Source organism: Tachyglossus aculeatus, chromosome 22 (genome assembly GCF_015852505.1).
Source record: "Tachyglossus aculeatus isolate mTacAcu1 chromosome 22, mTacAcu1.pri, whole genome shotgun sequence".
Taxonomy (NCBI): domain Eukaryota; kingdom Metazoa; phylum Chordata; class Mammalia; order Monotremata; family Tachyglossidae; genus Tachyglossus; species Tachyglossus aculeatus.
The window spans coordinates 46,181,764-46,470,121 of NC_052087.1; the positions used below are offsets into that span (position 1 = coordinate 46,181,764).

A 288,358-nucleotide genomic window follows, 5' to 3' on the forward strand; every position below is an offset into this window, starting at 1 on the left:
TGCTTTCCCTGTCTGATTGACCTACAAGATAAGAATGCACAATATCTCCACCTACCAGAACTTGGCCAGTTGTATGGAGGCAGGGGAGTAATAATAATAACACTAATAATAATGTTAAGCACTTATGCCAAGTACTGTACTAAGCGCTGGAGTGGATACAAGCAAATCCATTGGACACAGTCCATGTTCCACAAGGGCTCCCAGTCTTAATTCTCATTTTACAGATGAGGCCCAAGGTCACACAGCAGATAAGTGGTGGGTCCCTTCCCCACAGCACCTGTATATATGTATATATGTTTGTACATATTTATTACTCTATTTATTTATTTATTTTACTTGTACATATCTATTCTATTTATTTTATTTTGTTAGTATGTTTGGTTTTGTTCTCTGTCTCCCCCTTTTAGACTGTGAGCCCACTGTTGGGTAGGGACTGTATATGTTGCCAACTTGTACTTCCCAAGTGCTTAGTACAGTGCTCTGCACACAGTAAGCGCTCAATAAATACGATTGATTGATTAATTGATTGAGTAGGCTTTAGAACCCTGGTCCTTCTGATTCCCAGGCCCATGCTCTATCCACTAAGTCATGCTGACCTCTGGAGGGCATTTCCAAATGTAATAATAATAATAATTATGATATTTAAGGGCCTCCAATGCTGCTTGTACTTATCCTGTTACTACTTTGGAAGTGAGGTGCTGGTGCTGAAGCGTTTGACCTTCAAGGAATCACAGAAAGGGGTCTAGCCTAGTTGGCTCCCACAAGTCATGGATTTTAGGAAGGGGGGGGGCAGACATGCAGGAATTGAGGCAAATAGATTCTCAGAGAGGAGGCTCAAGGGTGTTTGTCCTATTAACATGGTCATTATGGGGTTAGACTACCCTGAGAAAAGTTGTTCTCCTTCTCCAGCCACTACTCCTCTGCTGGACTTCACCTTTCTTTTTGGCATCTGGTAAAACAGGCTTCCCTGGCATCAAGGAGAAGGACAAATAATCAAACATATAAGTGGACTTTCCCAATGGCCTCTACTCCATCCAAATCCTCCTTAACCTCTCAGCTGTCTTCAACCCTATGGATCACTCCCTTCCCCTTGAAACACCTAACCTTGGCTTCACTGAAACTGTCCTCTTCTGGTTCTTCCTATTTCCCTGGCTGCTCATTCTCAGTCTCTTTCACAGACTCTTCCTCTGCCTCCCACCCTTTAATTGTGGGTGTCCCTTAAGGCTCAGTTCTGTTCTCTATCTACATGCATTTTCTTGGAGAACTAATTTGCTCCCACTGATTCATTCCCATCTTTACGCAGATGATTCCAAAATCTACCTCTCCAGCCCTGACCTCTCTCTTTCTCTGGAGTTTCACATTTCCTCTTGCCTTCAAGACACTTTTACTTGGATGTTCCCCACCACAGCTCAAACTGATCATGTCCAAAACACCCAAACCCTGTCCTCACCATGCCTTTCCCATCACAGTAGACAACACCACTCTCTATCTCACTAGCCCATATATCCTGGGCATTCTCCATAACTCATCTCACTCCTTCAACCCACATATTCAAACTGTCACCAAATCCTGACAGCTATACCTTCTTCACAACATCGCTAAAATATCCTGCCTTGACTACTGCATTAGCCTCTTCCCTGACCTCCCTGCTCCCTGTCTCTCCCCCCCTTCAGTCCATACTTCACTCTGCTGCCGGATCATTTTGCTCAAAAAAATTCAGTCTCTGTCAATTCACTTCTCAAGTACTTTAGCGATTGCCTACCCACATCCACATCGAACAGAAACTCCTTACCATCGTCCTCAAAGCACTCTGTTCAGCTCACCTCCTCCTATCTTATGGATTTCCTATTACAACCAAGCCCTCACGCTACACTCTAATACTGAGCTTACTTACTGTACCTTATTCTCTCTCATCTATCTCCCCACTGATCCCTTGCCGGGAACTCCCTCCCCATTCATATATGACAGATCATCACTCTCACCACCTTCAAAGCCTCATTAGAATCACATCTCCCCCAGGAAGCCTTCCCCAATTAAGACCTCTTTTCTTTACTCCCACTCCCTTCTGCAAAGCCTATACACTTAGATCTGTGCCCTTTAAGCACTTGATTTTATCCCCACCCTCAGTCCCACAGCACTTATGTACATATCTGTAATTTATTTTAATGTCTGCCTCCCCCTCTAGACTGTAAGATCCTGAGGTCAGAGAATGTGCTTTACCAACTCTGTCTTATTGTAGTCTGCCAAGCACTTAGTACAGTGCTCTGCACAGCATTGATTCATAGCCTGTGGTTTGCCTCTCTGCCCTCACATTTCCTTTCTGCTTTCTACCATCTTCCTTCCCCTCCTAAGATCAAACACTCCTTGTAGTTTCCACATAACCCTACAACACAGCAATACAGGAAGAATTATTATTCAATCATATTTAATGAGCATTTACTGTGTGCAGAGTAGGGATTATTAGGGGAGACAGCGGGGACTAATGGAAAGAGCTCAGGTTTCTAGGGTCAGCCTGGTCCCAGGCCTGCTGTGTGACCACAGTCAAGTCACTTGTCCTCTCTAGGCTTCAGTTTCTCATCTGAAAATGAGAATGTTCCCTGCTGTCCCTGCTTTTCGTGTGAGCCCTTTGTAGGACAAGGACTGTGTTTAATCTGATTATCTCTATCAAACACCAGGGGTTAGCACAGTGTTTGGGGGCATACTAAATACCACAGTTTTAAATAGTAAACACCACATGCTAAATACTAAATACCATACTAATACATAGTATGTATAGTATGTAATACATACATACCATACTAAATACCACAATGTAACATTGGGCAAAACACTTAATTTCTCTGTGCCTTAGTTTCCTCATCTATAAAATTATATTACCTATTCCCCTCTCCCCTTGGGCTGTGAGACCCATATGAGATTGGAACTGTACCTGACCTGATTATTTTATATCCACCCCCGGCACTTAGTTTGGCTATTATTATTATTATTACTATTATTATAGTTTGAAGACATGACTGGGGAGTTAGATTACTTGTGTGGGGAATGGTTTTCAGCTTTCACTTGAGCCTCTCTGTGTGAGTGGGAATAAAAAACAGTCCAGGACTCTCTCAGAATTTCTCTTCCTAACAAGGAAAAATAAAATGGAGAAAAAGAATTTTAAAAAATGACTGCCTTTTTCTTTTTGACTTCTGCAGACTCCAGAGAGAAAAGGAAAATAAATGTGTGCTCTTGTTCTTGGTGAGCTGCCAGATAGGGGGCTCAGTAGGGAAGATCTTTAAGTTCTGATAGTTCTGTGCTGCTGGAAAGGAGAGAAATCTAATATCCCCAGCTAAGCATTCGCCCTCTCATACTAGCCTGAGCAAGAACATATATTATGATACTGGTGATTTTGTTTTTTTTTTAAAAAAACTCTATTAGTGTCAGAGAAGAATAATGTCTCTCACCCATTGAGATGAATCAATTGGAAGTCAGCAAATAGCACAGTGCAGGCACCCAAGGAGCTGTTAATAAGATCAGATCCTTTCATCTGTTGGGCTCTGGGCTCAGCCTGAGTCGGGCGGGCGGTGGGGGGGATGGATGGGTAGTGTTAGGAAGTCATTATCTCTCTGAATATCCTGCTGAGGTCAGTTCTGCCCTGCTTCTCTATTACCCCGATCTCAAATGCCCTGGGTGAGCTCCCCACTGCTGAGATAGGTGGCCAGATGAGTGTACAGAAAATAGCTGAATTATTACTTAGCCATTGGAAAGCGAACAGTTGAAGATGGCCGTCAGGGAGGAAAGAAAGGAGGAGGCAAGTGTTTTCATAAAGGGTGAAGAGATAGGATCGGATGCACAGGTGGAGGGATCGGATTTTGAGAGAAGGCAAGGGATCTCCTTGAGATACTTCTGAGAAAGATTGGAGGGCGGGGAATGTGTCTGTTTATTGTTGTAGTGTACTTTCCAAGCGCTTAGTACAGTAAATGCTCAATAAATACAATTGAATGAGATTTGAAGAAAGGGCAGGAGGAGGGAGGGACTGGAGAGGAGCAGGGAAGATTTTAGGGAAATCACGCCTGATGGTTTCAGTGTTTTTATTAAAGTAGGTAGCCAGGTCATTAAGGTTGGTGGCTAGATAGATGAGATCCGGGCACATGGAGCAAGCTGGTATGTTGAGTGAAGTGTGGGGGCTGGCTTGTAGTAGGAGATCAGTGAGGTAAGGTCGAAGGGGGAGAGCTGATTGAGTCCTTTAAAGCCGTTGGTTAAGAGTTTCTGTTTGATGCGGAGGTGGACGGGCACCAGGGTCACCCCCGATTTGAAGTGATTCAGGATTTGAAATAGTGCAGCCCTTCTGCTCGTGACTGTTGGTGCTACACGGAGCCCCTCTGATCTCTAGGATGGACTGCTTCAAGGGGACAATGATGGTGGGGATAATAATAATAATTATGGTGTTTGTTGGGCACTTACTATGTGTCAGGCACTGTATCAAGCCCTGGGGTGGATACAAGCAAATCAGATGGGACACAATGGGATGGGAGTGGGAATGGTAGAATGGTGTTTGGAAAACCGGTGTGGGGGTTGAAATGTGCCCTGCCTCCAGCGCTTAGAACAGTGCTTTGCACATAGTAAGCGCTTAACAAATGCCATCATTATTATTATTATTACTTAGCGTGCCCAGATGGAATGAAACCCCACAGAGGAGTTTGTAGGCACCTTTTCTGAGCAGGAGGGAAGTGGGGTGTGCGGGCAATAAAGGGATTTTTTATTTTTAAATGGTATTTGTTAAGCACCTACTACTAAGCACTGAGGAGATACGAGATAATTGGGTTGAGCCCAGTGCCTGTCCCACATAGGGCTCGCAGTCTTAATCCCCTTTTTACAGATGAGGTAACTGAGGAGGAGAGAAGTGAAGTGACTTGCCCAAGGTCACACAGCAGACAAGTGGTGGAGCAGACTTAAGAACCCAGGTCCTTCTGACTACCGGGCCCATGCTCTATCCACTAGGTCATGCTGCTTCTCAGTTGTGCAGAGCATTGGGTGCAACCCAGGGAAGAGTGGGTGTTTTTAGGATCAGGAGTCAGGGCTCTGAAGAGAAAATCCAGGACTGGGGATTGATTTTATAAAAGTGTATGAAGGTGTGTCATTTAAGTGTGTACTTATGCAAGCGTAATAGTGCTTGTGTATCCCTTTCTGTGATCAACCAGTCAATCAATCAGTGGGGTTTATTGAGCACTTACCGTGTGCAGAGCACTGTGTACCAAGTACTTGGGAGACTACAATACAGTAATAATAATAACTGAGGCATAGAGAAGTGAAGTGACTTGCCCAAGGTAACACAGCAGACATGTGAAAGAGGCGGGATAGAGTTGGAAGACCTGATCCCTGCCACACAAGGAGCTTATAGTCTAGGAAAGCAAGGGGCTTTCTTACATCCTTGCCAAATCAATAGGATTATTCACTCTTTGTCCACAAAGAGAATAATATGTCAAATTGGGATGAAAGAGAGAAATGATATGGGAGAGCCTAATAACAACTAATGCGTTCCAGCCTGGCTTCTTGTCTGTCTACCATTTAACTACTTTAAAGAGCCAACTGTATAATTAATAAGCATTTTAATGGAGAAAGTACATTAAAAATTGAAATTTGTGAATGCATTTATGGATAGAAAATATGCAAATGAGAAGACACTTTTTCAGCACTCACATTCTCTGAACTTGTGTGTGTGTTTTTTAAGAAGAATACCTGTTATGAAGGGAAAACCAATTTAGTAGCTTCAAGAAGAAGAGCAGGAACTTTTTTTAAAAAAGGAGAATTCATACTGGTGCTTTTAGAATCCTTAAATGACAGTGTTTTCATTTTCCTCTTGATTTATTTTCTCACTGACCTCTGAGGAGCCAATATAATTGGATTTGAGAGAAAAGCCTGGAGGAGGGAAGGAGGTGAGGGGGAGGCAGGGTCTGCGGGTGGTCTGAGGAGGTCCAAGCGCCCATCTGTCCAAGAAGGGGCTCCCTTCTACTAATGAGGACTCATGGGGACAGGGAAACCTTCCATAGCCACGAGTGACATGTCACCCTTGGGGCAGGGGACTCCTTGAGACCTCATAGGCTGGTTGAGGTTGAGGGGTGGTTTGTTATTATTATTATTGTATTTGTTAAGTGCTAACTATGTGTCAGACACTGTTCTAAGCTCTGGGGCAGATACAAGATAATCAGGTTAGGCACAGTCACACAGGTTAGACACATGAGACTGACAGTCTAAGTAATAGTTCGGCTACTTTCTCATCATCAATCGTATTTATTGAGCGCTTACTATGTCCATTCATTTGATTACTTAGCTAAGCAGTGGGGACCTGGGCAGAAGTGACCTCAGCAGGCTACTCAGAGAGATAATGACTTCCCAACTCTACCCACCCATCATCCCCCTGCCACCTCTCAATTTAGACTGAAGTAGGCAGGAACAGAGACAAAGCGTGGGAATGAAAAATAAATGAATAGATAAATGGATATCCATGGGCAATGAGAGTGGCTTTTGGGGTGACATAGCCAGCCTTAGCACTTTGATGTATTTTATTTTCTTCCTAGCCTCAACTCTCATGAGTACATGCATGTTTTAATTTGAATTCTCATTTGCACATTAAATTATTTATTCTGCCATTTCCTCCTCCCTGACCTATAAAGTCTTCAATTTCAGCAGCATCCTCAGTGTCTCTCTGCCTTTCAAGTCTCACATCCAATCTACTGCCAAATGCTGCCTATTCTTCCTACATAACATCTTCTGAATCCACCCCTTGCTTTTCTCCCAAAAAACAACAACCCTGATCATCCTCTGGACTGTGACCTCGATTTGGGCAGGTAATGTGTCTGTTTGTTGTTCCGTTGTACTCTTCTAAGTGCTTAGTACAGTGCTTTGGACACAGTGCTCAATAAATACAATTGAATGAATGAATGAATGATCTCATGGCTGGACTATTGCTTCAGCCTCCTTGCTGATCTTCCTGCTCATCTCATGACTGGACTTCGGGATCAGCCTCCTCATTGGTCTCCCTTGCCTCCAGCCTCTCCCACCTCCATTCTTTAATACAGGCTGCTTCACTGATCAACTTCTTGAAGCATCACCCAGCCCATACCTCCCCTCTTCCCTAAACCTTCCACCGGCTTACTGTGTTCCTCCACATTAAACAAAAATGCTTCTTTCTGCTCATTTCTCCCAACTCTCCCCCAGCTCGCTCTCTATAGTCCTCCCAAGCTGACATTTTAGCTGTTCCTTGCTCTTGTCTCACTTGCCTCCATCCCATCACTCATGCTGTTCTCACGGCTAACTCCCTCCTTCCCCAACTCTGAAACAACACAGCTCTCCCACATTCAAAACCCTTCTAAAGCCCTACTTCCTCTAACAAGCCTTCCCTAATTAATTCCCAGCGCTCCATCTTATTAACCCATCAGCTATCTCTAGCAATTAGTAATTTATTTATATCCATCCTCAGCACTTTTGAATATGCATTTATTCAATTATTTATCATGAATACATTATTTTTATATGCCCATTGCCCCCGTTAGTGTAAATTCCTTGAGGGCAGGGAAGATGTCACCTTGTCGTTTTGAACTTTCCAAGTACAGTGCATTGCATCAAATAATAATAATAATAATAATAATAATAATGATGGCATTTGTTAAGCGCTTACTATGTGCAAAGCACTGTTCTAAGTGCTGGGGGGGGATACAATGTGATCAAGTTGTCCCATGTAGGGCTCACAGTCTTAAACCCCATTTTTACAGCTGAGGGAACTGAGGCTCAGAGAAGTTAAGTGACTTGCTCAAGGTCACACAGCAGACTTGTGGCGGAGTCGGGATTCGAACCCACGACCTCTGGCTCCAAAGCCCGTGCTCTTTCCACTGAGCCACGCTGCTTCTCTTATAGGCACTCAATACTATTACTACAATTACTACTATTGCTTTGTATTAATATCTGTCTCCCCTCTAAACTGTAAGCTTGTTGTGGGCAAGGAATTTGTCTATTTATTTGTATATTGTACTTTCCCAAGCACTTAGTACAATGCTCTGCAGGCAGTAAGTGCTCAACAAATATGATGGAATGAATGAATACTATTACTACTATTTTATCCTCATTTACTTGAACTACTTCCTGTTATATCCTCCTACTCACACTACTTGTAATTAATTTTTGTCTGTCTCCCCCATTAGACTGAGCTCTCCATGAGGGCAGAGAACTTCATTCATTCATTCAGTCATATTTATTGAGTGCTTACTGTGTGCAGAGCACTGTACTAAGTGCTTGGGAGAATACAGTACAACAGAGCATAGGAATTTGATCTGGGCAGCAGGATGTTGGAGACACTGAATAGAGGAGAGACTGGAATCAGGGAGGCCAGTACAGTAAGAAGGCTGACGAAAGAGCAATCCAGTCTAGACATGGTTTCAAACAGAAGTTGACCGGAGTATCCACAGAAGGGAAACGGTAGGAGAAGTTCCTCAATGGATGAAGGTAGACCCATGGGGCGAAGGGATGGCAACTTCTAAAAAGATAAAACAAAGTATTTCCCTCAATAGGGGGCTGAAACATCACCTAACGTGCCTTAAAACCACATTTTTTAAAGGAATTTTCTGAACTCTTTGACTAGTGAAGGACTTCCTTTCTCTGCCTCTCTTCCTTCTAACACATTTCACTTTGAACATTCCACCTACACACGATGGAGTCCTCTGCCCTAAGACTTCATGACAAAGAACTTGTGCAGAGAAATTGATTTTAGTGCCAGTGGCTCGCCCGGTGCCATTCACACAGTGCTCTGCACATAGTAAGCGCTCAATAAATATGATTGATGATTCACACCCTCTTTTCATACTTCTTCAGTGGCATGGAGGGCAGCAAGCAAGAAGGCCTGTGTGGAGGCAGCCCATTGAAAAGTGCAGGCGTCATCTTCGCCAAAACTAGCCAGCTCTGGGCAGACCCGAAGCAGTGTGGCCTAGTGGTTAGAGCACAGTCCTGAGAGTCAGAAGGGCCTAGGCTTTAATCCCACCTCTGCCACTTGTTTGTTGTGTGCCCTGGGCAAGTCACTTCACTTCTCTGTGCCTCAGTTCCCTCATCTATAAAATGGGGATTAAGACTGTGAACCAAGACTAGAATTTTAGGTCCTCCTAAATCCCAGGCCTGTGCTCTATCCTAGTCTGTGCAGAGCACTGTACGAAGTGCTGGGGAGACTACAAATACAACAGAGTTTGTAGATACATTCCCTGACCAAATGACAACCTGGTGGCAATGTTGTGAGCAGCTTCAGTCCCAGACAACTCCATCTGGGAGTATTGTCCCATATATGTATATAATTATAGCTAAAGATAGCATTGAAAAATCTGTAAATAATGTATTCAGCTGTAGCTCCGTTAATGGCTCATTCCTTAAATATCCATATGCCTAGGCTCTACTATAATGTTTTTTCTTGCTCTTTAATAAAGCATTACTGTTGATTCAGTAGCCGTTTACTGACGTGAAATGTGAGTGATTTGGATCCTGAAAGGGGGCCCACAAAAGAAGGAGCCATTTTATCAGACTGACCATTTTCCTGTTTATTTTTTCCTAAGCCTGACAGAAGCAGTTGTCTGGCCCAGAAATTTAATTTTTTTGAAAAAAAAATATAATCATAAAAACATCCACTGGTTGCTGGGCCTGGCCCCAGTGCAGATTAGGGTATGGTCCCCGCCCGAGGGTTCACGGTCTTCATTCAGACAAGGTGGGGGAGTGATTCCGAGCCTCTGGACTGGCTGGATCAGCCGGGAAAGGAAGTGAACTTCCTGCCCGAGGGAGGGAGAGTGTGGGGTGTTCCTTCCTTTGAAAAGGAGTTCAGGGTGTCTCGAGGGCCCATATATTATTCCAAAACCTTGGGTTTTGGCTAAGGGAAGCAGTGAGGCCTGGTGGAAAGACCACGGGTTTGGGAGTTAGAGGACCTGGGATCTAATTCCTAATCCACCACTTACCTGCTGTGTGACCCTGGGGAAGTCACCTCACTTCTCTCTGCCTTCATTCACTCATCTGCAAAATGGGGATTCGATACCTGTTCTCCCTCCTACTTAGCCTGTGAACCCCACTTGGGTCAGGCACTGTCTCTGACCTGATTATTTGGTATCTACCCCAATGCCTAAGTACAGTGCTTGGCACACAGTAAAGTGTGTGATACATACCAGAATTATTACTTGTATTCAGTAGGTACTTAATAATAATAATAATAATGGTGGTATTTGTTAAGCGCTTACTATATGCCAAGCACTGTTCTAAGCACTGGGGTAGATACAAGGTAATCAGGTTGTCCCACAGGGGGTTCACAGTCTTAATCCCCATTGTACAGATGAGGTAACTGAGGCCCAGAGAAGTGAAGTGACTTGCCCAAGGTCACACAGCAGACAAGTGGTGGAGCCGGGATTAGAACCCACAGCCTCTGACTCCCAAGCCCGGGCTCTTTCCACTGAGCCATGATGCTTCAATACTTACTACATTTATTTGACTGATTGATTGATTCATTTATGGATTTAATGGATTATGGATTGTTCATTTATGGATTTAACACTGTCTCAGCAGGTTAACGAACACGAATAATAACAAATAACAATAATGATAATAGCATTTGCTAAGCACTTACTGTATGCTAAGCACTGTACTAAGCTCTGGGGTAGATACAGAATAATCAAGTTCCACATAGGGCTCACAGCGTAAGTAGAAAGGATAAGGGAGCTAAGAGACAGAGAAGTGAAGTGATTTGCCCAAGATCATACAGCTGGTAAGTGGCAGGGCCGGAATTAGAACCCAGGTCCTCTGACTCCCAAGCCTGTGCTATTTATCTGCTAGGCCACACTGCTTCCCAAAGAACACAGTGTTTCCAAGTGGAGGTCTCAGAGCCTCTCCTGCCATGCTTGTAGTCCTATTGGGTTGTTTGAGGTGAAGATGTGGCACAGCTGAACTAGTGGCTCACAATCAGGTTTTAAAAATAATATTTACACCATCATACCCAGGCCTCTTTTAAAGACCAATCCATAGATAATAGGAAGAAGCTTCTTAAATATCCTCTAACTTCATTACTGTCTCTAAAACTGTAGCTTCCTAACCTCAGGCTTCCTTCGGTCAATAGGAAGCAAGTAAAATAAAATAATCCAAAATGCAAAGAGCAATTTTAAAAGCCAAAAAAAGAGAGCAGATAATAAGATGGGTCATTGATGATTGGTGGTGCTTTGTCCCAGGACAGTAGTCAGGATGTGATGTAAGATCCCTGTTATGCGGAGGATACTGGATAAGATCCTGTCAATTTCTTGTCATTAAAATGTGAACTCCTTATGGGAAGGGAGAGTGTTTTGTGCTAATTCTCCAGTTCTAATTCTCCAGCACTTAGACCAGGGCATTAAACTCAGTACACTGCTACTACTTTGAAAAGTTTTAAAGGAAGAACAAGACTGACCTTCCCTTCAAGGAGATTACAGTCCAATGGAAGAGTTAGAGCCAACCCAAACACGCATATGGGTAGATATGAAGTAACCAAGAAGCAGACGTACAACCTAATACATAAAAACAAACCAATCAGTCAATTAATCAATCAGCTGTATTTTTTGAATGCTTGGGTGCAGAGCACTGTATTAAGTAGTGCTTGGAGGAGTACAATATAACAGAATGGGTAGATAAGTTCCCTGGGATATTAAAGGGGCTTGCATTCTAGAGGGAGAGACAGACATAAAAATAAGTAATCCACAGAAGCAAAGTTTACAGAGATAATTTACACTTTATTTGTGAAATAAATGTTAACCCAATTTACAGCTACCCTAAGCCCTTCATTCAATAGTATTTATTGATTGCTTACTGTGTGCAGAGCACTGTACTAATCACTTAAGCTTATCTCTGCAGAGATCAAAGGGAGCAGAGGGAAGGCAGCTAAATAAGCATAAGTCCTGAAGTTGGGTTTTAGGGTTGGGAAGAGAATACAAGGAGAAACTCACCAGCTTTGAAGGATCAGTCTGGAAACAGATCCTTCTCCAAATCTCTTGGATTTAGAAACCAGGCTGGAAACCCCAGAGAACAAGCTGAGAAGCAGCGTTGCCTAATGGTTAGAGCAACGGTCTGGGAGCCAGAAGGACCTGGGTTCTAATTCTGGCTCTGCCACTTGTCTGCCGTGGGACCTTGGGCAAGTCACTTCACCTCTCTGGGCCTCAGTTACCTCATCTGTAAAATGGGGATTAATACTGTGAGCCCCATGCGGGACAGGAACAGTGTCCAACCTGATTAGCTTGTATCTATCCCCATGCTTAGTACAGTGCCTGGCACATAGTAATTACTTAAATACAGTAAATAAATACATATATGTATGCAGAGCCAGGTGCAAAGCTGTTGCAGAGGGCAGGTAGGGGAAATGAATTGTATTTACTGAGTACTTTCTAGGTGACAAGTGTCATGTTAAGATCTGTGAGGGATACCAGATAATCAGATGAGATGCAGTTCAGGTCTCTCTGGGAGCTCACCATCTAAGAGGTGGCTTCCCAATTTAAACTAATGTAATGTAATTCCCAGTTTAAACTAATTCCCAAAGTAAACTAGGGGGCTGGATTCCCATTCATTTGAAGCAGTCTGGCCTAGCAGGAAGAATGTGGGCCTGGGAATCAGAGGGCCTGAGTTCTAATCCAGGCTCCACCACTTACCTGCTTTGTGACCTTGGGCAAATCACTAAACTTCTCTGTACCACAGTTTCCTCATCTGCAAAATAGGAATTCAATGCCCGTGCTCCCTCCTACTTAGAATGTGAGCCCCGTGTGGGATCCAATTATCTTGCATCTACACCAGGGCTTAGTTCAATGCGTGACACATAGTAAGCACTTAATAAGTACCACTGTTACCATTATACAATCATCCTCTCCCCACACTTAACTTACGCCTTGGCCTGCTGTGCTAGAGTCCTTTCCTCTTACAGTGCTTAGTGCTTGGCTAATTTTCCCTCCTTTGCCGATGGCATGCCACTAATTCATGCTTGAGCTCTCATTCCCAGGGCACAAGCCGGAGGGGGAAGGAATAATCATTAACAGTTGTGAGAACATCTCAGTCGGTATCATGATCCCCCAGAGGCCGGACAGTGGCCTTCTCTGCCTCAGATGGGACCTCTGACAACCTGCCAATTGTCCAAGGAGCAGCAGCCACAGCCAGAAACACTAAGCAGAAGCTGAAATTTGAAGGATGAAGTGGATTGATGGGGAGTTTCAGGCCTGTTCATTCATTCATTCAGTTGTATTTATTGAGCACTTACTGGGTGCAGAGCAGTGTACTAAGCTCTTGGGAGAGAATAATATAAGAATAAACAGACATATTCACTGTCCACAGTGAGCTTACTCTCTCAGGAGCTCCCATCCAGTTCTCTCTCTCTCTCTCCACAGCCTCCAGTTTGGTTGGAGTTTCCTATCATAAATGAAGGACTAAGCCCTCCTTTCCTCTTTTCCCTTTCCCTTCTGCATCCCCTCCTCCCCCAGCCCCACAGCACTTATGTCCATACCCATAATTTATTTATTTATATTAGTGTCTGTCTCTCCCTCTAGACTGTAAGGTCACTTTGGGCAGGGAATGTATCTATTGTTATACTCTCCAAGCACATAGTAAAAAAAAAGATGGTATTTGTTAAGTGCTTACTATGTTCCAAGTACTGTTCTAAGTGCTGGGGTAGATACAAGGCAATCAGGTTGTCCTACGTGGGGCTCACAGTCTTCATTACCATATTACAGATGAGGTAACTGAGAAACTGAGAAGTTAAGTGACTTACCTGAAGTCACACAGCTGAAAAATGGCAGAGGTGGGATTAGAACCCACTACCTCTGGCTCCCAAGTCCGTGTTCTTTCCACTAAGCCATGCTGCTTAGTACAGTGCTCAGCACACAGTAAGCACTCAATAAATATGATTGACTGACTGACAGGTCTCGGTTCAGTCACTTCCGAACTGAAAACCTGATCCAAGGCATTGATTCCTGCGTTTGTTGTTTTGTAAGTTAAGCACTTACTATGTGCCTAGTGTAAGTGGCTTGTGTTGTTGTGTGCTGCTGTTTGCGTTCTCTCATCCCTGCCAGTGGTGTTCCCTCTGGGATCTGGAGTACAGCTAGCAAATAGGCAGATGAGGCTGCAGAACCTTGCAAAGTGCACTTGAGATTTTAAAGTGCAAAACCCATTTGCTGGTGAAGCGAAGGCAGCATAGTGCTGAGGTGGGGCCACACTTCCCTCCAGGAGGTGGCCAGCATAGTCACTTCGATGGCCACTGCAGTCTTCACTGCCTTCATTAACCAATCGTTTTCAGGATGTCCTTGACAGGAATATTGGAAACATTAATATCCCAGAGAGTGCTGGGCCAGCCAGGGTCGGGGCAGTCAGTGCTTAATTCATCCTGGGAGCAAAGAAAGGATGCTGGATACTCAGTCAATCAATCAGTGGTATTCATTGAGTGCTTTCTGTGTGCAGAGCACTGTACTAAGCACTTGGAAGAGTACAATATAACAGGCAAATTCCCTGCCCACGTTGAAGTCACAGTCTAGAGGAGAACTACTGCAACTAATTAAGGCCCACTTGATACAATATCCAAAGCCAGATCCTTGAGAAGTTGTATGATGTCTTTCAGGCTACTAGGGAGCCATCAACAACTTGCCCAGTCAATACACCAAGTAATCAATCAACCAATTGTATTGTGTGCAGAGCACTGTACTAAGTGCTAGGGAGAGTACAAGACAATAAACAGACACATTCCCTGCCCACAACGAACTTACAGTCTAGACGGGAGACAGACATTAATAGAAATAAATAAATGGCAGATATGGACATGAGTGCTGTGAGGCTGGGAGAAGGGATGAATAAAGGGAACAAGTCAAGGTGACCCAGAAGGGAATGGGAGAAGAGGAAAGGAGGGCTTAGTGAAGGGAGGCCTCTTGGGGGAGTTAAGTATTAGAATGGCCACTTCATGTGATACACTGAACGAGGTACTTGGGGAATGTAGAATAGTAATATGTTACATTTCCTGCCTACAAAGATCTAAAACTTTAATAGGGGAAACAGACATAGGGATATTTAAAAATGGTGAATTAAGTAAGTGAATAACATAAGGTGCTCAGGAGGGATATAAATAAGTACCTAAGTGCCTGAGATTGCTGGTGGGATTAAATAACTTGGGGGGCCCTGAGATTTTTAGGAGGGCATTGAATGTGGGGGGCTCTGTAATCTGTCAGATTTACGGAGGGGAGAGTTCCAGGCTAGAGGAACAGCATGGGTGAAGAGATGGAGAAAGAGGGGAGGTGAGCTTGAGAGGAGCAAAAAGAGCCAGCTGGAGACTAGCAGGTGAAGAAAGCAGAGGCGTAAAATGGAGTCAGTTGGTTGAGAGACTTGAAGCCCTGTGTGAGGAGTTTGTGCATGGTGCAGAGGGAGATGGGAAGCCATTGGAGAGTTTTGAGGAGTGGAGAGATGTATGCTGAGCTATTCTTTGTGCATCAGTATGAAGTACAGATTGGAGTGGAAAGAGGGCTGGAGGCAGGGAGACCAGCAAGGAGACTGATGCAATAGTCTAGCCAAGTTCAAACAAAAGCTTGGACTACAGGCATAGCTGCTTGGGTAGGAAGGAAGGAGTGGATCCAGGAGATGTTATAAAAATACTGCCAGGATTTGGCTGTAGAATGAAGGTGGGAGTTGAAAGAAAGCAGAGTTCAGGATATCCCCAAGGTTTTCATTTTTTTCAATGGTATTTATTAAGTGATTAGTATGTGCATGCCGGACACTGTACTAAGCAGTGGGTTAGATACAAGATAATTGGGTTGGACACAGAACCTGCCCCACTTAGAGCTCGTAGTCCTAATCCTCATTTTACAGACGAGGTAACTGAGGCTCAGAGAAGTGACCAGGCTGATGAGACACAGCAAGAGGCAAAAGCCGTCACAGTGGGCCCGGAGACTTTGGGGGAGCAGACAAAGTTACTAGGCATGAGTGTGGGCTTACTTCTAGACTGTAAGATCGTTGTGGTCAGGGAATGTGTCTGTTATATTGTGATTTTGTACACTCCCAAGCACTTAATGCAGAGCTATGCACAGAGTAAGCACTCAATAATTGCGATTGACTGACTGACAGACTTCTAAGGCAGGGAGAATGGTAGTGTTGACATGCCCCTTCACTTACTCTTGACCAGAAAAAATTAATATGCCTTCCTTTAAAGCTGGTATTTCATTCATTCATTCAATTATATTTATTGAGTGTTTACTGTGTGCAGAGCACTGTACTAAGCACTTGGGAGAGTACAATACAGCAATAAACAGTTACATTCCCTGCCCACAATGATCTTACAGTTTAGAGTCAGGGAGGCAGATATCAGTACAAATAAATAAAATTACAGATATGTGCAAAAGTGCTGTGGGGGTAGGAGGGGGGAAGAGCAAAGGGAGCGTCAGAGCAACGCAGAAGGGAATGGGAGATGAGGAAAATTGGGGCTTAATCTGGGAAGGCCTCTTGGAGAGATGTGCCTTAAGGCTTTGAAGGCTGTGGGGAGGGTATCTGCGATCTACAGTGGGATTTTTGGAAAGGTCCCACAAGTACTTGCCCATGTTTGTATTTGGGTAATTATCAAAAAATTCTAGAGGAACTACAAGGAAGGAAGGGACTTCAAAAGATCAGCTAGTCCTATACGCTGCCTCCAGGCAGGGGCCTCACTCTTTGCACAACCTTCCATATTACATATTCCTGTGCAGGTTATTCTTAGGGTATTTTCAAGTTTTGATATCAGTTTCCTTCCCTTAGAGTTCTTTTTTCCTTTTTAACATTTTCCTTTTCTCTGTTCTTTGTCATGCTCTCTCCCCTCACCAGGCACATAGTTGGGAGTGAGGGCTGACCAACTCAGCCACCTGCCTTTTTTGCCTAAACCCTTCATTGCCCCTGTTCCCAGTCGAATGGGTCTCGTAGATTGTGCAAGGACATTTCATGTGCCCGGGCCCCACAATATGGGAATATATATCTTTTCAGTTTTCCTACTTGAGGACAAAGCCTTCCTTGACTAGTCCCCTGGGATTCCCCCTGGCCCCCTGAGGTCCAGGGCAGTTCTGAAAACCCTCTGGCCAGGCAGCTCAGCAGCTCATTCCTTCCAGTGGCTGCAGAGTGGGGCAAGCCTCTGGAAGATGGCAGTCTTCCCAGTTATCCAGCTAATCTGCCTTGGCCGGCACGGGGACCCTCTGGATAGACAGGATGCAAGTTCCATGGGAAAAATGAGGCTTCAGATGCTTCTGATGCTTCTGCTAATAACATAAGGATGTACTTAAAAGCCTGCCAGATGTTCAGCTCAGGCCTTCTACTTCATTAGTAAAATTAACTCCATCAAGTCTGAGTTCCCCAAAGTCATTCCTCCCCCTTCTCCAAACCCCCAGCTCTCAACCCTCTCCATTACTCTCCCATCCTTCCCAGCAGTATCTTCAGATGAGATCTCCTCCTTCCTCTCAAGTGCTACTCCATCCACCTGTGCTTCAGACCCCATTCCCTCTCATCTTATGAAATCTCTCACCCCTTCCCTCCTCCCCTCCTTAACTTCCATCTTCAACTGTTCACTCTCCACTGGTTCCTTCCCCTCTGCCTTCAAACATGCCCACGTCTCCCCCATCCTAAAAAAACCCTCTCTTGACCCCACCTCCCCTTCTAGTTATTGCCCTATCTCCCTCCTATCATTCCTTTCCAAACTCCTAGAATGAGTTGTCTACACCCACTGCCTCGAATTCCTCAACACCAACTCTCTCCTTGAACCCCTCCAATCTGGCTTCTGTCCCCTACACTCCACCAAAACTGCCCTCTCAGAGGTCACCAATGACCTCCTTCTTGTCAAATCTAATGGTTCCTACTCTATCCTAATCCTCCTCAACCTCTCAGCTGCCTTTGACACTGTGGACCACCCCCTTCTCCTCAACACGCTATCCAACCTTGGCTTCACAGACTCTGTCCTCTCCTGGTTCTCCTCTTATCTCTCTGGCCATTCATTCTCAGTCTCCTTTGCAGGCTCCTCCTCCCCCTCCCATCCCCTTACTGTAGGGGTTCCTCAAGGATCAGTTCTTGGCCCCTTCTGTTCTCTATCTACACTCACTCCCTTGGTGAACTCATTCACTCCCATGGCTTCAACTATCATCTCTATGCTAATGACACCCAAATCTACATCTCTGCCCCTGCTCTCTCTCCCTCCCTTCAGGCTCATGTCTCCTCCTGCCTTCAGGACATCTCCATCTGGATGTCTTCCCGCCATCTAAAACTCAGTATGTCCAAGACTGAATTTCTTATCTTCCCTCCCAAACCCTGCCCTCTCCCTGACTTTCCTGTCACTGTAGACAGCGCTACCATCATTCCCGTCTCACAAGCCCACAACCTTGGTGTCATCCTCGACTCTGCTCTCTCGTTCACTCCTCACATCCAATCCATCACCAAAACCTACTGGTCTCACCTCCACAACATCACCAAGATCCTCCCTTTCCTCTCCATCCAAACTGCTACCTTGCTGGTTCAATCGCTCATCTTATCCCGACTGGATTACTGCATCAGCCTCCTCTCTGATCTCCCATCTTCCTATCTCTCCCCACTTCAGTCTATACTTCACGCTGCTGCCTGGATCATCTTTGTGCAGAAACGCTCTGGGCATGTACTCCCCTCCTGAAAAATCTCCAGTGGCTGCCTGTCAACCTACGCATCAAGCAAAAACTCCTCACTCTTGGCTTCAAGGCTGTCCATCACCTCGCCCCCTCCTATCTCATCTCCCTTCTCCCCTTCTCCAGCCCAGCCCGCACCCTCCGCTAATCTGCCACTGCTAACTTCCTCACTGGGCCTCGTTCTTGCCTGTCCCGCTGTTGACCCCCAGCCCACATCCTTCCCCTGGCCTGGAATGCCCCCCCTCCACACATCCACCAAGCTAGTTCCCTTCCTCCCTTCAAAGCCCTACTGGGAGCTCACCTTCTCCAAGAGGCCTTCCCAGACTGAGTTCCCTTTTTCCTGTCTTCCTCCCCATCCCCCCCGACCCTACCTCCTTCCCCTCCCCACAGCACCTGTATATTTGTTTGTACAGATTTATTACTCTATTTTACTTACACATATTTACTATTCTATTTATTTTGTTAATGATGTGCATTTAGCTTTAATTCTGTTTATTCTGACGACTTGACACCTGTCCACATGTTTGGTTTTGTTGTCTGTCTCCCCCTTCTAGACTGTGAGCCCGTTGTTGGGTAGGGACCATCTCTATATGTCACCAACTTGTACTTCCCAAGTGCTTAGTACAGTGCTCTGCACACAGTAAGCGCTCAATAAATACGATTGAATGAATGAATGAAAGGGGTGAATATGCAGATGTATTTTAAATGAGGACATCTTTTGTTGAGTGGGGGAGGTGTGGGGGAGAGGACACACAAGAAGCAACGTGGCCTAATGGAACGAGCGCAGGACTGAGAGCCAGAAAACCTGGGATTGCATCCCAAGTCTGCCACCTGCTTTTGCTGTGTGACCTTGGGCAAGTCATTTCACTTCTCTGGGCCCGTTTCCTCATCTGTAAAATGGGGATTAAATACCCATTATCCTCCTCCACTAACTGTTGTATTGTTCTCTCCCAAGTGCTTAGTACAGTGCTCTGCACATAGCAAGTGCTCAATAAACACCATTGATTGATTGATTAATCCTCCACAGACTGTAAATCCCATGTAGCACAGAGGCTTTTTTTGAGTTGATTGTATTGTATCTACCCCATGGTTTGGCACAGTGCTTTGTTCCTAGTAAGTGCTCAATAAATACCATGATGATTACTACTAGACTTCTGAGTGGAGTAGAGGGAAAGGAAAGAATCCTCTTTTGACTAATGCACCACATCCCAAGGCACAGCCACACAACTTCCTTTCTTTTTCTCTCTTCTGTCTCCTCTAGTACATACATATTTATTTCTTATACCCTCCTTTGACCTTTACATATGTATGATCAACTGTATTTTCAATTATTTATTCTGATTACACTCTTTGTCGCTTCTTGTGGGACCATATCTACAGTTTCTGTGGTATTTTTCCAAGCCTTAAGCTTTTGCTCTCATTTCCTCTTTTCCCACTCCCTTCTGCATTGCCCTTGCACTTGGATTTGCACTGTTTATTTGCCCCTCAGCACTTACATGTTTATCCATAATGCATTTATTTATCTTAATGTCTGTTTCCCCCTCTAGGCTATAAGCTTCTTTTTTAATGGTATTTGTTAAGCGCTTACTGTGTGCTAGATGCTGGGGTAGAAATAAGATAATCAAGTTGGCTACAGTCCATGCCCCACATGGGGCTCACATTCTTAATCCCCATTTTACAGATGAGGTAACTGAAGTACAGAGAAGTAAAGTGACTTGTCCAAGGTCATCCAGCAGACAAATGGAGGAGGCGGAATTAGAACCAAGGTCCTTCTGGCTCCCAGGCCCATACTGTAGTCTCTAGGCCACACTTTTTCCCCTGTTTCTTGTGTGAAGGGAACATATCTACCAACTCTGTTATAATGAACTCTCCCAAGCACTTAGTACAGTGCTCTGCACACAGTAGGCACTCAACAAATACAATCCAGTGCTTAGAACAGTGCTTTGCACATAGTAAGTGCTTAATAAATGTCATTATTATTATTATTGATTGATTGATTAAGTACAGTGCATTGCCCCCTGTGACTGTTCAATGAATACCACTACCACTACCCTTCATGGCAAATCAACTCTGCAAGATGGCCCATCCTACCAAACTCTCCAGAAGTTAAGATAGTGAAGCAGAAAAGATCCAGAAGAATTTTCAGGAGAATTTCAATAACAGTATTAGCAATACCACCTGAACTGACTGCAGAGGGTTCCCACCTTTTGGCCCACTCATGTGTTGCCTGGCCGGGGACTCCCGATTCAGTTTTTCTGCCCCTCTGGGTCACACTACAGGAACAGATCTAAAGGCTGAACACAGTCAACCACCTAACACTGCAGGCAGACTACAAGCTGAAAGTGAGGAGAGGGAGAGAGAGAGAGGAGGGGAGAAGAGAGAGAGGAAGAGAGAGGCACCTCTGCACTTACTCCACAAGATGATCTCTCAGAATCACCCAAGGAAGCATCACGGAGTAGTGGATAAAGCCTGGGCCTGGAAGACAGAGGACCTGGGTTCTAATCCAGCCTCTCCCACCTGCCTGCTGTGGGACCTTAGACAAGTCACTTAACTACCCTGGGTCTCAGTTTCCTCGACTGTACAATGGTAATTCAATACCTATTCTCCCTCCTACTTGACTGTGAGCTCCATTTGAAACAGGGACTATGTCCCACCTGATTATCTTGTATCTACCCCAGTGCTTAGAACAGTGCTTAACACATAGTAAGTGCTTAACATATATGTACATTAAAAAATCCCCAACAACACACAGCCCACACTCCAAAAGGATCCTTTTATTGTAGAGCACAAAATAAGCAAAAACAATAATGATGAAACAATGACAATCTCATGATTATTGAGTGGGTGTGAAGAACTGATTGGTTTACAGCAAATTTGTTTGATGTTTCTTCATCAAGCTAAGGGGTAAGGTTTATTCTCTCTAGGCTGATGCAGATGAAAGATTCCCAGGCTCAGGTCAATGGAATTATCTGAGGAATTTTTCTCTAAGGCTTGGGAAAGAAAGAATTCACAGTGTTCTAGGTTTTCCAGCAAGTGAAATGACTAATTATTGTTATTCCAGACCAAATTCACATTTCTTTCTGGTGAGCTTCTTCTCTGCCCACTCAGGAACCATTGGAAGTGGAGGTGTGTGTGTGGGGAGGTGTGAACGAGAGGCTTGTCTTCAGTCCCAGCCCCAGCGCCATCAATCAGGATCCCTGGGTCGAAGCTGATAAGGATGGGATTGGTCCAGCTCATGGCTCATGGAGCCTTGCAGCGACTGATCAAAAGCCTTCCAGTGGAGCAAGTAGTGGAGACATCCCCAAGCGGATCATCCTTCATGGGTTTGGATTTAATCATTAGGACTGGCCGCTATCTTCTAGGGGCACCTGGTGTCTCCTCCTGGACTTCAAAAATAGGTCCTGCAACAGAAATGAAACAATTTGAGGGTCTAAGTTAAACCCAGGCTGAGCGGATTCCAAAGGGAAATGAAAGTGAATTTTGTCATCTCGGAAAGTTCATGCATGTTTTCATGAATGAACCACCGTCTGCCCTTGCCATACCAGATCAAGAGCTCACGTGGGAGGGAGGGAAAGAGAGGGCCAGAGGCATCAGGCACAAGGTCAAGGAAAACTCTTGGGAAGAGTGCAGTGGAAACAAGATGGTGGCCATATGTTGTCCCGGCTCTGTGGTAGAGAGGAGGCCCTGGATGCTTCTGGGAGCAGAGGGGACACCAAGGGGAGTTTAACATAATTTACAAGACATGTAACCAAAGTCATATAGAAAACCAAATTTTCCATGTAACCTCTGTCCAGTCTCTGAATCTGCACTTGTAACCTCAGCCTCAATTTTTAAATTCCCAGATCCTAAATCTGTTAGTACAGATCCATCCCGTAGTTGTGGCCGGTTTCTCCCAAATGTGGGGAAAACAGGCACCTTTAAACACTTGATATGCACCTTACCATCAGCCCCACAGCACTTAGATACATATCCATTATATATTTGTTTGTTTTGTCTGCCTTCCCTAAACTCCTTGAGGGCAGGGAGCCTGTCTATCAATTCTACTGTACTGATGGCTCCCAAGTGCTTAGTACAGTGCTCCGCACATAGAAAGTGTTCAATATATGTCACTGATTGATTGACTGATTCCTTTTGGCAGTCTCCAGGACCCTCCTGTGGGCAAAGTCAGGAGGGACCAGAGGACAAATCAGGAAAATTTGATCCAAAAAGGACTCAGGAAACAGCAGGACACAGGAACATAAACTCCAGTTCTTTGGGCCAGCTATAAATCGATCCAAAATTATCTGGGGGTCAGAGCAGCTCAGAACAACTCCAAATTCCACTCTTGGCCTCCAACAATAACCTCACCCTGACGTCTGTTTAAGCTCTCCACATTTCTGAATTTAATACCAAGGAAGAAATGTGAATTATCTTTCATCTTTCCTTTAGTTTTCTGAGAGATTTCAGGGAAACGTCCAACGGCCTGTACTCCTCCATTCAGGATTGAGTACTTAAACTTCCACCACTCTTGATTCTCATACTCCTTGAAGACTTATGAAATGGGTTAGGACCCAGTGGTGCCTTCCTTGATGAGGCCTTAGGGAATATTCTGCTCTGTGACCTCAGGTTGACCTATTCTCCCTGCCAGCTCCCTTGCCCTTGTTGCCCATGACACAGAAGGCCCGGGTGAGGCAGTGATGATGGCTCAGCACAAACCAATACCATTATTACAAAAACCACTCAAGAGCACGTCCTGCTGTGGGGAGGACCTGCCTTTCCCCTCAGAACCACTGGGGTTTAAGCCATGTCCACCCTGAATGGCAAAAGGACAGAAAAGCTGCCAGTATTTTCACAATAATAATAATAATAATGACAAGCACTGTACTAAACACTGGGGCACATACAAGGTAATCAGATTGGGTACAGTCCTTGTTCCACTTGGGGCTCACAGTCTAAGGGAGAGGAAGAATGGGTATTTTATTCCCATTTTACAGATGAGGCATCTGAGGCCCAGAGAAGTGAAGAGACTTGCCCAAGGTCACCCAGAAAACATGTGACAGAGGTGGGATGGGCGGAGGCTGACAATAACGTTTTCTGAGACACTCACCCCCTTGGACACAGTCTTTCTTTCAGCGGGTTTGACTCTAGGATGTCAAAGACTGCTTGCAGGGCCTAAATCACATTGTTTACCAAGTCTCAACAGGTCCCCCAAAGTCACAGGGGGGCTAATCTTGCTCCCCAGTGAAAGAGAGTAAAATTTGTCCCGGGGTGGGAAAGAGGAGGGGAACCAATCAATCTTATTTACTGGGTGCTTACTGTGTGTGAAGCACTGTACTAAGCATTTGGGAGAGTACACCAGAGTTGGTAGATATGTTCCTTGTCTTCCAGGAGCTTATAGTCTAGAAGAGGAAGGACCATTCTATGAGTGAGATTAGGGTGCATATTTAGCAGACAAGTGGTGGAGCCGGCATTAGAACCCATGTCCTCTGACTCCATAGCCCGTGCTCTTTCCACTAATCCATGAACCCAGGTCTGGCTAACGCCCAGACCCATGCTCTATCCATTAGGTCATACTGCTTCTTTTTATGTCTGCCTCCCCCTCTAGTCTGTAAACTCCTTATGGGCAGGGATTGTACTTTGTACTCTTTGCATTTCACTCTCCCAGGCATTTAGTAGAGTGCTCTGTACTCAGTAAATGCTCAATAAACACCACTGATGGATTTAATGATTGATTGAACTTCCAAGTGCAGGACCCCTGATGAATTTTGGTCAGGCGGTGGGGGGAAGGGAAGAAGTGAGAACACTTTGGTTCCGTAAAATTTGTCAGTGGAGTGCGGTCCAAAGAACCCTGTGACACACGGCAGGCGATACAGCAGAGGGGGCAGACTGGATCATGTCCTGGGCGGGCAGGCCGGAAAGACCTCGCGCCCTGGCCCTCGTGCATCCTTTCCCAAGGAGGACAGACCCAGAGCCCCTTGGGGCCATCTATTCACCAGGAGGGATCACTGTGGCCACTACAGCTGCAGGAGAAACCCTTGTCTGTGCACAGGGGCGCTGGCTTCAAAAATCTTTCTGATTGGTTGAGGGCTTGCTGCTGCAGAGGAGGGAGACGAAGAGCTACATGCACACGGGGCGGGAAAACACAAGCAAAATTAGTGACTCGGGTTGTTTCCTTCTTGCCCAGTCAGTTCTTGGCCACAACCCCCTGCTCCTTCCCTCAAATCAAGACTTGGGGGTTGAAAATGTTAGGGGGAATTACACAACCTCAAGACAGAGAGTCTTAAAACACCCTTGATCGATTCATAGCGGTAGCAGTCTTGGTTCTGTAAGTTCGAGAATTAGGAGTCTGGTTTTCAAAATGGTGACAAGCATAAACAAATGGGGGTGGTGTGTGTGTGTGTGTGTGTGTGTGTGTGTGTGTGTGTGTGTGTCTTGTACACTTTATACTACCACAGCGGATCGCAGCGAAATGCCCACTTTATGTCCTACTTGGCTTTAAAATGCCTGCCTGCTTCCCTGCCCATGGAGTTAACTATGAATAACTTTGCTCTTAGAGCACAGCGTGGAAGATCTACAGGTTTGAAGAAGGATGTTTTGGGGCAGGACAGGGCTAAAGATGAGCTGTCAGGGGTGGGAAGGAAGACGGACCGTGAGGAGTTTACAGGTAGATGACTGTTCTTTCCAGTTAGTTGAAACAGAGCTGAACCAACCAGGAATTAGTTACCACATGGGCCTCTATCCTGGAGAACACTTACAATTCATCGTCATACTCTTTGGGTGGAGACACTGCAATGACCAGGTCAATCCAATCCTGTGGGAGAGGGAAGCGTATATTAGCCTGAGAATAAACACCCAAAATGCTCCTGAGCCGACAGATGTACTACCCACCACACACCCACTCCTGCAGTGGGGATAAAATGAAAAACATCTCCACTCTCCTGGGAAAAGCTTTCCTCCTGCCATCGGCAAGGAGGAAAGAAGTCATCTCCAAGGCTGATTACATTTACATTTACCCATTTACACTAAACGTCCTCCCATGATGACTCCATGATGGCCACTTCTGTCACTAGATCTCAATGCTCCTAATATTGCCATCATGTTTCTCCCTAAGTTAGAGCAGCGCAAGGAGCCATGTGAGGGGGAGGAAGGAAGGAAGGGGCAGAGCAGAGAAGGAATCTCTGTGTCTCTGTTCCCATCGGGATAATGGCTTCTCTCCTGTGCTCACCCACGTCGCCTCTTTAGGTCACACCCCACGTACCAACCCCATTATGCCATCCTAGGCAAGGGAGCTCAGTGACATGAGAGATCAATCCTTGGCTGGGTGGTAGTGGTCGGGAGGGTGATATAAAGATTGAGGAGCAGCTTAGCCTAGTGGATCAAGCATGGTCCTGCCAGTCAGAAGGTCATGGGTTCTAATCCCGGCTCTGCCACGTGTCTGCTGTGTGACCTTGGGCAAGTCACTTCACTTCTCTGTGCCTCAGTTACCTCATCTGTAAGATGAGGATTGAGACTGTTTGACCCACGTGGAACAGGGACTGTGTCCGACCTGATTTGCTTGTATCCACTCCAGTACTTAGTACAGTGCCTGGCACATAGTGAGCGCTTAACACATACCATCATTATTACAAAGAGGCAGAGCAACGAGGAGAAAAATCCTGGACTGGGGATGTGTGAGCCTGGAGATTCATTCTATGCCCTTGGGGACATGAAGGACCACCAGCATGGCTGTGTGTGGTGGGTGGGTGGTTCCTTGGGAATTGCGGAAGGGAAGCCCTTACTCACCCCTCCTTGATTCCAGGCTCTGGTCAGGGTGGCCTGGGCTTCCTCCAGAGTGGCATCAGTCAAGATCTTCCCATTGATGGCCAGGATCTCATCTCCTTGTGCTATGCCACCTGGTAGAGTATTAGCATTTATTGAGCACTTACTTTCATTCATTCATTCAATCAATCATATTTATTAAGCAGAGCACTGTACTAAGCGCTTGGGAAGTACAAATCGGCAACATATAGAGATGGTCCCTACCAAACAACGGGCTCACAGTCTAGAAGGGGGAGACAGACAACAAAACAAAACAAGTAAACAGGTGCATTAGAATAAATAGAATTATAGCTACATACACATCATTAATAAAATAGAGTAATAAATATGTACAAATATACACAAGTGTTGTGGGGAGGGGAAGGGGGTAGAGTAGGGGAGGCGATGGGGAGGGGAGGAGGAGGAGAGGAAAAAGGAGGGACTCAGGAGTCTACTCTGTGCAGAGCACTGTACTAAACCTTGGGAAAGCGTGCACATGTGAGAATTAGATACAGAACCTGTCCTTTGAGAGAGGCTGTGCTCTAGCAAAGGGATCAGAGCCCTCAGCCCTCATGTCACTTCCCAGCTGCTGGCTGTGTGCCATCTTCCTCATGTGGCAAACCAAAATCTCACAGCTCAAAGTGCAGAGCAAGCCCCGTAGTCCCTAGAATCAATCAATCAATGGCTTTTTCCCCCTTTTACTCAGACTGGAACCATGTCCAAAGTGATTAACTTATATCTACCCTAGCACTTAGAACAGTGCTTGACACTTAGAAAGCCTCAAAAGATACCATGATAATAATAATAATGATGATGATAATAATAATGATACAGTTCTCGAGGCTGTAAGCTCCTGGTGGGCAGTGAACATGCCTACTAATTACTCTCCCAAGTGCTTAGGACTGCTTTGCACACAATAAATGCTCAATAAATAAGAGTGATTAATAATAATAGCATTTATTGAACATCTTCTGACACTGTGCCAGAACTTGGGAGAGAATACTGCAGAAGCAGTGTGGCCTAGTAGATAGAGCCAGGCCTGGGAGTCAAAAGGACCTGGATTTTAATCCCAGCTCTGCCACTTGTCTACCTGTGTCCTTGGGCAAGTCACTTAACTTCTCTGTGCCTGTTACCTCATCTTTAAAATGGGGATTAAGGCTGTGAGCTCTATGTGGAACAGGCACTGTGTCCAACCCCGATCATCTTGCATCTGTCCAGTACAGTACTTGTCACACAGTAAGCCCTTACCTAATACCATTAAAAAACTGCTCTCGGCGAATTTTAATACCACCCATGGCTGCATTCAAAGAGGTGTCAAGGTGTGATGGTTTAAACTGGACAACTACTCTCCTTGCCCCTCCCTCCCTGCTGCTCCAGACACCCAATCCATGGGAGTAGAGTAATAAAGTACAGTTTAAAATCAGTTTCAGGCTCCCTTTTCATCTATGTGCATACAGGCTACAACCCACTAGCCAATTAGCACCGTGTCTCCCTGCATCCAGTCACACCCAGTGATGCAGGTTTTGTCGCTCCCACACATGCCAAGAGGATCCCAAAAAGCCAACCAGGAGCCCCCTTAACCCCCAGGGAATGGCGGAGACCCCAGCCCCTGGCCCGGGTGGCCAGCGAAAAGAGCCAGAGCTCCGGCTCCACGATGAGCTAGCTATTGGCCTGGCCTGGACTTTGCCAAGACTTAGTACAGTGCTCGGCACACTGTGAGTGCTCATTAATGGATCGATCGATTGACTGACCGGCCTGCTGAGCTGAGCCAAAGGAGAAGGGATCTGACGGGAAGAGGGAGCGGCCAGAGGGAGGGATAGGCGAGCAGGACGGTGTGGGTGAGAGGAGGCCCTCTGGCATCGGGACCAAGCTACAGGCACAGAGGCAAGGTGGCCATTCCTCCTCTTTGTTCAGAGACAGGAAGAGAGGCCTTCAGTACCCTGGGCTTGGCACACAGGGCACTGAATTCCTCCTTACCCCCAGATCAGGCAGGGATCTCCCCCTTCCCCACAGCCCCCCACTCACCATGCCTGTCGGCGGCCCCATCCTCATACACCGCAGAGACGACTACCTTGCCGATCGGGGAATCAACACCTCCTTCCACCGCCAGGTCTAATGACCCCTCCTGGTCCCCCAGAGGCAAAGGAAATGAGAGACAGAGTCAAACACACACCAGCCCTAGGAGAGGTCTCTGGATCAGGCCAAGGCTCAGACTGGGCTGTCCCTACAGACGCCACTTACTTCTCCCCAAGAGAACCCCAGATTAATTGTAGTGTTTGTTAAGCACTTACTATGTGCTAAGGACTGGGGTAAAGAGAAGGTAGATGGGAAGCAGCATGGCCTAGTGGGAAGTGTTTGGGCCTGTGAGTCAGAGGACCTCGTTCCTAATCCTTGTTCTTCCACTTGTCTGCTATGTGGCCTTGAGCAAGTCACTTCACTTCTCTGTGTCTCAGTTACATCAACCGTAAAATGGGGATTAAATACTACTTCCTCCAATTTAGACTGTGAGCCCCATGTGGAACAGGGACTGTGTCCATCCTGATTATCTTGTATCTACCTCTGCTAAGTACAGTGTTGGCACATAATAATAGTAATAATTTTGGTATTTGTTAAGCGCTTACTATGTGCAAAGCATTGTTCTAAGCGCTGGGGAGGATACAAGGTGATCAGGTTGTCATAGTAAGTAGAGAAGCAGCGTGGCTTATTGGAAAGATCCTGGGCTCGGGAGTCAAAGGTCATGGGTTCTAATCCCGGCTCCGCCACTTAGCTGTGTGACTTTGGGCAAGTCACTACTTCTCTGTGCCTCAGTTACGTCATCTGTAAAATGGGGATGAAGACTGTGAGCCCCCTGTGGGACAACCTGATCACCTTGTAACCTCCCCAGCGCTTAGAACAGTGCTTTGCACATAGTAAGTGCTTAATAAATGCCATTATTATTATTATTATTAAGCACCTAATAAATATAACCATAACAATCATACTACTACTACTACTAATAGGACAGGGACTTTTATTTTTATGTTTTTATTACTATGAGAAATAGGGACTATTTCTAATAGGGACTAGTAGAAAAGTCCCTGCCTCATGCGGGCCCTACAGTCTAAAGGGGAGGGAGAGCAGCTATTGAATCTGCATTTTGCAGATGAGGCAACTGAGGTCCAGAGAAGTTAGGTGACTCTGAATTTAGCCCTTAAATAAGGAGTAGGGGCATCACTTTAACTCCCACCAAGGATGGGGTGAGAGATGAAGGGCTTAAGGAGCAATGGGAAGGAAGGGAGGGAGGGGTTGGGACAAGCCATGAAGGGGTGAGTTGTGAGTCACTGAAGTTGGTTTTGGAGGAAGGTGGTGGAATCTCTTCTCTGAAGACCTTAGAGAACAAGAAGGCTGTCTTCTCCTTCTTCTCCTGCCTCTCTCTATCTCCTTATCTCCTTCCACACTTCTCCCCACTGCTAGATTGTTAAGCTTGTTGTGGGCAGGGAATGCGTCTGTTATAGTGTACTCTCCCAAGCACTTAGTACAGTGCTCTGCACACAGTAAGCTCTCAATAAATACGATTGACTAACTGACTGACTGCTAGGATATGTGGTCCTGCCTGGAGGCAGGGGAATGGATGGGGTGACCCCAGGAAATAACACTAATCATAATAAATGTGGTATTTGTCAAGTGCAGACTATGTGCCAGACACTGTACTGAACACTGGTGTAGATACAAGCTAATCAGGCTGGATACAGTCCCCGCCCAACGTGGGGCTCTCAGTCTTGATCCCCATTTTACAGATGAGGGACCTGAGGCACAGAGAAGTGAAGTGATTTGCTCAAGGTGACACAGCAGATGAGTGGCAGAACCGGGATTAAAACCCGGGTCCTTCTGACGCCCAGGCCCATGCTCCATCCACTAGGTCAGGCTGCTTCTGTAACCTGCCATCTTGCAAATCCCATGAGTATTGGAAGGGCCCTGGCTGCTCTAACTTCCCCAAGGTCACCTCAGTGGGTCCCTCTCCTCGTGCCCTGCTCAGGCCTTCTAGAGGAGGCTCCTCTCTGGAAAACCCCAGCAGGAAGTCATGCATTTTGCTCATGAGGATTCAGGGCCCCCGCAGGGCATGGGAAAGCAGACAGGAAGCCGGCTAAAGGGCCTCTCCCTCCCCTGGTCCCAATTCTGCATTTCTGCCCTCCCCTTCCCTCTCCTCCCCTCCCCTCTGCAAAGCAGCTGGTAAGGCAGGCAGCCGACAGGAAGCTGACAAGGCTCAGAGAAACCCTCCAAGTCTTCCGCTCTATCACTCTCTCCTGTTCAGGATTCTGAGCTTAGAGTGCCTCAGAGAGCCTGCTGGCACATGCCACCATTCCCTGGCACCTCTCACCCGTTCTCCTAGAGCCCTGCAGCAGTTCAAAATTGGAAGGCCCCTCCCTCAGCGGTCCCTTCACCGGGACAATCCCAAGGGTGCAGACTGGAGGCAAGGGAGCGAAGGCAGAGACCCATGAGTGTCCATCAGAACAGAGAGAGAGACAGAGACAGAGAGACAGAGAGAGACAGAGATTTATATATATTAGGAGAAGCAGCATGGCTCAGCGGAAAGAGCCCGGGCTTTGGAGTCAGAGGTCATGGGTTCAAATCTTGGATTTGCCACTTGTCAGCTGTGTGACTTTGGACAAGTCACTTCACTTCTCTGTGCCTCAGTTCCCTCATCTGTAAAATGGGGATTGAGACTGTGAGCCCCACGTGGGACAATCTGATCACCTTGTAACCTCCCCAGTGTTTAGAACAGTGCTTTGCACATAGTAAGTGCTTAATAAATGCCATGAGAGAGAGAGAGAGAAAGAGAGAGAGAGAGAGAGAGAGAGAGAGAGAGAGAGAGAGAGAGAGAGAGAGAGAGAGACAGAGCTGGTGAAGCTTCATTGCTTGGCCAAAAGATGACGATGGTGATTGCCTTTTCACACCCACCATTTCCTTGGCACAACTGGAACCAAGACCCCCCCCCTGCCCCCCCACCTCACTCCTACCCCCGTCACTGCCCAGGGCTTTCTGGTTCAGAGGAGTTTAATTGTGGTATTTATTAAGTGCTTACCATGTGCCAGACACTGTACTAAGCACTGGGGAGAATATAAGCAAATCAGGTTGGACACAGTCCTTGTCCCACACCAGGTTCACAGTCTTAATCCTCGCTTTACAGATGAGATAACTGAGTCACAGAGAAGTGAAGTGATTTGCCCAAGGTTACGCAGTGGTGGAGCCGGGTTTAGAACCCATGAGAATACCAGAGGGGGAAGGAGACCCAGAAATGGACCATCCTTTCTCCCCCTCCAGTTTGACTACATCACCTTCTTAATACGCAGGAGGCGGACATCTTTCCCCAGGATCTGGTCTGGCGGGAACTGGAGAGAAAAGAAAAAGACCAAAAAAAATGTAGTTTAACCTTGGAACAATAAGATTGTGAGCCCCCATGTGGGACAGGGATTGTGTCCAACTTGAGAACCTTGTATCTACCCCAGCACTTAGTACAGTGCCTGGCACATAGTACATGTGTAAATATCCTAAAAAATAAATCAATAATGTATAAATTGAGCACTCACTGTGTACTAAGTGCTTAGAAAAGTACAATGCAACAGAGTTGTACTGAGAACAGTTTGGCCTAGTGGACAGAACATGGGCCTGGAAATCAAAAGGACCTGGATTCTAGTCCTGGCTCTGCCACTAGTCTGCTGTGCGACCTTGGGCAAGTAGCTTCACTTCTCTGTGCCTCAGTTACCTCACCTGAAAATATGGATTAACTCTGTGCACAGTAAGCACTCAATAAATACAATTAACTGACTGTCTGTAAACCTCATGTGGAACATGGACTGTGTCCAACCTGATTAGCTTGTATCTACTCTAGCACTTTGCATAGTGCCTGGCACATATTAAGTGCTTAACAAACACCAGCAACAACAAAAAAACCCAGAGTTGATAAATAGGATCCCTGCCCACCAGAGCTTACAGTCTAGAGCAGTGGACAGACATTAAAATACATTATGGTTCAGGCCAGCGCTTAGAATAGTGCACCAGAGCTTAGAGCAGTGCTTGGCACATAGTAAGGGCTTAACAAATACCATCATTATTATTACATAAATGCTTTAGGGCTGAGAGTGGGGTGAATATCAAGTGCTTAAAGGGAACAGGAAAACTGACTGTGAAATCAATCAATCAGTCAATCAATGGTATTTACTGAGCACTTACTATGTGCAGAGCACTGTACTAAGTACTTGAGAGAATATAATACAACAGAATTAGCAGACATGTTCCCTGCCCACAACGAGCTTGGAGTCTGGAATTTCTGAATGCCACCGACTATTTTGGTGAGAGAGCCATCCAATCTAGTGCTTAAAAGGGAAGGAAAATTTGACTGGAATTTCAGGATACCACTGACTATTTTGGCTAGAGAATCATTCAATCCATGGTATTTTCTGAGCACCTACTGTGTGAAAAGCATCGTACTAAGCATTTGGCTAGGTAATAATAATAATAATGGCATTTATTAAGCGCTTACTATGTGCAAAGCACTGTTCTAAGTGCTGGGGAGGTTACAAGATGATCAGGTTGTCCCATGGGGGGCTCACAGTCTAATCCCCGTTTTACAGATGAGGTAACTGAGGCACAGAGAAGTTAAGTGACTTGCCCAAAGTCACACAGCTGACAATTTGTGGAGCCAGGATGTGAACCCATGATCTCTGACTCCAAAGCCGTGCTCTTTTCACTGAGCCACGCTGCTTCTCTAGGTAGACACAATAAAGAACCTATTGCAATAATAACAACAACACTGATGGTATTTATTGAACCCTTACTCAGTGCTAAACCCTGGGGTAGATACAAGACAGTCAGAAGAGACGTGTCTCAAACTAAGAGCTAGAAATGGAGACTCAATACCTGTCCCTCTTTGTACTTAGACTGTGAGCCCCTCAGAGGACAGTGACTGTTTCTGACCTGATTAACTTGTATCTATTCCAGCACTTACAGCGGTGCTTGGTACATGTAAGCACTAAAACAATACTGTGATAGTATTAATATTAATAATAATAACAGAAAGGGCAGATTTTTTTAAATCCCTACATTATAAATGAGGAAAGTAAGACCCCCAGAGAAGTTAAGTGACTTGCTCAAGGTCACTCTGCAAGCCAATGGCAAAGCAGGGACTAGAACCTGGTCCCTAGGTTTCCCTCTGGGTCCCGCCAGTCTTCCAGTCTTCTGAACCCCCAAGCACCCCAATTCATTCATTCATTCATTCAATCATATTTATTGAGCGCTTACTGTGTGCAGAGCACTGTACTAAGCGCTTAATGCCATGGCTTCGATCTTGACCCCAGTATGGCAGATGCCTGCCACATAAAGTGACCTTGTGGCTCAGTGGAAAGAGCACGGGCTTTGGAGTCAGAGGTCACGGGTTCGCATCCCGGCTCCAACACATGCCTGTTATGTGACCTTGGGCAAGTCACTTAACTTCTCTGAGCCTCAGTTACCTCATCTGTAAAATGGGGATTAAGACTGTGAGCCCCATGTGGGACAACTTAATCACCTTGTATTCCCCCCCCAGCGCTTAGAACAGTGCTTTGCACATAGTAAGCGCTTAACAAATGCCATCATCATCATAAAGTGAGCTCAGAACAAATAGCTGAAAGGGGGGAAGCTGTGATGCTCTACACAAAGTGCTCAGTAAAGAGAAGCGGCATGACCTAGTGGCTAGAGCACAGGCCTGGGAATCAGGAGGACCTGGGTTCTAATCCTGCCTCCACTACTTGTCAGCTCTGTGACCTTGGGCAAGTCACTTCAATTCTCTATGCCTCAGTTACTTTATCTGTAAAATGAGGATTAGGACTGTAAGCCCCATGCAGGACAGGGTCTGCATCCAACCTTGTATCTACACCAGAAGATTTGATCTTGGGCAAATCATTTAATTCTCTTTGCCTTAGTTTCCTCATCTGTAAAATGGGGATTAAGATTGTGAGCCCCATGTGGGACAGGGATTGTGTTCATTCAATCCTATTTGGTTGTATTTACTCCAGCGCTTAGAACTGTGGCTGGCACAGAGTAAGTGCTTAACAAATACCACAATTATTACTTTTTAGTACTTAGTACAGTGCCGGGCACATAGTAAGTGCTTAACAAATGCCGTACCAAAAAAATTAAAAATTAATAAATAAATACTATTTGCTGATTGATTGGGGGAGCCACATTCAAGGATCCAAGGCAGAGGCTTTGAGGGACCCAACTCTTGCTGACTGGACCGCTGCACCTGTTCCACTAGTATCCCCCGGGACTTTCCAGCTCTTGACATATTTCCCTGCCCCTTGGCTTGACTTACTTGGCTCTCCGTCCAGGTTCCCCACCGCTGTTTCCCACCTCCCCTCTGTCCTCCTCCCATGCAGAGTGGCAAGATGGTCCTTACCATGGAATACGGGTCGAAGTCTTCCTCATACTTCCGGAAGTCCTGGGGACAAACGCAGAGTAGGAGGACATGAGAAAGGGCCACACATTTGGGGGTATCAGAGCTTAACCAAAGTCAGCTGGGAAAGGGCAGTGAGCCTGGGCAGCCTCATGGGACAAGGCCCCTCCACACCATCCTAACATCAGAAAGAAGGGGAACATCCCCTCAACCTGAGATGGAACCAGAAGGGAATTTTGGGCCAGACCCAGCTGGGCACTATTCCTCCTGGGCAGGGAATGTGTTTGCTTAGTGTACTCTCTCAAGTGCTTACTATTCATTCATTCAATCATATTTATTGAGCACTTACTGTGTGCAGAGAACTGTACTTGGCACTTGGGAAGTACAAGTCGGCAACATATAGAGACAGTCCCTACCCAACAATGGGCTCACAGTCTAGAAATGGGCTCACAGTGCTCCACACACAATAAGCGCTCAATAAATATGATTGAATAAATGAATGCAGGGAGGAGAGAGGTGTGGCATCTCAGCAGTGGCCCAAACAACCTCTGGTTTCCTGGAAAAGACCGGTGTGAAGAGCAGGCGGAACTTTATTGAAAGTAGTCAGCACTTAGCAAGCTCTTAGCAGAGTTTCAGAAGCAGGGGAGAAGAGATGGCGTTATTAATGGGGCAGATGGCAGTGCCCAGTTGGGTCCCCAAAGACTCGGGGGAGGAACAGAGCCCCTGGGTTCACTTTTTCATCTCCTCTCTTGTGGAGCTCGACAACCCATAACCCCAAACACACACTCACTCCAAAGGGAACATGCTTAAAGGACAGGTTCAACAAGCAGGGGACGAAGCCAGAAAAACTCAATGAAGCTCTACCCTTGCTCCACTGGGACAGAAGCAGAAGGATGAATTCCAAACTTCCCCACCAAGGCCTTTGTCTTCAACTCTGCGGTCTGGAGAACACCCTCTCTGCCTTCCATCTTGGGAATTTCCTTTCAGTGGCTTAATCAGGGTCCCTGGGTCTTTACAATCCTCTAGACTCTTAGCTTCTTATGGGCAGGGAATGTGTCTGCTAATTCTATTGTATTGTACTGTCCCAAGTTCAGTGCTCTGCACTGATCCCATTGATTGAATACACCCTGGTTGGCTTTTGCTCACAACACTAATCAAAGCAGAGAGAAGGAAAGCAGCACTCAGAGGAAGAGGAAGTAGGTTAACTCTTTACTGTTCTAAATGACGTCTGGTACACGACCATCCGCTTAAGCATCTCCTGTGGCTGAAAATAGAGCAAATGTTCGGAGAAGATATTAGTGGCTGAATTTTCCCCACTTCAGTCAGATCCATAACTCCAGAGGCGACCTCTTGCTTTCGCAACTCCATCTTCTTCTTTCTATCCAAGCCCAATACTTCCCCTGGGGCCTCCATTTCACACATAAAAAGCTGTCATCCCTATGAATCAATCCATTTATTAAGTCCTTATGTACTGATGCATTAATTGATTGGTTGATACCTAGCATGGCTCAGTGGAAAGAGCCCGGGCTTTGGAGTCAGAGGTCATGCGTTCAAATCCCAGCTCCTCCAATTGTCAGCTGTGTGACTTTGGGCAAGCCACTTAACTTCTTTGTGCCTCAGTTACCTCATCTGTAAAATGGGGATTAAGACTGTGAGCCCCACCTGAGACAACCTGTTCACCTTGTAAACTCCTCAGTGCTTAGAACAGTGCTTTGCACATAGTAAGTGCTTAACAAATGCCATTATTATTATTATTACTGGATACTGAGCATTCAGTATATTAAGCCTTTTAGGGTTCACAGTTGACTCCACAATTCACCCATTATTCCATAACTCATATTCATTGCTCCTTCCAAATTCACCTTCCAGCTTTCACTCATCCATGAATCTCAATCAATTAATCCATCAATAGTATTTAGTGAGCACTTACTGTGTGCAGAGCAGTGGACTAAGTGTTCAGGGGAGTTTGATATAACGTTTGGTAAAAACGTTCCCTCCCCTTAATAATAATTATGGTATTTGTTAAGTGCTTACTATGTGCCAAGCATTGTTCTTAATGCTTACAGTGCTTAATGCTTAAGGAGCTTACAGTCTAGAGTGGGATACAAATGATGAAATAAATTGTGGATATGTACATGAGTGCTGTGCGGCTGAGGGTGGGGTGAATATCAAGTGCTCTGCACACAGTAAGCGCTCAATAAATACAATTTAATGAATGAATGAATGAAGTGCTTAAAGGGAACAGATCCAAGTACATAGGTGATACAGAAGAGAGAGGGAGTAAGGGAATTGAGGGCTTAGTTAGGGAAAGACTCTTGGAAGAGATTCTCTCATCCTATCCCAACTAGATTACTGCATCAGCCTCTTCTCTGATCTCCCATCCTCCTGTCTCTCCCCGCTTCAGTCTATACTTCACTCTGCTGCCCGGATTACCTTTGTACAGAAATGCTCTGGGCATATCACTCCCCTCCTCAAAAATCTCCAGTGGTTGCCTGTCAACCTACGAATCAAGCAAAACTCCTCACTCAGCTTCAAGGCTCTCCATCACCTCGCCCCATCCTACCTCACCTCGTCTGCCGCTAACCTCCTCACTGTGCCTTGTTCTCACCTGTCCCACCGTCGACCCCCGGCCCACGTCCTTCCCCTGGCCTGGAATGCCCTCCCTCCACACATCCACCAAACTAGCTCTCTTCCTCCCTTCAAAGCCCTACTGAGAGCTCACCTCCTCCAGGAGGCCTTCCCAGACTGAGCCCCGTTTTTCCTCTCCTCCTCCCCCATCCCCGCCCACCTCCTTCCCCTCCCCACAGCACTTGTATATACTTGTACAGATTTATTACTCTATTCATTTTACTTGTACATATTTACTATTCTATTTATTTTGTTAATGATGTGCATATAGCTATAATTCTATTTGTTCTGACAATTTTGACACCTGTCTACATGTTTTATTTTGTTGTCTGTCTCCCCCTTCTAGACTGTGGGCCTGTTGTTGGGTAGGGACTGTCTCTATATGTTGCCGACTTGTACTTCCCAAGCGCTTAGTACAGTGCTCCGCACACAGGAAGCGCTCAATGAATATGATTGCATGAATGAGTTCATTCATTCATGCAATCATATTCATTGAGCGCTTCCTGTGTGCGGAGCACTGTATTGTTCCTCAGCTTGAAACTCCCTTCCCAAATCTTCCAGATCATGACTCTCCCTATCTTCAAAGGCCTGCTCTTCCAGAAAGTTTCTCTGACCAAGTCATACTACGGTACTTCTACCCTGAGTACTTTGGTGTCTAGCATATATTTATTTGTATATTAATGTATTTATCCGTTTATTTCATCTTGACACATTTGTACCACTGCCTGTTGTATCCTTGTTCTCCCTACAGTTTCCACTATTTGAAAGTACTTTTTGTCTGTCTGCCTCCCCCATTAGACTGTGAGCTCCTTGAGGGCAGGGAACATACATCTTGTTTCTGCTGTTCTCTCCCAAGCGTTTAGTTAAGTGCTTGGCACTCAGAAGATGCCCCATCAATACCCCTGACTGATTGATAGACTGTTTGAAGACACAAGATCCCTGCCTTCAGGAAGCCTCCATTTTAATGGGGGAGACTGAGGCACAAAGACATTTGCCAAATGCTTTTGGCTGTTGAAAACCTGAACTTGAATAAGTCAGCTTATAAACCTCCCCCCCGCTACCACCCAGCGTCGGTTCCCCCCTTCCCAGGACCCTAGGAAAGATGTAAGTAGTGCTTGGGAGTCGTCTGGCAGCCAGATTTCTTTTTGGCTCAAACTGGTTTTGGGTTTTTTTGTTTGTTTGTTTTGTTTGTTTTTGTTTTTCACCCAGGGCCTGGAATGTACGCTTGTGGTGGGAAGGGAATGTGTCTGTTTATTGTCATAGTGTACTCTCCCAAGCACTTAGTACAGTGCTTTGCACACAGTAAGCGCTCAATAAATACAACTGAATGAATACATATGACCATGGCTTCCAGTGACATGAGGCACAAAAGAAAAATGTAACTCATGAAATGAACCGGGGAAAATGATACTGAAATTAATAGCTTGTTTTTTTTTATTGCTGCATGAACTTCTCAGGAAAATCATGTGGGGTCTAATACCACAAATAAATCTTTGTGAGCCTCATGACCTTTGCTGACATTTAAACAGGGTTTCCTTGGAAGATAAATGAACCCAAGGCCTGCTAACATCTCAATGGAGCGAGAGTGTCTTGCAAATGAAGGATGTCTGGGAAAGTCTGTGGAAAGGTCAGTTTACCAGGATCAGATTAATCCCATCCCAGCGACCAGCTGGTCTCAAAGTCCTGCTTCTCCCACATGGGTGAAAGACCTGAATCTCCCCTCCCGCTGACCACAGATCAGGAAGAACAGGTGACTACTGAACGGTCCTAAGGCAGAGCAGTGACTGGATGGATTGAAATGGATGGAGAAGCAGTGTGGCCTAGTGGACAGAGCACAGGTCTGGGAGTCCGAAGATCCTGGGTTCTAATCCCGGCTTTACCATCTGCCTGCTGTGGGACTTTGGGAAACTGACTTAATGGCCCCAGTGTCCTCATCTGTAGAATGGAGATCCAATTCCCGTTCTCTCTCCTACTTAGAGTCCAGTGAGGGGCAGGGACTGTGTTCAACCTGATTAACTGGCATCTACAAAACTCACCCCCTCTTAGGGTCACACCTGAAGAGTTTCCAGTACTCTACCAGTTTTGCTATGGGAGGGAGAGTCAGGCAGAGGCCTACCAATTCCATTCCTAGCTTGGGCAGTGGCTAGCGAGTGGAAGGCAATCTGCTAAAATCAAAACTCACCCATGCTGGGCAGTGGTGGCATGGAAGAGAGTTGAGGGCAGAGACTCAAGTTTACTGCGTGGAAGGAGGCAATGGTAAACCACTTCCATATTTTTACCAAGAAAACTCTATGGATACGCTACCAGAATGATTGCAGATGGAGAGCGAGGCATTCAGAGAAAGATGTGTCCGTGGTGTCGCTATGGGTGGGAAACGACTCGACGGCATAAGACAAGACAAGACCCTAGTGCTTAGAACAGTGCTTGACACATAGTAAGAGCTTAACAAATACTATAATAATAATAAAAAAAGAAAAAAATCAAAAAAATTCTATTTCTCCAGATCATGGTAATGGGAGCTCGGGACAATGCAGCCTGCAGGGAGAGGGGAGGCAAAGGCCCTAACGGACACTTTCTGAGAAACAATCTCAGTTGGTTCCCAGAGTGGGGCCATCACACATCAAGCATTCATTTGTTCATTGTTTCATTCAATAGTATTTATTGAGCACTTACTGTGTGCAAAGCCCTGTACTAAGTGCTTGGAAGAGTACAATATGACGACAAACAGATACAGTCCTGCCCACAATGAGCTCACAGTCTGGAGGGGGAGACAGACATTAATATAAATAAATAAATTACATATGTGCTGTGGGGCTTAGTACAGCACTCTGCACACACAGTGAGCACTCAGTAAATACCAATGAGGATGACTGTCAGAGGGTGTCTTACCAGGACCTCGGCTTTGACCGGTGGCCTGATGATGAAGTTAGAGTCCTGGTGGAGCATGATGGGTTTGGAAACCGTGGAGACCCCCGGACGTTTCTGGGTTGGCGGGCTTGGAGGAAACTGCTTCAGAAGGCAACACACACACACGCAGCTGCAGAGACGTGGGGCTGACCAGACCCTGCCTCTGTTCACATACACACCCACACTTCACGTGGGTACTCCCAGCTCAGGACACTGATCCAGCTGCCCTCGGGGACTTGAACCAAGGGGAGACAGTGCGGGCTGGGAGTCAGACGACCTGGGTTCTAATCCCAGCTCTGCTGTTAGCCTCTTGTGGGAGACCTGCGGCCAATCACTTACCCATTCTGTTCCTTGGTTTCCTCATCTGCAAAATGGGGACAGTAATACTGCCCTCTCCTTACCTCACATGGATGTTTTGAGGACAGAAATGAGAGAAGAGACGTGAAAGTGTTTTGTCTAGTTAAAAAACAAAGCTTTCTAAGACAGAGGGTGAGAAACAAATGTTTCCTCCAAATGACACAGTTTCAGGTTAGCACATGAGAAATCAAATTCAGGCTCCTGGCTATAGGATGATGTGTATAAACTGTGGTGAAAGCCAGTTCTATCTGGACCCCTGAGCCTCCAAAGGAAGAAGGATATGTCCCAAACTGTATTGGCTACTGATGGCAACATCTGGCCTCAGAGGAACTAGCCTTTACAATCCATCCCCGGTCACCCATAGGATCTAACTGAGCAGTGGGTGAATTTAGCATCACAGGACTCAAATGGCTTCCCTGGCCAGGGCAGGTTCATTTAGTCTTTGCCAAGCTGCAGGATAAGGTATCAGGAACCGAGGGAGGAATGGTCAACATGGATTTTTGACATACCAGGGAAGCGTATGAAGTGGATAGGATTTTGCTGAGGTGTGATGTGTTTCTTATCACCTAAAGGACAACTTCAGCCCAAGACCATGGAAGATGGCAAGTCGACCCCACACAGAAGAAATGTACATTGTGCTACATGCATCCTCACAGCAGGTGGGGGCAAAAGAGAGCAGACAGAGAACTCCATGCGCATGCAATGTGCTGACTCAAGCCTCTGGGTTTAGAACCACTTGGAGCTCAGCGGGTGAGGATAAGACCAACAGGAAGCAGCCTTCAGAGGCCAATTCAAAACTAGGACACTTCAGTCATTGGCTTTCCACTTGCTGAATTAGTCAATCCACTCCTGACCTGTCCCTCACCCCACCGGGTAACACAGCCAGGGCAGGGCCACTTCACTGAAGCACAGCAAGGATGGAACAATCATGGTGGGGAAGTGAGAGTTGTCTGCATCTTCAGTCTGGATAATTCAGGATTGGCTGTTTGGACAGGTCCAATATCCCTGAATAATTGTGCTTCCCTTCAGTTCTTGGCACATAGTAAGCACTTAATAAATACCATAATAGTAATAATAATAATAACCTGTGTAAGCAGGCTTGTTAGCCAGTCAGCCAATCCTATTTTAATCCTGGCTCCTCCACTTTCCTGCTGTGTGATCTTGGGCAAGTCATTTACCTACTTTAGGTCTCAGTTTCTGCATCTGTCAAATGGGGATTCAATGCCTGTTCTCTCTCTTCCTTAGCCTCTAAGTCCCAAATGGGATGGGAGTTCTGACCTGATTATCCGACATCTACCCAGGATTTAGCACACAGGAAGCAGCATGGCCTAATGGACAGAGCACAGGCCTGGGAGTCAGAAGGACCTGAGTTCTAATCCCAGCCCTGCCACTTATCTGCTGTGGGAACTTGGGCAAATCACTTCACTTCTCTGTGCCTCAGTTCCCTCATCTGTAAAATGAGTATTAAGACTGTCAGCTCTACATGGGACAGGGAATGTATCCAACCTAATTTGCCTGCATCCACCCCATGCCTAAGTACAGTGCTGGTCACGTAGTAAGCACTTAACAAGTCTCACGATTATTATTATGAGGAATTGCTTAACAAATTCCACAGTTAACATTACTATTACCTGAAGGATGTGGCCCTCCTCAAGCTGGCCCCTCAAAGAGCCTGGTAAACCAGGACTGGGGCTAGGTTTAGGGCCAGGATTGGGATCCCCTGGGTTTGCCTCTCTAAGGCAAGGACAGCAGCTGGGCTTCTTTGGGGCTCCATCTGGACTTCTCTGCTCCCTGAACCAAGAGGCCCAGATGCCCTTTTGAATAATAGTTTGAAACGTGCTGCTTTCTTCGTGCTCATTACACATTTTCACAACTCAACTGCGTGTTTAGATGTGGGAGGAAAGAGAAGAAGAGGAGGCTGTAAGCCAACTATGCTCCCTGTGGGCAGGGAACGGTTCATTTCTTGGTTCTGTACTTCTCACGCATTTAGGACAGCTCATTGCACAGAGTCAGTGCTCGAGAACGCGAATATGAAAAGCAGTGTGGCCTAGTGGATACAACACAGACCTGGGAGTAAGAAGGACCTGGGTTTAAATCCCCACTCCACCACTTGTCTGCTGTGTGACCTTGGGTGAGTCACTTTACTGTGCCTCAGTTCCCTCATCTGTAAAATGGGGATTAAGACTATGAGCCCTATGTGGGATATGGACTGTGTCCAACCTGATTAGCTTGTATCTACCCCAGTGCTTAGTACAGTGCCTGGCACATATTAAGCACTTAACAAATACCATTAAAAATAGAATAATATTACTACTATCACTGTAACTCACTTGCTCCTTCAACCTGGGGGTTCCAGGAGTCTGACCTTCCTGTCAGAAACATCCTGCAGTGAATCTCCCAGAAGGCTCCAGGAGCTGCCCGGGAGGCACCACTGCCACCCTCTTCACCCATCCCTGGAAGGTTTAGCTTATTGCCAATATCCAGCTCTAAGAACCTCAGAGGTAAATCAAAACAGCCTTGTTCCTCCAGCCATCAGTGAAAGAACCAGTTGGATTGGTAACGATAAGACAAGAAAGACATCAAAATATTGTTCGGAGCCAAAGCCCCGCTATTCTCCCCACTAAGAGAAGGAGAGAGATTGCATTGTTGGGGAAACTGAAGGATTCCTTTGGATTTTGTTCTTTCCAACCTAAAAGCTGAGGGTCAACCTAAATTTTTTGGGAAGGCCTCACTTCCAGTTCATGTTTTTGGCCATTACCCTGGAAGATGATAATTCAATATCTCATTAACTGGACTTTGGTGCCTAGGCTCCCCCGCTGTTCACTGCTGAATAGTCAGGCCGAAATTTGCCCAAGAGCCATCGTGGCTTAGTGGGAATATCATGGAACTGGGACTCAGGGACCTGGGTTCCAATCCAGGCTCTGCCAGCTTCCTGCTGGGTGACCTTGGCCAAGACACTTCTCTGGACCATGGTTTCCTCATCTGTAAAATGGCGATTCAAGTCTTGTTCTCCCTCTTATTTAGACGGTGAGTCCCTGTGTGGGACAGGGACTGTGTCTAACCTGATTAACCTGTATCTTCCCAGCACACTGAACAATGATGGACATACAGTAGGTCCATAACAAATACCATAATTATTGTCTTCCCTCTTTCCAACTGGGCGAGTTGAAAATAATGAAGGATGAGCGAAGCTGCGTGGCCTAGGGGATAGAGCACAGGCCTTGGGAGAAGAACTGGGGTTCTAATCCTGGCTCGGCCACTTGTCTGCTGTGTGCCCCTGGGCAAGGCATTTCACTTATTCTGGGCCTCATTTACCTCACCTGTGAAATGGGGATCATGACTGTGAGCCCTCTGTGGGATGGGGACTGTGTACCACCCGATTATTTTGTATCTACCCCAGTGCTTAGAACAGTACCGGCACACAGTAAGCACTTAACAATATGAAGCAAGTGTCTGATCTTTGAACTTGCCCAGCCTTGCAAATGAGAATAAACCCATTCTACCCTCCCAAAGAGACCTCCACCAGCCCAGTCAGTCTCCTCAGAGCCCAGCGAGAAGACTCCTTATCCATGCCCCTGGGGCCAACCGCTATTTGCAAGGCTGACCAAGTCCAGGACATTGATACACACCACTCAGTCACACGGCAACATGCAGAAACACAAAGCAATTGAGGCTCAGCTTCCCTTAAACTGATGCCCCGGAGGGTTAATCTTGCATTGTGCCCACCGAGTCTGACAGTACCTTTGGAGTAGGTGGGTAGTTTCTCTCTAGGTTGGGGGAGCTAGTGCACCTCCTGCTGTAGTTCTTTACCTCCCAGTCATCCACCGAGTCAGCCGCGTCCCCGGAGCGGAAACCATGATTGGCCAGGGCTTCCTCCAGGGCCGAGGGGGGTGGACGCCCACAGCCCAGAGTCTGCTGGGCAATGGACAGGGAGGCTGCTGGGGCACCCGTTGGGCGTTGGATCCAAGCGGAGGAAGAGGAGACCATCTTGGTTGTCCCCGAGAGTGGAGAGGGGCCCAAAAACTTTGAGGTTGGTTTGGGGGAAGGGGTGAGAGGAGGGTGGGCCGACGCAGGCCCGGCCGAGGGGGAGAGAGGAGCCAGGCGCTTTGGAGGCTGGAGGCTGCTGTCCTGAGCAAAGTCGTCGAAGTCTGTGGTGTGGAGGTGCAGACCCCCTGCAAAGCGCCTCAGGGGGAGGGCCGGAGGAGCCACGGGGGGCGGGGGGCTGGTGGTCATCTGAGGTACAAACCACAAATGGCTGCTTCAGTCCCATGTCTGGATGGGCCAGGGCTCTGGGCCACCAGAAGAGCCAACAGCTGGACGATCAAGCCAGCAAGACTGTAAGCTAATTGTGGGCAGGGAATGTGTCTGTTTGTTGTTATATTACACTCTCCCAAGCGCCCAGTACAGTGCTCTGCACACAGTAAGCGCTCAGTGAATACAGCTGAACAAATGAACAGACGGGAGCTACGTGGGCAGTGCCACTCGGGTCACATAGAAGAGCAGCATGGCCTAACGGATAGAGCACAGTCTTGGGAGTCAGAAAGACCTGGGTTCTAATCCCAGCTCTGCCACATGTCTGCTGTGTGACCTCGGGCAAGTCACTTTACTTCTCTGTGCCTCAGTTTCCTCATCGGGAAAATGGAGATTAAGACTGTGAGCCCCACATGGGACAACATGATTACCTTGTATCTACCCCAGTGTTCAGAGCAGTGCTTGGCACGTGGCACTTAACAAATATCATCATCATTATTATTATTATTATTGTTAACAAACACCACAATAATTATTAGTATTATGTCTACACCTCCCTTGCCTTCCTACTATACTCTGTCCCCTGTAAGAGAAAGCCACTGGTTTAAATGGGGGTGACATAAAAACAAAACAAAAACCAATGTTTGGAGGAAGAAGAGGAGGAGGAGGCACCACCAGGGAATTTCATCTGCCTGGGAAGATGTAGCGTGGGGCATCTAAAGATTCTGGAAGTCCCCGATGCCTCCTTCTCCCCTAATCACAAGTCTGTCCTCTCAAATCCTAGTACCCTGGTCACCTCAGAGGGGTCCAGTAGAGTGGCAGTCAGGGGGGGAGTGGGCACAAATAAGCAGAGCAGCATGACCTAGTGGGAAGGCCATATACATGGGAGTCAGAGGATCTGGGTTCTAATCCCACTCCGCCACTCATCTACTGTGTAACCTTGGGCAAGTTACTTAACTGCTCTGGGCCTCTTTATCCTCATCTGTAAAATGGGGATTCAATCCTCACATACACTTTGAGCCCCTTATGGGACAGGGACTGTGTCCCAACTGACTATCCTGTTTCGACCCCAGTGCTTCGTACAGCACTTGGCACAAAGCAAGCAATTAAAAAGTACCTTAATTATTATTACTAAGGGGTTGTTTTTTTCTGGGGAAACAGCTTAGACATCCTTTTAGGATGCAGTGGCATTGAGCAAAACATCCAGGTGGCAAATACAGGCATGCTGGGAGCAGGTGTGGGAAACACACTTTGGTTACCTCAGAAATCTCGTTCTCCGCAGAGGAGATCTGTTCTAACCGGGTCTGACAAAGTCTTTCCACCCAGAGCTGAATCTTTTCAGACTCCTCTAGATCTTCTCGCTCAGTCTCTGACACCTTAGCACAAGACCACAGCACAAAGATCACAGAAACATTGCACTTCCAAACCACATGCAACATTAGCAGAAAGCCAAATAGCATCCTTTAAAAGACTCTTAAGTAACTTTTTTCGGTGGGGGAAAGATGTAAATAATCGCTTTCTCTGTACACTTTCTACATGGCCCAAATTCTAGTCTATTTCTGCCCAATCTCTTTCCTGTCTAGGCTTTGCAATAGAAGTGCGCATATACACATTTCTAACTATATATATATATATATATATATATAGTTATCCTTCATATTCAAAAAAGACACCGCTCATACCTTGAAGTTCATCTACGAGAGCAAGTGTGGCTGGAAAGACTAATGTAAGATCCAAAGTCCCAGCCATATTAAGCACCCAAAAAGGTTGTCCCTTGTTGTAAATGTTGTTGTGCTTAATGTTTGCAGCACTTGGTGCCATTTTCTTTTACCTTCTTGTCTTTCTATCAAAGATTTTGTTCCAAGACAGGGAAGTAGCCTGGCCTAGTGGATAGAACACAAGCCTGGGACTCAAAGGAACCCGGTTTCTAATTCCAGCACCACCACTTGTTTGCTGTGTGACCTTGGGCAAGTCATTTCACTTTTCTGTGTCTCAGTTACCTCAGTTGTAAAATGGGGGTTAAGATTGTGAGCCCCAAGTGGGAGAGAGACTGTGTTCAACCTTATTGCCTTGTAGCTACCCAAGTGCTTGGTCTGGTGCTTGGCACATAGTAAGCGCTTAACAAATACCATTAGAGAAAAGACAGCTACTCTCTTCTTGGTAACAGGACACCATGCTAGTCTGCCTTTAGCAACTGACTCCCGATTTCCAACTGGGGTCAGCATTGTCTGAAGCTTTGTTTTACTGTGTCCTTAAAAGAAGTGTTTCGGCATCTGCAAAGGTTCCGTGCTATATACAATCACCTCTAACTTTATTAGCATACTTTGGCTCTCCCAATCAGATGTTTTCATTCTGCGACTACACTCTCTTCATTTCTTTTGGGTCCTTAACCCAATGATCTTGGAATTCACATTTTCCTAAACACAAGGTCAAATGGACACATATACTGCAGGTGCTCACTGGGGAGAGAGCCAAAGAGGTTAAGAAGGCTAATTCACTATCAAATTCACAATTCAACACCCCTTTGATGTTACCCTCTCTGGGCCAAATTTGGATTTTGGAGGCTCTTTCTACCAAGGCAAAGGGGTGAGCTGAGGTAATTGTCCAGATTCTCCAGACCCCATCTTTTCTACAAGGAGTTTTGAGCCTGAATTTCGTAGAATTGCATCCACAGTGATTCTACTCACTGGCTAATTATGCAAGCTCAGTGAATAATTCACTTTGCCTACGTAGAAGCACCCTTCAATTCTGGGTTTAGCAGTTGGGCTCTGCACCCCTGTGCCCTGGCAATGGCGAGTCCCCGATCCAAATCCGGGGGCTCCGGTCAAGGCCCGGTTGCCTATCAAACGTACCTCCTGGGCCAGGCGGTTGATCTTCAGTTGCTTCTCTTTCTCCAGCATCTCCTCTTTCTCCTTGTACAGCTTTTGCTCAAATTCCAACTCCTTCTTATTCCTCCTCAGTTCCAATGTGCTGTCATGTTTGGGTTTCTTTTTATCTTTGCCTTTCTGGGATGGGATGGGGGGAAGAGGGGCAGGATTGATGGTCTCCCCCTGATAACTGCTACAACATGCGGCAAAAGGGTGACACACATATATGCTTGTGGGGAGACACGTGTGTGGTTGTGAAGGGGGAGGGTGTCAAGAGTGTGCTTGTGGATGTATGTTATGGCAAACCCTGAATTGGACCATTGGTGTTCTCAGAGAGGGAGCTCAAACTCTGCAGAACCACTAGACTAGAGAAATAGTGTGGCCTAATGGATAGAACCCAGGCCTGGGAGTCAGAAGGACGTGGGTTCTCTTCCCGGCTCCACCATTCGTCTGCTGTGAGATCGTGAGCAAGTCACTTCACTTCTCTGTGCCTCAGTTCCCTCATATGTAAAATGGGGATTAAAGCTGTGAGCCCCATATGGGACAGGGACTATGTCCAACCTGATTTGCTTGTATCCGCCCCAGTGCTTAGTATAGTGCCTGGCACATAGTAAGCACTGTAAGCTCATTGTGGGCAGGGATTGCCACTCTTTATTGTTGTATTGTACTTTCCCAAGCACTTGTACAGTGCTCTGCACACAATAAGCACTTAATAAATGCAATTGAACTAAATAAAATTGAAATAACAAATACCACAATTATCATTATTATGATTAGACTGTAAATTCCCAAAGGTCAGGGTCTGTGTCTATTTTATTGGACTCTCCCATGCTCTTAGTAGAGTGCTCTTCACCCAATAAATGTTCAATAAATACCACTTCTTGATTGACTCCTCTCATCTGGAGGAAGAGAGGTCAAAGGACCAGTTTAGACCAGACTGCCAACCCTGTGGGAAAACGTCTGCTTCATGAAGAGGGTAATAATCAGTCAGGGTTAAGAGACTGGGTTTGCTCTGGAACTCCCGGCTGCACAGATATGTCACTTTATTTCTCTGGGCCTCAGTTCCCTCATCTGTAAAATGGGGATTAAGACTGTGAGCCCCATGTGGGACAGGGACTGTCCAACCTAATTTGCTTGTATCCACCCCAGTACTTAGTACAGTGCCTGGCATATAGTAAGCCCTTAGCAAATACAGTAATAATAGCATTATTATTATAATTTGGGGCAAATATGGGTTAAATGGGGCCTTGTCTCTCTGCTGCAGACCTCGATGGGCTAAGAATTTGGTCTGCAGCATAAAGGTGAGTGTTGGGCTGGCTGAGCCTTGGAAACACAGGGCAGAGCAACAGAGGGGAACCACTCATTACATTTGCTGCCGAGGCAGGACGTCATCTCGGAGCCCCGGGAGGCCACAAGTTGTGGACTCACTTAGATACATTGAGTGCTCGGACAATGTGTGTGTGTGTGTGTGTGTGTGTGTGTGTGTGTGTGTGTGTGTGTGTGTGCGTGCGTGCGCGCATGTCACACGACAATACTGGATCACAGCATACCAAGAGTAGGGAGAAAGATGGCAAACACAGGGTAGAAGCAGAGAAAGCAGAGCAAGCCACATGCCCTGATATTTCTGCTTCCCCAGCAAAGAGGGATGGGACCACGCTCCCTTTTAGACCCCAAAACATCCAGCTCCCCCGGAGCTGTCTCCAGGAATGGTTTAGGCACCCCATGACAGTTTCATGGAGGGATAAGAGCTTTCTTGGAATGGAGAACCATCTGTGTCTCCTTCCAAGTTTCCGGACTCCAACCTGGGGGAATCGTTCAGCTCATTAGAAAGCTGAGGTGCAATTCAACCCCTCGACTCCACCTCCATGTGGGTTGCTCTGAGCTTTCTAAAATCACTCTTGTTCTGACTGGAGAGATTATGATCATTGCCTGGTTCCATAAAAGACTGATTACAACTGATTCTAATCCAGAATGTCCACTTTCTTCTGGTCAGCAATACAGAGAGTTGAGCTCCAGAAGCTACAAATAAGGCCCGTTTAGTTTTTTTCAAATGGTATTTGTAAAGCACTTACTATGTTCCAGACACTGTACTAATCGCTGGGGTATATTCAAACTAATCCCACATGAGGTTCACAGTACTCACGTCCATTTTGCAGAAGAGGTAATTGAGGCATAGAGAAGTGAAGTGACTCACACAAAGTCACGCGGCAGATAAGTGGCAGAGACGGAATTAGAACCCAGGTCCTCTGACTCCCAGGCCTGTGCTTTCTCCATTAGGCCACGCTGTTTCTCAGCTCAGCCTGAGTCAGTTGCTTCTTCAATGACCAAGGATCAGGAATACAGGGACTCATTGCCTGGGAGATTCATTCTATTTACCTCAGCAACAAAATGGCTGGGGTTCTGGAAGGACCCATCTACCAACTGCCAACATTTCTTGATTGAACCATCAGAAAATGGCCTCAGATAGACACAGGTCTGAAAAGTATTAGACCAGAAAATTAAAGTGGGACAGATAAATAGAAAGGGACTTCTTTCGAATTCCTGCCCGAGATTCTGATAGGGCGAGCTCTGCCCATAATCTTATAAAATGGGTAAGCATAAAAGATTTTTTGGTACTTTAAATGCCATCTACAAATGCTATTATTCTTTGAAAGTATAACTGATTCCTCCCTCTGATAATAATGAAAAGTGTTTTTTCTCATTTCTACTCGTCATCCTTGTGGGTCAGAAAGAATGGGCATTTTTCCATTTGTAGATGGGGAACTGAGATAGGAGAAGAGGAACAACGTGTCCTAGTGGATAAAGCATGAGCCTGGGAGCCAGTGAACCTGGGTTCTAATCCTGACTCCACCATTTGCCTGTTTTGTGACCTTGGGCAAGACACTTAACATTTCTGTGCCTAAATTGCCTAAATGTTAAATGAGAAATCAATTTCCGTTCTCCCTCCCATTGGACTGTAAGCCGCATGTGGGACAGGGGCTACCTCATTCATTCAATCGTATTTATTGAGTCCTTACTGTGTGCAGAGCACTGTACTAAGAGCTTGGAGAGCACTGTACTAAGAGCTTGGAAAGTACAATTCGGGAACAAACTTATAACTTATACTTGCCCAGCACTTCAAACAGTGCTTGACACATAATAAGCCCTTAACAAATAACATAAATTAAAAAAGAGAGAAGAGGCTTGTTTGAAGTTAGACTGCTATGTCTCGGTCCCCAGATTTTCTGCTCTCTGGAGTAGTGCAATGTGAAAAAAAAATAGTCTATAGGTGTGGCAGAAGCGGGGGGCCCAGAAGTTGCTGGGAGAGTTGCATCTCCCATCCCTCTAGCAGCCATAGCAAAGGGAGGGCAGCTGAGCAAAGGGATTGGAGAGGTGAAGGAAAGTTCACTGTCTAGACCAGAAAATGCCTGTCCGCTTTTCACTCCCACCTCACCACATTCATCTGACTCTCTCCACTGTCCTCCCCAGACTGACACCACCCTCTGCCCCAGTATAATTGCTGCAGTGGTCAATGAAATTGGAAATCATTCAGCCCAGAGGACCAGTTCCTCGTCTCCCAGTGGGAACTGGTTTCCAAACATCATTCCCGAGCCTCGTCCTCTGTCGGCTCCCTACACATCAATAACAACCTTCGCATAAACTGAATATCAGGGTGATTCAATGAGGCAAAGGATAACCTGACTGGGAACAGATAAATCTCCCATAATAGGGCTTGAAACTGAATTAAATGCCCTCAGATAGCAGCCAGAAATGCATTACTGTGGGCACCCTCCCAGGCACTGCCAAAGGGGAGATGGAAAGTCCTTGGCAATTTTGGGATATGCCAACATTGGGGTTGACGTTATCTGCACCCCAAGTCTCAACAGCCATTTGGATGGTTTCAGGCCGCTCTGCCTGCTGGATTGTGTGTGATAATAATAATAATAATAATAATAATAATAATAATAATAATAATAATTATGGTATTTGTTAAGCGCTTACTTTGTGTCAGGTACTATTTTAAACACTGGAGTAGATATGAGATAATCAGGTTGGACACTGTCCCTGTCTCACATAGGGCTCACAGTCCTAATCCCCATTTTACAGATGAGGGAATGCTACCTTCTGCCTGAATCCAATCCAGTCTTTGCCCACCAGCAGACCACCCTGTTGTCACCAAGAGAAGCTGCCCTCCCAGGGAATACCTCCATCTGTTTCCTGCCATGGTGCAAGAGAATAAACTCGTGCTTCTTGGGGGCTTTTTAAAAAAATCAATTTACCTAGATAATCTACCACTAAAAACAACAACCATCTTAACAGCAACAGTAACCCAGAGCAACCCAAACCAGTTATGAATACTCTTCAGGGAAGCTCCAGGAAAGAGGAGCTGTTAGATTGCTTACATAAAGAGAGCAGGATGAGAGATAAAGAGGCAAAAGGCCCACAGCAAACAACACTAATCCAACATGCTCAGAAGTCACCCCACTCCTGTCGTACCTTCCGGAGGGTGGGGAATTTCCCTTCGTACCGATAAAACCACCCAAAAGCTATAAAAGGGCAAAGAACAAAAAAGATGAGAAGAATCGAGTCCCACTATATCAACTCCCAGCAATCAATCAATCAGTCACATTCATTGAGTGCTTACTGTGTGTAGAGCACTGTACTAAGCATTTGGGAAAGTACAGTAGAACAGAGTTCTGGCTGACATGTTCCCTGGCCACAGGGACCCTCATGCAGCTTGTAATAATAATAATAATAATAATAATAGCATTTATTAAGTGCTTACTATGTGCAAAGCACTGTTCTAAGCGCTGGGGAGTTTACAAGATGATCAGGTTGTCCCACGGGGGGCTCACAGTCTTAATCCCCATTTCCCAGATGAGGGAACTGAGGCCCAGAGAAGTTAAGTGACTTGCCCAAAGCCACACAGCTGACAATTGGTGGAGCCGGGATTTGAACCCCTGACCTCTGACTCCAAAGCCCGGGCTCTTTCCACTGAGCCACACTGCTTTTCCACTTAGAAAGAACCAAATTCCACATTTGCCGGTTAATGAGAATTCCAAAGTGACTTGTGTCTTGTCTTGCACAAGATCCCTTAGCCAACCAGAGCAACACAACTGCCCTGTTCCTTCCTGGACAATACCAGCGTTTGAGTCACAGCTAGCATTCTTAGCCTTAGAGTTTCCATTTATTTGAGCCCCTGTTCCTCAATTCTCCAACAGCAAATGCTATTGGAGGGAAGCAAACCATATCTGAAGATCTCTGGGAGAATTCAAGCTTCTCTGAGCTAGATTCCAAGGTTCAAGCACACGAAAAAGGAAACACAAAATGCCACCATCCACTCAAGAAATGTCGCCAGATAACCTTCGGTCCCTGTCTAGTTCTGCTGCAGGTGGAGAAATGCACTGTGATGGTGGGGGTGCATAGTTCTGTCAAATTCCCTTACATTCATTTCCAACAGCTATAGAGAGGGTTAAAGGTCAAAGCTAGATGAGGTATGTGGAGGGGGAAAGGAAAAGATATCCTGATTAGATATTAGTCCAGAGAGACAACCAGACCCCAGAGAGACATCTTGCTGTAGTCATCCCGATGGGTGGGGAGAACACTCAGAAGGGGTTATAAATGAAGCCCCCTTTCTATGAAGGAAGGGAGGGGGAATGCAACCCAGATTCCATTAACTGTGTACATTCCTTGAGTCGCCTGTCCCGTGGCTGCCTCTGGGCTTCTCCATGGACCCTGCATCAGGGGATGTCGATGTAAGGCTGGACATTGTCCAGCCTTAGGCTCTGAGCTGCCAGTGAGGAGGCAGGGAGGAGTCAGAATCAGGCCAGAGGGCAAGGAGGGAACTGCCAACCTGAGGTCTCTGTTTCGGGATCGCTCCATCCGGGATGTTCGTGGCCAGTGGCTGATGGTTTACACCCTTTTCATCTACCGGGGAGACAAAGGAGGAAGGGAGTAAGGAGGGATGGAGCCGAGCTGGAGGCTGAAGATGGCCCCGGTAGAATTTTGGGGACTGAATGATTTTGGAAATCTCCCTGTCCCGCTGGTTGCAATGACCGGTTCAGGAAAAGGGAGGGCTTGGTCCAGCAACCAGGGGCTTGGAGCAGACCAGCCCTGTTCTGAAGCATAAAGTTGAGCAATGTCCTCTGGTGTTGAATCAATAATAATAATTGTGGTATTTGTTAAGAGCTTACTATGTGCTAGGCACTGTACTAAGCACTGGGGGGGGGGAGTACTTTGTACATAGTAAGTACTTAACAAATGCCATCATTATTACAATTATTATAGGAGCAAATCGGGTTGGATGCAGTCCCTGTCCCACATCGGGCTCACAACCTTAGTCCCCATTTTACAGAAGAGGTAACTGAAGCCAAGACAAGTAAAGTGACTTGCCCAAGGCCAAACAGCAGACAAGTGGCATATGTGGGATTAGAGTCCAGGTCCTCTGACTCCCAGGCTCTTTCCACTAAGCCACTACTGCCTGAACTAAGAGCCTAGGCCCCCAAGGCCACTGGAACAATTTCTAGAGTTTGCTGGAGCCTACTAGGATAGGCTGGAAGGGGACAGATTCACTGAGAGGACAGAAAAGCAACCTCCCCATCCCTCCCTCCACCGGCTAGATTGAGAAGCAGCATGGTACATAATCATGGCTGTGTTACCTCAGGCAAGTCACTTCATTTCTCTGGGTCTCAGTTTCCTCATTTGTAAAATGAGGATTAAATACCTGTTCCCTCTCCAATATAGACTGAGCTCCATATGGGACAGGGACTGTGTTTAAAGCTTGTAATTTATTTATCTACCCCAGCACTTAGTACAATGTTTGACGCAGCAAAGCCTTAAAATATCACAACCATTATTATTATTAAATTGCATGGTCCTTGAGGACATAGAATTAAGAAACTGTTTCTGAATTTTAATGCAATCTCCCAAATGTTTAATTCAGGGCTCTGCATCCAGGTAAGGCTCAATAAATAGTATTGATTGAAATTCAGGGCTCTGCATCCAGGTAAGGCTCAATAAATAGTATTGATTGATTGAGTCCACAGGGGGTCAGAATTTAGGGGAAGCCTTGAACACATTCTTAGATTGCCACCCTGTGAGGGCAAAATCCAGAGATCAAATAAGTCAGCAGAGGCTGAAATAGGCTTCTGCCCAAATTCTTATGGGGGAGTGAGATCTGCACCCCAAATTACAGACTGCAGTTCCCACTTCCAGTGTGATCCAGCTGCTGTAGAAATCTCTGGGGTTCAGAATTTCACAGGAGAAAGAAGTGGGGAAAGAGGGCATGCTCAGCAGCATTAATGAATTTCCTTTGCTACCTTCCAATTGGAGTAAATTCAATTGACATATGCAAACTGGACTGATAGGGCAGGAGTTCCTGTCAGCAGATGATAGTGATCCACCCAAAGCAAAAAGACATCCTTGGTTTCATTCATTCACTCAGTCAAATGTATTTATTTAGCACTTACTGTATGCAGAACACTGTACTAAGTACTGGGGAAAATACAATATAACAATAAAGAGACACATTCCCTGCCATTTGCAATGTTCCCAAAACATATATGTGGAGAGAGAAAACTTTCTTCTTCTTTTTTTTTTTTTTGGTAGAGAGACAGGACAAACCTCCAGAGGCCCAATTTCTTCTCCTATTGCTCCTGAATACAGGCTTGGTGGAGAGGAGTTACGTCTCTCAGAGCAGCGACTACATTTAATGATGATGGTATTTGTTAAGGGCTTACTATGTGCCAAGCACTGTTCTTGTTGTCCCACATAAGGTTCACGGTCTTAATCCCCATTTTACAAATGAGCTCACTGAAGCACAGAGAAGTGAATTGACTTGCCCAAAGTCACACAGCTGACAAGTGAAAGAGCCAGGATTAGAACCCTAACCTCTGACTCCCAAGCCTGTGCTCTTTTCACTAAGCCACTCTATATCAACTAAATTGAACAAGATTACTTTCCCTGGAAGCAATTAAAATGGATTGTTCTTTCTACTAACATTTCTGGTCAGTGTATGAAAGTCAATTAGCCCCAAGCCTCGCAGACAAAGTTATTCATCAGCAAATTATCTCCTCCAGAACCATCTCCAACCTTGTTGGAAAGCAAAGCCTGAGGGAAAGAACAGTGCTTTGCACATAGTAAGCACTTAATAAATGCCATTATTATTATTATCTTTGCCACCCACCATAATGCTGCAACCTTTCATTGGAGTGGGAGGTGGGGTAGGGAGTGTGTTGGGGGGGGGCATACAGAGGAAGGAATATAGGAAGAAATGGGCAGATGGAAGAAAATTTATTTACAGAATAATAGCAGCTGCTGCACACCGTTGATAGGAGGGTTTGGAAGGCACAATTGAGAAATGATCCAAAAGGGTTTGGGCAGTGGAGACAACAAACCTCTTGTTTTCAGACTTGGGGCATTTTCTTTCGTCACATAGACTGTGAGCTCCATGTGGAACAGTAATGGTGTATTTGGTATTTGCCCCACTGTCAACCCCAGAGCACTTAGGTACATAGTTATAAATTGTGTATTTACATTAATGTCTTTTTCCATCTCTGGACTGTAAACTCACTGTGGGCAGAAAACGTGACTACCAACTCTGTTGCACTGTATCCTCCGAAGCACTCAGTACAGTGTTCTGGACACAGAAAGCGCTCAATAAATACCATTGATTGACTGACCTAATAATACTGTCTTTATTCTAGAGAATACTGTCTGTCTTCTAGAGAAGCAGCGGGGCTCAGTGGAAAGAGCCCGGGCTTTGGAGTCAGAGGTCATGGGTTCCAATCCCAGCTCCGCCAATTGTCAGCTGTGTGACTGGGCAAGTCACTTAACTTCTCTGGGCCTCAGTTACCTCATCTATAAAATGAGGATTAAGACTGTGAGCCCCCCGTGGGACAATCTGATCATTCCGTAACCTCCGCAGCACTTAGAACAGTGCTTTGCACATAATAAGCATTAAATAAATGCCATAATAATAATAATAATTTACATCAGCAATGGGCACAGAGAAAACATGAATAAATACTACTACTACTAGCAGTAGTAAGGTTTCGTGGAGGGTTTTTTGAAGACCCATATAATTTGTCTCAAGTCACCACTCTTCCGTGCCTGTGCAGACACTAGCTTAGATTGTAAATTACTTGAGGAAGGGAACTGGGTAACTGCAATTCTCCTGCTTAGTTTTTTTTTTAAATGATATTTGTTATATACTTACTTTGTGCTAGGCACTGTTCTAAGTGCTGGGGTAGACACAAAGTAATCAGATTAGACTCAATCCATGTCCCATATGGGGCTCGCAGTCTTAATCCCCAATTTACAAATGAGGTAAGTGAGGCACATACAAGTACAGTGACCTGCCCAAGGTTACACAGAAATCAAGTAACAGGGCTGGGATTAGAACTGGTCCTTCTGACTCTCAGTCCTGTGCTCTATCCACTAGGCCATATTGCTTCTCTACTTTTTTAGACCGTAAACCCCAGGTGGGACCTGATTCTCTCATATCTACCCAAGGGCCAGAGTACAGTGCTTTTCATATAGTAAGCACATAACAAATATCATTATTATTATTATGCCCCTTTCACGTCCCTCCCCGACTCCTGGGGTGTAAGGGACAAGGCTGGGGTCCGCCACTTTCAAGAGTACTGTGGTGTATTGTCTGCTCAAAGGCGACACTACCACTAGACTGTAGCTTGTTGTGGGCAGGGAGTGTGTCTGTTATATTGAACTCTCCCAAGCCCTTAGTACAGCTCTCCGCGCACATTAAGTATTCAGTAAAATATGAATGATTGATTCATAAGCAACCACTCACCTGCTCTCCCCAGGCAGCCCTGCTTCACCTCAGGCAAGGCACCCAGAATCCTCTGGGACACAACAGCAAGGATGGGTAGGGATGTCTCTATATGTTGCCAACTTGTACTTCCCAAGCGCTTAGTACAGTGCTCTGCACACAGTAAGCGCTCAATAAATACGATTGATTGATTGATTGATTGAAGGCAGGAGGGATGAATGGTTTGAGGGGTTGCTGGGCCTTTTTCTATTGTTTTTGCAAACCTCAGTGAATCCCCAGCTCTCCTGGACGTCAGATGTTGTCATCTTAGGGACCCAAAGGGCAAAGCCATCCCCGCCCGGCACCTGGGATTGCTGGGAAAATTAAGCCAGAGGCACTGCCTTCCCCGTGACCTCTCTAAGCCTCTTCTGGGAGCCGTGGGACGAGGCACTTCAGACTTACCAGCCCCACAGATCCCCCCACACACCCGGCCCGACCTACTTTTTGGTTTCCGGGGTGGTGGTGGGTGGATCTCAGCGGTGATGGTTTTGGAAGACTTCAGCTGCTCCTTGGATCCCCAGTCCTCTTCCCATTGCTTTTTAAACTTCTCTTCATCCTCCACTATCCTGGAACAATAGTAATAATAGTGGTATTTGTTAAGCCCTTACTAAGTGACAAGCACTGTTCTAAGCACTGGGGTAGATACAGGGTAATCAGGTACGACACGGTTCCTGTCCCACATGGGGCTCACAGACTTAATCCCCATTTTACAGATGAAGGGACTGAGGCCCAGAGAAATGAAGTGACTTGCCCAAGGTCACACAGCAGACAGGTGGACGAGCTGGTATTAGAACCCAGGTTCTTTTGACTCCCAGGCCGCTGTTCTATCAACTTGGCCACGCAGCGGTATGGGGATACTTGCTGAGCTGGCTACGTGGAAAGAAACCATTTCCGGGGATGACAATTGACTTCTTTGGCTGATTAAAGCCTGGTGCCCAGGCTGGACCACACTCTTCATTTTGACTTGCTTGCTCACCCCCTCCAACTAAACAGAGATGGACTCAAGGACAGAAGAATAGTCAATCAACACTTTTCACCTGTAATCCGTCAGCCTTGCTCTTTGTCAGAAAAGCTTTGGGTTGCATTTTTGCAAAATAGTAAACTGCCTACAGAGGAGAAAGTGTTGATGTATCGATGCCCATTGTGATTCAAGGGAAACAGTTTGGGCTAATGGAAAAAGTACATGGGCGTGGAAGTCAGGGGACCTGGGTTCTAATCTAGGCTCTGCCACTTATCTTCTTTGTGACCTTGGGCCAGTCACTTTACTTTCCTGGGCTTCAGTTTCCTCATCTGTAAAATGACAGTTCAATGCCTGTTCTCCCTCCCTCTTAAACTGTGAGCTCCATGTGTGGGTCATGTGTGGGTCCACATTGATTATCCGGCATCTACTCCAGTGCTTAGGACAGTGCTTGTCCCCAGTGATGGTGATGTATTATTATTGTTATTTTTATTGTTATTAATAATAATAATTTCACCCATCTGCAGCAGCACCAGTGGACACTAAGCACTCTCATGCCCATTGTTGACTCTGGCAGCCGTCCCACCTGCCTCATAATAATAATAATAATAATAATGATGGCATTTGTTAAGCGCTTACTATGGGCCAAGCACTGTTCTAAGCACTGGGGGGATACAAGGTACAAGGTACCCCCCAGCACTTAGAACAGTGCTTGGCCCATAGTAAGCGCTTAACAAATGCCATCATCATCATCATCATCATCGTCATCAAGGTAATCAGGTTGTCCCACATGGGGTTCACGGTCTTAATCCCCATTTTACAGATGAGGGAACTGAGGCACAGAGAAGTTAAGTGGCTTGCCCAAGGTCACACAGCTGATAAGTGGTGGAGCTAGGATTTGAACCCATGACCTCTGACTCCCAAGACCGGGCTCTTTCCACTGAGCCACGCTGCTTCATAATTCCCTCCCATGGTTAAAGAACTAAGTGAAATGGATTATGGGATCCGACATCCCAGGACGACATCTCTAATACTTGGAAATAGACTTAGATTATGGAAATGATATCCCAGCCATTATGTAATAGGATTATCCCCACAACAAATGCAATATACAGAAACTCCACACTACACTAATTTGAAGTAATTAACTTCATTTAGTTACTTGAAATTCGGGATGAGAAATTACATTAAAACAACTCTAATGAACCTGAGCAGCGGAGGCTCAGCTTTGTAGGCTCCTCTTGGGAACCGGGTTTCGAATTTCCAGTTTGTAGTTGCCATAAGTGGTAGGCCCCTGGTACGAAACTGAATTTTAAAATGTCACATGAACTAGGGGGTGGCCTCTCTATTTCTACTACTAGGGGATTCCAAACTCTTCCTTTATCAACCCTTGTCTCTGGGCGTGCAATAGATGCTTGTTAGAATCCACACGTTGTGTAGGTAATGTGACATACAGAGGCCAGAAAGGGACCATCCCCCCCACCCAAAAAGTCATAATCCATCAATGATGTGCATTAAGACCTTACCGTGTGCAGGGTATTGTACTAAATGCTTGGGAGAGTATAATGCAATAGAGTTGGTAGGCACCATTCTTGCCCCTAAGGAGCTAACAATGTAGTTGACTGTCGGGTCTACCAACTCTATTGTATTGTACTCCCCCAGGTGCTTATTACAATGCTGTGCACACAGTAAGCACTCAGCAAATACCACTGATTGATTGGCAAGCATCTTTCTGTGAGGGGTTCCCAGGTCCCTGTAAATAAAGTGCTTACTATGTGTCAAACACTGTTCTTAGCTCTGGCGTAGATACAACCTAATCAGGTTGGACAAAGTCTCTACCTCACATAGGACTCACAGTCTTAATCCCCATTATACAGATGAGGCAACTGAGGCCCAGAGAAGTGAAGTGACTTGGCCAAGGTCACACAGCAGACAAGAGACAGAGCTGGGATTAGAACCCAGGTCCTTCTGACTCCAAGGTCTGGGCTCTATCCACTATGCCAAAATGTGGGCCCCACTCCTGAGGCGGGGGACTGGGAAGCAGGAGCCAAAGGAGGTTCAAAGAAAATACCAGACAGGAAGGCTTCGGAACTGGGGAAAATCGGACAGGGAGACAGACTAGCTGAAGGCTGAGCCAATGACCACCCTTCTTGGGCAGACTAATACTAATACTAATGATGGTATTTGTTAAGCACTTACTATGTGCCAAGCACTGTTCTAAGCACTGGGGGAATACAAGGTCGTCAGGTTGTCCCACGTGGGGCTCACAGTCTCAATCCCCATTTTACAGATGAGGCAACTGAGGCACAGAGAAGTGAAGTGACTTGCCCAGAGTCACACAGCTGACAAGTGGCAGAGTTGGGATTCGAACCCATGACCTCTGACTCCCAAGCCCGGGCTCTTTCCACTAAGCCACGCTGCAGACCTTCCTGCTTCCATCACAGACTCAAATGCTTTTGCATAAATGCCTGAGCCAAACCGTTTTTCTCTCCATCCACACTCACTCCTCACTGGCACCATTACCCCAAGGGGATGTGAACTCACTGGTCCATTTCTTTGCGAAATCTTTCATTTTCTTCCGCAGCTTTCTGAGCGATTTCCTTTTTCCTCCTACATGAAAATATAGATTTGCATTTGCAACAACAAAATTCTCCCCATGAATCATCCCTGATGTGGGAGTGCCCAGATCAGTGGCACCTATGTGGAGGGTTTCTGCAATCAATCGATAATTATTGAGCATGTCCTCTGTGTGGAGCACTGTGTGAGTACTGTGACCCTGGGAGAGTACATTAGAGTTGACACTTCTATGCTATTTTACATAGATTTGAACCTGTAAGCTCCTTGGGGCAGGAAATTTGTCTTTTGCTTATTTTCAGCTTCTCATGTTCTTAATCGAGTGCATGACACCCAGTGGGTGCTTAATAAATGTTGATAATAATAATGGTATTTGTTGAGCGCCTACAATATGGCAAGCACTGTTCTAAGCGCTTGGTAAATACAAGATCGTCAAATCAGACACAGTTCCTGTCCCACGTGGGGCTCACAAGGGAGTAGGATTTAATTCCCACTTTACAGATGAGGAGGCTGAGGTACAGAGAAGTGAAGTGACTTGCCCAAGATCACACAGCAGGCAAGTGGTGGACTCAAGATTAGATTCCCCTGATTACCAGGCCCATGCTCCTTCCACTACCCGACATGGCTTCATTATTTATATTAAAGTCCGTCTCACCTGCTAGACTTTGAAGGTCCTTGTGGGCAGGGATCACATCTACCGACTGTATTTTGTTCTACTTTCTCAAGCGCGTAGCACAGTGCTGTACATAAGTGCTCAGTATGTTATGTTGCCAACTTGTACTTCCCAAGCACTTAGTACAGTGCTCTGAACACAGTAAGCACCCAATAAATACGATTGATTGAATGAATGAATAAGTACCAGTGGTGGTCTGATTGATTAGGGTTTGAGTGGAGGTTGTGGGAAGGGGGACTCTGTCTCTGATGACAGGAGGGCTCATTCCTTTCTTGTCTTGTCTTACGCTGTTGAGTCATCTCCAACCTGTAGCGACGCCATGGACACGTCTCTCCCAGAACGCGCCACCTTCATCTGCAATCATTCTGGTAGTGTATCCATAGAGTTTTCTTGGTAAAAATACGGAAGTGGTTTACCATCGCCTCCTTCCACACAGTAAAATTGAGTTTCCGCCCTCGACTCAGTCCCAAGTCGCTGCTGCCCAGCTCAGGTGAATTTTGACTTGTAGTAGACTGCCTTCATTCAGTGGTATTTATTGAGTGCTTACTGTGGGCAAAGCACTGTACAAAATGCTTGGGAGAGTACAATATATCAATAAAAGGACACATTCCCTTCCTGTCTTCGGGTGAGGGTTCACACCGACCCACTGTCTACCCCCCGCCCCCACCCACTGTGTGCCCCCCACCACTCCCAACCGCCACCCCTGCTCACTGCCTCTCTTTCTCCTCCTGCTCCTTGAGGATCTTGTTGGCTTCCACGGCCAGCCGCTTCTGCTGCATCAGCTCCTGCCGCGCCAGGTCCCTCTGCCGACCCTCGGCCTGCCGCTCCCGCGGCGTCATAAACAGCTCCCGGCCCTGCCGCCCGCAGATAATAATAATAATAATAATAATAATAATAATAATGGCATTTATTAAGTGCTTACTATGTGCAAAGCATTGTACTAAGCACTGGGGAGATTACAAGGAGATCAGGTTGTCCCACGGGGGGCTCACAGTCTTAATCCCCATTTTACAGATGAGGGAACTGAGGCCCAGAGAAGTTAAGTGACTTACCCAAAGTCACACAGCTGACAATTGGCAGAGCCGGGATTCAAACCCATGACCCCTGACTTCAAAGCCCAGGCTCTTTCCACTGAGCTATGCTGCTTCACTGAGCCACGCAGATGCCGGCTCAGGTCGGTGGCCGCTCAGCAGACCCTCCAAGGGGGTACCCTCGCCCCTCCCCATCCCTGCTAGTCATCCCTTGAGGCTAGCCCTGACCTGCGATTCCTCGCCATTCCCTGCCCACTGCTCTGGCCAAGCCGGACTCAGCCGTCTGAGCAAATGAAATTGGGGCAGGGAGTGAGTTCTTACTATGTGCCAGGCACTGCGCTAAACGTTGGACACACATGGGACAATCAGATCAGACACAGTCCCCTCCTATATGGGCTTCACGGTTTAAGTGGGAGAGAAGACAGATTACGATTTTGACACCTGGCTACCTGTTTTGTTTTGTTGTCTGTCTCCCCCTTCTAGACTGTGAGCCCGTTGTTGTGTAGGGACCATCTCTATATGTTGCCTACTTGTACTTCCCTAGCACTTAGTACAGTGCTCTGCACACAGTAAGTGCTCAATAAATACGATTGAATGAATGAATGAATGAATTATAAAGTTTGTCTCCCCGTGTAGACTGCAGATTCTTTGTGGGCAGCCATCATGACTACTAACTCTGCTGTACTGTACTTTCCCAAATGCTTAGTCCAGTGCTCTGCACACAGTACCATTGGCTGATTGATTGCAATATTTAACAGACAAGAAAACTGAGGTCAGAGAGGTTAAATGACTGGCCCAAGGTCATACAGCAAGCAAGTAGCAGAGGCAGGATTAGAACTCAGGTTTCCTGACTCATCTTTCTGAGCTCTCTGTACTAGACTCTCCTACTGCTTCTCCCACACTATCGGCCCTTAAGGGATGCCAGGGTCTGTGGCTGGCAGCACTGTTTCAGCCTCATCCCACCAGGACCCTAGGGGATGTCTGTTTCCAGAGACACAGAGATTCCCGGGAAATGGGAAAACTCTCTGAAGGTTGTGGGGACACTCTCTGTAGGTTGCAGGGCTCTCTGCAGGTGGGGAAACTGCAGGCAGGGAAACTTCCGCATGTGGGGAAACTCTCTGTGGGGGGCAGGGGGGAATTGAAACTCTCTCCAGAGGTGGGGGACTCTCTGCAAGGGGGATAACTCTCTACTGGGGGGAGGCACTCTCTGAAAGTTGGGGGACACTCTCCAGGTTTAGGGGATGCTCTGCCAGCAGGGTAACCTCTCCATGAGGGGAAACTCTCTCCGTAAGTGAGGGACTCTCGGCAGGAGGGGAGACTCTGCAGGTGGGTGAACTCCTTGCAGGTGGGAAGACTCCAGGGGGACAGGGGCTCTTTGGGACCCTGGGGACAAGGAAACCCTGCAGGCAGAGCCCCTCCTGCAGGGTACAAGTCTGCCCGCCTCCCAGGTCAGAGACCCGAGTCTGGTGTCGGCTACTGACTCCACTCAGAGATGGAGGACTGAGATATGGGGGTGCGGACAGGAAGAGGAACTTGGGACAGGCCTGGAGAAGAGCAATGGGCAGGCCTCAGGGTCCCTGGGGTCTCAGGGTTCTGTTTCCATTTTCAGCACTCCCTGGTTGATTTGAAGGTAGGGGGAACTCACAGCTCCCGTCACGATGGAGATGGTCAGACTGCGGCTGGCCTTCAGCACGCTCACCGCCTGAGTGGAGAGGGGACATACAGGAAGTGGGTAGAGCCAGAATCAGCTGGTGGCCCTTCAGGGACCACCTCCCCCAGGCCAGAGGGCACTCGACTGGCACAACGAGACACCCTCTACCCCTCACCCACATCCTCCCTCCAGCCTGGAGCTCCCTTCCCCTTCACAACCTATAGTCCACCACTCTCCCTACATTCAAAACCCTTCTAAAACCACACCTCCTCCAAGAGGCCTTCTCCGACTAAGCCCTCATTGCCTCTATTATTCTTATTATTATGGTGTTTATTAAGCACTTACTATGTGCCAGGCACTGTTCTAAGCACTAGGTAGATATAATAAATTAATCAGGTTGGACACAGGCCCAGTTCCATGTGGGGCTCACACTCTTATCCCCATTTCCCAGATGAGGTAACTGAGGCCCAGAGAAGTGAAATAACTTGCCCAAGGTCACACAGCAGACACGTAGTGGAGCTGGGATTAGGACCCAGATCCTTCTGGCTCCCACTAAGCCACACTGCTTCTACCTGCCCTCCCCCTCTGAATCAACTATGTACTTATCTGTGTACCCCTGGGAGTCAGAAGGACCTCAGTTCTAATCCTGGCTCTGGCACATGTCTGCTGTGTGACCTTGGGCAACTCACTTAACTTCTCTGTACCTCAGTTTCCTCATCTGTAAAATGGGGGTTAAGAGTATGAGCCCAATGTGGGACAGGGACTATGTCCAACCTGATTAACTTGTATCTACCCTAGCACTTAAACCAGTGTTTGGCATATAATAAGTGCTTAAAAATACCATAATTACTATTATTACCCCGGACCCATGGCACTCTGCCATTACTACATCTGTTATTTATTCTAATGCCCATCTCCCCACTGTAGATCCTGTAGATTGTTAACTACTTATTGGTCAGGGATTGCATCTACCAACCCAATTGTATTATACTTTCCCAAGTGCTTAATAGAGTGCTCTACACACAGTAAGCACTCAAAAAATATGACTGATTGATGGACACAAGGCAGTACCCGGGGCCCATGCAGGTCAGTGCTCTGCTCACCTCCTTGTGGTCCAGGGTGGAGAAGTCGATGCCGTTCACTTCTACGATCTGGTCACCCACCTGGAGGAGAGTGGAATAAGGCTGACCTCCCTTCCTCCAGAAGGTACAATTGGTAGGTGTTTTCCCCTCTAGCCTGTAAGCTCACTGTGGGCAGGGAGTGTGTCTGCTAATGGTTAGCACTTAGTACAGTGCCCTCCATGCAGTAAGTGTTCAAAAAATATGATTGACAATGAATGAGTGAATAAATGCCACAGGACCTGGGCACCACACCCTCTTCGCCCTCACCCACCCTGTGACGTGGCTATTTTAATTCCCTGCAGGGGCTGCGAAGCCAGTTCAATCGCCCACATGGCTCCCTCCGTCCTGACGCTCACCTCCAACCCGACCTCAGCGGAGAGCGAGCCTGGCTTCACGTTGCTGATGAAGATGCCTGGCTTCTGGCTGGGACCACTTGAAATGCTAAAGCAAAGAAAGAGACCAAAAAGAGCTGTGGAAAAATCTGCACAGCCCCCGGGAGAGGCAGGTTCACGTCCACTTTATCAATCTATCAGTCATATTTATTGGGTGCCCATTCTGTGCAGAGCACTGTACTAAGTACTTGGGAGAGTACAACAGTAGATGGACAAGATCCCTGCCCTGAGAAGCTTAGTCGCTAGAGCACGGGCCTGGGAGCCAGAAGGACCTGGGTTCTAATCCTGGTTCTGCCTTTCTCTGTTGTGTGACCTCGGATAACTCACTTCACTTCTCTTGACCTCAGTTCCTTCATCTGTAAAATGGGGATTAAGACTGTGAGCCGCATGTGGGACTGTGTCCAATCTGATTATCTTGTATCTACCCCAGCACTTAGAATGGTGCTTGGCACATAGTAAGTGCTTAACAAGTATCATAATAAAAAGCATGGCTTAGTGGAAAGAGTGTGGTCTTGGGAGTCAGAGGTCACGAGTTCTAATCCTGGATCCACCACTTATCAGTTGTGTGTCTTTGGGCAAGTCACTTAACTTCTCCTTGCCTCAGTTGCCTCATCTGTAAAATGGGGATTAAGACTGTGAGCCCCACGTGGGACAACTTGATCACCTTGTATCCCCCCCAGTGCTTAGAACAGTGCTCTGCACATAGTAAGTGCTTAAAAATGCCATCATTTTTATTATTATTACTAAGCACTTGGGAGAGAACCTTAGAGTCCTAGCCACAAGCAATAATGGATATTACTGCTGAGACATTCCAAAGATTGGGAAAAGGCAAAATGGTGTTCCCATCTGTGACTGATCTGATTATTTTGTATCTACACCAGTGCTTAGCACAGGGCTTGGCAGAGAGAAAGTGCTTGGCAAATACCACAGTTATGACACATTTCCCCACCCACATGGAACTTACACTTTAATGAGGGAAACAAACAGAAAACTATTTAAGGAATTGAGTCAAACCAAGTAATTGAGAAGCAGTGAGGCCTGATAGTAAATGACCCAACCTGGGAGTCCGAGAGCCTGCATTTTAATCCCAGCTGTGACCTTGGACAAATTACTTAACTACTCTGCCATCGAGTTTCCTCATCTGTAAATTGGGGATCTGATTCCTGTACTCCTTCCTACTTGGATTGCGAGCCCCATGGGGGACAGGGGCTGTGTCCAACCTGATTATCTTCTAGCAACCCCAGTGCTTAGTACAAAGCCTGGCACATACTAAGCACCTCTAGACTGTAAACTCATGTGGGCAGGGAATGTATCTATTTGTTGTTGTATTCTCTCAAGCCCTTAGTACAATGCTCTGCACACAGTAAGCACTCAGTAAATATGATTGATTGACTATGTTAGACTTTGGGCCTCATGTAAGACAGGGACTGTGTCTTATCTTAACATTATGCTTAGCACATAGTAAGTGCTTAACACCATTATTATTATTATTACTATTATTATTATTATTTTTAGACTGTGAGCCCCATGGTGGGACAGGGATTGTGTCTAACATGATCATCTTAGTAAGTATTTTTAAAGTATTTGTTAAACACCTGCTGGGTCTCACTGTTCTAAACTCTGGTTAAGGTACAGGTCAATTAGATCAGACACAGTCCCTGTCCTGCATGGGGCTCAGAGTCTAAGTAGGAGAAAGAACAGGTACTGAAACTCCATTTTCCAGTTGAGGAAACTGAGGCACAGAGAAGTGAAGTGACTTACCCAAAGTCACACAGCAAGCAATCTGCAGAGCCAGGATTAGAAGCCAGGTCCTCAGACTCGAAGGTTAGCGTGACCTAGTGGGTAGAGCATGAGTCTGGGAGTCAGAAGGACCTGGGTTCTAATTCTGGTTCTGCCATTGGTCTGCTGTGTGACCTTGGGCAAGTCACTTGGAGAGCATAAGATAGGAAAGCAACCAAGAACTTTATATATGGCAAAGTTTGCCAGACAAATCTAATCTCACTCTGTGACAGAGAGTCAGGCTAAGTGGACAGAGGAGATGCAGTGGTGAAGATGGATGACTCTAGAGTCTCCGGGGACCAGAGAAGAGGTGTGGCCTAGTGGATAGAGCATGGGCCTGAGAGTTAGAAGGACTTGGGATCTTATTCCGGCTCCTCCACAATGTAACAATAAATGGACACATTTTCTGCCCACAACAAGCTTCTGGTCTAGCTTACACCTGCTAGGCCAGAGGATCTTCCTTACATCCAAACAATCTCTCCTGCTGAAGAACAAACAATCGGCCCACAAATGTGCAACATCCCCATTGGCCAGCCAGAACCATGCATCTCCCAATCGATCAATCATTTTTACTAAGTGCTTACTTTGTGCAGAGCACTGTCCTAAGCACTTGGGAGGGTACAACACAATGGAGTTGGTAGATAAGCCCCCTGCCCAGAATGAGCTTGCATTACAGAGGTGGAGAAAGACATTGATATAAATAAATAATCCCCTTTTCGGAGGGGGCAAAAGATAGAACAAAGGATTTACCGCTGTCTCGACTAAAGGCAGCTCAAGACAGTGTGAGCAGCATGGCACAAACCACTACTTCATTGCTCAGTTTTCTTCACTCAGGTTCTCGGGTCTGAAAACTTCATGGCTGGACCCAAGCCTCATCCATCCTGTTTATTTTTGTTTCTGCCCTTTCCTCTCTATCCAAACTGTGAAAAGTGCCTGGATCTAGTAATCCAAGAACCTGGGTTGGAGTTCTATTTATTCTGACGATTCTGACACCTTTCTACATGTTCTGTTTGGTTGTCTGTCTCCCCCTTCTAGACTGTGAGCCCATTATTGGGTAGGGACCGTCTCTATATGTTGCCGACTTGTACTTCCCAAGTGCTTTGTACAGTGCTCTTCACACAGTAAGCACTCAATAAATACGATTGAATGAATGAATGAGTCCCAGCTCTGCCACTGACATGCTGTGTGATCTTGATCGTCATTTAACCTTCTAATAATAATAATAATAATGGTATTTGTAAGCACTTACTATGTGCAAAGCACTCTTCTAAGTGCTGAGGAGGATACAAGGTGATCAGGTTGTCCCACGTGGGGTTTACTCTTAATCCCCATTTTACAGATGGGGTAAGTGAGGCCCAGAGAAGCTAAGTGACTTGCCCAAAGTCACACAGCTGACAATTGGCGGAGCCGGGATTTGAACCCATGACCTCCGACTCCCAAGCCCGTGCTCTTTCCATTGAGCCATGCTGCTTCTCTGAGCCATGCTGCTTCCTGCCTATCCCTATATGGGATTGGGGGTCAGAGGTCAAGGGTTTGACTCCCAACTCTGCCACTTGTCAGCTGTGTGACTTTGGGTAAGTCACTTCACTTCTCTGGGCCTCAGTTTCCTCATCTGGAAAATGGGGATTAAAACTGTGAGCTTCACGTGGGATAACCTGTTAACCTTGTATCTACCCCAGTGCTTAGAACAGTGCTTGGCACATAGTAAGCACTTAACAAATCCCATCATTATTATTATTAACAATGATAATAATGATAATAATAAATACAAGGTATTTTTTATCACTCCCCAGCTGATCACCCTAGATGTGGTGAGGACCCAGGACTGAGTAACCCTATTTGTCAAGCACTTGGTACAGTGCTCTGTACACAGTAAGCTCTCAATAAATATGATTGAATGAATCTATCCAGGGGGATGCATTGTGAGAAGGGAATGTATCTGTTTACTGTTCTATTGTACTCTCCCAAGAGCTTAGTACAGTGCTCTGGGCCCAGTAGGTGCTCAATAAATATGACTGAATGAATGATTGAAGGAAGCTCAGGTGTTAGGGGCCCCTTCCCAGATCAGTGAGGCAGGGGCTGGAGTGGGCTAGTGCGGGTTGGAGAAGAGGCAGGGGACCCACCTGCAGCCCAGGCCCCGTGAGCCAATCAAACTGATGAAGACTTTCTTCTCCTTGTTCTCCTGGCCGTCGTCCAAGCCCAACCCTGCCAGGCCGCCTCTACCTCCCTGCAGGAAGAGACACGGATGCCGAGATCACCTCATGGAGAACTCACTGCAAAGACACAACGTCTGTCCATCCATCCGTCCAAGCCGCCCCAAGCGGAAGCCAGGTCCAGCCAGGATCTCGGCCCCTGCCTCTCTGCCTCCTTGGGCCCCCTGCCACAAGGCAGAGAGCCATCAACATTTGGACAGACCCCCAGGCAGTTCTCAGACCTCTAAGAGTCCGACTTGGGATTTTTTCTCCACACTCCCAGCAGCATTAGAAATGTCCATGTCACACTGAACCCCTCCCCAGACCTATGCCCTGCCTGGGACCCAAATCAGGAACCTTAATTGACTGGGCATCCCAGGCCCCAGAGTGCCCCCTTCCTTCTGCATCAGAGCCTGGGGAGACCTCTGATGGAGGGACCACAGGTTCAGCCCACAAAGTAGATGGAAGCTACCCGTCTTCCCAAGATGACCATCTGCTCAGAGCAGACCTGAAAGAATCCCACGGATGCCAAAATCAGAAAGCGCACGACTCACCCCGGACTCTGACACAAACTGGTCCACAAACTGCCATTTGAGGGGTTCTTCTGGAGAGCTGTGGGGGAGAGGCATGGGAAAGGAGGGAGTGCAGGAAATGAATTACCTACCCCAAGGGGAGAGTAAAGGGATCTGAGGATGGAGTCGGACTGGTGAGGGGCTGGAGGGTGTGCAAGGGGGTGAAAGGGGATGGAGAAGCTGGTGGGGAAAGTTGGAAGTGAGAAGGTGGATGGAGGAGGTGGCGGGGGAGGTAGAAGTGAGGAGGTGAATGGGGGAGATTTTGGCGGGAGCCAGAGGTGAGAAGGAGAATGGAGGAGCCGGTGGGGGGAGATAATAATAATAATAATAATGATAATTGTTATATTTGATAAGCGCTTACTATGTTCCAGGCACTGTACTGAATGCTGGGATAGATGCAAGTTAATCGGGCTGGACACAGTCCCTGTCCCACATAAAGCTCACAGTCTTAATCCCCATTTTACAGATGTGGTAACTGAGGCACAGAGAAGTGAAGTGACTGGCCCAAAGTCACACAGAAAATAAGTGGAAAAGCTAGGATTAGAGCCCAGGTCCTTCTGACTCCCAGTCTCGTGTTCTGTCCAGTAAGTCAAGCTGATTCTCTGATGGAGGTGAAGAGGTGGATAGAGAAGCTGGTTGGAGGGGGTGAAGATGGAGGTGAGGAGGTGATGGGGGAGATGGAGGTGAGAAGGTGGATTGGAGGAGTTGGTTGTGGGGAGTTGGAGGTGAGGAGGTGGGTGGAGAAGCTGGTTGTGAGGAGAGATGGAGGTGAAGAAATGGGTGGAGAAAGTGGTGGGATGGAAGCGAGGAGGTAGATGGGAGAAACCAGGAGCCAGGGGCCCACAACTATCAGAGAGCCACAGTGGCTCCTATCTCCAAGAGAAACAGGGAGATGGGGGGATTGGATTGTCCAAGGGGCTGCAGGGAAGGGGCCTGAGCCAGACAGGAGATTGGGAGCAAAGAGAAGAAGAACCAATAAGAAAGCTGCTGCTCACTGTTTCACGGGTATCATGCCGATGTCTGTAAGAGAAGATGGAGAATTAGGAAACAGCCATTCCCGACACAAGCCCTGCCATCCCTCTTCCCTCTAGGAGTCCCGAGCTGGTTGTCTTGCAGCACTCACGTCTCACTTTGATGGACACTATTTTCTTGGTGCGGATGAGGTTGATGATTTCCTCATGGGTGCACGAAGAGATGGAGTATCCGTTGATTCTGACAATCTCATCTCCAACCTGACCAGAATGAGGGAGGAAGACAGGTGGGGACATAGCCTCCGAGAAGAAGCATGGCGTAGTGGAAAAAACACGGGTTTGGGAGTCAGAGGTCACGAGTTCTAATCCTGACTCGGCCACTTGTCAGCTGCGTAACTTTGGGTAAGTCACTTAACTTCTCTGTGCCTCAGTAACCTCATCTGTTAAATGGGGATTAAGACTGTGAGCCCACGTGGGACAACCTGATTACCTTTTAACTACCCCAGTGCTTAGAACAGTGCTTGGCACATAGTAAGCACTTAACAAATACCATCATTATTATTATTGTTATTCTATAGCTGGAAGGGAGGTGGAGGGGCTGGAATTTTACTCTCCCAACTAGAACAGTCCCTTGTAATCATAGCTCTGGTATTTGTTAAACACTATGTGCCAAGCACTGTACTCAAGGTTGTGGTAGATGCAAGATCATCAGCTGGGAAGCAGCATGACCTAGTGGAAAGAGCAAGTGACTGGAAGTCAGAGGACTTGGATTCTAAAATCGGCTCCGCCACATGTCTGCTGTGTGACCTTGGGCAAATCACTTCACTTCTCGGTGTCTCAGTTACCTCATCTGTAAAATGGGGATTAAGACTGTGAGCCCCACGTGGGACACCTGATTACCTAGTATCTACCCCAGTGCTAAGAATGGTGCTTGGCACATAGTAAGCACTTAACAAATAACATAATAATTATTATCATGTCTGCTGTGTGACTTTGGGCAAATCACTTTGCTTCTCTGTACCTCAGTTACCTTGTCTGTAAAATGGGGATTAAGACTGTGAGCCCCATGTGGGACAAGCACTGCGTCTGACCTGATTATCTTGGATCTACCCCAACACTTAGAACAATGACTGGCACATAACAACCGCTTAACAAATACCACGATGATTATTATTAGTTGGATCCAGTCCCTGTCCCACAAGAAGCTCGCAGTCAAAGTAGGTGGGAGAATAGGTATTTAACCCTCATTTTACAGATGAGGACACTGAGACTCAGAGAAGTGAAATTACTTGCACAGGTCACACAGCAGGCAAGGGGTAGAGCTGAGATTAGAACCCTAATACCCCAACTTGCAGGCCCGTGTTCTTTCCACTAGGCACATGGTAACGTTCAATCATTACCATTATCATCATCAGTGGTACTTATTGAACACCTACTGTGTTCAGAGTTCTCTACTAGGCTGTTGGGAACATACAATCATCATCAATGGAATTTATTGAGCACTTACTGGGTACAAGAGCACTGTACTAAGTGCTTCATAAAGTACAAGAGAGTACAACATGATCCCTACCCTCCAGGAGTTGACAATCTAGTGGAGGATATGGATGTTAAAATAAATCAAGGTAGAAGAAGTAACTGAGTTTAAGGATCTGTACATAAATGCTGAGGGGATGAGGTGAGTAGAATACACGTTTAATGGCATACAGATGTAAGTAGAAGACAAAGAGCCCAAGGCTTCCAAGTCAGAGGACCTGGGCTCTAATCCCAGCTCCACCACTTGCCTGCTGTGTGACCTTGGGCAAGTCACTTCACTTCCCTGTGCCTCAATATCCTCATCTGTAAAATCTGAAGTCCATTGGTTCCCTGTCTTGGGTCACAGGAGGGTAGTTATCAGGAATAAGTCTCAATATCACCTGTCCACATGTTTTGTTTTGTTGTCTGTCTCCCTCTTCTAGACTGTGACCCCGTTGTTGGGTAGGGACCGTCTCTATATGTTGCCGACTTGTACTTCCCAAGCGCTTAGTACAGTGCTCTGCACACAGTAAGCGCTCAATATGATTGAATGAATGAATGAATTGTCGATCGAGCAATCAATCAATACTATTTAGTAAATGCTTACTGTGTGCTAAGTGCTTGGGAGAGTACAATACTGGTAAACATGACCCCTCCCTTCAGGGAGCTTACAGTCTATTGAGTGCAGAGCACTGTACTAAGCTCTTGGGAGAGTACAATAGAGTTAGTAGACATGCTTTCTGCCCTTAAGGAGCTTCCAGGAGTTTAGAATGCAAACTCACTGTGGGCAGGGAGTGTGTCTACCAACTCTCCCAAGCGCTTAATACAGCGCAGCACACAGTAAGTGCTCAACAAATACCAATGATTGATTGATCAGCATCGATCATTAAGCTCTGAGTTGTCTCTAGTGCCACCTGGGCCTGAGGAAGGGAGACGGCTTCATTTTTCCTTCATCTTCTGTACTCGGACTGTGCAGGACACAAGGCCCTCACAGACTGAATCGTATTCATTCATTCAATCGTATTTATTGAGCACTTACTGTGTGCAGAGCACTGTACTAAGCGCTTGGGAAGTACAAGTTGGCAACATATGCCTTTTTCCAGATCGTAAACCTTTTTCCATTGTCTTCACCCATTCCCCTTGCACAAATCTCAGGAGAAAGCCCTTTTCGGGAAACAGCACAGAGAAGAGGGGGCTGAGGATGCAATCCAGAAGGGAGACAAAACCCCTTAGCACTCAATCACCTTACTCCTTCCTAACCAACCTCGCTACTCTACTATTACAACTCAGCCCATACACTTGGCTCGTCTAAAGTCAACCTTCTCATTGTACCTCGAACTCATCTATCTCACCGCCCACCGCTCACACACATCCTGCCTCTGGCCTGGAATGCTCTTGCTCTTCATATCCGACAGACAATTACTCTTCCCTCCTGCAAAGCCTTACTGAAGGCACACCTCCTCCAAGAGGCCTTCCTTGACTAAGCCCTCCTTTCCTCTTCTCCCACTCCCTTCTGCGTCACCTTGACTTGCTTTCTTTATTCATCCCCCTCCCAGCCCCAAAGCACTTACATACATACTTGTAATTTTATTTATTTGTATTGATTTCTGTCGTCTCCTCCGGACTGTAATGCATCTGTTGTATTGTGATATTGTACTCTCCCAAACACTAAGTACAGTGCTCTGCAAACAGTAAGAGCTCAGTAAATACGATTGACTGACTGACTGAGGCCATGAAAGGCCCACAGCATGGTTCTAAGCAACCCAGGAATACCCTGGGAAAGAACTCCAAGGGTCAGTCACCTTCCCCCTCCCCACGCCCCGACAACCCCACCACTGAGGCATGGCCCGAGCACTTCCAGAGTTATTGTTCTGGGAACAGAATTCCAAAGAAAAATGAAAAAGGGCCCACAGCCGATATCATGATAGGAAGTCATTATGCCTTTTCTGTGGCCACATTTTTGGGTAGAATTGTGCAGAGATTTAGGGGACTAATGCAGGTGGTTGAAATTTCAGAAGCTCCTGGCTTTACCAGGCGACAGCAGAGAAGAACAAAAAGACGTCTGTCTGTCTACTCCCTTCAGTCCCAGGAGGTGGGGGCCCTGCTAGTTCTCCCAGATTGCCCGCCTTTCCATCTCCGCAAAATCACTCCTGGCTAAGGCACCAGCTGGGAAGTTCATATATTAATAAACAACAAGCTCCCAGATTCAGAAATTCGGGAGAAGGGGCCCTGAGGCCTGTCTTCCCTGTTCAGGTCTGCCCCACCTTCCCTCCAGTCCCTCCTGCCCAGTCTTTTGGGAAGCACAAAGGGGCTCTGTGAGAAGGGGCAGGTAGAACACAGACTGAGCCAGAATGGCTTTGGCAGGTCACGGCGATGCTCTGGTGGCCTCCTTTCCAGGTTTGCACAACTCCTGGTTCTCACTGAGGATTTTCCACCACCTTGTCGATAGCCCTGAAGAGCTACGGACCAGCAAAACATCCCCCTGGCCTTCACACATGGACAAAGGGGCCTCACACCTCTGGATCAAACCAGAGACTGGAGGAAGATGGAATCTATCCCACTGGGAGGATTTTCAGTAAATACACACATTTTCCACTGCCCAGAGCCTGGTTTCTTTCAGAACCCAGGCCTTTTGGCATGTACTCTTCCTCCACAGTGGCACCTTAATACCAGTTCACTCTCATTTCCTTTTCCCCGAGGTTCAAAGAATGGAGGAAACTAGCTCAGGGGCTACCCAGTAGCTCAGAGTTGGAGCAGAATTTGAACTCAAGCTCTATTAGGTGGAATTATTCCCTTAAATGAATGATTTATTTACAGTAATGTCTGTCTTCCCCTCTAGGCTTGTAAGCTCATTGTGGGCAGGGAACCTATGTACCAATTCTGTTGTGTCATATTCTCCCAAGTGCTTACTACAGTAAATGCTCAATAAATACCACTGATGATAATGATGATGATGATAATGATGATTACTTAGTAATAATGGCATTTGTGAAGCACTTACTACGTGCCAGGCACTGTATTAAGCACTGGGATGGATACAAGCAAATCGAGTTGGACACAGTCCCTGTCCCGCATGGGGCTTACAGTCTCAATCCCCATTTTACGGAAGAGGGAACTGAGGCACAGAGAAGTAAAGTGACTTGTCCAAGGCCACACAGTAGACAGGTGGCAGAGCTGGGATTGGAACCCATGACCTTCTGACTCTCAGGCCCGCGCTCCATCCACTACATCATGCTGCTTCATGATAACAATGATGGGAGTAGCTGCGAGCCCCGGAGGTCCTCAGCATCCACCCCAGGAGCCAGGGAGGATAACATCAGTCATCACAGCCCCCGGGAGCACACTCCCTCATGCCACCTCACCTTCAGCCCCACGGTGTCGGCCTGACCTCCTTTGATGAGGTGGGAGATAAAGAGGCCACAGGCAAACTCCAGGCCTCCACGCACGCTGATGCCCAGCCCCTCAGGGTGCACCCGGTCCAGCCGTACCTCCTTCAGCTTCCTGTGAAGGGAAAGTAGGTCGGGGTCGCAGAGGTCAGGGGTCACAAGGACATCTCAAGGCTGGGTGGTGATGCTGGTGTTTTCTAGACTGTAAGCCCATTGTGGGCAGGGATTGCCTCTATTTGTTACTGAATTGTACTTTCCAAGCTTTTAGTACAGTGCTCTGCACACAAGTATCTAGATGGGAGGAGCTGGTTATCTAGATGGGAGGGCCAATAATCCAGACATGGGTCAATTATGCACATAGGTGACTGATTATTCTGACCTCTCCTCCATTTTTCTCCTTCTGCTTGCTTTGGGGCACTGGGTCGCCCCTCTCACCAACATCTGTAGGGGGTGGGGAAAGGAGAAACATGAATCCATTCATTCTGTTCCTTGGGAGCAGTTCTAGTGGGACACATAATCAATCAATCAATCAATCGTATTTATTGAGTGCTTACTGTGTGCAGAGCACTGTACTAAGCGCTTGGGAAGTACAAGTTGGCAACATATAGAGACAGTCCCTACCCAAGAGTGGGCTCACAGTCTAGAAGGGGGAGACAGAGAACAAAACCAAACATATTAACAAAATAAAATAAATAGAATAGATATGTACAAGTAAAATAAATAGAGTAATGAATATGTACAAACATATATACATATATACAGGTGCTGTGGGGAAGGGAAGGAGGTAAGACGGTGGGGATGGAGAGGGGGACGAGGGGGAAAGGAAAGAAGGGGCTCAGTCTGGGAAGGCCTCCTGGAGGAGGTGAGCTCTCAGTAGGGCCTTGAAGGGAGGAATAGAGCTAGCTTGGTGGATGTTGAGAGGGAGGGCATTCCAGGCCCGGGGGATGACGTGGGCTGGGGGTCGATGGCGGGACAGGTGAGAACGAGGCACGGTGAGGAGATTAGCAGCACAGGAACGGAGGGTGCAGGCTGGGCTGTAGAAGGAGAGAAGGGAGGTGAGGTAGGAGGGGGCGAGGTGATGCACAGCCTTGAAGCCGAGGGTGAGGAGTTTCTGCCTGATGCACAGATTGATTGGTAGCCACTGGAGATTTTTGAGGAGGGGGTAACATGTCCAGAGCATTTCTGGACAAAGACAATCCAGGCAGCAGCATGAAGTATGGATTGAAGTGGGGATAGACACGAGGATGGGAGATCAGAGAAGAGACTGATGCAGTAGTCCAGACGGGATAGGATGAGAGCTTGAATGAACAGGGTAGCAGTTTGGATGGAGAGGAAAGGGTGGACCTTGGCAATGTTGCGGAGCTGAGACTGGCAGGTTTTGGTGACGGCTTGGATGTGAGGGGTGAACGAGAGAGCGGAGTCAAGGATGACACCAAATTTGCGGGCTTGTGAGACAGGAAGGATGGTAGTGCCGTCAACAGTGATGGGAAAGTCAGGGAGAGGGCAGGGTTTGGGAGGGAAGACAAGGAGTTCAGTCTTGGACATGTTGAGTTTTAGGTGGCGGGCAGACATCCAGATGGTGATGTCCTGAAGGCAGGAGGACATACGAGCCTGGAGGGAGGGGGAGAGAGCAGGGGCAGAGATGTAGATTTGGGTGTCATCAGCGTAGAGATGATAGTTGAAGCCATGGGAGCGAATGAGGTCACCAAGGAAGTGACCTTGGGAGAGGGAGAGGCATTGAGCTTTGGAATATCCTGGGATTTCTCTTTCTCAGTGGCTTGGCTGAAACAGCATATGGAGGGGAGGGGAGTGTCTTGGAGGGAGAAGTTAAGGTACCTTCTTCCGATAAGTCCAGAGGACTTTCACTCGTTCATTCATTTATTCATTCATTCAATCAATCATATTTTTAAGCACTTACTGTGTGAGGAACACTGTACTAAGCTCTTGGAAGAGTATGATACAACAATAAACAGACACACTCCCTGCCCACAATGAACTTGTAGTCATTCCTCTTCAACCTCCCTGAAGGCAGGGAGGGGCGATTATAGTTACCCATTCTACTGATGGGGAAATAGAGGTCCAGAGAGGAGAGGTGACTTGCAAGTCATACAGCGGGCCAAAGGGGTGTGAACTCTTACCCACCAGGCAAACTAGCCCCTTAGGAAATGGGGGATTGACTTCCCTGACTGTAAAGGAAACCTGCTCGGGGAAATCCCAGGGCTGAGGCCAGAGGGACTGAGGCCTTGGTCTTCCCACCAAACCCGACTTCCAGCCCAGGTGGTCAGGCTGGCTCCTCCCCTACCTGGACCGCTTGGGAGTCAGCTGGTCGTACTCCACCTGGTGCTTAAGGGGGATCAGAGGGCGGATGGCATCAAACAGGGGCAGGCGGCTGGGCTCGTTGATCACCAGCTTCAGGTCTCCCACCAGGACGGGGAGGTCCATGGCCCTGCAAGAAGAGGGCAGGCGCAGCTGCAAAAGGAGGGTCCCAGATTGGGTGGGAGAGCCCCCCAGGAGGGGGGTGAGAGAGAGAGCAGGTAGAGTGGGGATTGGGTCTGTGGAACCTGTAGTTTAAAAGAAACTCTTGGCTTTCCTCCTTAGATCTGGCGTCCTCAGCAGGAACCTGTTTTTTTCAGCATCAAGGTCAAACTGCGCCCAAAGCCCCTGTAGCCCCCAGACAGCCAGGAGCAGCTCCTCCTCTGGATCCCTCTGCAGAAAGGGGTGGTGGTTTCTGCTAGCCAGAGCCACCACAGAGGCAGGGGAAGGGACTCAAAGTCAACTCTATGACTTTATTACCCCTATGAGGGTGAGGGACAACTCACGCCCTTTAGCTGATCCACACAAACATGGGTCTGGGTGCTGTGGGCAGCGACCTGAGTGCAAGTGCAAAGATCAGGAGCCCCAAATTCCCGTTTGCCATTTCTTTCCCAGCAGCCTGAATTATTGATGACTTGCCAGAAGGGCAGGGAACGGGCCTCAGGAAGGACAGGGTGAATAGAGGAGCCATCACGAGCTCCAGTGAAACCGAATCAGGGATAAAGGCGAAGGCGGCCTGGAGTGTCCATGGGAACGCAGGATGGGGAAGGGGGAGGAGGAGGGAATGGGGGGCCTCCTTGTCCCAGGAGCTTGCTCAAAAGTGGGGATTGCTTCCCTGTCTGGCAACCATGCTGGGTGGGTCTTGCCACCTCTGACCAGGGGCAGGATCCAGAACCAATATGTCCACGTCTGTCAGAATCAGGCTTTATGCCCTCTGTGGGAATGGGCCTGGCATTTTCTTTCTTTTTTGGTATTGGTTAAGCAGTGTGTCAGACACTGTTCTAAACTCTGGGGTAGATACAAGGAAATCAGGTTGGACAATGTCCCTGTCCCACATGGGGCTCACAGATTTGCTCCCCATTTTACAGATGAGGTAGCTGAGGCACAGAGAAGTTAAGTGCCTTGCCCAAAGTCACAGAACAAACATGTGGCAGAGCTGGGATTAGAACCCATGTCCCCTACTCCCAGGTCCATGTTATTTCCACTATGCCATGCTGCTTTTCAAAGAGCTTACTATGTGACAGACACTGTTCTATGCACTGGGGTAGATACCAATTAATTAGGTTGGATATGATCCCTGTCCCACATGGGGCTCACAGTCTAAGTAGGAGGGAGAACAGAAGAACTGAGGCAGAGAGAAGTTAAATGACTCGCTCAACATCAAACAGCAGGCTATGAGAGATGGGATTAAAACCCAGGCCTATACTTTTCCACTAAGTTATGCTGCCTCTTAGATCAAGTTGCCTTCCAGAATGGCACTTACCATAACCCTTGAAGACCCCAAACAACCCCCAAACAGACCAATATTCCCCTGGCGATAGCAGGGTGTTCCTTCTCCAAGAGAAGGTGAGAGGTGCCTCGCCCCAAGAGTGCACAGGAATTCTTGTAACAGCCGGACCTTCCTGCCAACTGGTTCTCTCTCCTCCGGACACCACCCACTGCAGCGGCCTGGGGCCCCTCGGCCTCTGTGGGAACTTGGGCACTAGCCCAAGTTCCCTGCCCACAAGTAGCTTATGGTCTAATGGAAGCCGGTACAGACACCCACCCCGGGGGTGGAGGGGAGACTCACTGGTGGTACATGCGCAGCACGTCGTACAAATAATCCTTCTCGGCGTCATCTTCGATTAGGAAGTCCACCTGGAACAGGGGAACCACGTTACCCCTCCGTGACCTGATCGTCCTCTCCCTGTATTCTCCTCCCACCCCGGATCCGTGGGCCAGACAGCAGTGCCGGGCCGGGGGTGGGGACGCGGCTCACCGCAGAACACAGGGCAGCACCCACTCAGGGCCACAGGTGTGGGAGGGCAAGGCTGAGAGTGGGCGACCCCTCCCACAATCCAACAGGTGACCGGCTGAACTCCAGCGCAGATGCCAGCGAGGCCTCACCTGACCACAGCTGGAGTGCCAAAGGAAGGCTTTCAGGAAGGCCCTGGGCCACTGGCTGCAGTAGCATGTGGCCTCCCTGCCTGAAGAGCTCTCCTCATGGCCGGGGGGGCATCGGGAGCCACCCAGCCCAGCCTCCCTGGAGCTGGATTATCACCCCCACTTCTGGTGCCTCAGCAGGTCTCAGCCCTGCTCCTTTCTCCCTCACCCAGTCCGGCACCTTCACACCAGGCAGAGTCAGGTTACAAACACATCTTAAAGGTCACACCAGACCAACGTGATTCATAAACACCAAATGTCCCGGGAACTCAGTGGGGAGACTCCCCAAGATGTCACCCCACCAAAAATCGATGCATTCTTGGGAAGGAGACTTAATTCCTCACTCACTGTGCAATAGAACTGCATTTCTGGTTTCAGGCGCACTGGGTCTCAGCCTTACAGGGTGATCAGACTGCTTATGACAACCAGGCTCCCCCCTCTTCCTCCCTTTGCTGGCTCTTAAACCCTCCCAAGAGGAAATGGGTCGTCTCCGACTATTCCAGAAGATCTCCAGAGAAGACGGCTTCCCCGACCTCCCTCAGCAAACCTCACAGAGAAGTAAACTATGATATTTATTGAGCACTCACTGGCTGCAATGCTCAGTTCTAAGTGCTTTGAAAGTGTTTTGTTTTTTATTTATTTTATTTTGTTAGTATGTTTGGTTTTGTTCTCTGTCTCCCCCTTTTAGGCTGTGAGCCCACTGTTGGGTAGGGACTGTCTCTATATGTTGCCAACTTGTACTTCCCAAGCGCTTAGTACAGTGCTCTGCACACAGTAAGTGCTCAATAAATACGATTGATTGATTGATTGAAAGCACAATAGAGAAACACAGGATATGTTTCCTGTCCACAAGGAGCTTAGCAGTGTGGGCTAATGGGTAGAACATGAACCTGGGAGTGAGAAGGTCATGGGTTCTAATCCTGGCTCTGCCACTATGTGACTTTGGGCAAATCACTTAACTTCTCTATGCCTCAGTTCCCTCAACTATAAAATGGGGATAAAGACTCTCAGCCCCATATGGGATGGGGACTATGTCCAACCTGATTACTTTGTATCTACCCGAGCACTTAGAAGATTGCCTAGCACATAGTAAGCATTTAACAAATACCATTAAAAAAATGGGGGAGATAGTGCTTCCTTAGACTTAAACTAGATCCAGTTTTCCGCTATTTTTTCACTTGTTTCCAGTTGCTCTGCTTTCAGAGGAGAACAAGGTACATGATTTTTTTTAGTGCTATCTGTTAGATTCTACTATGTGCCAGCAACTGTAATAAGTGCAGGGGTCAATATAAGATATAAGATAATGAGGCTGGACATAGTGCAGTGCATGTCCCACACAGGGCTCAGTCTTAATCCCCATTTTACAGATGAGGGAACTGTGGCACAGAGTAGTTAAATGACTGGCCTAAGGTCACACAAGTGACCTTAGCACACAAGCAGGCAAGTGGAAGACCCAGGATTAAAACCCAGGTCCTCTGCCTCCCAAGCCTATGCCATTTCTACTAAATCACATTGCTTCTCCAGCACTGCGGTAATTATGGTATTTATAATAATAATAATAATGGCATTTATTAAGCGCTTACTATGTGCAAAGCACTGTTCTAAGCGCTGGGGAGGTTACAAGGTGATCAGGTTGTCCCACGGGGGGCTCTATATCCCTACTTTACAGATGGGGTAACTGAGGCACAGAGAAGTTAAGTGACTTGCCCAAAGTCACACAGCTGACAATTGGCGGAGCTGGGATTTGAACCCGTGACCTCTGACTCCAAAGCCCATGCTCTTTCCACTGAGCCACACTAAGCCACGCTGATTTGTTATGTACCAGCACTGTACTAAGCACTGGGGTACAAACACTATAAGTAGATTGGCACAATCTCTGTCCCGCATGGGACTCACAGTCTAAGGTAGGGGGAGAGAATAGGTGTGTAATATCTGTTTTACAGATGGGGGAACTGCGACACAGAGAAAGGACTTACCCAAGATTACACAACAGGGAAGTGGGAGAGCCAAGATTAGAACCCAGGTCTTTTGACTCCCAAGCCTGTGCTCTCTCCACTAGACAACACTGCTTCTGGAGAGTAAGACTCTGAACTCTTTGTGGGACAAGTACCATGTCCAACCTGATTAGCGTGTATCTACCTGGTACGATGTGAACCCCCATCTCCCTCTCCCTCTTTTCCTCCCTCACCAGCTCAGCAACCTTTGGAGTTACTTCCGGGTCCCTCAGGAACTACTCAGCACAAAGTCCAAACCTCTGCTGCCAGGACAGATTCACCTGGGCATTAATAGGTAACTCTGGGTAGCCAACCCTGGAGGAGGAAACCCAGCCGATTGGCCATGAGGGCCTGATAAGGAGGGAGGGAGGAAGGGGCCTGCCAGACTAATCAGGGCAGGACAGGACAAAAGCACAAAATGAAACCAGTTGTCTATGGAGTCACCCAGGCAGAAGGGAGCCAACACAAAGAAGCACAGTGCGGAGATTAAACCAACACAAAGAACAGAGAGGAGATTAATCCACAGCCCCCGTCGTTACCCCAGGGACTTCCCCACAGAAAGCCTTAGGGATCTTGCTCTTGGTCCCCAGAAATGCCCAAATGCCCACTCATCAACCCACTCAGGCAAGAATTACCTTCCCCACGTGTTCTTGTGATTTCGGTTTTCACAAGAGCAACAAATAGAGACAATCCCTGCCCAACAATGGGCTCACTGATGCCAATGCCCTGTTTTGGTTCATAAAAACTTTCATGTTTGAAAGGCCCTAAGCAAATCCTCTAATTTTACTTATTAGCTTTCCTCTCTGACTTCTGATGAAATGTCAAAAGATCCCCTTTCACTATTTATCCTTCTATTTTTTAATGGTGTTTATTAAGTGCTTACTGTGTGCCAAGCACTGTCCTAAACTCTGGAGTAGATACAAATTAATTAGGTGGTTCACAGTCTAAGTAGGAGGAAGAACAGGTATTTAATTACAGATGAGGAAATTGTCAGAAAAGTTGAGTGACTTTCCCAAGGTCTCACAACAAGCACTTGGCAGAGCTGGGATTTGAAGCTAGGTCCTCTGGTTCCTAGGCCTGTGCTCTTTCCACTAGGCTACACTGCTTCTCTTCCTTTATTGCTGACAGTGGGGTCTCCCATCCACAATGTTAGCTAATTCAGACTTCAGGACTGAGAATCTGCACAAAGGAAATGACTACAGGGATTCTACCCCACGACTGTATCCTCAGGCAGAGAGGTCCAGTTCCTGCATTGTATTTATTGAGAGCTTACTCTGTGCAGTGCTGTAGTAAGCACTTGGGAGAGTACAATACAACAGAATTAGCAGACACGTTATGATGCTCATAAAACAGAGCCAGGGAAACTCCAAAGGTCATTTTGTATATCCCCCTGCACCCAGGCTTAGGAACACCTAGACCAAAACAATAGCTTTAGGTGGGGAAACAGGGTGTAACCCCATCCTGACCCTAGAATGACCATGAGGGTGTTGGAACTGAGAACATTCCTCCCTACCCAGGCCTCTAGCAGTGCTGTCTGCTGCTACACTTAGATGACTGGAAGTTTGGTGCTTCTGATACCAGAAGCAGGGTGGCCTAGTGGAAAGAGCACAGTCCTGGGAGTCAGAGGACCTGGGCTCTAATCCCAGCCCTTCCACTTGTCTACTGTGTGACCTTGGGCAAGTCACCTAACTTCCCTGGACTTCGGGTTCCTCATTTGTTAAATGGGGATTTAGTATAATAATGATGGCTTTTGTTAAGCGCTTACTATGTGCCAAGCATTGTTCTAAACTCCGGGGGGATACAAGGTAATAAGGTCTTCCCACATGGGGCTCACAGTCTTAATCCCCATTTTACAGATGAGGTAACTGCGGCCCAGAAAAGTTAAGTGACTTGCCCAAAATCACACAGCTGACAAGTGATGGAGCCGGGATTAGAACCCACGACCTCTGACTCCCAAACCCGTGCTCTTTCTGCTAAACCAATCAAGGCACACCTCACTCTCTCTACAAAGGCCACTGCGGACAACATCCAACCCCATTACCCAACTGGAGAGTCAACCCCACCACTAATGACTGAATAGTCCCTGCAGAGGATGGTGCCCCCAAGCAACTCCAGGCTGGTGACTAATTCTAAAGGCATCCATCCCTCACCTCTTCCAAGTTCATAAAAACTGACAATTAAGTGACCAAAGGTTACAGGTGTATAACAGTGTGTAGGTGGGTAAATTACTCTCCCCTCCTTCAAAGCCTATTGAAGGCCCATCTCCCCCAACAGGCCTTCCCTGACTAAGCCCTCCTTTCCTCTTCTTCTACCCACTTCTGCAACCCCTTGACTTGCTCCCCTTTTTCATCCCCCCTCCCAGCCCCACCTCACTTATGTACATATCTGTCATTTATTTATATTACTATCTCCCTCTCTAGACTGTAAGCTCACTGTGGGCAGGAAATGTGTCTGTTGTACTCTCCCAAATGCTCAGTACAGTGCTCTGCACTTAGTAAGCACTCAAATACGATTAACTGATTTACTGTGTGGGAATTGATGGGCTGTTCTGGCCCCTCCCCTGGCCAGGAACTAAGCCTGCCTGGGTTTATGGGGACTCAATCAATCAGTGGCAATTATCAAGCACTTGTGTGCAGAGTACTGTACTAAGCATTTGGGAGAGTTCGTAGATACATTCCGTGCCCACAAAGAGTCTACAGTCTAGACTCCCAAAAGGAGCTGGCCTAGCTGAGAAAAAATTAACAATTTGTCCAAAGGAGCTCTATCGGGTGTGTGTGTGTGTGTGTGTGTGTGTGTGTGTGTGTGTGTGTGTGTGTGTGTGTGTGTGTGTGTGTGTGTGTGTGTGTGTGTGTGTTGGGGGAAGGGAGGCCAGAAGGGGTTATCTGAGTCACCATTTAATTTTTTCAGATTGACTAAATCAATCAATCAATCAATCGTATTTATTGAGCGCTTACTGTGTGCAGAGCACTGTACTAAGCGCTTGGGAAGTACAAGTTGGCAACATATGGAGACAGTCCCTACCCAAAGCCAGTCCCACATAGACCAATGCAAATGCCTGATCCAGTCGGGGACAAGATGGATGAGGCTGATGTATAGAGAGTGGATTGGCATTAGAGAATTGAAGTGTGCAGACTGGGTTGAAGAAGGAAATCAGTGAAGTTAGGTAAGGGGGGGACAGCTGATTTATTAATTTAAAGTTAATGGTAAGGAATTCCTGCTTGATGGGATGATGGGTGGAAAACTATTGGAGGTTATTGAGGAGTGGGGAGTTGTGGACTGAACTTATTTTTAGAAAAATGATCTGGTCAGCAGACTGAAGTATGAACTGGAGTCGGGAGAGATAGGGGGCAGGGAGGTCTCTGAGGAGGCTGATCCAGTAGTCAAGGTGGGTTGAGTTAGGTGGTTGGATCAGTGCAGTAGCAATTTGGATGGAGGGAAAGGGGCAAATACTAGAAATGGGATTTGATAACAGAATGAATATTCATTCAATCGTATTTATTGAGCGCTTACTGTGTGCAGAGCACTGGACTAAGCACTTGGGAAGTACAAGTCAGCAACATATGGAGACAGTCCCTACCCAACAACAGGCTCACAGTCTAGGAGGGGGAGACAGACAACGAGACAAAACATGTAGACAGATGTCAAAACCACCAGAATAAATAGAATTATAGCAATATGCACATCATTAATAAAATAGAGCAGTAAATTTGTACAAATAAAATAGAGTAATAAATCTGTACAAATATATACAAGTGCTGTGGGGAGGGGAAGGAGGTAAAGCAGAAGGAGGGGCAATGGGGAGAAGGAGAGGAAAAAGGGAATGTCTGGAAAGGTCTCCTGGAGAAGGTGAGCTCTCAGTAGGGCTTTGGGTTGAATGAGAGATGTCACAATAATGGGCTCGTGAGACAGGGAGTGTAGTGGTGGTATCTGTAGTGATGGGGAAAGTCAGGGGGAGAATGGGTTTTGGTTGGGAAGCTCTGTTTTGGACCTGTTCAGTTTGAGGTGTTGGTGGGGCATGCAAATAGAAATATCCTGAAGGCAGGAGGAAATGTGGGGCTGCTGAGAAGGAGAGAGGTCATGGCTGGAGCGGTAGATTTGGGAATCCACCTCTAACGGGAACAAATTATTTCTCCAAGGGAGAGGGGTAGATAGAGAATAGGAGAGGCAGCAAAAGAGACAGAAAATGAGCAACTAGAAAGCAAGGAGGAGAACAGTGCTTTGCTCACAGTAAGTTCGCAATAAATGTGATTTAATCAACGAAGCTCTTAGGACAGTGCTCTGCACACAGCGCTCAATAAATACGATTGAATGAATGAAGCCAGGGAGGACAGTGTCAGAGAAGCCAAGGCGGGATAATGTTTCAAGGAGGAGGGGGTGGCTGAAGAGGGTTGGGGGTGGGAGAGAGGGAGGGTTTAGCCACATTAATAGGTTGCCTGGCTTTGAGAAGCCGCAGATCAGGCCAGAGAGTAGTAGCCGGTGTAAGAGGCGGAAAGGAGCATCAGCAGAGAAGGAGGAGTCTGGAAGGAAGAGGAGACTTTACCCATTAGCAGCCCAAGAGTCAGGGAGGTCGGTGTGGTCACCGGCCAGGGTTGGGAGTGTCCAACGTCCCAGACTAAGCCCCACTTTTCCCCACTTCCCCCTCCCTTCCCCCTCCTTTCCCCATCACCCTGACTCGCTTCCTTGGCTCTCCCCTCCCCTCCCCACAGGACTTAGGTATAGATCTATAATTCCATTTATTTGTATTGATTCCTGTTTACTTGTACTGATGCCTGTTTCTCTGCCCCCCCCCCCCCCAGCCCCCTTCTAGACTGTGAGCCCGTTGTGGGCAGCGATTGTCTCTCTTTATTTGCTATATTGTAGCGTAGTACAGTGCTCTGTACACAGTAAGAGCTCAATATGTACAAATGAATTGAACTGAGCCACTGCGGGGGAGGCGGGGGTGCTCCCCGCACAGCCCCTCACCTGTCCTGAGCACCCTGCGGGCGGACCTCCTCCCGCAACCAACCCCCCCCCCCCCGCCACCTGTGCTGAGGCCTCTGCAGGGGGCTCCCCGCAACCGCCCCCCCCACCTCCCCAAACCTGTCCTGACCCTTGGTGGGCGGCTCCCTGTAGCCCCGACTTGTCCCGGGGTCCCAGCGGGACGGGGGCGGTGGCGGAGGCGGGGAGAGGTGGAAAGGGGAGAAGGGGGAAGGGGAGGCGGGAAAAGGGGGGGAAGGGGAAAGGGGAGGAGGGAACGGGCGGAGGGGGAAGAGGGGGAAGGGGAGGAGGGGGAAGGGGAGGGGGAAAGGGAATGGGGAAGGGAGGGGTAAGGGGACAGGGGAGGGGGCAGGGGAAGGGGGAGAGGGGAAGGGGGAAAGGGGGCAGAGGAGGGGAAGGGGGAAAGGGGAGGGGGAAGTGGAGAGGGAAAAGGGGAGAGGGAGAAGGGGAGAGGGAGAAGGGGAGGGGGAGAAGGGGAGGGGGAAAGGGGAGAGGGAGAAGGGGAGGGGGAAAGGGGAGAGAGAAAGGGGAGAGGGGAAGGGGAAAGGGGAGGGGGAAAGGGGAGAGGGAAAAGAGGAGAGGGGAAGGGGGAGAGGGGAAGGGGGAGGGGGGAAAGGGGGGAAAGGGGAGGGGGAAAGGAGGAGGGCGAAAGGGGAGAGGGGAAGGGGAAAAGGGAGGGGGAAAGGGGAGAGGGGAAGGGGAAAAGGGAGGGGGAAAGGGAGGGGGAAAGGGGAGGGGAAATGGGGAGGGGGAAGGGGAGGGGGAAAGGAGAGAGGGAAAAGGGAGGGGGAAAGGGGAAAAGGGAGGGGGAAAGGGGAGGGGGGAAAGGAGGGAGGGGAAGGGGAGGGGGAAAGGGAAGAGAGGAGGGGTGGAGGGGGAAAGGGAAGGGGGCGGAAGGGGAAGGGGAGGGGGGAGAGGGGAGAGGGGAAGGAGAAGTGGGGAGAGGGGAGGTGGGGAGGGGTCGTTCGGGCTCCTAGCTTGGTCCTCCCGGTGCCCACCGGAGCCCCCAGCCTCGCCACTTCCCGGAGCGGAGCGGAGCGGAGTGGGGCGGGGCGGCTCTCACCTTGTGCCGGAATTCCCGGGCCACCTTCCTCTCCATGGCCGCAGCGCACCGCGCAGGGTCGGGCCGGGGCTCTCCTGAGCGGGCGGCGGCGAGGACGGCTCCGGGGCGGGGCCGGAGCCAGGGCCAGGGATAGGGATAGAAGAAGGGCCGCCCAGCCCTTCCTGTCCACCTCAGTCCTCTCCTCTCCTCTCTTCTCCTCCCCTTCCAGGGTACAGTCTGACGCCGCACCAATCAATCATGTATTTATCGAGCGCTTATTATGTACAGAGCCACTTATTAAGCGCTTGGGAGAGAACAGTATAACCGAGTTTATAATAATAATGATAACAGTGGTAGCATTTATTAAGCGCTTACTATGTGCCAAACACTGTTCTAAGCGCTGGGGGAGATACAAGGTTATCAGGTTGTCCCACGTGGGGCTCACAGTCTTAATCCCCATTTTACAGATGAGCTGACTGAGGCCCAGAGAAATTGCGACTTGCCCAAAGTCACACACAGCTGACAAGTGGCAGAGCCGGAATTAGAACCCGCGACCCCGTCCCTTGTCCACAGCGAGTTGACGGTCAAATAATAATAATGATGGCATTTGTTAAGCGCTCACTATGTGCCAAGCACTGTTCTAAGAGCTGGGGTAGCTACAAGGTCATCAGGTTGTCCCACGTGAGGCTCATAGTCTTCATCCCCATTTTACAGAAGAGGTAACTGAGGCACAGAGAAGTTAAGCAACTTGCCCAAGATCACAGAGCAGACAACCGGCGGAGCCGGGATTAGAACCCACGTCCTCTGACTCCCAAACCTGCGCTTTTTCCGCTAAGCCACCCTGCTTCTCAGAAACTATGAGAAACTCCCTAAAGTCGGGGCGCAGGGGGCGGAGGGCGGGACTCCTGCCGTGCGGGACTCAACTGGAAGAGGCTGGGGGTCCAGGAGGGCAGGGAATTATTTTGGGGGTCCGGGCAGATCACCATGGAGCTACCTGCTCCCCTGATTTGAGGTCAGGATCTCTTCTCCCCATCCCACCCATCACTCCCCACCACACAAGACACCTTCCCCCGACTGCGAGAACAGGGGTGCTCGGTCTGCGGGCTGGGGGGACCCCCCGACCGCTCCCTGGGTCTCCCTGGGGGAGCGAGGCACCCTGCCGTCATCATCATTATAATAATAACGATAATAGTAATAATAATAATGGTACTTGTTAAGCGTTTACCAGGTGCCAAGCACTGTTCTAAGCCTTGGGGTGGATACAAGCAGATCGAGATGGACACAGTCCCTGTCCCCCGTGGGACTCACAGTCTCAATTCCCCATTTTACAGATGAGGGAGCTGAGGCCCAGAGAAGTTAAGTGACTTGCCAAAGGCCACACAGCAAAGTGGCAGAGGCTGAGTTAAAACCCATGCCCTTCTGATTCCCAGGCCCGTGCTCTGTCCACTAGGCCCTCCTGCTTCCCCATTTCCCCCTCCCCCAGAGGCTCCATCCTGGGAAAGAAGAAGGGCAGACCCAAGGACAGTCGGGCGGTCAGGGGCATCTCAGCGTCTGGGAAACTGGAGTCACTTTACCTTCTGATTTATTCATCGCAATGGAAATTCCGGGTCCTGTGCCGCCTGGGGGGAGGGGGACAGGCTGGGGAGGGGTCGTGGGGGACTGCTAAGGAGAGAGAGATCACAACAGTAACAAATGTGAAAGCTGATTCGGCTGGGGAGGAATTCCTGTCTTAAAGACGGTTCCCATGGAAGTGAAACAGATCTTTGCCCAGGGTGGCGAGGGAAAGGGGACGAGAGGGAATTCGTTGTTCAGACCTCAACTTTTTTCATCCTCCACTGATTCAAAGCCCCGCCCACACTGTCTGAAAATTTACTTTTGGGTCCCTATGTGAAGTTACCTCTCTGGCTGGGACTGTGTCTACCAATTCTATCGTATCGTACTCTCCCAACCACTTAGTACTTGTCTGCTGTGTGACCTTGGGTAAGTCACTTTACTTCTCTGTGCCTCAGTTACCTCATCTGTAAAATGTATTCATTCAATTCATTCAATCATACTTATTGAGCACTTACTGTGTGCAAAGCACTATACTAAGCACTTGGGAAAGAACAATATAACACAGACACATTTCTGCCCATAACGAGCTCATGGTCTAGAGGGGGAGAGAGACTAAGCCCCCCTTTTCCTCTGCTCCCCCTCCCCTTCCCATCGTCCCAACTCACTCCCTTTGCTCTAGTCCCCCCCAAGCACTTGTATAGTCATTCATTCATTCATTCATTCAATCGTATTTATTGAGCGCTTACTGTGTGCAGAGCACTGTACTAAACGCTTGGGAAGTACGAGTCGGCAACATATGGAGATGGTCCCTACCCAACAACGGGCTCACAGTCTAGAAGGGGGGAGACAGACAACAAAACAAAGCATGTAGACCCAAGCGCTTAGTACAGTGCTCTGCACACAGTAAGCGCTCAATAAATACGATTGATGATGATGATGATGTAGACAGATGTCAAAACCGTTAGAATAAATAGAATTATAGCTATATGCACGTCATTAATAAGATGTAGTAGTAAATATGTACACGTAAAATAAATAGAGTAATAAATATGTACAAATATATACAAGTGCTGTGGGGAGGGGAAGGAGGTAGGGAAGAGGGGGAGCGATGGGGAGGAGGAGAGGAAAAAGGGGGCTCAGTCTGGGAAGGCCTCCTGGAGGAGGCAAGCTCTCAGTAGGGTTTTGAAGGGAGGAAGAGAGCTAGTTTGGCGGATGTGTGGAGGACATATGTACATATTTATAATTCTATTTATATTAATGATGTGCACATATCTATAATTCTATTTATTTATATTGATGTTATTGATGCCTGTTTACTTGTTTTGATGCTTGTTTCCCCCCTTCTAGACTGTGAACCTGTTGTGGGTAGGGATTATCTCTATTTGTTGCTGAATTGTACTTTCCAAGCGCTTAGTACAGTGCTCTGCACACAGTAAGCACTCAATAAATACAATTGAATGAATGAATGACATTAATATAAATATATGAATAAATAATAAATATCAATGGAATTTGTTATTATTATCAGCACTTAATTCAGTGCCTGGCACGTAGTAAGCACTTAACAAATACCATCATTATTACTGGGTGCTTAACATGCCATTAAACCAACAGTAGCTGAAAAGGTTAAGCCTCTGTTTATCCTGCTAGACTGTCAGCTCACTGAGGCCAGGAATCATACCATTCATCGTATTTACTGAGTGTTTACTGTATGCACAACTCTGTACTAAAAGCTTGGGAGAGTACAATATAACACTAAACAGACACATTCTCTGCCCACAAAGAGCTTAGAGTCTGGAGGGGGAGACAGTCATTAATAGAAATAAATAAATAAATAAATAAATAAATAAATAAATAAATAAATAAATGACAGAAAATGGGGATTGAGACTGTGAGCCCCACATGGGACAGGGACTGTATCCAACCAGATTTGCTTGTCTCTACTCCAGTGCTTACTACATTCATTCTATCATTCAATGCCAGGATCATACTAAGTGCTCAACAAATGCCATTATTATTATTATTCCTAATAATAATAGGAATAATAATTATTATTATTCCTAATAATAATTATAATAATGATGGCATTTGTTAAGCACTTACTATATGCAAAGACCTGTTAGTAGTACAGTTCTCTGCACAAAGTACTCAATAAACACTATCAATTGATTACCAGCTTGTAAACTCCTTGAAGGCAGGGAACATGTCTACCAATTCTATTGTACCGTACTCTCCCAAATACTTAATACAGTGCTCTGCACACAGTTAAGCACTCAATGAGAGGCTTTCTCAGATCAAACACTTTATTTCCCCTATCTGTACTTCCTGCAGCATTTAACTATGCACTGGACAGGGTACACCATAAGCACTTTGATACTCACCCCAGCCCCCCAATACTTATGTATTTGCTCCCATGGCTTCAACTTTTGCTCCCATGGCTTCAACTATCATCTCTAAGCTGATGACACCCAAAATCTACATCTCCACCCCTGTTAACTCTCCCTCCCTCCAAGCTCGTATCTCCTCCCGGCTTCAGGACATCCCCATCTGGATGTCTGCCCACCATCTAAAACTCAACATGTCCAAGACTGAGCTCCTTATCTTCCCTCCCAAACCCTGTCCCCTCTCTGACTTTCCTGTCACTGTTGACAGCACTACCATCCTTCCCGTCTCACAAGCAGACAACCTTGGTGTCATCCTTGACTCCACTCTGTCATTCACCCCACACATTCAATCGTCACCAAATCTTGCCAGTCTCACCTCCACAACATCACCAAGATCCTCCCTTTCCTCTCCATCCAAATTGCTACCTTGCTGGTTCAAACTCTTATCCTATCCCGACTGGATTACTGCATCAGACTCCTTTCTGATCTCCCATCCTCCTATCTCTCCCCGATTCAGTCTGTACTTCACTCTGGTACCCAGATTGTCTTTCTGCAGAAGCACTTGGGGCTTGTCACTCCCCTCCTCAAAAATCTCCAGTGGTTGCCTGTCAACCTTCGAATCAAGCAAAAACTCCTCTCTCTCAGCTTCAAAGCTCTCCATCACCTCGCCCCCTACTACCTCACCTCCCTTCTCTCCTTCTCCAGCCCAGCCTGCACAGTCCTCTCCTCTGCCACTAACCTCCTCATTTTGCCTCATTCTTGCCTGTCCCACTGTCGACCCCTGGCCCACGTCCTTCCTCTGGCCTGGAATGCCCTCCCTCTGCACAGCTGCCAAACTAGCTCTCTTCCCCCCTTCAAAGCCCTACTAAGAGCTCACCTCCTCCAGGAGGCCTTCCCAGACTGAGCCTCCCTTTTCCTCTCCTCCTCCTCCCCTCCCCATCGTCCCCCCTTCCCTACCCTCTTCGCCTCCCCACAATACTTGTGTATATTTGTACACATTTATTGCTTTATTTATTTTATTAATGATGTGTATATAGCTATAATTCTGTTTATTCTGATGGTATTGACACCTGTGTACTTGTTTTGTTTTGTTGTCTGTCTCCCCCTTCTAGACTGTGAGCCCATTATTTGGTAGGGACCATCTCTCTATGTTGCAGATTTGTACTTCCCAAGTTCTTAGTACAGTGCTCTGCACACAGTAAGTGCTCAATAAATACGATTGAATGAATGAATGAAAAATAATCTCATACTCTATTATTTCCCCTACCTCAATCGATTTTAATGTTTGTTTCTTCCTGTAGGCTGTAAACTCCTTGTGGGCAGGAATGGCATCTACCAACTTTGTTGTACTGTACTTACCCAACCTCTTAGTAAAGTGCTCTGCACATAGTAAATGTGTACTGTAGTTACCCAACCTCTTAGTAAAGTGCTCTGTACATAGTAAATGCTTGATAAATGTAATTGACTGTTTTCAAATAAATACCATTGATTGATTGGCCTAACAATCAATCAGTGGTATTTACTGAGTACTGAGCTCTGCCAATTGTCAGCTGTGTGACTTTGGACAAGTCACTTAACTTCTCTATGCCTCAGTTATCTCATCTGTAAAATGGGGATTAAGACTGTGAGACCCCCGTGGGATAACCTGATTACCTTGTAACCTCCCCAGTGCTTAGAACAGTGCTTTGCACATAGTAAGTGCTTAATAAATGCCATCATTATTATTATTATTACTTACCACATGCAGAGCACTGTATTAAGAGCTTAAGCCTATGAAATCGAAATGAATTCCTCCTCTCCACCCAGATTGTGTAAAATATTTTTGGGTCATTGCTGGATGGGGTGAAGAGCCAGGTTTGGTGCACTGAGCTAATTCCCGTAACCTGGATGAGATTCATTCATTCGATCGTATTCATTCATTCATTCAATCATATTTATTGGACACTTACTGTGTGCAGAGCACTGTACTAAGCATTTGGGAAGTACAAGTTGGCAACATATAGAGACGGTCCCTACCCAATAGCGGGCTCACAGTCTAGAAGGGGGAGACAACAAAACAAAACATATTAACAAAACAAAATAAATAGAATAGTAAATATGTACAAGTAAAATAAATAGAGTAATAAATCCATAAAAACATATATACAGGTGCTGTGGGGAGGGGAAGGAGGTAGGGCGGGGGGGGATGGGGAGGGGGAGAGGAAGGAGGGGGTTCAGTCTAGGAAGGCCTCCTGGAGGAGGTGAGCTCTCAGTAGGGCTTTGAAGGGAGGAAGAGAGCTAGCTTGGCAGATGTGTGGAGGGAGGGCATTCCAGGCCAGGGGGAGGACGTGGGCCGGGAGTCGACAGCGGGACAGGCGAGAACGAGGAACAGTGAGGAGGTTAGCAGCAGAGGAGCGGAGGGTGCGGGCTGGGCTGTAGAAGGAAAGGAGAGAGGTGACGTAGGAGGGGGCAAGGTGATGGACAGCCTTGAAGCCAAGAGTGAGAAGTTTTTGCCTGATGTGTAGGTTGATTGGTAGCCACTGGAGATTTTTGAGGAGGGGAGTAACATGCCCAGAGCGTTTCTGCACAAAGTTGATCTGGGCAGCAGCGTAAAGTATAGATTGAAGTGGGGAGAGACAGGAGGATGGGACATCAGAGAGGAGGCTGATGCAGTAATCCAGTCGGGATAGGATAAGAGATTGAACCAGCAGGGTAGCGGTTTGGATGGAGAGGAAAGGGCGGATCTTGGCGATGTTGCAGAGGTGAGACTGGCAGTTTTTGGTGATGGAGTGGATGTGAGGGGTGAACGAGAGAACAGAGTCGAGGATGACACCAAGGTTGCGGGCTTGCGGGAAGGATGGTAGTGTCAACAACAGTGAAGGGAAAGTCAGGGAGAAGGCAGGGTTTGGGAGGGAAGATAAGGAGTTCAGTCTTGGACATATTGAGTTTTAGATGATGGGCAGACATCCAGATGGAGGTGTCTTGAAGGCAGGAGGAGATACAAGCCTGAAAGGAGGGAGAGAGAACAGGGGCAGAGCTGTAGATTTGGGTGTCATCAGCGTAGAGATGATAGTTGAAGCCGTGGGAGTGAATGAGTTCACCAAGGGAGTGAGTGTAGATAGAGAACAGCAGGGGACCAAGAACTGACCCTTGAGGAACCCCTACAGTAAGGGGATGGGAGGAGAAGGAGGAACCCACAAAAGGGACGAGAATGAATGGCCGGAGAGATAAGAATAGGACCAGGAGAGGACAGAGTCTGTGAAGCCAAGTTTGGATAGCGTGTTGAGGAGAAGGGGGTGGTCCACAAGGTCGAAGGCAGCTGAGAGGTCAAGGAGGATTAGGATAGAGTAGGGGCCGTTGGATCTGACAAGCAGGAGGTCATTGGTGACCTTTGAGAGGGCAGTTTTGGTGGAATGTAGGGGATGACCTTCAATGACTTCTATGTTGGCAAGGGAAGCTGATTATTTCTCTGAACTTTAGGCTACTGAGAAGTAACCTGGACTAGTGGTTAGAGCACAGACCTGCTATGTGACCTTGGGCAAGTCACTTCACTTCTCTGTGCCTCAGGTATCTCAACTGTACAATGGGGATTAAGATTGTGAGCTCCATGTGGGTCAGGGACTGTGTCCAACCCGATTTGCTTGTGTCCACCCCAGCATTTAATACAGTGCCTGGTACATAGTAAGCACTTAACAAATACCACAATAACAATAATGATAATAATAATAACAGATCCCTCATCTGGGAAATGGGGATTGAGACTGTGAGTCCCACATGGGACAGAGACTGTGTCCAACTCAATTTACTTCTTTCATTCATTCATTCCATCCTATTTATTGAGCACCTACTGTAAGGAGAACACTGTACTAAGTGCTTGGGAAAGTACAATAAAGTGAGACAATCCCTGCCAACAATGAGCTCACAGTCAGAGCACTTAGTACAGTACTCTGCACATAATAAGCGCACAATAAATACGACTGAATGAATGAATAGTCTGGGGGAGGAAAGGGGAGACAGACATCAATACAAATAACTCCCGCAGCATTTAGTGCAGTGCCTGACACATAGTTCAGGGCTTAACAAATACCATCATCATTATTAATAAGCCTTAATCGGCAAAGGCTTCTTGAAGGAGGTGGGCTTTGAGAAGGAAGGGACAGCGATCAAGGTGAAATTGTTTAATTAACCTCTGGTTGCCCTTAAATGAAAATGAAAAAAAGAACTCTGAAGAAGAGCCCATGATAAGAGAGAGAGAGAGAGCGAGCGAGCGAGCGAGCGACTATAATGGTACTTGTTAAGCACTTAGTATATGCCAGGCACTGTACTAAGCCCGGAGGTGAATACAAGTAAATAATAGTAATGGTATTTGTTAAGCGTTTACTATATGCCAAGGACTGGTCTAAGAGCTGGGGTAGATACAAGGTAATCAGGTTGTCCTACATGGGGCTCACAGTCTTAATCCCCATTTTACAGATAAGGGAACGGAGGCCCAGAGAAGTGAAGCGACTTGCTCAAAATCACACAACTGACAAGTGGCGGATGGGGATTAGAACCCACGACCTCCGATTCCCAAGCCCGGGCTCTTTCCACTAAACCACGTTACTCCTCCGACGGGAGTGTCCAAATCGGGCACAGAGCAGACAAGCGGCAGAGCTGGGATTGGAACCCAAGACCTTCTGATTCCCAGGCCCGTGCTCTGTCCACTCTGCCACTCAGCTTCTGGTGCGTGTACGTTTGTGTGTGTCAGTGTCCACGAAGAGTCCCGCCTCGCCCTGAGCGGTCCAGGTTCTGCGCCAGGGCCCGCCCCACCCTGGGTGGGACAAGGCGGGGCCGGAGGAGGGAGGGGGGTGGATTACAGGCATCCCCTGGGGTCGGCCTGGACGCCAGAGCCTAAATTCGGGTGATGAGCTGGGCCGCCCGTGCCCCAACCCGGGAGCAGGTGGACAGCCCGGGCGAGGAGGCCGAGGTCAAGGTCAAAGTCAAGGTCAAGGCGAGGCGGGCCCGGGCCCAGCCGGGGGGCGGCTCCGGGAGAGATGCGCCCTGGGCGAGGCTAAGAAGCCTCGAGGGTCCCGGCTCCCCCTCGTCCCTCGGGACCCCGGGATGGGGTCCCCGGCCCTGCCACCCCGCGCTCCCGCCCCCTGCGCGCTACTCTGCGCGCTGCTCTGTGCCTGCCTGCCCCGAGGTGAGCGGGACCGGCCGGTGTGCGTCGGCGGGAGGCGGGGGAGAGAATTGACCTTGGGGAGGGGGCCCGGGGTCTCCGGGCAGCTCACGGGGACCCGGGGGTGGGGGGCTTGTCTCTTCCCACTTGTCCAGGCCCAGCCACAGCTCCGGGGGGCGGCACCGAACCGGGGTCGGTCCGGACGGCCGAGTCCGGGTGAGTGGGGGGCGAGGGCTGCCAGGGGGCGGGGGTGGGTGACAGTGAGACCGTTGTTGGGTAGGGAGTGTCTCTATCTGTTGTCGGATTGGGCTTTCCAAGCGTTTAGCACAGTGCTCGGCACACAGTACGCGCTCAGTAAATACGATTGAATGAGTAAATGAGAGGGGGAAACCGGTCCTTGGCTCCCGGGGAGGAGGGGAGGTGTATGTATGCATGTATGTATGTATGTATGTATGAATGTATGAATGTATGTATAATAATAATAATAATGATGACATTTGTTAAGCGCTTACTATGTGCAAAGCACTGTTCTAAGCGCTGGGGAGGATACAAGGTGATCAGTTCGTCCCACGGGGGGCTCACAGTCTTCATCCCCATTTTACAAATGAGCTAACTGAGGCACAGAGAAGTTAAGTGACTTGCCCAAGGTCACACAGCAGACGTGGGGGAGCCGGGATTCGAACCCATGACCCCTGACTCCAAAGCCCGGGCTCTTCCCACTGAGCCACGCTAATCGTGTATGTATGTGTGTGTGTGTGCGCGAGCGCTCAGAACAGTGCCCAGCGCGTAGAACAGTGCTTTGCACATAGTAAGCGCTTAATAAATGCCATTATTATTATTATGTTGGAGGGGGGAAGATGTGAGCCCCCTTTTTCCTCTCCTCCTCCCCATCCCTCCCTCGCCCTACCTCCTTCCCCTCCTCACAGCACCTGTATATATGTTTGTACAGATTTATTACCCTATTTATTTTACTTGTACAAATTCACTATTCTATTTATTTTGTTAATGTGCATTTAGCTTTAATTCTATTTATTCTGACGACTTGACGCCTGTCCGCATGTTTTGTTTTGTTGTCTGCCTCCCCCTTCTAGACTGTGAGCCCGTTGCTGGGTAGGGACCGTCCCTATATGTTGCCGACTTGTAATTCCCAAGCGCTTAGTACAGTGCTCTGCACACAGTAAGCGCTCAATATATACGATTGAATGAATGAATGAATGAATGAATGTGTGTGTGGAAGGGGGAGGTGAGTTCCTGGGCCTCTCCCCTGCCACGCAACGAGTAACCCAGTTAGGGGGTTCCGTATCCCAGCACTTCCAGGGCTCCAGTCCTGAAACCTTCCTCCTGTCCCGGCCCAGCCCCGCTCAATCCCACCTCTTCTGTTCCTCAGCCGCGGACAAGGGGCAGATCCGACGGGAGACCCTTTGGCTGGTCCTGGACACCAGGTACTTGAGGGCTAGCGGGGAGGGGGCGGCCCCCTAATCTCAACTGGCTCCAATCCCGGGCCACGCGTCTGGTTTATTGGGGTCCGCCGAGCCAAGACCACTCACCCAAGCCTGAACCGGAGGCCTGATGACAGGCACACCTGACCGTTCTGAATTCTCCCGAAATGCCGCTTCTCTGCAGGGACAGCAGGCTGCAGGTTAGGGGTGTGAGGCTGGAGAGTTAGATCAAAATAACCCAGTTTCCCCCTTCACTCTCCACTTTAATTGGCCAGTGACAAGTGATCACTTAACCACCTTCTGGGTTTCACCAGTTGCCACGAGGAGACCCCACTCCCTCTGCAGACAGGTGGCTGGCACCTTTTAATGGTATTCATTAATAATAATAATGATGGTATTTGCTAAGTGCTCACTTTGTGCCGGCACTGTTTGAAGCGCTGGGATAGATAGAAGCTAACCAGGCTGGACGCAGTCCATGTCCCGCATGGGCTCACAGTCTTCACCCCCATTTTACAACTGAGGGAACTGAGGCACGGAGAAGTTAGGTGACTTGCCCAAGATCACACAGCAAGTAAGTGGTAGAGCTGGAATTAGAATCCAGGTCCTATAATAATAATAATAATAATAATAATGGCATTTATTAAGTGCTTACTTTGTGCAAAGCACTGTTCTAAGCGCTGGGAGGTTAACAAGGTGATCAGGTTGTCCCACGGGGGGCTCACAGTCTCAATCACCATTTTACAGTTGAGGTAACTGAGGCACAGAGCAGTGAAGTGACTTGCCCAAAGTCACACAGCTGATAAGTGGTGGAGCCCGGATTTGAACCCATGACCTCTGACTCCAAAGCCTGGGCTCTTTCCACTGAGCCACGCTGCTTCTCCCCTATGACCCCCAGACCCATGCTCTTCCCATTAGGTGGCCTTTAAACAACTCTCTGCCTGTTCATTCATTCAATCATATCTATTGAGTGCTTACTGTGTGCAGAGCACTGTACTAAGTGCTTGTTGTCTGCCTGCCTTAGCAAAATCTTGGGGGTCTTGCCTAGCCCAGTTCCAGAGTTGATAGTGAAGTCTTCGGCACAGCTTCAGACTTTCTTTAGTTTGAGTCTGTCTCAGTTGACTTGCTTTCGTACAGTACTTTGAATAGTGAGGGTGGTTTGGATGAAAACCTTTTGGCCTTTGCCTTTCCTTTCTTTAAAGCCAGAATCATCCATAACAATCAATCAATCATACTTAGTGAGAGCTTACTATAAGCAAGTGCACTGTAATAATCGCTTGGGAGAGTACAGTTTAGTAGAGTTGGTAGACCCATTTCCTGCCCACAACAAGGGGGGAGACAGACATTAATATGAATAAATAAATTACGGATATGTACATAAATGTTGTGGAGTTGGAGAGGTGTGCACATAGGGTGCAGAACCAAGTGCAAAAGTGATGCAGAAGGGAGAGGAGGAAATGAGGGTTTAATTAAGGAAGCCCTCTTGGAGAAGATGTCCTTTTAATAAGATAGAAAGAATGCCTATATCCTGCTCTCCTTATGCTTTTTAGGGAATTGTCAGTCAATTAGCTGTGTTTATGCATAGTTGTCCTTTGTATTCAAACAAGACACCACTATGCCAATGAAGGACCCTCAGTCCCTGCCACATTGCAAACACAGACAGGACATCCCTTGTGCTGTCGAGTTAAATGTTTGTAGCACTTAGTGCTGGTTTTCTTTTATTTCCTCTTCTCCTAGTATTAAATGAGCACCTCCTGTGTGCACAACATATTGGGGAGAACATAATAGAGAAGACATGATTGTCAAACTGCCCCAAATGGAATCAAGCTTCAGGATCAAACTTTAGTAACCATTCATTCATTCAGTCATATTTATTCATTCATTCATACAATCGTATTTATTGAGCACTTACTGTGTGCAGAGCACTGTACTAAGCGCTTTGGAAGTACAAGTCGGCGACATATAGACACAGTCCCTAACCAACAACCAGCTCACAGTCTAGAAGGGGGAGACTGACAATAAAACAAAACATTTAGACAGGTGTCAAAATCATCAGAATAAATAGAATTAAAGCTATATGCCCATCATTAACAAAATAAATAGAATAAATATGTACAAGTAAAATAAATAGAGTAATAAATCTGTACAAATAAATACAAGTGCTGTGGGAAGGGGAAGGAGGTAGGGCAGGGGGATGGGGAGGAAGAGAGGAAAAAGGGGGCTCAGTCTGGGAAGACCTCCTGGAGGAGTTGAGTTCTCAGTAGGGCTTTGTAGGGAGGAAGAGAGCTAGCTTGGCGGATGTGTGGAGGGAGGGCAATCTAGGCCAGAGGAAGGACGTGGGTTGGGGGTCAATGGCGGGACAGGCGAGAACGAGGCACAGTGAGGAGGTTAGCGGCAGAGAAGCAGAGGGTGTGGGCTGGGCTGGAGAAGGAGAGAAGGGAGGTGAGGTAGGAGGTGGTGAAGGGATGGAGAGCCTCGAAGGCGAGAGTGAGGAGGTTTTGCTTGATTCATAGGTTGACAGGCAGCCACTGGATATTTGTTAGGAGGGAAGTAACATACCCAGAGCATTTCTGTACAAAGATAATCTGGGCAGCAGAGTGAAGTATAAACTGAAGTGGGGAGAGACAGGAGGATGGGAGATCGGAGAGGAGGCTGATGCAGTAAACCAGTCAGGATAGGATGAGAGACTGAACCAGCAAGGTAGAGGTTTGGATGGAGAGGAAAGGGCGGATCTTGGTGATGTTGTGGAGGTGAGACCGGCAGGTCGCTTACTGTGTGCAGAGCATTACTAAGTGCTTGGAAGAGTACAATGTAACAATAGACACATTCCCTCCCTACACTGCAAGCAGTAAGCACAGTTGAGGAAAGGTACTTGCTCAGTAAATTCAGAAGTAGGTTGCTGGTTGTGGACACTGAAACATGTTCAGAGGGTGAAGAGCAAAACTTGAGTTTTAAAATGGTAGGTTACCTGATCATGAACAGCACTTACAATCTAGAGGATTTATTGATTGCTTATTGAGTTCTAAGGCCTGTAATAAGCAGCTGGGAAAGTAAAACAGAAGCCAAACACCTATTTTCTTCTCTCAATGATCTCACAGTTTTGTGGGGAGACAGGCTGACAGAAATTAGTTACAAATAGTGGGAGCATCTGGAAGAGATAGGAATTCTGTTTTATTGTCCTCTCCCAAGCACACAGTGCAGTGCTCTGCAAACAGTAAGCATTCAATAAATACCTCAGTTTGATAGATATGCAGTTCGTAGCCTGCTTTCATACTTTGCTTTTTTCACCAAATATGTTAACGTTGAAATGTAAAACGTTTTCCGCTTCTGACTTGCATTTGTCTTCTCTGCACAATCACAAACGGGTAATTTAGTCAGCCTCAGTTAAGACACAAAATGCTCTGACTTGGTCCAGAGAGCAGGAATGGCTCTTTGTCTTCTTTCAACCTGGAGCCCACACAGGAACTTTTTACACCGATCAGAGCAGGAGGCAGGGTATTTTCCGAGGAGAAAATAAAGTTATGGGAAAAGACTTCCTAATTTTGTATGTGTATATGGAGAAAAGTATAGAATGGTAATCTGATACTTTTCTAAAAAAATGTAAACCAAGAGGGAAAGAAAGGTGGCTTTAGAAAAGGGAGGCAGATAAAAGAAGCCAAGAGATTTTATGCAATTCTTTGGGGCAGGGCGTTTTCTCCAGGATTTTCAAGTCCCCCATCAGTTGCTTCCTGTCACTTGGTTGTTTTAACCTTAACTAACATTTCTCTATAACAGTGGCGGGGAGAGGAGAAGAAATTCAAACCAGCAGTTCTTGCTCTTTGTCATCTGTAACACTGGACTAAATCCTACTCTCTCCCACTTAGACTGTGAGCCCCATGTGGGACAGGGACTCTATCCAAACTGATTATCTTTTTTTTTATAGTATTTCTTAAGCACTTACTATGTGCCAGGCACTGTTCTAAGTGCTGGGGTAGATACAAAGTAATCAGGTTGGACACAGTCCATGTCTCAAGGAGGGCTCACCATCTTCATCCCCATTTTACACATGAGGTCACTTAGGCACAGAGAAGTGAAGTGACTTGCCCAAGGTCACACAGCAGACAAGCGGGGGAGCCAGGATTAGAACCCACAATCTTCTGACACCCAGGTCCATGCTCTATCCACTACGCCATGCTGCTTTTCATGCCAGTGGCTGTCTTCACAAAAACCAAGCAAAATGAAGAGCGGCAGATACTTCCGGTTTCAATCTAGCACCAGGCCAATAGACTGCCTTTCTTGGCATTTAATGACTGCTTACTGTGCACAGAGCACTATATTGAACCATTCTTAAATCAATCAATGACATTATTGAGCGCTTACTGTGCCCAGAGCGATGCACTAAGTGCTGGGGAGATTACAGTGCAAAAGAGTTGGTAGACACATTCCCTGACCACAGTGAGCCTTCAGTTTAGAGGGTAGTAGAGCAGGAGGATTTTGGCCAGTATCCTCCAGCTCCTTGATTCTGATCTTCATTTCCTTCTGCCTGCATAGGCACATATTTCAAATCTAATGGACTACGGAGAGTTGAGGCATTTGGGGAATAGGATGAAAAATAGGTTTGGCCCGAGATGGTGAGAGGTGACTAGCTCCTTATCTTCCCTCTCAAATCCTGTCCTCTCCCTGACTTTGTCATCTCTGTGGACGGCACTACCATCCTTCCCATCTCACAAGCCCACAACCTTGGTGTCATCCTTTACTCTGCTCTCTCATTCACCCCACACATCCAATCCATTACCAAAACCTGCCAGTCCCACCTTCACAACATTGCCAAGATTCGCCCTTTCCTCTCCATCCAAACTGCTACCTTGTTGGTACTATCTCTCATCATAGCCCGACTGGATTACTGCATCAGCATCCTTTCTGATCTCCCAACCTTCTGTCTCTCCCCACTTCAGTCTATACTTCACTCTGCTGCGCAGATTATCTTTCTACAGAAATGTTCTGGGCATGTCACCCCCCTTCTCAAAAATCTCCAGTGGTTGCCTATCAACCTTCTTATGAAGCAAAAACTCCTCACTGTTGGCTTCAAAACTCTCCATCACCTTGCCCCCTCCTACCCCTCCTCCTTTCTCTGCTTTTACAGCCCAGCCTGTGCACTTGGCTCCTCTGCCACTAACCTCCTCAGTGTGCCTTGTTATCGCCTGTCCCACTGTCGACCCCTGGCCCATATCCTACCTCTGGCCTGGAATGTCCTCCCTCCTCACCTCCACCAAACTAGCTCTCTTCCCCACTTTCAAAGACCTACTGAGAGCTCACCTCCTCCAGGAGGCTTTCGCAAACTGATCCCCCCTTTTCCTCTGCTTCTCCTCTCCTCCCTATCGCCCCTACTCCCTCCCTCTGCCCTACCCTCTTCCCCACCCCACAGGACTTGTGTATATTTGTACATATTTATTATTCTATTTATTTTATTAATGATGTGTATATATCAAGAATTCTATTTACCTTTTTGAATGCTATTGATGCCTGTCCATTTGTTTTGTTTTGTTGTCTGTCTCCTCCTTCTAGAATGTGAGCTCGTTGTTGGGTAGGGATTGTCTGTATCTGTTACTGAATTGCTCTGTGCATAGTAAGTGCTCAATAAATACTACTGAATGAATGAATGTAAACAGATGGGTAGGATCTATGTTTCGTTCTCCTAGAGGTGGGAAGCCTCTGGCATGAAGCTGTGCTGGTGGCAGGAGTTGTTGCAACTAGAGTTGGTCCCTAACTGACTCTGACTTGATCCCTAAACCCTTTTCTGAAGAAGTGCCTTGAGGTTCTCTACCTTGAGGTAGAGTGATCTAGGGGAAAGAGAACAGGCCTGGGAATCAGAGGACCTGGGTTCTAATCCCAATTTTGTCACTTACCTGCTGTGTAAACCCTTACTACAGTACTCTGCACACAGTAAGCACTCAATAAATATGAGTGAATGAATTAGCATGACCTTAGGCAAGTCACTTAACTTCTCTGTGCCTCGGTTCCTTCATCTACAAAATGGGGATTCATTACCTGTTCTCCCACGTACTTAGACCATAAGCCCTATATGGCACCTGATGATCTTATATTTACCCCAAATCTTAGTACAGTGTGTGGCATATAGAAAGTACTTAACAAATACCAGTTATTGTTATTACTATTTTTAGTCCCAGGGTTGGGAGTGTTTGTTTTCAGTGATGGTGGTGAGTATCTGTATTGGATAATGAAGAATGGGAAAACCCAGAGAGATCAAAATCAAAGATGGGCTCTTAAAGGAATGCCAACACACAAACAGAAAGAAACGAGAGAAATTGAAAGCTGAAATGGAATTTAATAAATAATCGAAAGCCGGGGGCTCAAACAAAGGAGCGTGGGAGACTGAAACTGACCAGAAGCTAAAAAAGTCTCAAAGGCAATTTGCTGGCAAAAGAAAGGACGGGAATTTGGCTGTGGAAAGAATTTAGCTGTGGGAACTTCTGTAGCTCGTGCTGAAATTACACTCATGTGAAACAGCCTTTCTAAAGGGAATGATACTCTGTCTGGGGGGAGGCGGATGAAATGATAAGGAGGGAGGGAGGGATAGAGGGGACCCAGGTTGGGGAGTCTGTGACAGTGACACTCTGGGAGGGAAAAGGCCGAGGATGGAGAAAGTGTTTAACCTTGCTCTGAGGAATCCAGGCCGGGCTGTGTTTAAGTCATGATTTGTGGCATAACCTGCAGCAAAGCTACAGACCAGCAGGTGCCCTGGACCCATTGCTAGCCGGATACTCTTCAGGGATGGTTGATTTTTGTTTCTAAAACAAGGGGAGTTTTGTGCTGGTCTCTAGTTAGAATAAAGGCGTTGGGGCTGGATCTCACCTGCCAGTCACTGAAACTTCATAAAGAAGGTTTTTGAGATTCTGGCAGTTCTGAGCCTTGTGGTCAGCAGACTGGCCCTCCATGCTAAATGGCTACACAAGGGTGAAAATGGGGAATGAAGGGATCCCAGGGCCATCCCATCTGGCTGCATCCTGGGCCCCATGTTTAATCACTGGCTCTTTTTTCCTTTTGGGCTTCTTTCTATTTTTTTTTTAGGAATCTGACACCTCGATTTATAGCTGGTCCTCTCACTGGGACAGACCACGTCGTAGCACCAAGTGTGAGCTACCCTGTAAGCTGCTGGTGACCACATTCAGGGGTGGTTGGTTAAGGGGAGCTGGGGAAAGGCTTCAGCAAATGGGCAACTTCCTCATGACAGGGTGGGTAGGGGAGGGGAGGGGAGCCAACACGGGATGGCGAGGCAAACCCGGGCAGTGCTCTCTTGCATTTCTATTTTTTCACACTGAAAAAATGGCAGATGATTTCAGGCCCTTATCTCCATACAGTTTACAATTGTGTTCAACGCATGGATTGGAGTCTCTCTAGTCCAGTTGTTGGAGAAGTGTGATGGATTGTGCCCCCTCTACCTTTTCCCCAAAGACCCTCACTGAAGCAGTTTGGTGCTCACACTAGTGTTTCTAGATGGCACAAAAGGGGTTCATTTCCCTGCCCCCTCTTCCTCCTTTATCTGAGCCTGGGAGAATCCATCCAATGGAAACCCTGTCAGTTCCTTGGGAAACCCAGAATTGCCTTGTCATCCTGATTGCCCAGGAGAGGCAGGCCTTCTGCCAACTCAGAGAGACAGTGAGAATCATACCTGTTGGGAGAGTGAACATTTTCCAATCAGGGTGGTCCTGCTTCCCTGGGCAAGGAATAGGAGTTATTGTCCATGGGTCTCCAGCATCAAATGTGGTTGGGGTGCCAGCTTAGTGGGTTTCTGGGCTCTGTGAGATGCCAGGCTCTGGGGTTGTCAATCCTGGGCCCAGGTGGTGGCGGAATGAATGCACTCCCCCTGCAGATTTGTTCTCGTGTTTCAACGGAGGCGAGTGTGTAAACCAGAGATTCTGTGACTGCCGCCGGTTCAATGCAACGGGGCCAAGGTGCCAGGCGGGTATGTGTCAAGCCAGGCCTGGGCTCTTCCTCTCTCTCTGCTCATTGTATTTCTCAGCTATCTTAGGTAGGGCCCTGGGCTCCATTTTGATCCTATTTCTTCTCTCAGTGTATAATCCAGGCCTGGAGAGAGATAGCATCTGCCGGACATGGGGGCAGTACCATTTTGAAACGTTTGATGGACTCTATTACTACTTCCCTGGAAAATCCACTTATGCCCTGGTGAGGCAGCATGAGGTGGAGGAACAGAGTTTCTCAATTCAGGTCAGAGAACCTTCCATGGAGAGTCTTCTTCCTACTCAGAAGTTTGCTGATCACTTTTTAAAAAAATTGTATTTGTTAATTGGTTACTATGTGCTGGGCACCGTTCTAAGGTAATCATGGTAGACACAGTCTATGTCCCACATGGGGTTTACTGTCTTAATCATCATCATCATCATCAATCGTATTTATTGAGCGCTTACTATGTGCAGAGCACTGTACTAAGCGCTTGGGAAGTACAAATTGGCAACATATTGAGACAGTCCCTACCCAACAGTGGGCTCACAGTCTAAAAGGGGGAGACAGAGAACAAAACCAAACATACTAACAAAATAAAATAAATAGAATAGATATGTACAAATAATCCCATTTTACACATGAGGTAACAAACAGAGAAGTGAAGTGACTTGCCCAAGGGCACACAGAAGACAAGTGGCAGAACTGGAATTTGAACCCAGGTCCTTTTGACTCCCAGGCCCGTGTTCTATCCACTAGTCCACACTGCTTCTCGACTTTTGGTGATTGGTGGTTTTTGGTTTGGTGGTTTTTGAGTTTGTCAGAAAGGCTAGGTGAGATTCTATTAGGTGAAGTTCATTTCTGAAGCTTGTGAGTAGCTCAGCACCTGCCCACAAAGAGCCATCCTTAAAGAGTCAGGTTACATCCCCTGTCCCTCCCATTTACAAACATATGACCCAGTCATTGTAGCAGTAGCACTTATTGAGAACCCATTGGGAGCAATGTACTGAACAAAGTGCTTGCTGTGTATCTCCAAGCTTCTTCCCTAATCTGGAAGAAGAGTGTCTTTAGCAGTGGGGATGCCTGTTCTTCCATCAATCAATCAGCCTATCTATCAGTGGTATTTATTGAGCATTTACTGTGGATAGAACCCATTAATTCCTAGCCCAGATGGATGTGTTCATTCAGAAGGAGCGTGTATCTTTGTCCTTTTCCATATTCAAACCTTTCCCTATTCAGTCTTAACAAACTCAACTCAGCCACAAGTCAGGGTGCTTCATCCATTCATTCAATCGAATTTATTGAGAGCTTACTTTGTGCAAAGCACTGTACTAAGTGCTTGGGAGAGTACAATACATCAATAAACAGGCTCATTCTCTGCCCATAATAAGTTTACAATCTAGAGATGAGTTTACAGTCTTGGGTATTTGAGTCTTCTGTGAAAGAGAGCTCAAAGCATCTCTCTCTATAATTCAGTCTTAAATATACTAAAGAAAGGTGAACAATATTATCCTCCAGTTCAAGTGCCACAGTTTGTAACGGGCTGTTGGTTTGTTTGAGGTTTGAGTTAGTAGCTCCCTGGAGCTCTGGGTCCAGGATGGGCACAAAAGTATGAGTTGGAAGCCAGGACAGGAGGGACATTGTACCCCCTTGCCTGGCTCCCTCCTGTTGGGAGGATGGAGGTGCAGGGGGTGGGTGTTGTTATTGTGCTCTCCCAAGTGCTTAGTACAGTGCTCTCCACATAATAAGCACTCAATAAATACCATTAATTGAATTGGTGAGGAGTGTTCTTCAACTCTAACATAAACAAAAGCAATTGCCATTCTTAGATCAAAGCAGTGGTCCCCTCAGTGGAGGAGCAATGCAATTAATGAATGATATGTATTGAGTGCTTACTGAGTGCATAGCACTATACTAAGCCCTTGGGAAAGTTCAATTCAACAGAGAAGGTAGATAGAATTAGTTGCCGTGCCCTAGGTCACACAGCAGCACTGTGGCAGAGGTGGAATTAGAACCCAGTTCCCCTGACTCCTAGGCCACACTGCTTCTTTACCATTATTAATGGTTATGGTCACCCAGTAGCCAATAAGCCTATTTGGTAGAGCGAGAACTATTTCACTTGTGGTTTTCTTGAATCCACCCAAACACATTGGCTTATGCCCTTCCCTAAAAGTGGGAGACTTGGAATGCCGCTGAGATGTTCCTGAACTCGCAGTTCCTAACATTTCCACACTGACATCAGAAGAACCTGCATTCTAATCCTGGCTCTGCCACTTGTCTGCTATGTGACGTTGGGAAAGTCACTTCACTTCTCTGGACCTCAGTTACGACATCTGTAAAATGGGAATTAAGACTGTGTGTCCAAAGTGGGACAGAGACTGTGTCCAGCCCAATTACCTTGTATTTATCTCAATGCTTACTATGCCTGGCACATAGTAAGCACTTAACAAATACCACAACTATTATTATTACTATTTTCCATTTCAGGTTCACAATGACCCAGAGTGCAGATCCTTCCCCTACTCCTGCACACGTTCCATTAGCCTCTATTTCGCTGGAGAGGAAGAGGTCCGGTTAAGTGGCAACGTTACTTCCAAAGGCGTTGGGTAACTTCCTTTTTCCTATTGCACTCTCTCAGACAGGCATTTTTTAATGGTATTTGTTAAGTGCTTACGGCTTAGTGGAAGGAACACAGTTTTGGAAGTCAAGGGTCATGAGTTCTAAACCTACCTCTGCCACTTGTCAGCTGTGTAACTTTGGGCAAGTCACTTAACTTCTCTGTGCCTCAGTTACCTCCTCTGTAAAATGGGGATGAAAACTGTGAGCCCCACGGGGGACAACCTGATTACCCAGTGCTTAGAACAGTGCTTGGCACATAATAAGTGCTTAACAAATACCATTATTATTATTATTACTATATGCCAGGCATTGTACTTAAGCTCTGGGGTAGCAAACTATTTAGATTGAACATGATCCATGCCCCACCTGGGGCTCATAGTACGAATCTCCATTTTACTGATGAGATAACTGAGGCACAGAGAAGTGAAGTGAGTTCACAGAGCACGCAAGTGGCAAACCCAAGTCCTTCTGACTCCTAGACAGATGCTCTATCTACTAGGTCACACTGCTTATCATTTTAAGAATTCTAGAACTTGATCACCTGATTCCAGTGCTTTTCAAGGCAAAATGATCCCTGTCCACCATCCCCTGTCTGTTCCCTTCTCTCCAACTGTTGTGCAGCGTCCAGCTGCCACACGTCTTGGGAAAACTGCAGATCCAGCGAGTCGCCGAGTACGTGATAGTGAGACATCAGTTTGCCTTCACCCTGGCCTGGGATGGCACCTCGGCCATCTACATTAAGATGAGTCCTGAATACATCGGCAAAACCCATGGATTGTGTGGAAACAACAACGCCATTCCCCAGGATGACCTGCTGACTAGCTTTGGTGAGTGGCAAGTGGAAACTTTCAAAGCTGAATCTATGTCTCGTTGATGACCAGGAAAACGGAGACCAATCAATCAATTAAGGGTATTTATTGAGCTCTTGCTGTGTACAGAGCACTCTACCAAGTGCTTGGGAGAGTATGACAAAACAGAGTTGGTGGACACGTCCCCTGCCCACAAGGAGCTTATGTTTTAGAGACAAGTCCACATTTACTGAAACTTCACCTTTCTGGGGGGCTGGTTTCTTGGCAACTCATTTAATTTCTTTCAGACCATGAGCCTAATTTCCCTGGTTTGTGAAAGCACCTGATCTATAAGAGATCATATTAGAATAGAAATGGCCTAATTCTCATATTAAATTCAGTGAATGTGGTGAAGGTATTTTGAAAATCCCCCGTGGACACTTAATAAAGACTTACTGACTTGCTGATGGAAATGACATTTAAAAAGAGGCAAATGGCCATAAATGCTGACTTTCATGTGAGCAAAAAGAGTGGAAAAATATCACTTCATCTATCTAATGTAGTTGGAAAGCTGCAGTAGGTGAGTATTTGAAAAGGACAGTACAATAGTAATATTTATTATGGCATTTGGTAAGTGCTTACTATGTGTCAAACACTGTTCTGAGCATTAGCATAGGTACAAGATAATCAGGTCCCACAGGGGGCTCACAGTCTAAGTAGGAGGGAGAACAAGTTTTGAATCCCCATTTTACAGATAAGAATACTGAGGCCCAGAGAAGGGAAGTGACTTGCTTAATGTCACCCAGCAGGCAAGTAGCAGAGCTGGAATTAGAAACCAGGTTCTCTCACTTTCAGGCTTGGGCTTTTTCCATGAGGCCATGCTACCCCCCCCACCCTCTCTCTCTCTCTCTCCCTCTCTTTCTCTTTCTCTCTCTCTCTCCCTACATAGGGAGAGAGAGAGAGAGAGAGAGAGAGAGAGAGAGGAGAGAGAGAGAGAGAGAGAGAGAGAGAGGAGAGAGAGAGAGAGAGAGAGAGAGAGAGAGAGAGAGAGAGAGTGTGGGGAGGGGGTTTGGTTAGTAGGTGGGTTGGTTGAGCTCTTAATTCACCAGAAAGATTGTTAGGCAGAACCCTAAGGGGCTCCTCCCAGAGACCACTCTATCTGAAGACCCCTCTACCAGTAGACCCCCAGGAGCACAGTTTTATTGCCCACATGTTTAGTACTGTGCTTTATGCATAGTAATCATTTAAAAATATCACAATTATTATTATTATTATCATCACCATCATCATTAATATTGAACAATACTGGTTGCTTCCCTTCTGTCCACATAGTGTGTGAGTTTTTTGCAACATAAAGATGGTCATCTTTGCCACTGTGCATGTTCAGTAGTCACGTTGAGGCCACAGGCTAGCTTTTAGGTGGTCAGTTCCACCTACATCACTGTGGGGGTTTCTCATCCAATTTTTTTATAGGCACCATCTAATAGCTTCCTGTGTTACCTGAGACATCCTTAGTGATTGCCACAGAATCCACTTTACTTCCATTATCTTGGGAACTTGGCTATCCTATAAATGCAACCCCATCTCCCCAACCAGAGGCCTCTCAATTTTAACCCTTTGGTCCCCCAACAAAGATGTTGAATGAATTCTCTCAACTTGGCTCCCCTTGTCCTCTATGTGTCACTCAGTAAAGCTGGCTATCACTAATATGCAAGTTATTTTCTGGCCTTAGCATAGAAACTTCAAGTCCCGTTCTTTGTTGTTATTGATGGTACCAATAATTAGATCCCCAGGTGAATAACAGAAAACCCATTCTTTCCAGGAAAATTGACTGAAGATGTGGCAGAATTTGTGAACAGCTGGAAGGAAGAGTCGCCCAAAGAAGTTCCCTTTCAGAATGTCTCCTTTCTCTCCCAATCACCATGTCTGGGGCAGAGCCAAGAGTCAATGCAGGTTAGATTGAAATGTTCAAAATGGTGGATGTATATGAGAATTCTGGGCCCTCTCTTCTGTGTCTGAATTTGAAATCTTCCTTCCCTTAACCTGTTGTCCCAGGAGGAGATGGGGAAAGCTGGACTGGTCCCTGGTATGGCTGTGGGGGCCAGAGCATTTTGACTTCTCAATATTGCTTTGCCTGTGAGTCCAGAGGATGACTAGTTGGTATGAGCATTGGGAGGGCACTGGATAGTAAATCATCACTTATCTGAGACATCTACAGATTCTGACTGTAAACTCGCTGTGGGCAGGGAACCTATCTACTAAGTCTGTTATAGCATACTCTCCCAAGTGCTTAGTACAGTACTCTGCACACAGTTAAGTGCCCAATAAATTTGATTGATTGAATGGGTTCCCAAAGGCCTGGGGAGTCTCAAACTCACCTGGATGAATATTAGTGACAGTGGCAATTTTATCAGGAGTAAGAACAGTCATGTCTTTCTGAGCAGCAGGAATGTTCTGTTTGTGTTGTTTGGGAAGTGGAACTAGAGCTGCCCTTCGCCTGAGGGGTTCCAGTCTATTAGAGAAGCAGAAGAAGCATGGCATAATGGAGAGTCCAGGCCTGGGAATTAGATGGTCAAAGGTTCTAATCCTGGCTCTGCCACTTGTCTGCTGTGGGACTTGGCAAGTCACTTCACTTTTCTGGGCCTCAGTTTCCTCATCTGTAAAATGGGGATTGAGACCATAAACCCCATGTGGAACAGGGACTGTGACCAATCTGATTTGCTTGTATCTACTCCAGCACTTAATAAAGTGCCTGGCACATAGTAAACCCTTAACAAATACCACAATTATTATTATTATTGTTAATATTAGAAGACAGAGGGGACAAGAGAGGAGGAGACAGCTTCCAGAGAAGGAGAGGCCACTTTCTAAGGCTGGGATAGGTCTGATGTACCATTAGATTGTAAGCTCCTTGGGGGCAGGGAACTTGTTTTATTCATTTATTCATTCAATGGTATTTATTGAGCAGTTACTGTGTACAGAGCACTGTACTAAGCGCTTAGAAGAAAGTACAATTTGGCAACAAGCAGAGACAATCCCTACCCAACAATGGGCTCACAGTCTAGAAGAGGGGAGAAAGACAACAAAACAAGTAGACAGGCATCAATAGCATCACTATAAATAAATAGAATTATAGATAGATACACATCATTAATAAAATAAATAGAATAATAAATATGTACATGTGTTTCTGTTGCTTTTGCCCAAGCAGTTAGTAAAGTGCATTGCATTCAGTAGGTGTTCGACAAATATCTCTACCACCACCACCATTACTACTTCCACCCCTTGGGCTGGGTCAGTTGATGCCTACCTCAAGACAGGACATTAGACAAAATGACCTCTTAAGAGGATTTTCAGCCACAGATTCCTGTGGGGGTTTTTGGTTTTGTTTTGTTTTTATAGATTATTGTGAAGAGCACAGACTTGGGTGTCAGAGGACCTGGGTTCTAATCCCAGTTCCACTACTTGCCCGCTGTGTGACCTTGAGCAAGTCACTTAACATCCCTTTGTCTCATTTTCCTCATTTGTAAAGTGTTATTCCTCCTGCTTAGACTGTGAACCCCTTGTAGGTCAAAAGACCGTGACTGACCTGTCTATCTTGGGTCAACACCAGTGCTTAGCACAATACTTGGCACATAACATTTAACAGATATCACGATTATAATAATAATAATGATGATGATGGTATTTGTTAAGCACTTACTATGTGCCAAGCATTGTTCTAAGTGCTAGGATAGATACAAGGCTGTCAGGTTGTCCCACATGGGGCTTACAGTCTTAATCCCCATTTTGCAGATGAGGCAACTGAGGCACAGAGAAGTTAAGTGACTTGCTCAAAGTCACATACATAGCTGACTAGTAGTGGTGCTGGGATTAGAACTCATGACCTCTGACTCCCAAGCCCATGCTCTTTCCACTGAGCCTTGCTGCTTCTCCGTTTCTCTATTATGAAGCAGCATGGGGTAATGGATAGAGCAGAGTCCTACGAGTCAAAGGTCATGGGTCCTAATCCCGGCTTTGCCACTTGTCTGCTGTGTGACCCTGGGCAAGTCACTTAACTTCTCTGGACCTCAGTTATCTCATCTGTAAAATGGGGATAAAGACTGTTAGCCTCACGTGGGACAGGCACTGGGTCCAACCAGATTAGTACTTAGTACAGTGCCTGGCACAAAGCAAGAGCTTAACAAATACAATATTATTATTTATTATTATTATTATTATTATTTTGCTCCTAGGCAATATATGAGCTGTGTGAAACTCTGCTGAGATCCCCATTTGAGTTGTGTCACGACTATGTGAGTCCTCATCCCTTTATGGCTGCCTGCACCAGTGACCTTTGCCTGTGAGTGCTCTAGCCCCCTTCTCTCTTGCCACATAGAGGACCCCTACCCCAGGAGAGGTTGGGAAGGATGGGCTAAGGTGGAGACTTCTGCCGCTTGGGCTCAAGAGTGGGAATGATGCAACCCAAGCCCTCTCCCTTCTTGATTATGAAGGAGAAAATTCTGCTGAGCACCAATTTCAACTCCAGAGATCTTGACTCATGGTAACAGCAGTGACGAGTTATCTGTCAGAGCCACCCAAAGCCACAAGCCACTGTGCCTCCTAGGGGCACTCGTGCCTCCCACCCGGAGACCCCCACCCTGACGCCTGGCTTCCTTTGTGCCAGGTCGGCGGCTGACAGCTCGGCATGGTGCCGAGCGCTGACTGAGTATGCCCGGGCCTGTGCCCACGCAGCCCGTCCACTGCACAGCTGGCGGGCGCAGTTTCCCCTTTGCGGTAGGTGGATCCAGCATTGCAGGGAGGGGTTTTGGAGGTGGGGAGAAGCAGGCAGAAGGCCACGGTCTTGGGACAGAAAGTAACAGCAGAGGCCAGAGTTCCTTCCTTCTTCGACCGGGACAGCTCCCTGCCATGTGGGATGTCTCCACTCCCCAGGTTTTTGAGGGAAATGTGTCAGTAGCCAATTCCAGGAAGGTTCTGCCAGTGGAGGAGGGTGGTGGGGGAGATGCGGAGGTGGGGGTAGTCTTCTGACCTGTTTACAAGCCCAAGCTCAGGATGGACTTAGATTTGACCAGGATAGGATGATACACCACCCCACCTCTTTCTGTGTTGGACCTCATCAGTTTCCTTGTGGGAGCCAGGCACCCGGCAAGCTGGCTTGGTGACTTTGGCAGTCTCTTGGTAACCAATGGAGACATCGGGGACATCACTGTCAGAAGTCAAGCTTGTGCAGGGCCTGAGCTTCTTCAGATGTTTCCCTCCCATTCTGCTCCTTCCTCTCAGCATCCTAAGTGACCTGCCTCCCTCTTCCTATCCGACAAACAATGACTCTCCCCCACTTCAAAGCCTTACCGAAGGCACTTCTCCAAGAGGCCTTCCCTGGCTAAGCCTTCCTTTCCTCTTCTCCCATTCCCTTCTGTGGCATTCTGACTTGCTCCCTTAATTCATCCCCCCTCCCAGCCTTATGGCACTTATATCCTGATCTCTAATTTATTTATTTCTATTAATGGCTGTCTCCCCCTCTAGACTGTAAGCTCATTGTGGGCAGGGAATGCATCCATTAATTGTTGTATCATATTCTCCCTAGAGCTCAGTACAGTGCTCTGCATACAGTAAGTGCTCAATAAATACACCTGACTGACTGAATGACCTGCTCAGAGCTAGGCTCATGGATTAACCCCCTGTTTCAGGGCAGGGCCGAGGCCTCCCTGCGCCCCGCGCTCTGCTGATAAGCTGCTGAGGTTGGCGGGGGTGGGGGTCTGGCGGCTTTCTCCTCAGCCATCACCTGCCGGAACAGAGACTTCACCTACAATGAGTGTGTCACCTGCTGCCCGGTCACCTGCAGGCAGCAGGCCTCGTGTGTGGACAGCGAGATCGTCTGTGTGGATGGCTGCTACTGTGCCAATGGTAACCCCTGGGGAAGGGGCCCGGGGTGCTCCTAGTTGGGGGCCTGTGGTCCCAGCCCAGGTGACTCTACAGGCCCTGAGTTGGTGGTCAAAGGGTCAACACCTGTCCCGGCCGGGTGGGGATATGGCGTGGGGTCTGTCCTCCTCTGGGTTGTCAAGCTTTTCTTTTCTAATTCATATCAATATCTGACTCCCCCTCGAGACTGTAAGCTCATTGCAGGCAGGGAACATGCCTGCTAATTCTGTTCTATTGTGCTCTCCCAAGCACTTAGTACAGCCCTCGTCACATAGTAAGGGCTCAATAAATACATTTGATTGATTGATTTTAATTTATAATGGTACACATTAAGCACTTATTGTGTGCCAAGTACTTTACTGAGCACTGGGGTAAATACAAGATAATCTGGCTGAATACAGTCCCTGTCCCATACAAGGCTCACAGTCTAAGTTGGAGGGAGAATGGGTATTGAATTCCCATTCTACAGATGAGGCACAGAGAAGCTAAGTGAATTGCCCAAGGTCACACAGCAGCCAAGGGGCTGAACCAGGCTTAGAAGTCAGATACTCCGACTCCCGGGCCCATGTTCTTTCTACTAAGCCACTCTGTTTCCCAATAAATCAATAAATCAGTAGTCTTTATTGAGTATCAACCTGATGCAATGTACTAAGTGCCTGGGAGGGGATGATAATTAATAGACATGAACCCTGCCCTCAGGGATGTCACTGGTCAGGAGCAACATGGCCCAGTGGATAGAGCACGGGCCTGAGAGTCAGAAGGACCTGGGTTCTAATCCTAGCTCTGCTACCTGCCTTCTGTGTGACCTTGGTTAAGTCATTTAACTTCTCTGTGCCTCAGTTACCTCGTCTGCAACACTGTGAGTCCTTTGTGGGACAGGGACTGTGTCCCACCTGACTACCTCATATCTACTACAGTGCTTAGCATAGTTTCTGGCACATAATAAGCCCTTAACAAATACCATTAGTATTATTATCATTATTATTATTAGTCCTGTAGCCAGTCGTTTGTACTGTTGTTTGTTGAGTGGAGGGAAGCCCTGAATGAATCTGATTCAGCCACTCCCGGACTCCTTTGCTCTGGAAGAGCTGACATCCAAAGCATTCCCCCACCAACATTGTTCACATGACTTTTCTACCCCCTCTTTCCCCCTTCCCCTACCAGGTCTCATCTATGAGAATGAGGGTTGCGTCCAGCCCACCGAGTGCCCCTGCGACTTCCATGGGAGTTTCTACCCGACTGGCTCAGTCGTGCATGATGACTGCAACAACTGGTCAGTTCCGGCTGTCGGTCTGGGGAAGGGAATGGTGCCTCCCCATGGGAGTCTCCCTCCCAGGAGTCAGGCTGGGTTGGATACCATGAGGGTTGTGGCTGCTGAAGAGGGATTTCCAATTTCTTTTAACCAGAAGAGGCAGTCAGTCAGTCAGTCAGTTGTACTTGCTGTGTGCAGAACACTGTACAAAGTCCTTGGGAGAGTTCAATTTAACAATACAACAGGCACAGTCCCTGCCCACAACGAGCTTACAGTCTAGAGGGGAGGCAGCCATTAATATAGCATATAGCATATAGCTTTAATTCTATTTGTTCTGATGATTTTAACACCTGTCTGCATGTTTTGTTTTGTTGTCTGTCTCCCCCTTCTAGACTGTGAGCCCGTTGTTGGGTAGGGACCGTCTCTATATGTTGCCAACTTGTACTTCCCAAGCGCTTAGTACAGTGCTCTGCACTTAGTAAGCACTCAATAAATACGATTGAATGAATGAGTGAATGAATGAATGAATGAAAATAAATAAGACAGGCTGCCTGGGTCCCACCTGTCTCACCGCCGACCCCTCGCTCACATCCTGCCTCTGGCCTGGAATGCCCTCCCTCCTCAAATCTGAAAGACAACTATTCTCCCCCACTTCAAAGCCTTAATGAAAGCACATCTCCTCCAAGAGGCCTTCCCAGACAAAGCTCCACTTTTCCTCATCTCTCACTCCCTTCTGCATCGCTCTGACTTTCACCCTTTGCTCTTCCTCCTCTCAGCCCCACAGCACTTACGTACATATCTGTAATTTTATTTATTTGTATTGATTTCTGTCTCCTCCCCTCTAGACCGTGAGCTCATTGTGGGCAGGGAATGTCATTGTTTATTGTTGTGATGTACTTTCCCAAGTGTTTAGTACAGTGCTCTGCACACAGTAAGCACTTAATAAATATTAACAAATGAATGAGGCCAGCCTATCAATCAATCAATCAATCGTATTTATTGAGCACTTACTGTGTGCAGAGCACTGTACTAAGCACTTGGGAAGTACAAGTTGGCAACATATAGAGATGGTCCCCACCCAACAGTGGGCTCACAGTCTAGAAGGGGGAGACAGAGAACAAAACAAAACATATTAACAAAATAAAATAAATAGGATATGTACACGTAAAATAAATAATATTAATAATAATAATGATGGCATTTATTAAGCGCTTACTATGTGCAAAGCACTGTTCTAAGCGCTGGGGAGGTTACAAGGTGATCAGGTTGTTCCACGGGGGGCTAAATAAATAAATAAATAGAGTAATAAATACGTACAAATATATACATATATACAGGTGCTGTGGGGAAGGGAAGGAGGTAAGGCGGGAGGGACGGGGGGGAGGAGGGGGAGGAGGGGGAGAAGAAGGAGGGGGCTCAGTCTGGGAAGGCTAGTGGGAAGGAGGGAGGAAGGTGCCTTCATCCTGTCAGGATCCCAAGGCCCTGTCTGTGACAAGAATGGTAGAGGAATGGAGGCAATCTCTGAGACTCAGAGAAAAGCAGCACATCTAAGATATCGGGTCTGCATTGCCACTTTACCTCAAAGGAAATGAAGAAATCACCAGGCAGGATCCTAGGGGTAATAATAATAATAGCTATTATTATTATTATGGTACTTAATAATAATATAATAATAGCATTTAAGTACTTACTATTCATTCATTCAATCGTATTTATTGAGTACTTACTGTATGCAGAGCACTATACTAAGCGCTTAAGCTATACTGTACTTACTAATCACTTATGTGCAAAGCACTGTTCTAAGCAGTGGGCTAGATACAACGTAATCAGGTTGTCCCATGTGGGGACTCACAGTCTTAGTCCCCATTTCACAGTTAAGGTAACTGAGGCACAGAGAAGTGAAGTGACTTGCCCTGAGTCACACAGCTGATAAGTGGCAAAGCTGGGATTAGAACTCATGACCTCTGACTCCCAAGCCCGTGCTTTTTCCACTAAGCTACGCTAAGTGCTTACTCTGTGCCAGGCACTGCACTAAGCGCCAGGGTGAGTACAAGCAAATTGGGTTGGACACAGTCCCTGTCCCACAGTCTCAATCCCCATTTTACAGACAAAGGAACTGAGGCCCAGAGAAGTGAAGTGACTTGCCCAAGGTCACACAGCAGACAAGTGGCAGAGCTTGGACTGGTCAGAGGATGCTCTAAGTTGGGGAGAACAGATGGGCACTCATCTTCCCTCCAGCTCTCCCAGAGCAAGAGACACCCATGAAATTGATGATATTATTAGTCCTGTAGCCAGTTGTTTGTACTGTTGTTTGTTAAGTGGAGGGAAACCCTGAATGAATCTTCCGATTCACCTCCGATAGTGAGGCGAATAGCTACATCTAGCTTGTGGTGGGCCAGAGAGAGAGAGAGAGAGAGACAGAGAGACAGAGACAGACAGAGAGACAGACAGAGATATGTGGTGTCTGTGGAGAGAGAAGGTGGATCTGTGATAAGATGAGGTTGGTGTCTGAACCAATCAATCAATTAATGGAATTTATTAAGCACTTTCTGTGTGCAGAGCACTGTACCAAGTGCTTGAGAGAGTTTAATAGAGTTGGTAGACCTGTTCCATAGGAGGTGCAGATTCATGCCCATTTTGTTGATGGTATTTATTGAGTGCTTACTGTGCACATTGCACAAAATGAAACCCTCCTGTAGACTGTAAGCTCATCATGAGCAGGGAATGTGTCTGTTTATTGTTGTACTGTACTCTTCCAAGTGTTTAATACAATGCTCTGCACACAGTAAGCACTCAATAAATATGATTGAATGAATGAATGAATGAAATGGTTGGAAGAGTACAATATGATGGGGTTGTTAGTCATGATCCCTGCCTTCAAGTAGTCGACAGGAATATAAGAATTTTGAAAAATGAAGCTTGGCAGGAAGCTCCCACTCTGGTACTGCCCTGCTGTGGATGGCAAGGAGGCACAAAAAGGGAAGGGAATTCTCTAACCTGGAGGATAGTTAGGTAATGGAAGCCCTCCCAGGGGGTCTGTCTGCTAGGCAACATTTTGGCTTCCTGAGAAATGAAAAGCCCAGTGTCAAGGCGACTCCTGCCCCTCTCTCCTCCTTCTCCTCTGGCTCCCAAGGGAGGTTCAGTTTTCAGCCTCAGAAGCCTTTCCTGGCTGGCAAATTTTGAGATAATAAAACCATTTTTTTCCCTCGTGGGAAGGTGGTGCCATGCTCACTTGTGTCTTGGCAGCTCCAAATGGACGAGTGCAGCTGGAGACCCAGGGTTCGAGAGGCTTTAAAAAATGATACTTATAATAATAATAATAATAATAAGAATTCTCTAATAATTCTCACAATCAATCAATCAATCAATCGTATTTATTGAGCGCTTACTATGTGCAGAGCACTGTACTAAGCGCTTGGGAAGTACAAATTGGCATCACATAGAGACAGTCCCTACCCGATAGTGGGCTCACAGTCTAAAAGGGGGAGACAGAGAACAGAACCAAACATACCAACAAAATAAAATAAGTAGGATAGAAATGTACAAGTAAAATAAATAAATAAATAAATAAACAGAGTAATAAATATGTACAACCATATATACATATATACAGGTGCTGTGGGGAGGGGAAGGCGGTAAGGCGGGGGGATGGAGAGGGGGACGAGGGGGAGAGGAAAGAAGGGGCTCAATCTGGGAAGGCCTCCTGGAGGAGGTGAGCTCTCAGCAGGGCCTTGAAGGGAGGAAGAGAGCTAGCTTGGCGGATGGGCAGAGGGAGGGCATTCCAGGCCCGGGGGATGACGTGGGCCGGGGGTCGATGGCGGGACAGGCGAGAGCGAGGTACAGTGAGGAGATTAGTGGTGGAGGAGCGGAGGGTGCGGGCTGGGCAGTAGAAGGAGAGAAGGGAGGTGAGGTAGGAGGGGGCGAGGTGATGGAGAGCCTTGAAGCCCAGGGTGAGGAGCTTCTGCCTGATGCGCAGATTGATCGGTAGCCATTGGAGGTTTTTGAGGAGGGGAGTGATATGTCCAGAGCGTTTCTGGACAAAGATAATCCGGGCAGCAGCATGAAGTATGGATTGAAGTGGAGAGAGACACGAGGATGGGAGATCAGAGAGAAGGCTAGTGCAGTAGTCCAGACGGGATAGGATGAGAGCTTGAATTAGCAGGGTAGCGGTTTGGATGGAGAGGAAAGGGTGGATCTTGGCAATGTTGCGGAGCTGAGACCGGCAGGTTTTGGTGACGGCTTGGATGTGAGGGGTGAATGAGACAGCGGAGTCGAGGATGACACCAAGGTTGCGGGCTTGTGAGACGGGAAGGATGGTAGTGCCGTCAACAGTCTCACAGTCTCCCCCTTCTAGACTGTGAGCCTGTTATTGGGTAGGGACCGTATCTATACATTGCCAACTTGTACTTCCCAAGTGCTTAGTACAGTGCTCTGTACAAAGTAAGTATTCAATAAATACAATTGAATGAATAATAATAATAATAACGTTATTTGTTAAGTGCTTACTATGTGCCAGGCACTGTATTAAGTGCTGGGATGGATACAAGTAAATTCATTCATTCAATCATATTTATTGAGTGCTTACTGTGTGCAGAGCACTGTACTAAGCACTTGGGAAGTACAAGTTGGCAACATATAGAGACAGTCCCTACCCATTGGATACGGTCCCTGTCTTGCGTAAGGTTCACAGTCTCAATCACCATTTTACAGAAAAGGGAACAGAGCCACAGAGAAGTTAAGTGACTTGACCAAAGTCACATAGCCAATAAGTGGTGGAGTAGGGATTAGAACCCACAACCTCTGACTCCCGTGCTCTTTCCACTAAGCCACACTGCATAATAATAATAATAATAATAATAATAATAATAATAAAAATAAGAATAATAATAATGACATTTGTTAAGACCTTACTATGTGTCAAACACTGTTCTAGGCACCAGAGGAGATACAAGTTAGTTAGGTCAGATGCAGTCCCTGTCCTTCATGGGGCTCGCAGTCTAAGTAATAATAATAATAATAATGTTGGCATTTGTTAAGCGCTTACTATGTGCAAAGCACTGTTCTAAGTGCTGGGGGGGGGTACAAAGTGATCAGGTTGTCCCACACGGAGCTCACAGTCTTAATCCCCATTTTACAGATGAGGTAACTGAGGCTTAGAGAAGTAAAGTGACTTGCCCAAGGTCACACAGCAGACATGTGGCAGAGCCGGAATTCAAACCCATGACCTCTGACTCCAAAGCCCGTGCTCTTTCCACCGAGCCACGGTGCTGAGGCCCAGAGAAGTGAAGTGACTTGTTCAAGGTCACACAACAAGCAATTGGCAGAGCCTAGATTAGAATCCAGGCCCTCTGACCCCCACCCCTGTGCTCTTTCCATTAAACCATGCTGCTTATTGCAACGAGTTTGTTGCTTTTGTGTTTCAGCACGTGTGTCAGCGGTGCATGGGTCTGCACTGATGCTGTTTGTCCAGGTACATCTTGAATCCCATAGGCCCAGAGCAGTGGGAGGTCTGGCATTGGTGCTCTCCCCCCAGCCCACCGCCAGTGGAACCATGCCCCAGGAGAGCAGGGATAATAATAAAAATGATAGAATTTATTAAGTGCTTACTATGTGCAAAGCACTATTCTAAGCGCTGGGGGGATACAACGTGAACAGGTTGTCCCATGGGGGGCTCACAGTCTTAATCCCCATTTTACAGATGAGGGAACTGACAGAGTGGGTGAGATCTCCTGGAGTGGAAATTCGGCCCATCAATCTCACCCACTTCTGCCTTCCCTCAAGCCGACGGCGTGAGGTCGTAGTAGCTGAGCTCTCACGAGACAAAGGCCAATGCCACCTCTCCACCTTCCTGGAGAGTGGGACTCCAGACAGCTGTTTCTGCATGGAGGGGTGGGGAAGGGGCTGCTGGTCAGGACCGGCAGATTTCTGGGGTCCCCTCTCCCTAACCACCAACTCTCGTCCCTTACTCCTCAAGCTCTGAGGGAAAAAGACCAATTCTCCACAGTTACGTGGCTGGGACTTGACGATTATCCAGACATTCCAACCCAAACCCCCACTTCTGGCCAGATTATCTGGGTGTTTTTTTTTCCTTGAACAATCCCAGTCACCACTCCAGTCTTGGCTTGCTTTGGGGCGGCAGCATCAGCCTGAGTCTCTGCACCCCAGGGAGCCCATGACAGGGAGAAAACCAATGTCCAAGCTGTCCACTGATGTCGTCATTCTCCCCTGGTGCTAGCGGAGTGCTCTGTGACGGGAGACAGTCACTTCATGACCTTCGACGGACGCAGATACACGTTTCCAGCGACGTGCCACTACATCCTGGCCAAGAGCCACTCCTCGGGGGAGTTCACCATCACCCTGCAGAACACACCGTGTGGGCTGGTGAGGACCTCACCACTGCCAGCCATGTGGGCCAGATGGCCCTGAAGGGCAGCATGGATTGACTCCAGGGAACCCCCTGTGTAGCTAGGTTGTTTTTCTCAGCCCAGAAAACAAGGTGACCATACCTCCTTCTTGTGACGGGGCAGTACAGAAATTTCAGGATCTGGGCTTCTACCTTTTAGGATTTTTTGGTGTGAGTTTAGGTCTTGAGAAACCTGAAGAAAAAAATACCCCAATCAGCAGTTGGGTGGGGTGCCATAGGAAACAGGTCCACCACCTGGGCCCTGTCACCTAGGCTTCCTGTTGCCCTTGCTGTTGTTGTTTTTAATAGCATTCATTAAGCGCTTACTATATGCCAGGCACTGTTCTAAGCACTGGGGTAGATACAAGCTAATCAGGTTGACCACAGTCCATGTCCCACATGGGGCTTCCAGTCTTCATTACCATTTTACAGATGAGGTAAATAAAGCCCAGAGAAGTGAAGTCACACAGGGTTCGCAAGGACACACAGCAGACAAGTGGCAGGTCTGGGATTAGAACTCAGGTCCTTCTGACTCTCAGGCCTGTGCTCTATCCACTATACCATGCCACTTCTCCAACAGCAGAAAATATAGAGTTTGTGGGTGGGACCCAGGTCCCTCTTCTCTCTTTATCCCATCTGGTTCTTTGTCACTTTATCTCTTTTCCCTTTTCTCTTTTCTTTCTCCCTATCTCCTTCTTTCTTCTCTCTCCAACTGTCTCCATCTTTCTGCTTTCCTTGCTTATGTTATTTATTAAGCCCTTATTATATACCAACCACTATTTTAAATACCAGGGCAGTAAAGAATAATCAGATCAGGCACAGACCCTATCCTAAATGGGAATGGCAGTCTGAGATAAGGTAAGAAAAGATAAATTATCCTGATTTTGCAGATGAGGGAACTGAGGCCCAGAGCAGGGCAAGTGGCAGAGCCAGGACTAGAATTCAGGTCACCTGAGTCGCAGTTCTGTGCTCCTTCCACTGGCCAAGCTTTTTTAGGAATACCTTCTGGAGTCTTTTCCCCACATCATACTTTTTTATGGGGTTTGTAAAATGCTTACTCTTGCTTGACCCCATGGCTCCCTCCAGTTATTGCCCCATCTCCTTCCTACCATTCCTCTACAAACTACTTGAGCGAGTTGCTACACCCATTGTCTCAAATTCCTCTCTTCCAATTCTCTCCTTGACCCCCTCAAATCTGGCTTCCCATAGCTTTATACAGTGTTCTGTACATAGTAATTGCTCAACAAATATGACTAATGGGGGGGCTCTAATGTATTTATATTAATGTCTGTCTCTCCCTCTAGACTCAGCTCATTTTGGGAAGGGAATGTGCCAATTGTATTATTATGTTTTACTCTCCCAAGTGCTTAGTACAATGCTCTTTACACAGTAAACACTCAACAAATATGATTGATTGACTGACTGACTTTGGGAAATCTGGTCTGAGTCACTCTCAGACAGCTGGACGAGTGGACCCGAAGACAGTGAGCTTCATGGTAGCAGGAGGTGCCAGAGGGTTTGGGTCTCATGATGAGGACTGGGCCACGATGATCCCCCCCAGACCCTCCCTGAGCTCAGTCCCTTGTCTCCAGAACCAGGACGGAGCCTGTATCCAGTCAGTCAATCTCATCTTGAACCAGGACCCCCGTAGGCAGGTGACGCTGACTCACTCGGGAGACGTCCTCTTGTCTGACCAGTACAAGATCAGCCTGCCCTACACGGATGGTGAGGAGCAGGGAGGGCAGGGCGAAGGGGTGGGGTGCTGTCTTCCTCACTGCCAACCTCTCAGGCACATTAGCTTCCCTGCGGTTCCCAGCTGGGCATCTTAGGCCAGGCTGCTTTTCCCAAAAGTGGAGACCTTTTTCTTGCCTCTTTATTAACTCTCAGTTGGGGGAGGGAGGTCCCTATTTGCCCTACCCACCTGGTGCCAGCCTCTCTTCCATTCCCCTCAGACTCCTTTGAGATCCGGAAGCTGTCCTCCATCTTCCTGCAAGTGCAGACCAGGATCGGGGTGCAGGTGATGTACGACTGCGAGGGCCTGCGGCTCTACCTGCGGGTGGACGCCCGCTGGAAAGAAGACACCGTCGGGCTGTGCGGAACCTTCAACGGGAACATGCAGGATGACTTTCTGTAGGTGGCATCCTTTGCCCTCTCCCTCCCCACCCGCTGAGTCGAGAAGGCCCCGTGGGGAATCCAAGTCTCAGCAAGACGGCATTCCTCAACCCCAGGATCAGCCCCCGGCCTCTGCAGCCATCACGGAATTCATTCATTCAATTGTATTTACTGAGTGTTTACTGTGTGCAAAGCAGCATGGCCTAGTGGAAAAAGCACCTGGGTTCTAATCCTGGCTTTTTCACTAGTCTGATGTGCAACCTTGAGCAAGTCACTTCACTTCTCTGTGCCTCAGTGACCTCATGTGTAAAATGGAGATTAAGACTGTGAGTCTGATATGGGACCCGGACTGTATCCAACCCGATTAGCATGTATCTACTGCAGCACTTAGAACGGTGCTTGACACATGGTAAGCGCTTATCAAATACCATTAAAAAAAAGCTGCAGAAGGAAACGTGCCCTGGCTATTGTGAAAGCAATTGCACTACTGGACTGTAGTGTCCACTCTCAGCTCTCCAGCACACTCAGTTTTCATGCACCACCCCTTGGACTCTCTTTCGCTCTGATTGCTGACCATTTCCCGAGGGGACAGGTGGAAGAAGGACCTTTCAAAGCCCTCAATTCTGCTTCTTTCCAGCAGCCCTGCTAAAGAGTCTGGAGAAAGAGGTTGAGGCTCTGACCTAGAAAGGGGCTTTTGGATTATTGGTGGATTTCAGTTATCCATGGGTCGCCAAGAATCAGAAATGTCTTTGATTTGGATAAAAGGGTTCAGTCATTTTTTAAATGGTATTTATTATGTGTCAAGCTCTGTTTTGTACTGCTCTGCACACAGTAAGCGCTCAATAAATATGATTGAATAAATATGATTGAATGTTTTAAGTGCTGCAATAGATATGTCAATCAAGTGGGACACAGTCCCTGTCCCATAAGGGGCTCACAGTCCACATAGAAGGACAGGAATTCAAACCCCACATTACGAATGAGGCAACAGAGGCACTGAGATGTTAAGTGACTTGCCCCAAGTCATACAATTAACAAGTGGCAGATCGGGATTAGAACTCAAGTTCTTGGACTCCTGGGCCTATGCTGCTGCTGCTGCTGATAGTACAAGGCTCACAGTCTTAATCCCCATTTTACAGATGAGGTAACTGAGTCGCAGAGAAGTTAAGTGACTTGCCCTAGGTCACACAGCAGATAAGTGGCAGAGCCGGGATTAGAACCCAGGTCCTTCTGACCCCCAGGCTCTTTCCACTAGGCCCTGCTGCTTCTACAACCCTCAGGTAGCATTGTTTGAATCTTTTTCTCTCACTGCAGGTCTCCAGTGGGGGTACCAGAGAGTACCCCACAGCTGTTTGGAAACTCCTGGAAAACATTATCTGCATGCACCTCTGAAGGTATAAGCACTCCCATGGACCCCTGTGATGTGCACCTTCAGGCGGGTGAGTGGTAATCTATCAATCGATCAGTGCTATTTATTGAGCCCTTACTATGTGCAGAGCATTATACAAAGCACCTGGGAAAGTATAGTAGAACAGAGTCAGTAGACAAATTCCGTGCCCATAAGGAGCTTGTTGTCAAGAGGAAGAGACTGACGTTAAAAAAAGTATGGATATGTACATAAGTACCTTGAGGCTGAGGGTGGCGTGAATGTGACTATAGTAGTAGTAGTAATAATAATAATAATAATGATAATAATGATGTGAAGTAGTGTGGCCAAATGGTTAAAACCTAGGCCCAGAAGTCAGAAGAATCACAGCTCCACCACTTATCTGCTGTGTGGCCTTGGGCAAGTCACTTAACTTCTCTTAAGTGCTTAGTACAGTGCTCTGCACACAATAAGCACTCAATAAATATGATTGAATGAATGTCCCTCAGCTACCTCATCTGTAAAATGGGAGTTAAGACTGTGAGCCCCATGTTGGACATCAGGTGTCCAACCTGATTAACTTGTATCTACCCCAGTGCTTAGAACAGTGCCTGGCACATAATAAGTGCTTAACAAATGCCATTAAAGCAATAATAAAGAGGAAATGGAGCCTTTTGCTTGTTTTCTTGCTCTGTTTTTGATTTTCCTTATGGGGAAGGAAGGAGAATGAGGGGCAAAGTAGAGTAGAGAGGAGGCAGAACCATGTCACTTTAGATTACCCAGCTTTGCTATGGGCATCCAAAGTTCCTGCACAAGCGCTCAGCACAATGCTCTGCATCCAGTAGGTGCTCAATGAATACCATTGATTGCTTGAGCAACTGAAGTCTCAACTTCAGCCAAGAAAGGCCTGGGACAGACTCTGGCGGCGTCAGTGACCGTCCCACATGTTTCTCGGCAGCTTCGTATGCAGCAGAGTCATGCAGCATCCTCACCGGAGAGCTCTTCGCCCCGTGCTCCTCCTACCTCAGCCCCATCTCCTACTATGAACAGTGCCGCCGGGACACCTGCAAGTGCGGGCAGGTCTGCCTCTGCTCTGCCCTGGCCCACTATGCCCACCAGTGCCGCCGCTACGGGGTCTCCATCGACTTCCGTCCTCATTTCCCAGACTGCAGTGAGTGTGGGTCTGTTAGCCTGGTTGACTGCCCACTTATGCCTGTCCTCCTCCTCGTTCTCCTCCTCAACACCTGGAGCATGTTGGTGGGAGGACTTGTCACGGACAAATGGATGACTGAATAACTGGGGCGTCCTGGTTGGAGTGGCATCACTTTTAAAAGTGGAAAAACCTTTGATAAATGCACTGGGCTGGTAGAATTTGAACCTATCTGCAAGGCTCTGTTACAACTGTGGAAAGCAAGCCCCATATTCTAGGAGTGGCTATTTCCAACTCATATGCCCACTCCTGGCAGCCAGGCCTGCTGAGAAAAGCAGCACTGGCCCACAGTGGCCTAGTGAGAGATTTAATTTAGGCTGCATTTCTTAGCCAGTCCTCTTTTGCTTGGTTTCCTTAGCATCCTGTATCCGGAGCATGTGGGAAGCCAGCAGAGGTTTGTTGACTGGAGTGAGATGGGGAGCAGGAAGAGGAGATGAAGGGAGTGGAGTGGAGGGCATTGGGTAACTTGGACAGGTTTTGGGGATTGAGTGGAATTTTGGAGTCCCTGGGGATCCTCTTTTTTGGGCTCAGCGAGAGCAGCGGATCTCCTGGAGAAAGACGATATCAAGCGCCCGTTGGCCCCACACCCTGTCTGTGCACACACACTCATGAGGAGGGAGGACCCAGGCTGGTGGTGTCAGTCAGTCAGCAAGGCAGTGCTTACTGGGTGCAGAGCACTGTACTAAGCGTTTGGGAGGATACAATATAATAATAATAATAATAACAACAATAATAATAATAATAATAATTATAGTATTCATTAAGCGCTTACTATGTACTGAACAGTGTTTGAAGCACTGGGGTAGATACAAGGTAATTAGGTTTGATGTAGTCCCTGTCCTACATGTAGTCCCTGTCCCTGTCCCACTCTTAATCACCATTTTACAGATGAGGTAACTGAGGCCCAGAGAAGTGAAGTGACGAGTGGCAGAAGCGGGATTAGAACTCATAACCTTCTGATTTCCAGGCTCATGCTTTATCCATTACACTATGCTGCTTCTTTATATAACAATATAACAGACACATTCCCTGCCTATAAAGAGATTACAGTTTAGAGTATGTGTATGTGTGCATGTTGTGGGGGGTGGCACTCCTGCAGGCCACAGCCCAAGACCCTCTCTCCTCTGCACAGCTGTGTCATGCAAGGACACTCAGGAGTACAGTTCCTGCTCCTCCAGCTGCGGGCAGACCTGCCAGGCCCTCTCGGTGCCCGAGACGTGCAGCGGAGAGTGTGTGGAGGGCTGCACCTGCCCCGCCGGCACCTACCTGCACAGCGAAGCCGGGAGATGCGTCCCCAGGTAGGGGTGACCTCCCCAGCTATGGCTGAGGGCACAGCTCCGCTCCCCCTCTACACTGGAAGCTCATTAGGGGCAGGGATCGTATGTGCTCATACTGCTGTATTGCTCATGCCCAGGCACTTAGTACGGTGCTCTGCACATAGTAAGCGCTAAGAAAATACCATGGATAGATTGATCCTTTGTGGGCAGAAGAGGAGGCAGGTGATTTGGCCCCCTGCAGGTTGGCCATCTTTAAAGTAGTCCATCACCTTGGCCCCTCCTACCTCACCTCGCTACTCTCCTACTCCAACCCAGCCCATACGCTTCACTCCTGTAATTCATTCAATCGTATTTATTGAGCACTTACTGTGTGCAGAGCACTGTACTAAATGCTTGGGAAGTACAACCTTCTCACTGTACCTTGATCTGGTCTATCTCGCTGTCAACCTCTCTCCCATGTCCTGCTTCTGGCCTGGAATGCCCTCCCTCGTCATAGGCAATGATAGGCAATGACTCTCCCCTGCTTCAAAGCCTTATTGTAGGCACATCTCCTCCAAGAGGCCTTCCCTGACTAAGCCCTCCTTGCCTCTTCTCCCACTCCCTTCTGTGTCACCCTGACTTGCTCCCTTTATTCATCCCCCTGCCAGCCCCCCAGCACTTAATAATAATAATGATGGCATTTATTAAGCACTTACTATGTGCAAAGCACTGTTCTAATCACTGGGGAGGTTACAAGATGATCAGGTTGTCCCTCAGGGGGCTCACAGTCTTCATCCCCATTTTACAGATGAGGGAACTGAGGCACAGAGAAGTAAAGTAACTTGCCCAAAGTCACACAGCTTACAATTGGCGGAGCCGGGATTTGAACCCATGACCTCTGACTCCAAAGCCCGGGCTCTTTTTCCATTGAGCTACGCTGCTTCTCACTTATGTACATAACTGTCATTTATCTTTTTATATTAATGTTTGTCTCCCTCTCTAGACTGTAAGCTTATTGTGGGCAGGGAATGTGTCGTTATATTGTTATATTGTACTCTCTCAAGCACTTAGTAGAGTGTTCTGCACACAGTAAGCACTCAATAAATATGATTGACAGACTGACTGACTGATGGGAATTGTAGAGCTGGTGGCAACCTCCAGAGAACATCCAATTATCTAGAGAAGCTGAGTAACCTGGGGGCCAGAAGATCTGCATTCTGATCCCAGCTCTGCTTCTTGTCTGCTGTGTGACTTTGGACAAGTGACTTAACTTCTCTGGGCCTTGGTCTCCTCATCTCTAAAATGGGGATTCAATCCTACTTCCTCTGTTTTGATGGGGATCCCCATGTGGGACAAGAACTGTGTCCGACTTGATTATTTCATACCTACCCCAGCATTTAGTACATTTTTGGGCACATAATAAGCACTTAAGTGCCATTTAAAAATAAAAATCTAGTCCAGCCCCATGCCCATGTTACTCAAGCCTTAGGGTCATCTGTCCATCAATCAATCAGTTGTATTCATTGAGTTTTTACTGTGTGCAGAGCACTGTACCAAGCACTCGGGAGAGTTCTGTCCAGGGATGGAGAGAGCCCAGGCTCCCCCAATCACCTGTCTGGCTGTTGGTCATGTCAGGAAGTTTATTTGTAACTCCAATGTGGATCTATCTCTCCATCTCTCTCTTCCTCTCTTCCTCTCTCTCTCTCTCTCTCTTTCTCTCTCTCTCTCTCTCTCTCTCTGTGTGTGTGTGTGTGTGTCTTTCTCCCTCTCTCTCTCTCTGCACAATTTTAACCATCCCATCCCCTGATACAAGTTAAGTAGTTCACAAGGTTGCAGAGGTAAGTACAAGATAAAGTCAGACTCTGACTTGGCTGGTGTTTTGACACTGGCAAAGAGCAGTAGATTGTTAACCAACCTCTAGGGCTTCCCCACAAATTCCACAAGCCCTCTAAGGTCTGTAAATTTCCCAACTCCCTGACTCCTGCCCTCGCCTCCCCCCACCTCCAACCAAGACCAGGCAGAGAATACTGGGGTTCTCACAGGGAATGGGGGGCTGACACCTGTCACCTGTTCAGAGCTCCTCCTGAGGTTGTTATGACTCTTCTGTTCTCTCCCTCTCAAGAGAGGCAATCAATCAATCAATCAATCGTATTTATTGAGCGCTTACTGTGTGCAGAGCACTGTATTAAGTGCTTGGGAAGTACAAGTTGGCAACATACAGAGACGGTCCCTACCCAACAGTGGGCTCACAGTCTAGAAGCACGGTTCTTCTAAAGTACATTAGCAGTGTGGCCTAGTGGAGTGAGCACGGGCCTGTGAGTCAGAAGGAGCTGGGTTCTAATAGCTCGACCAAAGGCGTGCTTGTGACCTTGGGCAAGTCACTTTACTTTTCTGTGCCTCATTCTCCTCATCTGTAAAACGGGGATTAAATACTTGTTCTCCCTCCTACTTAATTTGTGAGCCCCATGTGGGACAGGGATTGTTCCTGAGCTAGTTAACTTGTACTTATCTCAGAGCTTAGAATAGTGTTTGACACATAGTAAGGGCTTAACAAGTACCATAAAATGGAGGGGAGGAGGGGCCTTTGGCACAGAGAGCTGCAGCCTTATTCCATCTGCTTCTTCCACTGCAGAAGCGAGTGCCCCTGCTATTTCCAAGGAATCGAATATCCACCTGGAGAAAATATCGTTACATCCTTGGGCAACTGGTAAGTCCGGAGGGCTCCTGTTTGAAGGGGTGGATGTTGTGATAGACAATCCTCATGGCCTATAAGCACGTTTTTCGAAAACACTCTTCACTTCTTGCCCATTTGTTATTGATAAAATTGAACAAAAGAGTTTGGATTTATTTAGCAATGTGGCGGAAGAGAAGTATGGAGAAATAATGTGGCCTAGTGGGAAGAGCACAGGCCTGGATTCTAATCCCAGCTCCGCCAGTTGCCTGCTATGTGACTTTGGGCAAGTCAGTTAACTTCTTTGTGCCTCAATTTCCTCATCTATAAAATGGGGATTCAATATCTGCTATCCCTCCTACTTATTCATTCATTTATTCAATCAATTATTCAGCACTTAGAACAGTGCTAGGCACATAGTAAGCGCTTAATAAATGCCATCATTATTATTATTCAATCATATTTATTGAGCACCTACTGTGTGCAGAACACTGTGCTAAGCTCTTGGGAGCACGCAATACAACAATAAACACATTTCCTGCCCACAAAGAGCTTACAGTCTAGAGGGAATGTGAGCCCTTGGTGGAACCAAGACAGATTGACCCGCTTCTCTAGACTGTAAGCACATAAGAGAAGCAGCGTGGCTCAGTGGAAAGAGTACTGGTTTGGAGGTCAGAGGTCATGGGTTCTAATCCCGAATCTGCCACTTGTCTGCTGTGTGACTTTGGTTAAGTCACTTAACTTCTTTGGGCCTCGGTTACCTCATCTGTAAAACGGGGATTAAGACTGTGAGCCCCACTTGGGACAACCTAATCACCTTGTAATAATAATAATAATAATAATAATAATAATAATAATGATGGCATTTGTTAAGCACTTACTATGTGCAAAGCAGTGTTCTAAGCGCTGGGGTAGATACAAGGTGATCAAGTTGTCCCACGTGGGGCTCACAGTCTTAATCCCCATTTTACAGATGGGTAACTGAGGCTCAGAGAAGTTAAGTGACTTGCCCAGAGTCACACAGCTGACAAGTGGTGGAGCCAGGATTAGAACCCGTGACCTCTGACTCCCAAGCCTGGGCTCTTTCCACTGAGCCACGCTGCTTAGAACAGTGCTTGGCACACAGTAAGTGCTTAACAAATGCCATAATAATAATAATTATTATTATTGGCAGGGAATGTGTCTAGCAACTCTGTTGTACTCTCCCAAATACTTAGTGCAGTGCTCTGCACACAGTAGGGGCTCATTAAATATGACTCATAGATTATCTTGTATCTACCTCAGCTTCAAGTAGAGTGTGTGGTACATAGATAACATTTGACAAATACCACAATGAAGAGAGTTTAATTTTGTAGCCTTGGTACCGTAGTTGATGTACAGTGAGTGAAGCTGCATAGCCCTGTTTGTGTATGTGTGTGTGTGTGTATGTGTGTTAGTTAATGATGTGGTGTGTATTTTGCAGCCACTGCAGAGATGGGATGATGAGCTGTGATAGCAAAGCTGCCGGTGAGTTGGGCTCTGAAAGTCCAAGGGTTCTCATCCAGGAGGGTTTTTTGTTATAGTTTTTGTTCGAGATACCAACGGAAATCCAGGTGCGATGCACTCTCTGGTCTGTGTGGGTACCCAATGGCCTGAGAGATGGAAATCATTGCCGAATAAGAACATGCCCCAACTTTTGCAAAAGCTACCAGGCTCGCTCCCCGGCTCTGCAGACCTGTAGCTTGGGGAAGATGGAGAAGGAGAGGGGGACAGCCCCACCCAAAACAATCCTCAACGGGATTTGGTGAGCGCTTTCTGTCTGCAGATTGCACCCTGCAGGCTCTTTGTTCTGAAACGGCTTCCAAGCTCTGACTGTTCTCTCAGCCCCAAAGAGGAAAAACCTCAACGTTTACCCAGAGGTCCCAGCTGAAGGTTCCTCCGCTCTTACCCTGATCTGTGTCCCACTGAATGGGAGCTGATTTGTGTCCCACTGAGTGTTTGCATCACCGTAGCCACAGCATGGCCTAGTGGATAGAGCACAGGCCTGGGAATGAGGAGGACCTCCCTTCAAAGCCCTACTGAGAGCTCACCTCCTCCAAGAGGCCTTCCCAGACTGAGCCCCCTTTTTCCTCTCCTCCTCCCCATCCCCCGGCCCTACTTCCTCCCCCCACCCTCCCGCCCTACCTCCTCCCCTCCCCACAGCACTTGTATATATATTTGTACAGATTTATTACTCTATTTTACTTGTACATATTTACTATTCTATTTATTTTGTTAATGATGTGCATATAGCTTTAATTCTACTTGTTCTGACGACTTATGGAAACTGAGGGAGGGGTGAACTTGGCTACCTTTTTTATGGTATTTCCTAAGCACTTACTAGGTGTCAGACGCTGTACTAAGCACTGATTTTTGCTCGGCCCATTCGATACTGAGGGGCAGACAGGATTTGTCTCCAAGCCTGCCCTGAGTGGACCTAAATTCATTCAGCCATGGGCCAGTGTATATTATTCTCTGAAGAGTGGGAAAGAAAGGAGGCACAGCCCAGTTCAGCTCCATGGAGTTTACTAACTTCATTCATTCAATCATATTTATTGAGCACTTACTGTGTGCAGAGCACTGTACTAAGCACTTGGGAAGTACAATTCAGCAACAGAGAGAGACAATCCCTGCCCACAGTGGGCTCACAGTCCTAAAGGGAAGTACTAACCAGGCCCAACCCTGCTTAGCTTCCGAGATCAGATGAGATTGTGTGTGTTCAGTATGGTATGGCCGTAGACAACTTCTGGAGGAGTCAGGACAGACATGGAAACAAAACCATAAAGCACAAATTACAGGGCTTATTTGTCTAATTCTGGCTCCGCCACTTGACTTGGGCAGGGAAGACTTCTTGGAGGAGGTGTGGGTTGTTCTACTATTGGGATGAAGGCAAGGGATATGGTTAACTCTGGTCCCACCCCATCTGTTAATAACAACTGTGGTATTGGTTAAGCGCTTACTATGTGCCAGGCACTGTACTAAGTGCTGGGGTGGATACAAGCAAATTGGGATGGACACTGTCCTTGTCCTACATGGGGCTCGCAGTCTCAATCCCCGTTTTACAGATGAGGTAACTGAGGCCCAGAGAAGTGAAGTGATTTTTCCCAAGGCCACACAGCAGACAAGTGGCGGAGCTTGGATTAGAACCCAGAACCTTCCGACTTCCAGGCTCTTGCTCTACCCACTGTACCATGTACCATTCCTATCTCAAAGGCCAAAGGAAATTTCAAGGGCAGGAGTTTCACAAGATCACACTCTGTCTTTCAGACTCCGCCTGCCCCCCCGGCCAGGTGTTTGTGAATTGCAGCCACCCACGAGCCACTACAGGGCTGAGCAGAGAGAGGACCTGTGAGGACCAACTGCTGAATCTGACTGTCCCGGCGCACTTGCCCTGCCTCTCAGGCTGTGCTTGTCCACAAGGGTAGGAGTCTGCCATCCCTGTCCTCTGTACCTCCTGGGCTGGGTTTGTGAGCTGCGGATTGATGGTGGAGTGGGAGGGTGAGGAGAAGGAGTGATCCTCCGTGAACTGGAGGAGAGCGCCGTGACCAGGCTAATGTGGTAGTTGTGACGTCACCTAAAATTCATGCATTTGCACATATCCTGTTAGTCCCATTTGGACTACAAGACCCAGAGGCCCGCCAATCAATAAATCGTATTTACTGAACATTTACTATGTGCAGAGCACTGTACTAAATGCTTGGGAGAGTACAATATAATGGAGTTACTCTCCCCGCCTTGAAAGTCTTTCTGAAGGAACATCTCCTCCAAGAGGTCTTCCCTAAGCCCTCCTCTCCTTTTCTCCCACTCCCTTCTGCGTCGCCCTGACTTGCTCCCTTTGTCATCCCCTCTCTCAACCCCACAACACTATGTACATATTTGCAATTTATTTGTTTCTATTTATGTCTGTCTCAACCTCTGGACTGTAAGCTTGTGTGGGCAGGGAATGTACTATGTTATTGTTGTATTGTATTCTCCCAAGTGCTTAGTACAGTGCTCTGAACACAGTAAGTGCTCAATAAATACAACTGACTTACTGAGTTGTTAGATACATCCCTGCCCACAGTAGCTTGTAAGTAACTACCCAGGGCCCTCTTTCTGCCCCATCTTCCCACCCCCACCCCACAGGTTTCTCAGAATCAATCAATCAGTCAGTCATATTTATCGAGTGCTTATGTATTCAGAGCACTGTACCCAGAAGTTAGGTTGGGCTCTGTTGGGGAGTGTCATATCTGAGCTCAGGATGAACTGGGCCCCAGATTTTTGCCCCCAATATATTTCCTGGGAAAGATTTTCAGGATTGTTTGGTGAGTGTGGTGGCCATTTGAGGTTAGGGTTAGGGTTAGGCTTGGTGTCCATCATTTCCCAAGTGTCCATCACTTGCTGGGAACTGCGCCTGGGTACAGGTGCAATTAAAAAAGAAGTCTCTGCCGTCTGAGACAGAGGGTTGAAATGGTTGACGATTCGTATGTACACTCGGGCCTGGTGTGTGTACGAACATAGACAACAGACCAGTTGGCCCAAGGTCTCTGGGAAGCCCAGAGCCTGCCCAGTGTTTGGGGTGTGATCCTTTTGCCTTTGAGGGACAAAGGATTGTGCAGAGGAGGAAACCTGACCTACTTTAGTGCTCCAGCTCCCTGCAGGTGCAGGAGTGAGTGGGCCTGGGACCTCATCCGAACTACAAACCCCTTCAATTGTGGGCTCTCCCAGGTCCTGGGTCTGGGAAGCAGCATGGTGTAGTGGATAGGGCATGGGCTTGGGAGCCAGAAGTTCGAGGGTTCTAATCCCAGCTCCACCACTTGTCTGCTGTGTGACCTTGGACAAGTCACTTCACTTCTCTGATGCTCATTTCCCTCTTCTGTAATATGGGGATTGAGACTGTGAGCCCCACTTGGCACAGAGACTGTGTCCAACTCGATTTGCTCCCCTAGACTGTATTCTTGTTTTGGGCAGGGAATGTGTCTGTTTATTGTTGTATGGTACTCTCCCAAGTGCTTAGTACAGTGCTCCACACACATTAAGTGCTTGATAAATACAACTGAATGATGAATGAATGGTACCTATGACTCAGGAAGGTGTCAAGGACCGGTTGGGTCAGTGGCAATTTTGGGGTGAATAAACTCAAAAGACTAATTCTACTTTGCCAAGGATGCCTAGCTTCTTTAACAACTCGGCCCAACCCTGACTTTCTTTAAAAGAAAGTTCCCTGGGGATGGACACTGACTTGGTCATCTCAGGCCAAGGGAGAAATTTCCTGCCTTCCTAACAGTCCAGGAGTGACCCCTGAGTTGTTTTAGGAAAGATCCTGGTGTGAGCTTTCCTCTAGACTGTAAGCTCCTTGTGGGCAGGGAACGTGTCTACCAACTCTGTTAGATTGTACTCTCCCAAGGACTTAGTACAGTGCTCTGCACAAAGCAAGTGCTCAGTAAAAATGATCTATCAACTGATAGCTTCACACAACACAGCAGCTAGATGGGCATGGCCCACCAGGCAGGCTCCTCCCTGGGCTAGAAGAATTTTCTCTCTGGGGCGCATGGAAACCTGGTGGAGCTTGTTCAGAAGAGCAAAAGCATGGACACCTCTGGGAACATTAATCTTCCTTCCTCCCATCCTCTGCAAGTCAGTTTCAAGGGAGAGAAAAATGTGGCAGGTACCACACGCTTGATAGCCATCATGGTAACATAATAATAATAATAATAATAATAATGATAATTATGGTATTTGTTAAGCACTTGCTATGTGCCAGACACTATACTAAGTGCTGGACACTGTACTCAGTTCTCAGTACACACACACACACACACACACACACACACACACACACACACACACACACACACGTGTGTATGTTACCCTCCTGGTACCTCTCAATCCTGTTATGTTTTACAAATACTTATGTATTTGCTCACTGTGGGCAGGGAATGTCACTGATTTTTTTTTTGTGTTGTACTTTCCCAAGTGCTTAGTACAGTGCTTTGCACACAGCAAGCACTCAACAAATATGAATGATTGAATATTTAATAGTGCCCATTGTTGGGTAGGGACCGTCTCTATATGTTGCCAACTTGTACTTCCCAAGTGCTTAGTACGGTGCTCTGCACACAGTAAGAGCTCAATAAATACGATTGAATAAATGAATAATAGTGTCTGTTAAGCGCTTACTATGTGCCAAACACTGTACTAAGCACAAGAGTAGATACAAGATAATCTGATTGGACATAGTCCCTGTCCTACATAGGGCTCACTATCTTCATTCTCATTTTGCAGATGAGATAACTAAGGCACAGAGAAGTGAAGTGACTTGCCCGAGATCATACAGTAGAAAAGTGGTAGAGCCAGGATTAGAACCCAGATCCTCTGACTCCCTGGCAGTTCTCTTTCCATTAGGCCATGCTGCTTCTCTTTGGGAGAAGCATCATCATCATCATCATTATCAATCGTATTTATTGAGCGCTTACTGTGTGCAGAGCACTGTACTAAGTGCTTGGGAAGTACAAATTGGCAACATATAGAGACAGTCCCTACCCAACAGTGGGCTCACCGTCTAAAAGGGGGAGACAAAACCAAACATACTAACAAAATAAAATAAATAGAATAGATATGTACAAGTAAAATAAATCAATCAATAAATAGAGTAATAAATATGTACAAACATATATACATATATACAGGTGCTGTGGGGAAGGGAAGGAGGTAAGATGGGGGGATGGAGAGGGGGATGAGGGGGAGAGGAAGGAAGGGGCTCAGTCTGGGAAGGCCTCCTGGAGGAGGTGAGCTCTCAGTAGGGCCTTGAAGGGAGGAAGAGAGCAAGCTTGGCGGATGGGCAGAGGGAGGGCATTCCAGGCCCGGGGGATGACGTGGGCCGGGGGTCGATGGCGGGACAGGTGAGAACGAGGTACGGTGAGGAGATTAGTGGCGGAGGAGCGGAGGGTGCGGGCTGGGCTGTAGAAGGAGAGAAGGGAGGTGAGGTAGGAGGGGGCGAGGGGATGGACAGCCTTATAGCCAATTGGGAGGAAGGGAATTGGAAAAGGGGCCATGGAATCATTAGTGCCTAGGCACAGAACTGGTCCTCTGATTTAGCAAATGCTGGACAATTAGCCAAAAAGGTGTTTTAATGGTTGCTTGGTGAGTTAGTGGAGCAACATTATCAATGGCAAAGCAGGTTAATTGCTCAGAAAGTCCAGCCAATCAAGATGGTCTTGGCAATGTATTGATTGATCGGTATTGGGGTTACAGATATGCTCTGCCCATGGGGAAGTCTGGAGACTACAAAGATGGAAATATCTAGGTGATAATGACTCTCTCCTTGGCCCTTCTCCTTCTTAGGCAGTAATAAAGTCCCATTCTCAGAAGCTCTTGCAGGTAATTTATTCCTGGATCTTTGCTGAATGAGGGACTGCTGACCTAGAAACCAGATTACAGAGACCTGAGAACACCAGGCTGAGGGCAATCATGCTTAGTATCATCTCTCCAAATATCCCAGGACTTTCTGAAATCCTTTCCCTGTAGATAGGCCCCATGGACTAGAATCTCCAATGGTTTATTTTGTTATTAATGTTGGTGATGGTTTCAGGTTTTAAGCTAGTTTTCGAATCTTTTCATGCAAAGATTTTCCCAAATTCATATTTGTCTGTCTTTGATTTCTGATTTATCTTCATTCCCTGAGTCTATTTCTCTTCTTTTCCTCTCTCCCTTCTTCTGTCCTCTCTCCTTTCTCCCCTTACTGTGCCCCACAACCTGTCAGCCAGAAGTCCAGTTCTCAATCCTTTCTCTCTAGACCCCAATCTTAAAAAATAAACCCTAAGAAGTTCAGGATCTGAGGTCCTGGAATTGTTAAATGCAGTTGAGACCTGAGAGATTCCAAGTTGGGCAGACACTGAACTGACTCCTGTGGTTCCATGGGGGACATTATGGTAATTGTTGGGGAATGGTTGGTGCAACATGCAGCTTCATGTGGCCTGATGGAAAGAGCAGGGGCCTGGAAACCAGGGGAACAATCCCAGCTCTACCACCTGCCTGCTGAGTGACCTTAGGCAAGTCACTTAATATCTGTGCCTCAGTTTCCACATCTATAAAATAGGGCTGGTATCTGCTTTCCCTCCCACTTAGACCATGAGCCCCTTGTGGGACAAGAACTGCGCCCAACATGATTATCTTGTATCTACCCCAGTACTTAATGCATTGGTGGCACATAATAAACACTTACCAAATACCAAAATTATTTCCCTCATGAAAAAACTGTAGCTTTATCATTATTGTTATACTTGTTAAGGGCTTACTGTGTGCCAAGCACTGTTTTAAGTGCTGGGGTAGAAACAAGTTAATCAGGTTGGACACAGTCCCTGTCCCATATTGGGCTCATACTCTTAATCCCCATTTTACAGATGAGGTAACTGAGCCCCAGAGAAGTGAAGTGACTTGCCCGAGGTCATACAGCAGACATGTGGCAGAGCTGGAATTAGAACCCAGTCCTTCTCACTCCCAGACCCTGCTCTATCCACTTCAGATAACATTCCCAGAGCAACGGACCTCATCTTTCCTTCTCTGTGTCTCCCCTTTCTTCAGGGGGGAATGGGGCCACCCCTGCCTCTTCTCCTTGCTCCCCAGCTCCGAAATGACTTCCCCTGGTATTTGGGTAGGTAGCAGCTGGTGTGCTGGATCAAGTGACCTGTAAGAAGCTTACATGAATTCCAGGAAGGTTCATTTAAGAAAATCATCACATTCTAATTATAAAAATGAAAACAAAGAATCGAATGTCATTTTAACTGGCACGATCTGGGCCAGGGGCTCTTGGGCGATACCTGAGGAATGGAGTTTGGGTGCTAATATTTTCCAAAATAACTCTGTGTGAAATATCCCAACCTCACTTGCCCCTGTAAACTGAAGGATTGTTAGCCTCTTACCCGCCTGGCCCATGCCACTTTGGGCCACTTTCTTTTTTTTTCCAGTGGTATTTACCAAGTGCTTATTATGTGCCAGATCCTGTTCTAAGCACAGGGGTAGACACAAGTTAATCAGGTTGGACACAGTTCCAGTCCCACATAAGGCTCACAGTCTTAATTCCCATTTTACAGGTGAGGTAACTGAGATACAAAGAAGTCAAGTGGCTCGGCCAAGGTCACACAGCAGACAGGTGGTGGAGCCAAGGTTAGAATCCAGGTCCTTCTAACTGCCAAGTCTCTGCTGTCTCCACTGGAACATGTTGCTTCACCCAAGGATGTCGGGGACACTCCTGGATTTTACAAACTTGGGCCTGGATTGTCAGATAATAGAGAAGCAGCATGGCTTAGTGGCAAGAACACATGCTTGGGAGTCAGAGGTCATGGGTTCAAATCCCAGTTCCACTGCTTATCGGCTGTGTGACTTGGGGCAAGTCACTTAACTTCTCTGTGCCTCAGTTACCTCAACTGTTAAATGGGGATTAAGGCTGTGAACCCCAGGTGGGACAACCTGATCACCTTGTATCTACCCCAGTGCTTAAAACAGTGCTTAGCACATAGTAAGCTCTTAACAAACATCATCATCATTATTATGATAGTAATAATCATGGTACTTGTTAAGCACTTATGTTTCAAGCAGTGTTCTAAGCACTGGGGTAGATACAAGCTAATCAGGAAGTAGCGTGGCTTAGTGGAAAGAGCAAGGATTTAGGAGTCAGAGGTTGTGGGTTCTAATCCCGGCTCCACCACTTGTCTTCTGTGTGGCTTTGGGCAAGTCACTTAACTTCTCTGGGCCTCAGTTACCTCATCTTTAAGATAGGGATTAAGACTGTGAGCCCCTCGTGGGATAACCTGAGACCTTGTATCTATCCCAGCACTTAGAACAGTGACTGGTACCTGAGGCACAGAGAAGTTAGGTGATTTGTCCAATGTCACACAGCAAAGAAGTGGAACAGCCAGAATTGGAACCCAGGTCTTTCTGACTCCCAGGCTCGTGCCCTATACATTAGGCCATGCTAATTCTTAGTTCCACCCTCTAGTCCGTACATTTCTTGTGGGCAAGGAACCTGTTTGCCAACTCTGTTGTATAATTCTCTCCCTACAGCTTAGTACATCGTTCTGCATACACTAAGTGCTCAATAAATGCTATTGACTGATTGATTTAATGTGCTGATAGGTACCCTCAGATCAGAAAAAGAGTAGAAAGCCACAATCACACAGGCTAGAATTTAAAATCCTTAAAGGTGGAGCTAGTATCTACCAACTCTATTATATTTGATCTCCCAACTGCTTATTAGAGCTCTCTGACAACATTAAATGCTCCATAACTACCACTGATAGATTGATTGATCGATTGAAAGCCCAGTCCTGTGGGATTGTAAACCAGAATAATAATAATTCACTGACAAATGGCAGGACAGCTTTAAAGATTTGCTGAGGTTGGACTGAATCATCCCCTGTATCTGAATGAAACGTTCTGTCATCCCAACTTCCCCAAATTAAATCCCTTGTGAGCTCGTGTGACAGCCTCCTTTTCTCTGGGGAAAATATTTTCGGAGTTGGAAGCATGCACTCCCAAGATCCCCTGTTCCTTTCACTCCACCTCCCCTTCTAACCCAGCTCTTTAACCAATTGATTGTATTCATTGAGTGTTTACTGTATGTAGAGCTCTGTACTAAGTGCTTGGGAGAGTTGGTAGACAAATCCCCTGTCCACAAGGAGTTTACAGTCTAGAGGAGTGAGACAAACATGAAAATAAATTATGCATATATGCATAAGATCTGTGGGAGTGAATATCTAATGCTTACTGGGAAAAAATCCAAGGGTATTGCTTTGGGTCGGAGATGACTCAATGGCATAAAACAAGACATAGGTGGCACAGAAAGAAGAGGCAGTATGAGAAATGAGGATCAGGATAAATGAGGATAGGGATAAGGATCAGAAGCACAAAAAGGGATTGGTTAGTGATTCTTTAGCAGGGGGATTACTAAGTCAGTGAAAGACCAGAGGAAAAGTCCTATCTGTCTTTGCTTTGTCCCCAGCTGTCCCAAACAGTCTGGAGATGACCTCTTGTCCCGTTCAGTGTGAGTCATTCCCACTGATGGATATCAGTTTTTCCTGGCCTGCCTTGCCTTGTATTTCAGCGAACTCTTTCTCAGCCAGCCCCAAACTTGGAGAAGTTTCCAAGCTCACCTGTTCCATTTAGTCCTCTGAATATTCCCAGAAGCAGCATGCCCTTGAGAAAAGAGCACAGACTTGGGAATCAGAGGGCCTAGTTCCTAATCCTGACTCCATCACATGTTTGATGTGTGGCTTTGGGCAAGTCACTTAACTTCTCTGTGTCCAGTTCCCTCATCTGCAAAATTGGGATTCAATATCTGTTCTCCCTCCTCCTTAGACTTAGATCCCCATGAAGGAATCTGATTATTTCGTATCAACCCCAGTGCTTCCCCTTTCAGCATCACACCTGAAGCATTTCCAATACTCTACCAGTCTTGACTATGGGAGGACGAGTCAAGCAGAGGCCTACCCATTCCATTCCTAGCTTGGGCAGTGGCGAGTGAGTGAAGAGCAATCTGCTATAACCCCAAACTCACCTTTGCTGGGCAGCACCAGCTTGGGAGAGAGTCCAGGGTGGAGACTCAAGTTTACTGCACGAAAAGAGGCAATGGTAAACCAGTTCCATATTTTTTACCAAAAGAACTCTGTTGCATACACAGTTAGAACGATTGCAGATGGAGCTGGGGTTTTTTGGAGAGATGTGTCCATGGCCTCGCGATGGGTCAGAAACGACCCATAAAACAAGCATAAGATGACAGCATAAGACAAGACAAGACCCCAGTGCTTATTACAGTGCTTGTTACATAGTAAGCACTTAACAAAATCACGATTATTATTATTATAATTGGGCATTTTAGCTCTCGGGCAAGAAAGAAAAATCGCTCCTCCTGTTAATTTTACTGAGCATCATACCAAAGCAGCACAGGCCTAGGAGTCAGCAGGATCTGGGTTCTAATCCCAGCTCCACCACTTATCTGCTGTGCGACCTTGGGAAAATCACTTAACTTCTCTGTACCTCAATTACCTCATCTGTAAAATGGGGATTAGCACTGTAAGCCCCACGTTGGAATAGACTGTGTCCAACCTGATTAGCTTGTATCTACCCTGGACTTAGTAGTTTGCCTGGCATTTAGTAAACAACTTAACAAATACCATTTTTTTAAAAAAGTTGGTTCAGGACAGGGGGTATAGCATCTAGCCTGCAATGCCCTCCAAGTGGTGATGATGATATTTGGCATTTGTTAAGCGCTTACTATGTGCCAAGCACTGTAAGAGCTGGGGTAGATACAAAGTAATCAGTTTGTCCCACATGGGGCTCACTATCTTAATCCCCATTATACAGATGAGGTAACTGAGGCACAGAGAAGTTAAGTGATGCCCGAAGTCACACAGCTGACAAGTGGCAGAGTCAGGATTAGAACCCACGACCTCTGACTCCCAAACCCATGCTCTTTTCCACTTTTCCACTAAACCACTCTGCTTCTTGAAAGCTGGACCTCTGTCCATAAAGTTGTATTAGTTTCAAGGTATCTTAAAAGCTGCCGATAGTCATTTTTCTGCCCTCTTGGTGGATGCACAGCTTCCAGATAGCCATGCTCACACAACTCTGGCTATGGCAGGAAATGCTGTTGTATTGTATTCTCCCAAACACTTAGTACAGTGCTCTGCACACAGTAAGTGCTCAATAAATACCACTGATTGATGGCCTGTCTCATTCTCTTTTTGTTTTTAAAGAAAGGCACCTCCCAGTAAGTAGTCAGTCACTCAGTCAGTCAGTCAGTCAGTCAGTTGTACTTACTGAGTGCTTACTGTGTGCAGAGCACTGTACTAAGTGTTTGGGAGAGTATAACAATAAACAGACTGGTTCTCTGTCTACAATGAGCTTACAGTCTAGTATTTTTTAGTAGAGCTGGCTTTTGATGGCTCTGCTTTGGAACTCACAACTGAATGCTCTTTATTGACTCCTCTCACTTTCAGTATCTCATGCAGAGGACACTAGTGGTATAGTGAATAGAGTACAGGCCTGGGGGTCAGAAGGTCATGGGTTCTAATCCTACTCTGACACTCATCTGCTGTGTGACCTTAGGCAAGTGACTTAACTTCTCTATGCCTCAGTTACCTCATCTGTAGAAAGAGGATTAAGACTGTGAGCCCCGCGTGGGACAGGGACTGTGTCCAATCCTATTTACTTGTAACCACCCCAGTGCTTAGTAAGAGTACCTGGCACATAGTAAGTGCTTAACAAATACCGCACTTGTTACTACTGTTAGTATTATTATTATGTCAACAGGTTCAGGCAATAATGATGATAATAATAATAGTATTTACTAAGCATGTACTATGTGTCAAGCACTGTACTAAGCACTGGGGTAGACGCAAGATAATCCATCAGACACAATCCTTGTCCCACTTGGGACTCAGAGTCTTAGGGGGGAAGGGAGAACAGATCATTTAGTCCCCATTTTACAGATGAGGAAACTGAGGCACAGAGAGGTTAACTCCCAGCTCTGCTGTCAAATAGTTGGACTTCATTTTTCAGTTTTTGCTTCCCAAGTGTTCAGTGCAATGTGTTGTACCCAGTGAGTGCTCCATAAATACTATTAATGCTACTACTGGAAAAGTCACTTAACCTCTTTATATCTCAGTGTCCTTATCTGTAAAACAGGGAGGATAATCTTTCCCCTTCCTACCTCATCAAGGCGTCAGGAGGATGAATGAGATGATAGATGTGATAGTTCTTTGGAAGAAAGACCCTGGATGAACTCCATGGGGATCACGTTCCTTTCTGATGTCTGCCTCCCCGCTTCTAGACCTGTTATTGGGTAGGGATTGTCTCTATTTGTTGCCAAATTATACTTTCCAAGTGCTTAGTGCAGTGCTCTGCACACAGAAAGCGCTCAATAAATATGATTGAATGAATGAATGATTGCTCTCTCGGTGGTGTTGACAGATTTGGGGAGAGGTTGGTGAACATTTCTCAGATGGTGTCCTCAAAGTCTCTTTTCTACCATCTCAATTCAACACCGACTATTGGAAATCACCTGGAAAGAGGCTGTAGCGTTTGGCACTCAACTTTGTTCTTGAATATCAGGAATCTCAATGGGATTTTTGTTGTAAATTCTTAGGCCCTGGTTCTCATTCCAGAGGCTTGGCAGTCCAAGAGTCAAAAACGTTAGCACTGTTTTTATCCTCTGAAAAATCATAGAGATGAAATTTGGTCTTGGCCCTTTGAGCGGGATCCTTCTGTCCGGGCACTCTGCCTGTTCTGCGGGGAGTGGGAGCCAGTGAGAATGATGGTCTGGGACTGTGGCCCAAGAGAAGACAGATTATTTGAAATGGGAAGAATTGACAAAGACACCTCTGATGCTTTCTGAAGAACAATTTTTGCTCAACCTCAGAGTCTGGGACCCTTTCTCTGGCTTCTGAATAACCCTAAAGAGACAAGTTGGTTTGGAGGAGCTGCTTTTAGTCACATCCGCAGTATGACCTATTATTGGAAAGAGCACTGACCTGGAAGTTAGAGCATGAGAAGCAGCGTGGCTTAGTGGCAAGAGCCCGGGCTTGGGAGTCAGAGGTCATGGGTTCTAATCCCAACTCCGCGACTTACAATAATAATAATAATGATGGTATCTGTTAAGTGCTTACTATGTGCGAAGCACTGTTCTAAGTGCTGGGGAGGCTACAAGGTGATCAGTTTGTCCCACTGGGGGCTCACAGTTTTAATCCCCATTTTCCAGATGAGGTAACTGAGGGACAGAGAAGTTAAGTGACTTGCCCAAAGTCACACAGCTGACAGTTGGCGGAGCTGGGACTTGAACCCATGACCTCTAACTCCAAAGCCCATGCTATTTCCATTGGACCACGCTGCTTCTCCACTTGTCTGCTGTGTGACTTTGGACAAGTCACTTCACTTCTCTGGGCCTCAGTTACCTCATCAGGAAAATGGGGATTAAGACTGTGAGCCCACTTAGGACAACCTAATTGCCTTGTATCTCCCCCAGTGCTTAGAACAGTGCTTGGTACATGGTAAGCATTTAACAAATACTATTATTATTATTGTTATTATTATTACTTCCACTACTTTCCTACCATAAGACCTGGGGTAGGTCACTTCACTTTCCTCAGTTTTCTCATGTGTCAAATAATAATAATAATTTTGGTATTTGTTAGCACTTACTATGTGCAAAGCACTGCTCTAAGCACTGGGGAGGATACAGGGTGATCAGGTTGCCCCATGTGGGGCTCATAATCTTAATTCCCATTTTACAGAGAAGGTAACTGAGGCACAGAGAAGTTAAGTGACTTGCCCAAAATCACACAGCTGATGAACAGCAGAGCCGGAATTTGAACCCATGACCTTTGGCTCCCAAGCCTGCGCTCTTTCCTCTGAGCCACGCTGCTTCTCTATGGGAAGTTAATACCTGTTTTCCCTCCTACTTAGATGGTGAGCCCCTTACGGGATAAGGAATGTGCCCAACCCGATTATCTTGTAACTACTCAAGTGCTTAGTACAGTGCTTGGCACGTAGTAAGCACTCAACAAATAAATCAGTTATTGTTATTATTATTGGAGGGTCAGAGTAATGTCGGTGAGCTCCTCCCCAAGGGAGTAATGCTCAACACTTTGATCATCTTCTTTAAATTCCTCCTCTAGTCTATATAGTCCATGAGGGCAAGGATCATGCTTACCAACTCTATTGTACTCTACTCTCCAGAGAGCTTAAGACAGTTCTCTGCACACAGTAAGCACTCAATAAATAGCACTGATGGATTAATTAATGTGGAGTAAAGAGGTCCGGGGCCTTAGTGTTTGGCTCATTTAAAATCTAGATAATAGCTATAGGCTAATAATAATTATAATTATGGTATTTGTTAAGCACTTACTATGGGCCAAGCACTGTTCTAAGCTAGAGACAGTGATTCTTTGGGACAAGCCACTGCCTAAGTGAAAGGAATAGTAATAATAGTTACAGTATTTGTTAAGTGCTTACTATGTGCCTAGCACCCTTCTAAGTGCCGGGGTTACAAGGTAATCAGGTCGGCCCACTTGGGGCTCACATCGGTAACTGAGTCACAGGGACGTTAAGTGGCCTGCCCAAAGTCACACAACAGATAAGTAGCAGAGGGTGATTATAACCCATGTCCTCTGACTCCCAAGTCCGTGCTCTTGCCACTAGGCCATGCTGCTTGCTGACATTATAAGGGCAACTAACTCTAAAGGTGGGTGACTAGTTGGCTGCTTAGCTGCCCACCAGGAAGTCTCTCTGCCTCCGGCTGTGGGAGTGACTCTTGGATTCCCTTACCTTTTTGTGGAGTTGGTCAGAATGGATCATTTGATCCCACATAACCTGACTGAGCAGTACAGCTTTTTTCACCCAGGTTTACACTGTAGGTAGAACAGGAAGGAGCATGGCCTAGTGGATAGAGCCAGGGCCTGGGAATCAGAGGACCTGGGTTTTCATCTCACCTCTGCCACTTTTCAGCTGTGTGACCTGTTACTTCACTTCTCTGGACCTTAGGTACTTCATCTGTAAAAGAGGGATTAAGACAGTGAGCTCCATGTGAGACATGGACTGGGTCCATCCTGATTATCTTCTATCTACCCCAGCGCTTAGTACAGTGCCTGGCACAGAGTAAGTTCTTTACAAGTGCCATTAAAAAAACAAAACGGAGGGGAAGCCAATCAATCCACATTTTTACTTGGCTTCCCCACTGGACATCCACTGTGGCTAGGTGACTCAGTAAGTAGCTAATCAAAGACTGAATGTCTACTTACAGACTTTGGAGAGTGCCCTGAATAGAAATCCCAGCAGTTTGGTGTTTTCTCTTTGGCCTGGTTTGTTTCTCAGCAACTTTCCTAGGGTTTTATCTTTGGAATAGGGGATGTAAGAGCTCAGATGTATTGAAGCACCATGGATTAGCGGAAATTCAAATCACTGAATTTCAGGGAGTCAGGAAACTTGGGTTCTCATCCTGGTTCTGCCATTTGCCTGCCATGTGACAACTTGTGGCAAATTGTTAAACTTCTCTGTGCCTCAGCTTCCTCGTCTGTAAAGGGAGATTGAATATCTGTTCTCCCTCTTATTGAACTGAAATTACCCCATTGCTTAGCACAATACCTGGCACATAGTAAGTGCTTAACATATAAGACAATTATGATTACTTTTTTTATTATTATCATCCAGAAAGGCAGAACCACAAGCACCAATCAGACTCCCTTCTGTTGTGGTAACTAATAATAATAATGATGGCATTTGTTAAGCACTTATTATGTGCTAGGTATTGTGCTAAGCGCGTGGTAGCAATAACAGCATTTATTGAACACCCACTGGGTGTGGCGCAATGTACTAAATGCTTGGGAAATTCTAAGCAAAAAAGTGACATTCACCCTGCCCACAAGAAGCTTATCCTGTAATCTCACTGGCCTCCACAATCTGTCTTTTTCTTTCAATTTGGGATTCTTTCCCATTAAAACCTGCTGGCAGGTTCATAGAGTCATATGATTCTGAGGGAAATGGAAGTCAATCAATTGGATTTATTTCACACTTACTGTGTAAACTCCTGAGAGTACAGTATGACAAAGTTGATAGGCACGTTCCTAAAATCACTCAATCGGGTACTTACTGTGTGCAGAACGCTGTACTAAGCTCTCAAGAGAGAACAGTACAATAGTTTTAGTTGACAAAATCCCAGCCAGCAAGGAGCTTGCAATCTACCGCGAAAGAAAGGAATTAAGATAAATTACAGATTGGAGAGGCAGCAGAGTGAAAGGAGATGTACATAACTGTTGTGAATGCCCTGAGGGACAGAGACCATGTTTAATTCCCACTTCCTTATTCTATCCCAGTGCTTAGTACAGTGTTCTGCTCACTGCAAGTGCTTAAATGCTATTACTACTACTCCTAGGGGGTGGGGTGAATATCAAAGTGTTTAAGTGCTTAGAGAAGCAGCATGGCTCAGTGGAAAGAGCATGGGCTTTGGAGTCAGAGGTCATGGGTTCGAATCCCGGCTCCACCACATGTTTGTTGTGTGACCTTGGGCAAGTCACTTAAATTCTCTGAGCCTCAGTTCCCTCATCTGTAAAATGGGGATTAAAACTGTGAGCCCGCCGTGGGAAAACCTGATCACCTTGTATCCCCCCCAGCGCTTAGAACAGTGCTTGGCACATAGTAAGTGCTTAAAAAATACCATCATTATTAAGGCGTAATCAATCAATCAATCATATTTATTGAGCACTTACTGCATGGAGAGCACTGAACTAAGCACTTGGGAGAATACAATCTAACAGAACTGGTAGACATGTTCCCTGCCCACAGTGAGTTTCCAGTCTAGATGGGGTAAAGGTCCAAAGGCAAAGGTGATGCAGAAAGGATGACAAATAGGGTGGGGAGATAAGCATTAGTCAGGGAAGGCTTCTTGGAGAAGTGATATTAGTAGGGGATCAATCAATCGATGGCATTTATTAAGTGCTTACTGTGTGCCTAGCACTGTTCTAAGCTCTTGGGAGAGTACATTACAGCAGAATATTACCAGACATGTTCCCAGCTCACAAGGAGTTTACAATCTAGAGGTAAGTCCATACCCCTGAATGGTAACTCCTTTTCCCTCCCCCGGGTCTCCGGGCCCACAGTGACAGCCTCTGCCTACTGTTGTGTCTCATCAGCCTGGTCAGACATGGGGACGAGTGCTTTGTTCCAGAAGAGTGCCCCTGCTCATGGAAAGGGAAGGAATACTTTCCAGGGGACAAAGTCCACTCCTCCTGCCATACCTGGTAAGTAGAAATCCCTCCTTAGGGATGTGTCATCTCTACCCTCTTTCTGCCAGACTGTCTCTTGCATGTTGTTCCTACCTAACTCCTGCAACTATGGTTGCTTGCAGTGTTCTCCCCATTGAGTGGAGCAGTGTGGTCTAGTGGAAAGAGCACTGGCATTGGACTCAGAGGGCCCGGGTTCTAATCCCAGTTCCGCCACTTTCCTGCTGCATGATCTTGGGCAAATCACTTCACTTCACCGGAGCTCAGTTTCCTCATCTGCAAAATGGGGATCTGTTATTTACCTGTTCTCCCTCCTTCTTAGACTGTGAGTCCTGTGTGGGACAGGGCTGTGTCCAACCTGATTGCCTTATATCTACCCCAGTGCTTAAAACGGTGGTTGGCACACACTCAACAAATACCACAATTATTATTATAATTATTATTATGAATATGTGTGTGCGTGTGTGTGTGTATGTGTGTACATGCATATGTACACAGTGAAAGTGAGGGAGAAGCAGCATGGCGTAATGGAAAGAACACGGGCCTAGGAGTCAGAAGACCTGGGTTCTAAGCCCGGCTCCTCCACTTGTCTGCTGGATGATCTTGGGCAAGTCACTTAACTTCTCTGGGCTTCAGTTTCCTCATCCGTAAAATGGGATTCAATGCCTGTTCTCCCACCTAGTTAGGTTGTGCGCTGCAAATGGGATAGGGACTGTGTCTGATCTGATAATCTTGTATCTACCCCAGTACTGGCTTAGAACAGTGCTTGGCACATAGTAAGCACTTAATAAATAACATAATTATCATTATTTTTATCATTTTTATGGTATCTATCCCTATGCTTAGTATCGTGCTTGGCATATACTAAGCGCTTAGCAAATAGTATTTTTTTTATAGAGGGAGTGGAATGTCTGAAGCTTGTCCAAGGAGTTATTGCCTCCTCGGGCTGAGGGCTGGCAGCATTCCAGGCAGAAGAGGATTGGGAGTTTATTCATTTAGGAACTAGCCCCTTTGAGTCCTTTGAGGCATATGGAATTCCTTTCCTCAGGTTTGCTTGTCTCCTAGTCCCCAGAACCATGCACAATTTGAGCTACCTCACCTCCCTTCTCTCCTTCTACAGCTCAGGCTGCACGCTCCACTCTGCTGGTCCCTCTAGCTTCCTCACTGGGCCTTGTTCTCACCTGTTCCGCCGTCGACCCTTGGCCCATGTCCTAACTCTGGCCTGGAATGCCCTCCCTCCACACATCCACCAAACTAGCATACTTCTCCCCTTCAGAGCCCTATTGAAAGCTCACCTCCTCCGGGAGGCCTCCCCAGACTAAGCCCCCCTTTCCTCTGCTCCTCCTCCCCTCCCTATCTCCCCAACTCCCTCCCTCAGCTCTATCCCCCTCCCCGCCCCATAGCACTTGTGTATATATGTACATATTTATTATTCTATTAATTTTATTAATGATGGGTATATATCTATAATTCTATTTATTTATATTGATACTATTGATGCCTGTCTACTTGACTTGTTTTGTTTTTATTGTCTGTCTCCCCCCTTCTAGACTGTGAGCCTGTTGTCTCTGTTGCCGAATTGTACTTTCCAAGCATTTTGTACAGTGTTCTGCATGCAGTAAACGATCAATTCATTCAATTGTATTTATTGAGCACTTACTGTGTGCAGAGCACTGTACTAAGCTCTTGGGAAGTACAAATGAAAGATGAAGGAGAGGTCAGGGCTCAGGTGATTATGTAATCTTACATTTTTGAGATTTGCTGGTATTATTGCCATTGCTGTCATTGACCCAATAATTCTGTTGAGGTTAGTAACTGCCAACTCTAGACTAAGAGCTTGATGTGGGCAGGGAATGTATCCATTGTATTGTTATATTGCACTCTTCCAAGCGCTTAGTATACTGCTCTGCACACAGTAAGTGCTTAATAAATACAACTGACTGACTGAATGCCAGGGTTCTGAGCTGCTAATTCCATAATGCTGGCAAGCTCCAACTCATAGCAAGCCCTGCCAAGGGTGAACTTCTGGGGCTAGAAAAGCAAGTACATGTTTTCCCAGTGTCTGTTCTACATAACCTCTTAAAGAAGGCCTTGAGAGAAATTACTTAGAAAAATTCCATCCCTGATCTTCTTAATTTAGCATAAACTCCAGGCCCCAAGTCCAGACCTAAATTTGACCTCCCAGAACCCTTGGAGTCTGAATTCAGCTCTCCAATCCAGTAGGCATTTGCATTTGGATATGTGATCTCTGGGCCTTTGATATTCACCCCATTCTCAACCCTACAGCACTTATTTACGTATCTATAAATTATATATTACAAATTATTTATAATACTGTCCATCTCCCCCTCTGGACTGTAAGCTTATCAAGGGCAGGGAACGTATCTGCCAACTTTGTTGATTAGAAGGCACAACTCCTTCAAGAGTCTTTCCCTGACTAAGCCCTCACTTGCTCTTCACCCACTCCCTTCTGCATTGCTCTTGCACCTGTATTTGCTCCTTTTATTTACCCCTCCCTCAGCTTCACAGCACTTATGTCTGCATCTGTAATTTATTTATTTCTATTAATGTCTTTCTCCCCCTTTAGACTATAAGCTCTTGTGGGCAGGGAATGTGTCTACCAACTCTGTCATATTGTTTTAGTGTACTCTCCCAAGCACTTAGTTCAATGCCCTTAACACAATAAGGGCTCAACAAATAGTCGATTGATTAATACTTTGCTGTTCCAAGCACTTAGTACACCGCTCTGCACAGAGGCTCAATAAATACCATTGATGATGAGGGCACAAATGATTGCGAAGTGGCCACCACCTCACGGCTGGTGATTAGGTCCCTTCTGGTAGTTTCCAGAAGCCAGATCTTTTCCCACTTCTCTTCATCCTGCACCCCTTAGCCCATTGGCTTGAGGCTCTTTTTGACATCATCTCCCTGTGCTGGAGAATGTTGAGATTGAGCTGAGCTCTCTCAGGAGTATATACTCTGAGAACTGTTCCCCTCCCTGACAACTCTCCCTCACTCAACCACAGAGAACAGCCCTTTCTCCACCACCCTACCATTAGCCCCATTACTGAACACTAAAACACCACTCACAGTACAGAGAGTGCTGGCCAGCCCATAGGGGAAAGGAGGCCTAACCTCCCAACCTTGAAACTATGATGCAACAGAAGAGCTCCTGGAAGAGATGGGCTCTGCGGTGGGGGGTGCTTTGAGGATGGGGTGAACTATGAAGAAGCTTGTTGTGGGAGGGGAATGTGTCTGATGTATAGTGTACTCGCCCAAGAACTTAGTACAGTGCTTTGCACACAGTAAGTGCTCAGTCAATATGATTGAACTGAACTGAAGGAGGAGGGAGTTCCAGGGACCTCTTTGGCCTGATCAGCTCTGAGCCTTCCTAGGTGGGCTGAGCAAGGACACAGGTTCAGCAGCTGACCTCGGAGCAGATCCTGGGGGCCCAGAGAGAAACAGTGTCTCTCTCCAGAGGCCCCAAGAGTCCTAGGTGGGCAGGGGTGGGGGAAGCACAGGTGGGGTCCCAGGGAGAACAGGAGGGCTAAGTGTAAGTTTAGCTTCCCCCAACGCAGGGAAAGTTTGCATTGCCCGAACACCTTTCATTGGTGCTCCACTAACACCTTCACCGTGTTAAACCATTGCGAGTACCATCCCTAGCATGCAGTCCTGCCTGGCCACCTGACCACCTCCCTCTGTCTAATGGAAAGAGCATGGGCTTGGGAGTTGGAGGATGTGGGTTCTAATCCTGGCTCCACCACTTCTCTGCTGTGTGACCTTGGGCAAGTCACTTAACTTCTCTGTCCCTCAGTTACCTCATCTACAAAATGGGGATCAATCAATCAATCAATCAATCATATTTACTGAGCGCTTACTGTGTGCAGAGCACTGTACTAAGTGCTTGGGAAGTACAAGTTGTCAACATATAGAGACAGTCCCTACCCAACAGTGGGCTCACAGTCTAGAAGGGGGAGACAGAGAACCAAACCAAACATTAACAAAATAAAATAAATAGAATAGATATGTACAAGTAAAATAAATAAATAAATGGAGTAATAAATATGTACAAACATATATACATATATACAGGTATATACAGGTATATACAGGATTAAGACTGTGAGCCCCATATGGGACAACTTGATTACCTTGTATCTACATCAGCACTTAGAACAGTGGTTGGCACATAGTAAGCACTTAACATGTTAATACCATTATTGTTATTATTATCAGGTCCTCAGTTCCCGTCTCCTCCATCCCAAACCCAGAGGACACTCTGGCCAACTGCCGGGTCAGCTTGTGTGCTATCTTTGCTTGGCAGGAAGGTAAATCTACCCTTGGCCCTCCCTGGAACCCCATCTGTGTGGGTCCCCTTGCCCACCAGGAGTGTTGGGATCTCTGAAGAGAGATACTGCTTCTCACTGAGCTCCCAGGATCTGCCCTGAGGTCAGCTGCTGACAGGCTCAGGACTGACAAAGCCAAAGAGGTCCCTGGATCTCCCTCCTCCTTTAAATGTGCCAGACCTCAAGCTCATCCCATCCTCAAAGGCTCCCCAAAACCCAATTCTTCCACGAGGCATCCAATCCATCAATAGTTTCTATCGAGAGCCTACTGTAGGCAGAGCACTGTACTGAACACCTGAGATAATACAATTGAAAGTTCATCTCTATGATCCCTGCTCTCAAGGAACTTACAGTCTAGGAGGGTAGACAGACACTGAGAAAATTGCAGTAATTACAAAATAGTAAAAGCAGTGTGGCTTAGTGGAAAGATCACAGGCCTGGGAGTCAAAACACCTGGGTTCTAATTCCAACTGTTAAACACTTTAACAAATACCATCAACAACAACTCTGCCACTTGCCTGCTGTGTGACCTCGGGAAGTCTTTAAACGTCTCTGTGCCTCAGTCTTCTCATCCTTAACATGGCGATTCCAATACCTGTTCTCCCTTCCCTTTAGCCTGTGAGGCTCTTCCAGGACAGGGACCGTGTCTGGCGTGATTGTCTTGTATCTATCCCAACACTTAGTATAGTACTTGGCATCTAGTAAGAGCTTAACAAATACTAGTATTATTGTTATTATTACTGGAGGCAATGGAGTATAAAGATACATATGAGAAAACAGTGTGGCCTAGTGGAAATAGCACAGGCTTGAGAGTTAGAGGACCTAGGTTCTAATCCCAGCTCTGCCATGTGTCTGCTTTGTGACTTCAAGAAAGTCACTTAATTGCTATGTGGCTCAGTGACCTCGTCTGTAAAATGAGGAAAAAAATTACTTGTTTTCCCTTCCCCTTAGGCTGTGAGTGCTTGGGAGAGTACACTATAACGGATTTGGTAGATATGTTCCCTGCCCACAAAGAGTGTACAGTCTAGAAGGAGTTTAGAGTCTGAGGCCCAATTACTTGGTACAGTAAGCACTCAATAAATACCACCGATTGATTGGAACGGTAGCTTGCAGTTTGAGCCATGGCTAAGGAGTGGTGAGAAAGAGTCTGTAACAAACGTCAGTGTGATGGTGGGAGAGACTGTGGTAGTCACACACTTCAGGGCTAGATGTGAAAGTGAACTGTCCACACGGTCAATAGGCTCCAGGGCCCTCTGTTTAACCCTGCTTTAGAATCCTGGGCCCCAGAAGAGGCCAGGCAAGAGACTTTAAAAATGTATGTGGCCAGTGTTAGTCTCTCAAAGGGAGGCCCTTACTAATCAGCTTGGCATAATTAACCTCATTCTAAGCCTCATCTTGAGTTCCTTGGGGCTGAAAGTGACTGTTTTCTCCTGCCCTAGTCTATCCTCCAGTATACTTTGGGCACTCTTCAGATTGGTTCCAAGGGTAATTGCATAGGATATGAGGAGAGATGGTGTATGTGATTATGCATGATTTAGGCATGCAATTGTGGTTATGTTGTGAAAGAAAACATCCTTTCACTCCTTTATGTTTTTCTAACCTTGGATTCTGACAAGAGATGTGCAGGTGTGTGTGCATTTGAGTGTGTGTGCATTTGAGTGAGAGATTCTTGCTGTTACAGGAGATGTGTCTATGTCTATGTGTCTATGTCTGGAGAAGCAGCGTGGTTCAGTGGAAAGAGCATGGGCTTTGGAGTCAGTGGTCATGGGTTCAAATCCCGGCTCCGCCAACTGTCAGCTGTGTGACTTTGGGCAAGTCATTTCACTTCTCTGTGCCTCAGTTACCTCATCTGTAAAATGGGGACTGACTGTGAGCCCCCCGTGGGACAACCTGATCACCTTGTATCCCCCCCAGTGCTTAGAACAGTGCTTTGCACATAGTAAGTGCTTAATAAATGCCTTCATTATTATTATTTATTATGGGTCTGTCACTCTTGCTGTGAGAGGAGATGTATGAGTGTATGATACTTGCTGTGACAGGAGATGTGAGTATGTGTAATACTTGCTGTGATGGGAGGTGAGTCTCTGTGTGTGTCTGTGTGAGATATCCCAGCTTGATTGGAGGTGGGACTGTGTGTGTGTGTGTGTGTGTGTGTGTGTGCGCGCGCGCGCGTGTGTGTGTGTGTGTGAGAAAGAGCAAGAGCGAGAGAGAGAGAGAGAGAGAGAGAGAGAGAGAGAGAGAGAGAGAGAGAGAACCATTATGACACCTCCATTTTTCAGCACCTGCCAACATGGGTCATTTCAGTGCACCTTCCATCCATGCGCATCCATCTGCACGACATATGGGGACAGGCACTTCCGCACCTTTGACGGACTCCCATTTGACTTTGTTGGAGCATGTAAAGTGCACCTGGTGAAGGTGAGGGGAAGGGAGCAGGGAGCTTGCTACAAAGCTGGGGAGACTAGACAAGTTTGAGGGTCTTGAACCAGTTGGGCTGAGGGAAGAGTGAAGTTCAGGCTCCAGTTTAGTATTTAATTACTCATAAGCCTAAGGGTGGCCCAGTGGTTTTATTCTACTGAGGCTGTAGGATCCCTAGCCACCTCGTGGGCAGGGAAAGTGGGTATTTCTTCTGCTGGCCTCTCCGTAGATCAGTGCTCTGTAATCAATAGATGCTCAATAAATTGACCTGATTGATTGGCTTGGCTGAGTGGGATTCAAACTCTCTCCCCCTGTGTAGCCATATGTATTCATCAGCCAACCCCTCATTGTCATAGCACATCTACTGAACCACACATCTTCACTCTCAGATTTATGGATGAATTGTCTGTTTCCTTTCTCTCCCACCCAGGGGATATCAGACATCAGTTTCTCAGTCATTATAGAGAATGTGAACTGCTTCAATACTGGAATCATTTGTAGGAAATTTCTTTCTATCAATGTTGGAAAATCTTTCATCATCTTTGATGATGACACGGGGAACCCGGTAAGTTCTGTCTTTACCTCGTCTAAGTCAGAAGGAAAGTGGGAGGATGGGGTGGGCGGGGTGGGTGGAAGACAATAATTGCCTCATTTTTTCATCATTCCCTAAAAAAGCATCAGTTTGAATCAATCAGTCGTGTTTATTGAGCACGTAAAGTGTGAAGCGTACTGTACTAAGTGCTTGGTACAGTACAGACGGCTTCCCTTCCCACAATGAGCTTAACAAGAATGAATCAGAAAAGCAGTGTGGCCTAGCGGATATACCACAAGCCAGGGAGTCAGGAAGATCTGGGTTTTCTTTCTGGCTCCACCACTTGTCTGCTCTGTTACCTTGGTTAAGTCACTTAACTTCTCTGTGCCTCAGTTACCTGATCTATAGAATGGGGAAAAACCTATCCACATGTTTTGTTTTGATGTCTGTCTCACCCTTCTAGACTGTGAGCCTATTGTTGGGTAGGGACCATCTCTATATGTTGCCAACTTGTACTTCCCAAGCGCTTAGTACAGTGCTCTACGCACAGTAAGCGCTCAATAAGTATGACTGAACGACTGACTGACTGACTGACTGACTGACTGAATGAATTAAAACCGTGAGTCCCATATAGGACATGGACTAGGTCCACCCCGATTAGTTTGTATTACCCCCAGTGCTTAGTACTGTGCCTGGCCCTTAGTAAGTCCTTAATAGATACCATTAAAAAGTGTCTAGGGACTCTATCTGTGGCTTCCCAAGTTTTGGGATGATATTTACCTCACTGAAAATGAAAGCATTCTGCACATAGTAGGTGCTCAGTAAATACTATTTACTGATGAATTGATTGAAGTGGAGCTCTGGTATTGATTCCGAGCCCTTCTCCTCTTCCTGAACTCCATGCTGGTGACAGTGACATTACATCATGAACTTCTCCAATTATGAAGTGGGCCTGGGAGTCAGAGGACCTGGGTTCTAATCCTGGCACCACCATTTGTCTGCAGTGTGACCATGGGCAAGTCGCTTCATTTCTCTTAGTTTCCTCATCTGTAAAATGGGGATTCGATGGCTGTTCTCCCTCCTACTTAGACCATGAGCCCACTGTGGTACATGGAATGTGCCCAACCTGATTATCTTGTATCTTCCCCCGTGCTTAGTACAGTGCTAGGCATATAGTGCATATTTAACAAGTACCATTAAAAAATCAAACTGTTGGTCCCTCACATCAATTCTCTTTTTACCCATTGCCTGATTTCTAAACTTGGAGCCCAGGAGGCCCCCAGCTCACCGGCATTTAGCTCTGGCCATTTCTGGAACTGACCTTTTGTCTCTACCTCACTCCCTTTTTTTATAGCATTTATCAAGCGCTTACTGTGTGCAAAGCACTGTTCTAAGTGCTGGGGAGGTTAAAAGGTGATCAGGTTGTCCCACTGGGGGCTCACAGTCTTAATCCCCATTTTCCAGATGAGGTAACTGAGGCACAGAGAAGTTAAGTGACTTGCCCAAAGTCACACAGATGACAGTAGGCGGAGTAGGGATTTGAACCCATGACCTCTGACTCCAAAGCCCATGCTCTTTCCACTGAGCCACGCTACTTCCTTGTAATGCCAATTCTTCTGAAGGGTTATCAGTGGAGCTGGATCAACCAATAAATCAATCAATGGTATATATTGAGTGCTTACTGTGTGCAGAGCACTGTACTAAGTGCTTGAGATAGTGCAATATAACAATAAACAGACATCTTCCTTGCCTACCATGAGCTACAGTCTAGAGGGGAAGAAAGACATTAATATAAATAAATAAATTACAGCAATGTACGTAAGTGCTGTGGTACTGATATGGGGGATGAATTAAGGGAGCGAGTCAGGGCGATGCAGAGGGAGTGGGAGAAGAGGAAAGAAGGACTTAGTCAGGGAAGCCCTCTTGGAGGAGATTTGCCTACAATAAGGCTTTGAAGTCGGGGGGAGAGTAATTATCTTTCGGATTTGAGGACGTTCCAGGCCAGCGGTAGAATGAAGATGAGGGGTTGGTGACAAGATAAAGATCAAGGTACAACGAGAAGGTTGGCCTTAGGAGGAGCAAAGTGTGTGAACTGGCATACTGTGGCTCGGGGCTGGCCTCTTGCCACTGGGTGGTCTGGATCTCGGTGGGCCGGGAGTGACAAGCTGTTCTTTGGCAGGGCCCGGGAAGCTTCTTAGCTGAGGAGCAGCAGGTCCATGTCTGGCGAGCCGGGTTCTTCACGCTGGTGCATTTCCCTCACGAGCACATCACCCTCCTGTGGGACCAGGGGACAACAGTCCACATCCAGGCCGGACCACGGTGGCAGGTGAGCAGGGCTGGGGACTTGAGGGCTTTGGGCTCCTGCTCTCGGTTTCTGTTGGGGGGCGGGCGTCAACTGAGATGAGATGCTCATAGCAGTCTAGTTGATGGGGGTCACTCCCACTCAGGCTCTTCCCAAGGAGCCCAGGTAGCCCGGGGCCAGAACCTGGTTCCAGTTGGCTCTGTTACTCACCGGGGCCCGGGGTGGGGACCCTGGGATTCGGGGATAGGGATAGAGGGAGCAGTTGCAGTCACTGACTCCTAATTTTTGTTCAAGCAAAACTTGTCCAGGAGAGGAATGAGAGGCTTGGCAGGAGTGAGGAGAGGGAGAGCTGGAGAAGAAAGAGTTCAGAAGGAGGAGAAGAAAAGAAGCAGTGTGTGGCCTAATGGGGAGAGCATGGGCCTAAGAGTCAGAGTATCTGAGTTCTAATCCAGGCTCTACCACTTGTCTGCTGTGTGACCTTGGTCAAGTTTCTTCTCTTTTCTGGGCCTCAGTTCCCTCATCTGTAAAGTGGGGATTAAACCTGTGGGTCCCATGTGGAACGTGGACCGTGTCCAACTTGTTTAGCTTGTATCTACTCCAGCATTTTGTACAGTGCCTAGCAAATACTAAAAACTGAACAAGCTATCATAGAAGAAGAAGGAGAGAGGGGAAGAGAGGACAGCCTGGGGTTGGTTGGGGTTCAGGGAGACATTTGGGGGAACTGTCAGTCAAGTTGGATCAGCGAGGCTGGCAGTTTTGCACCCTTTTTCCCGGAAATCTTACCTGGCTGACCTGAACACGTGACTCCATCGCCGGCCTGCCCTCTCTCATTTCAGGGAGAGCTGTCAGGGTTGTGTGGAAATTTTGATTTAAAGACAGTCAACGAGATGAGGACCCCAGAGAACTTTGACTTGACAAATGCACAGGAGTTTGGTAACAGCTGGGCTGCAGGCGAGGTGAGTGTCTCACATTCGATCAGTGGGATTCATTGAGCGCTTACTGTGTGTGGGGTACTTTATTAAGCACTTGGAAGAGTACGATATAACAGAGTTAGTAGACACAGCAGAATGCTTTTCTCTTTTAGCATGGGGAAAATCTGAATTTTATCTCTAACTCAGATCCCAACAAGGAGATGGCTCCCTACGTGACCTGTGCTGGCCCCTCTGATTGGCCAAACTCAGATCTCAGGTGTGATCGTCTGGAAGCAAGGAGAGGCTAAGAGGTTGAGGGGGGTTTTTGAGGCTTTGTGGCCTATCGAAAGAAATCTGGGCCTGCGAGTCAAGACCCTTGGGTCCTTGTCCCAGCTCTGCCGCTGGCCTGCTGGGTAACCTCTGTAAACCTCAGTTTCCTCATCTGTAAAATGGGCGTAAGTAAGCTCACCTCTAGACTGTAAGCTCATCTCTAGACTGTAAGCCCACTGTGGGTAGGGAATGTGTCTGCTTATTGTTATATCGTACTCTCCCAAGCTCTTCAAGCTCTCCCAAGCTCTGCACACAAAACCTAGTGGAAAGAGAACAGGCTTGGGAGTCAGAGGACCTGGTTTCCCAGCCCTGCCTCTTCCCTGTTGCATGAGCTTGGGCAAGTCACTTCTGTTGTGTGACCTTGGGAAAGTCACTTATAGTCTCTGTGCCTCAGTTCCCTCAGTTCCCTTATCCACAGAACGGTGAATCAATACCTATTCTCCCTCCTACTTAGATTATGAGCGCCATATACTAATGGCCATGCCCATGTCTCCCCTATCCTTAAAAAAACCCTCCCTTGACTCCATGGTTTCCTCCAGTTTTCACCCCATCTCCCTCCTACCATTCCTCTCCAAACTCCTTGAACGAGTTGTCTACACCCACTGTCTTGAATTTCTCTCTTCCAATTCTCTCCTTGACCCGCCCCCACAATCTTGCTTCTGTCCCCTTCACTCCACAGAAACCACCCCCTCAGATGTCACCAACGATCTTCATGCCAAATCCAACAGTCTCTACTCCACCCTAATCCACCTCGACCTCTCATTCATTCATTCATTCAATCGTATTTATTGAGCACTTACTGTGTGCAGAGCACTGTATGAAGCGCTTGGGAAGAGCAAAAGATGAGGAAACTGAAACACAGAGAAGTTAACTGATTTGCCCAAGGTGACACAGCAGACAAGGGGCAGAGCCAAGATTAGAACCCAGGTCCTCTTACTCCCAGGCTAGTGCTCTTTCCACTAGGCCATCCTGTTTCATGCGGGACCTGATTATCTTGTATCCACCCCAGTGTTTAACGCAATGCTTGGGCACATAGTACGTGCCCAACAAATACCACAGTTATTATTATCACAGGCTTGGTGCCAAGAAAGCACTTTTAGGCAATGTAATTATGAATAATCTCAGGGAAAGGGCAACAGGGAGGGTCCATAGGGTTGTGTCTCTCCCTAGTGCATGGACAGCTCTGACACCCGGGACCCCTGTGGCCTGAACCCACTCCGGGAGCCATTCGCCAAGAAGGAGTGTGGCCTTCTGCTCAGCGATGTGTTTGAGACTTGCCACTCCATGGTGAGTACAGCCAGCAGGGACTAAAACAGAGAAGGGGGTGACCTGAGTCCCCTCTGGACTCCGGAAGGCCCCGCCAACAGACCCAGGCCGAGACAGCCCCCACTCCGGGGGCCCCCAGGCTGCTGGCCTGAGACGAGGTTGACGTCGCAGAGGCTGGTTTGGTGATTTCCCGTCACGGTCGTGTTTATGTCCTTCAGGTCGATGTCACCTGGTTTTATTCAAATTGCTTGACAGACACATGTGGTTGTAACCGAGGGGGAGACTGCGAATGTTTCTGTACAAGCATTTCGGCCTACGCGCACCAGTGCTGTCAGCACGGCGTCTCCGTGGATTGGCGCTCCCCCAGAATCTGCCGTAAGTGTCTGCAGGCTGAGCAGTTGTGGGGGAGGGGAGCCCACCTAGAGGGGCTCAGCACTAGCTTTTCTGGTGAGTTCCCCGGGCCAGATAACTCCTAATAATAACAACAATAATAATTATGGTATTTGTTAAGCGTTTACTATGTTCCAGACACTGTACTAAGTGCCGGGGGGATACAAGCAAATCGAGTTGGGCACAGTCCTTGTCCCACATGGAGCTCACGGTCTTTATCCCCATTTTACCATTGAGGTAACTGAGGCCCAGAGAAGTGAAGTGCCTTGCCCAAGGTCACACAGCAGTCATATGGTGGAGCTGGGATTAGAACCCATGACGTTCTAACTCCCAGGCCAATGCTTGTATCCACTATGCCCCACTGCTGTTCCCCTTCCCTCCCCACACTTTTTAAAATTTAAATGGTATATGTTAAGTGCTTACTATGTTCCAGGCACTACAGAGAGCAGTGGGATAGATGCAAGTTAACCAGGTTGGACACAGTCCATGTCCCAGTCTGCCCTGGGAAGATTGGAATGATAATAATTATTTTGGTATTTGTTAAGCACTTACTATGTGCCAAGCACCGTTCTAAGTGCTGGATGCCTGATGCCTGGCGTAATGCATAGAGCATGCCCCTTTGAGTCAGAAGGACCTGGGTTCTAATCCAGTCTCTGTCACTTGTCTGCTGTGCGAACTTGGGCATGTCTTAACTTCTCTGTGCCTCAGTTTCCTCATCAAATGGTGATTAAGACTGTGAGCACCATGCGGGACAGGGACCAATCTGATTAACTGTATCTACCTCAGTGCTTAGCACAGTGCTTGACACATAGTAAGCTCTAAACAAATACCATCATCATGCCTGGGTGGGTTGTGGGGCAGCTGTGGGACAGAGCATACCCTCTTGCCCCTCTACCCCAAAAGACCAGTAGTTTCAGGAGAGGTAGAGAAGCAGGGTGATTTAGCAGAAAGAACAAGGGCTTGGGAGTCAGAGGTCATGGGTTCTAATCCTGGATCCACCACTTGTAAGCTGTGTAACTTTGGGCAAGTCACTTTTTTAATAGCATTTATTAAGTGCTTACTATGTGCAAAGCACTGTTCTAAGCGCTGGGGAGGTTACACGGTGATAAAGTTGTCCCACGGGGGGCTCACAGTCTTCATCCCAATTTAACAGATGAGATAACTGAGGTGCAGAGAAGTTAAGTGGCTTGCCCAAAGTCACACAGTTGACAAGTGGGGGAGTCGGGATTTGAACCCATGACCTCTGACTCCAAAGCCTGGGCTCTTTCCACTGAGCCACGCTACTTCTCCGGGCCTCACTTAACTTCACTTAAGTTAATTTCTCTTCCACTTAACTTCTCTGGGCATCAGTTACCTAATCTGTAAAATGGGGATTAATAATAATAATAATAATAATAATAATAATAATAATAATAATAATAATGGTGGTGGTATTTATTAAGCGCTTACTATGTGCAAAGCACTGTTCTAAGCGCTCGGGGGGATACAAGTTGATCAGGTTGTCCCACTTGGGGCTCACAGTCTTAATCCCCATTTTCCAGATGAGGTAACTGAGGCACAGAGAAGTTAAGTGACTTGCCCAAGGTCACACAGCTGACAAGTGGTGGAGCTGGAATTCGAACCCATGACCTCTGACTCCCAAGCCTGTGCTCTTTCCACGGAACCACGCCAAGAGTGTGAGCCCCACGTGGGACAACCTGATCACCTTGTACCTATCCCAGCGCTTAGAACAGTGCTTGGCACATAGTAGGCGCTTAACAAATGCCATTATTATTATTTATTATTATTATTATTAATTATTAGAGAGAGACCCCAGAAGGACTTGCTGTACCACTCAACTATGCCCACTAGAGGGCGCGAGGCAACCCTGGCAAGGCAGCCCAGTGGCCAACCTGGGCCTGCTCTAGGCCTTGATCAATCAATAGTATTTATTGAGCGCCTACTGTGTGCAGAGCACTGTACTAAGCGCTTGATGAGGGAAGGGTCAGGCCGAGTCCCGGACGCCTGGGGCCAGGGCCCAGAGCCTGGTTGCGCAGGATTTCAGGCTTCTAGGAACCCCGTTTGTGTTGAGATTCCCCAGTTCTCAGGAGATGTGTGTTCTCTTTCTGTTTCAGCTTACGACTGCGAATACTTTAACAGAGGTAAGTCAGCCCGCCTCGCCTAAGCCGGCTGCTGCTACCACAGCTTAGGTGCCATTGACCGCCCCAACCACGACGGCTGGCTTCCGAAACTGACTCCTAAAACTGGCGATGTTAGCAGGAGGGAGGTGTGGGAAGGAGGAGCGGCTCTAGGAGAGGGCAATCAATCAATCCATCATAGCGCTTAGATGTGCAGAGCACTGTACTAAGCTCTTGGGAGAGCCAGTACAACAGAATTAGCAGTCACGTTCCCTGCCTATAGCTAGGGTAAGTGAAGGAGCAGACCCTGTCCAACCTCATTATCTTGTATCTTCCCCAGTGCTTAGTGCAGTGTGTGGCACATAGCACTTAACGGATACCGTAGTTATTATTGTTGTTATTTAAAAGAGCAGGCCTGCGGCAAGTATAGCGCAGAACACTATACTAAGTGCTTGGGAGAGTATAGTGTAATAATAATGATAATAATGATGGTATTTGTTAAGTGTTTACTATGTGCCAAGCACAGTTCTAAGTGCTAAGACTGGGTGAATGTAACCAATCTGGGGCTCTGGTCAGCACTTTATTTTAATGGCTGGTTTGTTTACATAGCTCCAGTTACTGATTGGTTATTTTACTTACTCCAACCCAGCGCAGACACTTTACTCCTTCAATGCCAACCTTTTCGCTGTACCTTGATCTCGCCACCAACCCCTTGCCTACGTCCTCCCTCTGGCCTGGAACTCCCTCCCCTTTCATACGGCAGTCCACCAATCTATCAATTGTATTTATTGAACAGTTACTCTGTGCAGAGCGTTGTACTGAACACTTGGAGAGTATAATATAACAGAATTGGTAGACATGTTCCCTGCCCACAGTGAGCTTAAAGTCTAGAGGGAGAGACACACATTAATATAAACACATAAATTACAGATACGTACATATCACGTCTCTTCCAAGAGATCTTTCCTGACTAAGATCTAATAATGATATTAATAATTAATGATCATAATAATAATTGTGGCATTTGTTAAGCACTTAGTAATTACTAAGCTCTCATTTCCCTTACTCCCTCTCCTTTTGGTGTTGCCTATGCATTTGGATCTGCAAATTCATCCTACGCTCAGCTCCACAGCAGTTACGTACCTGTCCCTAATTTATTTTAATGCCTGTCTAAGCTCCTTATGGGCAGGGAACAAGTCTGTTGTATTGTACTCTTCCAAGCACTTAGTACAGTGCCCTGCACACGGTAGTAAGTGATCAATCAATACCATCGATTGCCTCGGCTGCACTTCAAAACACACGTCACCCCCTTTAAAGCTAGCCAAGGTTTGAGCAGGAGGGTTCCACCCACCATCCTCGTGGCCTTCAGCTGACCAGTGAGCTGCCCATCCTCCTCCGCAACTCCAGAGTCGCTCAAGTTTGACTCCTCTCTACCAAACTCCTTCTGAATGGAGCGTTGCTCTGTTGCTGTGTTCTCTTCCCCTTCCCCTCGAGGGGCTGGGGTGGCTGAGGCAGAGCCAGTAACAGCAGCTTCTCTCCAGGCCTGGGGAAGGGTCCCTATCAGCTGGTCAGTTACTTGGAAGGAGGCATCTTGATGGCAGCCAGGAGATCAGGTGGCCCCGTGTTCCCAGCCCGGAGAGAAGACCTTGTTCCAGGGGACACAGTGAGCTTCAGACTGACCGCTGGGATGTACAAGTCCAGGACACATGGTAAGGCTCTCTTGACCCAAGGAAGCTGGTCTGGGATGGAGAACATTTTCCCCAGGGACACTGCTTCATTCAGTCATATTCACTGAGTGCTTACTGTGTGCAGAACACTATACTAAGTGCTTGGGAGAGTACAGTGTAATAATAATAATAATGATAATGATGGTATTTTTTAAGTGTTTACTATGTGCCAAGCACTGTTCTAAGTGCTAAATAAACAGACACATTCCCTGCCTAGAATGAGCTTATGGTCTAGAGGACTGTAAACTGGGGATTATTATTATTATTATTATTATTATATAATGGCATTTATTAAGCACTTACTATGTGCAAAGCATTGTTCTAAGTGCTGGGGAGGTTACAAGATGATCAGGTTGTCCCACAGGGGGCTCACAGTTTTAATCCCCATTTTACAGATGAGGTAACTGAGAAGTTAAGTGACTTGCCCAAAGTCACACAGCTGACAAGTGGCGGAGCCAGGATTTGAATCCATGACTTCTTACTCCAAAGCCCATGCTCTTTCCTTTGAGCCACACTGATTAAGACTGTGAGCCCTAGGTGGGACAGGGACTGTGGCCAACACGATTATCTTGTATCTACACCAGCACTTAGAACAGTGACTGGCACATAGTAAATGATTAACAAATAGCATAATTATTACCAGTGCTTAGAACAGTGCTCCGCACATAGTAAGCACTTAACAAATACCATGATCATCAGCATTAAATACCACTGACCCACACTCTGCAAGGGACAGAAGGGTGAGTCAACATAAGCAGGATGGGCAGGGTGACACCAGGGGACTGGGATCCCAGGGACTTTTTTTAAGGTATTTGTTAAGTGCTTACTATGTGCCAGACACTGTACTAAACACTGGGTAGAGACAAGCTAATCAGGTTGGACACAGTCTGTGACCCACATGGGTCTCACAGCTTTAATCCCCCTTTACAGATGAGGTAACTGAGGCAGAAGTGAAGTGACTTGCCCAAGGTCCTACAGTAGATAAATGGTGGAGCCAGGATTGGAACCCAGAACCTTCTTACTCCCAGGCCTGTGCTCTATACACTAGGTCACACTGCTTCTCTGTATGGGATCAGACTCAGGCTTTGTACATTATTGGCTGCTTCTCCTTAGACACTGTGAGAAGCAGCGTGGCTCAATGGAAAGAGCCTGGGCTTTAGAGTCAGGGGTCATGGGTTCAAATCTCAACTCCCCCAATTGTCGGCTGTGTGGCCTTGGGCAAGTTACTTAACTTCTCTGTGCCTTAGTTACCTCATCTGTAAAATGGGGATTAAGACTGTGAGCCCCCAGTGGGACAACCTGATCACCTTGTAACCTCCCCAGCACTTAGAACAGTGCTTTGCACACAGTAAGTGCTTAATAAATGCTATCATTATTATTTCTTCCTTTCCCCCTCGCCCCCCTCTCCATCCCCCCATCTTACCTCCTTCCCTTCCCCATAGCACCTGTGTATATGTATATATGTTTGTACATATTTATTACTCTATTTATTTATTTATTTATTTTACTTGTACATATCTATCCTATTTATTTTATTTTGTTAGTATGTTTGGTTTTGTTCTCTGTCGCCCCCTTTTAGACTGTGAGCCCACTGTTGGGTAGGGACTGTCTCTATATGTTGCCAATTTATACTTCCCAAGCGCTTAGTACAGTGCTCTGCACATAGTAAACACTCAATAAATACGATTGATGATGATGATGATGACACAGTACAGTGCTCTGCACACAGTAAGTGCTCAATAAATACAATTGATTGATTGATTAACAGTTGAGTTAAGCACTTTGTGTGTGGGGAATATGTCTACCAACTCTATTGTATTGAACTCTCCCACGTGCTGAGGACAGGGCTCTGCCCACAATAAGCACTCAGTAAATAGGATTGATTGATTGGTTGATTAAGTGCAGTGTCTTGCACCTGCATCCGGCAGCTTTCTTGCAGCTGCTGTTATGACCTCATCTCCTAGGACCTCAACAGGACAGAACCCATGGTGAAGTGATTTGTGTCTGTTGGGGAGGCAGCATGCCTTGAGAAAAGAGTATGGGGCTGGAAGTCAGGAGATCTGGGCTCTTCTTCCAGCTTTGCCACAGGCCTGCAGTGTGACCTTGGGCAAGTCACTTAACCACTCTGGGCCTCAATTTTCTCAAGGTTAGAAGCTAAAGGGTGAAACAGACACTAAAGAAATTAAAGATAGGGAAAAATGTCTAGTGTGCTGTGGGGCTGGTGGTGAGGTGAGAAAGGGGAAGTGAGAGCTTAGTCAGGGAAGACCTCTTGGAGGAGATGTGATTTTAGTAAGGCTTTGAAGAAGGGGAGAAAGAGATGGGGTCTGCTGGATTTGGAATGGGAGAGAGTTCCGGACCAGAGGGAGAATGTGGGCAAGGGTTTAGGCAGGGAGAAGCACTGAATCCAAAGCACAGTGAATAGCACAGTGAAGTGCGTGGGTTGAGTTGTAGCAGGAGATAACTGCTACACTAGGCTCTGAGCTATTGTGGGCAGGGACTGTGTTTCCTAATTCTCTTGCATTGTACTCTCCCAAACACTTAGCATAGTGCTCTGCACATAGTAAACACTCAAAAACACTATTGATGATGATGAGATCGGTGAAGTAAGGTAGGAGTGGGAAAGCTGATTGACTATCTTAAATTCATTCATTCAATCGTATTTATTGAGCACTTACTGTGTTCAGAGCATTCATTCATTCAATCGTATTTATTGAGCGCTTACTGTGTGCAGAGCACTGTACTAAGCGCTTGGGAAGTACAAGTTGGCAACATATAGACGGTCCCTACCCAACAACGGGCTCACAATCTAGAAGGGGGGAGACAGACAAAATAAGTAGACAGGCATCAATAGCATCAATATAAATAAATAAAATTATAGATATATAATAAAATAAATCATTAATAAAATCAATAGAATAATAAATATGTACAAATAAACCCAAGTACTGTGGGGCAGGGAGCAGAGGGAGGGAGTTGGGGTGATGAGGCGGGGAGGAGGAGCAGAGGAAAAGGGGGGCTTAGTCTGGGAAGGCCTCCTGGAGAAGGTGAGCTTTCATTGGGGCTTTGAAGGGGGGAAGTGTGCTAGTTTGGCGGATGGGAGGAGGGAGGGCAGGGGTCGACGGCCGGACAAGTGAGAACGAAGCACAGTGAGGAGGTTAGCAGCAAAGGAGCAGAATGTGTGGACTGGGCTGGAGAAGGAGAAAAGGGAGGTGAGGTAGGAGGGGGCAAGGTGATGGACAGCTTTGAAGCCAATAGTGAGGAGTTTTTGCTTGATACAAAGGTCGATAGGCAACCACTGGAGATTTTTGAGGAGGGGGGTTACATGCCTAGAACGTTTCTGTAGAAAGATAATTGAGGCAGCAGAGTGAAGTACAGACTGTAGTGGGGAGAGACAGGAGGTTGGGAGATCAGAAAGGAGGCTGATGCAGTAAACCAGTCAGGATATGATGAGTGATTATACTAACAAGGTAGCGGTTTTGATGGAGAGGAAAGGGTGGATCTTGGTGATGTTGTGAAGATGAGACTGGCAGGTTTTAGTTTAAAGCCAATGGTAGAGGTTCTGTTTCATATAGAGATGGATGGGCAACCACTGAGGAATGGGGAGGTGTGGGCTGAATGTTATTTTAGGAAAATAATCTGGACAGCAGGGTGAAATATGGATTGAAGAGGTTGAGAAACAGGAGGCAGGGAGATCAGCAGGGAGGCTGATGCAGTAGTCAAGATGGATTATGATAAATCCTTGGATCAGCATGCTAGCAGTTTGGCTGGAGAGGAAGGGGTGCATTCTAGAGATGTTGTGAAAGTAGAATAATAATTAATAATGGTTTTTGTTAAGCGCTTACTATGTGCCAAGCACTGTTCTAAACGTTGGGGTAGATACTAGGTAATCAGGTTGTTCCATGTGGCGTTTACAGTCTTAATCCCTATTTTACAGATAAGGGAACTAAGGCACAGAAAAGTTAAGTGACATGCCCAAGGCCACACAGCAGACAAGTGATGGAGTTGGGATTAGAACCCACGACCTCTGACTGCCAAACTTGTGCTCTTTCCACTAAGTCATTGGCTCACAGTCTTAATCCCCATTTAACAGATGAGGTAACTGAAGCCCTCCCCCCACTACCACCCCAGGACCGCACCTGGAGAGTTTCCAGTACTCTACCAGTCTCAGCTATGGGTGGGAGAGTCAAGCAGAGGCCTACCCATTCCATTCCTAGCTTGGGCAGTGGCTAGCGAGTGGAAGGCAATCTGCTACAAGTCAAAACTCACCTGTGCTGGGCAGCAGCGTCACGGGAGAGAGTCGCGTAGAGACTCAAGTTTACTGGGCGGAAGAAGACCCTGGTAAATGTCCCTATTTTTACCAAGAAAACTCTCGGGATACACTGCCAGAATGATTGCAGATGGAGATGGGACATCCTGGGAGAGCTGCATCCATGGACTTGCTATAGGTCACAGACGATGCAACAGTGTAAGACAAGACAAGACAACTGAAGCCCAGAAAAGTTAAGTGACTTGCCCAAGGACACCCAGCAAACAAGTGGCAGAGCCAGATCCTTCTGACTCCCAAGCCTTGCTGCTTCCCTTGACAGAAGTACAAATACGTGTGGCATAACATAGGGTGAAAAGCTGTAACTCAATCTTTCCTGAATGCAAGTGCACCATCTTCACATTTTACACAGTGGACGGAGCATAGGTCAGAAGGTCATGGGTTCTAATCCCGGATCCTCCACTTGTCTGCCGTGTGGCCTTGCGTAAGTCACTTCACTTCTCAGTGTCTCAGTTACCTCATCTGTAAAACAGGGATTAAGAATGTGAGCCCCATGCTGGTCAGGGACTGTGCGCAAACCCATTTGCTTGTATCCACCCCAACTCTTAGTACTGTGTCAGAATCATACTAAGTGCTTAACAAATACCATAGTTATCATTATCATTATTATTATTACTATTTAGAAGTGAGTGCATTTGTCAGGCTCTCACAAGGCTGTCCTGAACTTCTGCTGGGTTTTAGCAGCGTGGTTCTGGGGAAAGAGCAGGGGCTTTGGAGTCAGAGGTCATGGGTTCAAATCCCAGCTCTGCCAATTGTTAGATGTGTGACTTTGGGCAAGTCACTTCACTTCTCTGTGCCTCAGTTACCTCATCTGTAAAATGGGGATTAAGAATGTGAGCCCCCATGGGACAACCTGATCACCTTGTAACCTCCCCAGCACTTAGAACAGTGCTTTGTACATAGTAAGTGCTTAATAAATGCCATTATTATTATTATTATTTTGGTTCTTTCCAGATCAGAGCCTGGTGTCGTTCGAAACAGCGGACCGACCCAATTACTTTCTCCAACTGGCCCACAATGGCTCCCTGGCCCTCTCCAGGTGGGAGGCCACCGACACATTCCAGAACCGGTCCACATTCACCGTCCACAAGAACACTTGGGTCATGGGCTACAGCTCCTTCGAGTCCTCTGCCAAGCCGGGCTACTTCATCCACATCTCAGTCACCGCAGTCTCCTTGAAGAAATATCATCACTCGGAGGAGTTCCGCCTGTCCACTCTTTTTAAGCTTGTGGGTGAGTGCCCTCTTCTCGCTCCTCCTTTCCCCTCCCCACCTCCCCCCATCCCGGGAATGGAGGGCTAGGATCCTAGGTGTCCTGGGGAAGAAACAGAAAGACCCTATGCTTAGTACGGTGCTTTGAACACAGTAAGTGCTCAATAAATACGACTGAAGGTCCAGTGTCATAGAAAGATCACTGGAGAGTCTTATCTTGGGTTGGTCAGGATCCAGCTCCCCAGACAGGGAGAGTGTGATGGAGTCCACAGTTGCATTTAAGAAATGTGAAACAGGAAGCAGTGTAGCCTAGTGGAAAGAGCGCAGGCCTGGAAACCAGAGGACATGGGTTCTAATCCTGGCTCTGCCGCATGTCTACTGCATGACCTTAAGCAAGTCACTTCACTTCTCTGTGCCTCATTCATCTCATCTGTAAAATGGGGATTAAGGCCGTGAGCCCTATGTGGGATGGGGACTCTGTCCAACATGATTAGCTGCTTTCTATTCCAGTGCTTCGGACGGTGCCTTGCACATCATAAGTACTTAACAAATACCACAATTATTATTATTATTGTCAGGGGTGAGAGGATGCCCTGGGTCAAGCACACCCATGGCCCCAGTTGAGGGCAGTGAGGGAGGAGAGGTACAGATTGCAAAATAGAAGATTGGCCCTAAAGATGCAGGGGGGACCAGACTCCCCCCTCTCCCCATCAGAACAGCAGTATGGCCAATTGGATAGAGCCCAGGCCTGAGAGTCAGAGGACCTTGGGTTCCAATCTCGGCTCCGCCACTTGTCTGCATGTGACTCTGGGCAAGTCACTTCTCCCCCTCTAAACTGCAAGCTCACTGTGAGCGGGGAATGTGTCCGTTTATTGTTATATTGTATTCTCCCAAGTGCTTAGTACAGTGCTTTGCACACAATAGGCACTCAATAAATATGATTGAGTGAATGAATGAATGAACTTCTCTGGAGCTCAGTTACCTCTCCTGTAAAATGTGGATTGAGACTGAGAGCCCTAGGTGGGATGAGGACTGTGTCCAACCCGATTATCTTGCATCTACCCCAGCTCTTAGTACAGTGCCTAGCACAAGGTAAGTGCTTAATAAATACCATTAGAAAACACCCCAGACCCTTTCCCTTTCCCCCTTCCCTCTTTCCCTCCATCCCATCCTCCCCGAAACAATCCCAGCTTGAGAATACATACATCTTGTATATATTTACTATTCTATTTATTTTGTTAATGATGTGCATTTAGCTTTAATTCTATTTATTCTGATGATTTTAACACCTGTCTACATGTTTTGTTTTGTTGTCTGTCTTCCCCTTCTAGACTGTGAGCCCGTTGCTGGGTAGGGACCGTCTCTATATGTTTCCGACTTGTACTTCTCAAGCGCTTAGTACAGAGCTCTGCACACAGTAAGCGCTCAATAAATACTATTGAATGAATGAATGAATGAAGGAGAAGAGGGTGGTTCACTGAGGTGCCTGAAGTGTGTGGGGAGGGGGGGATCTGGACCCACCTTTCTTCCCCTCCCAAATCAATCAATCAATGGCATTTATTGAACACTTACTCTGTGCAGAGCACTGTACTAAGCAATTGGGAAAGTACGAAACAACAGGGTTGGTAGATAAGTTCCCTGCCCAAATTCATTCATTCATTCAGTCAGTCGTATTTATTCATTCATTTATTCAATCGTATTTATTGAGCGTTTACTGTGTGCAGAGCACTGTACTAAGCACTTGGGAAGTACAAGTCAGTAACATATAGAGACGGTCCCTACCCAACAACGGACTCACATTCTAGAAGGGGGAGACAGAAAATAAAACATGTAGACAGGTGTCAAAATTGTCAGAAGAAATAGAATTAAAGCTATATGCACATCATTAACAAAATAAATAGTAAATAAAAATAATAGAGTAATAAATCTGTACAAATATATATACAGGTGCTGTGGGGAGGGGAAGGAGGTAGGGCGGGGGAGATGGGGAGGAGGAGAGGAAAAAGGGGTCATTCATTCATTCAATCGTATTTATTGAGCGCTTTCTGTGCTCAGAGCCCTGTACTAAGCTGCTTGGAAAGTGCAATTCGGCAACAGATAGAGACAATCCCTACCCAATAATGGGCTCACAGCCCCTACATGCCCACAAGCATTTGCTGAACAACCACTCCGGGTGGCCGGGGCTCTGCTTACTGTACCCTGGGAACCACTTGCTGAGATTATAGCTACCAGCTTCCTTGCCCGTGTGTTAGAGACCGGGGGAAAATGCAGTAACCCCCGGGCATAGCCCAAGCTCAGGGTAAATTGACGATGCTTCTCCTGGCCAAATGCCTGCTTCATCCCGATGGGGTCTTTTGTGGCAGAGCTCTCAGGCCGGTGGGCATCCTGCTTACAGCTGGGGGCTTCGGGGTCCCTGACCCATGTCAGAATCCACTTCTGAGTGCCAGTGGAGGACGGAGACAGGTCCGTCCTCTAATAATAATAATAATAATAATAATGATGGCATTTATTAAGCGCTTACTATGTGCAAAGCACTGTTCTAAGTGCTGGGGAGGTTACAAGGTGATCAGGTTGTCCCATGGGGGGCTCACAGTCTTCATCCTCATTTTACAGATGAGGTACCTGAGGCACAGAGAAATTAAGTGACTGGCCCAAAGTCACACAGCTGACAATTGGCAGAGCCTGGATTTGAACCCACGAACTCTGACTCCAAAGCCCGGGCTCTTTCCACTGAGCCACGCTGCTGTAGACTGTAAGCTCACTGTGGGCAGGGAATGTGTCTGTTTACTGTTATAGTGAACTCTCCCAAGCACTTAGTACAGTGCTTTGCACACAGTAAGAGCTCAATAAATATGATTGAATAAATACGATTGAATGAATGAAGAACCCAGCCAGCTTGTGCATCCCCAGGGATCCTCTACCTCCATCTCTCCGTCTTTCCCTCTTTTGGGTTCTTCCCATGCAGGAAGTTCAGGCTTCCTAAGAAATCTCACTTATGATGTGAAAATGGAAACAGTTAATCTTAGTTAGCTCTAGACACTCAGCTCATTGTGGGTAGGGATTGTATCAACCAACTCTGTTATAATCAATCAATCAATCAATCAATCGTATTTATTGAGCGCTTACTATGTGCAGAGCACTGTACTAAGCGCTTGGGAAGTACAAATTGGCATCACATAGAGACAGTCCCTACCCAACAGTGGGCTCACAGTCTAAAAGGGGGAGACAGAGAACAGAACCAAACATACCAACAAAATAAAATAAGTAGGATAGAAATGTACAAGTAAAATAAATAAATAAATAAATAAATAGAGTAATAAATATGTAAAACCATATATACATATATACAGGTGCTGTGGGGAAGGGAAGGAGGTAAGACGGGGGGATGGAGAGGGGGACGAGGGGGAGATATAATAACTCTGTTATACTGAACTCTCCCAAGCACTTAGTACAGTATTCTGCACACAGTAAATGCTCAATAAATATGGTTAATCAATTGATCCAGGGAGCTTGAGTTGCAGCACCATATAAGCAGCATGGCAAAGTGGATAGAGCACGGGCCTGGGAATCATGAGGTCATGGGTTCTAATCTTAACTCCACCACTTGTCTGCTGTGTGACCTTGGGCAAGTCCCCTCCCCATCCCCACTGCCTTACCTCCTTCCCCTCCCCACAGCAACTGTATATATGTTTGTACATATTTATTACTCTAACTTGTACATACTTACTGTTCTATTAATTTTATTTTGTTAATATGTTTTGTTTTGTTGTCTGTTTCCCCCTTCTAGACTGTGAGCCCTCTGTTGGGTAGGGACCGCGTCTATATGTTGCTAACTTGTACTTCCCAAGCGCTTAGTACAGTGCTCTGCACACAGTAAGTGCTCAATAAATATGATTGAATGAATGAATCAATGAATGAATGAAGTCACTTGACTTCTCTGGGCCTCAGTTTCCTTATCTGTAAAATGGGATTAAGACTGTGAGCCCCTTGTAGGACAGGGACTGTGTCCAACACAATTTGTTTGTATCCACATCAGCGCTTAGTATAGTGCCTGGCACACAGTAAGTGCTTAACAAATACCATAATAATAATAATAATAATAATAATAATGGCATTTATTAAGCATTTACTATGTGCAAAGCACTGTTCTAAGCGCTGGGGTGGTTACAAGGTGATCAGGTTGTCCCACGGGGGGGTTCACAGTCTTAATCCCCATTTTACAGTTGAGGGAACTGAGGCTCAGAGAAGTTAAGTGACTTCTTTGGGTAAGTCACACAGCTGACAGTTGGCGGAGCCGGGATTTGAACCCATGACCTCTGACTCCAAAGCCCGTGCTCTTTCCACTGAGCCACGCAGTAATATGCCATTATTATTATAAGAAGGGGCATGCCAGGCCTAGAAAGTTTAGGCGTTTCCTCCACCCCTTCTGTCTGGGGTTCTTTCACAGCCTGCTGCTGCTGCTGGGGTAATTACATGGGCTAAGGATAAGGCAACATTTGTTTAAGTTAATGGAGAAGTTACACCAACTTTGGAGCTGGGAGGCAGAGGGGATTGGATTTCCTGCTGACTGGGGTGGATGCCTTGCATATTAGCTAAGAAACTCTGCAGGGGGTCAGCGGTCTCCAGGAGCCTGGGACAGAGTGATGAGAGAGTGGAGGGGATCAGTCCTTGCACTACCCCCAGCCCCGGGAAGGACCATCAACAGTCAGTCGATGGTATTTATTGAGCGCTTACTGTGTGCTGTGAAGTACTGTACTAAGTGCTTGGGAGAGTACAATAGAACACTAGAACAGACCCATTCCCTGCCCACAGTGAGCTTCCAGTCTAGAGGACTAGCTACAGTCTAGTCCATTGTGGTTGGGAGCCTAATCCGAAGGCCCCGATCCAGAACCCACTCCCCCACCCCCAATATGAGTAAGGGCAAAGCTCAGTGGAGCAGTCAAGCCCAGACACCCTTTATCCTAGGACTGTAGTTTTTGTTTTGTTTTGGGTTTTTTTGGTAATCATTAAGTGCTTACTATGTGCCAGACACTGTATTAAGCTCTGGGGTAGTTACAAGATTTCTTCTCCTCCTCCCCATCCCCCCCGCCCTACCTCCTTCCCCTCCCCACAGCACCTGTATATATGTTTGTACAGATTTATTACTCTATTTTACTTGTACATATTGGCTATTCTACTAATTTTGTTAATGATGTGCATTTAGTTTTAATTCTATTTGTTCTGATGACCCCTGTCATGTTTTGTTTTGTTGTCTGTCTCCCCCTCCTAGACTGTGAGCCCATTGTTGGGTAGGGACCATCTCTATATGTTGCCAACTTGTACTTCCCAAGTTCTTAGTCCAGTGCTCTGCACACAGTAAGCGCTCAATAAATACGATTGAATGAATGAATGAATCAGGTTGGATCCAATCCATGCCGATCCAATCCATGCCCTCCATGGGGCTCACAGCCTTAATCCCCTTTTACAAATGAGGGGACAGAGGCCCAGAGAAGTGAAGTGACTTGCTCAAGCAGACAAGTGGCAGAGAAGGGATTAGAACCCAGCTCTTTCTGACTCCCAGCGCTCTATTCACCAGGCCGTGCTCAGTGTCTTTCCTGAGTAGAGGGTGGATGGCCCAGCAGCTTGGTGCTCAGGGCACAGAGACTCAGGATCTATCCAAGGATATACAAGGCCCTTCATAGTCCATCTCCTCCATCCCATTTCAAGGCAGGGCGAAACTTCCACCTCCCCAGGTGGTGTTTTGCGGGAGTTTTTTTGGCCAGAAAAGAAAAATCCCGAGGGCTCTAGTTACCGAGTTTCTTTATGTGAAAGGATAGAGAACCCAGAAGTTGAAATTCATTCATTCATTCAATCATATTTATTGAGCGCATACTGTGTGCAGAACACTGTACTAAGCACTTGGGAAGTGCAACTTGGCAACATAGTAGTAGTGGCAATGATTTATTCCAGAACCCTGAATCTTGGGGATGATTAATGATTTGCATTCCAGGGGTAGGGGAAGTGGAGTGTGTAACTCCAATTCTGTGTTCCTCGCCCCCCCCAATGGCTAACCCCTCCACCTCACTGCTCCAATTGCCAGTCCAGATCCTGATACTGGGGTGGGGGAGAGTGGAGGAGCCAAACAGAAACAAGGCAAGAGTCGCCAAAATTTCAGGCATCAAAAATAGGTCCCAGATGGGCAGTACATTCCACTTGGTTGATAACATATTCCTGGTGACGCTGAGTCCCAAAATAGTGCTAAGATTTGGTCAGGGAAGCCCAGCTGCTCCACGGTTGACTTCTGCCTTTCAGAATTAGGAGCAAGTCCAGCTCATTTATGGCAGCTGCCCTTAATAATAATAATAATAATAATTATCATACTAGTTAAGCACTTACTGTGTGCCAAGTACTGTTATAAGCACTGGGGTAGATACAAATTAATCGGGTTGGACATAGTCCCTTTCCCACATGGGACTCACACTTTGACCTCCATTTTACAGATGAGGCAAATGAGGCCCAGAGAAGTGAAGTGACTTGCTCAAGGTCATGCAACCGACAAGTGGCGGAGCCGGGATTAGAACCCAGGTCCTTCTGACTCCCAGGCCTGGGCTCTATCCACTCAGCCAAACGCACCCCTGCCTGCCTGCCCACATTTCAGGAGAATCCATGAATCAAAAATAGTATTTTTTGAGTGCTTACTGTGTGTGGAGTCATTTCAATTCTCTGGGCCTCAGTTCCCTCATCCAGAAAATGGGGATTAAGTTTGTGAGCCCCACGTGGGACAACCTGATCACCTTGTATCCCCCCCAGCGCTTAGAACAGTGCTTTGCTCATAGTAAGCGCTTAATAAATGCCATCATTATTATTAATATTATTACCAAGAGCATAGGCATGCACAGTAGAGTAGGAAGGCATGATTCCTGCCCTCAAGGAACTTACTGTCTAGCAGGACAATCCAGTTGTCGACAGTCCCTGATATCATTTTTATTTTAATATTTTATACAGCCATATTAATATTTATATATTTAATTTTCATTAAATGAATTATTCATTTAATTATTGAATCGTTTAATTAGATTGAATTAATTATTTATTTAATATTTATTTAATACTTAATATTTATAAATTTAATATTTATGTAACAATATTTTCTTTTAGAGAAGCAGCATGGCTCAGTGGAAAGAGCATGTGCTTTGGAGTCAGTGGTCATGGGTTCAAATCCCGGCTCCGCCAATTGTCAGCTGTGTGACTTTGGGCAAGTCACTTGACTTCTCTGGGCCTCAGTTACCTCATCTGTAAAATGGGGGTTAGGACTGTGAGCCCCCCGCAGGACAACCTGATCACCTTGTAACCTCCCCAGCATTTAGAACAGTGCTTTGCACATAGTAAGTGCATAATAAATGCCATTATTATTATTATTATTATTATTATTATTATTATTATTATTATTATTTAAGCAGTAAAACATGGAGGTGGTCTTGCCCTGCCCATCACTCTCCCCTTTTCCCCTGACCCAGGCATATCAGGACAATGAGGCTCTTCCCTTTAGAGGGAGGGGAGGATGATTTTAAGGAATTCCCTGGGAGAATGGAGCCTATGGATAGGATACCTCTGGACCTGAGGCTTGTAGGAAACAGGAAGAGTTCAACACGTCCTCTCATGACTTACCAGTCTCTCCTTCAATCAATAAATCATCACTTATTGAGTGCTTACTGTGTACAGGGCACTGTACTGCTAAGTGCTTGGGAGAGCATACATAACAACATAGCAGACACAGTCCCTGCCCACAACAAGCTTACAGTCTAGAGGGAAAAGTGAGAGGTGGTCTCTGCCCCCGTCCCTTGCTTAGGGAGGGCAGAATCTGGGGACCGGTAATCATACGCCACACCCCCACTTCTTCCACAACATGGGTTTTCACTCCAGGTTTGGGACAGTATGATTTTGGGACGTTAGGAAGCATCCATCATTCATTTAGCATTCATTCATTCATCATTCATTAGGAAGCATTAGGGAGGGGAATTAGTTGAAATGGTAGAGCTCTCGCTTAGCATGTGAGAGGTAGCGGGATCGATGCCTGCATTCTCCAAATTTTCCCTCTCCCAACCCCCCTCCCCCCAGCCTTACCTCCTTAGCTCAAATGGTAGAGCGCTTGCTTAGCATTTGGGAGGTAATGGGATCGATGCCCGCCTTCTCCAAATTTTCCCCTTCCCAACCCCCCCGCCTTACCTCCTTCCCCTCCCCACAACACCTGCATATATATATGTTTGAACATATTTATTACTATATTGTACTTGTACATATTTATTCTATTTAGTTTAGTTTGTTAATATCTTTTGTTTTGTTGTCTGTCTCCCGCTTCTAGACTGTGAGTCCGCTGTTGGGTAGGGACCGTCTCTATATGTTGCCAACTTGTACTTCCCAAGCGCTTAGTACAGTGCTCTGCACACAGTAAGCACTCAATAAATACGATTGAATGAATGAATGAATTCATCCAGAAGCAGCATGGCCTAGTGGAAAAAGCACAGGTACGGGAGTCAGAAAGACCTAGGTTGTAATCCCAGCTCTGCCAATTGCTTTCTGTGTGACCTTGGGCAAGTCACTTGACTTCTTTTTGCCTCGGTACCCTCAGCTGCAAAATGGGGATTCAGTACTGTTCTCCCTCCTACTTACACTGTGGGCCCCATGCGGGATGGGGACTGTGTCCGGCCTAATTAACTCGTGTCTACCCCAGCGCTTAGAACATAGTAAGTGCTTAACAAATATCATTAAAACAAAACAAAAGAACACATCTGCCTGGACAGGACTCGTTGCAATTTTGAAAGAAGCAGTTCATTCATTCATCCAATCGTATTTATTGAGAACTTACTGTGTGCAGATCAGGCACAAGTCCAGGAAGGCAGGTTCTCCTATAAATTCTCTTAACACAGGGCTGGTCAGGAATGTAGTCCCCCCTTGCCTTCTGGTAGAACTGGTGTACTCCCGAGAACCAACATGGCCTAGTGGCTAGAGCACGGGCCCGGGAGTCAGAAGGACGTGGGTTCTAATCACGGTTCTACCACTTACCTGTTGTGTAAACTTGGGCAAATTACTTAACTGCTCTGTGCCTCAGTTACCTCATCTATAAAATGGGGATTAAGACTGTGAGTCCCATATGGGACAGGGACTGTGTCCAAATTGATTAGCTTGTATCTATCCCAATCCTTAGAGCAGTGCTTGACACATAGTAAGCACTTAACAAATAAGTTATTTTATTATATTATATTTGTTATATTATAACAAATAACTCCTCACCCTGAGCTTCAAGGCTCTCCATCACCTCGCCCCCTCCTACCTCACCTCCCTTCTCTCCTTCTCCAGCCCAGCCCGCACCCTCCGCTCCTCCGCCGCTAATCTCCTCACCGTACCTCGTTCTCGCCTTCCCGCCATCGACCCCCGGCCCATGTCATCCCCCGGGCCTGGAATGCCCTCCCTCTGCCCATCCGCCAAGCTAGCTCTCTTCCTCCCTTCAAGGCCCTGCTGAGAGCTCACCTCCTCCAAGAGGCCTTCCCAGACTGAGCCCCTTCCTTCCTCTCCCCCTCGTCCCCCTCTCCATCCCCTTCATCTTACCTCCTTCCCTTCCCCACAGCACCTGTATATAGGTATATATGTTTGTACATATTTATTACTCTATTTATTTTACTTGTACATATCTATTCTATTTATTTTACTTTGTTAGTATGTTTGGTTTTGTTCTCTGTCTCCCCCTTTTAGACTGTGAGCCCACTGTTGGGTAGGGACTGTCTCTATATGTTGCCAATTTGTACTTCCCAAGCGCTTAGTACAGTGCTCTGCACATAGTAAGCGCTCAATAAATACGATTGATTGATTGATTGATTGAAATACCATTATCATTATTATCCCTCGGGACCGTTGGCAATGGCTGATGCCTGGCACACTGGGCTGTTCTGCCAATGCCTACTCCACTCCTGGCTTGTTTTTCAGATGCCGAGTTTCCGGCTCCAGCCCCGTCTTCCTGCGAGTGGCACTATGACTCCTGCACGAGCCCTTGTTTCAGAACCTGCAGGGACCCCGAAGGAGACGACTGCCAGGAAGTTCCTAAGTGAGCCCCTCCCCCTGAGCTGGAGCTCATCACAAACACTGGCGCGCCCAGAAGCGGGCCTCTGAGCCTGAAAATGACCCGTCTACATACAGTGCATGCCCGTCAGCTATGCCCCTCATGTGCTTAGTTTCATTCCCTGGAAGAAAATTTGACATTGGCCCTTGAATGATGCATGTCCATCATTCACCAATGCACCTGTAACGGGGAGGTGATGGGGTACGATTTACATAAAAGGCATCTGATTGGATTCCAAATGTGTCTGGGTGCCCTACCAGATCTAAAAGCCCCTAGATGAAGGGGTCGAATTACGATCCTGAGCAAGGAACTATATCTCCTGTGATTGACATCTGTCCATCATATGGTGTAATCTGATGCCAGCCTGGTGCCCACCCCGATCTGCTTAATGCCCCCACAATCCACATGCATCCTCAGCAGAGGAAACCCTGAGCAAGAGGCCCCTGTCATGGGAGTCAGCTCTGGAGGAAGAGTCTAGGAGGGACTCTTCCCACTGCCCCCACTGTTATAATAATAATTATTGTATTTGTTAAGCACTTACTATGTGCCAAGCACTGTTTTAAGCTCTGGGATGGGTACAAGGTAATCAGGTTGTCCCACTCACAGTCTTAATCCTCCTTTTCCATGATCCCACTCCTCCCCCTCCTGCAGGGGGGTTTATCAATAATAATAATAATAATGATTATGATATTTGTTAAGCACTTACTACGTGCCAAGCACTGCTGTAAGTGCTGGGGTAGATAAGGGTAATCAGGTTGTCCCAAGTGGGGCTCACAATCTTAATCCCCATTTTCCAGGTAAGGTAACTGAGGCACAGAGAAGTGATTTGCCCAAGGTCACAGCAGACAAGTGGTGGAACTGGGATTAGAACCCACATCCTGTGATTCCCAAGCCCGTGATCTTACCACTAGGCCATTCTGCTTCTCTGAGTGTCAGCTCTGCAGAAAGGGCCTGGGTGGCCTCTTCCCTTGCCCTATCCGAGGAGGTCAGCTCCCATGGAAGGGTCCCAAGAAAGAGGTCTCATAGTAGGGTGTTGGTGAGCCTGGTTCCCACCCCTTCTCCAGGGCTGACCCTCACGGCGGGGGCAGTGGAATGAGGCTCCCCTCTAGTCTATAAACTTGCTGTCGGCAGACACATGTCTGTTATGCCATTATATTGTGTGCTCCCACGTGCTTACTACACTTCTCTGCACAAAGTAAGTGCTCAACAAATACGATTGACTGACCAACTGAGGCCACCCAGAGTCCCCCTCCAGAAGGGTGGGAGCCCAGCTCCCCCTCTAGACTGTAAGTTCATTGTGGGCAGGGAATGACACTGTTTTTTGTTATATTACACTTTCCCAAGTGCTTCGTACAGTGCTCTGCACACAGTAAGCGTACAATAAATATGATTCATTGAATGAATAAATGAATGAATAGAGAAGCAGCACGGCCTAGTGGCAAAAGGATGGGCTTGGGAATCAGATGATGTGGGTTCTAATCCCGGCTCTGCCCCTTGTCTGCTCTGTGACCTTGGGCAAGTCACTTCACTTCTCTGTGCCTTAGTTACCTCATCTGGAAAATGGGGATTAAGACTGTGATCCCCATGTGGGACAATCTGATTACCTTGTATCTACACCAGCTATTAGAACAGGGCTAGGCACGTAGTAAGTACTTAACAAATACCGTAATCAATCAATCAATCAATCAATCAATCGTATTTATTGAGCGCTTACTGTGTGCAGAGCACTGTACTAAGCGCTTGGGAAGTACAAGTTGGCAACACATAGAGACAGTCCCTACCCAACAGCGGGCTCATAATAATAATAATAATAATATAATCATATATTATATATAATAACAATAATAATATTATTATTATTAACCCCCCCTGCAGGAGGGGGAGGAGCGTGATCATGGAAAGTCCTGCCTCCTCTTCCCCTACATCACCCCCGACCACAAGATCCGGTGACTTCGTAATTTAAAATACTCAGACAATCCATCAGGAACTACTATATGAACTACTCTTTTATCGATCATCTTGAAGGATTTCGCCTGATTAACATGTCGTAGCGCAAACACGATTGATTGAATGAATTAATTAATTAATAGAGATGCAACGTGGCTTAGTGGAAAGAGCACGGGCTTGGGAGTCAGAGGTCATGGGTTCTAATTCTGACTCTGCCACTCATCAGCTGTGTGACTTTGGGCAAATCACTTAACTTCTCTGGGCCTCAGTTCCCTCATCTGTAAAATAGGGATTAAGACTGTGAGCCCCACGTAGGACAATCTGATTACCTTTTATCTACCCCAGCGCTTAGAATAGTGCATAGCACATAGTAAGCACTTAATAAATACTATTATTATTATTATTCTTAATAAAATGCGCCAATCTGTCATGGTACCCCCTAGTGGGCAGAGAGAGTTAATGCTCCTCCCTAAATTCCCAGATGAGTCCCAACGAGTAGATTTAGACTCCGGGAAGAATGTGGATTCATTCATTCATTCATTCATTCATTCATTCAATCAATCATTCAATCGTATTTATTAAGTGCTTACTGTGCGCAGAGCACGATACTAAGCACTTGGAAAGTAAAATTCGGCAACAGATGGAGATAATCTCTACCCAACAATGGGCTCACAGTCTAGAAGGGGGATACAGACAACAAGGCAAAACAAGTAGGCATCAATAGCATCAAAATAGATAAATAGAATTATAGATATATACACATTATTAATAAAATAAATAGAATAATAAATATGTACAAATATACACAAGTGCTGTGGGGTGGGGAAGAGGGTAGAACAGAGGGAGGGAGTCAGGGCCATGGGGAGGGGAGGAGGAGCAGAGGAAAAGGGGGGCTCAGTCTGGGAAGGCCTCCTGGAGGAGGTGAGCTCTGAGTAGGGCTTTGAAGGGAGGAAGAGAGCTGGTTTGGTGGATGTGTGGAGGGAGGGCATTCCAGGTCAGAGGTAGGATGTGGGTCAGGGGTCGACAGCAAGACAAGTGAGAACAAGGCACAGTGAGGAGGTTAGCAGCAAAGGAACTGAGTGCACAGTCTGGGCTTTTAAGAGAGAAAGGATTTGAGGTAGGAGGGGCAAGGTGATGGAGAGCTTTGAAGGCAATAGTAAGGAGTTTTTGCTTCAATCGAAGGTTGATAGGCAACCACTGGAGATTTTTGAGGAGGAGGGGCGACATACCCAGAGCATTTCTGTAGAAAGATAATTTGGGCAGCAGAGTGAAGTATAGACTGAAGCAGGGAGAGACAGGAGGATGGGAGATCAGAAAGGAGGCTGATGCAGTAATCCAGTTGGGATAGGATGAGAGATTGTACCAACAAGGTAGTGGTTTGGATGGAGAGGCAAGGGTGGATCTTGGTGATGTTGTTAGGTGAGACCGGCAGGTTTTGGTGATGGATTGGATGTGTGGGGTGAATGACAGCAGAGTCAGGGTGACACCAAGGATGCAGGCTTGTGAGATGGGAAGGATGGTAGTGCCATGTACAGTGATGGGAAAGTCAGGGAGAGGACAGGGTTTGGGAGGGAAGATAAGGAGCTCAGCCTTAGACATGTTGAGTTTTAGGTGGGAGGCGGACATCCAGGTGGAGATGTCCTGAAGGCTGGAGGAGATACGAGCCTGGAGGGAGGGAGAGAGAACAGGGGAGGAGATGTAGATTTGGGTGTCATCTGCATAGAGATGATAGTTGAAGCTGTGAGAGTGAATGAGTTCTCCAGGGGTTATAGATGGAGAACAGAAGGGCACCAGGAACTGACCCTTGAGGAACCCCTACAATTAGGGGATGGGAGGGGAAGGGGGAGGAGGAGCCCGCAAAGGGAACTGAGAATGAACAGCCAGAGAGATAAGAGGAGAACCAGGAGAGGACAAAGTCTGTGAAGCCAAGATTGGGTAACGTGATGAGGAGAAGGGGATGGTCGACAGTGTCAAAGGCAGCTGATAGATCGAGGAGGATTAGGATAGTGGATCTTTATGTCATATTATGTCAGTGCTTGTAATAATGATGATAATAATGATGATGGCATTTGTTAAGCACTTACTATGTGTCACGCCAGTTCTAAGCACTGGGGTACATACTAGGTAATCAGGTTGTCCCACGTGGGGCTCACAGTCTTAATCCCCATTTTACAGATGAGGTAACTGAGGGGCAGAGAATCTAAGTGACTTGCCCAGTCATTCAGCTGACAAGTGGCAGAGGTGGGATTAGAACCCATGTTGTCTGACTCCCAAGCCCGTGTTCTTTCCACTAAGCCACAAAAGGGTAGAGAACACAGAATTCAGAAATGAGTTTATAATAGAGTCTTGTAGGGGATAGAGCATGAGCCTGGGAGTCAGAAGGTCATGGGTTCTAATCCTGGCTCCTCCACTTGTCTGCTGTGTGACCTTCAGCAAGTCACTTTACTTCTCTGTGCCTGTTACCTCATCTGTAAAATGGGGATTGAGACTGTGAGCCCCACGTGAGACAGGGACTGTGTCCAACCTGATTTGCTTGTATCCAACCCAGCGCTTAGTACAGTGCCTGGCACATAGTTAAGCGCTTAACAAATACCATTAAAAAAAATGCGTACCCAGCTCTCTGATCCCCTGACCCTCATTTCCTCCATACTCAGACAATCCCACTCACCTGTTCAATGAGGGTTTCCTTTGATTTTCAGAGTGGAAGGCTGTGTCCCTGTGTGTCTTGACCATATGGTCCTGGATGAAATCACTCAGAGATGCGTGTATCTGGAAGACTGTACGTAAGAAAATCTTCCCTTGATGCCCTCATCGTGCGCCCCGAAATCAGCCCAGATTCTCCTCAAACTCTCCCCTCAATGTCACCCTTCCCTTCCAAGACAGAGAATACTAAATTCCTCTGAATTGCCTGACGTGTGTGCGGAGGAAAACAGCAGCAAACAAAGCCTGTTAAGCATTTATTAATAATGAGACTAATTGTGGGGTTTTTTTTTTAAGTGCTTATATGTGCTCAGCACTGCCGTAGCAACTGGGTTAGATGCAAAAGAATCAGGTTGGACACAGTCCATGACCCACATGGAGCTCAGCAGAAAGGAGGTCAGGTACACAGAGAAGCAAATGGAATGCCTGGAAGTGTTAAGACAGAATTTATGTAAAGTCTTGGGGTCAGGAAAGGCCCAGGCTTCACACAGGGTCCCTAGTCACTCCTTAAGTTTTTTTTAATGGCATTTATTAAGCGCTTACTATGTGCAAAGCACTGCATTCAATCATATTTCTTGAGTGCTTACCGAGTGCAGAGCACTGTACTAAGCCCTTGAGAGAGTGCAATACAACAATAATCTGCTCTCCTCCCCCTCAACCCAATCCCCTGACACAGTCGACGATGAAATGATTGTAAACCCTAGAATTGCATAGTCCTAGCACAGAGTGGGTGAAAGGGGCAGGTGAGATGGGGAGTGAGGCAGATGTGGCTCAAAGACCCAATCAAACAGATTCAAACCCAACCCACCCACTCTGCCCCACTTGTTTCTGGTTCTTCCTTAGGCATTGAGGCCACAGCTGCCCTCCCCTCCCGGGTTCCCAGCAGAGATATGACTTCCCCTCGGGAAGATGAAGCCATGGACGCGAGGATGACTCGGCCACAAGCGAGCACCACCCAGGAGACCAGCCTCGGTCCTGGGGCACCCAGGACCAATGCCAGCCTCACACTGGCCCTCACTGCCACTAGCGCTGGGCCGCGGACCCGAACACAGCCCAGCCCCTCCACACTGCCCTTTCAGGAAATGCATTTGCCTGTCATCACGGGAGTTGAGCCCCAGACCTTGGCTATGGAGGAAATGGGATTAGCCATGGGGAAGACCTCTGGGAGCACTGCCCCTACTCTCCAAGAGAAGACTACAGAGCAGGGAGTCACTGAGCCAGTGTTTTGGCCCTCTGTCTCTCAGGCCACAGCTATGGGGAAGCCGGGGACAGACCACTCCCCTCCCCCAAGCACCACTGCCCCCAGCCCTCTATCCCCCACAGCCCTGCAAGTGACTCCATCTGCAGAGGGGCCCAGCCCAGGGCCAACCACTGTGAAAATGGCCCAAGTGACACTGATTTTAACTGCAAAAGCAACTCACTTCCCTGGCTCCTTCCCAACTCTCCCTTTTCCAGGAGTGACCTCTACTTCAGCCCAGCCCTCTCCTCCCACCAGTCCAGCCAGGCCCAGGCCCACAAAGACAATGGCCATGTCCTCATCTGGTGCAGAGCATCCCGGGGCCGCGTCTGTGGCAGCAGACACCATTTCTCCTGTAGAAAGGCCTCTGGGGACAGCTGCCGTGCCCTCAGCCCCAGCTGCTGTGACACCAGCCCGGGTCATTGGGTCCTTTCCTTTAGCCACCACATCTCAGTCCATGTCACCAGCTGTGTCTCCCTCAGCTGCCACATCCTGGCCACCCCCATCTGTTGTGCCACAGTCTTCAGCTGCCATTCCTCCAGCCCGAACTCCCGCTGCATCTCCGTCAACTCCAACGATCCCACCCACGTCCACAGCTGTCTCTCTGCCCCCGTCTCCAGCTCCATCTCCCTCAGCTCCCATGACCCTGCCCACGATTCCGGCCGTGTCTCTGCCCCGATCTCCTGCTGTGTCTCCCTCAGCTTCCAAGACCACGTCCACATCTCCAGCTGTGTCTCCAACCCCACCTCCACTTCTGTCTCCCTCAACTACCCCGTCCCCCTCCTCATCTGCTGTGTCTCCTTCGGCTACCATGTCCTCATCCCCAATTCCTGCTCCGTCTCCCTCAACTCCCAAATCCCTGCCCATGTCTCTGGCTGTGTCTCTGCCAATGTCTCTGGCTGTGTCTCTGCCCCCATCTCCAGCTCTGTCTCCCTCAGCTCCCATGTCCCCTCTCCCATCCTCATCTACCCCGTCCCCCTCCCCGTCTGCTGTGTCTCCTTCAGGTACCCCATCCTCATCCCCCTATGCTCTGTCTCCTTTGGCTGCTGTGTCCTCATTCACATCTCCTGCTGTGACTCCCTCAGCTGCTCCACCTCCGCCCCCATATTCTGCCACCCCAACTCCGGCAGTCCTGTCAGCACGTGTCATGTCCATTGCCCCAGCTCAGCCACAGACCCCTACCTTGGTGGTGTTGACAACCAGACAGGCCGACAAGACCCTAGAGGCTGTGGAAGCCCCAAAATGCTTGACCAAGCTGACTGCCAGCATGAGCTCCCACACACCCTCCTCAGAGGCCCAAACAAGCACCCATGCACAAGAAACTAACACTCCAGTGCCCTCACACCACACAGAGACAGAAAAGATTGAGTCACTGCCTCCCCCGGAGCCCCACGAGGGGGGAAGGGTCCCTCACCCAACAACACTCTTCTCCTCTAAGGCCTCTTCCCCAAGCCCTGTCACCCCTCTGACAACGCTGAAGATGCCCCTTCTCTCCCAGGCTCCCCAGAGCACCACTGCCACCAGCTCGTCGATGAAGCTCCTCCCAGCTCTCTCCACAGCCCCAGAGGCTGAGGCCCCAGTCTCTGAATTCCCCAAATCACCTCTCCTTCTCCCTGAGCAGCTGCCCCTCACCAGAGCCCCTCTGAAAAAGATGATAACCTCAGTGGCCTCTCAGCCCCCTGAGGTGACCAGCTCAGCTCCATCTATTGCCTGGCCTCCTACCCATATGCCTTTAACCCACACTGGCCCCCTTCCTGGTCAAAGTACTCCCACCCAGCCTGAAAGAGTGTTGGCTCTCTCCTATCCGGTCCCAACCTCACTGCAGCCGGTCAAGGCTATCGGCCTCCTGAGTCCTCCGGCCCCGACGGTCCCAGCTGCTGTCCACCTCGTCAGTCAGGAAGTACCTCTGTCTTCCAGCTCAACCTCCACTCCGCACTTGGACGTCCCACCGCCAGTCCGGGCTCCCACCCCGGCGAGGTCTGCCGAACCTGAGCCGACCCAGGCATCCATGGCCGTGCCCATCCCGAGTAAGAGCGTCACAGAGAGGATGGCTGTACTGTCCAAGCAGGCACCTCCCTCAACATCCATGTCCAGCTCACCCCGGGATGTGGGCATGGGGCCACCCGCCAGGCCGCACCCTGTGGAGCCCACCTCAGCTGAGGCAGGACACCCGGAGTTCATTTCAGACTTCATCACGATGCCCCCGCCTTCCTCGCAGCCCCTGCCTCTCACTCCTCAGACCATGAGGGTCTCTGTTCCTGACAGGACCACCTCTCAGATCCCAGAATCATACCCTGTGCCCTCTGAGTCCTGGAAGCCCCCCGAGATGTCATCGATCCCCTCAGCTGCCTCTCTGACACAAGGACCAGTTCACCCCAGCATCCCTGGTGCCACTGCAGGTCCCCCGACTTCCCGTTTCCCAGCAGGACTGGCTGGTGGGTCCACCCCCAAGTCGGCCAGAGGAGCAGAAGTGCCCCCAACATGTGTGGTGAGTAGCAGCATCCGGGGCTCTGGCTGCCTGGACGCAGAGGGGCAGGAGTCATGGCCTAGGGGTGCTAACCTGGATCTGCTCCATCATCCAGGAAACTATTCTGGCCCTCATCCGCCATCTACCCTGCCCATAGCCCAGGCTTTGCCCACACCCGTAACCACTGGCCTCTCGAGCCTCAGCACCTCCCCAGAAGAGCAGCATGGAAGGGGTGGGGCTCCATGCAAAGCAGCCCGATTGTGGGTGGTCCCAGGGGCTGGCCTGGCTTGTGAGGGTTGATGGGTGTCCAGCAGCTGCCCCAGGTCCCCAGGACATGCTGGCCCTCACGGGATGCCAGAATTTCACCATTGGTCAGATATTGCACCATTTTGAACTGCTTAGAATCAGTTTTAGAAAGAGAGGAGGGCCCTTCCTTCCCTCTCTGCTTGCCTGTCTCTCTCTGAGAAATCCTCACCTCCCATCAGATCCAGGTTCCTGCCACCAGGATGAGGAGGACCCAGGCTGGGGATTAGGGGTGGGAAAGGAGAGAAGCTGCATCCTGTGGTGGGGCAAGGGAAACCAAGAGGTGGGGCCTCCTCTGCGGGACCACAGATCTCTCAGCCACTATGGACCCTCTGGCTGGAGGACTGCTGATACCACCCCACCCCAGGCTCCTTCGCCCCCCACCCATCCCCTTCCTCCAGCCTCATGGCTCAGGGTGATGACCGTGGCTCCCCCGTGTCTCAGCCTGTCATCGAGGCAGAATGCGTCAGGCACCTCTGCCTGGAGGGCCAGCTGATCCAGGTGAACCAATCCCAGCACTGCCCCTTCAGCGCCAGGCCGCCCAGCTGCGGGCTCAGAGGGCCTGCCGTCCGTGTCCGTGGAGACAAGTGCTGCCCGCAGTGGGAATGTGCATGTGAGTTGCTGCTGTTGCTGCTCTATTCCCTCCTCTTGGGTATGCAATGGGGTGCAATTTGTATAAGGGGCATATGATTGGATTACAGAGTGCTTCTGTGCCCTATCAGATCTACCGACCCCAATTAGAAGGATTTAATTACAACCCGCTAATGAGCCATGCCTCCTGTGATTGACATAATAATAATAATGAGTGGTATTTGTTAAATGCTTACTATTTGCCAAGTACTGTGATGATAATAATAATTTTGTACTTGTTAAGCACTTACTATGTGCCAAGCACTGTTGTAAGCGCTGGGGTATACACAAAGCAATCAGGTTGGGTGCAGTCCCCATCCCATGTGGGACTCACATTCTCTTAGTCTCCATTTTATAGATAAGGTAACTGAGGCCTAGAGAAATGAAATGACTTGCCCAAGGTCACACAACAGACAGGATGATGATGATGATGATGGTATTTGCTAAGTGCTTACTATGTGCCAAGCACTGGGGTAGATAGAAGGTAATCAGGTTGTTCCACGTGGGGCTCACAGTCTTAATCCCCATTTTACAGATGAGCCAACTGAGGCCCAGAGAAGTTAAGTGACTTGTCCAGGGTCACACAGCAGACATGTGGTGGGGCTGGAATTAAAACCCAGGTCCTTCTGACTCCCGGGCCCGTGAGTGGCCCGGGCCACTAAGCCATGCTGCTTCTCATGCTTCCCTTAGTATAATAGCCAAGGTATAATAAGTGCTGGGGTAGACCCAAAATAATCATGTCCCACTTGGGGCTCACAGTCTAAGTAGGAAGGAGAACAGGTATTCATTCATTCATTCATTCAGTCATGTTTATTGAGCACTTACTGTGTGCAGAGCACCGTACTAAGGGCTTGGGAAATACAAGTTGGCAACATATATAGTCCCTACCCAACAACGGGCTCACAGTCTAGAAGGGGGAGACAGACAACAAAACAAAACACATGGACAGGTGTCAACAGAATAAGTAGAAATAAAGCTAGATGCACATCATTAACAAAATAAATAGAATAGTAAATATGTAGAAGTAAAATAAATAGAGTAATAAATCTGTGCAACCATATATACAGGTGCAGTGAGGAGAGGAAGGAGGTAGGGCGGGGGTTGAATTCCTATTCTTCAGATTAGGGAACTGAAGCAACGAGAAGTTAAATGACTTGCCCAAGGGTACGCAGCAGATACGAGGTGGAGCCGGGGATAGACCACAGTTCCCCTGGTTCCCAGATTCATGTCAGTTGTAAGACATGATTTGATGCTGGGGGGTTTTGCAGGGATGGTGTGGGGTTGGATTGTTGGGTTGGGAAGGAGGGCTCCTCCTGCATGTCTTCCCTCCACTTATTCCTATGACAGACACCAGTTTGCTCCCAGTTGTTTTATGGATAAAGGAAATGTAGTATTAGGCAAACGTGGGACATAGTATCATATTCATGTACATATCTTTAAATTATATATTATAAATTACTTATTTCTATTAATGTCTGTCTCGACCTTTAGAGTGGGATATGCAGAGGCACCCGGAAGGTTGAATGCTGTTAATAATGATAATAATAATGGTATTTGTTAAGTGCTTACTATGTGTCACGTATTGTCCTAAGCGCTGGAGTAGATATAAACTAATCAGGTTGTACAAAGTCCATATCCAAATGGGGCTCAAGTCTTAATCCCCATTTTACAGATGAGGTAACTGAGGCCCAGAGAAGTCAATTGAGTTGCCCAAGGTCAAATAGCAGACAAGTGCTGGAGCTGTGAGCCTGTTGTTGGGTAGGGACGGTCTCTATATGTTGCCAACTTGTACTTCCCAAGCGCTTAGTACCAGGCACACAGTAAGCGCTCAATAAATATGATTGAATGAATGAATGAATGAATGAATGGTCCTTCATATACTGGTGCGATTGAACCCATCCTTTCTTGACCCCCCTCCTCCCCGCCAGGCCGCTGCTCCTTCTTTCCTGACCTGAATGTGGTGACATTTGATGGGAACCATGTGGCTGTATTTAAAGAAGCCGCCTACGTGGTCATACAGAGCCGGGACGAAGTGGTCACCGTCCACGTCGTGCACTGCGAGAGTGAAGCCCTGGTGATTATTCTGGATTCCCTCCCCCCGTGGCAGCGAGAGGCAGCTTGGGGGCTTGGGGTTGGGGCTCTTCTGTTAGTGCCAGAGTTGCTGTGATGATGGTATATGGCCCCCTGCTCTGAGCCACCTGGGCTAGCCACAAAGGGGAAGGGGCTCTGGTCAGAGGGGTCGAGACTCCATCAGGCACAATCTGGTTTGGAAAGCAAGAATAGGTAAACACACCTACAAGTAGTGAAACCCTGTAGCTCAGGCTGGGCTGATGCAGGGCTTGGCGGAGCAGAGCAAGACCGGACTGGCTTCTGGTAAGGCAGGTGACCTATCGGCAGCCAGCATACATGCTTGGTGGCCCCGGGGACTACAGGTCTAGCTATGGGCTATCTGCCATACATCTTTCTTTGTGGGAAGGGAATATGTCTACCAACTCTGTGGTATTGTATTTGCCCAAGGGGGAAGTGTAGTGCTCTGCACCCAGACTGACTGATCTTGCCCCGCAAAACCACCCATGGGCTGCCTGACTGGGTCCCATAGGGCAAACCCAGTTAATGCAGGATTTTTCAGTTCCTTTTCAATACCTCCCCAGCCAACCCCTCCTCCCCCTTGTCTTCCTCATCCTCCTCCTCTTCCTCTTTCTCCTCCTCCTCCTTCTCTTCCTCTTTCTCCTCCTCCTCCTTCTCCTCCTCCTTTCCTTCCTTCTCTTCCTTTTCCCTCTCCTCCTCCTCCTCCTCCTCTTCCTTTTCCTCCTCCTTCTCCTTTTCCTCCTCCCCTCCTTCTTTTCTGCCTCCTCCTTCTTTTCCTCCTCCTCCTTCTCTTCTTTCTCCTTCTCCTCCTCCTTTCCCTCCTCCTCCTTTTCCTCCTCCCCTCCTTCTTTTCCTCCTCCTCCTCCTCCTTTTCCTTCTTCTCCTCCTCCCCTTCTTTCTCATCTCCTCCTCCTTTTCCTCCTCCTCCTTCTCTTCCTCCTTCTCCTTCTCTTCTTCTTCCTCCTCCTCCTCCCTCTTCTCCTTCTTCTCTTCTTCTTCTTCCTCCTCTTCCCCCTCCTCCCTCTCTTCCTCCTCCTCTCTTCTTTCTCCTCTCCTCTTCATTCTCCTTCTCCTCTTCCTCTCCTCCTCTTCCTCTTTGTTCTCTTCTTCTTCCTCTTCCTCCTCCCTCTCTTCTTCTTCCTTCTCCTCCTCCTCCTTGCTCCCCACCCCCTTTATGCAGGCAAGTTCCTGGCTAAGACCTCATGAGACTTTGTACCTGGGACCTCTGGGGAGGTGTCCTGGGAGTGTCCTAGGGTGGAGACCTTGGGAAATGTCTAGATGAAGGTGGGTTGATGGTGCTTTCCCATCAGGGCCATTTGAGTTCCCGCCCTCTGTGCCTGGCAAGGATGAGTGTAACCCACCGGGACAACGAGGTCATTGTGGACCGGCTCAACAGAAGAGTAAGGGACAGCCATTTGCTTTCTTTTGTTCTTTATAAAGTCACTCTTGTGTCAGTCCTTTAGACCATATGCTACTTGTAGGCAGGGAACATGTCTACCAACTCTGTTATACTGTACTCTCCCAAAGGTTTAGTACAGTGCTCTGCACCCAATAAGTGCTCAATAAAGGAAGCAGCGTGGCGTAGTGGATAAAGCATGGGCACGGGAGTCAGAAGGATCTGGGTACTCAGCCTGGCTCTGCCACTTGTCTGCTGTGTCACCTCGGGCAAGTCACTTCAGTTCTCTGTGCCTCAGTTAACTCAGCTGTAAACCAGCAGACAAGTGGTGGACCTGGGATTAGAACCCAAGTCCCTCTGGCTCCCAGGCCTATACCCCACCCACTAGGCCACACTGCTTCTGCCATTTGTCTGATGTGTGACCTTGGGCAAGCCACTTAATTTCTTTGAATCTCAGTTCCCTCATTTGTGAAATGGGGATTCAACACCCGTTCTCATTCATTCGTTCATTCATTCATTTATTCATTCAATCGTATTTATTGAACACTAATTGTGTGCAGAGCACTGTACTAAGCACTTGGAAAGTACAATATTCATTCATTCATTCATTCAATCGTATTTATTAAGCACTTACTGTGTGCAGAGCACTGTATTAAGCACTTGGGAAGTACAAGTTGGCAACATATAGAGACGGTCCCTACCCAACAGCGGGCTCACAGTCTAGAAGGGGGAGACAGACAACAAAACAAAACATATTAACAAAATAAAATAAATAGAATAGTAAATATGTACAAGTACATATTGTATGTACTGTATACTGTGTACTGTATGTGTTGTACGTACAAGTACATACAAATATGTACAATACAGGAATAAAGAGAGACAATCCTTGCCCAAACTTCCTTCTTGCAATATGAGCTCCATGTGGGACCTGATGATCTTATATCTACCCCAGCATCTAGTACAGTGCTCGGCACAGAGTAAATGCTTAACAAATATTGCTAGTATTATTATTACTACCATTGATTGATTGATCGATCAATTGGTGTGTCTCTGTATCCATGAGAGTGTATGTTGACCAGGTGGGGAATGTCAGTGTGTGTACCTGAAGGTTGACATTCCACTCTGCTTTCTCTTAGGTAACTGTGAACTCCAAGTTTGCCCTGTCCCCAGTCCAGAAACATGGGTTCAAGATCAAGGACACTGGAAACATGTATGTGATCAGGACGCCCGTAAACAGTCACATTCAGTGGTTTCATAGCTCTGGGCTGATGGTTCTAGAATGGAATGGAACCAGCGAATCCTCCACCAGAGGACTCTGTGGTGAGTGAAGTGGGGTTCCTATGGCTGGGTGGGCTCTGGCTCTGGAAACTAGTGCTTAGTACAGTGCTTTGCACACAGTAAATGCTCAATAAATAGGATTACATAATTCAATTAATATGAATGAATGAACAAACTAGGTTTGGGAGCTGGGCTGCCCTTCCCTACCCCCCAACTTCCAGGCCAGGAGGTCTGCCCCCAATATCCCACTATCCCTAGCCTCCTTTCCCCATTATACCCAGCAGTGGGGCCTGGTATTATGGAACACTCAATCTTCTTCTTCTAGTGTGTCAGCTCCTCCCTGAGGGGGTGTGACACAGGCACTCAGGACAGTGGTTTACTCCTTCAGGCCTCCGTTTAGGGCTGTGAGAGCCTCATAACGTTAATTTCCTGCCCAAAGTGACTTTCAAGGCTGGGCTTAGGGCCTGATGTCGTCAATCTCGTGGGCCTGTGGAAACTGCCCCAAGAATGAATGTTAAGTAAAGAAATCAGGAGCACATCCTAGAACACTGTGAGCCCCATGCAGGTCAGGGACTGTGTTCAACTTGATTATCTTGGACTTATGCCAGCGCTTAGAACAGTGCTTGGCAGATAGTAAATGCTTAACAAAAACCACAATTATTGTTTGAAGTAAGATAGCCTAAGGATTAGTGCTAAATACCCCCTTCTTGAAGCCTAGTGGATAGAGCGTGGAACTGGGATTCAGAAGGACTGGGTTCTAAGCCCAGCTCTGCCATTTGTCTGCTGTGTGACCTTGGGCAAATCACTTCACTTCTCTGTGCCTCAATTACCTCAGCTGTAAAATGGGGATTAAGACTGTGAGCCCCACGTGGGACAGGGACTGTGTCTAACCCAATTACTTTGTATCGACCTCAGCACTTAATAAAGTGTCTGGCACATAGTAAGCACTTAAAAATGCCACCATTATTATTATTATTCTTAGTGTTTTTATTATTACTCTCCCTTCCTACCACCAACCTCCTTGACCAGGCTAGGTTTTTAGGCTGGATTAACTCTAGGGACTCTGGGAGAGCAGTATAGCACATGGAGTTGGGATGAAGGAATTTAAAGCCCTTTAAAAAAATGAGAATGTAGAATCAAAGACTGTGAACATAGGTCCTGAGGTAGTGTAGATGCAAATCATAATCAATTGGTAATATTTATTGACCACTCCCTGTGTACAAAGCACTGTACTAAGCATTTGGGAAAGCAAAATACCACAGTATCAGTCAGCCAATTGTATTTACTGAGAGCTAACTGCGTGCAGAGCACTGTACTAAGCACTTGGAAGAATACACGATAACAATAAACAGACACATTCCCTGCCTGCAATGAGCTCACAGGCTAGAGTTGGTAGATGTGATCCCTTCCCCGCAAGGATCTTACAGTCTACAGGGGGAGACAGACATTAAAATGGAGTAAGGATAGGGTTAATAGGAGAGTATGAGGTTATTTCCAGCGCTTAGAACAGTGCTTTGCACATAGTAAATGCTTAATAAATGCCATTATTATTATTATTATTTCCATAAGTGCTATGGGGCTGGGGTGAGTATCAAAGTGCTGAAGGGGTTCATGGCTAAGTGCATAGTAGATGCTGAAGAGAGGGTGGATAGGAGAAATGAGGGCTTAAGCAGGGAAGGCCTCTTGGAAGGGGTGTGATTTTAATAGGGGTTTGACGGTGGGGTGACTGGTAAACTGTTGGATATGAAGAGGGAAGAAGTTCCAAGCCAGAGGTAGAACTATGTCCAACCCAATTTGCTCGTACCCACCTAGCACTTAGTACACTGCCTGGCACATAGTAAGCGCTTAACAAATACCATAATTATTTCCCTCTAGACTGTGAGCTCATTGTGGGCAGGGATTGTCTCTATTGCTGTATTGTACTTTCCCGAGTGCTTAGTACAGTGCTCTGACTCAGTAAGCACTCAAAAAACTACTATTGAATGAAAGGATGAATGTAGACAAGGCGCCAATGGTGGAATAAACGAGATTGAGGTACAGAGCAACCCAGTAAACCAGGCCCAGCTTGGCTTACACTTGGCAAAGGGAAATGGAAGTTGAGGAAAATTATCTAGAGAATTCAGGCCCCTCCTCAAATTGCTATGGATTGTTAGAGGAGTAATTTTTTTAACAGATTTTTGATCATATGGGCTGATGATATTGATTGCATTAACCAGATAACTGCTCAATTCCCCCTTTCGCCTTGCCTGTGTTACCTCAGACTCTAGCTAAGGACCCATGTAAGGGGTTTATTTATGGCTCTCCAAAGCATTATATGTATTGGGTTTGAGCAGCCACAAATGGATCTAAGCTCCTAGTGGGCAAGGAATGTGTCTACCAACTCTGTCGTATTATACTCTCCCAAATGCTTAGTACACTGCTCTGCGCACAGTAAGTGCTCAATAAATGCCACTGATTGATTGATTGATTGATTGATTGATGTAAGTGTTTCTGTTTTCAGAATAAATCCTGAGAGTCGTTTGGTTGAAATGCTATCGTCCCTTCCCCCAGAGGCCTGGACCTACCTGGACAGAGCTTGGGTTCAAGGTCTGCCCAGGACAAACCTTGTCTCTGGATTGTGTCTTTCCAGAAGGTTTGACCTTGGAGGGGGCAGGAGAGCTCAGTCTCTCTGTGGTCGGAATGAGATTCATTGATAGAAATGCCCACCATTGCTTGAATTATGGCCTGCTGTGAGATCCAGCCTGAACCCCAGCATATAAAGTTCACTGCTTCCTGATGTTATCTTACCAAATTTCAGAAAGGGTAGTTCCGTGGAGAGGCATATCCGATAGCAGCAGGAATCTCTCTCTGGCCTTTCCCTGGGACATGGTCAGCCCAGAGAGGGGAGGAGCCTGGGACAGGAGTAGCAGCAATTGAAATTTCCTTATATGATTCCATTTGCTTTGGATTTCTTCCTTTCTTCTCTTTATCCAGCCCTAATCCTCTTTAATGTTCATTTTACAAGAAAGGCAGAGACTGGAAAGACCCAGATAAGACATTTCATTAGGTCTGGGCTTACAAAGTGTAGAGGCCTGCTAGGCCTCTGCCAATCTGTCATGGGATCCAAGCCCTCATTGTGAGCCTCTTGGCTCTCAGCAGATGGTGGAGGAACTTTGCTGAGTTAGACCCAGATGCTTAATCACTCAGTCAATGATATTTATTGAGCACTAACTGTACTAAGTGCTTGGGAAAGTACAATATAACAATAAACACATTCCCTGCCCACAGTGAGCTTACAGTCTAGAGATGGCAGGTGTTTCCCTGAATCAGAAGCCCCAATCCCTCCTTGAAAAGGGCTTGTGAGCAAGCCCCTGAGATGTCTCACCTCAGTTTCCCCATTTGTAAAGTGGCTCCGAGTCTCTTAAGGAGCCTAGGGCTATATTAACAAATGGAAAAGGACCTGAAGAGAGCAGACATCTTAAGAGCTCACTGGTTATTTTTTATGGTATTTATTATACACTTAAAATATGCCAGGCACTGAACTAAGTGCTGGGGTAGACAAAAGCTAATCAGGTTGGACACAGTCCATATCCCGCATGGAATTCACAGACTTAATTCCCATTTTACAGATGAGATAACTGAGTCACAAAAAAGTTAAATGATTTGCTCAAAGGCACACAGCAGACAAAGTGGTGGATCCAGGATTAGAACCCAGGTCATTCTCATTCCCATTCCTATGCTGTATCCAATAGGCCATGCTGCATCCCTTCAAGGTTCTATACACCAGAGAGTTGGAAGAACAGCCAGTTTCTTGAGGGTCTGTCCCCCTGCTGAGCCATTGAAGATCTGAATAAAGAGGAAATTATGAGTCTGTGCCTGTCAGAGGCCAGGCAGGTGGCAGTGGGAAGGCAAAAATCATGCCTCCATTCAGATACCCACTGAAGGGTTCATTCATTCATTCGATCATATTTATTGAACTTTTACTGTTTGCAGAGCACTGTACTAAGCGCTTAGTACAGTGCTCTGCACACAGTAAGCACTCAATAAATACAATTGACTGAATGAATGAAAGTACAATTCGGCAACAAATAGAGACAATCCCTACCCAACAATGGGCTCAGTCTAGAAGGAGGGGGATAGACAACAAAACAAAACAAAACAAGTAGACAGGCAATAATGATCAGTCAATCAATTAATCAATCAATGGTATTTATTGAGCACTCACTATGTTTAGAGTACAGTACAATGCAATAGAGTTGGTAGACATGATCCCTGCCCACAAGGAGCTTACAGTCTACACAGGGGACAGACATTAAAATAAATTACAGATAGGAGTAATAATAATAACAATGATAATAATATTTAATAATTGCTTACTATGTGCCAAGCACTGGAGGAATACAAGATAATCAGGTGAGAGACAGTCCCTGCCTCACATGGGACTCCCAGCCTAAGAGAGAGGAAGAACAGGATAGAATCCCCATTTTACAGAATGAGGAAAGTGTGGCCCAGAGAAGTTACATGCTTTTCCCACGGTCACCCAGCAGCCAAGTGGTGAAGCTGGGATTAGACCCCAGGTCCTCAGATGATCATCTTTCCACCATGTCACAGGACAACTAGGGTCCTAGGTGACCAGCCTGGCCCAGGTTGCCTCCTTCTCCTCCTCTCCCTCCTTCCTCACTACTGAGGGTTAGTGGGAGTGACTGATTTTTGCCTCCAAGTCATTGGTGGACATAGTGATTAACTGAAAAGTTTGGAGCCTGGATTGGCTCAAAGTAGTGTGGTCACATCTGTGGTCTGAGCCCTTGGCCATTTCATTGAGTCAGTGAGTTTGAGGATTCTATAAAGCAAACAAATAGGTTTGAAAGGTTTGAAACTTTCCAAATAGGTTGGAAAGTAATCTGCCCTTCTAGAGAGAGGGATATTGGTTCACTGGTAGTGGTTTTCTTTCTCCTCCCTGAACAGCCTGAGAGGAGGGTGGGCTGCTGTAGAGGTTCTGTGGGCTGGTAAAGTCTTCTGTTTATTAATTAATTAATTCATTCATTTATTCAATCGTATTTATTGAGCACTTTCTGTGTGCAGAGCACTGTACTAAGCACTTAGGAAGTACAAGTTGGCAACATATAGAGACGGTCCCTACCGAACAATGAGCTCACAGTCTAGAAGGGGGGAGACAGACAACAAAACAAAGCATGTGGTCAGGTGTCAAGTCATCAGAATAAATAGAAGTAAAGCTAGATGCACATCATTGACAAAATAAATGGAATAGTAAGTATGTACAAGTAAAATGAATAGAGTAATAAATCTGTACAAACATATATACAGGTGTTGTGGGGAGGGGAAGGAGGTAGGGCGGGAGGGAGGGGCAGGGGGAGAGGAAAAAGAGGGCTCAGTCTGAGAAGGCCTCCTGGAGGAGGTGAGCTCTCAGTAGGGCTTTGAAGGGAGGAAGAGAGCTAGCTTGGCGGATGTGCGGAGAGAGGACATTCCAGGCCAGGGGGAGGACGTGGGCCTGAGGTCGACGGCGGGACAGGCGAGAACAAGGCACAGTGAGGAGGTTAGTGGCAGAGAAGCGGAGGGTGCGGGCTGGGCTGTAGAAGGAGAGAAGGGAGGTGAGGTAGGAGGGAACGAGGTGATAGAGAGCCTTGAAGCCAAGAGTGAGGAGGTTTTGCCAGATGTGTAAGGTGACTGGTAGCCACTAGAGACTTTTGAGGAGGGGAGTAACATGCCCAGAGCGTTTCTGCACAGGGATGATCCGGGCAGCAGCATGAAGTATAGACTGAAGTGGGGAGAGACAGGAGGATGGGAGATCAGAGAGGATCTGCAAGGCTTTGGTAAAGCTTTGGTTTGGCAAAATGTCTGTGCAGGCTTCTGTGATGGAGAAGTGGGGAATGACCTCATGCTGCCCAATGGCACTGTCCTCGAATATGCAGATGACCCAGCCACTTTTCTGGACAGCTGGCTGGTGCCCACCTCATTGAAGTCTGAGGGCAAGGCCCGCTACCGCAAAGCCAACTGTTCCACCACTGATTGCTCAGCCTGTGTCCAGATGGTGTCCAATTGGACCTTCCGCCACTGCCATGCTCACGTATGTTATTGCGTCCCTGGGGGCTTGGGGCTCCAGCCGGGTTGGAATTATTCTGTGATGTCCTGCCCTGGGCAGGAGCATGATCATCCCAGTGGCTCGGGGCAGGGGTATGGTCATCCAAGACCTGGGTAGGAGCATGGTCATCCCAGGCCTGTACAGGAGTATGGTCATCCCAGCCCTCAGCAGGAGCATTGTCATTCCATCCCTGGGCAGAAGCCTGGTCAGTCCTGGTCAGATCAAGCTCCACCCTCTCCCCACCCCCAGGAAGCATTCAGAAGCTCAGTCATGCACTTCCCTCAGGCGGAGCTCAGGACACTCATCTCAATGACTGAACAATAGTCATAACCCGGGAGGTCACACAGGCAACTGGGGCTACTTCCTCACCCATCGGACTGATGAAACTGACCGTCTGCCCCCGACAGTGGTGATGACACTCTCTCCTGGAAGCACAGAAAGGGGTCACAAAATACATAATGGAGAGGAGTTTGGGAAATTATCCAGTTTATTTGAACAATGTAAATACCCAAACTGGATTCACCGGGCCAAAACAAAGGACCTGGGTTCTAATCCCAGCTCCCCTCATTCATTCATTCATTCATTCAATCGTATTTATTGAGCTCTTACTGTGTGCAGAACACTGTACTAAGCGCCTGGGAAGTACAAGTTGGCAATATATAGTGACGGTCTGTACCCAACAGTGGGCTCACAGTCTAGAAGGAGGAGACAGAGAACAAAACAAAGCATATTAACAAAATAAAATAAGTAGAATAAATATGTACAAGTAAAATAAATAAATAAATAGGGTAATGAATATGTATAAACATATATACATATATACAGCTGCTGTGGGGAAGGTGGGGAAGGTGCTTGTCTGCTGTGTGATCTTGGACAAGTCACTTCACTTCCTCTGTGCTTCAGTTATCTCATCTGTAAAATGGGGATTAGACTGTAAGCCTCATGTGGGAGAGGGACTGTGTCCAACCTGGTTATCTTGATTCTAACAATGTTTAGAACAGTGTCTGGCACAGAGTAAGTGCCTAACAAGTACCATTAAAAATGCCCTCTCCCTCCAGTTATTAATAATAATGATAATTGTGGTATTTGTTAGCCCTGTACTATGTGCCATGTACTGTTCTAAGCACTGGGGTGGACACAAGAAAATTGCATTGGGCACAGTCCCTGTCCCACATGGGGCTCACAGTCTCAATCCCCATTTTACCAGATGAGGTAACTGAGGCACAGAGAAGTGAAATGACTTGCCCAAAGTCACACCAGCAGACAAGTGATGGAACTGGGATTAGAACCCATGACCACCTGAGTCCCAGGCCAGTGCTCTCCTTGCTTCTCAGTAATTTACACCAATCCCATTATCAGGATAATGAGTGCCCGCTTCACTTCAAGCCTGGTAGAAGCAGAAACACTATCCATATTCTGCTGGCCCCCGCCCCTTCCTCCTACCTCCATTGCTGCTACCTCAGTGTATTAAATGCTGTCACCTTGCACCCGGACATGGGCGGAGGAGAGGAGGGAGGGACAGGTGAAGAGGGCACTTCCCCTAAGACAAGACTGTACCCTCGACCTCTAGACTATCCGCTCCTTTTGGAGCAAGGTATGTGCCTACCAACTCTGTTACATTGTTGTGTCATTCTCTCCCAAGCGCTTAGTACGGTTCTCTGCAGACAGTTAGCTCTCAATAACTACGACTGATGGATGGATTGATTAGGGCTACTGTCTGCACCAGGTGTCCCCGAGAGAGTTCTGTGAGCTCTGGGTCCGGGACACAGAGCTCATCCAGCACCCCTGCATGGCGCTGACTGCCTACGTGGCCATATGCAACAGGTTTAATGTCTGCGTGGAGTGGCGGAGCCCGCATCACTGCCGTAAGTGTCGGGGGCTTCCGCTCAGGGGGGCTCTGGTGAGAGGGGAGGCCTGGAGGGTCAGGGGCCACTGAGGGTCCTCACAACTGGGGAGAGAGGACCCTGTGGGGACAGTACTATTTTTATTATTATTGTTAGGAAGGGTGCCCAAGAGGAGACAGCGGTAGGGTCCTTGTTCATGGCAGAAGAAGCTTGGCACACAGTAAGCGCTCAATAAAGGCGATTGAATGAAAAGAAGCCACAGCTCCACACGGAGCTAGGGAGAGGCCCTTTCCCACCCCTCCCTCCCCTTTCCTCGCCCCCCACAGTTTATCCCAGGGAACAGATCGGCTGCCCCCCTCCTGTCTGTGCCACTGATTCTTTTGTCTCCCCCGAAGATGGTCATCTCCCAGAGGGCAGGGCTCATGTCTCCCAATGACTGTACTGCACACTCCTGTGTGCTTAGCTTATTCAAGTGCTATGCACACCGTAAGCTCTCAGAAGCAGCATGGTGTAATGAATAGAGCACGGGCCTGGGATGCAGAAGGTCATGGGTTCTTATCCCGGCTCTGCCACTTGCCTGTGGTTTGACCTTGGGTAAGTGACTTAACTTCTCTGTGCCTCAGTTACCTCATCTGTAGAATGGGGATTGGGATTGTGTGTCCCATGTGGTACAAGGACTGCATCCAATGTGATCTGCTTGTGTCCATCCTAGAACTTAGTACAGTTCCCGCCACATAGTAAGCGCTTAACAAATGCCATAATTCTTCTTCTTCTTCTTAATAAATACCATTGATTGATGGATTGATTTTGTGCTAGCAGCTTTTCCCTGCCCCGGAAACTCTGCGTACCAGCCCTGCCTGGCAGCATGTGCCAAGGCCCGGACATGCCGGGAGAGCGACCTGGAAGACCAGGAGACCGACCTGTGCCAGGGGCTTAGTGAGGGCTGTGTCTGTTCAGAGGGGACATTGTTGCACAGGCCCTACGCCCCTCTCTGTGTCCCCGAGGAAAAATGTGGTAGGTGCCCCTTCCGGCTTTGACTCCTCGTCTCACTGGGCATCAGCCCCTGGAGTTGGGGAGGCGGGGGCGGCAGTTCTGCCCCGCTGCCCCTTGTTGACGTCAAGTCCTCAGCGGAGCCATGGGGCTCAACATGAGTCACGAAGCCCATACAGGATTGCGCACATGTATCTTCGCTTATTTATCCTTCTCGTTCATCTTTTCCATTCTCCTGCTATTACCACTGATATTTTTTTTCTTCCCCCTGCTCCTATTCTTTGTAAATAATTGATTTCTCATTCATTCATGAGAATCAACATGGCATAATGGATAGAGTACAGGCCTGGGAGTCGGAAAGTCATGGATTCTAATCCCGGCTCCGCCACTTGTCTGCTGTGTGGCCTTGGGTGAATCACTTCACTTCTCTGGGCCTCAGTTCCCTCATCTGTAAAATGGGGATAGAGACTGTGAGTCCCATGTGGGACAGGAACAGTGTCCAACCTGATTTGCTTGTATCCGCCCCAGCGCTTAGTGCAGTGCCTGCCACATAATAAGTGCCATAATAATAATTATTATTATTGAGTGGCTGATACCGCCTGTTACTCTCTGCTAGTGAACCTGGAGGTTATTTAGGAACCTGAAGTCAGATCCTGCCAGGCAAATATAATTTTCTCAGGGCACCGTGGGAGGGGCCTTACTTTTTTTGGGTTACAAGGAGTCCCTCAGGAGCCCTGAAAATTTAAGGGTTCATGGCCCCTCCCAAAGTATCTAACAGATGCGCTGGTAGCGGTCAGTACTGGATGCCATCTTTTTACATTGACCCGGGTTGGGAAGTCCAGTTCCCTGTGCTCCTGGAGAAGAACATCTGAAAACTCCCTGACGCTGAATTCCCCTCCATTGCCTTGACCCAGCCTGCACGGACAGCTCAGGAGTCCCCCGGGCCCTGGGGGAAACCTGGAACACCTCTCTCAGCGGCTGCTGTGTGCACCGGTGCGTGGACAACGAGACCGTCATCCCCGTGGAGCCCCCCTGCCCCGAGCCCCCCCAGGGGTGCCTCCGCTTTGGGGAAGTGGCTTTGATGCTGCCTAATGACCACTCCTGCTGCCCAAGGACCATCTGTGGTGAGAGAACCCAGCAGCCTGCCCCCACCCCCGGCCCTGGGGTGGGGCTGGGGAAAGAGGCCTTGGGGTCGAACAGGGGCACAGAAAGAAGCCAAGGCCCAGTCGGGAAATGAGTGGGTGGAGAGAATCTGAGCAAAGCATTGGGCTCCTTCCAGGCAGGCTGCTGCTGCCTGTTCTGGCTTTCTAAATGGGGCCAGTGAAAAATTTGTTTCCCACAAGCCCCCACTGGAGACAACCTTTCCCTCCTCCTTGCTCTCTTGCCCCACTTTGGCATTTCATCTCAGTCTTGCACATAAACTGGGAAGCCATCCTGTGTCCAGGAAGGCACCTGTGCTGGGCACTATGGGATGGGCAGCTTGAGGGTAGTCTAGGACATCAGTTAGTCAGTGGCCAGTTTCAACAGCTTAGGTCAAGCTGAGAGCATTGGTGGCCATCGCAGGACTGGCCTGCCGATGTTCAGAGAGCTAAGGGGCTCTCTTCTCCTGTGGTGAAGGAGAAGGAGCGTGGCCTGTGGATGGAGCCCAGGCCCTGGAGTCACAAGGACCTGTGTTCTAATCCTGACTCCACCACTTATCTGCTGTTTGCGACCTTGGGCAAGTCAGTTCACTTCTCTGGGCCTCAGTTACCTCATCTGTAAAATGGGGGTTAAGACTGTGAGCCCCATGTGGGTCAGGGACTGTGTCCAACCCGATTTGCTTATATCCACTCCAGTGCTTCAAAAAGTAAGTGCTTAACAAATACCACAATTGTTACTATTATTATCATTATTATTGAAAGTGGGGCACTCACCCCCCGGGTGGGTTATTCCCTCATAGAGCTTCTGAGGCACAGGTGAGCCCTCTGTTCAGAGAGCCCTGATTCAGGTTCAAATGAGCAGAATGCTTCTGGTGAGCCTGCCAGAAAGGGATAGTAGCCCATTCTCCTGCAGATTTGGTGGAGATTTCATCAAGCCAAGGGCTGGAGAGTGAGCTTTGTCCTCTGCTCACCCACCTGAAAAGCCAACTCTAGTCTGTAAGCTTCCCCTTTAGACCATCAGCTCCTTTTCATTCATTCTTTCAATCGTATTTATTGAGTGCTTACTGTGTGCAGAGCACTGTACTAAGCGCTTGGGAAGTACAAGCTGGCAACATGTAGAGACAGTCCCTACAGGAACACGCCTACCAACTCTGTTATATTGTACTCTCCCAAGGGCTTAGTACAGTGGTCTGCATGCAGTAAGCACTCAATAAATGCCATTGATTCATCGATTGGCATGCGGGGTTGTCCTTTTCACTGCTCTGTGGTTTCTGTTATTAGTGTGCAATCAAACACTGTGTGACAGTCTCATCCCCGAATGCAAGAGCTCAGAGAAACTAATCCCATCCTACCAGGAAGATTCTTGCTGCCCCAACTACAAGTGTGGTGAGTGTCTGTGGCCCGGTGAGCCCAGATAAAGCATTGGCTAACTGAGTCTTTGCAGGAAACAGCATGAGGACCCAAATGCAATGGCTTAGCACTGGAACAAGGTGGGGCTACTTTACTCACACCTCCCTCCACACCCCAGGAGGGGGTACAGTCCAGTGGTGGTGGTGGTGGTAGTAGTAATTGTAGTAGTAGTAGTGAAGCAGTGTGGCTTAGTGGAAAGAGCACTGGCTTGGGAGTCAGAGGTCGTGGGTTCTAATCTGACTCCACCACTTGTCAGCTGTGTGACTTTGGGCAAGTCACTTAACTTCTCTGTGCCTCAGCTACCTCATCTGTAAAATGGGGATTAAGACTGTGCGCCCCTCGTGGGACAACCTCATTACCTTGTATCTACCTAGTACTTAGACCAGTGCTTGGCACATGGAAAGTGCTTAACAAATACCATCATTATTATTAGTAGTAGTTCATTCATTCATTCAATCGTATTTATTGAGCATTTACTGTGTGCAGAGCACTGTACTAAGCATTTGGGAAGTACAAGTCGGCAACATATAGAGACGGTCCCTACCCAACATCTGGCTCACAGTCTAGAAGGGGGAGACAGACAACAAAACAAAACATGTGGACGGGTGTCAAGTCGTCAGAACAAATAGAATTAAAGCCAACAAAATAAATAGAACAGTAAATTCTATTACTAGTAAATGGATTCGAAAGAGAACTTCTGTATTTGGGCTCAAGGCCCTTCCCGAGTATCGGCTCTGAAGGCAGTTGCTTCAAGCAGGTTGCCTAGTGGATAGATCATGGGCCTGGGAGTCAGAAGGACCTGAGTTCTAATCCTGACTTGGTTTAGGTACTAATCCCGGCTCTACCACTTGCCTGCTGTATGACTTTGGGCAAGTCAATTAACTCCTCTGTGCCTCAGTTTTCGCATCTGAAAAATGGGGTTTCAATACCTATTCCCTCTCCCTCTTAGACTTTGAACCCCTTATGGGATAAGGACTGTGTTCAGTCTGATTATTTTATATTTCCCCCAGTGCTTAGTATAGTACTTGTCACATAATAAGCACTTAACAAATACCATTACTATTATTATTATTATCATCATCATTGGTAAGAAGCAGAGTTGCCTGGTGGAAAGAGCATGGACCTGGGAGTCAGAGGAACTGGGTTCTAATCCCGGATCCTCCACTTGTCTGCTGCATGACCTTGGGCAAATCACTTTACTTCTCTCAAGCCTCAGATACCTCATCTGTAAAATGGGGATTAAGACCGTGAGCCATGGGTCATGGAATGTGTCCAATGTGATCATCTTGTATCTATCCCAGTGCTGTACCTGGCACGTAGTAAGTGCTTAGCAAATATCATTTAAAAGAAAAAAGACAGGCCTGGCCAGAATTAGAATACAGCTGGGCAGAGGCTAGGTCATAGGGATGGAGTTAGTTAAGGCCAGGACCAGGTCAGGGAAGGAGCTGGGCCAGCTGGGGAAACCAAGTCTGCACTGCGCGGAGTTGGGTGGGGCAGGGCCTAGGCTGGGACTGGGCATGGGATGCCTTGTGCAGACTCCGATGGCTTGGTCTTTTCCCAGCTTGTGACCCGGAGAAGTGTGAGCCAGTGGGCCAGGCTCCCCGCTGCCGCCAGGACCAGACTCTGATAGCCGGCTGGCTGGAGCACACCTGCTGTATCTCCTACATTTGTGGTACTGGGAGCCGGGCTGGGAGACTGGGGAGGGGAAGGGGCCAACTGGCTGTCGGGGATCCAGCCGACCTTCGGTGGTTTGGAGGCTACTACCCCTTCTGTGGACTCTCCAACCCCCTCTTATCTGATGCCACTGTGACCATTCCATCCTCTCTGGCACTTCCTCCAGGGCAGGTAGAGACAGAAATCAATGAGTCAATCAGTGACATTTCTTGAGCACTCACTCTAAGGCAGAGTACTGTACTAAAATGATTGGGAAGATTCCAAAGAACAAGTAAACATAATCTCCAAGGAGAGAATGAGCTATCTGAGGACTTAGAGGAGAGACTTAAACACATTTCTGTTGCTCATTTCTGGGGAAAGGTGTGATGGAGAGTAGGATGAAGCTACTCTCATAATAATTGAGGTTTGGAGAGGATTTTGAGTACTTGGGCTTGAAGTTATGGCCCTTGGTCCTGGATAAGACTTTTCCTCAAATTAGGGAAGCAGCGAAGCATAGTGAAAATAGCACGGGCCTAGGAGTCAGAGGACCCAGGTTTTAATCCCAGCTCCGCCACTTGTCTGCTGTGTGACCTTGAGCAACTCACTTAACTCCTCTGTGCTTCTGTTATCTCATCAGTAAAACAGGAATTCAGTACCTGTTCTCCCTCCTACCTGGTCTGTGAGTCCCCTGTGGGATCTGATTACCTTGTATCTACTCCAGTACTTAATATAGTGCTTGGTATACAGTAAGCACTTAATAAATACCATAGTTATTATTATTAGGATCAAGAGAAAGGTAGGGTAAAGGGGACAGGAGGAGAGAGGAGGTTGCCCCCAAATCATCACTCCCACCCCTGCACCAATCTCTCATTCTTTTACCTACTTTATGATAGGCAGTCTCTTTCCCTGTGCCTTACTCTTTAGATTGTAAGCACCTCAAAAGCAGGGACTGAATCTTCTTTTGAATAGTTCCCAGGGATCAATAAATGCCATTTGTGATGGTGATGATGACATTTAACCTCTACCTGGACCCTGGAGGACCTATGGCCCAACTTTGGTCTTAGCATTTTCTGTAAGGGGTGGAGAAATGAGCCAGAAAGGCTGAAAGAGTTTGAATGCTTAGCCTGGAAAAAGGGGGACTGAGATGAATGGTCAGTAGGAAGAGGTCACTGATCAGCAATGCTTATGCTGCCCTGTGGAGTCAACAAGGAGACTTAGACTGACATGCCAGAAGGAGGAAAGAATTGCTAGAATCAGAAAGGATTTTTTGGTCATCTGAGATTGTAGGGGAGATTGTAAAATCTCTGTCTCTGGAGATTTGCTTTGGACATTTAGAATTGAAGACAGTGGGCTGGATGAGTTGACCCCTCGGGCTTCTTTCCAATGGCAGTATCTTTCCATTAGGCCCACTGGAGGCTTTATCCTCTCTCTCTCTCTCTCTCTCTCTCTCTCTCTCTCTCTCTCTCTCTCTCTCCCCTTCCCCACCTTCTCTTTTTTTGCTTTTCTTCTGTTTATGAGCCTTATGTCTCTTCCCCCTTCACAGCCTGTGGCGTTTGCTCAGATCAGATCCCGAAGTGTCAGGAAGGAGAGGTACTCATGGTGGCTGGGAACATCACTGAGGAGCGCTGCTGCCCAGCTTACCACTGCGGTGAGTCTTCTAGGTTTCCCTCTAGCTTCAGAGACCAAGTCAGACCCATCCTTGCCAATGGGGCTGGCGCCCTGAGGGCCTGGGAGGGGTGTAGATGGGACACTATATTCCAGATCCTTATTCTGGATCCTTACATTCCAGATACTGTGTGCCTGGCACACAGTAAGTGCTTAGCAAATACCATTAAAAAAACACAGCCTCCTGGAAATGAGAGAAGTCACAGAGTTCTCATTCTCAGAGAAGCAGTGTGGCTCAGTGGAAAGAGCATGGGCTGTGGAGTCAGAGATCATGGGTTCAAATCCCTGCTCCGCCAATTGTCAGCTGTGTGACTTTGGGCAAATCACTTAACTTCTCTGTGCCTCAGTTACCTTATCTGTAAAATGGGGATTACGACTGTGAGCCCCCCGTGGGACAACCTGATCACCTTGTAACCTCCCCAGCGCTTAGAACAGTGCTTTGCACATAGTAAGCACTTAATAAATCCCATTATTATTATTATTATTATTATTATTGTTATTATTCACATTTAACCAGGGAGGCCTTCCTATAAGTTTGTTGTAGTCAGGGAATGTGTCTGTTTATTGTGTTGTACTCTCCCATGTGCTTAGTACAGTGCTCTGCACACAGTTAGTGCTTGATAAATACTATTGAATAAATGAATGAATGAATGGGTGAGAGACTGCTCCGAGCCCAGGAGCAGCGATGGGAATGTGCAGAATGGGAGTAGGAGAAGGCTAGTGGGAGCCGGTTTGGAGTGAAGGGAACAGGAAGAAGAGATACTGGAGAGAAGAAGGGTGAGGGATCCAAGAAGGCAGACAGGAGCCTGACCCAGGAGTTTGTGCCTTTGGCACATCCAGTACCCAAAGGGAGCTGAGAGGCGAGGCACACTAATCTTCCTCAGGGAAAAGCCCATCAGCCTCCCCTTCCCTGACCCCACCAAGGACCACACGGACTAAAGCCTGGCAACTCTCCCTCTGACAGCAGGACCGCGGGAGCCCAGGGCATGACAACCCCTGGTGCTGGGCATTGGCTTTCCTTTTTCATGAAAATTTTGTCTGGGCAGCAGCCTGGTTTTCTTCACAGCCCAGGCTGCTTGTGCTGGAGGTAGGGCGAGGTGAGACCGGATGACCCTGGAGGTGAGCGTGATATTCAGAGCACCCAACTCGGGGTCATTTCCCACCCTCCACATTACATGTTTCTTTGGAGAGAAGCTAATTGGACCTTCTTTCTGACAGTGTGTGAGAGTTTCCGTTGCCCCCGGATCAGCTGTAGCATGGGGACGGCTCTGGTGGAGGTGTGGAGCCCTGCAAGATGCTGCCCCTATCAGACGTGCGGTAAGGTCACCTTCCTGGGACACTCCACAGGGAAGCAGTGTGGCCTAGCGGAAAGAGCATGGGTCTGGAAGTCAGTGGACCTGGATTCTCATCCAGGCTCTGCCACTTTGCCTGCTGTGTGACCATGGGCAAATCACTTAACTTCTCTGGGCCTCAGTTACCTCGTCTGTAAAATGGGGATTAAGATTGTGAGCCTCACATGGTACAACCGGATCACCTTGTATCCTCCCCAGTGCTTAGAACAGTACTTTAAACATAGTAAGCGCTTAACAAATGCCATTATTATTATTATTATTATTATTATTATTATTATTATTATTACAGTGCCTGGCACATATTCATTCATTGATTAACTCTATCGAATTTATTGAGTGCTTACTGTGTGCAGAGCACTGTACTAAGTGCTTGGGAAGTACAAGTCGGCAACATATAGAGACGGTCCCTACCCAATAATGGGCTCACAGTCTAGAAGGGGGCGATATAGCCACATCCTTAATAAAATAAATAGAATTATAAATATGTACATATATACACACCCACTGTTGGGTAGGGACTGACTCTATATGTTTCAAACTTGTACTTCCCTAGCGCTTAGTACAGTGCTCTGCACACAGTAAGCGCTCAATAAATACGATTGATGATGACAAGTGCTTAGGGGAGGGGAGTAGAGCAGAGGGAGCAAGTCGGGGCAATGGGGAGGCGAGGAGGAGCAGAGGAAAAGGGGGGCTAAATCTGGGAAGGCCTCCTGGAGGAGCTGAGCTTTCACTTAACAAATACCACAATCATTGTTATTGGGCAGATCTAAGCTCAGGGCTGCCCAGGGCTCTGAGGCTGAGGAGTTCCTGGGACCTTAAAACAGAAAACTCTAAGGGATGGGGCCATGGCTTGGACTGGACTCAGAATAGATGAAAACGTTGGTGACTTGTCTTCTGTTCTTTGTGTTTTACAGAGTGCAAATGCAACACGATCCCAGTGCCTCAGTGCCCCCTGGTACAGAGCCCTGTCCTTACCCCAGTCCCACACCAGCCCTGAGCAGGGGTGGGGGGCCAGGGGAATGAGGAGGGACTGGTCTGATTGCTAATAAGGGAAATGACAGCAGAGCCATGGAGTGGCCAGGATGCTTTTCTGGAGGAGCCGATTGAAGCAGTCTGAAAAACGCCCCGCGATGATTCCAGTAAAATTCTTCCCCCTCGGCCCCCAGTCATGCACAGCCCTCAGATGGGCTGAGCATCCTTGGGCCCTGGGCAGGACACTGTACTAGCCCCCTGACCAATGGATGGGTGGTGCATGCCAGACTCTGGACTAGGGTTGGGAGTGGACCTGAGTACCCCCATCCCCAGATCTTGGTCTTGGTTTCCAGAAGCTTAAAGGGGAGCACTCGACAGAGCCCAGGCACAGTCTGAGCCTCTGTCCCTCTGTCCTTGCCCAGGGGGAGAAGCTCGAGGTGGACAAGAAGTTCCAGGAGAGTGTGGAGAATGTCTGCAACTGCACCACCTATAAGTGTGGTGAGCCAAGAGGCCTGAAGTGGGGGGATGGGTCAAGGCAGCTGTGGGGGTGCCATCCCCAGGGGTCTGGGGCAATGCAATGAGAAGCAGCCTGGGAGTCCAAGGTCATGGGTTCTAACCCTGACTCCGCCACTTGTCTGCTGTGTGGCCTTGGGCAAGTCACTTCACTTCTCTGGGCCTCAGTTATCTCATCTGTAGAATGGGGATGGAGACTGGGAGCTCTATGTGGGACAGGGACCGGGTCCAACCCACTTTACTCATATCCATCCCAGCACTTAATAATAATAATGATAACAATAATAATAATAATGGTATTTGTTAAGGATTTACTATGTACCAAGCACTGTTCTAAGCACTGGAGTAGATATAGGGTGATCAGGTTGTCCCATGTGGGGTTTACAGTTTCAGTCTTAATAATTGTGAGAAGCAGCGTGGCTTGGTGGAAAGAGTGCAGCTTGGGAGTCAGAGGACGTGGGTTCTAATCCTGCCTCCGCCACTTGTCTGCTGTGTGGCCTTGGGCAAGCCACTTAACTTCTCTGTGCCTCAGTTCCCTCATCTGTAAAATGGGGATAAAAAGTGAGCCCCATGTGGGACAACCTGATCACCCTCTATCTACCCTAGCACTTAGAACAGTGCTTGGCACATAATAAGCACTTAACAAATACCATCATTATTAGTATTATTATTATTAATCCACATTTTACAGAGGAGGTAACTAAGGCACAAAGTTACAGTGACTGGTACACAGTAAGGGCTTAACAAATGCCACAATTTTTACTATTATTATTACCGTTATTATTGTTTTTAGTGCTTTGGCCCTGGCCCCGAGGCCTGTGGTCACACCCGTGAGGAGTGTTTTAGGGCTCGGGAATGTCAGTCATAGAAGACTGATGTTGAGCACTCACACAAGGCCCCGGGGGGCTTTGGGGAGGTCTCCTCCTTCAGCCCCAGCCCTGCCCCCTCCAGGGCTGGTCATTCATTCAATCATATTTATTGAGCGCTTAATGTGGGCAGAGCACTGTACTAGCACTTGGAGAGTACAATTCAGATGGGTTCTAATCCGCTTGTCTGCTGTGTGACCTTGGGCAAGTCACTTTACTTCTCTGGGCCTCAGTTCCCCAATCTGGAAAATGGGGATGGAGACCATGAGCCCCACGTGGGATGGGGCTGTGTCAAACACGATATGCTTAGATCCACCCTAGCGCTTAGTACAGTGCCTGGCACATAGTTTAAGTGCTTGATACATATCATAATAATAATATGAGAGCAGCAACCGGTTCTTGGGCCCCGTCCGGTCCCGGCCCCATCCCGGTCCCCATCCCCGGGCGTGGCAGGTAGGCTCCCGGCCCAGCCCCACTCCCGGGGCCGTGAGGCCGGCTGTGCTTCCCCTGCCAGTGAGGGAGCGGGTGTGCGTCAGCCGCCAGCGCGGGGTCCTGCGGCCCGGACAGACGGTCGTGGAGCACGGCGCCGACGGCAGGTGCCTCACCTCCCGCTGCACCCACGTCCTGGACCCGGACACCAACTTCTATCAGATCAACACCACGTCCGTCATTTGTCAACGCAACTGCACAGCCGTAAGCCACCGGCTTGGGGGCCGCCTCTACCCAAACCCTTCGTCAGGCCTCGAGCAGCCGGGAGGCGTCTTTCCTTTCCCTTCCCTTTCCTTCCCTCCTCCTTCCTTCCCTTCCCTCCCTTTCCCTTCCCTCATTCATTACATTCATTCATACAATCATATTTACCAAGCGCTTACTGTGTGCAGAGCACTGTACTAAGTGCTTGGGAAGTACAAATCAGCAATTTTTTGTAGCACCTAATAGGAAGTGGTCATGGTGGTGTGCATGGGCAGGAGAGTGAGAACATGGCAATGCAGGAGGAAACAGGAGTCCCTTCATTGAGATCAGAGTGCAGGGGGAGGAAGAGGAGAAGGGTGAAATTATAATGAACTGGGTCGCAGGGGATGAATTCATTGGGTGCTAATTATGTGCAGCACTTGGGAGAGTGTAGTGGAAGTAAGATGTAGACTCAAGTGCCCTTTTACCTTCCTACCCGACAACAGGCTCACAGTCTAGAAGAGGAAGATAGACAACAAAACAAAACAAGCAGTTAGGTGTCAATACCATCGGAATAAATAGAATTATAGCTATATAAACATCATTAATAAAATTAATAGACTAATAAATATGTACAAATATATACAAGTACTGTGGGGAGGGGAAGGGGGTAGGACATAGGTGGGGTGATGGGGAGGGGGGGAGGAGGAGAGGAACAACGGGGGAGGCTCAGTCTGGGAAGGCCTCCTGGAGGAGGTGAGCTCTCAGTAGGGCTTTGAAGGGAGGAAGAGAGCTAGTTTGAAGGATGTGTGGAGGGAGGGCATTCCAGGCCAGAAGTAGGACGTGGGCCAGGGGTCGACGGCAAAATAGGCAAGAACGAGGCATGGTGAGGAGCTTAGCTGCAGAGGAGCAGAGTGTGCGGGCTGGGCTGTAGAAGGAGAGAAGGGGGGTGAGGTAGGAGGGGGTGAGGTGATGGAAAGCCTTGAAGCCGAGAAGGAGAAGTTTTTGCTTGAACCGAAGGTTGATAGGCAGCCACTGGAGATTTTTGAGGAGGGGAGTGACATGCCCAGAATGTTTCTGTACAAAGATAATCCGGGCAGCAGAGTGAAGTATAGACTGAAGCTGGAAGAAACAGGAGGATGGGAGGTCAGAAAGGAGGCTGAGGCATTAATCCAGTCGGGATAGGATGAGAGATTGAACTAGCAAGGTAGCGGTTTGGATGGCGAGGAAAGGGCGGATCTTGGCAATGTTGCGGAGGTGAGACCGGCAGGTTTTGGTGACTGATTAGATATGTGGGGGGAATGAGAGAGTGGAGTTGAGGATGACACCAAGGTGGAGGGCTTGTGAGACAGGAAGGATGGTAATAATAATAATGATGGTATTTATTAAGTGCTTACCATGTGCAAAGCACTGTTCTAAGCACTGGGGAAGTTACAAGATGATCAGGTTGTCCCATGTGGGGCTCACAGTCTTCATCCCCACTTTACAGATGATGGAACTGAGGCCCAGAGATGTGAAGTGACTTGCCCAAAGTCACACAGCAGACAAGTGGTGGAGCCAGGATTTGAACCCATGACCTCTGACTCCAAAGCCTGGGCTCTTTCCACTGAGCCACACTGCTTCTTCTTGGTAGTGCCGTCCACAGTGACAGGAAAGTCAGGGAGAGGACAAGGTTTGGGAAGGAAGATAAGGAGCTCAGTCTTTGACATGTTGAATTTTAGTGGGTGGGCAGCCATTCAGATGGAGATGTCCTGAAAGGTGGTGGGGGGGAGATAAGAGCCTGGAGGGAGGGAGAGATAACAGGGGTAGAGATGTAGATTTGGGTGTCATCAGCGTAGTGATGATAGTTGAAGCCATGGGAGAGAATGAGTTCACCAAGGGAGTAAGTATAGATGGAGAACAGAAGGGAACGAAGAACTGACCCTTGAGGAACCCCTACATTAAGGGGATGGGAGGGGGAGGAGGAGTCCAGCTTGATTTCAGCCTCATAACCCTCCCCACTCCAATCCACACTGCTCTGCTGCCCAAATCACTTTTCTGAAAAAAAAGAGTTCAGGCTATCTCCCCACTCCTCAAGAACCCCCAGTGTTTGCCTATCCACCTCTGCATCAAGGGCCCAGAGAAGAGCAACCAAAGATGTGGGAAACCTTGGCCCAGCAGGAAAAAGATTAACTAGGTGGGTCAGGAGAAAACATCCTGAAAGATGACCCTAATTACCCCTAGGTGTTTTTGCAGGGTGACTGTGGGGAGGACAATGCTGACCCTCCTTTTTCCATCTTCACTAGAAGAAATGAGGTTGAGAGACATTTGCCAGTAGGAGGACTTCCTGCACTGCCCTTCCAGAGTCCTGGGCAGTGGGGTCTTGGAGCCCATGAGAGCCTGGGGGGCAGTGAGCATCAGGAAGAGCTGTTGAAGGGTCTCTCCTGTGGTTGATTTTGGCAGAACCAAGAGTATGAGCCCCCAAGAGATGTGTCCACCTGCTGCGGGACCTGCAGAAATGTGTCCTGCCTTCATACATTCCCCAATGGCACTGTGTCCAAGTTTAAGGTAAATCCCGGCCCACCCGATCAATTAATCAGTAGATTGAACGAATGTATTTATTGTGTTGACTATGTGCAACCCCTGGATTTTTCTGCATCTGTCCATTAATGTCGAGGCAGCCATTTCACCAGCCAGCATAAGTTCCCTTTATGTAAAGCTTTCCCCAAAGTTGGTCACTGGAGGTGGGAGGAGAGGGGAGGCCCACCTCAGTGCAAATTTGATCCTGCGTGGAGCCCCTGCTTTAGTGGTGCATCTGCAGTCTAATCATCAATGATATTTGAATGCTATGTACAGAACATTGTACTAAGCGCTTGGGAGAGTACAATAATAATAATAATACTGATGATGGCATTTATTAAGCCCTTACTAGGTGCAAAGCACTGTTCTAAGCACTGGGGAGGTTACAAGGTGATCAGGTTGTCCCACGGGGGGTTCACAGTCTTAATCCCCATTTTACAGATGAGGTAACTGAGGCACAGAGAAGTGAAGTGACTTGCCCAAAGTCACTCAGCTGATAATTGGCAGAGCCAGGATTTGAATCCATGACCTCTGACTCCAAAGCCCATGCTCTTTTCCACTGAGCCACGCTGCTTCTCTATGCAATACAACAGAGCTGCCTGAAAAACTCCCTGCCCACAATGAGCTTACAGTCTAGAGGGGGAGACAGACATTAATATAAATGAATAATTTATAATATAGCATTTAAAGATATATACATAAGTGTTGTGATGGGTTGAGGGTGGGGGAAGAATCAAATGCCCAAAGGTCACAGATCCAAGTGCTTGGATGATGCAGAAGGGAGAGGGATCCGGGGGAAAGAGGGTTAATCAGGGAGGCCTCTTGGAGAAGATATGAAGCAGCGTGGCTCTGTGGAAAGAGCACGGGCTTTGGAGTCAGAGGTCATGGGTTCAAATCCCGGCTCCACCAGTTGTCAGCTATGTGACTTTGGGCAAGTCACTTAACTTCTCTGGGCCTCAGTTACCTCATCTGTAAAATGGAGACTAAGACTGTGACACCCCCAAGGGACAACCTGATCACCTTGTAACCTCCCCAGCGCTTAGAGCAGTGCTTTGCACATAGTAAGCGCTTAATAAATGCTATTATTATTATTACTATGTGACATAATAATGCTCTGAAGGTGGGGAGGGTGGTGGTCTGGCGCATATGGAGGGGGAGGGAGTTCCAGGCTCCCTTTTTCCAGGTCCTCCTCTTCCCCCAGCAGCCTGGAACCTCGTGGATTTCTAACTGTGTCAGGTACGACTGCACCAGTACCGAGGTGGGGGCCATCCTGGTTGACTCACCCATCAGCTGCCCACCCTTCAATGAAACAGACTGCCTGAAGGTCAGTGTTACGGTGGAGGTGGCCCCCAGGTCCTTCCCCACATTTGGTCTAGTGTAAAAGGCACAGTCAGAGGAAGAGCTGGGGGGACCTGGGATCTAATCCTCTACCAATTATTTGCTGTGTGACCTTGGGCAAGTCATTTAGCTTCTCTGTACCTCAGCTTCCTCAGCTGTTCTCCCTCCTACTTAAACTGTGAGCCCGATATGGGACAGGGACTATGTCTGACCTATTAACCTGTATCTAACCCAGCGCTTTGTACTTGACACATAGTAAATGCTTAACAAATATAATAATAATAATTGGCTTAGACCAATAGCAAGTGAAAGAGGTGGTTGAGGTTGCTGAACAAGTCAAGATATTGGGCTGTTAAGCTACTAAGGTTACTAAAAACTCTGCTCCTCTAGCCACAGTACCCTGTTGCTCTTATTGTATTCATTATGTCCTTTAAAGTTGTTTTGTGTTTTTATTGTTTCACCTTTCCTGTGTTTCTGTCCTCAGTCCCTTTCACTTCTGCATCCACCGTCTCACCCAGTACCTTAGACTGTGATCTCCTTGGGAACATGGGACCAGGTCTAATTCTCACCTATGTATTTTTATCCAGGCTAAGTATTGTGCTTTGCATCCAGGAGGCAGTTAATAAATAGTATTCCCACTTCCTCCTCCTCTTTCTCCTCCTCTCCCTCCTCCTCCTCCTCCTCCCTATACTCTTCCCCCTTCTCCCCAAGTCCCCCCCGACCCAGAGAGCCCAGCTAGAGGATGGCTGCCTAAGGGGTTTGTGGAGGCCACCTTCTTAAGCCAAGTCTTCCCAGGCAAAGTAAAGAGAGGGTGCAGAGAAGAACAATAAAAAGCATTACAGCTGGGGAAAAGAAAGGGTCTACAGATAGAGCTTCAGGTTTTTTAGCTTAGGGAAGAGATAAGTGATGGGGGAACATAATAGCTGTTTTCCAGCATATGAGGGGGATTAGCCCAACCGTGCCGCATTTCCAGAGAATCATGTTAGTAGGAGAGATTTCATTTGTCCATAAGGTCAATTCAGGGTAGTAATATTTGTGCTATTTGTTAGGTACATACTCTGTGCCAACCACTGTACTGAGTACTAGAATAGATACAGGATAATCAAGTCCCATTTGGGGCTCACAGTCTTAGGAGGGAGAGCAGGTATTGAATCCCCACTTTGTGGATGAAGGAACTGAGGCACATAGAAGTTAAGTGACTTGCCCAAGTTCACCCAGCAGAGAAGCAGCATGATCTAGTGGATAGTGGATAGAGCACGTGCCTGTAAATCAGAAGGACCTGGCTTTTAATCCCGACTTGTCTGCTGTGTGACCTTGGGCAAGTCACTTCACTTCTCTGTGCCTCAGTGACCTCATCTGTAAAATGGGGATTAAGACTGTGAGCCCTATATGAGGTAGAGACTCTGTCCAACTTATTAACTTGTATCTACCCCAGTGCTTAGTACAGTGACTGACACATAGTAAGCACTTAACCAATACAATTAAAAAAAAATAAAAACGTAAGTGGTTGGATCCGGAATTAGAACTCAAGTCTTCTGCCTCCCGGGACCATGCTCGTTCCACTAGGCCACCCTGCTTCTCCCACAGTTCTAGGAGTCAGGAATACTAGGAAGGTGGAGAATTGAGGCCGTTAGTCAAATAATTCGGGCAAAGAGCCTAGCACTGCTGGCTCCACAGGTATTTGTGTTAGAAGGAATCCGTGTATCTTCATAAAAGCTCTGGCTCGTAGCAAAAAGAAGATGCTGTGTGGTTGTTGTAGAGGCTCCCAGAGAGTCACAAGGAGGGAGAAAGTAGGAAATGTTGGGGCCGAACTGATTTGGATGGGATTCAGGCAACTCTCAGAGTGGAGCTCTACGATTTATACTTAACTCATCTCCCCATCCCCCTTTCTGTCTAGAGTGGAGGGTACGTGGTGCCTTTCCTGGAAGGCTGTTGCCGGACATGTGAGTGACCCTGGGGACCCTGTAGGGTGTTGGGAGGCAGAGGTGCCAACTGGTCTGAGCGCCGTGGGAGGAAGCTTGCTTTTATCGGATGAGGCAGCAGCCTGGGACCCTGGGGCCTGTTTGTTCTCAGCATCCTTTCCTCAAGGCTGTACCATCAGAGGTCCTGAGGGGCAGGGGTGAGGCCACCTTCACAATGGGCTCCTCCTCCTCATCCTCTGGAGCTGGATTCTTTTGATATGATACCTGTAGCATCCATTAAGTCTGGGATCCGTGTCTGTGAAGCGATTTTTTGTTTCCTGTAAAATGTCCTTGGGCAAAGTGTCGAGGGCCCTGGGTTTGGGAAAGGCCGAGAAGTTGGCAGAAAGGGTGTGCAGAGCCATTCAGGACATGTGAGGAGAAGAGTGGGTCAGAGGGCCATCTGTGTCCAGTTGGGGCTTGGAGTGGGATGAGCCTGGCTCGGGGGCTGCCCCGGGCACCACCCTTGTCAGCTCAGATGTGGTCTGGTCTCCTTGGGGTCCTGGGCGTTGGGGATGAACCCAAACCGACCGAGTATCCCCATACCAGGCACTCCTGACAGGACTGGATGGGTCCTGGATTGTGGCCCCATGTCCAGCAGGGTTAGAAGCCCAACATCTTGCGCCCCCATAAGACGTTCTCTGAGGAGCTAACATGTTTGGGTCTCGTTCCAAATCTCTGCCCCAGACAGGGCTGGTCTGCTTCCTTTCTGCCCAGTGCCAGAAGCAGTATGGTCTAGTGAGAAGCAGCATGGCCTAGTGGATAGACTCCGGGCATGGGAGTCAGAAGGACCTGGGTTCCAATCCTGGCTCCACTACTTGTCGGCTCTGTGACCTTGGGCAAATCATTTAACTTCTCTGTGCCTCAGTTACCTCATCTGTAAAATGGGGATTAAGACTGTGAGCCCCATGTGGGACAGGGATTGTGTCCAACCTAATAAGCTTGTATCTATCCAGCACTTAGTACAGTACCTGACACATAGTAAGCGCTTAGCAAATACCATAAAAAAAGAGATGTCACCAGTTAGATAGTGTGCTCTCTTCTGTGGACCACTTCGGAAACTGTGGTCCCGGGATTGGGCTAGGCAGCCTGGCTGACTGGCAGTGGATTCCAAACCGGGGGAGCCAAGGCTTTCCTTTCTTGATTCCTGCTTTCACTGGGCTTCATAGAAAGGCCAGCAGTGGCCCCAGCCCACTCACCATCTGTCTATTTCTGTCTCTGTTGGAATAAGAAGGATCCCATCCCTGGGGATTTGACTTTGCCACAAAACTTTTCCCCATGAGCCCCACACCCACACCCATGGCCCCTCATTACCCAACATGGCTCTAATTTCCAAAATTAAAGGAGTGAAAGGACAGAGCACCCTGGGACCACTTCAGCCATGCCGGGAATGCCCAGGGTTTTATTAGCAGGATCCCTTGCCCCGCTCCACAGTGATATAATGTGTCATGGCAAAGAAGCGGCACCACCTGGGGTGGCTGCTTCAATCTCACTGGCTTCCCCGGCATGGGCACAAACTCCTTGTCCATCCATGAGGCTTGGTGGCCCCTCATTCCTGTTCCCATTCAATCATATTTACTGAGTGCTTACCATGTGCAGAGCACTGTACTAGGCACTTGGGAGAGTACAATATGACAATAAACGGACACCTTCCCCCCACAAAGCGAGTTGAGACCAGTCGTCGAAGGGGATCCCCGGTCCCATAACCTCATCTCCCGGGGCCTTCCCTTCATTCTCATACCCCACCACACCGAAACGTCGGGACAAAGCAGCCTGGTGTCAGGCTGGGAGCGGGCCGGACCAGCTCTCCACCGTGTGTAACTCACCGCCTGTGTAACGTTCTCACAGGTGCTGCAGGGTCCCTGCTTCCATTCCCCGTTAGCCCAGTCTCTCCTCCAGTTAGTTTCCGCTGTAACCCAGGTACATTTTCTCAGAAATCAGTAGGACTAAGGCAAAGCCACCCCATTGTTGATTTCCAACAATGTACTCCCTGCTCTGAGGAGGAGGAGGAGGAGGCAGGGGAGGCCCTCCCGTCCTCAGGGGTGTGTGGGGAAACCCAGTCTGCGCCCTCCACTCTCAGCGGGCTCCCCAGGATTTCCCCCGGCCCAGCACACGCTGCCAGGGCAGTGCATTGTTGACAGCCAACAATGTACTGTGGCTCGTGGGCCTGGGTGTAGCATAATAGTCTGCTGCATGCGCGTCTGCTTCAGTCGCTCCGGCCTCCCGGTTACCAGCCCCATAGCCCTTAGAGACTAATTCCCTCGCTTTGCTTGGCACATCTGTTTCCGGGCGCGACATGCCAAAAAGGCTGCCCTGTGGGAATATTCTCTGCTCATTCCCAACCGGGGCCCAGTGAAACAGCTGGAGGATCAGCACCGTGGAACCCATCCTGTGGTTTTTCCCTTCCTGGCAGCTAGGTCTGGAGTCAGGTCCTGGGTGGCGGAAAAAGTATACCTCGTTTCTAGTCCCAGCGACTCTGCCGCTGAGTGCGACCCTGGGCGAGCTGACTGAACCCTCCTCCCCACCCACCCACTGAACTTCCACATCTGTAAAGTGAATAATTCCTGCTCCTCTCACTGGCATAACAAGTGAGACCTCGCTGGGGAAATAAAAAGCCCGTTACAAGTTCAGGGTGCTGCTGGAATTAGCATTGAGCCTAACGGTCCTGCCTGGAGAGAGCTCTGGAGCCACAGAGAGACAAATAGCTTCCCTCAGGATTGCCTCAGGTGGAGAACCCCGTCCCCATGGCATAGGTCTGCATTTCTTCCAGTTCTCCTTTTCTCCATACAGTCCTATAAATCTCATTGAGAAAAGAGCTGCTGCAGCAGCAGCCTAGCTAGTGGTAGAGTCCCTAGAGGCCCAGTCAATCAATCAATCATATTAATTGAGCACTTACTGTGTGCAGAGAAGCAGCATGGCCTGGTGCAAAGAGCACAGACCTCAGAGTCAGAGGACCTGGGTTCTAATCCCAGCTCTGTCACTTGTTCGCCATGTGAACTTGGGCAAGCCACTTCATTTCTCAATTACCTCAGCTATAAAATGGGGATTGAGACTCTAAGCCCCAGGTGGGACATGGACTGCATCCCAAACTCATAACCTTGTATCTACCCCAGTACTTAGAAAGGTGCTTGACACATAGCAATTGCTTAACAAATACCATAATTATAAAATTATAATTCTCAAAGTATTAATTATAAGTGTTATTAAATTACTTTACTAAGCACTTGGGAGAGTACATTAAGAACTGAGTTGGTAGGCACTATCCCTGCCCAGAGCAAGCTTACAGTCTAGTGGGGGAAACAGATATTAATATAAATAAATTATGGATGTGTGCTAAGTGCTAAGGGAGGGGAATATGTTTGAATAAAGGGTACAAATCCAAGTGCAATGATGATACAGAAGAGAGTGGGAGAAGACTGAGCTCATTGCAGGCAGGGAATGTGTCTGTTTGTTGTTTTAATGCACTCTCCAAGCTCTTAGTACCGTGCTTTGCACACAGTAAGTGCTCAATAAATACGATTGAATGAATGAATGAAAAACAAAATAAGGGTTTAGAAAATGAGAGCCCACCTCTTTCTCTACTACACCCTGACCCCTGACAGACACACACCAAACCTGCCCCGTGCTTTTGTAGTCTATGATCTGCCTTCTTCTACAGCCCATTCCTCTACTTCTGCTCCAGCTCAGGGGCATCAAAGTCCAGCCTAAGTCCATACAGGGACGTTGACGTGGACATTTCTGCTGCCACCATTTTGCTTCCAAGACACGACCCCTCTGCTTGGCTTGAAGAGAGGGGCTTCAGAGAGAGCAGAGCTGGGGGCTGCTTGGGCCGCTGCTGCCAGAGGACCATCTCCACTGTCCCTCCTCACCCCCACTCCTGTCTACCTCTCACAGTCAGTCATTCAGTCAGTCCATCATATTTATTGAGCGCTGACTGTGTGCAGAGCACTTAACGCTTGGGAGAGTTCACTTTGACAATACAGCAGACACATTCCCTGCCCTCAATGAGCTTGCAGTCTAGAGGGGAAGACAGACATGGATATAAATAAATAAATTGCAGATATGTACAGAAGTGCTGTGGGGAGTCAGAGAGATGGGAGGAATAGAAAACATCCTTCCAGATAGCTCCTCATTCTGCTCTCATTCTGCTCATGGCATTGATTGGCAGGGCCTGGCATCCAGCAGCGGGGTCTGCCGGTCACACTCCAGCTTAGCCCCACACCCCAGCCCTCCTCTATTTAGAGTTCTTTGTTCAGCCAGCTGCCTCCTGGCTCAGAATCTGCTAGCGGAAATGGGCGGTCCTCACTGTCCAGCTTTGCAGGTCAGTCAGCCAGTTGATCATATTTATTGAGGGCTTACTGTGTGTAGCACTGTACTAAGTGTTTGTAATATAACAGACACATTCCCTGCCCACAGCAAGCTTACAGTCTAGACTAAGGTGTTCCCTGGAGCCACAGAAATTCCATTTACCTTTAAGATTTGCATTGTGCTTCAGGACAGTGTTTAATGCTGCTCCCTCCTCCTTCATTCAAGCTCTATTTCCTGTTACTGCTCCTCAGAGCACCAGGCTCAGAGATCAGGCTCTGTCCCTTCTCTCTCCCACCCCACATTCTCCCCTCCCCTCATCTCCTCCAAATCAGGCCAATGTAAACCAGACAGGAAGAGAAGTCAATTTATTTTCCATCCTGCTGTCTGATTTCTTTTCAGGATGGGCAGGTGGCTCAGGAATTGGTTTAAGAGCACCCCGAAGTCTCACCCCTCCCAAAGCTGAGCAGGCTGGCAGCTCATCCGTGTCTCTGCTGTGCACATCTTTTTCTGCTCTGCCCACCCAGCCTTGAGGCCACACGGGCAAAATCTCTGACCATTAGAGGGGGACAAATTCTGAGCCCCACGTTGAGTGGTTCCCAAGTTTGGTTGAAATAAAGTTGAGCAGATTCTCAGGATGGAAGATGGCAAGGTGGAGAGAAAACAATCTCAAGAAATGCATGTCCAGGGCTCTCCAAAACAGAAAGCCACTGCCTGAAATCCTCAGAGTGATGATCATTGAGACTCAGGCTTGCACAGAAACACAGGGATGAGAGAGAAAAGGGGTGCAGCCCTGAATGCTTTAAAATTATTCTAGTGTTTAAAAAGAGCCTCCTACAATTTGCTTTCAGTGGGTGGGAGTGGGCCGAACTCACTGTCTCCCACTCTGGAGCCTGCAGACTTCCAGGGAGCCAGTGCCGCTGCTGGATAGGGGCTGAAGCCCTCAGCTCACTTGGGCATCGAGGAATAAAATGCAGCTGTTGGGTGCCAAATGATGAGTGGAAAGAGAAAACTCCCCCTCCCGAAGAGCCCGGGAAATAACCTATTTCTTGGCAAGATCTGGCTGGGCTTAAAACATCCATTTGTATCTTCCAAGAGTTTAGGACAGGCTCCACACCCAAAATGCATTTCACAAATGCCTTTGTGAGAGAATGTATGTGTGTGCGTGTATGTGTGTTCACAGAGATGGGGCAAGCTCTCTAGTTGTTTGTCCATTTGCTCTGCAGAGTGATTTAAACCTAACCTGGTCAGTATATGCTCCAGGAAGTTTCAAAGATATGAGTGCCCAGAGTGAGGAGGATTCATTTTATATCCCCCCAGTCTTGTGGCTCCTGACCATAGGCAATGCCCAGGGATGTCTTTGCCTCTGAGACTGGTTGTTGGAGGCCTCCTGGTTGCCTCGACTCCCTGCCAGCCCGCTCCAGCTGATCCTGGGATTGGCATGGACCCTCCCTTTGGGACCACTGGAACCCACCCTAGGCAGAAGCCCCTGTCTACGGGTTTGGAGCCTCCTTCCCTGGGCTGAACCCTTGGGCTTGGGGACGATGGTGGCGTCAGCTCCAGCCTAGGCTTTGTGGACACTAATGCATGATGTGCTAGGGGCAAAGGTGCCGGGGTTCTCAGTGCATGAAACACTAACACTGCGGTTCTTACTGCCCAGGACTCAGCGGGCTCTCATTCATTCTCCAACTCTTGCGTCCCAGAAGGCTCGCCTAGCGGGGAGGGGAGATGTGTGCTGGGCCTGAGGGACCAGGTCAGTTTCACCCTCTCTCTCTCCCTCTCCTCTCCTCCTCTCTCTGTCTCTCTCCTTCCTCCTGCTCCCTCCAGGCAAGGAAGATGGAAAGTCCTGTAGAAAAGTGACTGTGCGCATGACGATCAGGAAGAATGACTGCAGAAGTAACATGCCGGTGAGTGGAATCTCTTTGCCATTGACAATACTGATAATAATGGTATCTGTTAAGCACTGACTATGTGCCAAGAACTGAAATAAATACTAGGATAGATAGGAGACAATCAGATCAGACACAGGGACTGGGTCATGGTCCCACCAACTAAAGGGGAGGAAGAACAAGTATTTAATTCCAATTTTATAGATGAGGAAACTGAGGCCCAGAGAAGTTAAGTGACATGCCCGAAGGGACACAACAGGCCCAAGGCAGGGCTGGGATTACAATTCAGGTCTCCTGAGTTCTGAGCCAGTCTTCTTTCCACTAGGCCATGCCACTTCCCAGGTATTGCTGCCAGTCACTCCCTTGAAGAAGGTGGGCAGGGGGCATGGGTGGTCTTGGGAATTGAGATGGCTACTTCAGGGTAGTGTGGTCAATCAGTCAATTAATGGTATTTATGAATCGCCCACTGAGTGCTAGGCACTGAATTTAGAACTTGAGAGAGTTCAACAGTAACAAGACATGTTTCCTGCCCTTGGGGACCTGACAGTCTAATGGAGGAGACAGACAAGGATTATTATTATTAAGTGCCGTTGAGTCGTTTCCAATTCATAAGGATTATGAATCCCTATGAATCCTCATGACAGGGATTATTCTCAGAGATTAAAAATAGGAGGAAGAAATGAAAGGCACAGGCTGAGTTTTCCATTTGACCCAACAGTGTGCACTGATGGATAGAGTACAGGTCTGGGAGTCAGAAGGACCTGGGTTTGAATGCTGGCTCGGCCGCTTCTCTGCTGTGTGACCTTGGGCAAGTCATTTCATTTCTCTAAGCCTCAGTTCCCTCATCTCTCAAATGGGAATTCAGACTGTGAGCCCTATGCGGGACAGGTAGTGTGTCCAACTTGATTAATTTATATCTCCTCCAGCACTTAATACAGTACCAGGCCCATAGTAAGAGCTGAACCAATACCATTAAAAAACCCCCAACTTTCCTCAGATCCCCAACCCAGCTTTTCCTGGGTCATCCCGGCTGAGCTCCCCTGGGAGTTGGGAGGCACAGGGGGTGCAGAGACCGTCCTTCTCCCAGTTCTGCTCCTATGCCCTCTCCCCACCCCCACCCCATTTCTCCTCAGGTGAACATCGTGTCCTGTGATGGGAAGTGTCCCTCCGCGAGCATCTACAACTACAACATCAACACTTATGCTCGCTTCTGCAAGTGCTGCCGGGAACTGGGCCTGCAGAAGCGCTCCGTGCAGCTGTACTGCACCAGCAATGCCACCTGGGTCACCTACACCATCCAGGAGCCCACCGACTGCTCCTGCCAGTGGTCCTGAGGCTATGGTGGGGATGACCCCTGCCAGGAGGCTTGGCCACCAGCCCATTCCCTCAGTCCCGGGGTTGCAACCCCACGGGTGGCCCAGACCAGCCCTTTCTCACCCAACCCTAAGAACAAGGCACAGTCCCGCAAGCTCCATCACATTCCCTCCAGCTGGCCCCAGCCAAAATGACATTCCCTCCTTCTTGCCCCAACCGAAATGACCGAAGTGACCTCGGACGGCTCTGCCGCCATCAGCACTCACAAGAGACTCCCGAGGTGGACGTTTGTGTCAGTGGTGTTCCGGGTTGGGGTGATGGGCATCAACTCTTCCTGGGAAAGACGTAGCCTCTCATGGAATCTAGTAACGGTTTTAAGGGAAGGGCCCCCTGCTCTGCCAGGGAGAGTTTGAGTACAGTGCAGTCCAGTGGCAGGCAGATGGACTGGACCACCTCCTAAAGGCCTAATGAGCCTGGCCAATGCTGTAAAAATGCCACTCCTGAAGAATTCCTCACTCCTATTCAATCCTCTGTTCCTGAAGAATTCCCCACTCCTAAGGCTGCCCAGAAGCATGGGCTGGGCTGCAGGTGATGGGGTTGGGAAGACAAAGGATGATGAGGCAAGGATGAGCTTAGAGTGGTTAGTCCAAACTCGAGGATTTGGCTCTTTCAGCAAGGAAGACCTGAGGGCAGAAGAGGAGGAAATGGGCTCTGACTGTAGCTAGAGGGGCAGAGATGTGGAGAATTCCTTCCCTTCCTGGATGGGGAGCTCAGCAAAGGCAGCTCCTGTAGACTGTAAGCTCACTGTGGGCAGGGAATGTGTCTACTGACTCTGTTATATTGCATTGTCCCAAGTGCTTAGTACAGTGCTGTGAGCACTGTAAGCCACTCAATAAATATGATTGATTGATTGATTGAATGGAAGGCTGAGGGACATTACAAATTATTCTCCTCCTCTGGAGAGGTTTGTCAAGAGCAACCATCTTTGGAATTCCAGCTGGAAGCAGGGCAATGGACTCCCTGACTCTGAACCCTTAGAACCCTAGACTTCTATCACTGTAAATTCCAGGAAACTATATACTCTGTAGATGTGTACATATATTCCCTGGTGGCAAAGGTGATTTTGCTCATGTATTTCTGAGAGCAGCCAATAAATATCTTGAGCACAAGTCTTGAGGAATAGAAATGATTTATTCTTTGCAAATATGTCAAACTAAAAATATTCAGCTTGTGAAAAAAAGGATATTTTCTATTTTCAGAGATGATGTAATTCCAAGTAAACTCGCCCCCTCTCCAAATGTTATGGTAATTTTTTTCTCATTTCTTTCCTGAAATGGCTTTTTGAACTCAACAGGTGGTAAGTATTGACTTTTTATTTTACCAGAGAGAACATCTTTGGGATAATGCTCGTTTCTTATAATTTAGCAAAGTGAATATAGAAAGCAGAGGACTCTGAAAACCTGAGGTAATGTACCGTGAGCATTCTTTTTCTTCATTATTATTATTACCATTATTGCATTTGTTAACTGCTTACTATGTTTCAAGCCCTGTTCTAGATGCTAGGGTAGACAAAAGATAATCAGTTCGGGACTGTCCCTGTCCCACATGGGGCTCTCAAGTCCAAGCAGGGGCAAGAACAGGCATTGAAGCCCCATTTTACAGGTGAGGAAACTGCAGCACTGAGAAGTTGTGACTTCCTCAAGGTCACACATCAGGCGTAATCAGGATTAAAACCAGGTCTTCTAACTCCCAGGCCCATCCTCTTTCCATTAGGCCACAGTGATGGCTTAGGAGAAACTGATCTAGCTACTATCTTTGAACTAAGAAATATCACATGGATGCCCTGTCTTTACAAATGGCTTCAAAGTCAGGACAGAATCACATGGAAATTTTTACTATTTACTCTTTTTATGTATGTCAGTCCTATAGATCCAAAAACAAGAAGAAGACTACTTAACAAAAACTTCAGTAGGCGTGAAGCTGTGGTACAAAAAATTTGCTCCTCTTCTCCCAGGCAACAGAGGTTTTCACTCCTCCAGCCACTGGGCAAGTAGAATCCCAGAAACCAGGCAGATGAGAGGTGCTATTTAGTGTCAAACACCCACAAAACTTGTAGCGACCCAGGCTGCCTGCTGTCATTGTGTGACATCATGACTGCGGGTCAATCCATCAGTAGTACCTGTTGGGCGCTTACTGTTGCAGAACACTGTAATAGTCAATCAATAGTATTTATTGATGATTTACTATGTGCAAAGCACTGTACTAAGTGCTTGGGAAAGTACAATACAACAGAATTTATGGACATGTTCTCTGCCCATAATAATGATGGGATTTGTTAAGCACTTACTATGTGCCAGGCACTGTATTAATGGCACAGGCTTGGGGGTCAGAGGCTGTGGGTTCTAATTCTACTCTGCCACTTGTCTGCTGTGTGACCTTGGGTAAGTCACTTAATTTCTCTGTGCCTCAGTTACCTCATCTGTAAAATGGAGATTAAGACTGTGAGCTCTACATGGGACAACTTCATTACCTAGTAACTAACTACCCCAGCACTTAGAACAGTGCTCGGCACACAGTAAGCGCTTAACAAATACCATTATTATTATTATTACTAAGTGTTGGGGTGGATACAAGGGGAAGCAGCGTGGCGTAGTGGAAAGAGCACGGGCTTGGGAGTCAGAGTCATGGGTTCTAATCCCGCTTCTGCCACTTATCAGCTGTGTGACTTTGGGCAAGTCACTTAACTTCTCTGTGCCTCAATTACCTCAACTGTAAAATGGGGATTAAGACCGTGAGCCCAACGTGAGACAAACTGATTGCCTTGTATCTACCCCAGCACTTAGAACAGTGCTTGGCTCATAGTAAGCGCCTAACAAATACCATTGTTATTATTATTATGATTACAAGCAAATTGGGTTGGACACAATAATAATAATAATAATGGTATTTATTAAGTGATTACTATGTGCAAAGCACTGTTCAAAGTGCTGGGAAGGTTACAAGGTGATCAGGTTGTCCCATGGGGGGTCACAGTCTTAAACCCCATTTTACAGATGAGGTAACTGAGGCCCAGAGGAGTTAAGTGACTTGCCCAAAGTCACACAGCTGACAATTGGCGGAGCCGAGATTTGAACCCATGACCTCTGACTCCAAAGCCCGTTCCCTTTCCATTGAGCCATGCTGCTTCTCCATGTCCCTATCCCACATGGGGCTCACAGTCTCAATCCCCATTTGACACATTAAGTAACTGAGGCATAGAGAAGTAAAGTGACTTGCCCAAGATCACACAGCAACAAGTGGCAGAGCTGGGATTAGAACCCATGACCTTCTGATTCCCAGGCCCATGTTCTATCCACTATGCCATGCTGCCCATAACTTGGGTGAGTATAATAGGGTTAGTAGACATGATCCCTGCCCTCAAGGGGTTTCCAAAGCAGCACCTCCAGCTCTGGTGAAAGCCACTTCTCTGGAGGCCCAGTGGGGCTGGCTTTGGACACATGGTTAATAAAGGCCACTTGTAGGTAGTCAAGAAAAGGAGAGGGAAGGAGTCAGCGGGTTAGAGGGAAGGTCAGAGGTCAGGGAGGGTATTTTGAGCCCCACAGTGTTCATGGAAATCAGGTTATTGTAAGGAAGTTTTGGGTTCCATCTTCCTCTAGCCAGAGGATTGGGTAGGGGGAGCCTAGAAGAGTCGGGCTGGTCTGGAGGGAAGCACTTTTAAATCCTCTGTCAACGCTGGCACGATGCTACATGTTACAAAGGCTCCATCTGTTAGATAAATAAAAATAATGCAGCCTGGTTTTATGATGTCTTAATCCCCCGTAGCTGGAGGGTAATTATCCAATGATTTCATGCTTCTCTGGTGGCCCTGCAGGCCTCCTGGGGGATGCCCCCTTAAGGCCTCCTCTGTAGTTGTAGTAGTAGTAGTAGCTGCCCACATCAGGGAAGCAGCATAGCCAGAGCGTGAGGTTGGGAGTCAGTAAGACCTTGGTTCTCATTCCGGCTCTATCACTTGTCTGCCATATGACCTTGGACAAGTCACTTCACTTCTCTGGGCCTCAGCTATCTGGAAAATGGGGATTAAGACTGTAAGCCCCATGTAGGACAGGGACTGTGTCCAACCTGATGATCTTATATACACCCCAGAGCTTAGTGCCTGGCACGTAGTAAGAGCTTGCCCAATACCATAAAAAAAAACTGAGCCTGGCTCCTGCCCTGTCTCTGCATGTCCCCCACACTGGGCCACCAAGCTCGTATCCGAGAGACCGAGGCTCAGAATTCTGAGACCTGCTGGCCACCTAGCTGCTGGACTAAGCCCCCAGGGACAGCCACAGGCTGGCAGAGCTGGGGCGGTGATTATGCCTTGGTACCGCTGGCCCTGGGCAGCACCGGGTGGACGGAGCCCGAGAATTGGTAGTAGGAGCATCTGTGGCACTGAAGAGACAGAGTTCCATCTTTCAACATTCAGATAGACTGCCGCCTGGTGCAGAATGAGTCATGCTTCCCTCCCTATGGCCCCAAAGGATAGCCCATGTTGGAGCTATCATTTGCCTGGCCCAATAATGAGATTTATTAAGAGTTTACTTTATGCCAAGCGCTGCAGTAGACACAAGGTAATCAGATTGGAAGCAGCAAGGCATAGTGGATAGAGCATGGCTCTGACTAGACTTCTTCTGACTAAAAGGTTATGGGTTCTTATCCCAGATCCTCCGCTTGTCTGCTGGGTGGCCTTGGGCAAGTCACTTAACTTCTCTGTGCCTCAGTTCTCTCATCTGTAAAATGGGATTGAGATTGTGAGCTCCACGTGGGACAGGGACTGTGGTAACCTGATTTGCTTGTATCCACCCCAGCTCTTAGTACAGTGTCTGGCATATAGTAAGGGCTTAACAAATACCACAACTATTATTATTATTATTAGAATGGTCCCAGTCCATGTCCCATACAGGGTTCCCAACTTAGGAAGAGGGGGGAAAAGATATTTTATCCTCATTTAACAAAAGAGGACACTGAGGCACAAAGCGGTTAAGTGATTAGCACAAGGTCACACAGCAGACAAGTGGTCGACCCAGGACTAGAACCTAGGTCTTCTGATTCCCATACTCTTTCCACTAGGCCATCCTAATCCTGGTGCTTTTGCCCCTCTTCCTCCTCCCCCAACTTGGTGGCCCAGTGCTCTTTGGCTCCCAAATAAGTAACATAGAATGCAACCTAACTGCCCACTGGGCTTTCCAGTCACTTCTAGACCTTGCTTGGAGATACTACCTGCCTTTTTCTGATGTCCTAGGGCTCAGTTTGCTTACAAGGACAGGACAGCTCTATTTTCTTGGCCTCACTGATCTGTAATCCTTCAGTATGGCTTTCAGTTGGATGATGCCAGAGTCCACCAGTTCTATCAGGGCATGCCATTTTGTAAGCTCCTTGAGAGCAGGAATTGTGTCTAACAGCTCAATTTTACTTTCCCAAGAGTTTAGTATCAATCAGTTGTATTTATTGAGTGCTTACTGTGTTCAGAGCACTGTACTAATTGCCTGGGAAAGGACAATATTACAGTGTTGGTAGGCATGTTCCCTGACCACAGTGAGCTAGCGCTCTATACAAAGAAAACAATAAATACCATCAATGGATTGATTGATTGATTGATGCTGACCTCCTTGACCTTCTCCTCTCCCAAGGATGTTCCCGGGGAGGGCTGATGGATCAGTGATGGGTTCCAGTTCAGAGTCTCTGGGAACACTTGGACTGAGATGGAGTTTATCTGACTTGCATCTCCAGAACAGTGCTTGGCACGTAGTAAGCGCTTAACAAATACCATCATCATCATCACTAGGTCAGTAGTTGGTCCACAGCATAGGACTTTTTTGTTGTTTGTTGGCCTTCTGATTCCATGCTTGACAATCAATCAGTTGATCAACCCATCAATGATATAAGCTTGTTGTGGTCAGGAAAAGTGTCTACCAACTCTGTTGTATTATACCCTCCTTAATGCCAATACGATGCTCTGCCCACAGTAAGTGCTCAAAAATAACACTGATAGATTGATTTTCATTAAGAACGTAGACAGTACAGTAAATAGATTTGATTGGCATGTTCCCATCCCACAGGGAGCTTACAGTCTAGTCCGGGAGACAGACATGAAAATAAATTGCAGTTTGGAGAAACAACGTAATACAAGTGTTGTGGGAGGTCGATAAGTATCAACATGCTGAGGAGGTACAGACCCAAGTACATAAGTGATGCAGAAGGGAGGGAGATGAGATGATAATCAGGGAAGGCTTCCTGGAGGGGAGAGCTGGTCATGAGCAAGAGGCTGGGGAATCAGTGGGAAAAGTCCAGTCAGAACAAGATCAATCCAACAATCAATCAGTGTAATTACTGAGTGCCGATTGAGGGCTAAACACTGTATTGAGTGCCTGGGGGGAGTAAACTTCTCTGTGCCTCAGTTATCTCATCTGTAAAATGTGGATTAAGACTGTGAACCCCAAGTGGGACAACCTGATTACCTTGTATCTACCCCAGCGCTTAGAACAGTGCTTGGCACATAGTAGGCACTTAACAAATCCCATTATTAATATTATTATTACATCAGCAGCAGCAAGTACACGTCTCCTGTCCTCAAGGAGCTTAAGATCCAATGGAGGAGACAGCAAAAGTGATTCACAATAATGTGAGAAGAAGGGTTTAACAGGAAGTAGCCAACTCTTTTAGGGTGAAATAGGAGAATAGGTCACTGAAGTTACCTGTGAAAATCCAAATTAAAATATGCCTAGGTACATAAGCATTGAGAATTGGAGTAGGACACATAGGCGTGAAAACAGGACAGCCTTAAGAGAAAGAGGAGGATGAAGGGGGGTTGGTAAATACTGGGTTGGGGCAAAGGAAATCCAGGCTCCAGAAGAACCCCTCCACCTCTACCAGCTGAAGGTCCAACCTGAAAATGGATCCAGGAGAACAGTATAATAATACTTTATAATTATGGTATTAATGTAATGTTTACCCTGATTCCTGAGTCCCCAGTTTCAGTCAAGTTGGATTGCATTACCCGCTCGGGAGTGTCTATAAAGAAGTGAACCAGACAGCCAAAAGAGACGTCCCTGCTGCCCACAGTACAGTCTGGGGGCTCCTGTTACAGTTCTACAAGTCCTTTCTCTTCTCTGATACTGTTACCGACCATCTGATCCCCATCCAGGGGACGGGCTGGAAGCCGAGTCAAGTTACATGTTTACTGTGCGGCCCCTGGGGCTGGGCCCAGTCATTTTGGTTGATATGTCGCTGCCTAGCTCCTGCCCCCCATGATGTTAACCGCACTTCTCACATCCGCTTCACTGCCTTCGCAAACACTTCAACTGTGCCTTAAATTTACCTGCTTATTAAAGGGGGGTTGTGAAAGCTGACTTTCCCTTGGTTGAGTCTTTCTCAGAGAATGGAGACTATAAGCAGAGAGAGTTCTGGTAATTTGGTAGGCAGGGTGTACCATGATAAGTATTTGACTCTGAGCAGAGAGGGTTTTGGAAGTTTGGTATGAAAACCAAGTAGATGATAGAGAAGCAGCGAGGTTTAGTGGATAGAGCACAGGCCTGGGGTCAGAAGGACCTGAGTTCTAATCCCAACTCTGTCACATGTCTGCTGGGTGACCTTGGGCAAATCACTTTATTTCTCTGAACCTCAATTACCTCATCTGTAAAATTGGGATTAAGACAGTGAGCCCCATGTGGGACAGGGACTGTGTCCAACCTGATTAACTTGTATCTACCCCAGTGCTTAGAATAGTGTTTGGTACATAGTAAGCACTTAACAAGTGCCATTATTATTATTATTATTATTATTATTATTATTATTTGACTTGGAGTAGAGCGGGTTTGGGGAGTGTGGTATGAAAATCAAATGATGATAAGCATTTGATTCTGAGCATTCTGGGAGTTTGGAAAGAAAGCTATGTGATACGAACTTCCAGGAAGAATGTTCCCAAAGATCAAACTAGATGGGAGTCTTGGGGAAAACTTGATAGAGACTGGTGTGGTAATGGTCTGATAATCAGTATCTTTTTCCCAAAACAATGACACCCCTATTTATAGAGAGGGACCCAGGAAACCTGGTTCCGATCCCTATGCTTCCATTCACTTGCTGTATTCATTCAATCGTATTTATTGAGCGGTTAATTGGACCCTTCCCTGAGCCTCTCTGGCTCTCAGTTTCTCTATCTGTAAAATGGAGAAAATTTATCAACACCCCCCCCCGTGCGCGCGCGCGCACACACACACACACACACACACACACACACACACACACACACACACGACAACTATGACAACTGAGGCAAAAGGGCTTTGGAAAATGGAAATGCTGCATTAATTCAGCATATGAAAGGCAGTGAGTCAAAGGTCCCAGTTTTGCACTGACAGTGTGATGATTGGAATGATGCCTATCCGGAGAGGGTCTTGCTGGGGTCAGAGATTGAAATTCCTTTTAAGTTGGAATAATCCCTGGACAGAGGGGCTGTGTTTGCAAACACCAAGGAGCACCCATGGATATTGTGAGGGGAGAGTGGGGAAGCAGAGAGATTCTGGGAGAGACACTGGCTCCAGTGGGAAGTTGGGGGAGGATAATACTGACTTCGCAGATATTGCCTGACCCAGGGAGCTTCTCCCAAGCACTTAGTACAGTGCTCTGCACACGGTAAACACTCAATAAATATAATTGAATGAATGAATATGGGACAGGGATTGTGTCCACCCTGATTTGCTTGTATCCACCCCATGCTTAGTACAATGTCTGGCACATAGTAAGAGCTTATCAAATGTCACTACTATTTACCATTTATTGATTATTATTATTATTATTTATTATTTCCTAGTATTTAAGGTGCTTACTATATGCAGAGCACAATACTAAGCACTGGGAAAGGGTATATAAGTGGGAATTAGACACAGGCCCTGTCCCTAGAGGGGCTCACAGCCTGTGAACTTCGGTAGTGCAAAATACAGAAAAAATGTGTCTTTCAGAGAGGCAGAGCTCCCCCAACTGGGACATCTGCAACTCTCCTTGCTGGTGCCTTGGCCCCCAATCCCTCCGTCCAAGCCCACCCCGCCGCCCCCACCGAGGGGTCTTGCGGGTGTCCTCCTAGCCACCAGGCCCCTGCCCTTCCTCCCTCCCTAGGCACACGTCCTCAGGACGCGGCATCCCTCCTCCCCACCCTGCAGCTCCTGGCCTTTGGACTCTCCTAATGTATTTTACAAACACAAGAGGTTTTTAGCACCGGGAAAATTCCATTTTCCTCACTTCAGTTTCAGGTTCCTAACCTGATTTTCTGGGCTTAATCCTCTTCCTGTGGAAATCAATAACTACATTGTAATATAATGATTCACGTTCAAGGTTAAACCATAGAAAATCTAAGGCGACTTGCTGACTTTACTGCCATCGTTGAAAGATGACCCCCTAAAATGGCATTATGCATTAACTCTTTGTGCTCTGGGACCATCTCCTCAGTGATACCCCATACCAGGCACCCCCTAAAACAATGGCAGAGTTGCTTGGGGGACTTGCCCCTGAGGGCCCCCTACCCAAAGCTCCTCCTGCAGACCAGAAACCTTTGGGGAATAAAGCAAACCAGGTCCTGCTGAAGGATCCAGTCAGAGGATCCTGGAGGAAAACTACCCTAACAATAATAATAATAGCCGTGTTATTTTTTAATCAGTAAGTTGTACTTAAGTGATTACTATGTGACAACTGCCAGTATAGGTAGAGGGTAACCAGATTTGTCACAATCTATGTCTCACATGCAGCTCACAGTCTAAGGGAGAGGAAGAGGCCCAGAGAAGTCAAGGTCACTTGCCCAAGGTCACACAGCAGCCAAGTAGCAGAGCTGGGATTGGATTCCAGGCCACCTGTCTCCCAATCCTGTGCTTTTTCCTCTAGGGCAGGCTAGCTAAATTTATTCAATCGTATTTATTGAGCATTTACTGTGTGCAGAGCACTGTACTAAGCATTTGGAAAGTACAATTTGGCCACAGATAGAGACAGTCCCTACCCATGCAGACAGTGAATGGGTCTACCAACTCTCCCAACTGCTTAGTACAGTAAATGTTCAATATATATCATTAATTGATTAGTTTATTGATTACTTAATTAATCATTAATTACTTGATCATTAATTAATCATCATTGATTGCCCATCCTGGGAACACTCATGTGCACATGTACAATTTTATTTATGTAGTCATTTGTATTTTCAGTTATTTGTTCACCTGTTTCCTCCTGATGTCTTTGCACTGCTTCCAGCTTTATCGTATTCATTCATTCATTCATTCAATCATATTTATGTCACGCTTACTGTGTGCAAAGCACTTTACTAAGCACTTGGCAGAGTACAATATAACAACAGACACATTCCTGCCCACAATAAGCTCACAGTCTAAGGGAGACAGACATGAATATAAATTAATATATGCTGGCATTCTCCCTGCTGCCCTCTAACAATTTTAAATCCAGTTTCTTGGGAAATAGGATGGGCGGCATCTCCTGGATTAAGGTTAGATCCTTCGTTAGAATGAATGGCTCTTAGCACAAACAACTGGTGTCTTAATGTAAATCAACAGGAATCCATATGACGCTATTAAAATACTGACTAGGTTATGCTTGGAGAATGAGAAGCAGCATGGCTCAGTGGAAAGAGCCCAGCCTTGGGAGTCAGAGGTCGGGGTTCTAATCCCGGCTCTGCCACTTGTCTGCTGTGTGACTTTGGGTGTCACTTCACTTCTCTGGGCCTCAGTTACCTCAGCTGTAAAATGGGGATGAAGACTGTGAGTCCCACCTGGGACAATCTGACTGCCTTGCATCCCCCCCTCCCCCAGTGCTTAGAACAGTGCTTGGCACATAGTAAGCGCTTAATAAATACCATTATTCTTGAGAAGCAGAGTGGCTCAGTGGAAAAAGCCTGGGCTTTGGAGTCAGAGGTCATGGGTTCCAATCCCTGCTCCACCACTTGTCAGCTGTGTGATTTGGGGCAAGTCACTTCACTCCTCTGGGCCTCAGTTACCTCAGCTGTAAAATGGGGATGAAGACTGTGAGCCCCACGTGGGGCAATCTGATCACCTTGTAACCTCCCCAGTGCTTAGAACAGTTCTTTGCACATAGTAAGCACTTAATAAATGCCATCATTATCATTATTATTGTTATTATTATTATTATTATTTATTGCTCTTCTGGCTTTCAATACCTAGAAATCATTTTTGCTTCCATCTCCCACTAGAATGTAAGCTTCCTGAGGGCAGACACCAGGCCTGTTGCTACTGCTGCACTCTCTCAAGGACTTAGTTCCTGGACTAGCCCTCAGGAGATGCACAGTAGATACCAATGATCAACGGTTGACAGGAAAGGCTGGTGATGCCCATGAAGAAGGTATCCCAACTAAGGGAGTGTGGATGGAGAGCAACATAATAATCAGAGCTGGTGAAGGTGAGAAAAAGAAAGGGGGGCGGGGAAGGACAGGGAGGGAGAGAAAGAGAAAGAAAGGGAGAGAGGGAGAGAAAAAAAGAAAGAGAAAGGGAGAGAGGGTGAGAAAGAGAGAAAGAGAGGAGAGAGAGAGAGAGAGAGAGAGAGAGAGAGAGAGGGAGGGAGAGAAAGGGAGAGAAGGAGAGAAAGGGAGATAGAGAGAAAGCTGTGTCCCTTTCAGACTAAGGGGCCTCCCAGGGAGGTAGTTATCATTAATAATAATAATAATTGTGGTATTTGTTAAGCACTTGCTGTTCATTCAATTGCATTTATTCAGCACATACTGTGTGCAGAGCACTTTACTAAGCACTTGGGAAGTACAGTTCAGCAATAGATACAATCCCTGCCCACAACTTGCTATGTGCCACGCACTGTACTAAGTGCTGAGGTAAATACAAGCAAATCGGGTTGGACCCAGTCCCTGTCCCACTTGGGTCTCACAGTCTCAAGCCCCATTTTACAGATGAGGGAACTGAGGCCTGGAGAAGTTAAGTGACTTGCCCAAGTTCATACAGCAGACAGGCGGCAGAGCAGGGATTAGAATGCATGACCTTCTGACTCCCAGGAGGGGCTTTATTAGACGCTTGCTCACCAGGCACAGGTACAGACAAAATGGTTAACACTTTCAGACACAGGCACACCCACCCCAGACACAGGTTGTGTTGGTTTATTCAATGGTATTTGTTAAGCCCTTGCTATGTGCCAGACACCGTACTAAACTCTGGGGCAGACACAAACTGGATGCAATCCATGTCTCACATGGGGGCTCAGTCTTAATCCCCATTTGACAGATGAGGTAACTGAGGTGCAGAGAAGTGAAGTGACTGCATTGACAAGTACACTCACATCTACATAGAGGTGCCAACGAACGTACCCACACCCTCAGGCACACAGAGGCAGACCCTGAGACTATGAGCTCACTGTGGGCAGGGGATGTATCTGTTTAGTAGACACAGTAAGCACTCAATAAATATGATTGAGTAAATGAATGAGATACAGGTTCAGGCAAAGTCGCCAGTTCTCAGACCCAGGTACACACTTAATAATAATAGTAATAATGATGATGGCATTTATTAAGCACTTACTATGTGCAAAGCACTGTTCTAAGCGCTGGGGAGGTTACAAGGTGATCAGGTTGTCCCACGGGGGGCTCACAGTCTTAATCCCCATGTTACAGATGAGGTAACTGAGTCTCAGAGAAGTTAAGTGACTTGCCCAAAGTCACACAGCTGATAACTGGCAGAGTCAGGGTTTGGACCCATGACCTCTGACTCCAAAGCCCGTGCTCTTTCCACTGAGCCACGCTGCTTCTCCCCGCCACCCGTCACCTCAGACCCAGGTATACACTTCTCCCCTTCACCCTTCAACACAGAGCTAGGCACCTTCGCCTAGATCCTGGTGCCCCCACCCAAGTTCAGGGCTGTTAGGGAGGCCCCAGATGTTCTAAGGTGGTTGGGTCTGCAGTGAACATCAAAGACACGGGCTTCTCATATTTGTAATTTAATTTTTCCCATCTTTAAGAAATGCTCTGGGCACGTTACTCCCCTCCTCAAAAATCTCCAGTGGCTACCACTCAACTTATGCATCAGGCAAAAACTCCTCACACTTGGCTTCAAGGCTGTCCATCACCTCGCCCCCTCCTACCTCACCTCCCTTCTCTCCTTCTCCAGCCCAGCCCGCACCCTCTGCTCCTCTGCTGCTAACCTCCTCACTGTCCCTCGTTCTCACCTGTCCTGCCTTCGACCCCGGCCCACGTCCTCCCCCTGGCCTGGAATGCCCTCCCTCAGCACATCCACCAAACTAGCTCTCTTCCTCCCTTCAAAGCCCTACTGAAAGCTCACATCCTCCAGGAGGCCTTCCCAGACTGAGCCCCCTCCTTTCCTTCCTCTCCCCCTCCTCCCCCTCCCCATCCCCCTGCCTTAACTCCTTCCCCTCCCCACAGAACCGGTATATATGTTTGTACATATTTATTACTCTATTTATTTATTTATTTTACTTGTACATATTTATTCTATTTATTTTATTTTGTTAATATGTTTTGTTGTCTGTCTCCCCCTTCTAGACTGTGAGCCCGCTGCTGGGTAGGGACTGTCTCTATATGTTGCCAACTTGTACTTCCCAAGCGCTTAGTACAGTGCTCTGCACACAGTAAGAGCTCAATAAATACGATTGAATGAATGAATGAATTCCCATCTTTAATTCCCATCTTTAATTTCACATCTTTAATTGTTCTGATGATTTTGACACCAGTCTACATGTTTTGTTTTGTTGTCTGTCTCCTCCTTCTAGACTGTGAGCCCGTTGTTCGGTAGGGACCACCTCTATATGTTGCTGACTTGTACTTCCCAAGCGCTTAGTACAGTGTTCTGCACACAGTAAGCGCTTAATAATACGATTGAATGAATGAATGAATGAATGAATTCATTTATTTATGTTTATGTCTATCTCTCCCTCTAGACTGTAAACTCCTTGGGAACATGGTTACCAATTCTGTTTTATTATCCTCTCCCAAGTGCTAAGTAATAATAATAATAATTGTAGTAATTGTTAAGTACTTACTATGTGTCAAGCACTGTATCAAAACACTGGGATGGATACAATCAAATTGGTTTGGACACAGTCCCTGTCCCACATGGGGTTCACAGTCTTAATCCCCATTTAACTGAGGCTCAGAGAAGTTAAATGACTTGCCCAAAGTTTCACAGCAGATAAGTGGCAGAGTCAAGATTAGAACTCAGGTCCTTCTGATTCCCAGGCCCATCCTCGGGACCACACTGCTTCTACAGTGTTCTGCACACAATAAGTGCTCAAAAATACCATTGATTGATTGACACCAAGCTCCCCTTCTAAGCTTTGCCCTACTCAGTTTACAAGGCAACCGTGAGGCCTGCCTGTTTTAGGGAGCCCCTTACATCAGACTTTTTTTAATGGTATTTGTTAAGCGCTTACCACATCAGGCACTGTACTAAGCACTGGGGTAGATACAAGCTAATCATGTTGGACACAGTCCATGTCCCACATAGGGTTCACAGTCTTAATCCCCATTTTACAGATGAGGGAACTAAGGCATAAAGAAGTTAAGTGACTTGTCTAAGGTCACACAGCAGACAAATGTCAAAGCCAGGTTTAGAAACCAGGTCCTTTTCACTCCCAGGTCCACGCTCTTTCCACTAGAACATGTTGCTTCTAGATTCTTCAGGACATTCATTGCCTGCCCCCACTCCCTACCAGCTCCTTTTCAATGTTTAGAGATTCAGTGAGGACCTGGTGGAGCCTGAGGAGTGATATTAGTGTCGAGGAGAATTTTATTACAATCCTTATTATTCCATGGACTGATTTCTCTCTGGCTGGAGGGCGAGAGAGGGCTGGGAGGAGGCATCAAGGATGAGCTCTCTGTGGGCAGGGCATATGTCCGTTTGTTGTTATATTGTATTCTCCCAAGCGCTTAGTACAGTTCTTTGCATACAGTAAGTGCTCAATAAATGCAATTGAATGAATGAATGAAACAGGTGCTGGGTTGTGCCTTATCCAGAAGGGAGTCTGAGTCATGCTGTTCTGGTCTCCAAAAGTCCCAGCCTTATTGGCCTGTCCCTCCTCTGACCTCAAGGACATACTTCAAACCCCCTCCCTCCTCTCAAAACAAACTTCAGAAGCCACAAGAAAGACTCTGGGGAGGACCAGAGCTGCTAGATCTAGATGAATTAATCAGTTGATCAATCAGTGGTGTGTACTGAGCACTTATTTTAGATCACTGAGGACTGTAGGGGTGGGGAAGGAAGGTGGGGTAAAGTTTGGGAAAATTAGGAGTGAGCAGCATTACATTTCACAAAGAACCTGCCCCCACTGATGGATGTTATATTGTATGCTCCCAAGCTCCTAGTACAGTGATCTGCACACAGTAAGCGCTCAACAAATATGATTAAATGAGTGAATGAATGAATAAATTAATTGCTTCTGGCCCCATGCTAGAATGGTTTCCAGACCCCATCTTCAGGCTCCCCTGCTAGGCTTGGGCATGCAACTGGCCAATCTGAGACTCCATCTCCCAGAAACTTCGGAAATAGTTTCCATCCTGCTCTTCTGCTCTTCACACACCCTCCCATTTCCTCTCTTCTCCCATCCCTTTCTGAGGCTCAGACATTCCCCGGCATCAAAGGGGAGATGGGTCATAGAGGGAACCTTCTCTTGTCTTAGGCCGTCGAGTTGTTTCCGACCCATAGCGACACTATGGACACATCTATCTGTCCCAGAATAACACGCTCTCCATCTGCAATCGTTCTGGTAGTGTACTCATAGAGTTTTCTTGATAAAAATACAGAAGTGGTTTACCACTGCCTCCTTCCACGCAGTAAGCTTGTCTTCACCCTTGACTCTCTCCCATGCCGCTGCTGCCCAGCACAGGTGAATATTGAATTGTAGCAGATTGCCTTCCACTCACTAGCCACTGCCCAAGCTAGGAATGGAAGTAGGCCTCTGCTTGACTCTCCCTCCCATAGTCAAGACTCGTAGAGTACCAGAAACTCTTCAGGTGCAACCCTGAGAGGGGAGAGAGAACCTGCTGTATAGAAAATGTGCTGGGAAGAGAGAAATGAATCCAGTAGACTGCCCATAATGTTGAGTGGGTTCCAAATCCCTTTGCTAGAGCCAGATAGAGGATGTGTGCGGAGAGACTGCACACTTAGGATGCACTTTGTGCTCAAGAAATATGATTGATTTGCAGTCATTCCACTGAACTACAATGACCCCTGACAAGATGCCAGGCCCAGATACTGATTCTGCCTGGTGGGAAGAGCAAAATTTGCTTGTATCCACCCCAGCACTTAGTATAGTACCTGGCATATAGTAAGCACTTAACAAATACCACAATTATTATTATTATTTGTTGCCATCTTGTGGGGATGCAAAGTGAGGGGGCAGGAATTTTAGGGGCAATTGGAACTGAGAAGGGACAGGTTTTAATTAATCAATCAATGGTATTTACTGAATGCTTACTATGTGCAGAGCACTGTACTAAGCTTGAGAGAGTACAACACAACAAAATTAGCAGAGACATTCCCTGCCCATAAGGGAGCTTACAGTCTAGAGGAGGAGACAGACGTTAATATGAATGTGTAATTAATAATATATAACAAAGAACTATGACAGAATGCCACTATTTGGGGTCTTTTCTTGGGTCCCCTTCCATCTCTCTGGCTGCTTCTTCTAAGTCACTTTTGCAGGCTCCTCCTCTGCCTTCCACCCCTTAACTGTGAAAGTCCTGCAAGACTCAGTTCTGGATCCCCTTCTATTCTCCACCTACACCCACCCCCTTGAAGAACTAATTCACTCCCATGGCTTCAACTATCTCTATGCAGATTATTCCCAAATTTACCTCTCGAACCCTGACAGTCTCTTTTGTGGGCTCCTCCTCCCCCTCCCTTCCCCTTACTGTAGGGGTTCCTCAAGGGTCAGTTCTTGGTCCCCTTCTGTTCTCTATCTACACTCACTCCCTTGGTGAACTCATTCACTCCCACGGCTTCAACTATCATCTCTATGCTGATGACACCCAAATCTACATCTCTGCCCCTGCTCTCTCTCCCTCCCTCCAGGCTCGTATCTCCTTCTGCCTTCAGGACATCTCCATCTGGATGTCCGCCCACCATCTAAAACTCAATATGTCCAAGACTGAACTCTTTATCTTCCATCCCAAACCCTGCCCTCTCCCTGACTTTCCCATCACTGTTGACGGCACTACCATCCTTCCCATCTCACAAGCCCGCAGCCTTGGTGTCATCCTCGACTCCGCTCTCTCGTTCACCCCTCACATCCAATCCATCACCAAAACCTGCCAGTCTCACCTCCGCAACATCACTGAGATCCATCCTTTCCTCTCCATCCAAACCGCTACCCTGCTGGTTCAGTCTCTCATCCCATCCCGACTGGATTACTGCATCAGCCTCCTCTCTGATCTCCCATCCTCCTGTCTCTCCCCATTTCAATCTATACTTCACGCTGCTCGTCTTTGTGCAGAAATGCTCTGGGCATGTTTCTCCCCTCCTCAAAAATCTCCAGTGGCTACCAATCAACCTACACATCAGGCAAAAACTCCTCACACTTGGCTTCAAGGCTCTCCGTCACCTCACGCCCTCCTACCTCACTTCCCTTTTTTCCTTCTACAGCCCAGCCTGCACCCTCTGCTCCTCTGCCGCTAACCTCCTCACTGTGCCTCGTTCTCACCTGTACCAGCTATACTGACATAGCTTGAGGTAATAATAATAATAATAATGGCATTTTATTTAGTGCTTACTATGTGCAAAGCACTGTTCTAAGCACTGGGGAGGTAACAAGGTGATCAGGTTGTCCCATGGGGGGCTCACAGTCTTAATCCCCATTTTACAGATGAGGTAACTGAGGCACAGAGAAGTTAAGTGACTTGTCCAAAGTCACATAGCTGGCAATTGGTGGAGTTGGGATTTGAACCCACGACCTCTGACTCCAAAGCCTGGGCTCTTTCCACTGAGCCATGTTGCTCCTTTAGTGAGGCCTAGGTAGTGTGGCCTAGGGGAAAGTGCACAGTTCTGGGAGCCAGGAGGCCTGGGTTCTAGTGTTAGCTCTGCCACAGGCCCCCTCTGTGATTTCAGGCAAGAGATTTAACCCTTCTGTGCCTCAGTTTACACATCTGTAAAGTGGAGATAAGATGTCTACTCTCCTGATTGTGAGCCCTGTTCAGGATAAAGACTATCTGATTTGGTTTTGTTATATTCATCTTAGCACATAGCCCTATATTTTGACATATATTAAGTTTGTTTCGACAGGGAACGTGCACACCAACTGTTATATTGTACTCTCCCAAGCACTTTTTTTGTTTTGTTGTCTGTCTCCCCCTTCTAGACTGTGAGCCCATTATCAGGTAGGGATTGTCTCTATCTGTTGCTGAAATGTACTTTTCAAGCACTTAATTTAGTGCTCTGCACACAGTAAACGCTCAATAAATATGATTGATTGAATGAATGAATGAATAAATACCATTGGTTGGTTGATTGATTAATAAATACCATAATTTTTGAAGTCCATAGAATACTATTTCTGTGATACTATTGAGCCTAGAAAAGAAAAGACCACCTCCAAGTCGGTACAGTGATTATTCATTCAATCATATTTATTGTGCTCTGCACACAGTAAGCGCTCAATAAATATGATTGAATGAATGAATGAATTGAGTGCTTACTGTGTGCAGAGCATTGTACTAAGCCCTTGCAAAAGTACAATACAGCAATAAGGAGAGACAATCCCTGCCCAGAATGAGCTCACAGTCTGGGGAGTAAGGGGTAGGGGGGCAGGGGGATTTAGTGATGGAATCTTTTGACCCTTCCCTGAGGACAGAACAGGAGAAAGAGGGCTTAGACTTTAGCAAGTGGAATCCAGGTTGAATCAATCAGTCAATCAATCGTATTTATTGAGCGCTTACTATGTGCAGAGCACTATACTAAGCGCTTGGGAAGTACAAGTTGGCAACATTGGTTGAACATAAGGAATAATTTTCTGGGCTTTCAGAGTTATTTAACTGTGGATCAAAAGAAACAGGGAAATTCAGTGCATCCTCCCCTGGAGAGCACATAGCCCAGGAGAGTCCCACTGGGTGGATTTAGGCTGAGCCCATTGCAGTGCCAGGAGGCCTGGGCCTGGGGGTAAAGGGGGGGGAGGGAAAATCAGTCTGCAGCCCCTACCCCCACTCCCCCCCCCCGCTCCTCCCCCCCCCCCCCCGGCCCTGGGGGTGGTGGAGGAGGGAAAGGGTTAATGCTTCTGTTTATCCATGGCCTCAGAGACACACACAATTCCCTGTGCACCCCTAATCCCTGGGCAGGGGGTTTACGGTCATTTGTAGTGCAGCTGTCCCTCACCATAGAGCCGAACCCAGACTAGCCTTGGTGGCCCCTCCAACCCGTGTTTTGCCCAGGAACAAATGTGTCCAGCAGATGAAGAAACAACATGTTCAATCACAGCCCCCGGCCTGCAGGCCTTGGCCTGCAGCCCACCGCTGGTCCAGGCCTCGGGCACGTGGCCGACCCAACCAAGGGGGGCTAAGACCCTGCTGTGCCACCCACCCCTTTAGCCCGCAGCTACCAGCCAAGGGGCTACTGGCCAGGAGGCTGCGGCTAGGGGTGAGGTCACAGGACCCAGGAAAAGGGACAGGGCAGAGGGCAAGCAGGGCAGGGAACCAGGAGAGGGGAGAGGAGAGGGAGGAATGGGGAGAAAAGAGGAAAGAGAGAACAGGGAGGAGAAGGAAGAGGAGGGAAAGAAGAGCAGGGAGAAGGAGGAGGAGGAGGGAAAGGAGAGGAGGAGGAGGGAAAGGAGAGCAGGGAGCAGGGGAGAGAAGGGAGAACAGGGAGAAGAGGAGGAAAGGGAGAGCAGGGAGGAGAAGGAAGAAAAAGGAAAGGAAAGCAGGGAGAACAGGGAGGAGAGAAGGGAAGGGACAGCAGGGAGGAGTGGAGGGAAGGGACAGCACGGAAGAGTGGAGGAGGAGGGAAAGGAGAGCAGGGAGGAGAGGAGAGAAGGGAGAACAGGGGAGGAGTGCAGGGAAGGGAAAGCAGGGAGGAGAGGAGGGAAAGGAGAACAGGGAGGAGGAAGGGAGAGGGGTTTCGGAGTCATGGAGGACCTTGGTTCCGAGTGGAAGCAGGGTTAGAGCCAGTGCGAAGGCTCAAACCCTGCTGGACAGTGCCCTCCGCTGTCCACCCCCCCCCCCAACACACACACTCCACTCCCCCCCACGCCCCAGGGTGCCCTTTGTTTCCTCCCCACCCCTAAAGTGTCACTCAGAAGAGGCATACCCTAACCACCTTAAGCCAGGAGTTTCCAAGTCATTATGTCGCTCCCAGACCCACAGCCGATTTCTTCTTATTTCCCCGAAAGGGGCAAGGCACCTGTACACACCCAACAGATAATTTTCCACCTGCCAAAATTGCATCCTATCAATCAGTGATATTTATCAAGAACCTACCAAGTACAGAGCACTGAACTAAGCACTTGGGAGAATTGAATAGAAGTAAATTACACATTCCCTGCCCTTGGAGTTTATAGTCTGAAGGAGGCATGACAAAAACTGTTTAAAAATAATGGGGGTACGAGAAATAAAGACAGAAGAGGTAGTAGTATGAATATGCAGGATGAAAGAGAATAAATTGAATCCTCTAGACTGTAAGTTCATCATGAGTGGGGAATGTGAGAAGCAGCATGGCCTAGTGGCAAGAACAGAAGTTGGGTGTCAGAGGAAATGGTTCTAATTCCTGTTTTGATGCTTGTCAGGTGTGGGACCTTGGGAAAGTCACTTAAGTTCTGCTATGTGACCTTGGAAAAGTCACTTGACTTATCTGTGCTTCAATTCCCTCATCTGTAAAATGGGAATTAAGACTGTGAACCCCATGTGGGACAGGGACCATGTCCAACCTAATTATCTTCTATCAACCCCAGCACTTAGAACAGTGCTCTGCACACAGTAAGCACTTAATAAGTAACATTATTATTATTATTATTGTTATATTGCTATATTGTACTCTCCCAAGTTCTAAGTACAGTGGTTTGCACACAGTAAGCACTCAGTAAATAGGATTGATTGATTGATAGTGGGGGAGGGACAGGGGCTACTGGGAGAGATGGGGGCTGCCGGGGGACACCTGTCCATGTGCTTTGTTTTGTTGTCTGTCTCCCCCTTCTAGACTGTGAGCCCTTTGTTGGGTAGGGACCATCTCTATATGTTGCCAACTTGCACTTCCCAAGCGCTTAGTACAGTGTTCTGCACATAGTAAGCGCTCAATAAATGTGATTGAATGAATGAATGAATTGATCGCCAAAGCCTTTCTGAGTCCCAAACTCAGTTGCAAAGGAGCCTGCAATCTAACATCCGCACTCTTCAATTACTCAGGTAGGGCTAGGAAGTAATTGATTAATCAATCAATCAATCAATGGTATTACTGTGTTTACTGTGTGCAGAGTACTGTACTAAATCAGGAGACTGATTACAGGTCTCTCAGTTGACCTTAAGGCATCAGGCCCCTCTCCTGGAAAATGAGCTTCATAAAGCCCAAAGGACTTCATGAGGTCATCTGGTCTATCCCCCTGTTTCCAAGCAGCTGAGCAATGAAATATCCCAGGACAGGTCGATTTTAAAAAAACAATAGTGTTTGCTAAGCACCTACAGTAGTATTTAGTATAATAATAGTAATAGTATTTGCCAGGCACTATATTTAGCTCTGGGGAACATACAAGCTAGTCAGATTGAATATGCCCATGTCCTACATGGGGTTCACAGTCTTATTTCCCATTTTACAGACGAGGTAACTGAAGCCCAGAGAAGTGAAGTGACAAACAATTCTTTCTTATCTCCTGTTTCTTCTTGTTTAATCCTCGGTAGATTTCGAGGACAATTGGTCAGTGACCTCTATCCAGCCTTGTCCCTTCAGTAGGGTTTATGAGATGAGGTGGGATGGGGATTTGAGGAGTGGGTGAGGGAGCATGCCTGAGAGGGTGGCTGGGGAGAGGAGGTTGGGGGTTGGGGGGCCAGGGGTTGGAAGGCTGGGCCAAAACGCCATGCCACTTTCACTGCTGGAGAAGCAATTTTCCAAGATTCCACTCTGGAATCACACTTGGCCCTTGCTCCTGGAAACGCCTGGCCCTGACATAGTCATTGCCTCAGCCTTCTCCCCCAACTCGGCATTCTGCAGTTGTGAGGTCGTAAAATACCCAGGCTCGGGCTCCAGGGAGTGTTACTGGTAATTGGTGTGAAAATATGTGTTAAAAACAAGTGCGGCCTGCAGCCTGGCTGGGGAGGAGGAGGGTGAAGGGTTGATGGAGAGGGGTTTGAGGGAGGATGAGGGGGAGGGGTTGAGTGGAAGGACAGCACAGGGAGCCAGATCAGGCCAGGTGGGGCCGGCCTGCGACCCCCAGGAACCTCTCAGTAGAAGAGCTTGGGTGCTGGACCCTGTAGAAATGCATCCTGGCCCTGGACTCAGAGATTGAGAGCAAGAAATCTGGCTTGGGAGGACCCTCCCCTTCTGCCTGCTCCCTCTCTCTCTTTCTCTTGGAGAGGGGAGGGGTGGAGGAACTCCACAAAAGAGCCATCCAGGAGCAGAGAGGAAGAGAGTCAGACCCTCCCCAGTGAATCTTGCCACCATCCCTCCCTTACCCTCCCTGACTGATCCCTTAGTTCCCAGGCTGACCAGATTCTGAACTGTTTTGGCAATTGGAGTGACAAGCTGATGATTGCTCTAATAATAATGATAGTATTTGTTAAGTGCTTACTATGTGTCAAGCACTCTTCTAAGCAGATACAAGTTAATCAGGTCAGACACAGTCCCTGTCCCGCATGGCACTCACAGTCTAAATGGGAGGTAGGACAGGTGTTGAATTCCCATTTTACAGATGAGATAACTGAAGGATAGAGAAGTGAAATGACTTGCCCAAGGTCACACAACAGGCAAGTGGTAGAGACTGGATTTGAACTTAGGTCCTCTGACTCATTCATTCATTCAATCATATTTATTGAGTGCTTACTATGTGCAAAGTAATAATAATAATAATAATAATAATAATAATAATGGCATTTGTTAAGCGCTTACTATGTGCCAAGCACTGTTCTAAGCACTGGGGTGGATAAAAGGTGATCAGGTTGTCCCACGTGGGGCTCACAGTCTTCATCCCCATTTTACAGATGAGGTTGCTGAGACCCAGAGAAGTGAAGTGACTTGCCCAAAGTCACACAGCTGACAAGTGGTGGAGCTGGGATTTGCACCCACAACCTTGTACTCCAAAGCCCGGGCTCTTTCCATTGAACCACACTGCTTCTCTGTACTGTACTAAGTGCTTGGGAGCGTATACTACGATGATATACAGACTCATTCCCTGCCCACAACGAGCCGAGGCCTGTGTTCTTTCCCCTAGGCCATGCTGTTTCAAATGTGCTCTAATGTGGAAGTCCAAACCTGGAGGGGTCACAGTCCGCAGTTCTTTGAGATTGTTTTATGCCGCAATCCTGCCCCAGCAGATGACTAAGCAACCCATTAGACTGGGAACCCCATGTAGGACAGGGACAATGTCCAATCTGAGTATCCTGTAATGGTTCCAACACTCAGCATAGCACGGCATGGCACTTGAAAAATACCACCAATTATCATTATTATTATTATTATTATTCTAGGGTGGACATTTTTCTATGCCAGAGTGGACAGCCCAGTTCTCAGATGTACGATCCTCTGTCCAAAACCCGATGCCTTTATGTGGAGTGTTTATGATGAGTGTTTATATCGACACTTTATGTCAAGTGTTTTGATTTAAACACTGGTTCCTCCACTTAGACTCCTGCTGCCAAGTCTTCTTTCTCAGGAAATGGTTCCTGAGCTTATGGGAACTTGGATAGGGAACTCAAGTGGGAACCGTCTACAAAATGAAGCATTTTCCTTTTTGTGGTATTTGTTACTATGTGCCAGGCACCATTCTAAGTGCGAGGGTAGATACATGTTCATCAGGTTGGACACAGTCCCTATTCCATATGGGACTAGCAATCTAAGTAGAAGGGAGAACGGGTATTGAAACCTCCTTTTACAGATGAGGAAACTGAAGCAAAGAGATGATTTGCCCAAGTTCAAACAGCAGACAAGTGGCAGAGCTAGAAATAGAACCCGGGTCTTCTGATTTCCAGACCTGTGTTCTTTCCACTAGGTCCTGTTGCTTTTCATTCATTTGATTGTATTTACTGAGCACTTACTGTGTGCAGAGCAGTGTACTAAGCTCTGGGAAAGTACAATTTGGCAACAATTAGAGACAATCCCTTCCCAACAACGGGCTCACAGTCTAGAAGTCTGCAGACAACTTCGTTGAGTTCCTCCAGGCCCAACACAAAAGTCATAGAGTCACCTGTATCTCCATATCTGGTATTTTTGAGTGTGGGCCCTGGCCACCCCATCGCTGACCCCAACTGATCCCACACTGGCATCCCCAACTGATCCCACTCTGGCATCCTCCTCAGAATCCTCTGGGGCCAGGACAAATCCACAGGCCCCAGGGGAGCTGGTCATTTCTACCAGAGCTCTCCAGGCTCCACTAATTTATTCAAGTGCCTCAGCCCCCTGTTAAACCCTAAGAAAGGGTTAAAACAGCAGCAGCTGGTTCGAAGAAGCCTGGTCCTTATCTCACTGCTCCCCTCAGCTATTAGCCAGTCTCCATTTCGACCCCTATCAGTTACCGCCATCTGTTTCCCCACTAGCCCTGGCCCTGCCAGGCAGGCTCTCCTGCCCCTGCCTTGGCCAGCTCAGGGATTAGGGGCAGAGAGGCAGCAATGATAAAATGGTTCTGGATCCCTCCAGCCCCGATCCTATACTCACATAAGCAGTCTGCAGCCAGGGACAGCTGCGGGAATTTGGCGTGAAGATAAACTGTGAAGATCGTCTCAAGTCTGCACGGAGAGAAATGCAGGCCTGCATTCAACTGTGGCGAGGCTGTTGGGGGTGGTCCCTCGCCGACACTGGCATGGCGAGCCATGAGGCTGCCCTCGGCCATGGCCAGGGAGATGACAGCTGTGGCATCAGCCCCTGCCAGAGAGACGCAGAGGACATCACCTGAGTTACACCGACTGGGAAGTAAAATGGAGTGACCTCATGGGTACCATTTTGGGGCAGCATAGTGGTAGTAGTTGAAACCTTGTGAGTAAACGAGTTCTCCAAGGGAGTGCGTATAGATGGATAATCGAAGAGGACCTGGAACTGAGCCTTAAGGGGTTCGGGGTGGTAGAGAAGCAGCGTGGCTCAGGGGAAAAGAGCCTGGGCTTTGGAGTCAGAGGTCATGGGTTCAAATTCTGGCTCCACCACTTGTCAGCTGTGTGACTTTGGGTTAGTCACTTAACTTCTCTGGGCCTCAGCTCCCTCATCTGGAAAATGGAGATGAAGACTGCGAGTCCTCCATGGGACAACCTGATCACCTTGTAACCACCCCAGTGCTTAGAACAGTGCTTTGCACATAGTAAGCGCTTAATGAATGCCATTATTATTATTACTATTATTATCATTAGGGGGTGGGAAGCAGAGTAGGAGCCCATGAAAGAGACTGAGAATGAGTGGCCAGAGAGATAGGAGAACCAGGAAAGGACAGGGTCAGTGAACCAGGGGTTGGATAATGTTTCCAGAAGGGGTTAGTCGGCAGTATCGAAGGCAGCTGAGAGATCGAGGAGGATTAGGATGGAGTAGAAGCCATTGGATTTGGCCAAAAGATCATTTGTGACCTTTGAGAGGGCAGTTTCTGTGGAGCGAAGGGTACAGACGTCAGAGTGGAGGGGGTCAAGGAGAGAACTGGAGGAGAGGAATTTGTGACAGTGGGGGTAGACAACTTGCTTAAGGGAAAACTAGAGAAAATAAGAGAAAACCAGAAATAAAAGCATCTTGTGCTCACTGTGGACAGGAAATGTTTTTAACCACTCAATTATATTGTACTCTCCCAAGCACTTAGTACAGTGCTCTGCTCAATCAATCAATGATATTTATTGAGTACTTACTAAGTGCAGAGCATGGTACTAAGTGCTTGGAAGAGTACAATACAACAGAATTAGCAGACACATTCCCTTCCCATAATGAAATATGATTGATTGATTGACTGTGCCATTATTGATAGTGGAACAGCATGAACCAGCTGAAAGCCAGGACCTGCCATTGACTGTCATTCAGACAGGTAATAATAATGATAATTATGGTATTTGTTAGCGCTTACTATGTACCAAGCACTGTTGTAAGTGCTGGGGTAGATACAAGGTAATCAGGTTGTCCCACGTGGGGCTCACAGTCTTAATCCCCATTTTACAGATGAGATAACTGAGGCACAGAGAAGTGAAGTGACATGCTCAAAATCACACAGCTGAGGTGGTGGAGCCGGGATTAGAACCCATGACTGCTGACTCCCAAGCCCGTGCTCTTTCCACTGAGCCATGCTGTTTCTCCAAATGGTATTTGTTAAGCACTTCTATGTGCAAAGTATTCATTCATTCATTCATTCATTCATTCATATTTATTGAGTGCTTACTGTGTTCAGGGCACTGTACTAAGTGCTTTGGAAGTACAAATTTGCAACATATACTGTTCTAAGCACTGGGGGGATACAAGGTGATCAGGTTGTCCCACATGGGACTCACAGTTTTAATCCCCATTTTACAGATGAGGTAACTGAGGCACCAAGAAGTTGAGTGACTTGTCCAAAGTCACACAGCTGACACACATACACATACATATACACATGGGTGAGTTTTTCATCCAGCCAAAGAAAATAAAATTTCATTCATTCAGAATTAATCTAATTCACTTCTCCAAAACTTCAAGTAGTAGTATAGTAGTAGTATTAGTAGTAGTTCTAATAATAATTAATAATAATTGTGATATTTGCTACATGCTGGGGTGGATACAGGCAAATCGGGTAGGAACCCTGTCCTACGTGGGGTTCACAGTCTCAATCCCCACTTTACAGATGAGGTAACTGAGGCCCATAGAAGTGAAGTGACTTGCCCAAGGTCACAAAGCAAACAAGTGGCACAGACCAGATTAGTAAAGATACTTATTGAGCGGCAAGGGGAGGCAGTGTGAGCTATTGGAAAGCCATGGGACTAGGAGTCAAGAGAACCTAGTTCTCATCCATGGCCTGCTGTGAGACCTTGAACAAGTCACTTAATCGACCATTCAAACAATCACCGTTTTTTATGGAGCAGAGGATTGTACTCTCTGGGGAGAGAAAAATACAGTTGGTAGATATGATCTTTATTCTCAAGGAGTTTACAGTCTAGTGGGGAAGACAGATATTAAACTATAGCCAAGGGAAATGGAAGAGTATAAAGTTATGTACGTAAGTGCTTTGGGGTTTGGGAGGATGCATTAATACCTAGGTGTTTAGGGGGAGGCAAATGGGAGGGAAAATAGGGTGGAGGAGATTAGTCAAGGAAGACTTCCTGGAGGAGATATGATTTCAGTAGGGCTTTGACAATGGGAAGAGTTTTATGGGTAGGGATTGTCTCTGTTGCTGAATTGTTCTTTACAAGTGCTTAGTACAGTGTTCTGCATATACTAAATGCTCAATAAATATGATTGAATGAATGAATGAGATGAAGGAAGAGGTAGTCCCTGGCACGATGGAGAATGTGAGCAAGAGGTAAGTGATTAGAGAGATGAGATCGAGGTCCAGTAAGTAGATTGGTGTTGAAAGAGCAAAGTGTGTGGACTGGATTGTAGTGGGAGAGGAGTGAAGATAAATAGGGAGCTGACTGTTATGGTAAGAAGTTCCTATTTGTTGCAAAGATAGATGGGCAACCATTGGAGGCACTTCAATCAGTCAATGGTATTTACTGGGCACTTACTGTGTGCAGAGCACTGTGCTAAGTGCTTGGGAGAATACAATATAACTATAGAACAGTTATATTCCCTGCCCACAACGAGCTTATGGTCTTTGAGAAATGGGAGACCTGTGCAAAAAGATTTTTTTTTTTACAAAGGCTATCCTGGTAGCAGAGTGAAGTATGGATTCCAGAGGGAAGAGGTTGGAGGCAAGGAAGTGAAAGATGAAGCTAATATAATTTCCTTATCTGTTAAATAGGGATAAAATGCTTAATCTCTCTCCCTCTTAGATTGTGAGCCCCATATAGAACAGAAATTGTTTCTGATCTGATTATTTGTATATACCTCAGAACTTAGATGGTGCTTGACACGTAGTAAGTGCTTAATAAATAATAACGATAGGGGTATTTTTGTTAAGCACTTACTCTTTGCCAAACCCAATACTAAGCGCTGGGATATATATAAGATAATCAGGTCAGACACAGTCTCTGTCCTAAACAGAGCTCATGATCAAGAAGAAGAACAGATATTTTATCATTTTACAGATGAGGAAACTGAGACTCAGAAACCGTAAGTACCTTGCCCAAGGTCACAGAGCAGGTAAGTGTCAGAATCAGGATTAGAACCCTGGTCCTCTGACTCTGAGCTCTGTGCTCTTTCCACAAGGCCACACTACTTCATCGTTATCATTATTATGGCATCTACTGAGAAAAGAACACTGTACTAAGTGCTTAGGAGACACGATAGGTAGGCAAAGGGTTTTTTATCCAGACAGCAGAAATAAAATCAGATTCAAACCAGGAAGAATAGGCAAAACATACATCAGCTAAATCCAAGCTCAAGCCCAGAAGTTGAAAAGTGATTGATTGTGATAAATCACCCAGCAAAAAACAGTTCCCCTGTGAGAGGAGAGAGGTCAGCCAACAGAGACAGAGTTTAAGTACCAGGGTAGAGACAGGGGCAGTGCCATTATTCAACAGCTGGACTTCCCATCTGCATCACACTGAAAATTAATTAAAGTTATTCCACAACGTATCATGTTGCCAGGCACTCTTTCAGGTTGTTATTTTGAGTAAATTGAGTTAGAGTTAAATCAGACTTTGGGCTAGAAAATCATATTTACTGCTCTCGATTAATATTGGAGATCGCAATTTAATCCCCACCAACTAATAGCTCCTGCTGTTTGAAGAGCAGGACCATATTGTTTGGCTGGAAATGGTGTTAGTTTCTTCACTGTCAGGATAAGGCTATTATTTGCCCAAGCATATTCCCCCAGGCTAGGATAATATTTACCCTGCCCTCCTGTTTTATTTCACATGCACTGGCCTACTCTTGTTTTTAAGGGTATTTGTTGAGCATTTACTAAGTGCCAAGCACTGTACTAAGTGCTGGAGTTGGTACAAACTAATCAGGTTGGACACAGTCCATGTCCTACATGGGGATCACGGTCTTAATCCTCAGTTTACAGATGAGGTAACTAAGGAGGTGAAGTAAATGACTAGTCCAAGGTCACACAGCAGACAAGTGGCGGAGCCGGCTGTAGGCAGGCCAACCGGTCCTCCGCACCCAACCAACCCGGGTGGCATGTCCAGCAGACCCCACCCAAATCTCTTCCTGCCATTCAGGCACTCGCGTCCTCTGAGTCGGAGCCGGGAACTAGGGTGGATGCTGAGTCCGAGCTCCTGAGCGCATCCAACATGAAGATTCCTCAACGAGGCAATAATAATAATAATAATGGCATTTATTAAGCGCTTACTATGTGCAAAGCACTGTTCTAAGTGCTGGGAAGGTTACAAGGTGATCAGGTTGTCCCACGGGGGGCTCACAGTCTTAATTCCCATTTTACAGATGAGGTAACTGAGGCACAGAGAAGTTAAGTGACTTGCCCAAAGTCACACAGCTGACAATTGGCAGAGCCGGGACTTGAACCCATGACCTCTGACTCCAAAGCACGTGCTCTTTCCACTGAGCCATGCTGCTTCTCTATGGGGCCAGAGGAGAGTGCACTGCAACAAGATGGGGCCTGGGCCATTAGACACATCACTCCTTGCCCAGCCCCAGCCCAGGGAGCTGGAGCTTCTCTGCTATAAATGGAAACTTCCAAGTCCCAGGCAATTGATCAATCAATCAGTGGTATGTATTGAGCACCTACTACGTGTGGAACACTGTATTAAGTGCTTGAGAAGCAGCATTGCCTAGTGGATAGAGCAGTGCCTGGGAGTCAGAAGGTCATGGGTTCTAATCCTGATCTGCCACTTGTCTGCTGTGTGACCTTGGGCAAGATGCTTACCTTCTCTGTGCCTCAGTTCTCTCACCTGAGAAATGGGAATTAAGACTGTGAATCTCGTGTGAGACAGGAAATGTGTCCAACCCAATTATATTGTATCCACCCCAGCACTTAGAACAGTGCCTGGCACATAGTAAGAACTTAACAAATGATTAATAATAATCATTATTACTAGTATTAGGAGAGTACAATGGAAGAAGCAGACACGTTCTCTTCCATAACGAACTTCAGTCTAGATTGATACAGATAAATAAGTTATTGTTATATATGATAAGTTATTATGTTATATAATTTAAAGATATGTACATAAATACTGTGGGGTTGGAGGTGGGGAGTATATGAAATGTCCCAAGGACACAGATCCAAGTGCAGAGGTGATACAGAAGTGAGAGCGATCTAAGAAAATAAGGGGTTATTTGGGGAAGCCATCTTGTAAGCTTATCCTCGAGAATGTAAGCTTGTTGTGGGCAAGGAATGTGTCTGTTAATTGTTGTATTGTACCCTACCAAGTGCTTAGTACAGTGCTCTGCATACAGTAAGCACTCAATAAATACAATTGACTGATTGATTGAAGGAGATGTGACCTTAATAATTCTTTGAAGGTGGAGAGAGTGGTGGTCTGGCATATATTGAGGGGGAGGGAGTTCCAGGCTAGCCAACAAACTTTGAGGTCGCCCTCTCACCGCTGCCTCCACTGATCTCCCAAAAGCTCTCTTGACAGCTGGTGACCAAGGTTTAGTCTGTGGAGAAATAAAGAATCTTGGAGCACCAAAACGTGTAGAAACCGCAGGTGAGGAGGCAGAGACTGGGAAACTGGGAGAAAGACTCAGAGCTGAAACAGTTCCACAATCCCCACTGACCACGACCTTCTGACCTTCTGACCCAATGGCCCTTAAGTTAAGCAATTCTAGTATTCGGTGGACAATGCCAAAATGCTTGAGGGGTGGCATGGCTCAGGCCACGCAAGAGCATGGGCTTTGGAGTCAGAGGGCATGGGTTCAAATCGCGGCTCTGCCAATTGTCAGCTCTGTGACTATGGGCAAGTCACTTAACTTCTCTGTGCCTCAGTTACCTCATCTTTAAAATGGGGATTAAGACCGTGAGCACCCTGTGGGACAACCTGATCATCTTGTAACTTCCCCAGCGCTTAGAACAGTGTTTTGCACATAGTAAGCACTTAATAAATGCCATAAAAACAAACAAAAAAACCCTGCTGAGAGGGATTGTGTGGTCTTCTCATCAGACCTCAGGATATGGTGATTCTCCACCTATACCACCACCCCACTCTGGCCCAGCTGAATTAAGATTCGTGGCTAGAGCATGGTCCTGGAAGTCAGAAGGACCTAGGTTCTAATCCCAGCTCTGCCACTTGTCTGCTGTATGAACTTGGGCAAGTCACTTTCCTTCTCTGTGCCTCAGTTACCTCATTTATAAAATGGGAATTAAGACTGTGAGCCCCATGTGGGACATGGACTCCATCCCCTCTGATAATCTTTTATCTACCTCAGCACTTAGTACAGTGCCTGGCACATAGTGAGTGCTTAACAAATACCACTTTATTATTAGTAGTATCATTATTATTATTATTATTAACAAAAAGAGACTCAAAGCTGGAAATGAGTGTGGGGGCTCAGCTCAAGGCTTCCTCTGCTCTGGGCCTGGCTGTCTGGGCCCCTCCCCTGGCCCTCCTACTCATGAGGATGCAGCAGAGGGAGGAGAGGAAAGTGGAGGGTGACCATCTCAGTCAGCCCCCCTGAAAGCTGCTAATAAACTTGATGCTTGATCAGTGAGATGATATAGTTTTACTTTTGGCAGACATGGTGATGCAGCCTTGATGCCCTCCCCTGAGTCACCAGTAATAATAATAATAATACTAATAATGATGGCATTTGTTAAGTGCTTACTATGTGCAAAGAACTGTTCTAAGTGCTGGGGGGCATACAAGGTGATCAGGTTGTCCCATGTGGGGCTCACAGTCTTAGTCCCCATTTTACAGATGAGGTAACTGAGGCTCAGAGAAATTAAGTGGCTTGCCCAAGGTCACACAGCAGACATGTGGCAGAGCCAGGATTAGAATCCATGACCCCTGACTCCCAAGCCCGTGCTCTTTCCACTGAGCCACGCTGTTTCTGAAATAATAATAATGATAATATAATAATATAACAATAATAATAATAATGGTATTTGTTAAGCTCTCATTATGTGCCAGGCACTGTACTAAGCACTGGGGTAGATACAAGATAATCAGATTGGATGCAGTACTTGTCCCACAGAGGGCTCACAGTCTTAATCCCCATATTTCAAATGTCTCCCACCCTCTAGGAAAGAGACCCCAGGTCATAGCATAGCCAGAGGAAGACCAGGATCAGACCCGAGCTTGTATTTCTGCCTTGCAAAAGGCGTAGAGCTTAGTGGTCCGGAGCGAAGCTGATGGTGGATCAGAGTCAGGCTGGTCTGAAGGACAGCAGGACTGAGGTAGAACTAATCAATGCCCCTACGGCAACATGAGTGGCAGCATCCGATAGCCTCAGATTTACTGGTGGGACAATAGGGGGAAATGATCTGTGTACAACTAGAGATTCACAAATCTTCCTAACAAGGTGTCTTGTAACCGAGTGCTGTGTCAACACAGCTCTCCTCCTCTAAGGGAATCTCGGGGAGGTCCAGAGCTGTCAATGGCATCAGGAACCTTGTGGCTCGGAAATGTGAAAACAGATCTCTCCTGCTAAGCCGCCTGGGTATGAGATCCCAACTGCCAATAATCACAGTGTGGGATGGAGATGGGGTGAGGAGGGTATTTATTTGGGACAACTAATCCCGAGTTTGCATAATAATGATAATATTGGCGGTATTTATTGAGCGCTTTCTAAATATCAAGCATGGTGCTAAGCCCTGGGATATGTACAAAACACTCAGATCAGACATAGTCCCTGCCCAACATGAAATCAAAAGGGGAGAGAGAACGAGTATCGAATTCCCATCTTACAGATGAGGGAACTGAGGCCGAAGCTGTTAATTGACTTGCCCAAAGTCATTTCTAGGCATTGCAATTGACCGCGGAGGAGCCCAGGGCCCTGTCCAGCCCCAGCTGACCTCCAGTGGATTGTCTGGGGGGTTGGCAGGATGGCCAGTCCTGCAGACCATGTATGCCCTGGGCCCCCCGCTTCCTCTCTATCTGTCTGAGGTAGTGTGGGAGCAGTGCACGCGAAGGCTGGAGGACAGAATGATCAATCAATCAATCGATCAATGGTATTCATTCATTCATTCATTCATTCAATCAAATTTACTGAGCGCTTACTGTCTGCCGAGCACTATACTAAGTGCTTGGGAAAGTACAATACAACAATAAACAATATTAAACTAAGCACTCGCACTTATTGGGTACAGAGCACTGTACTAAGCACATAGGAGAATACAATATAACAATATAACAGACACATTTCCTGCCCACAATGAGCTTACAGTCTAGTGGGAGAGACAGACATTAATAGCAATAAATTAATTACAAATGTGGACATAAGTGCTGTGATGACTTGTTGAGGGTCCTTCTGATTCCAGGCTCCTCCCCTTCCTGGCTGCAAAGGAATGACCCTCCTTTCTGCAGCGTTTCCACCTCTCCTATCCAAGTTCTCAGCAGGAGTCCAATCAATCAATGGTACTTATTGAGCACTTACTGTGTGCAGAGCACTGTACTAAGCACTTGGGTGAGGGCGATATAACAGGGTTAGTAGACACATTTCCCTGTCCCCAAGGATCTTACAGTCTAGAGCCCAAATATCAAGCTAAGGGTGCATCCCTCTCATCCCTCTCATCCTCTCATCTTTTAGACTGTGAGCCCACTGTTGAGTAGGGACTGTCTCTATATGTTGCCAACTTGTACTTCCCAAGCGCTTAGTACAGTGCTCTGCACACAGTAAGCACTCAATAAATACGATTGATTGATTGATTGATTGATCCCCTCTCACCACCTCACTACGATACCAGCACCCCAGATACAACCTTGTTTGGGTGTTGCACTCTTCCTAAACAGCACGACCTAGGAAAGAATGCAAGCCTTGGGTCAGTAGAGATGGGTTCTAATCCTGGCTCTACCACTTGCCTGCTGTGTGACCTTTGGACAGGTCACTTCTCCATACCTCAGGTTTCTCATCTGTAAAATTTCACTGAATCTTTGTTTTCCCTCTCCCTTAGATTGGGATCCCCACGTGTCCGAACTGATTACCTTGAATCGACCCCAAAACTTAATACAGTGCTTGCCACATAGTAAACCCTGAGCAATTACCACAATTATTGCTATTTGAGTGAGGTGAATGAGAGTGGGTGGGACTTTTAAGGGTTGGTGACAAGCAGGCCAGAGCTTGGGAGTCAAGACAGGCTGCAAAAAGGCTAATGGGTCAGAAAGAGCTGAGTTTGACTCTTTTCCATCCCTCCTGAGCTTTCAAATTTGAGCTTTGAGCTTTCAAATCTCATCGGAGATGTCTACCAACTCCGATATATTGTTATTTCTCAAGCACTTAGTACAGTGCTCTGCACACAGTAAGTGCTCAGTAAATACCACTGATTGATTGATCAGAGAGCAGTGTATCCTAGTGGATAAAACATAGGCCTGAAAGTCATAAGGGACTGGGTTTTAATCCCCGTCAATTCTTCCTCTTGTCTGCTGGATGACCTTGGGCAAGTCACTTAACTTCTCTATGATTCAAAAAAATTGTTTTTTTTCCCTAATGGTATTTGTTAAATCCTTACAATGCTTGCTATATTCCACTGTACTAAGCACTGGGGTGGATACAAGCAAATCGGGTTGGACACAGTCCCTGTCCCACATGGGGCTCAGAGTCTTAATCCCCATTTTACAGACGATGTAACTGAAGCACAGAGAAGTGAGGTGACTTGCCCAAGTTCACATGACAGACAAGTGGTGGATCTGGGATTAAAATCCAGGTCCTTCTGACTCTTAGGCCCATACTCTATCCACTAGGCCATGCTGCTTCTCAGAAATTAAGTGACTTGACCAAAGTCACACAGCAGACACGGTCCCTAATCTGAAAAATGGGGATTAAGACCGTGAGCCCCATATGGGACATGGACTGTACCCAACCTGATTAACTTGTATTCACCCCAACGCTCAGTACAGTGCCTGGCACATCGCAAGTGCTTAACAAATACCATAAATAAGGAGCAGAGATGAGAAAGGCACATCTTCTCCATCAGAAATGGCTTTATAACAAGTTCTACAGGAGGAATCACAGAACTGGCAAGAGTATCTTTAAACCTGGCTGGGTGCTGTCCACAGAGCGGATGCCCTGAGTATTCTCAGGCTGGACAGGGAGTCGGACAGCTGCCAGGAGAGGGCAAAGGGGAAACGAGTTTCTAAATGATTAATCTCAAACCTACAGCAAGGCTGAATGGTCCCAGCCCTCCAGGAACTGGAAATCCTAAGCCTTTTTTATTGCTCTGTAAGATATATATCATATTTGAATATAATATTCCATTAAGGCTGTAATATATGATACAGTGCTGAACATTCTAATTTAATGTTTCTGTTGCTCATGCCCTGATGAATCATTTATACGCTTTTACTCTTCTTGATTTATGTACGATTTGATTTATGTACCACCTCTACAAACGATCACGCTCTCCACCTTCAAAGCCTTATTAAAAGCACATCTCTTCAAGAGGCCTTCTCTGACAAAACCCTTATTTCCTCTTTTCCCACTCCCTTCTTCCCCACCCTTACAGTTGGATTTGCACCCTTTATTCACACCCACAGCCCCACAGCATTTATGTCCATATCCATAATGTATTTATTTATATTAATGTCTGTCTCCCCCTCTAGATTGTAAGCTGGCTGGGGGCAGGGAATGTATCTACCAACTGTTATATTGTACTCTCCCAAGTGCTTAGTATAGTGTTCTGCACACAGTAAGCACTCAATAAATATGACTGATTGATTGATTTATGGGTGGTAGTTTTTTATGTCTTTGTATCCATTGCTGTGCTTGTTCCTCATTAGAGTGGCAGCTTTTTGGAGAAGTGATCTGGGGCTTCTTTCCCTGAACTCTGCACAGCCCCCTGGAGGGAGTAATAATGGTATTCATTCAATCATATTTATTAAGCTTTTACTGTGTGCAGAGCACTGTACTAAGCACTTAGGAAAGTACAATAAACAGTGACAATCCCTGCCCACAATGAGCTCATAGTCTATAGAGGGGGAGACAGACATCAATACTCAGAACAGTGCTTTACACATAGTAAGTGCTTAATAAATGCCATTATTATTACTATAATACAAATAAAGAAAATTACAGATAAATACATAAGTGCTGTGGGGCTGGGACAGGGTAAGGGGAGAGCAAAGGGAGCAAGTCAGGGTGATGCAGAAGGGAGTGGGAGATGAGGAAAAGTGGGGCTTAGTCTGGGAAGGCCCCTTGGTGGAGATGTGCCTTCAATAAGGCTCTGAAGGGGAGAGAGTAATTGTCTGTAGGATTTGAGGAGGGAGGGCATTTCAGGCCAGAGGCAGGACGTGGGCCAGGGGTCAGCAGCAAGACAGGCGAGATGGAAGCACAGTGATAAGGTTAGCACCAGAGAAGCGAAGTACGTGGGCTAGGTTGTAGAAGAACAGAAGCCAGGTGAGGTAAGAGGGGGCAAGGTGATGGACTGCTTTAAAGCCAATGATAAGGAGTTTTTATTTGATATGGGGTGAATGGGCCACCACTGGAGATTTTGAGGAGGGGGGGTGACATGTCCTGAACGTTTATGTAGAAAGATGGACTGCAGTGAGAGTAGTACTAGTAGTAATACTAGTAGTAGCAGTAGTAGTAGCTGTAGCCCTTTGGTATTAGCAGTAGCAATAGTAGCAGCAATAGTAGTAGTAGCATTTAATAAGCTCCCAAGTAGTAGCAGTAGTAGTAACTGTGGCAATAACATTTAATAAGCTCCCATTTGGTATTTAGGAAATGCAGAATAATGAAATGACATATTCCCTGCCCATAAAGAGTCTGCACTCTAAGAGGGGTGGCAAACCTGTAAAGATTTACAACAAAAGTGGTTGAAATAAAGAAATTGAACAGATGCATGTACCTAAGTGCAAAGGAAGGTGTACATAAATTCATTTTAGGTATGGGAGTTGGCAGAAGGAATGATCTGGCTTAGGGTGCTGGAAAATTATGGGCAAAAGCCTGTTGGAGATAGAAATTTAGAAGGGTTTTGAATGTGGGGAGAGCTGTGGTGTTTCTGATGTATGGATGGAGGGAGTTCCAAGATAGTGGGGAGGGAGGGCAGTATGAGTGAGGGTCTGGAGGCAGAAGAGTCACCAGTGAAGCACAGCTGAAAAGTTGGCTTTGGAGGAGCAAAGACAGCAAATATGAAAATATGTTGGGTAGGGACCATCTCTATGTGTTGCCAATTTGTACTTCCCAAGCACTTAGTACAGTGCTCTGCACACAGTAAGCGCTCAATAAATATGATTGAATGAATGAATGAATAGCATGGCTTAGTGGATAGAATGCAGGCCTGGGAGTCAAGAGGATCTGGGTTCTATTCCCAGCTCCTCCATCTGTCTGAACTTAAGCAAGTCGCTTCACTTCCCTGTGCCTCCGTTACCTCATCTGTAAAATGGGGATTAAGACTGTAAGCCTTAAGTAGTACAGAGACTGTGTCCGACCTGAGTATTTTGTATCTACCTCATTCATTCAAATTGAATTTATTGAGCACTCACTGTGAGCAGAAGACCGTAGTATGCGCTTGGGAGAGTACAATATAACAATAGACAAATTTCCTGCCCACAACGAGCTTACAGTCTAGAGGATAATAATAATTATGGTATTTGTTGTTATATACCGGGCACTGTACCAAGCACTAGGGTGGATACAAGCAAATCAGGTTCATTCATTCATTCATTCAATCATATCTATTGAGCGCTTACTGTATGCAGAGCACTGTACTAAGCGCTTGGGAAGTACAAGTTGGCAACATACAGAGACAGTCCCTACCCAACAGCGGGCTCACAGTCTAGAAGGGGGAGCCAGACAACAAAACAAAACATATTAACAAAATAAAATAAATAGAATATGTACAAGTAAAATAAAGAGGGGTTTGAATGTGGGGAGAGCTGTGGTGTTTCTGATGTATATATGGAGGGAGTCCCAATATTGTGGGGAGGGAGGGCAGCATGAGTGAGGGTCTGAAGGCAGAAGAGTCACGAGTGAAGCACAGCTGAAAAGTTGGCTTTGGAGGAGCAAAGACAGCAAATATGAAAATATGTTGGGTAGAGACCATCTCTATATGTTGCCAACTTGTATATATGTATATATGTTTGTACATATTTATTACTCCTTATTTATTTATTTATTTTACTTGTACATATCTATTCTATTTATTTTATTTTGTTAGTATGTTTGGTTTTGTTCTCTGTCTCCCCCTTTTAGACTGTGAGCCCACTGTTGGGTAGGGACTGTCTCTATATGTTGCCAACTTGTACTTCCCAAGCGCTTAGTACAGTGCTCTGCAAACAGTAAGCGCTCAATATGATTGCATGAATGAATGAATAGCATGGCATGTACATATATACATATATATGTGTATATATATATATGTCTACAGGTGCTGTGGGGAAGGGAAGGAGGTAAGGTGGAGGGGATGGGGAGGGGGACGAGGGGGAGAGGAACGAGGGGGCTCAGTCTGGGAAGGCCTCCTGGAGGAGGTGAGATCTCAGTTGGGCTTTGAAGGTTGGACACAGCCCCTATTCTAGGTGGGCCTCGCAGTCATAGTCCTCATTTTCCAGATGAGGTAACTGAGGCCCAAAGAAGTGCAGTGATTTGCCCAAGATCACATAGCAGACAAGGGCGGGATGTGGGATTAGAACCCACGACCTTCTCCCTTTCATTCATTCATTCATTCAATCGTATCTCTATCCACCACACTACCGCATCTGTAAAATGGGGATTGAGACTGTGACCCGCGGAGGGATCGGGGGCGAAGGACGACTCGCGGAGGGATATACGTCGAACGCCTGAGGCGAGAGCCCGCGGAGGGATCGGCGGAGGGATCTGCGACGGTCCTGTCAACGCGGAAGGATCGGCGGCGACCGCAGTTCTCCCGTTCTCCACTCTTACCTGAGTGGGAAGGAAGTCCGGGGGAATCGCTCCCTCCAGTGGCCAGAGGCGACATTACAAGGGTGGGGATCGGGACCTGTATGTACGTATATATGTTTGTATATATTTATTACTCTGTTTATTTATTTATTTATTTTACTTGTACATATCCATTCTATTTATTTTATTTTGTTAGTATGTTTGGTTTTGTTCTCTGTCTCCCCCTTCTAGACTGTGAGCCCGTTGTTGGGTAGGGATTGTCTCTATATGTTGCCAACTTGTACTTCCCAAGCGCTTAATACAGTGCTCTGCACACAGTAACCGGTCAATAAATACGATTGATTGATTGATTGACCTGCCAATGGGAGATTCAGGAGGGAGATGATAATCCGAACTGTCATTCATTCATTCATTCATTCGTATTTATTGAACGCTTACTGTGTGCAGAGCACTGGACTAAGCGCTTGGAAAGTACAATTTGGCAACATATAGAGACGGTCCCTACCCAACAACGGGCTCACAGTCTAGAAGGGGGGTGACAGACAACAAAACAAAACAAGTAGACAGGTGTTAATACCATCAAAATAGATAAATAGAATTATAGATTATATGCACATCATTAATAAAATAGAGTAATAAATATGTACAAATATACACAAGGGCTGTGGGGAGGGGAAGGGGGTAGGGTTCATTCAGTTGTATTTATTGAGCACTTACTGTGTGCAGAGCACTGTACTAACTGCTTGGGAAGTACAAGTTGGCAACATATAGAGATGGTCCCTACCCAAAAGTGGGCTCACAGTCTAGGGTTGAGGGAGAGAGTGGGGGCAATGGGGGGGAGGAGGAGCAGAGGAAAGGGGGGGCTTAGTCTGGGAAGGCCTCCTGGAGGAGGGGAGCTCTCAGTAAGGCTTTGAAGGAAGAGAGTAGTTTAGCGGATGTGTGGAGGGAGGGTATTCTAGGCCAGAGGTAGGACGCGGGCCAGGGGTCGACAGCGGGACAGGCGAGAACAAGGCCTAGTGAGGAGGTTTGCGGTGGCAGAGGAACGGAGTGTATGGGCTGGGCTGGAGAAGGGAGAGAAGGGAGGTGAGGTAGGAGGGGGCAAGGTAATGGAGAGCTTTGCCTAGTGGTCATTCTGCAATCGAACTCCTTACCCCCATTCAATCGTATTTATTGAGCGCTTACTGTGTGCAGAGCACTGTACTAAGTGCTTGGGAAGTACAAGTTGGCAACATATAGAGATGGTCCCTACCCAACAGTGGGCTCACAGTCTAGAAGTGGGAGACAGAGAACAAAACAAAACATATTAACAAAATAAAATAGAATAAATATGTACAAATAAAATAAATAGAGTAATAAATATGTACAAACATATATACATATATACAGGTGCTGTGGGGAAGGAAAGGAGGTAAGGCAGAGGGGATGGAGAGGGGGAGGAGGGGGAGAGGAAGGAAGGGGCTCAGTCTGGGAAGGCCTCCTGGAAGAGGTGAGCTCTCAGTAGGGCCTTGAAGGGAGGAAGAGAGCTAGCTTGGTGGATGTGTGGAGGGAGGGCATTCCAGGCCAGGGGGATGATGTGGGCCGGGGGTCGTCGTCGGGACGGGCAAGAATGAGGCATGGTGAGGAGATTAGCGACAGAGGAGCGGAGGGTGTGGGCTGGGCTGTAGAAGGAGAGAAGGGAGGTGAGGTAGGAGGGGGCGAGGTGATGGAGAGCCTTGAAGCCGAGGGTGAGGAGTTTCTGCCTGATGCGTAGGTTGATTGGTAGCCACTGGAGATTTTTGAGGAGGGGAGTAGCATGCCCAGAGCGTTTCTGGACAAAGACGATCCGGGCAGCGGCGTGAAGTATGGATTGAAGTGGGGAGAGACAGGAGGATGGGAGATCGGAGAGGAGGCTGATGCAGTAATCAGAGACACAGACACACAGACACACAAACACACACACCACCCCTCTCCCCCCTGCTGATGGAGCACACGTCTGGAAATCAGAAGGTCACGGGTTCTAATGTGGCCTTCACCTCTTGTCTGACATGTGACAAGGTCGCTTTACTTTTCTGTGAGCAGAGGACTGTGCTGTGGGACACGGAGGACTGTGTGGAAATGTGTCTGTTTAAGACTGCGAGCCCATTGTTGGGTAGGGATTGTCTTGATTTGTTGCTGAACTGTACTTTCCAAGTGCTTTGTCCAGTGGTCTGCACACAGTAAGCGCTCAGTAAAACAATTGAATGAATGGATGTTATATTGTACCCTCCCAAGTGCTTAGTACAGTCCTCTGCTCACAGTAAAAGTTTTCTTTGACTTTTCTGTGCCTCAGTGACCTCATCTTTAAAATGGGGATAGAGACTATGACCCCTACATTGAACAGGGACTGTGCCCAACCCGATTTGCTTGCATCTACCCCAGCACTTTAGTACAACGTCTAGCACACAGTAAGCACTTAGCAGATACCATGATTATTATTACTATTTATGTTAATGTCTGTCTCCTGTAGATTGTAAGCTCATTGTGGGTAGGGAATAAATCTGTTCATTGTTATATTGTACTCTCCCAAGCTTTGCACACAGTAAGCACTAGATAAATATGATTGATTGAATGAACACACACTGGCACACACACACACACACACACACACACACACACACACACACACACACACACACACACACACACACTTGTCCCACAATCCCAACTCCACCTCTCCCAGGGGGACCAGACAGTGTCAAGCCCAATAAATTGATGGTATCTATTGAATTCTGTACTAGGGTCTTGGGAGAGAACAATACAGTAGACTTAATAATAATGGTATTTGTTAAGCGCTTACTATGTGCCAAGCAGTGTTCTAACCGCTGAGCACTATTCTAAGTGCTGAGCACTGTTCTAACATGTTGTTTACCCATTAGGAACTCACAGTCTAGAGGGGCAGGGAGACATTAAAGTTTATTAACGAGAGGAGAAATGGGAGAGTATAAGGACATTCATTCATTCAATCGTATTTATTGAGCGCTTACTGTGTGCAGAGCAGGTACCTAAGTGCTGTGGGGTTGGGAGAGAGGTGAGAATCAAATACTTAAGGGATGCAGATCTAGCGCATAAGCAACTTATCAATCAATCAGTCATATTTATTGAGTGCTGAATGTGTGCACAGCACTGTACTAAGCACTGGGGAGAGTTTGATATAACAGAGTCGGGAGACAAATTCCCAGCCCACAACGAGCTTAGAAAGGAAGGCCACTTGGAGGAGATGATTTTAATAAGGCTTTGAAGGTGTGAGAGTGGTGGGCTGTCGGATCTGAAGTGGAAGGGATCTGCAGGCCAGAGGCAGAACATGGGTGAGGGGTTAGTGGTGAGATCGATGAGATCAAGGTACAGTGCACAGGTTGGCATGGGAAGAGTGAAGTGAACGTGCTGGGTTGTAGTAGAAAATGAGCAAGGTAAGATAGCAGGGGGCAAGGTGATTGACTACCTTAAAGCCAAAAGTAAGGAGTTTCTGTTTGATGCAGAGGTGGGTGGGCAACCATTGGGGGTTTTTGAGGAGTGGGTAGACATTGGCCTACGATTTTTTTAGAAAATGATCCAGTCAGTAGAGTGAAGTAAGAATTGGAATGGGGAGATACAAGAGACAGGAAGTCAGTGAGGAGGCTGGTGCAGCAATCTCTCAAAATCCACCCCCTCTACCTATGCGTCAGACACAATCCTTGGGCATCTCGTTAAAATTTTTGCTCCCTTCCTTCTTCCCTCCATGACCACCATTTTCAAACACTCACTCTCCAATGGCTTCTTCCCTACTACCTTCAAATATACACATGTATCCCCATCAGTCCATCAATCATATTTATTAAGCGCTTACTGTATGCAAAGCAATGTACTAAGCAATTGGGAGAGAAAACTACGACAATATGAGATACTTTCCCTGCCCACAACGTGCTTACAATCTAGAGGAATTTACAGTACTAAAAACAACTCCCCTGGACCCCACAGCTCCCTCCAGTTATCGCCCCATCTCCCTCCCACCATTCCTTTCCAAACTCAGAGTGAGTTGTTTACAGCTGCTGCCTCAACTTCCTCTCCTCCAATTCTCTCCTCAGTCCCCTGCAGTCTGGGTTCCACTCACTTCGCTCCAAGGATGTGATCCCTTCTAAGGTTTACCAATGATCTCCTTCTTGCCAAATCCCGTGGCTTTTATTCCACGCTAATCCTCCTTTTCCCCTCAGCTGCCTTCAACACTGTGAACCACCCTTTCCTCCTGGAAATACTATCTAACCTTGGTTTCACTGACTGTTCTCTCCTAATTCTCCTCCTACCTCTGGTCCCTCCTTCTCAGCCTCTTTCACCAACCCATCCTCTGCCTTCCACCCCCTAACTGTGGGGGTATCTCAAGGTTCAGTTCTGGGTCCCCTTCTATTCTCCATCTAAACCCACTCTCGTGGAGAACTCATTCACTCCCATGGCTTCAACTACCATCGTTGAACTACTAGCTTATCAGACTGATGTTCTCCTGTCCCGCCATCAACCCCCGGCCCACGTCATCCCCGGGCCTGGAATGCCCTCCAGGCGCCCATGAGACTCACAGTCTAAGCAGGAGGGAAAACAGGTATTGAAATACCATTTTATAGATGAAGAAACTGAGGCACAGACAAGCTAAGTGATCTACCCAACGTCTGTCTCCAAATCCTGTCAGTTCTACTTTCTCAACATCTCTAGAATCGGCCCTTTCATCTCCACCCAGACTGCTACCATGCTGATCCAAGCACTTACCATTTCCCACTTCGACTACTTAATCAGCCTCCTTGCTGACCTCCCTGCCTCCTGTTTCTCCCCACTCCAGTCCATGCTTCACTCTGCTGCCCAGATCATTTTTCTAAAAAGCCATTCAATCCACATCTCCCCTCTCCTCTGAAACCTCTAATGGCTGTCCCTCCATTTCTGCATTAGAAACTGTTTCCATTGGTGTTAAACACTCAATTCATTCAATTGTATTTATTAAAGCTTACAGTTTACAGAGGGAGATAGGCATTAAACTAAATTAGGATAGGAAAAATCGTGGGGAATAAGAATATTTAAGTAATAAGTAAACTCATTATGATAAGTGTTGTGGGGTTGAGATTTATGTCAAAGTGCAGCATGGCTCAGTGGAAAGAGCACGGGCTTGGGAGTCAGAGGTCATGGGTTCAAATCCCAGCTCCGCCACTTCTCAGCTGTGTGACTTTGGGCAAGTCGCTTAACTTCTCTGCACCTCAGTTCCCTCATCTGTAAAATGGGGATTAAGATTATGAGCCCCACATGGGACAACCTGATCACCTTGTATCCCCCCAGTGCTTAGAACAGCGCTTCACACATAGTAAGCACATAACAAATACCATTATTATTACTATTAAGAGGTAGGGAGGGTAGGGGAAATACAAAGGGCTTGCTCTGATTGAGTGCTTAGTACAGTGCTTTGCACACAGTAATAATAATAATTATGGTGTTTGTTGAGCACTTACAGTAAGAGCTCAACCTTTTTTATGGTAATTGTTAAGCACTTTCTAAGTGCCAAGCACTGTACTAAACACTGGAGTAGATCCAAGCTAATCAGGTTGGACACAGTCTTAATACCCATTTTACAGTTGAGGCAACTGAGGCCAGAGAAGTGATGTGACTTGGCCAAGGTCACACAGCAGCCAAGTGGTGGAGCCGGGATTAGAACCCAGGCCCATATGACTCCTGCACCTGTGATCTATCCACTAGGCCATGTTATTACTGCTGTTGTTGTCTTACACTGTAGAGCCATGTCCAACCCATAGCTAGGCCATGGACATGTCTCTCCCAGAATTCCCCACCTCCACCTGCAAGTGTGCTGGTAGTGTATACAAACAGTTTTCTTGGTAAAAATACAGAAGCTATGTTGCTTCTCAATAAATACCATTGATCTAGAAACACACACACACACACACACACACACACACACACACACACACACACCCGCCCCCCCCCCCCCCCCCCCCCCCCGCCTAAGGGAAGAGTCTCACAATGACCTTGTGGCCAATCTAGAACTGGACATCAAAGCCCCAGAAACAGTCCCTCATACAGTACCCCCGGAGTCAGAGTCAGTCAGCCACCCCACTACAGTATCTCTGCTACACCTCTCATACGGCACACATTACAGACACTCAGAAAGACCCTTCCCTCAGCCCTCACTCACCCTAGTCCCCTCTCCTCCAACTGATTTCCCCAGCTCTTCCCAGGAACATGGATCAGGCATTCACTCAGCATTCCATCAGCCGTTTCCAACATTGGACAGATTCAGCCAGCGCTTAGGGCAGTGCTTTGCACATAGTAAGTGCTTAATAAATGCCATCATCATCATCATCAAGGCCTCCCATCGCAGGTGGCACCCACACTTCCCTCCCTCTGGCAACCATCGCCCCACCTACCATCCCAGCAGGTGACACCCCCCCCCCCCCAACACCTTGCTGGTTCAATCTCTCATCCTGTCCCGACTGGATTACTGCATCAGCCTCCTCTCTGATCTCCCATCCTCCTGTCTCTCCCCACTTCAGTCTATACTTCACTCTGCTCCCCGGATTATCTCTGTACAGAAACGCTCTGGGCATGTCACTCCCCTCCTCAAAAATCTCCAGTGGTTGCCTGTCAACCTACGAATCAAGCAAAAACTTCTCTCTCTCAGCTTCAAGGCTCTCCATCACCTCTCCCCCTCCTACCTCACCTTCCTTCTCTTCTCCAGCCCAGCCCGCACCCTCCACTCTGCCGCAAGCCTCCTCACCGTGCCTTGTTCTCTCCTGCCCCGCCATCAACCCATAGCCATGTCCTTCCCCTGGCCTGGAATGCCCTCCCATACATCTGCCAAACTAGCTCTCTTCCTCCCTTCAAAGCCCAGGAGGACTTCCCAGACTGAGCCCCCTTTTTCCTCTCCTCCTCCCCATCCCCACCTTCTGCCCTACCTCCTTCCCCTCCCCACAGCACTTGTGTATATTTGTACAGATTTATTACTCTATTTATTTTACTTGTACATATTTGCTACTCTATTCATTTTGTTAATGATGTGCATATAGCTATAATTCTATTTATTCTGAAGATTTTGACACCTGTCTACATGTTTTGTTTTGTTGTCTATCTCCCCCTTCTAGACTGTGAGCCTGTTGTTGGATAGGGACCATCTCTATATGTTGCTGACTTGTACTTCCCAAGTGTTTAGTACAGTGCTCTGCACACAGTAAGTGCTCAATAAATACGATTGAATGCATGAATGAATAATCCCAGCTCCACCACTTGTCTGCTGTGTGACTTCGGGCAAGTCACCTCACTTCTCTGTGCCTCAGTTACCTCATCTGTAAAATGAGTATTAAGAGTATGAGCCCCATGTGAGCCCCATGTGGAACAGGGACTGGGTCCAACCAAATTTGCTTGTACCCACCCCAGTGCCTAGTACAGTGTCTGGCACATAGGAAACACTCAACAAATACCATCATTATTATTACCATCATTATTAAAGGACTTAAATTCTAAAGACCTGGGTTCTAATCCCGACTCTACCACTTGCCTGCTGTTTGACCTTGGGCAAGTCACTTAAGTTCTCTGTGTCTCAGTTTCCTCATCTGTAAAATGGGGATTCAAAACTTGTAATCCCTCTTTTTTTAGACTGTGAGCCCCATCAATTAATTTATCCATCAATGGTTTTTTAATGAGCACTTAATATGTTCAGAGCACTGTAATAAGAGCTTGGGAGAATACAATACAAATGTGGGTAAGGGACTGTGTCCAACCTGATTAACTTGCATCTCCCCCAGGAAGTGCATAGTAAAGACTTAATAAATACCATTTAAAAAAACCCCAAAACATTGGCTCCCATGTCTTAGTAGCTCATCCTTCCCAAACACAGCTTTGGGGTCACCTCAGACAAGCAGAGTGACTGTGCTGAGTGTTTGATTTTTAACAAGAACAGGATGAAGGATTTTCCCACCTTTTGGCTCCCATTTGCTCAGTCTGATTTGCTGTGAGCTCATTGTCGGCAGGGAATGTCTTTGTTATATCATACTCCCCCAAGCACTTAGTTCAGTGCTCAGTAAGTATGATTGATTGATTGATTATTTGCAGCAGGGATAGTCTGTCTACACAAAAACCAAGTTCATTGCCCCAGGCTGGCCTGGGTAAGCAATGTCCATCCAGCCTCCCTGCATACCCAAGAGTCTCTTTCTCTGCCCCAGAGCCCAAGTGTGAGGAATAGTGTAGTCCAATGAAAAGACTGTAGGCCTGGGGGTCAGGAGGACCTCGGTTCTAATCCACCCTCTGCCACCTACCTGTTGTGTGACCTTGGGAAGTCACTTAACCTCTCTGTGTCTCATTCTCCTCTTTTGTAAAATGAGTATTAAGTCCCTCCCTCTTAGACTGTAAGACAGGGACTAAGTCCCTTTTGCATACATTGTGTTTACTCCAGTGCTCAGCACATAGTGAGCACTTAATTACATCATTAATATTATTATCATCAATAATAACAGAACTCATTAATAGCGTAGCATGAGCACCCCATTTCCCACTGTTTCTTGGGCACTACCATGGGATAGGCCCAGCGGAGAGAAAAATATCTCATTGGTACTTAGGACTTTGAGCCTCAAGGGGGACAGGGACTCAGACCTGATTTTCATGTATCTACTCAAGTAATTAGTAATAATAATAATGATGATGATGGTGATGGTATTAAGCACTTACTATGTGTCAAGGACTGTTATAAGCACTGGGCTAGATACAAGATAATCAGGTTGGACACAGTCTCTGTCCCACATGGGGTTCATGGTTTTAATCCCCATTTTACAGATGAAGTAATGGAGTCCCAGAGAAGTGAAGTGACTTGCCCAAGGTCACACAGCAGACAAATGGCAGAGTTGGGATTAGAACCCAGGTCCTTCGAACTCCCAGGCCCAGGCTGTTTCCACTAGACCATAGTACAGTGCTTGGCACATGGGAAATGCCTAGCAAATACCACAGTTATTAATTGGGCAGGCAAGGGGGATCTGAATTCATTAATTCATTCAGTCAGTCATATTTATTGAGCACTTACTGTGTGCAGAGCACTGTACTAAGTGCTTGGGAAGTACAAGTTGGCAACATATAGAGACAGTCCCTACCCAACAACAGGCTCACAGTCTAGAAGGGGGAGACAGGCGACAAAACAAAACATGTGGACAGGTATCAAGTCATCAGAACAAATAGAATTAAAGCTAAATGCACATCATTAACAAAATAAATAGAACAGTAAATATGTACAAGTAAGAGCCAGCTGGGTCCTATGCCTCAATTCCACAGTGCTCTCTGAACATAGAAGGTGCTCAATAAATACTGTTGATCGACTGGAGCAGGGAGGTAGCCTCTTTGACTCAAATAGCTCAACGTCCTCAAACCTTTGGGGTTCTGGTCCTTAATATCCTTTCCTCAAAGAGGCTTCAAGGCTCTCAACCAGCTTGCTCCTCTTACTTGTCATCTCTTCTCATCTCCCCTGCTCACATTTGTCGACATCCCCACCCCCAAAACCCACCATGTGTGTGGACCCCACTCCTATCTTGCCCATCTCTGACCCTGGCTCACATTACCTACCCACCTGCAAAGCCCTCCTAAAGTGCCCCTGCCACAACAAGCCTTCCCCCACTAATTATCAGTACCCCAGATCCCATCCATCCTTCATTCGCCCCTTGCCGTTACGCACAGTTTTATATATCAATCAATTGATCGTGTTTATTTATTGAATGCTTACTGTGTGCTGAGTGCTGTATTAATGTATATCATCAGAACTTGTATATATGGGTTTATTCAACTGAGCATTCAGCTTTATTCCTTCTGATTCCACTGGTTGTGAATATTTTTACATCTGTCTCTCCCAGTAATAATAATAGTGATAGTGTGTGCTAAGCAAGTACTAGGTGTGAAGCATACACACGGAAGTAGCATGGCCTAGTGGATAATAATAATGGCATTTATTAAGCACTTACTATGTGCAAAGTACTATTCTAAGCACTGAGGAGGTTACAAGGTGATCAGGTTGTCCCACGGGGGGCTCACAGTCTTCATCCACATTTTATAGATGAGGTAACTGAGGCACAGAGAAGTTAAGTGACTTGCCCAGTCACACAGCTGACAATTGGTGGAGCTGGGATTTGAACCCATGACCTCTGACTCCAAAGCCCGTGCTCTTTCCACTGAGCCACGCTGTTTCTCTAAAGCACAGGCCTGGGAGCCAGAGGACCTGAGTTATAATCCCGGCTCCACCACATGTCTGCTGTGTGACCTTGGGCAAGTTACTTAGCTTCCCTGTGCCTCAGTTACCTCATCTGTAAATTGGGGATAAGAGTGTGAGCCCCATGTTAGAGAAGCAGTATGGCTCGGTTGAAAGAGCTCGGGCTTGGGAGTCAGAGATCAAGGGTTCAAATCCCAGCTCTGCCAATTGCCAGCTGTGTGACTTTGGACAAGTCACTTAACTTCTCTGGGCCTCAGTTACCTCATCTCTAAAATGGGGATTAAGACTGTGAGCCCCATGTGGGACAACCTGATCACCTTGTATCCAGCCCAGTGCTCAGAACAGTGTTTTGCACAGAGTAAGCGCTTAACAAATGTCATTATTATTACTATTATTACGTGGGACATGGACTGTTTCCAACCTGATTAACTTGTATCTATCCCAGTGCTTAGAACAGTGCTTGGCACATAGTAATCACTTAACAAGTACCGTAATTATTATGTGTGAGGCACTGTACTAAGAGTCGGAGAGGATACGAGCAAATAGGGTTGGACACAGTCCATGTCCCACATGTGGGGCTCACAGTCTTAAACCCCATTTTACAGATGAGTTAACTGAGGCACAGACAAGTGAAGTGCTTGTCCAAGGTTGCACAGAAGACAAGTGGCAGAGCTGGGATTAGAGCCCAGGTCCTTCTGACCCCAGGCCCATACTCTATCCACTATTCATTCATTCATTTATTAATTCAATCATATTTATTGAGCGCTTACTGTGTGCAGAGCACTGTACTAAGCTCTTGGAAAGTACAATTCCGCAACAAATAGAGAAAATCCTTACCCAACAACGGGCTCACAGTCTGGAAGGGGGGAGACAGACAGCAAAACCAAACAAAACAAGTAGACAGGCATCAATAGCATCTATATAAAGAAACAGAATTTTAGATATATACACATCATTAATGAAACAAATAGAATAATAAATATGTACATATATACACAAGTGCTGTGAGGCAGGTAGGGTGGTAAACCACACTGCTTCTCATTAGAGGGGAAGCTTCTTGTGGGCAGAGGATTTGTCCTCTGATTCACTGTATTCCCAAGCACTTGGTCAGTAGGCACTCAATAAAGACCATTACTTCTACTGTTAGGATCAGGGATGGATCATCCTGCGGGAAAGGAAATCAACCATGTTAAGGGGAGGGTAAACTGAACCCATGATGAGATGGGGGCTGGGAGCTGGGATTTGGGAGCTCCCAGACACAATCTCCCACCTCCCGCTTCCCAGATCGATCATTAAGTGGCATTTAGTAATAATAATTGTGGCATTTGTAAACCGCTTACTGTGTGCCAGGTGCTGTACTAAGCGCTGGGGTGGATACAAGCAAATTGGGTTGGACACAGTCCCTGTCCCATGTGGGGCTCACAGTTTCAATCCTCATTTTACAGATGAGGAAACTGAGGCTCAGAGAAGTGAAGTGACTTGCCCAAGGTCCCACAGCAGACAAGTGGTAAAGCCGGGTTTAGAAGGCTCGAGCTCTATCCGCCTCACCATGCTGCTGTGTGCTATGCACTGTTAGTTCACTGTGGGCAGTGAACATGTCTACCGACTCTGTTATATTGTACTCTCCCAACTGTACTGCTTAGTCCAATGTTCTGCACACAGAGAGCTCTCAGTAAATATGATTGATTGATTGATTAGTAAATGCTCAGGAGTGGATAATACTATAGCATTGGTAGACATGCTGTGAATTCTTGGGAAAGTCATTTAACTTCTCTGTGCCTCAGTTCCCTCATCTGCAAAATGAAGATCTATATCTGTTTTCCCTCCTGCTTAGACTGTGAACCCCAAGAAGGACTTGATTATTTTTTCTCTACCCCAGCTCTTAGTGCTTGACACATAGTAAGAGTTTAGCGAGTACCACAGGATCCCTGCCCACAAGAAGCTTATAGTCTACAATCCCAACATATAGCTTCCCCTCCCCAGCACAAATACAGACACCCCCACAACCTTCATCTCTCCTCCTTCCTCCCCCAATGCTTTCAGGGCTGCTGTTGTGAGTAGTAGGCTTACAGCAACAACATAGAGAACGTGGCCTAGGGGTTAAAGTCAGCAGGACGTGGGTTCTAATTCTGGCTCAGCCACTTTGTCTGCTGTTTGGCCTTGGGCAAGTCCCTTAACTTCTCTGTGCCTCAGTTACCTCATCTGTAAAATGGGGATTAAGTCTGTGAACCCCATGTGGGACACTGTATCCTACCTAATTATTTTGTATCTACCCCAGAGCTTAGAACAGTGCCTGGCACGTAGTAAGCACTAAATAAATACCATTAAAAAACCAAAATCACACCTGCAGAGCCAATGAGAGTTTCATTTCTCTAGTGGCTCCAGTAGACCACCCTCTGACCTGGGGCCAGGTGCTTGGCAATGCCACCCAGATAGTACAGGTGGATCTGGGGACTCTCCCCTTCAGAATTCATCCAACCCCATGCCCCTCAGAGTGAACTCCCTAAGATCCAGTGTGCTGAACTCAGACCCAAAGAGTATAGAACTACCCACAAGGAGTTTACACTCTTCTTCCCCCAGCCCTTCAGCTCCCTCTACCCACCACCTACAGAGGCCTTTCGGGAGAAGAGGAAGAGAAGAAGAAATGTGGAAACCAAAGACACCCTCTTCATTGATTAGCCGGGTTCCCCTGCTCGACTGCCCCCCAGCCCCACCCTGCCTCTCCCCAGCCCCCTCCTTATCCCCGCGAGCTAGCTGCCTGCAACAAGCATGTCAGCCTCTCTGGGGCTCGCTCGGATTTCAAAGCCACAGCCTTGTGGACCAGCTGCAACTGAAGAAATCGAGCAAAAGGGGAAGAGAAGACATTTTTCTTGAGGGAGGAGTTTGGGGTGAAGGGATGGCGGGGGGGAGGGAAATGATGCCTTTTGAAATGAAAGCCGGGCCAGGCCCAGTGGAGATTAATGTAGGAAAAAACGCTGCTTGTTTGATAAGCCCCAGATGTCTGGGAGATTTGCCGAGGTTGTTGACAGCTCCTGATGGCCGGCAGCTTGCGTTCCCCCTGGCCTCTCCACTCCCACCTCCCTTGGCTTCTCCCTACCCCTATCCTTAGTCTCCCCAGATCTAAATCGGAAGATCCAAGGCCAGAGCTCCTCCCTGCCCCCTCACCATACTCCCACTCTGGGGAGTTTCCACCTCTACGGACTCTGCAGATACTGCAGGTCCCACAGGCCTCCACAGACCTCCGGGGAGGCCCTTCAGGCCCCACAGACTCCACATACCTTTCCGACACAGACCCCAAGGACACCACTGACCCAGCTGCCAGTCCTGAGAGAAAGAGAGACTGCCCCAGGCCAGCGGCAGATGCAGGAAGCTGGCAGGAGCAGAGCCCAGCAGCCCCTGGAGGGAGGAGGAAGAGGAGGAAAAGGAGGCAGAGGAGGAAAAGGTGGTGGTTGGCACAGAATCAGGCCCTGGGAGGTGGAGGTTGGCATTGAATGTTGACCAGCTTTGACAGGGCTGACTGGGTGGGGAAGGCCAGCCAGTCTCAAGCCAGCCGGAGACTCCTCACACCTGGGTCTATCCTCAGCCCAACCTTGCCCTCTCCACAAGGAGGGGAAGCAGATCCTGGCCACTGCCTCAGGGACCCCTACACCTGCCAGCGTCCACCACCTCTACCGCTGCTGATCAAGGTATTTATGAAGCACTTACTAAATGCCAAGCACTGTGCTGGGCACTGGGGCTGACACAAGATAATCAAATCAAACCCAATCCTTGTACCACATGGAGCTCACAACCTAGGAAGGAAGGAAGAGAAAAGCAAGTATTTTCTTCGCATTTTACAGATGAAGAAAAGTGTCTTGCCCAAGGTCACAGAGCAGACAAGAAGTGGAACTGGTATTAAAACTGGGGTCTCTTGACCCCCAGGCCTGTGCTCTTTCACTAGGCCATGCTGCTTGTGACCTCTTCCGGGTCTCCATGAAGGTGACCCACCAGGGCTGGCCTAGGAGGGGTGTTTCTGGGAGGGGGCTACAGGGGAATGGAGGGTTTGTGCCAAGCTCAGTGCTAGAGTTTTGGATTGGGCCTGGGCCATTATTTTACACTGCCCAAGACACTCCAGGATGGGGCCAGTGTTGGAAAGTTAAACAGAGGGTTTTCCACTTCTGAGCTCCCTCCTTGCCCAGTCAATCCATCAATCAGTGGTATTTATTGAGCCCTTATTGTGTGCAGAACACTGTGCTCAGTGTTTGGGAGGGTACACTACAACAGAGTTGGTAGGCAGAGTCCCTGCCCACAACGAGCTTCCAGTCACTCACTGGGATCCTCAGTCAGCCCGGGCCCTGCCTTCCAGTCATGATCGCATGGAATTTTGTGGGCCTTCTTCTGCAGCTCCAGGGAAGGAGGAGCTTGGAGGCCCCAACCATCAAGGAAATCAGTCTGAGGCAGGGGCCAGGAGAGCATTGGTTCTAACTCTGCCTTGCATTCCCTTCCCCCGCCCCCCCCGCACCCCTCTCATACACACTTGTTGCCTGAGAACCACACTAAACCTTGCCTTCTCTTGGAGTTTGTTTCCTCCCTCAACAAGACACCCACCGTCTGCTATGAGTAACTTGCCCCTCTAAACCAGGCTGAAATGTTGGAACAGTATGGATCATTCAAAACCTTCATTTTAGCCAATTTTTATTTTAATGGTACTTATTAAGCACTTACTAAATACAAAGCACTACACTAATTGCTGGGGCAGATACAAGATAATCAGGTTGGATACAGTCCCTGTCCCACATGGGGCTCACAGGCCCCACAGGCACCACAGATCCCATTTTACAGATGAGGTAATTGAGACTCAGAGAAGTTAAGTGACTTGCTCAAGGTCACACAAGCCTGGATTAGAACCTAGGTCTTCTGACTCCCAAGCCCAGGTTCTTTCCACTAGGCCACACTGCTTCTTTGCCAGCTAATTCTGTAATCCCCCGAATACATAAGGGCCCAACGCTTCCATGACGGTGCATATAACAATTGTCATATAGTTTTCTTTTATCAGTCATCCAATATATTTATTAATCACTTACTCTGTGCAGAGCACTGCACTAAACACTTGGAAGAGTACAATACAACAGAGTCGGTAGGGGTGATCCCTCCCCTCAAGGAGTTTAGAATCTAGTGAGGATTTTACAGTCTAGTGTTAGGGACTAAGAGGTCCCCAGCGAACCAAATCCAGTTTCCCATTTCCAGGCTCATTACTAATTGGGGAAGAGACAGCTCTGTGGGACATTGGCTGTAAGAAATAATTACAGGAAGGGAGGAAGGATCCTGGAAAAATTTCTTTCAAAAAAATCGTTGAGTATAAAATGTCAGAAGTAACAATGTTACATAAAACCGGAGCAGTTTGAAAAGAAGAATCAGAAGGCAAAAATGTAATTTACGCCTATGTAATTAGTGGAGCTTTAACACTGAAATGTATACCACTAACAGAAAAGCAGTCACCAACCCCTTTCACACCTGCGAGGGGGGTGGAATGCCAAACAATTAAAGCGATGGATTTTTCTGTACGAAGAGCAAACGCACATTTATTTAGCATGAAGCATATGGCCAGACTAGAAATACATGCGGTAGGTATGTGGAGGGGGGGAGTGAAAGATGGACACAAATCTGCCTCCCCACATGGGCTGTACCATCCTCCCAGAAAGACGGGGAAGTGGGGTGTGGGTAAATCACCTGCTCCTCAGAAACGCAAGCACCCATAGTGCGTTTTTCTTTGACGTTTTGGTTTTGACCGCAACCTTTTCTTTAAGAATCTGAATTCAGATTGTATAGACCCTGGGGTTCTCTTAGAAAAGCAGAAGTCATTTTGGACAGATTAAATAAATTGATAGGAAGTAATTTGATCTGATTACTTTTTATCTACTCCAGCAAGGCTTAGTACAGTGCTTGGCACATAGTTAAGTACTGATGAAGACCACAGTTATTATTACTGCAATCAACAGAGAAAGGAAAAGCTAAGGAAGAGTTCAGGCCACAAGCCAAGGTTGGCAGACAAGAAATTTTCTTTCTTTTTTAATGTCATTTGTTAAATACCCACTATGTGTGTCAATTACTGTTCTAAACTCTGGGACAGACACAAGTTAATCAGGCTGGATACAATCCTTGTTCCACATGGAGATCATGTCAAGTAGGCGGGAGAACAGGTATTGAATCCCCATTTTGCAGTTGAGGAAACTGAGGCACAGAGGAGTTAAGTGACTTGCCCAAGGTCACACAGCAGACAAGAAGCGGAGTCATTCATTCACTAAGAGAAGCAGCATGACCTAGTTGATAGAGCCCGGGCCTGGGAGTCAGAAGGACATGGGTTCTAATCCTGACTCTGCCGCATGTCTGCTGTGTGATCTTGGGCAAGTCACTTCACTTCTCTGGGCCTCATTTACCTCATCTGTAAAATGGGAATTGAGTCTGTGAGCCCCACACCGGGCAGGGATTGTGTCCAACCTGATTTGCTTGTATCCAGACCAGAGCTTAGTACAGTGCTTGGTACATAGTAGGTGCTTAACAAATACCACAATTATTATTATTATTATCCATTCAATTGTATTTATTGAGCATTTACTGTGTGCAGAGCACTGCACTAAGTGTTTGGAGAGTCTGGATTAGAACTCACATCCTCTGGCTCACAGGCCCATGCTTTATCAAGTAGACCATGCTGCCTCAAATTTATTTAAATTGTCAAAAGCAGGATGACTGCTCCAAAGCCAGTCACCCCTTTCTAGGACACAGCCCCGTGCAGGACACGCTCACTACTCTCAAACACTGGCCGGCTCAAATGAGGCTGGCAGGGAGCAGGGAGGAGTTTGGATTCTCAGCCAATTAGATTCCCAAAGGCCCCCTAATTCTGCCCCAAACTGGAGACTGCATGGGGAAAGGGAGGCTTTGAGGGAGATCGGGGTCCTCGTAGGATGTGGAGATTATGTGCCCAGGTTATATTTTTATGCCCTATCCCGGTATGTGGTGGGTTTCTGTGCCACCAGGAAACCCACTCACCCCACTTGGCTGGGGTCCTCTGAAGGTTGCCAGCTGAGAGCACATTTGGCTGCTATCTTCTGGGGAAAGGCAAGGTAACAATTGGGAATAGAGAGCAGGAAAGTTGGAAATGAGCAAAAGACACTCTTACCACTCCCAGAAAGGTGCAGGATAGAGAACCCAGTGGCAACAGTCCTTTCAAAGGCAGGCACCTTTAATCCCACTTCCTCCCGGGAGGTCTCAGCCGATGGCCGCCGGTCCAGGGACTGAAAACGAATGCTTACACATTTGGGGTTTTAAAATATCAATCAATCAATCGATTGCATTTATTGAGCACTTACAATGTGCAGAGTACTGTATTAAGTGCTTGGGAGATCACAATATAAAAGAATTAGTTTAGCAGACACATTCTCTACCCATAACGATCCTACAGTCTAGTTTACAGTGTACAGCAGCGTGGCTCAGTGGAAAGAGCCCGGGCTTGGGAGTCAGAGGTCATAGGCTCAAATCCAGGCTCTGCCAATTGTCAACTGTGTGACTTTGGGCAAGTCACTTAACTTCTCTGGGCCTCAGTCCCCTCATCTGTAAAATGGGGATTAAGACTGTGAGCCCCACGTGGGACAACCTGATCACCTTGTAACCTCCCCAGCATTTAGAACAGTTCTTCGCACATAGTAAGCACTTAATAGATGCCATCATCATTATTATTATTATCCTCTACATCCCGCCTAAGCCTGTTCCTGGTTGACATAGTCAGCTCTCCTTGGCCCTCCTGAAGATGCTCCCAGGAGAGCGAACCCTCATTAGTCCCACACTGTCAGTCAAGTTCTGTTGCTTCTCGTTGGCGGATGAGCAAGAAGTCAACATCCCTCGGTCTCCAATTGTCCCCATTCATTGCTACTGGTCCCTCCTCCTATGGTCTGTTGATTTCCACCTCATGGCCTGATCCACCATCTTGGAGTCATGTGCCCTACCTCCTTCCCCTCCCCACAGCACTTATGTATATTTGTACAGATTTATTACTCTATTTATTTTACTTGTACATATTTACTACTCTATTTTGTTAATGATGTGCATTATAGCTATAATTCTATTTATTCTGATGGTTTTGACACCTGTCTACATGTTTTGTTTTGTTGTCTGTCTCCCCCTTCTAGATAGTGAGCCCGTTGTTGGGTAGGGACCGTCTCCATATGTTACCGACTTATACTACTCAAGTGCTTAGTCCAGTGCTCTGCACACAGTAAGTACTAAATAAATACGAATGAATTGAAGGAATGAATGGCTTATGGAGGGATGGAGGCCACCCTCAAAATACTCAACCACTTGGGCAACGTGGAGTGTGGGGGTCAATTTCAAGCTGTGCTAAAGTGGAGGTTGAAGATGTCCAGAAAAAGCAGCAGCTCTGGCTCCAGAAGCCACTGCAGGCTGTACTCCAGGGCTGGGATGGGGTTACACCATGTCACCTCGGTGTTGAGGTGTGTGTGCATATTTCCTATTCTATTTATTTTGTTAATAATGTGCATCTAGCTTTATTTTTATTTATTCTGATGACCTGACACCTGTCCACATGTTTTGTTTTGTTGTCTGTCTCCCCCTTCTAGATGGTGAGCCCGCTGTTGGGTAGGGACTGTCTCTATATGTTGCCAACTTG

General features: G+C 47.2%; 2 protein-coding genes and 3 non-coding genes across 5 annotated transcripts; 3 read left to right on the forward strand and 2 right to left on the reverse strand.

The window, feature by feature from the left end:
* Nucleotides 1-24,631: 24,631 nt before the first annotated feature.
* On the reverse strand, nucleotides 24,632-89,012 carry USH1C (USH1 protein network component harmonin). Its single transcript, XM_038764294.1, has 26 exons — nucleotides 88,944-89,012; nucleotides 80,557-80,624; nucleotides 78,757-78,900; nucleotides 76,431-76,569; nucleotides 71,709-71,817; nucleotides 71,581-71,605; nucleotides 70,568-70,625; nucleotides 69,945-70,048; nucleotides 66,007-66,091; nucleotides 65,633-65,692; nucleotides 64,524-64,580; nucleotides 62,559-62,701; nucleotides 61,145-61,210; nucleotides 58,084-58,208; nucleotides 52,311-52,360; nucleotides 47,820-47,972; nucleotides 46,227-46,343; nucleotides 44,458-44,949; nucleotides 40,342-40,461; nucleotides 36,038-36,088; nucleotides 34,828-34,869; nucleotides 31,730-31,783; nucleotides 28,440-28,539; nucleotides 26,400-26,509; nucleotides 25,373-25,428; nucleotides 24,632-24,734 (listed from the first exon to the last, which is right to left on the reverse strand). Exons 1-26 carry the CDS (start codon nucleotides 88,977-88,979, stop codon nucleotides 24,632-24,634), a joined length of 2,667 nt encoding a protein of 888 aa, XP_038620222.1. The 5' UTR covers nucleotides 88,980-89,012.
* On the forward strand, nucleotides 39,489-39,625 carry LOC119944282. The gene has a single exon (XR_005455776.1). It is a non-coding gene; the product is annotated as a small nucleolar RNA SNORA7 (small nucleolar RNA).
* Nucleotides 89,013-97,742: 8,730 nt separating the features above from the next.
* Nucleotides 97,743-231,143, forward strand: OTOG (otogelin). Its single transcript, XM_038765354.1, has 56 exons — nucleotides 97,743-98,040; nucleotides 98,153-98,213; nucleotides 99,385-99,439; nucleotides 106,502-106,577; nucleotides 107,304-107,396; nucleotides 107,505-107,659; nucleotides 109,880-109,998; nucleotides 110,633-110,838; nucleotides 112,622-112,752; nucleotides 115,035-115,141; nucleotides 115,466-115,575; nucleotides 116,575-116,703; nucleotides 117,883-117,991; nucleotides 123,394-123,440; nucleotides 124,206-124,351; nucleotides 125,966-126,098; nucleotides 126,326-126,503; nucleotides 127,800-127,924; nucleotides 128,810-129,022; nucleotides 130,194-130,359; nucleotides 132,950-133,024; nucleotides 134,451-134,494; nucleotides 136,274-136,427; nucleotides 151,666-151,773; nucleotides 158,381-158,519; nucleotides 158,950-159,084; nucleotides 161,231-161,377; nucleotides 162,190-162,309; nucleotides 163,765-163,881; nucleotides 164,079-164,235; nucleotides 166,365-166,391; nucleotides 167,909-168,076; nucleotides 173,373-173,651; nucleotides 183,590-183,707; nucleotides 188,369-188,448; nucleotides 189,213-192,094; nucleotides 192,821-192,989; nucleotides 194,935-195,080; nucleotides 196,405-196,494; nucleotides 197,630-197,813; nucleotides 203,615-203,835; nucleotides 205,577-205,715; nucleotides 206,514-206,708; nucleotides 207,599-207,808; nucleotides 209,105-209,209; nucleotides 210,795-210,905; nucleotides 212,430-212,534; nucleotides 213,770-213,868; nucleotides 214,818-214,858; nucleotides 215,298-215,373; nucleotides 216,769-216,947; nucleotides 219,366-219,470; nucleotides 220,687-220,806; nucleotides 222,718-222,763; nucleotides 228,911-228,990; nucleotides 230,106-231,143. The coding sequence occupies exons 1-56, from the start codon at nucleotides 97,743-97,745 to the stop codon at nucleotides 230,304-230,306; spliced, it is 10,029 nt and encodes a 3,342-aa protein (XP_038621282.1). The 3' UTR covers nucleotides 230,307-231,143.
* LOC119944193 lies at nucleotides 172,212-172,350 on the forward strand. Its single transcript, XR_005455694.1, has one exon. It is a non-coding gene; the product is annotated as a small nucleolar RNA SNORA7 (small nucleolar RNA).
* Nucleotides 231,144-246,181: 15,038 nt separating the features above from the next.
* LOC119944382 lies at nucleotides 246,182-246,316 on the reverse strand. Its single transcript, XR_005455866.1, has one exon. It is a non-coding gene; the product is annotated as a small nucleolar RNA SNORA7 (small nucleolar RNA).
* Nucleotides 246,317-288,358: the final 42,042 nt, after the last annotated feature.

Bases quoted from the DNA above. Each gene is read 5' to 3' on its own strand.
- OTOG (XM_038765354.1), top strand. From the start codon at position 97,743: ATGAGCTGGGCCGCCCGTGCCCCAACCCGGGAGCAGGTGGACAGCCCG. The intron at 161,378-162,189 runs GTGAGCAGGGCT...CTCTCATTTCAG, and splicing joins AGGCCGGACCACGGTGGCAG to GGAGAGCTGTCAGGGTTGTG. The intron at 212,535-213,769 runs GTGAGTCTTCTA...TCTTTCTGACAG, and splicing joins CTGCCCAGCTTACCACTGCG to TGTGTGAGAGTTTCCGTTGC.
- USH1C (XM_038764294.1), bottom strand. From the start codon at position 88,979: ATGGAGAGGAAGGTGGCCCGGGAATTCCGGCACAAG. The intron at 70,049-70,567 runs GTGAGTCGTGCG...CTCTTCCTGCAG, and splicing joins AGTTTGTGTCAGAGTCCGGG to GGAGGTAGAGGCGGCCTGGC. The intron at 36,089-40,341 runs GTAAGACACCCT...CTCTATTTTCAG, and splicing joins CGGTCAAAGCCGAGGTCCTG to CCACAGGAGATGCTTAAGCG.